Genomic DNA, 288,358 nt, shown 5'->3' on the forward strand with positions numbered 1-288,358 from the left:
CCAGGAGCACAAGGGTGGTTCAACTTATGAAAATTGATCAATGTAAACACCACATCAACAAAACAAAAATAATTTGCTCCATCGATAAATGATGAAAAGCATACAATAAGATACAACATTGTTTTATGTTTAAAATAGTCAATAAAATAAGAATAGAAGGAAAGTAACTCAACAAAATCAAGGCCATATATAATAAACCATCAGCTAATTTTATACTAAATGGTAAAAAATGAAAGCATTTTCTTTAAAATCAGGAAAAAAGACAAGACTACTCACTATCTGCACTCATATTCAATATAGTTCTGGAAATTTTCAGCAGAGCAATCAGGCAAAAGAAATAAAAAGAACTTCTATCAGGAAAGAAGAAATTAAGGAATCACTTTTTTCAGATGACATGATCCTGTATAAAGAAAACCCCAAAGATACCACCAAAAACTCTTAGAAATGATAAATCAAAGAGTCGCAAGATGCAAAATAAATATACAAAAGTCCATTGCTTTTCTATATGCCAATGATGAAACATCAAAAATTAAACTCCAAGCCACCTGTGTTCCTTGCTGTAGGAATGCTTAATTAATTAATTAGTTAATTAATTAATTTAGTGAGAGGATGGGGTGGTAGAGACAGACTCCCACATGTGCCCTGCTCAGAATTCACCAGCAAGCCCACTAAGGGGGTGATGCTCTGCCCATCTGGGGCTTTTGCTCCATTGTAACCAGAGCCATTTTTTAGCGACTGAGGAGGAGGCCATGGAGCCATCCTCAGCACCCTGGGCCCACCCACCCTAATTGAGTCATGGCTTCAGAATTGGGAAGAGAAGAGAGAGAGAAGTGATATGCAGATGGGTGCTTCTCCTGTGTGCACTTCCCAGGAATCAAACCCAGGATATCCACATACCATGTTGACTCTCACTGAGCTAACAAGCCAGGACTAGGAATGCTTCTTCTGGGTACTATCTACCCTCCTGTTGTATGTGAGTACTGAATGCAGTTGATCCTTTTGTGGGTGCAGTTATCCTTGCAGGTTGGCTGGCTCTAAGGATCAATGTTTATCATGGATATTAGACACTGTGCAGAGCCTGTCTTGTTGTGTGTATTTATTCTCTATGGTGTCTGGTTCCTGGTGGGCTTCTCTTTTGGGCATACTACTTGTGTAGCTAGCTAAGTCTAGTGTTGATGCTGTCTGCCACCCACTACTGATTTTATTGGTTCTAGGTCTTCTTGGATTGGCATCAGCCATTGTTTATAACCTGCCATGGGCTACCTGTCTGGAGCTACTGCTTTATTCACTGTTTGTGCCTGCATTTTCTGTGCCTGGGTAGTGTGGGAGGGGCCAACCTGTGTATAAGGATCAACTTTCTCCTGCTTAGAGATGACAGCAGCTCTGTAAAAGCCCAAGCTCTGTAAGATTTGCCTCCACTTTTCAGCTGCTCTACTTCCTCTCCTCTTATTGTTGTATGGTCATCCCACAGTCTTCTGTAGAAAGACCATAGTATGGTCTCAGACAGGCCTCACTTCACCAACCCCACCACAGGTTGCAAGCTTGGTGGTTAGGGCAGTAGAGGTTAGGAATACAACTTTAGTGGAACCCCCTACTTCAAAGGTTTCTTGGTCAGCGGCTCAGTACAAAGAAAGTGGCCCATATTCCAGAGCCTAATCTCTCTGAAACTGCTGGATACTCCAACTCTATGTCTCTCCAGTGAGGTGAGCAGCAGGTTCAAATTGGGTGAGGCTTACAATTCCCTGTGCAGAAGTTCTCTCAGCTGGGTAGCCCCTGGTCTCAGCAAGGAAGACTGATAGAGTCTTCCCCTGAGGCTGACTTTGCCCTCCCAGAAAGGGCTAAGCCCCTTGACCTGACCCAACAAGAGGCTTGAAGGGATTCACTACTTGAATGTCCATGCAGCAAACCTCTCTCCCTTTTCCCTGTGTAACCTAGCACAGTGGGGCAGGATATCCAGGACACAGGCCAGCCAACTGTGAAAGTCCACTTTGTCCAATACATGTGAGATGCTGTGCAGGTGCTGATCACTTAAAGTGGAACTTGCCTTAGCTGGGCCTGATGTTTGATGAGCCCTATCTTAGGACTTGCCACCATCAAGGGTCATTACATTCTGAACTGATGCTCTCTGCAGCTGGCCACTAGCTATGCTGGCCAGGGCCTCCCTGGAGGAAACCCAGTGCATACCAGTAGGAGAAACTTTCATAACTGGCCCTCAGCAACCTTCTTGGAGCTACAAGCAATCCAGGGGTTGTGGCTGCCTTTGCTGGGCCCAGGTGCAAATGGAAATATCAAATGGCATACCTCAGCTGGTTTTACCCACACTGCCTTGGGAAAAGGTCCACAAAAGGCCAAGGTTTTCTGAGTTCCACCTCCTGCAGCCTTTGTCTGCTGGCTGCTTGTTGGGCTTGGCCACTGAAATAAAGCCTCTAGTAGAGCTAGCACCTGGGGAAAGTCAAGGATTAGGAAGGGTGGTGGCTGTGGATCCTGTCCCTTGGCCCCAGTGTCAGTCAGCCCAGATTTTTTTCAGAGACCTCAGTAAGGTGTGGCCAACAGGAGTTCAGTGGGTGTGGTCTTTGAGACCCAGAGATGTGATCTGCCCACAGTTTGAACAGTTTCTACTGAGTTTCCCATGAGGCAGAAGCTCCTGTCACAGTCTCAGGAGAGGGGGAAAGCTTTGGTCTCAACACCAGAAAAACTGAGACACTGATTCACCCCTTGGTTCCTGGCTTATTTCTCAGAAAGACCCAGTCTCTAGGGTAAGCAGGAGAATTTCCTGAAGGTGGGGCATTCACTTTCCTCAGGCTGATGTGACATGGAGGGGACTGTTCTACCCAAGAAAGATGGCAACTGCAGTCTTTGAATAACCCAGCACAGGGATTCTAGTGGCCATTCCTCAAAGTGTCTCTCTCTGGGCCACCAACTTTATACTTTCTTTACACAACTCTAGTCCTCTCAACCCTCCACTTCCGGAGGTAAGTGGCCATGAACAAGATTTTCTATATTGGCTCTTTAAGACAGAGCCTGTGTCTCCAAGAGTTTAGCCTCTTTCTTGCAGACAAAAACCTCGGCTCTTTTCACCACCAAATGCTGTGTAGGCACCTCTTCTAGGCTCTAGTTCTCTAGGCTGGTGCACCCAGCCTGGGCTTAGGACACATACCTCTCAGGGCAAAGAGTCCTGCTTCACCCTCAGCCACTGCTTACTCCTGGGAGCAGGGCAGCCTTTCTTGCATCTCCGCCTTTTGTACCAGTCTCAATGTTGCTTCTCCTGCAATCCCTGGTTATGGACTCCTCTTCATTTAATCCACAGTTGGTTTTTCAAGATGATTGTTCTTAAATTTAGTTGTGATTCAATTTGGTCCTGGGCGGTGGCAGTTGGAACATCTGCCTACTCTGTCACCATCTTGAAATCCTCTCCTCTTTTTCTTATACTTGCTTTATAAAACATGGTCTTCTTTATAGCTGACATTTCAGTTGAGATGGTAGAAAGCTTATTACTATCTGTATGCAGATGTTAGTAGATTTTTATTTTTCCCTATCCCACTTATATGAATCCTTTTATTGTCAGCCTCATTTCCACACTACTCTGCATAGTCACTACCTCAACCTCAGCCCTAAATTTTATGATACTTAAAATTCAGATGGAAAGACCTAAATAAAGAAAAAGTTCTTTTTAAAAGAGACTAGTGTTACTTAATAAGGAGCTCAAATGGCAAAGAGAAAAGAAAATAAAGAAATGCCATAGATTATGAGTGGAGAGATTTCGGCTAAAAACAAACAAACAAAAAAGCGTGTTCAGAGAATATTTGGTGTAAGAAATTGAGGGAAAAAAGAAAAAGAGACACAAGAAGCATTCCAGTATCTTTTTTTTTAATGTTCTTCAAAAGACATGAGAAATATAACTACTTGAGCAAGATCAATTAATTACCTGTTTGATTGTTTGGCTGATTGATTACTTTAACTGTATTTTTCTAAGTACAGAATTTTCTACAGAACTGATATACATAGATTTCCAGTATATGAAATGATTACATTATTTTTAATCTGTTCTCTTCCTTTTAAAATTTGGTGTTCTAAAATTCTTTCCTACGTGTTATCAATGTCGCTAAAACTACCTCTTTTATATCCATAATTTCTCACCATTAAGTAGCTCTACCAATTGAAGTTAAGGTATTTTTTAAAACTTAGATCTGATTACTTGTAAATGTAAAGTAATTTTACTAGCTACCATGTGTGTGTGTGTGTGTGTGTGTGTGTGTGTGTTGAATAAAAAAATTCAAGCTTAAATAAAAACAAAAGGAAACAGAAAAATGAAGTTTATGGTGTGTTGACATTTATGTTAGCTTGTAAATATACTCTTACTGAATACACAAGGTTAGGAAGGTATTCTGGCATGGAGAAAACAGAAGCAGCTAACTCATGCTTGTAAATTTTATATGTATTTTTTTCCAAGAACTGTGCCACATTTATTAATCATATTTTGCTTGGCATTTTATATACTCACAATTGCAATTATATATAGATAATAAAAATAATACAACTTTCCACTTATTTGCCATTTTCTATTTTTAACCATTTTAATAAATATTACTTATATATTACTTTATAACTATCATATGCAATAAGAATTATTATTATTATCATTACTATTGCTTTATAAGTAAGGAAACTGGTTTATAGGAGTTAAGTCAGTGTTTTTCAACCTCTGATCCATGAACCAGGGCTGGTTCGCCACAAATTTCATACCAGTCTGAGAAAGAGTTAACCACCCTGATATTGTATAAAGATTATAGACCCAATGATTATAGACCCTATAACCATCATTTAGAGTGAGCCAGCATGAAAATTCTGGCAGACTGGTACCATTGAAAACCACTGAGTTAAGTGATTTATCTAAGTGTTGTCAGTGTTCTTTTACAGAGTTGCAGAAAAAGCATTTTACAGGACTCAAGTCTGAAGGAAATAAAGCTTCCAGCAGTAGGATTTATTTAGGTTTGAAATAGAAGATTGCACACATTGTCTTATCTCCATCTGTTCCACCAAGAAAAAAAGGCCAGCCTGGTTTTTATTAAGCCCAGTATAAAAACCAAAGTCCAGATATTTTGTGCCATGGTTCAATCCAATTAGTTTTTATTCAGCTACCATATTCTGTGTTTCTGCCTGTGCCCTGTTTGACATTTTTCCAGGCTTGCAGTCTAACCAGCTGCTGGCAGCTAGCTCACTCATGCCACTTTTTAGAACATGTGGCTTCTTGAAAAGACTCACAAATAAACAGGGTGAGTGTTTCCAAGCAGGAAGAGAGAAGGCAGAGTGAGAGCTTTGTTTGTTAAATCTGTGCTTGTATTTTGAGACTAGTAAAAACTAGCTTTTGTTTATCTGTTTGTTTTAATTTAATTTAGTTTTGTTTTTAAGCCAACCTATAGGTTTCTTAATCTTTTGCAGACTTGCATTGGTTCCTCCCACTAATGAATTAGATTCGTCTTCTAAGCTAAATTGACAGGCCTCTGTGGTTGCCATTCTGGCTTCTACTACTTATGCCTCAAAGAAGAAGAACAGAATTACTTCCCCCATAGTCTGTGGGTGGACTGAATGTACCCTGGGGGTCTGATAAAACTGGTTGTTCTTAATAAACTGGGGGATTAATTTTCAAGCAAACAATGACCTCCTGCAGTGTGTGAATGAGCCTGTAAATGCTACAGCTTTCTCCTGAAGCAGGCTTTCCAATTTTATTAAATTTAATGTCTGATTCCCACTTGCACCATTTCCTTATTAATGTTTAACTACTTACCTACATTAAAATAAGGACATATATTCAGTAATAGGCTGAACTATGATTTTGTAACAGACTGCTCAGTCCCTCTGACTCTATCTTAACTCTAGCCTGTATTGTTCTTATGGCCTTTATGTTAATAGCTCCTGCTATAGACAAGCTTATTTATTATTAGAGGAATTCTTCTGCTGATTGTGGTTTTAGAGAACAGCTCCTTACCAGAGGGTGCCTATCCTGAGGTGGAGAATAGTGTATAAAATAATGACAAATTAAAGATTTGTAGAAGCCTCAAAAACCATACTCAGATGAGCAGGGGTCAGCAGACCCAGAAGAAAGAGATTTAGACATTTTCTGCTCTTTGTCTAATCTTTGGGAGTGTCCAGATGTCTGTGATCACCAATCAATTCTTGTCTCACCCATTTTTTTTTTCCTGTGACACAAAAGAAATCTGAACTTTATGCTTGTGGAAGATGGACTTGAGGACCTGTAAATGTCCCCATCTTCTCAAGCTGGTGCTATCTCAATCAATAAACCTTTTCTTGCTCTTAAACTCACACATTTTGTATTTGGCACCTTTTGAAGAATCAAGCATATGGATTTTGGGTGGATAACAATTTGAATCCCAGTCTGTTTTACTTCAAAACCCTATTCCTAACTGTTAGAGCAAAAACTGTCCTTCTTCAGTCAGTACATGGTGAACTGTACTTAATCTTTAAGTTAACAAACAAAAGCCTGTTACAACAGGAGTCCATTATCAATGGAGGCAGAAATAGAAAAAGAAAAATACAATAAGCCCAGGCCAGAAGCCTGGTAGCCAGCATCAACAGAAACTGCCAGAAGGTGGAAAGCAGAATATAAAACTAGCCCTCTCAGCCCTGCTCAGGGCTGACTTCCTTATCGGACTCAGCCCACCTGCATCCAGGTGTTTGCAATAAATTATCTTTTCTGCACTTTGGGCTCTCTGTGGTTGATGCCACTCCTGCCAGGTCCTAGACCTTTCACTAACCACCATTCTAAATTTTCTAGTATTGTGACTATTTTCTTGAGAAAAATGAGAAGTAGAAAAAAACTTTCTGTTTAGCAACTACACAGAATAGATAATCCCTAAAGGTCTTGTCAGTATTTTTGAAATACTTCACTTATTTCTTTTTTTTTCACTAGTATAAACAATTCTGAACTTTGTAATCTTTTATTTTTTAGAAACAACTTCTTTATTTTATTTTATTTAGTATCATTATTTATTTAGTTTCTTTGCTACAAATGAAAGAAGTTTATTCAAGTTTTGGCACCCTGAGAAGATGGGGGACTAATGTCCTCAAAAACCCACCCTAACAGCTCACACTGCTTGACCAGATTATATAGGGAAATTGTGGGAATTAAGGAGAGGTGGAAAAAACCATGAATTTTCTCTTGAGAAAAGAAAATTCTTTTTTGATTGTATTCAGAAAACTAAATTTAATGGGTTGACATTGATCAAAAAGATTACATAGGTTTCAGGTAAACATCTCTGTAGGATTTGAACTGTCAATTTTATTATTTATTTATTTATTTATTTTTAAGTGAGAGGAAGGTAGATAGTAAGGCAGACTTCCAAGTGTGCTCTGATTGGGATCTACCTGGCAACCACCATCTGGAGCTATTTTTAGCACCTGAGGCTTACATGCTCAGACCAAATGAGCTAACCTAAGCACCTGGGGCCACACTTGAAACAATTGAGCCACAGGCTGCAGGAGGAAAAAAGTGGGAGGGGGAGAGAAGTAGATGGTCAGTTCTTTGGTGTACCCTAATCAGGAATCGACCCAGGATGTCCATACACTAGGCCAACATTCTATCCACTGAGGAACCATTCGGGGCCAAACTGTTGATAATTTTGTGTACCCATTACTCAAAGTCAAATCACTTTTCATCACCACATACTTGTTTCTCTTTACACCCCCTCTCAACACAATACCCCCAAAACCCCTCACCTAAGTAATCACTTCACTTTTATCTACATCCATGAGTCTCAGTCTGTATATCCTATGTATGATATCATGTAGTTTTTAGTTTTTTCTGATTCACTTATTTCACTCAATATAATGTTCTCAAGGTCCATCTATGTTGTAGCAAATGGCAATATGTCATTATTTCTTATGGTGTAGTAGTATTTCATTGTATATATATATACCATATCTTCTTTATCCAATCCTCTTACAAAGGAAACTGGTTGTTTTCACGTCTAGGCCACTGTGAATAATGCTGCAACAAAATTGAGAATGTATGTGTCAGTATGTAACAATGTTAGTGTGGTATGCCAATGTCCTAGTATCAATCCCAGTTTATGCACACATAAGAAGTGACCATCTTGCTTCTATAACCCCTTTGTCCCCCTTCTTTCTCTCTTCCCCTTCACAGCCAGTGGCTCAATTGGTTTGAACTTTGGCTCTAGGATCTAAGGATAGCTCAGTTAATTTGAGCATTTGTCCCACATGGGGGTTGCCTGGTGAGTCCCAGTCAGAGTACATGCAGGAGTTGTTTATATCCCCTCTTCTCACTTAAAAAAAAATAATTATTATTATAATGACAAGTAAAAAAACCCCACAAAAAACAGAGCAAAAACAAAATGAAAATATCAAAAACAAACAGAACTCTCACATAAAACAAGAATAAAAATATAAATATTAAATAAAATAAAATTCAAAAGAAGAAAATAAATATTTCAGTTTTGAGATTTTTTAAGGGTTTTTCTGTTTGTTTGTTTGTTTTTTCGCACTGTGTTACAACTTTTAGCTTTGTGAAATTCCTGGTCTGACCTCTGTTGAGATATTGCTGCTGCAATGATGTAGGCAGGGCTGCAGTTTCATTAGTGGATGGGGCATGTTGCGATGACTTTATGGCTTTAGTAATGGTGATCTCAGGCCTCTGGGTACTCCTCCCTAAGTCTTAACAGACCAGGAGACCAGGCACAAAGCACCTCTGTTCTTCAGGGCGGCAAGTGGCTCTGGAGTTATCTGTGGGGTCTGTCTCTGCCACTCTCTGTACCCTGCAATGTGTTAGGCGGGATATAGAAGGCTGGGGAGCCACATTTTGGTTTTCTCTGTCTTTGCATTGAGTGTGGGCTTCAGGCAGATTATGGAAACATTGACCATGACCCCTCATTCTGTCATCACTTTGGTTTAGTACCTCCTCCTCTCCCCCTCAATCTTACCACTTCTCCCAACAGAAAGGGACCCAATCGTTCTGGGCTTCTTCCCTCCCCGTAGCCTTGGCAGAGAAAAACCCAGATAGTCCAGGCTTCTCCCCTCTCTGAAGTTTCTGCAGACAAAACACAAACGTCTGAGCTTCCTTCCTCTCTGGTGCCCCAGCAGAAAAAATATAACAAAACAAAACAAAAACCAAAGGAACACAGTGACTTCTGGATTCCTTCCTCTCCAGAGCCCTAGCAGATGAAAACCATGACAGTTTGGGCTTCTCTCTTCTCCAGAGCCAACCTCAAGTGTGTCTTATCTTCCTTCTCTTTTCTTGACCCCTACCACCTTTCACCCATTCAGTGGTCAGATCTCTCAAGCAAGCCTGCAAGCCAGCTGGGGTTGCTTTGTTCCGTTTAATTTGTTGAAATTTCAAGGGGAGAGTACAAAGGTATCTCTTACACTTCCATTACTTTGACTTCATTAAGTACTTATCTCTGTGAAAAAATATTCCATGTCAGCCATTTACAATCTGATTTTTAATATTAATGAATCAAAATAAAATATATGACTTGAAGTAATTAAAATATGTTTGCATTATTCACATCAGTATAACAATAACAATTCTTTTTCTGCATTAAATTTAAATTAAAAATCTTTTTAATCAACCATCTAAATTGCATCATATAATAATTCTCTGGAATAGGTAGATACTTAATGAAATTTCAGCAAATTTTCAATGCTAACTTGATTATTAAATGGTGGAAGTAAGCCTTCAAATAAAATGCTTCTGTTTCAAAAACAGTATACATTTTATTATTTCAAGCTTTCTTTATATTTTAATTACATAGTTAACTATTAAAAAATGTATCATGGGTTTTGGCTTTTCTTATTCAATGTAGTAATTCCAAAAACATACACCAAAACAATAATAAAATAAAAATGGTTGAGTGAGAGAAGATAATAGTATGGAATAGAGTTCTATTTTTATTATAGAATTGCAAAATTAAGTAATATATGATTGTTCAAATAGAATTAAGGTACAGATAATTTCAGAGGACTTGAAACAATAAGTTTATGTAGATACAATAAACTGCAAAAAAAACACTTTTAAAAAAACTTTTTTGAATAATACTGTCTAACACGCTAATCACTTAAGAGGCAAAATTTTGAGATTTTTAAAGTGAGAATTAATTCTGGAGAGATAAAAAATAACTTTAACAATAAAATAATAATGAGCTAACATTTTTCCTGTTGGTAAATGAGTTGAGAAAGTTGCTTTCCAAAAAATAATCTACAGTAAACATATGAATTTTAGTGGTTCAAGCAGAGAAGACTTTATAATTTTTTATATAAAGCATCTCTTGGAATTTCTGAGCCCAGGAAAAGAAGATCTGATAACTGAGCAGAGGCTCAAGCAAGCTGGGCAATAAAGATAAAACTAGTGTGTTAAGAACATATCTGTCCAGGGCTGATAACCATGACCGAGTACAACAGCCCTCCAAATAGCATCCACTCTTGTAAAGCTAGATTAAGAATTCTCTTTAATGAAGCTGTTTATGATGAACTCAAGCTTTCTCTGCTGCTTCTCAGCACTCATTTATGTACAGTGCAACAACATGCAGTTTTAAAGATCTGTACATGAATCTAAACTCCCACAGTATCTGTCATGCATTCTTTACCTGAGCTTCTCTAATCAAGGTGTCTATGTAATCAGAGCCAGTAGGCATTCTTGAACAGCAATAAAAGTGGCAAGAGGTCAGAGATCCAAATGCTGAGCCACCAGGGTTTAAGATTTTCTCATCATGCTCTTCTATTAATCCAAAGATGCATCCTGGTACTCATACTAATAACGGTAAACAGTGCTCAGAGACTGAAATAACAAAAAAAACTTTGTCATTTTAAAAGTACTAAAAAAAAAAAGGGTGGGATTAAGTTCAAAGTTAGCAGCTGAGAAAGTAACACTCAGTGCTGCCAGAGAGACTTACCATGAATCTTTTCTAGATGCAATGACTGAAACTGCAGAAAACATTTCTTCATCAGTGTGAAACCTCTTTCCTGACTGTCTCTTGCGCATATTCACATTGCTACTGGCTTTAAAGACTATTGTTCTTATCAACTTTTATTTTATTTCATAATGGACATTCCTGCTGACTGTGCTCTGTTATTTCTTTATAATAGTGTGACCAAAAATGCAGGTTTGGCTGCCTGCTGCAATGAAAACCAAACTCATGATACCAGTGCTGGTTCAAAAGTAAAGAGATTTATTCAGGTGCCATGATCTGGGAGAATGGCGGACTTTCATCTCAAAGACCATCACCCTTCTTGCTCAATGTGTGGCTCTTACAGGGATAGGAAGGGAAGTTTTTTGTTTTGTTTTTATCCAATAATATTGCTAGCTTTTGGCCAGCTTGGTGTAAGAACCTCTTCCTGTGCCATCTATGGTAGCAATAGGTTATCACATGTTTGGCATTCTTGGTCAGAAGATCCTGAAGTAAGACAACCAGAAATATTAATGGACTAAGAGAAAATTGACAAAAATAGATGAGGAGCACAGTGCCATGATGTTCATACTCACATGTTTTGACTCTTTTTAAAATATGTACATACCAAATAACCATGGGATGAGTTTACCTCTCAGAGATTATCTCTGTTTTTTCATGTAAAAATGGGGATTATAATACTTGTTTTGCAAACTCTTCTAAAGATTAAAAATTAATGTAAATTAATTGTGTGAATATGTAAATTAAGATATGATAAATTCTAATTGAAGCTGGTTCTTCTTATCTCTTGAATAAAGATTTTAAATGTTACCTTCCCACCCAACTACAGTCAGAGTTCCTCAGTGCATGTGATATAATGCTCCTTAAGATTTGTGTTCCTGCCTTTAATACTCAAATTGATTTGAACTTAATAAAACTATACAGAAAAGTAGTGTTAGACTTTCAGGAGAAGAATTTAAAGCTGGTGAAGTTAAACCTCAGCTCTTGAGTTCAGCTGAGAAAGGATTAAGAGCCAAGAACTCTAACTATAAGAAAAAGTTGCCTGACCTGTGGTGGCACAGTGGACAGAGCATCAACCTTGATCACTGAAGTCGCTGGTTTGAAGCCCTGGGCTTGCCTGGTCAAGGCACAGACAAAAAGCAATCAATTAACAACTAAAGTAAAACAACTACGATCTCACTCTCTTTCTTTCTTTCTGTTTTTCTTCCTTTCTTTTTCTAAAATCAATAATAAAATCCTTTTTTAAAAATAAAAAATTATTTAGAAAGTCACAGAGGTAGAAGAAGTGAGACAGCTGGGCTGTGTGGACTCAGGAAACAAGCTACAGAGGTAAAAGAAGGGTCTTTGGAGCTTAGGAGAAAGAAAGCAGAGATGTGCATTGAGAGAAATGTAGAACCTTGATTCAAATGAGTAGATTATAAAAGCTAGATTGTTCACATTGGATTTACACTGGAATAACGTTTGGCATGGATAGTGCCACTGAGTTACAGTGCAATCTGAAACCATTCCACTATTTTTTGTTTGTTTCACTTTTGTAAAGATGCCTAAAGGAACTATACCTTTGTAAAATAATTTCTGCTTCCTTCCTTTGCCATTAAAAATAATACATATTTTTTATCCAATACCCTATTGAGGGACAGTTTGGTTGTTTCTATGTCTTGACCACCATGAATAATGCTGCAATGAACATGGGTGGTGCATATGTCTTTTTGTTGTATACTAGTCAGTCATATAAAAATGATGAAATATTTCCATTTATGACAACTTGAGAATATTATACTAAGTGAGATAAATAAATATGAAAAAGCTAAGACCTATATGATTTCACACAAAGGTGGGGTATAAAACTAAGACTCATGGATGTAGACAAAAGTGAAATGGTTACCAGAGAGAGAGGGTTAGGAGAATGGAGTAAAGGGGGCCAAATATATAGTAATGTAAAGTGTTTTGACATTGAGTGATGGGCACACGGCACAATGAATAGTTCACATGCTGTGGGGATGTATACTTGAAACTTATGTGTTCCTATAAACCAATGTCACCACATTAAATTTAATTTCTGAATAAAAAATAATAATACATTAAAGCAAATCTCACATTTTAGATCTTAGTCCTATTTTCAAATGCTTTCTGATTTCATTCGTTTTTCAAATGACAGATCCTAATTTTTGCTTCATGAAATGCAGATAAACATACACATCTTACTTTTTTTGTTTCTTCCATTTAAATTATTAAAGATAGAGCTAAATTAGATTTTTGAAATAACCCAATCTGTGAGGTCAGTAATAAAATTTTCTTTCTATTTAGGCAAAGGCTTTATAGAAAGAACAGAAATATCTTGTTCACTTAGAGGCTGTTAAAAATCTGCAGTGAGGCTTGGATGAAATTGTTGAGTTATATTTTTCTAGGGACAGCTTGGAAGAAGAATTTATGTATGTCCTGAGTTCTTGTAATTCTGCAGAGTCTAAAGAATGAGCAACAAAAAATTATTTCCTATTTTATGGTTCTCAGATTTAAAATCTGAAACTAATCAAAGAAACAAAACACATTTATCTTACTTACACCATTAACTGTATTTTTTCTTTCTAAATTTCTATGTAAAAACCTTGCTTTCATTTTTTATGAAGTCCTACTGTGAAATTTTGAGTTATAGTCCCTGAAAACTGCTGAGTCACATGGCATCTGTGAAAGTTTGTAGCTGCCTCAGCTGAATCTGTCTTCTGAAGATAATGTAGGTTGTAGCTGGCGGGATTCTGAGCCCAACTAAGTTGTTTTTTTTTTTTTTCTCTGCCATATATGTACCATCTCTCTAATCATTATCTGAATTAGACTAGACAATTCCATGTGAATTGTCTTTCTCTTTCTCCCTCTTTGACTCTCTCTGTTCTGGAAATATTTTGTCTTTCCAGGTTCTAGACCTTTAGGAAAACCAGAACACTTTCCAAAGAAAATGGTGAGTAAAGAATTCTTTTTTTTTATTAATTTTTAAATTTTATTTAGAGAATTAACTTTAACAGGGTGACATTGATCACTAAGATTACAAAGGTTTCAGGTAAACGTTTCTATAGATTTTGAACTGTTGATTACTTTGTATGCCCATCACCCAGAGTCAAATCATTTTCCATCACTTTGTATTTGTCTCTTTACACCTTACCCCCACTGCCTCCCCCCCATCCTTTTCCCCCTGGTAACCACTTCACTGCAGAATCCTTTACAGTGCAATTTGTCTTTATATCTCCTTGAATTTTCTGTACTATCTTTAACAGGAGGATTAAGAATTATTCTTGGCTCTTACAAAGTAAAGAAATTAAATTATAATTTTTGTGTGTGAATGTCTTATTTTAAACAATGACATTGAGCTAGTGGTTATACAGCACTTAAATCTAGCATGACCTGTTTACATGGGTTTTCAGAAAGAACAACTAACTTGAAATAAAATAATACAGAATACTCTGAGTTTTCATAGAATGATATAATTCTGTAGCCTGACTAGTGAAGATGTACAGAGTAGTAATTATATTTAGAAAGGAAGACTGAAATTTGACTTACATTGAATGTTCTGACTGAAATAAACCAGGGGAAATTGTGCTTTTATCCAGATGAGCAAAGGTAAACTTTGTGGAGATTCTGCAGGATATTGTCACAAATACGTTAGATCTCACTACAGAAAAAGATTTTTATGTTGTTTGAGAGTACAATGTTTTATATTTCAAAAGCCAATTACTAACATACTAATAATTTGACATTTGTGGTAATTGGGTAGTAAGTAGAGGGCTGAACTTCTGACTTGTAGTGCTTGTGAATTTAGCAAATAAGGAGTAAAGAATACTACATTTCTCCATGTGTAAGACACACTTTAATTTTGGGGCCCAAAATTTGAAAAAAATATTTATTGAACTCAAGTTTTATTCATCATAAAATTCATACAACTTCTCATCACTGTCAAAACTCCCATCCATTAGCTTGTCCTCATTTTTGTCTGATGAAACATCACTGTCCTCATATATTGCCTCGTCCTCAGTTTCATCTATGGCATTTGAAATGCCACACTTCTACAACCACTGTATAAGACACACCCAGTTTTTAGACCCCAAATTTTTCGAAAAATGGTGAGTCTTATACACAGGGAAATATGGTTTATTTACCCATGTGTATGAGCTACATTTTTAAGTAAAAGGAAAACATTTTTAAACTTTTGTGTGTATTATTAATGAAGTTAATTGCATGCCATTTTAATTATTAATTAAATTGTGTTCAGAATAATCAATACTTGTCAACCTTATTAGCCTTTGAAAAAGATAAAATTGTATTTTTTATTCATCTGAAAATGTGGTTTGGCTAATTTAAATATAACTTGCATTATTAGTACAAATTAATTCTATCTATAGAACTTAGTAAGTATGGGCATAAGTTTATGTGAAAACTCAGAAAAGTATATCTTAAAATTATATAAATGTTTTAAAGCCCTTGTAACAACAGACTTTTTTTTTCCTTGATTTTGTAGCTTTTTTATTTATTTTGTACTTAATATTTTATTTGCCCTATTCTTTTATAAGTCCATTTTAGACTGCTTATTTTTATTTTTATTTTTTTCAGTTGTTTATTGATTGCTTTTTCTTTTTTTTTTTTTTTAATAAATTTTTATTAATGGTAATGGGATGACATTAATAAATCAGGGTACATATATTCAAAGAAAACATGTCTAGGTTATTTTGTCATCAAATTATGTTGCAAACCCCTCGCCCAAAGTCAGATTGTCTTCCGTCACCCTCTATCTAGTTCTCTGTGCCCCTCCCCCTCCCCCTAACTCTCTCCCTCCCTCCCTCCCATGTCCTCCCTCCCCCCCCCCACCCTTGGTAACCACCACACTCTTGTCCATGTCTCTTAGTCTCATTTTTATGTTCCACCAATGTATGGAATCATGTAGTTCTTGTTTTTTTTCTGATTTACTTATTTCACTCCTTATAATGTTATCAAGATCCCACCATTTTGCTGTAAATGATCTGATGTCATCATTTCTTATGGCTGAGTAGTATTCCATAGTGTATATGTGCCACATCTTCTTTATCCAGTCTTCTATTGAAGGGCTTTTTGGTTGTTTCCATGTCTTGGGCACTGTGAACAGTGCTGCAATGAACATGGGGCTACATGTGTCTTCACGTATCAATGTTTCTGAGGTTTTGGGGTATATACCCAGTAGAGGGATTGCTGGGTCATAAGGTAGTTCTATTTGCAGTTTTTTGAGGAACCACCATACTTTCCTCCATAATGGTTGTACTACTTTACAGTCCCACCAACAGTGAATGAGGGTTCCTTTTTCTCCACAGCCTCTCCAACATTTGCTATTACCCGTCTTGTTGATAATAGCTAATCTAACAGGAGTGAGGTGGTATCTCATTGTAGTTTTGATTTGCATTTCTCTAATAACTAATGAAGCTGAGCATCTTTTCATATATCTGTTGGCCATTTGTATCTCTTCCTGGGAGAAGTGTCTGTTCATATCCTCTTCCCATTTTTTTATTGGATTGTTTGTTTGTTTGTTTGTTGTTGAGTTTTATGAGTTCTTTGTAAATTTTGGATATTAGGCCCTTATCTGAGCTGTCGTTTGAAAATATCAGTTCCCATATAGTTGGCTGTCTGTTTATTTTGATATCAGTTTCTCTTGCTGAGCAAAAACTTTTAATTCTGATGTAGTCCCATTCATTTATCTTTGCCTTCACTTCTCTTGCCATTGGAGTCAAGTTCATAAAATGTTCTTTAAAACCCAGGTCCATGATTTTAGTACCTATGTCTTCTTCTATGTACTTTATTGTTTCAGGTCTTATATTTAGGTCTTTGATCCATTTTGAATTAATTTTAGTACACGGGGACAGGCTGTAGTCGAGTTTCATTCTTTTGCATGTGGCTTTCCAGTTTTCCCAACACCATTTGTTGAAGAGGCTTTCTTTTCTCCATTGTGTGTTGTTGGCCCCTTTATCAAAGATTATTTGACCATATATATGTGGTTTTATTTCTGGGCTTTCTATTCTGTTCCATTGGTCTGAGTGTCTATTTTTTTGCCAATACCATGCTGTTTTGATTATCGTGGCCCTATAATATAGTTTAAAGTCAGGTATTGTAATGCCCCCAGCTTCATCCTTTTTCCTTAGGATTGTTTTGGCTATTCGGGGTTTTTTATAGTTCCATATAAATCTGATGATTTTTTGTTCCATTTCTTTAAAAAATCTCATAGGGATTTTGATGGGAATTGCATTAAATTTGTATATTGCTTTGGGTAATATGGCCATTTTGATTATATTTATTCTTCCTATCCAAGAACAAGGAATATTTTTCCATCTCATTGTATCTTTTTTCGATTTCCCTTAACAATGCTTTGTAATTTTCATTATATAGGTCCTTTACGTTCTTTGTTATGTTTATTCCTAGGTATTTTATTTTTTTTGTTGCAATCGTGAAGGGGATTATTTTTTTGAGTTCGTTTTCTAATATTTCATTGTTGGCATATAGAAAGGCTATGGACTTTTGTATGTTAATTTTGTATCCTGCAACCTTACTGTATTGGTTTATTGTTTCTAATAATCTTTTTGTGGAGTCCTTCGGGTTTTCGATGTATAGGATCATATCATCAGCAAAAAGTGATAGCTTTACTTCTTCTTTTCCGATATGGATGCCTTTTATTTCTTTGTCTTGTCTGATTGCTCTGGCCAGAACTTCTAGCACCACGTTGAATAAGAGTGGAGAGAGTGGACAACCCTGTCTTGTTCCTGATTTAAGGTAGAAAGTCCTCAGTTTTATGCCGTTTAATAGGATGTTGGCTGATGGTTTATCATATATGGCCTTTATCATGTTGAGATATTTTCCTTCTATACCCATTTTGTTGAGAGTCTTAAACATAAAATTGTGTTGTATTTTATCAAAAGCCTTTTCTGCATCTATTGATAAGATCATGTGGTTTTTGTTCTTTGTTTTGTTGATATGGTGTATTACGTTAACCGTTTTGCGTATGTTGAACCATCCTTGAGATTCTGGGATGAATCCCACTTGATCATGATGTATTATTTTTTTAATATGTTGTTGTATTCGGTTTGCCAGTATTTTGTTTAGTATTTTAGCATCTGTATTCATTAGAGATATTGGTCTGTAGTTTTCTTTCTTTGTGCCATCCTTGCCAGGTTTTGGTATGAGGGTTATGTTGGCCTCATAGACTGTGTTTGGAAGTATTGCTTCTTCTTCAATTTTTTGGAAGACTTTGAGTAGAATAGGAACCAAGTCTTCTTTGAATGTTTGATAGAATTCATTAGTATAACCGTCTGGGCCTGGACTTTTCTTTTTGGGGAGGTTTTTAATAGTTTTTTCTATTTCCTCCCTGCTGATTGGTCTGTTTAGGCTTTCTGCTTCTTCATGACTCAGTCTAGGAAGGTTGTATTGTTCTAGGAATTTATCCATTTCTTCTAGATTATTGTATTGGGTGGCATATAATTTTTCATAGTATTCTACAATAATTCTTTGTATATCTATGATGTCTGTGGTGATCTCTCCTCTTTCATTTTGGATTTTATTTATTTGAGTCCTGTGCCTTTTTTCCTTGGTGAGTCTTGCCAAGGGTTTGTCAATTTTGTTGATCTTTTCAAAGAACCAGCTCCTTGTTTTATTGATTTTTTCTATAGTTTTTCTCTTCTCTATTTCATTTATTTCTGCTCTGATTTTTATTATCTCCTTTCTTCGGCTGGTTTTGGGTTGTCTTTGTTCTTCTTTTTCTAGTTCCTTAAGGTGTGAAGTTAAGTGGTTTACTTCGGCTCTCTCTTGTTTGTTCATATAGGCCTGAAGTGATATGAGCTTTCCTCTTATTACTGCTTTTGCTGCATCCCAGAGATTCTGATATGTCGTATTTTCATTTTCATTTGTCTGTATATATTTTTTGATCATAGCACTTATTTCTTCTTTGACCCATTCATTTTTTAGAAGTATGTTGTTTAGTTTCCACATTTTTGTGGGTTTTCCCCCCTCTTTTTTGCAGTTGAATTCTAGTTTCAAGGTTTTATGATCAGAAAATATGCTTGGTACAATTTCAATTTTTCTAAATTTGCTGATATTGTCTTTGTGGCCCAACATATGGTCAATTCTTGAGAATGTTCCATGTACACTAGAGAAAAATGTATACTCTGTCGCTTTGGGATGAAGTGTCCTGTAGATGTCTATCATATCCAGGTGTTCTAGTATTTTGTTTAAGGCCACTATGTCTTTGTTGATTCTCTGTTTGGATGACTGATCTAGAACCGTCAGCGGTGTATTGAGGTCTCCAAGTATGATTGTATTTTTGTTAGTTTTTGTTTTAAGGTCAATAAGTAGCTGTCTTATATATTTTGGTGCTCCTTGGTTTGGTGCATATATATTAAGGATTGTTATGTCTTCTTGATTCAACTTCCCCTTAATCATTATGAAATGACCATTTTTGTCTCTGAGTACTTTTTCTGTCTTGTAGTCAGCATTATTAGATATGAGTATTGCTACGCCTGCTTTTTTTTGGGTGTTGTTTGCTTGGAGTATTGTTTTCCAGCCTTTCACTTTGAATTTGTTTTTATCCTTGTTGCTTAGATGTGTTTCTTGTAGGCAGCATATAGTTGGATTTTCTTTTTTAATCCATTCTGCTACTCTGTGTCTTTTTATTGGTAAGTTAAATCCATTTACATTTAGTGTAATGATTGACACTTGTGGGTTCCCTACTGCCATTTTCTAAATTGCTTTCTGTTAGTTTTGTATCTAGTTTGATTCTTCTCTTTTGTTTTTCTATCATTTGTTTTTGTTTGTTTGTGTTCCATACTTCTTTCCTCTGTTGCTACCTTTTTTAAGTCAAGTGTTTTTGTGGTGGTTTTTTTAAGGGTGGTTACCATTAAGTAATGAAAAGGGTACCTACCATATTCATTGTAGTACCCTATCTTATAAGTATTTCTGCACTTCATCATCCTTTGCTACTGTTAATCTCCATCCTCTCCCCCTTTTTTTTCCTTTGTTGTCACAGTTTAAGTTTGGTTTTATTGTGTTCTTGGTGGAGCTGTTACTTGTGGTGTTGTTTTCTTTTGTTCTTTGAATCTGGTTGGAAAACCCCCTTTAGTATTTCCTGGAGTGGGGGCTCTCTGTTGATAAATTCTCTCATCTTTTCTGTATTTGTGAATGTTTTTATATCTCCTTCATACTTGAAGGATAGCTTTGATGGGTATAGTATTCTTGGCTGAAAGTTCCTCTCTTTCAGGGCTTTAAATATTGGGGTCCACTCTCTTCTAGCTTGTACAGTTTCTGCTGAGAAATCTGATGATAATCTAATAGGCCTTCCTTTATATGTTGTACTCTTCTTTTCCCTGGCTGCCTTGAGAATTTTTTCTTTGTCATTGGTTTGTGTCATCTTTATTATGATGTGCCTTGGAGTGGGTTTGTTGGGGTTAAGAAAACTTGGTGTTCTGTTTGCTTCTTGAATTTGAGGCTTTAGTTTCTTCCACAGGCTTGGGAAGTTCTCGTCTATTATTTGTTTGAGTATATTCTCCATTCCATTTTCTTTCTCTTCTCCCTCTGATATACCTATTATTCTTATGTTATTCTTTCTGATGGAGTCAGACAATTCCTGTAGGGCTTTCTCGTTTTTTATTATTTTTGAGTCTCTTTCTTCTTCTCTCTGTTGTGCCTCAGGTTGTTTGTCTTCTATTTCACTAATCCTATCTTCAATCTGGGCTGTTCTGTTAGCTAAGCTTGTTACCTCGTTTTTCAGCTCGTGAATTGAGTTTTTCATTTCTGTTTGATTTGGTTTTATAGTTTCAATTTCTTTGGTAATATATTCTTTGTGTTCATTGAGTTGTTTTCTGATCTCCCTATATTGCCTTTCTGTGTTTTCTTGTATATCTCTGAGTATTTTTAAGATTTCTATTTTAAATTCTCTGTCATTTAGCTCCAAGGCTTCCAATATGTTAAGTCTTTTCTCCATAGATTTTTCCACATCCATTTGTGTTACCTCTCTTTCTTTTGTATCCATAATATTCGATTTCCTCTTTCTTTTCAGCATCTGAGGGTGGTCTTATTGATAGCACTAATTAGAATTAATAAAGAGTAAAAAGTAAAAAAAAAAAAAAAAAAAAAGGTAAAACACCCCACAAAAAAAAACAGTAATAATTTATTATTTCCCCCTTTTTTTCTCTCTTCTCTTTCCCTCCTCTCCCCTCCTCAGGGAAATATCGTGCCTATAATGGAGGGCCTGATTTGGGGTGAAGAGTTCAAGGGGCAAAAAAAAGGGAGTAGGGACCTACTAAATGCAAAAAAAAAAAAAAAGGAAGAAAATCTTAGACAAGCATAAGATGATTTGCTTGTAAGTGATGGTCAACTAAGTGATATAATGAGAGGGATAAGAGGGAACCAGAAAAAAGGACCAAAAAAAATAATAAAGAAGAAAAAATAAAAATAATAAGTAAAAATCTGTTGTATTAAGTGGAGCGAAGACTAAATACAATGGAGACCTTGGGTTGGGAGGACCCAAAATGCCACAAAAATAAACAAACAAGAAAAAAAATAAAAACAAAAGCAAAAAAGAGAAATAAAGCCAAAAAAAAGCCTTGAGTCCCAAATTAACTAATTTGTTCGTGATTGAGGATTATATGGGAGGAAAGTAAAATGAGAAAAGAAAAAACGAATAGAGAGGAAAAAATAAGAAAAAGAGAAAAACGAAGGAAGAAATAAAATAGGAAGAGAAAAAAACAAAATAAAGCAAGACAAAAAAAAAAAAACAAAAGAGGAGAGAGTGAGAGTTAATTATTTTGGAGTATAACCTTAAAGGAGGGTGAGGATAAAGAAGAAAAATAAAATGCAACACTCATGGGTAGTGTAGTTCAAGAAAGGGGAAGCATAAGATGGGCAGAGAATAGAAGGACCGAGGTGGAGGAAATAAAAGCAAAAAGATAGAAGAAACAAACAACAACAACAACCAAAAAAAATTAGTGGATCAAATTGTAAAGTCTGTGGGTTTTTCTTGATTTTGAGAGGTTAACTTCTTCCTTTTTCTTTTCTCTCCCTCTTCCTGGTCGGTGACTCTGTACCCCAGGCTCTGCACCTGTGTCACTCTTAGGTAGGGATTGCAGTTGATGGGATTCTATGGCAATGTCATATAATTGGCTTTAGTCTTGCTGGAAGTAAAGGCTTGTTGGCGTTTTCAGGGTCCAACGATGAGAGAGTTTGCTTTCCTGGATTCTCTCTCCTAGTCCCCCCTTTCTGAATTAGCAGCCTGGTGATCCAGCTATAAGGATGCAACTGCTTCTGCCTGGGGAGTAAGAGGCTCAAAGAGCTGGGAAATCCCCACTCTATCCCCACTCAGTGCAAGGCTTTGGGAAAGGCTCTGAGAGTCAGGGCCTCCAGTGTAATCAGGCGGGGGTGGGAGTCAATTGTTGTCAAGGTGACTGTTCAGCGCCTATCATTTAGTTGGACCTCTCAACCCAGGCTTTCCACACTTTGTAGCCTGTTTTTGCAGGGAAGAAGAGGCACTAGTCTCTGCTTACGACTAGTGTAGTATAGACCTTATTATCTGCCAAGTCCTTCTTGTTAGCGTTTATCCCTGAATATGGAGGCTCTATCAATCAGAAGTTGCCCCCGCCCCTTTAGCGAGAGGCACTAAAAAATATCACGCCTCTTGTCTTGGATCGTTGAACTGAGAGAGATCTTATCAATTAGAACCGAGGGTGCGCAGATTTTATGGGTTAAGCTAATTTCAGTGATTGGGACGCAGCTGTGCTTCCGAAGGTATTTTAGGCTGCCTGCGCGCGCCCCTCCCCCAATGCTTGATTGTTAGCTTGAATGGCTGGGTGAGGTGCCCCGCCCACGGAGAGAATCTCCCAAGCCTCTCCCGCTCGCCCCGCCACTGGCGGCTGGACCGCACCAGGCGCAGGATAATGGAGTCCCCTGGGTGTGCGGGCCAGCAGGGCGCCCTGGGCGCGTGGAATGCCCAAGGCACGCACGCGAATGGGGCGCTCCGGGCACCGGTGGCTGGCGACCCCCACTCGCAGTGTGCGGGGCCGCTGGAAACGTCAGCGGTGCTCAACCGGACCGGGCGTGCTCTGGCTGCTCGCAGCGGCTCTCGGTGGCGGCTCGTGGCAGCCACTCGCGGTGGCGGTTCGTGGCGGCCGCTCGCGGCAGCTCGCGGGGGCTCGCTGCGGCTCGCGGTGGTGGCTTGCGTCGGCCGCTCGCGGCGGCTCGCGGTTCCCAAGTATATGGGCTGACTCACCACAGGCGCACTACCTTGCGGTTTGAAAGAACGTCCCTGTGGTAGATTCCTCCACACCCTCGTTTCTCAGATTCAAGTGATAACAGTCCTTTCGCTATCAGTTTGTGTGGAACTCCGGAATGCTCCGAGGATAAATTTTTCTGTTTCTAGTTGATAAATTTGTTGTGATTTAGGGGAGAGCTGTCGGACGCGCTGCTCACGGCGCCATTTCCGTGACGTCACCCAACAGACTTTTTTAGGCTTAAAGATACCTAGACATAAGTCCAAAATATGTAAGTGCCTTGGGGCATATTAAAGGGGACAGTATACTAGAAATCTGAGAACCAGCAATGGATAGAACTTTTTTTTTAACTTGCAGGCTATGGAAAGCAGTGGGCCAAAGGTATTAGAAACAGCAGAAGAGATCCAAGAGAGGCGTCAGGAGGTGTTGACTCGGTATCAGAGGTTCAAGGAACTGGTTGCTGAGAGGGGCCAGAAGCTTGAAGAGTCCTACCACTACCAGGTTTTCAGACGGGATGCAGATGACCTAGAGAAATGGATCTTAGAGAAACTCAAGATCGCCGGAGATAAGAGCTATGAAGACCCAACTAACATACAGGTCACTCAGTTCCACTAACAGTTTCTAAATAGACCATAAGATTTTAAAAAAGAAAAATATTCTTATAACTGGTTAACTGTAGGAGGAGGATGCAATAGAAAGATTAGACTATCTGTAAGAGACATTTTGCCTCTCAGTAGCCTATACCTTCAACTTTTTAACCCTCAGCACCTTATTTACAAAGGAAAGTCCTTATAGATCAGCAATTTTGAAGCTTTTCTCTTCTCATAACATGTATAAACTAGCCACTAAGGGAAAATAAAGGCACTAACCACTTCGCCCTTAGTAACTAATTTATTTTTGCCATGAGATGAAAACGGTTGTGTTTAATCAAGAGCATTGACCTCTTCTCCCTTAGTTTATGTGTATCATAGGGAGGAAAAAAGGTTGAAAGTTGCTGTTCTAGATAATATCTTATGAATGTAATATTCATCTGATGTAAAACTCTGGGCAAAACAGTGACAGTGACCAAGAGTTTAAAAAATTTATTTAAGTGATTTTAATATTCTGTGACATTAAGAATGGAATTGAGGTGAAAAGACATCAATGCTTCGGAAACAACTGATTTCCACTCCCCTCAGAAAGACCTGAGTTAACCAAGGTTTTCTCTGGGTTTTCTAGAAATGACTGATCATATCAAATGAGAGGTCATGAGAGAAGGTTAGGGAAGTTCACACCTTTACCTGTAATATGGCATGTGACATCGTCATGATCAGAAGAGTTACATGCCTAAAAGGGGCAATCATTATTACAAATTAACTTTATTAATTTATATATGACAATAATAACATAATCTGGCATGTGAAAACTTAATCTAAGAAAAAAACAGTATTGTAATGATCATCTTTCTTATTGTTCTCTACTCTTCTTCTTAAAGGAATTTCTTTCTTTTTAAAAAAAGAAAAAGAAAAAACTCTGTGTTACATTCTTTCATTTACCTAGAAGACAATTGAGGCTTTAAAATAATAGGTATTTACTAGAAATTTCTCAAAACCAGTAGGAAAAGAAAAAAAACCTTTCTCTGTGGTCACTGAATTTGAGCCTGGAATCCTTTGAAAATCTGTGTGCAGTGATTCTGCTTAGAGCGGCCATTTCTTTTAGGATGTGACTTCCCCATCTATAGTCATTGATTATTACTTAATCTGGGTTGGGCAACAAGTAGTTCTGACTGAGAGTAAGATGAGAAACAAAAGGAACTTTTTATGGTTCAGAGATATTAGACTTCATTAGCTATAAACTGATTTCTAAACTTTAGGCAAAGTATCAGAAGCATGAATCCTTCGAAGCAGAGGTGCAGGCAAAATCAAGAGTCATTCCTGAGCTGGAAGAAATCAGGAAAGTCCGATTTGCTGAGGGGCATTTTGCCCATGAAGACACCAAGGTAAATATATGGCAGAGCTCTCAAAGATAAGTTTGTAATTGTTGATTACTTTATCAGGACTTTAACGGATTATACTAAATATAAACTTTGATGTAACTGGCTTGGAATTAGGGCTCCTGCCTCTTACCTTTTATAAAGGATGGGGCAAGAAAGATTATGGGTTGTCCATATGTTCCTTGGGGTGGGTAGAAAAATTATGATACAAAAGCTCTCACTGATGGCATCACATTTCTTCCTGTGGCACTGCAGAGTAAATTGACTCAAGAAAAAACCCACTTCCAGGGGAGGGGAAGGGAGGAGATGGAGAGGGCTGGGAGGAGGGGAGAAGCATAAAGAAAACCAAATAAAAGGTGATAAAGGACGATTTGACTTTGAGCAATGGGTATACAACATAATCAAACGTCAAAGTGATCTGGAGATGTTTTCTCTAAATCTACGTACTCTAGTTCAGTGTTTTTCAACCAGTGTGCCACGGCACACTAGTGTACCGTGAGACATGGTCAGGTGTGAGTATAAATACATTTAGAAACTATATTATTAACTATATGTATAATATGTACTGTGTTAGAGTGTCGTTTTGTGTCGTTTTTTTGGTAGGTGGTGTGCCCCAGGATTTTGTAAATGTAAAAAATGTGCCACGGCTCAAAAAAGGTTGAAAATCATTGCTCTAGTTGACCAATGTGACCCCGTTAAAATTAAAAAGAAAAAGAAAAAGAAAAAAAACACTTCAATCTTTTTCCAAATTTCCCAGTTGAATTGGCTTTCCCAAATGTCCTAATTATTTCTTCATTCTTCATAGTCCTTAACCCTTAAACGTTTTGGAAAAGGGATGTTCTCCATTTGAATCTTAACTGAAATATTTGTACCTTTGTCTCCAATATCTCTTTCTCTTCCCAGTCCACACGGTGTGATCACTATTGTAGATCTCCAAACCCTCCTGATCACTTTGAAAAATTCCTACAATACCTTTTCTTCAGAAAATTCTCCTAAACACTGAAGACCACCACATTTAATCTATGTACTCTCCCAACATATTTTCATTTAAATAGAAAATTTAGGATCTTTTTTGTATAAATACATTTTTTACTGTTTATATATGTTTTAAATTGTTAAAACATCGGTATCACGTACTTAAAAATTGGTCTTCCCTTATTTAACAAATCCACCCATTTTATTGTCAACAAAATACAGTCAGGGAACACGGACTTTAACCAGAATAGAACCTTATTCAAAAGAAAAACATGGAATAAGAAAATCTCAAAAGATATTCATTGATATAAAATAGAAATTATTTTGTATTATTCAGTTTTGGGTGCCACCAAGTTCCTAGATTAATTAGAATATTTGAAATGTGTTTAAAATATCTTCACATCTATCAGAATTATTAGGACTATGTCAAATTGTGTGATGCAGGATTTAGAGAGAAATGTGGTCTATATATATACTACCTTGAACAACAGAGTAATTGTAAGATGCAAGATTCTTGAAGACATGACATAGATGATAAGTTTACTTTTACAAGATATGCACTACATAATCCTCAAGCTAACCTGGCACTGAAGCCCTCAACTATATGATCTCAAAGTTCTCCTATTGCTTTGGGACCACTGATTTAATTTAATTTAATTAATTAATTTATTTATTTTATTTTGTTCTGATCTTTTCTGGCATACAGTTCATAATAAGTATTTTTTTCTGTGATTTTGCCACTGCTTAGAATACTCTTGCCCTATTTTCTACTTGCCAAAATTCTATTTTTCAAGATGCACTTCAAGTGAGCACTCGTCCATGAATCATTACCCCATCATATCTCAGTGTTTTTAATCACTTTTTTTTAAAACCCCAAAGCATTTCTAAAAATTGTTTTGTTTTATGGAAGATAATATCTGGCTCGAACATATCTTATGTTCTCTTTTTTAAGCTGGAAACGGGGAGAGACAGTCAGACAGACTCCCGCATGCGCCCGACCGGGAAGCAAATGGGCGCCTCTCCTATGTGCCCTGGCCAGGAATCAAACCCGGGTCCCCCACACGCCAGGCCGACGCTCTACCGCTGAGCCAACCGGCCAGGGCCTCTTATGTTCTCTTTTAAATACTAGTTGAACAGTTAACGCACAAGTGAATGGAAAGGAACATTTTTATCTAAGTCCCTCTCTGCACAAGTCTCTGAGACTGCACCTACTCCATAGCCTCTGTGTTTTAGTAGTTTTTCCTCTTTTCCCCAAAGGTCCATCTGGAGCAATTGCGCCACCTGTGGGACCTGCTGATAGAGCTGATGCAAGAGAAGGGCTCCTTCCTTCTGCAGACCCTGAAGCTCCAGCAGTACTTACAGGAGTGTGCTGACATCTTGGAGTGGATTGGAGACAAGGTATAAAACTAAACAGTATGTATTTAGGACTTCTCAGCCCTTTATGCCAGGCTTCCAAAGAAATTTAATATAAGCTATTAATAAAAAATGTAGGCATCTGTTCCTGTACTTTATTCCTTAGAAGAAGAAGAAACTTTGGCTAAGATTTACGGGACATTCTAGAGATTGTTAACATTGTAAAGGAGAAGGTAAGTTTAAATTATGATTCTGAATATGAAGAAGACAAGATTTACATGAAAATTGTGCACTGGAAGATAATCTAGGCTTGTCCCTCTCATACTTTCCATGATATTACACTCCATCTTCCATTTTTACTCCTACACTAGGTCCAGGCTGACAGTATTGCCAGCTCTTTCCTTAGCTCCTGTTTTTCAGTGCCTATAACTATAACGTTTCTTTTTTTTCTAAATACTTTAAGATTAATATTAGGGTTAGGACTGAAGACTTGTACAAGCAAGTGCTTACTTAGCACAATGATTTTGTAGATATTTAGTATATTGATTTGAGTAGAACCCAGATAAATTTATTTTTTTGTTCTAAAACTTAAGGGGTGCTTCCATGGGCTCTGCCCAACAATATCCCTGATTGCTGTGAAGGATTACCCCAAAGAGCACTGTCCCCTGGGCCAAGGTGACATATACTTTTACATTTGGTGTTTTTTTAGAAATGGTTCTCCCAGGTTCTACCTGTATCTCCTTCTGAGTTATCCTAGGAAAGCAGGCATGGATTTAAGACATTTTATCTGAAGGAATTAATAAATCTTTGCTGATGATTCAATAGAATTTTCTGTGTCTACAGGAGGCCATAGTGACATCAGTAGAACTGGGTGAGGACTGGGAACGCACAGAGGTTCTGCATAAGAAATTTGAAGAGTTCCAAGTGGATCTGACAGCGAGAAAAGGGAAAGTGGATGGAGTGAACCAATATGCTAACCAGTGTGCTGAGGTGAGGTGGAGAGCAAAAAAGTCGATCCAATTATAGGGTTCTGATCTTAAAGAAAAACTTCTGGCTAATCCAGGGTGGGGCGTGAGGTATATTGGACATTGTGAGAAAACAGAGGGATGTATGTCTCTGGAATAACATGCCCAAATCAGTTTCTTCTCTCTGGATCCATACTTTGCCACTACATGAAAATGGAGGTATGAGTAAGTGCGTGTGTATAGAGAAATTACATATACAATGAAGTAACTCCTGCACTGTGCAGTACACTGATTACTCATGTTTATGCAGCACTCTTTCTTCTTGAAGAATCAGAATAAATTAGCAAAAGATATAAATTAATGGTGGACTATTATAATATATATGATATCATTATATATGATTTTTGTGTGGGCACAGAGGGAAAGGAAGCGGATTTAACCTTAGGTTCTTAAGAAAATACATTAATGTTGCTCAATATCAATATCTTAGCAGACAAATACTCAGTATGTGAATGAATAAACCTATTATATGCAAGAAAACTGAGAAGCCAGTCTGATTTCATATGTATATGATATACAAAAAAACTAGAAAAGTTCTGCTTTTTCCATTATGGTTTTATTATCACTACAGTTTTATAATGGGAAATACTTTTATAAGTTGGTACCCAGGTTTTAGAATGAATGAATACTAAAGTAGGAAAAAATAACCTATTTCTCAAATTTTTTTCTGGGTTACATTTCCAATGGTTCCTAAATTTTTTCTGTTCACCATCTTTTTCTTATAGCAATTTTTATTTATTGTTGTCACAAACTGCCACAAAACTTAGAACAACAAATCTCTTATTTTTCCCATGACTCAATGACTCAGATTCACTGAATCATGATTCAATGAATTAGCTGTTGATCTGGGCAGTTCTCCTGAACTCACCTGGTATTAAGTTGTGATAGTTATGTGGTGATTCAGTTAAGGTGGAGGATCTAAAATGGACTCACTCTCATCTCTGGGGCCTTAACAAGGATAATCAAGGCTTTTTTCATATAGTCTTATATTTCAGTAGCTCATGCTTTCTTTGTGTCAGTGTTCCTACAGGGTAAGAACAGAAGCTAAAATGCTTCTTGAGGCCTAAGTGCTGGCGCTAATAGAATATCATTTCTGCCACATTCTATTAGTAAACAAATCAAAGTCCAAACCAGATACAATGCATGAGGTAATAGAATCTACCTCTTAAAAGGAGGATCTCATGGCAAAATAATGCGTCTATTCTTTCTAATCTAATGTAATAAGGATTAATCTAACATGGAGTTTGTTTCTTGCTCTTTTGAAGTAGGGCTCACACAGCTACAAAGGGCAACACACTCAGAAAGGAGAATGTAGAAAATTCCATCTGGAGAGGCTTCAGGATGGAAAAGGAAATGGAAAGAAACAGGGACAGGAAGACCAGGGAGATGGCCCTGTGGGAACTATTCAAAATTTCCAAGTATCAAAATAGGCTGATGCTGCTAAATTAATGTAGTATTTATAAATCTCATTGCTTTAGGTGGTTTCCAAAAATGTATAAATATAATTTTTTTGCAAAATTAAATGTATATGCATTTGTGTATAATTCTGGGTAGAGGAAAATTGTTCTCATCTCATTTTCAAAGGTGTTATGACCCCAAAAGATTTAAGAAATACAGAGCTAGTTTGGAAGATTAAGTCATATTTCACAAAAAAGATTTTTTTCTTTTCTTTTTTTTTTTTACTTGTTTTTTTTTTGTTTTCAGGATTTTCAGGAGATTTAGAAAACATCAGTAAGGTAGAACTCTGAAAATAACATCATGGTTGGGCACCCTGTTTAGTAGGCTAGACCAATGCTGTGAGCAAAATATATGATATCGGGCAGTTTGGTTTTCTAGATTATTGAAAATGTAGATCAGATTAGATCTAAGGAGCATGGCTAAAGTTAATTTCAATATCTAGCCATATAGTCATTCTTCACTTCTGAAAAGCATGAACCAGTTTGAAATGAGAAGAGTTTAAATGATGGAATAATCTCACATTTGGATAACTCCAGCATTTTTTCCTCTCAAAGGAGAACCACCCTCAGCTGCCTTTGATTAAGTTAAAGCAGGAAGAGGTAAATGTTGCCTGGGAGCGTCTCCATGGTCTGGCTCTCCAGCGACAGAAAACACTGTCCAATGCTGCAGACCTCCAGAGATTCAAAAGGTATGAGTCTGGACACTGCCTTACAGGAAACTCTGCAATAGCACCATATTCTGTTTACTGTTAGCATTAGTGGTCAACGCCTCAAAGAAAATCACAGGCTTACCTTTAAGAGAATGATAGAAAGGGTAGTTTTTTTTTAAAAAACTGTAACCCACTCTAGAGCCAAGTTTGTGGTGGCTGGAGCCCAAAGCAATGAATATAGCACTAGTGAATTAGTGATGGAAGCTCTGGAAAGGCAAGGAAAGCAAATTAAGAATTGAATGGGGATGGAAGGTGGAGCTGGGAAGAAGAATGATATTCATGAAGTGTTGACCCAAATATGGGAAATATATCGGGAGGCTCAATTATGCCCAGGTCTCTATATCTCTATGAAAACTTTTAAAAGTAAGAACTCTTTTACATTGTTTTTTGTTAATGTGTAGGAAGGTAATTTCTAAGTGGGTAAACAACTAGGTTGGACCTTGCTGTGTGATTCTTTCTTCCTTCCTTCCTTCCTTTTTCTTTCTTTCTTTCTTTCTTTCTTTCTTTCTTTCTTTCTTTCTTTCTTTCTTTCTTTCTTTCTTTCTTTTCTTTTTTTTGAGACAGGGAGAAGGAGAAAGAGTGAAAGACAGATAGGTGCAGACAGACAGGAAAGGAGAGAGATGAGAAGCATCAACTTTTTGTTGCAGCACCTTAGATGTTCATTGATTGCTTTCTCATATGTGCCTTGACCAGGGGGACTCCAGCCAAGCCAGTGACCCCTGGCTCAAGGCAGTGACCTTGGGCTCAAGCTAGTGACTTTGGGTTTCAAGCCAGTGACCTTTGAGGTCAAGCCAGCAATCATGGGGTCATGTCTATAATCTCATGCTCGAACTGATGAGTCCACACTCAAGCTGGATGAGCCCATGCTCAGGCTGGTGACCTCGGGGTTTCAAACCTGGGTCTTCAAACTCCCAAGACAATGCTCTATTCACTGTGCCATCACCTGGTCAGGCATTGCTGTGTACACTTTTCATTAGTTTTTGCTAGTGTTAAGGAAGATAGGGTAATTTCTAATGGATAAATTAAGTTGGAACCTTGTCTGGAATACCTGCTATGTTTTTTGTTGGAGCTCATGTGAATGTCTGGCAGGGATGTGACTGAAGCTATCCAGTGGATCAAGGAGAAGGAACCTCAACTTACTTCTGAGGACTATGGTAAAGACCTTGTTAGCTCTGAGGCATTGTTTCACAGTCACAAGGGACTTGAGCGGAACCTTGCAGTCATGGATGACAAGGTAAGCCACCGTTGGAAGAATGGCAGGCCTTTTTAACTAGAAGAGGTATTTAGTGGTCATCTTGCCTCCAGAGGACAAAGTAAATTTACTATTCAGTGAAATAGAAATTTTGTGATCCTTGAACATACCTCCTCATTCTAGCTCTAACTTGTATTTGAACATTAAATATCATTTATTTAAAAAATTATTTTATTTAAATCTATGTATAAATATTATATATATATGTTATGTGCCATTGATTTGGATTCAATTCCTGGAGACCCTATAAATAAATGATGTTCACAATGGCCTGTCTTTAACAGCCTTGCTCAGCTCCTATAAACTCAGGTATATATTTTGTTTTGTTTTTTTATGGAGTCAATCCATCCAGTGGTGGGATTCAAGTTATTTAACGAGTTCTCTGCCCTAATGACTGTTTTATTATTTGTTGTTATTACTATTATTATTATTATTTATTAGAAGCAGAAAGACAGACTCCTGCATGCACCCTGACTGAGATCCACCTGGCATGCCCACTCGGGGGCGATGTTCTTTCCATTGGGGCTGTTGCTCTATTGTTTGGCAACTGGGCTATTTTAGAACCTGAGGAGAGGCCATGGTGCCATCATCAGTGCCCCAGGGCCAACTTGCTTAATTGAGTCATGGCTATGGAGGGCAGTGTGGAGAGAGAGAGAGTTAGAGAGAGAAGGAAGAGGGCTGGAGAAGCAGATGGTTGCTTGTCTTATGTGCCCTGACCAGGAATCAAACACAGGAATTCCACATGCCAGGCCGATGCCCTACCACTGAGCCAAATGGCCAGGAACACCTAATGACCATTTTAAATATTAAAACAATGACATACTGAAAGGTAGTTTATTATTTCATGTGTTTAATCTTTAAATAACAACAATAAAAGAGGTACATAAAACTAGATAATGTTATAAGAAAGGGTTTTAAAATATTAATAAAAATATTCAATAATACCTGATAATAAACAATAAAACTGTTATTAAAGGTATTTCCATATTGTTTTATTTTTAAAAAATTTTAAATTTCATTTACAAAATTAACTTTAACATGGTGACAATTATCAATAAGAGTACACAGGTTTCAGGTAAATATTTCTATAGCATTTGAATTGTTCATTATGTTGTATACCCATCACCCAAAGTCAAATAATTTTCTGTCACCTTATATTTGTTTCCCTTTACACCCTTCACCTCCACTCCTTCTCACATTCCCCTCCCACGTCCCTTTCCCCCTGTTAACCATTTCACTTTTATCTATGTTCATGAGTCTCAGTTTTATATACCATGTATGTGTGAAATCATACAGTTCTTAGCATTTTCTGATTTACATATTTCCTTCAGTATAATGTTCTCAAGTTTCATCCATGTTGTCATAAATGTCACTATGTCATTCATTTCTTATGGTTGGTAGTATTCTATTATATATATGTACTACATCTTCTTTATCCAATCCTCTATTGAGGGACACATTGGTTGTTTCCATGTCTTGGCCATTGTGAAAAATGCTGTGATGAACATGGGGGTGCATGTGTCTTTACGTACCAAAGTTTTTGAGTTTGGGGGTAGATACAAAGTAGAGGAGTTGCTGGATCATATGGTAATTCTGTTCTTAATTTTTTGAAAAACCATCATACTTTCTTCCATAATGGTTGTACTAGTTTACATTCTTACCAGCAGTGAATAAGAGTTTGAATTTCTCTACAGCCTCTCCAACACTTGTTAATAACTGTCTTGTTGATAATAGCCAATCTAACAGGTGTGAGGTGATATCTCATTGTAGTTTTGATTTACATTTTTCAAATAGCTATTGAAGATGAGCATCTTTTCATATATCTGTTGGACATTTGTATGTCCTCTTGGGAGAAGTGTCTGTTCAGGTACTCCCCCCATTTTTTAATTGGATTGTTGCTTGTTTGTTGCTAAGTTTTGTGAGTTCTTTATATATTTTGGATATTATTAACCCCTTATCGGAGCTGTTGTTTGCAAATATTATCTCCCATTTGGTTAGCTACCTTTTTTTTCCATTATCAGTTTCTTTTGCTGTGCAGAAGCTTTTTAGTTTGATATAGTCACATTCATGTTCTTTTTTCCTCCCCTTGCCTTTGAAATCGAATTCATCAAATGTTCTCTATGGCCAAGGTCCATGAGCTTAGTACTTATGTTTTCTTTTATGAAATTATTATTTCAGATGTTAGGTCTTTAATCCGTTTTGAATTAATTTATGTGCAGGGAGACAAACTGTAGTCAAGTTTCATTCTTTTGCGTGAGGCTTTCCAACTTTCCCAGCATTATTTATTGAAGAAGCTTCGTTTTCTTCATTGTGTGTTTTTGGCTCCTTTCTCAAAGATGATTTGTCCATATATATGTGGCTTTATTTCTGAGCTCTCAATTCTGTTCCATTGGTCTATATGTCTGTTTTTCTGCCAATGCCATGCTGTTTTGGATATTGTGGGTCTATAATATATTATAATTTGAAGTCAGGTAGTGTGATAATTCTGACTTTATTCTTTTCCCTTAGTATTGCTTTGGCTATTTGGGGTTTTTTATTGTTCCATACAAACCTGGTAATTTCTTGTTCTATTTCTTTTAAAAAATGACATTGGGATTTTTATGGGGATGCATTATTTTGTATGTTTATTTGAGTAATATGGCCATTTTAACTATGTTGATTCTTCCAATCCATAAACATAGAATATTTTTCCATTTTATTGTGTCTTTTTCAACTTCTTTCAATAGTGTTTTATAGTTTTCAGTGTATAAGTCCTTCATATCTTTTGTTAAGTTTATTCCTAGGTATTTTATTTTTTGTTGCAATTGTAAAAGAAATTGTGTGTGTGTGTGTGTTCATTTTCTGATGTTTCATTGTTGGCATATAAGAAAGCAGTGGACTTTTGTATATATTGATTTCATATCCAGTGACTTTACTGTATTGGTGTATTGTTTCTAATAGTTTTTGGTGGAGTCTTTGGAGTTTTCTGTATACAGGATCATGTCATCTGCAAAAAGTATTACCTTAATTACTTCTTTTCCAATATGGATGCTTTTTATTTTTTTCTCTTGTCTGTTCACTCTGGCTAAAACTTCCAGAAGTATGTTAAATAAGAGTGAAGAGAGTGGGCAGCTTTGTCTTATTTCTGATTTTAAAGGAAAAACCTTCATTTTTTTAACCATTTAGTATATTAACTAATGGTTTGTGATATATGGCCTTTATTATGTTGAGGTACTTTTTTTCTGTTCCAATTTTATTGAATGTCTTAAACATAAAAGGATGTTGTATCTTATCAAATTCTTTTCTGCATGATATGATTTTTGTTTTTTGTTTTGTTGATGTATAATGTTGTTATGTTGTTATGTTGATTGATTTCAGTATGTTGAATCATCCTTGTGCTCCTGGAATGAATCCCACTTGATCGTGATGTATTATTTTCTTAATGTGTTGTTGTATTTAGTTTGCTAGTATTATGTTTAAGATTTTTGCATCTGTATTCATTAGAGATATTGGTCTTTAGTTCTCTTTTTTTGTGTTGTCTTTGCCAGGTTTTGGTATGAGTGTTATGTTGGCCTCATAAAATGTGTGGAGAAGTAATACTTCTACTTTTTGGAAGACTTTGAGAAAGATAGGTACCAAATTGTCTTTGAATGTTTGGTAGAATTCACCAGCCATCTGGTCCTGGACTTTTGTTTTTGGGGAAGTTTTTGATAGTTGTTCCTATTTCTTCCCTGCTTATAAAAGTCTGTTTAGGTTTTCCATTTCTTTGTGACTCTGTCTAAGATTTTATAGTTCTAGGAATTTATTCATTTCCTCTAGGTTGTTGAATATTTTACTAGTAGATTATCCATAATGCTTCTTGATTGGCATCCTCACTTGCAATTTTTTTCACCTAAGGATGGAATGAACATTACTATGCATGCTTAGAATACGTTCTTGCACAGATAATTGTTAAAAAAGAATAAAGAATGTAAATTTGTGATTTCCACATTGGGCGGCTCCCAGTTGTTCACCTTAGAGAGAACGCTGATTACAAGTGCCATTTTAAACTAAAAAAAAAAATTAAATATCGGTTCTGCCAAACCTGTGCAAATCGCTGAATCTCACTACTGCTTCCATGTCATATTTGGTCTTTCTCTTTTCCTGATACCATTTTCCAAGCATTACTGTATTTTGTAAAAAAAATCTTACATTTTAATGATGTGTCAGAATTAAGGTAACTTCAGTTTTGTTGTTTTTGTCAAGCAATGTTTCAGGCTTAATTTGCCTACCTATTCATATTTATCACAGCCCAGGGTATATGTAGAGCTATCTTCCAATACCATATTTTAAGTGAATCAAATGGTTCTTGTCAAATGTCCATCTTTCACATCTGTACATAGTAATTGAGAATATGGGGGCATGTACATTGTCTTAGCATTGGTTTCTGATGACACATCTTTGCTCTTGGTAATCTTACCTAATTTTTTTTCTAGCTCCCCTTCTAACTCTCAGCCTTTTTAAAATTTCTTGGTTTCAGTATCCATTTGAATTGATGACTGAAGCAAGGTGAGCAAAGGCTTTAACAATTTCAGTGTTTTCATTGTCTACGTTAAAGTTGTGTGTTTCTTCTACAGTAATGATTTTTTTCTTCTTCATTCACATGCAGTCTCACTTAGATACTTTCTTCTTTCACTTACATTGGAAGTTGTTTCAAATCATTGCTACTTTCTGTCAATTAGATGATATCATCTGCATATCTTCACTTATTGATATTTCACTAATTTTCACTATTACTCTGCATCTAGCCCAGTTTTCTATATAATATCTTCTTAGATACCAACATATATGTTTATAGTTTAAACAAATAGGGGGGAAAATGCTCTTTTGTCTGATATCTTTGCATCATAAGAAACAATTCTGTCCTTCATATTCTGTCTTGACAGGGCCTTTCTGTCCACAATACAGGTTACACATCAGGACACTCAAGTGCTGAGATGTATCCATTTTTCAGAACAACCCATAGCTTTTCATGATCCACACAGCCAAATAAAATAAAATAAAATATTTTTTTAAATTATATTGTATTATTAAAAAACAAAAAACAAGATACATCTGAGAATGGTTTTTTAATTTCACTTAGTAATCTGTAATCAGAGTCTTTCCTTCATCTAATCACACTTTATTTTGTTGCAGCTGAATCCTGATTCTTTTGTTGTATCAGATCAGCGAGAAATAAACGCATTGCCACACACACAATCAATTAACCAAATTAAGAAATTAAGGAGTCTAATTAACCAGCTGCACAACTGCATGGAGACCTAAGTCGCTCAATTCAATGTGGCGGGGAACAGTTTGGGGCTAGCTTTTAAAGGGAAAATACATACTGACTGAGGAATGGGGAGGAGAAGAAGCATAGCAGTAAAACAAAGCAGTGAAATAAGCTTTCTTACAATGTTTATCTATAGAGCTAATTCAGGGAGAAATATTCTGAGAACACCTGCAACTTTGCAAAGCTAGCCCAAGGCCATAGTCTGGGAAACCAGCATCAAGGCCAGGAATAGAGAGTCTTTTCAGAAAAAGTAAGTTCTGCTGAAAGTCTCTTTGTTTTAGAGAAAGTAAGTTTTGCCAAAAATTATTCATGTTAAGAGCTTTTGTTTTCCACACTTCATTTTTGTCTATTACTCAGTGAATAAGGAAAGAAATTTCTTTTCCCCCTTTTATGATAAATTCAGAGACATTTGAAGCACATTACTAAACACACCTTTGGGTTTTCTTCTGAAAGGTGAAAAAGCCTCAGCTCCAACACCTACAGAAGTAGACATAGGCATGCTAGAATTTGGAGCAAGCCTGTATTCTGAATGATTCCCATCCTTACTTCTTTCTCCTGTGACTTTCACCATAACTTAAACCCTTACTCCCAAGTGTCCACAGCTGAGTCAGCCCACAGGAATATACTCACTCAGTGTGTTTTAGTTATAGCTCTATCCCTGGATCCATTTTCTAAAGACCATTCTATCATTCTATTTCTTTTATTCTTGCTCATTTTTGTTTTTGGTCTTTTTTTCTAATAATAAAATCCCATGTTTGATGAATAATAGTAATGAAACCTTAACCCTCAACCAGAGATTTTCAACCTTTTTCATCTCAGGTCACACATAACTAATTAATAAACTTCTGTGGTACACCAAAAATATATTTTTTGCTGATATGATAAAAATAGGCATAATTTTGATTGAATTGCAAGAAGTAATAATATATAGTATTTACTTAACTTTTTGTTACAAGGAGCTTCTTAAAAAATTAGGTGCCGCCTGATCTGTGGTGGCACAGTGGATAAAGCATCGACCTGGAAATGCTGAGGTCGCTGGTTTGAAACCCTGGGCTTGCCTGGTCAAGGTACATATGGGAGTTGATGCTTCCAGCTCTTCCCCAGCTTTTCTCTCTGTCTCTCTCTCTCTCCCTCTCTGTCTCTCTCTCTCTTTCTCTCTCCTCTCTAAAATGAATAAATAAATAAAAATTAAAAAAATTAGATGCTTATACTTGTATATAGGACTTCTGGTACCAAGAATTAATCAATCAGACACAACTTTATTGTGTGATATGACCAGTAAGATGCAATTCTATTATATAGCCTACAGATTTATGTTCAAGACAGGGTATGCATACTGAACAGCTATTGTTTTGTTGGATGTTGTCATTTTTATTTTTTAATTTAACAATCTGAAGAAAAAGAGGTCACTGCCCCTGACTAAATAGTCAAGTATTGTATGTTTTAAAAATTCTTATATCAATGTCACCCTGTAAAATTTAATTTTCTAAATAAAATTTAAAAGAAAAGAAAGCAATCAATGAACAATTAAAAAAAATTCTTGTGCCATATCAGTTGAAAATCATGTCCAACACAATACCTGATTTTAGTTAGGTTTAATTGAAGGACCAATGATAACATGTAGAAGTCACTTATATCCATAGTTTTGCCCTGGTAACTCTGCTCCTCAGGAATTGTGTTCAAAATGAGCTAGCATTACTGGCATATTTTTGTCCTAAGTAGAAATATCTTTCTGATTCTTACAATAATATTTATGGAAACCATATAGAAGTTGGTAAAGGGAAGACTTAAATCTAAACCTTGTTTCTGACACTTATTAGCTGAGTGATATTGAGCAAATAAAATATTTACCTCTCAGTTTTTACATGAAAGGGGACTAGGAATACATTGCACTTTATACTATTACTAAAGGAAGACTAGAAATCCAAAAAAATGTATGTGAATTGCTTAGCAGAGAGACAAAAAGTGCTCAGTAAATTATTATTAATATAGTATATTAATACATTAATCTAAGGATACCAATAAGTATGTATTAATAAATTATTATTATTTATATGGCTGTTTTATTGCATCACTCCAATAAAACTTTACCAGGAGAAATCAGAGTGCTTAAATTTCTCACTAGGTTTCTTTTCTTTTTCATCCTACAGGTCAAGGAGTTATGTGCCAAAGCAGACAAGTTGAAGCTTTCCCATCCTTCAGATGCATCTCAGATCCAGCAGATGAAAGAGGACCTGATCTCCAACTGGGAGCACATTCGTGCCTTGGCAACCAGCAGATATGCAAAGCTGAAGGCTTCTTTTTGGTGCAGAATCTCTCCTCTCTATTATTCTACTTATCTCTACAAGATCTAGGCATAATACTGAAAGTATAAATAAAGGATGAAATAGTAGAACGGTGAGGGACCCAGACCTCCTGCCTGCTCAGTAGAGGCAAAAGAAGTTTTGTAGTTTTCCAAGAGAAGTCTTTTGCAGGATGAAATAATACTTAGCACGACAACTCTGTTCACCTGCACACCTTTTGTTTTCCTCTGTTTGTTTAGTTGTAAGATGCTATGAGGTGGCCCATGGAGCTAAAAAAAGCAGTTAAAAAAAGTCAAAATCTTGGTCCTAACTAAGGAACTGAAAGAATTTTCCAAACTGAAGAGAATAAAAATAAATATAGAATTATTTCCTGAATGTGGGTTAGCTTGTCAAAAAACTGGGTATCATTTCAGTAGTTAATTGTATGGCCAGTCATTAAACCACTAGAAAATGCTATATATTTGAATGTTATAATTTTAAATTAAATGGTAAGCATTTAAATTTTTTTGTATTTTCCTTTTTTTGTGTGAAAGAGATAGAGAATCAAAGAAAGGGACAGATAGGGACAAACAGACAGGAAGAGAGAGAGATGAGGAGCATCAATTCTTTGTTGTGGCTCCTTAGTTGTTCATTGATTGCTTTCTCATATGTGCCTTGACCAGGTGGCTACAGCAGAGTGAGTGACCCCTTACTCAAGCCAAAGACTTTGGGCTCAAGCTGGTGAGCCTTGCTCAAACCAGATGAGCCCACACTCAAGCTGACAACCTTGGGGTTTCAAACCTGAGTCCTCTGCATCCCAGTCCTATGCTCTATCCACTGTGCCACTGCCTGGTCAGGCTGTATTTTTCTTAAGTAAGAAGCAGAAAGGCAGAAAGACAGAGTCCTGCATACGCCCAACCTGGATCCACCTGGTAGATGTTCTACCCATCTGGGACAGTTGCTCTGTTGCAACAGGAGCCATTTTAGTGCCTAAGGCGAGGCGAGGCCATGGTGCCATCCTCAACGTCCAAGCCAACTTGCTCCAGTGGAGCCCTGGCTGCAGGAGAAGAAGAGAGAGATAAGAAGGGAGAGGGGGAAGAGTAGAGAAGCAGATGGTCACTTCTGTGTGCCCTGGTTGGGAATCAAACCTGGGACATCCACATGCCAGGCTGACCCCCTAACCCTGAGCCAACCGGCCAGGGTCAGCATTTAATTTTTTTGAATTGTGTTTGTGGATTTATTTTTATTAATAGGGTTAAGAGTTAACTCCTCACCCTAATACTAGTTCCTCCTTCTCACAAGATGCTTCTAGTCATTAATATATTATGTGTTTATTTATTGGTCTCATTGGAAGTACTTTACTTCAAGTGCCTCTGTGGTATGTGTGACCCTGTAATGTTTGAGATGTAATACCTATGTGCCTTATCACAGAGTGACACATCTATCCGAGAACTACACAACCCAGAGCAAAGGATTTACAACCTGTGCCATTAAAGGGACAGGAAGTAGTACATCAGAGGAAGGGGGGCAGAATTAGGGCAAGGAGCATATTGCACCTTTAGCTCAACCCAACCTTAACTTTTTGTCCAAAGTCAGTTTACATCTGGTTTCTCCTTCTTGACCTTTACCTTACCTTTCCCACAGGTACCAACGTTTCTTATCTGACTATGATGAACTCTCAGGCTGGATGAAGGAGAAGACGGCTCTGATCAATGCTGATGAACTGCCTACAGATGTGGCTGGAGGGGAAGCCCTACTGGATAGGCATCAGCAACATAAGGTAAAGGGAAAAGTTCTCTCCAATATGAGAAAAAAAGAAGTTCCAAGAATATCAGAATGTTTCTTGCTGCATTTTAAGACATTTTATCTTCTGGCCACAGCATGAGATTGACTCTTATGATGACCGATTTCAATCTGCTTATGAAACTGGGCAAGCCTTGTTGGATGTCAGTCACGATGCTTCTGATGAAATTTCGGGAAAGGTAATTGGTTTAACAGAATTTGTGAAATTTTGATGCATATTTAGCCCTCAGTTACTCTCATAATAATATGATAATCTCTAAATGGAAAGAGGACATGTGTCATATAAAGATACTAGTTATATGAACCCAACTTTCACCCTGCTTCTTTCAGATATTGCTTTAGCTAAATTGAGTAATTTTAAATTCTCAGGATAAGATTGATGTTCCTTACCTCTGAATCTTTATTTCATCAACCTATCTAATTTAATCAATATATGTTCTACCTAATTTGAAACATCCATACCATTTTTCTTTGTCACACACATTCTGTTTTATTACTTCCTCATGCTCATTTCTAGATTGTCAATTTTGTGAGGACTGCATCTCATTTATCTCTAGGTTCTTTAAGATGCGTGGCACATGTGCCTTTTCTTTTCTCCTCAGTACAATCTCAAATAAAACCAATCTTCCTGTTTCTGTGTTTTTCAAACTCACATTACGTAACAGGAAAGCTTTGAACATTCAGAATTCTACTAAATAAAAAATAGGGTTTGCCATCAGTCTAACCTCTTAGAGGCTCATCTCAACCCTCTGATCCCTGAGAGAAATTTTGCTCCAGTCACAAACTCAGAAGAACTGTTTAAGATGATCATTAAAACATTATTTGCAAGCTACCTTGCATTTCATTACATTCTAAGTACATCCTCCAGTGGTGTGTGATGAATAAGGTTGAGAACAATAATTTGAATCATCCCATTACTTTATGGAAATATTAATATGGGTTTTATTATTAACAATATTCTGCCAAAGGGATAATAAAACCCTAAGTTCTTAAAAGCTTACCTATTATCCTAGGGTTCTGAAAATATGTGCTGTCTTTTTGATGGAGTTAACACAACAGCTGAAGTAATACACTGGAATTTCTTGGGTAGATGCTTGGACAAAAAACAGGCTTTTTATGGGTTTGATAATGTCACTGTTCACTTTCCTTAATGGTTCTTATTTGCTTTCAAAATGGAATGCAAAATTCTCAATCTGATAACTTAAGTGCTCTATGAATTTACAGTTTATCAAATGTCCACTTTTTTAAGGCACTTCACTTTTCTCTGAGGCAGTTTTTCTATAATCTAACAATTACTTAGAGTAATTACTTGTTCATGGCATTATGTCCTACAATCCTGATCAAGATACCACTCACCACCCTTTAAATATTTGTTTGGTATATATCCTTGCCATATTTGTACTTCTTGGCTCTTTCAATTAGAATTAATATTTTTCTTGTTTATTTAGGCATATTAAATGTGCTGTACATATTTTATGGTATTTATCCCATTTTTCCTATACTACAGTTATTCACTCAGATATTGGAGCCTAAAGAGAAAAGCCCATTTCCTGATCATTTTTTTATCCTTCAAAAGGTCCTGCATTTAGGCCCTGGCCAATGGGCTCAGTGGTAGAGTGTTAGCCCAGTGTGTGTATGTCCCGGGTTCAATTCCCAGTCAGAGCACACAGGAGAAGCAACCATCTCTACCCTCCCCCCTTTCCCTTCTCTTTATCTCTCTCTTCCCCTCCCACAGCCAAGGCTCCACTGGAACAAGTTGGCCCTGGTGCTGAGGATGGCACCATGGCCTTGCCTCAGGTGCTAAAATGGCTCTAGTTGCAAGGGAGCAATGCCCCCACATAAGCAGAGCATCGTCCCCTAGTGGGCTTCCCAGGTGGATCCCAGTTGGGTGCATGTGTGAGTCTGTCTCTTTGCCTCCCTGCTTCTCCCTTAAGAAAAATAAATTTAAAAGTTCTGCATTTATTAAATGTTCAGTAATGTAGAATAAGATAAATTAATTAAATGCCTTCCTGGCACATTAACTCTTCTTTTCCAAAGATGGCAATACTTCACAACAACTGGGCTGCCCTGATGGAACTGTGGGACAAGCGTCAGCAACAGTTTGAGCAGTGCTTGGACTTGCATCTATTCTACCGTGACAGTGAGCAAGTGGACAGTTGGATGAGTAGACAAGAGGTAATAGAAAGGGTTCAGCAAGTGTCCAAAACCATTTCTCCACCCCTCACTTACCACCATAACTACTATCCTTACCCTTAAAACCACTTCTGCTTTTTTTAGTTTGCCTTGGGAACTGAAGAGTGAACCACAAAGAAAAGAAAACATTGACCCTCTCTATAAGACTCTTACTATTCCCTCATGGACAAATGCATGAAAAAATACCTAAATACAAAGCAGAGAGGCTTTAAGCTCAACTGAGCATAAGAAAAAATTAATATTAAATTGCAAAGGAGTTAGGAAGAGAAAACTGTAACGAGTCAGGCAGAGTTAACCAGAGATTACTTGGAAGATGTGAATGGTCTTCTTGAGACAGCTTTGAGAATTTACAATGGTGCCTGCATTGATTGGGAGAATTCTATATAAACAAACCTATCGACAAAGGTGATAAAGTTGTATTCGAGGATTAGGAAGAAAGTCTGAAGTTCCTGCTGTTTGAGATTAGTCTGTAGCTACTATACTTTTTTGTGTTAATTTCCACTTTGCTCTCCAACTCTCTCACATCCTTCCTTAGTTCTTCTCTCAGAGATATTGAAAGGGGATGTTATTCACCAGTGAAGTACAGCTGAGTTGTTTCTGTCTTCTACAGGCCTTTCTGGAACATGAGGACCTGGGAAACTCCCTGGGTAGTGTAGAAATCCTTCTTCAGAAGCATGATGACTTTGAAGAAGCCTTCACTGCCCAGGAAGAAAAGATCACAGTAAGAAATGGGCCCTGGTTTGGGCATTGGCTTCACATTTGTATGTATCATATCATCCAACACTTATCCTTAAAGAGAATTACTTTTATAATTATTAGACATAACATCAGAATTATTCTTAAGAAAAAGCATCCAAAAAAATAATCATACTGATTTCTATCAACACACTTTTTTGTTCCACAGAGTATTAAGATGTCTTTCAATTTTATTTATTGATTTTTAGAGTGGGTAGGGGGAGAAGCAGGAAACATCAACTCATAGTAGTTGCTTCCTGTATATGCCTTGACCGGGCAAGCCCAGGGTTTCGAACTGGCCACTTCAACATTCTAGGTAGATGCTTTATCCGCTGCACCATCATAGGCAAGACTGTTTTAAGATTTCATGATTTTTTTTTGATAAATGATTGTCTTTTTTCTTCAGTATAAATAGAAACTATTTGATCTATATTTGATATAGAACTGTTAGTTAAAATTTTGAAATGTATTATTTAATTTTTTTTACTTTAGTAGTATCTCTTTTGTTTTCTCTAACAATAACTAAATAATATCTATTCTTTCCCTTTATAAGTATATCTTCATCTTTGTGTTTCTCATCAAATGCTGCTAAAGCTTTCCTGTGAACCTTAATTTACAATGTCTGGAAAAAGTGGTCAATATATAAGCAAGACCCAGAAACATATAAGCAAAAGTCCAGTATACTGTATCTTTTACTGTCTCATAGAATGGTACTGGTTTAAATTCACACACAGGCTCACATACCACCATTATTGCAACAACAAAAATAATAATTAAATTCTGTCTCCCTTGTTAATCTTTAGCCATAAATTTTTATTTATTCTCATTTTTAAAAGCTAATGGTATAAAATAATTTTACTGTTTATAAAATGCTATCATTTATTTCAGATCATTTTCCTATTCTTAGTCAATCAATTTTTAGCTTTAGCAATCGAGAGGTCCATAAATGAATATGAGTAAAAATTTACTTCTACAGACATACAGTCAACTGGCTGCTGGCAGCAGGTCACATTATGCCTTAGACCTTTTGCTGACCTGCCTCAACCTGACACTAGTGGCAGCTGCCTTCAGTTTGCAGTGTGTCCACTTCCACATACATCTAGGCTCACCACAGTCAGCCTCCAACTGCAGATCACTTTTTAGTTCCTAACAGGTAGCCCCGAGACAGTCATAGGCAGCATCTAACATTGTTCTGCACTGGAGTTCTGTTTAAGAAGTCTCAGAGCTATAACATTCAGTGGCCAACTTAAGACCACACCAGACAGAGTACAGCAAAGTTAGTTAAGTTCACAAGTGGCACATCAAAAGGAGGTCTTTATGGGCACTAAATTCTACTGGGGCAAATCCCTCTCTACAGGGGAAGTGTCTGCACAGAAGCTACTATACTGTGATCATGGCTGTTCCTGACAGCCAACCAATCTGAGGGTCATTCCAACCCACTGATGTGCCATTAGCAATTAAGGCTCAACTACAACAGAAGGGCACACACAACTCACACAAGGGACATGCCTGAAGCACTTGGATCATATGATCACTGAGACTGTATCACTAAGCCACAAAGGATACCAAGTACATAAGGCCACCTGGCCAACAATGAGAGATATAATATATCAATGTAATACATAGAAATAAACACAGAATAGCAGTTAAAATTGGAATACATAAGAACAAGTCCTAAATGAAAGAACAGAAAAGAATCTCTAGAAATGAACTAAATGAAATGGAAACAATCTACCATATACAGAGCTCAAAACACTGGTTATAAGGATGCTCAATGAACTTAGAGGAAAAATAGATGACTTAAGTGCAAAACTTCAACAGAGATAGTAAACATAAAAAGAGGATAGAAACCTTATAAAAGAACCAGTCAGAAACAAATAATTAAGTAACTAAAATGGAGAATACATTAGAAGAAATCAACAGCAGTTAAAATGAAGCAGAGCATTGATCAATGATTTGAAAGTCAAGGTAATAGAAAACACCAAATCATAAGAGCAAAAGAAATGAAAAAAAAAAACTAATGAAAATTATCTAAAAAATATGTATGATTGGGGTTCCAGAAGAAAAAGAGAGAGCAAGGGATTGAGATACTGTTTTAAAAAAATAATAGCTGAAAACTTTCCTAACTTTGTGAAAGAAAAAGATAACACAAGTCTTGGAAGCAAAAAGCATTTTAAACAAGATGAACCTAAAGTGGCCCACACTAAGACATATCATAATTAAAATGGCAGAGTTTAAAAATGAAGAGAGACTTTTTAAAACAACAAGAAAAAAAATTAACTACAAAAAAGCTTCCATAAATCTGTCAGCTAATTTTCAACATAAAACTTTCAGGACACAAAGAATTGGCACAAAATAAACCGAGTGATGTAAAACAAGAACCTACAGCCAAGACCACTCTACCCAGTAAGACTATTATTTAAAATTTTTTAAATAAAAATAAAAAGCTTTCTAGGCAAGAAAAAGTTAAGGGAGTTTATCACCACTGATCCAGTATTACAATAAATGTTAAAGGCACTTCTAGAAGAAGAAAAAAAAGGAGAAGGAAGAGAAAGAAAAAATATTAATAATAAAATGACAGTAACTACATACCTATCAATAATCACTCCAAATGTAAATGGGTTCAATGCTTGAATCAAAACACATAGTGTTACTGAGTGAATAAGAAAACAATACCCATATTTATGCTTCTAGAAGAGAACAACTTCAGGGAGTGACATCAGAGGAAGGAAGGCCTAAGAAATCCCCTTGAAGTTTTAACAACTTGAAGAGCTATAATTTAACAAAGGATTCCTGCTCAACACACTAACACATCTGAGAAATTAGTGCATTGAAACATCCAAAAGTGGGAATGTGGAAGCAAACCAAGTAAGTGGGAAGGGAGAAGAACTGACGTGGTGCCAGGGTCACAGCCCATGCCGGTCTCAGCTCAGAGAGGGGAAGAATCAGGTCAAGATGGCATTTCTTTCAGCTGGGAAAAGCAGAAAGATACAATTAACATTCCTGTGAGAGTGGTCAGTATGTTGCCTGGCAAAAGCCAGAGACTTGGGCAGGAATGAAGGTCAGAGCTGAGGCCACAGTTGTCTGACAGTCACTATCACAAGACAGAGATACAAAGCCACAGAGCTTAGCTGCATCCGTTCACCCTCCTAGAGCTAGCCCTGGGACCCAGAAGAATCTACAACAGTGAATGTCAGATTGCAGAGCACATTATTTGCTAACTTGAGAAATGAAACTACAGAAATACCTTTCTCGGAGTGACAGTTGCACTTTGGGACTACTCTCAGGGAAAGATGGAGATACAAAGGGAGGTCACTGAGGCTGCCAATCACCATTATGGGAGAACAAAGATTCAAAGGCACTAGCTAAATTCTTGCAGCTCAGCCCATTCCCACTCATAGCTATTGCACTGCCAACAGCAAATGGCTGCAGGGGACAGCATATTCCCCTGCAGAGTTGGTGCCCTGATAACAAGGCCACCAGCTCAGAGAGAAGATGTGCACCCTGCTAGAACATAGGACATCTTCCGCAATCCCTTAGAGATCTGAAAAGCCAGAGATGTGCAAGAGAAACAAACAAACAAACAAAAATGCTTCAGCACCACCTATAAAAAACAATAAAAAGACTTCTTATGAATCTGCTAGAAAATTGCCATTCTCACATCGATGTCCAGACAGAGAAGGAATTCATCAAATAACAAAACTAACCAAAGTAATGAAGCAGCTCAGACAGAAAATTTATAAAATCTCTAGTAAATTAACTTCAAGACATGGATATACATGATTTAAATGAAAGAGAATTCAAGATTGTAGTTCTGGAAAAACTCAATAAGATACAGAAAACACAAATAAACAGTTTAATAAACAGGTTGCAGAGGACCCAGGTTCAAAACCTTGAGGTCACTGGCTTGAGTATGGCCCATCTAGCTTAAGCGCAGGCTCTCCAGCTTAAGCATGGAGTCACTCTTGAGCATGGGATCATAGACATGACCCCGTGGTTGCTGGCTTAGGTCACTCACTTGAAGACTAAGGTTGCTGGTTTGATTCCAAAGTTGCTGGCTTGCATAAGGGGTCACTGGCTCAGCTGGAGACCCCTGGTCAAGGCACATACAGAAAGCAATCAATGAACAACTAAAATGTAACAATGAAGAATTGATGCTTCTCATCTCTCTCTCATCCTTTCTGTCTGTCCCTATCTGTCCCTTTCTCTGTCTCTTTCTCCATCTCTGTTTCTTTAGCTAAAAAAATAAAAATAAAAATGGTTATAGGAAATCCTCATACATCAACAATTACCCTAAATATAAATGGACTAAACTCACCAATAAAAAGGCACTTAGCAAATTAGATGAAAAAACAAAACCCAATCATATGATGCTTTTAGGAGACATATCTAAGTTGTGAAAACAAATATAGTCTTGAAGTAAAAGGATGAAAAATGATTCTCTAAGCAAATGACATCCACAGAAAAGCAGGTGTAGCCAGAATAGGTGCTGAAGTAAAAGAGGAGACAAAGATAGACATTTTATAAATATTAAAAAATACAACACTACATCAAGAAATAACATTCTCAGTATATCTGTTCCAAGCAAAGAGCACTATATAACACAATTACCAACAGAACTAAAGGGAAAAACTGACAAAAACAAAGTCATGGTAGGGGAGCTAAATCCTCACTAAAAGCTATGATAAATTATCTAACCAAAAAACCAATAAATAATGATTTTAAATGGATACATTAAACCAACTGAACATAATTAACATTTACAAGACCTTTTATTTAAGAACAGCATATTATACATCCTTCTCCTGTGCACATGGAGCATTCTCAAGGATAAACCATATATTGGGACACAAAACTAGCTTTAATAAATTTAAGAAGATTGAAATCAAGCCAAAGATATTCTCTAGTCATAATAATTTGAAATTAGAAATTAACTGCAAAAAGGAAGCAGAAGAAAATGCAAATATGTAGAGATTAAACAACATGTTACTAAAAAATGACAGGGTCAAAAGAAAAAGAAAAGGTGAGATTAAAAGACATATAGAGCCCTGGCTGGTTGGCTCAGTGGTAGAGCGTCGGCCTGGTGTGCGGGGGACCCAGGTTCGATTCCCAGCCAGGGCACATAGGAGAAGCGCCCATTTGCTTCTCCACCTCCACCCCCTCCTTCCTCTCTGTCTCTCTCTTCCCCTCCCGCAGCCAAGGCTCCATTGGAGCAAAGATGGCCCGGGCGCTGGGGATGGCTCCTTGGCCTCTGCCCCAGGCACTAGCGTGGCTGTGGTCGTGGCAGAGCGACGCCCTGGAGGGGCAGAGCATCACCCCCTGGTGGGCAGAGCGTCGCCTCTGGTGGGCGTGCCGGGTGGATCCTGGTCAGGCGCATGCGGGAGTCTGTCTGACTGTCTCTCCCCGTTTCCAGCTTCAGAAAAATACAAAAAAAAAAAAATACATATAGACACAGAAGAGAATAACAATAAAACATATGAAATATTTTCAATGCAGCAAAAGCAGTAATAAGAAAGTTTATATTTTTTCAGGCTTATTTCAAGAAACAAGAAACATCCCAAGTAAAAAAACTTAACAGTACATCTTAAAGAAACAGAGGGCAGGGAAAATTCATCCCAAATGCAGAAGATAAAAAGAAGTAATAAGTAGAGAGGAATTAAATAAAGTAAAGAACAAAAAAAACTATACAAAAATTTAACACAACAAAGAACTGTTCTTTAAAAAGATTAATAAAATTGAAAAACTGTCTAAACTCACTGAGGAAAAAAGAGACAAGATAAAGAAACAGAATCAGGAATGAAGAAAGAAGTTACTACAGACACCACAGAAATACAGAGGACCATACAAGAATAGTATCAATGACTATATGTCACTAAATTCAATAAACTAAAAGCAATGTATAAGTTATCAGAAATATATAACTTTCCTAGACTGAATTACAAAGAACTAAAAATCCTAACTAAACCAATCATCAAAGAGAAAATTGAACAACCATCAAAAACATCCCCATATGTAGAAGCTCAAGACCAGATGGCCTCCCTAGTAAATTCTATCAAACATTCAAAAAAGATTTGATACCTATTATTCTTAACCTCTTCCAAAAAACTGAATAAGAGGCAATACTTTCTAAAATATCTTATGATGCCTCTTACCAAAACTTAGCAAGGATAACACACACACAAAAGTAAAAACCAATATCTCTGATTTTTGTATTCACAGATGCAAATGTCCTAAACAAAATACTAGCAAATCAAATACAGAAATATATTAAAAAGAAAATATATTACAACCAAGTAGGTTTTTTTACAGGGGCACAGGATTGTTCACCATACACAAAGCTATCAATGTAATACACGACATTAACAAAATAAAAGTTAGAATTATATGATTACATTAATAAATGCAGAAAAAGCATTTGACAAAATACATCTATTTATGATTAAAATACTCAATAAAATGGGTATAGAAGGAATGTACCCCAAAGTAATAGACTGTTAATGACAAACTCTCAGCTAATATTATGAAAAGCTTTCTTTTAATCTCATGAAAAAGAAAAGGATGCTCACTCTCACCACTCTTAATCAACATAGTACTGAAAGCCTTAGCCAGAGCAATCAGGCAAGAAAAAGAAATAAAAGACATTTAAATTGAGAATTAAGAAGTAAAATTGTGCCTGACCAGGCGGTGGCACAGTGAATAGAGTGTCGGACTGGGATGCAGAGGACCCAGTTTCTAGACCCCAAGGTCGCCAGCTTGACCTCGGGCTCATCTGGTTTGAGCAAAGCTCACCAGCTTGGACCCAAGGTTGCTGGCTCGAGCAAGGGGCTATTCAGTCTGCTGAAGGCCCGTGGTCAAGGCACATATGAGAAAACAATCAATGAACAACTAAGGTGTCGCAACGAAAAACTGATGCTTGATGCTTCTCATCTCTCTCTGTCTCTGTCCATCTCTCTCTCTGTAAAAAGAAATAAAGAAAGAAAATTGTCACTTTTGCAGGTGACATAATTCTTTATATAAATACAACCCTATATATTCCAGTAAAAAACTATTAAAACAATAAACACCTACAGTAAAGTTGCAAGAACATAATCAATGTACAAAATGCTGTTACATTATTTTATACTAACAATGAAGTTTTAGGAAAAGAAATGGAAAAACAGTTCCACTTGCAATTGCAATGAAAAGAATAAAATACTTAGGAATAAATTTATCAAATGATGTGAAAAATTTAAACACTTAAAACTACAAAGCATTATTAAAAGATATTGAAAAAGACACACAAAAATGGAAGATATTTCATGTTTATGAATTGAAAAAATCAACATACCAATATTTCCCTATGTATAATAAGATGCACCTTAATATTGGGGCCCAAAATTTGAAAAAAAATTACATAAAGTTATTGAACTCAAGTTTTATTCATCATAGAATTCATACAACTCCTCATTACTGTCAAAACTCCCATCCATTAGCTTTTCCTCATCTGTGTCTAATGATGAATCACTGTCTTTGAGTGCAAAAACAAGCATGAAAAAGCAGGAAATGCAAGTAAAAAAAAAACTACAATGACTGTATAAAATGCACACAGTTTTTAGACCCCAAAGTTTTTTTAAAAAGGTGTATCATATATATTGGGAAATATGATAGTTAAAATGACCATACTACCCAAAACAATATACAAATTTAATGCAATTCCATCAAAATCCCAATAGTAATTTTTAAAGAAATTGAACCGTAAATCATCAGAATTTTGTGGAACCACAAAAGACCCCAAATAGCCAAAGCAATTCTGATTCAAGATTAAAGCCAGAGGCAGTACATGCCATTACATCAAATTATACTACTAAGCAACACTAATCAAAACAGCATGGTACCTGCAGAAAAATAAATACATAGATAAATGGAACATAAATGAGAACCTGGAAATAAACCCATGTGTAAATGGGTAAATATATATATATAAAAAATATATATATATATATATATATATTTTTTTTTTTAGTGAGGGAGACAAAAGGAGAGAGACAAGAAGGATGAGAGATAAGAAACATCAACTCAAGCTTCAACATTTCAGTTGTTCATTTATTACTTCTCATATGTGCCTTAACCAGGGGGCTCTAGCCAAGCCAGTGACCCTTTGCTCAAGCCAGTGATCAAGGCAGCAACCTTGGGCTTCAGGCCAGTGACCTTTGGGCTCAAGCTAATGACCATGGCATCATGTCAACAATCCCATGTTTAAACTGGCAGCCCTGAACTTAAGCTGGTGAGCCTATGCTCAAGTGAGCAACCTGGAGTTTTGAACTTGGCATTTCTGCATCCCAGGTTGACATTCTATCCACTGTGCCACCATCAGTCAGGCAGTGGACAAATAATTTTTACAAAGGAACCAAGAACATACAATGAAACAAAGAAAGCTTCTTTAATAAATGGTGCTGGGAATATAAGAAAGCCACATGGAGAAGAATGAAATTAGACTACCGTTTATCCCCATATTTGAAAATTATCTTAAAATGTATCAAAACCCTAAATACAAGATCTGAAATAATAAATTTCATAGAAGAAAGTAGTCATACTAAACTTATGAACTTTAGTCTTTGAGAAAATTTTATGTATTTGACCCAAAGGCAAGAGAAGTAAAGGCAAAACTAACTGAATAAGACTATATCAAACTACATACTTCCACACAGTAAATAAAACCAACAAAATAAAGAGACTACCAACCAAACTGGAGAAGATTTTTGCAGACAACAACACTGACAAAAGGTTACTATAAAAAATATAAAAAGAACTCATACCCAAAACAAACTCAACCCCAAACAAACAATCCAATTAAAAATGGCAGAGGACCTGAGCAGATATTTCTTCCAAAAAGATATGCAAATGGCCAACAGATATATGAAAAGATGCTCAATTTCACTGACTGTTAGGGGAATGCTAATCAAAACTACAATGAGATGCCTCCTTATACAGTACTTGTTAGAATAGCTATTACCAACAAGAAAAGTAATAGTAAGTATTGAAGGAGTTGTGGAGAGCAAAGAACCCTCATTTTTGCTGGTAGGAATCTACTCTGGGACAACTACTATACAAATAATTAAGAATAGAATTACCATATAACCCAGCAAACACACCTCTAGATATCTACTCGACAGTTTTGACAAGATTTATTCTCAAAGGTATATATATTCCCACTTATGTTCATTGCAGCATTATTCATGGTGGCCAAGACATGGAAACAATTGAAGTATCTTTTGGTAAATGATTGGATAAAAATGTGATCCATATGTACAATGGAATACTATTCAGTATAAGAAAAGATAAAATTGCCATTTGTGACAATATAAATGGATTTTAAGAACATCATGCTAAATGAAATAAGTTAGAAAAAGTAAAAACCATATGATTTCATTCATATATGGGATATGAAACTGAAAGCCACAAATGAATAAACAAGAAAAATAAATGAACAAAGACTCATAGACACAGACAACAGTATATCAGAGAGAATGTAGCAGTTATCAGAGAGAATGGGGTGTAGTAAAGGGTGAAGAGAGTAAAATATATGATAACAGAATAAAATATATGATGACTTTGGATAGTGGTCCCACAATGCAGTATTCAGATGATGTATCAGAATTGTACACTTGAAACCTATATAATTTTATTCATTTTATTTATATAATTTTATACTTAAAACATAAATTTTATTTCACACATAGAATAAAAATAAAGAGATGAAAAAAATATTTTATGTAAATGGAAAGCTTAGAAAAGCTGAGTTAGCAATACTTAGGTCAGACAAATTGGACTTTCAAACAAAGGATATAATAAGAACAAAGAATTACATAACCATAAAGAGATCAATTGAACAAGAGGATATAACCCTTGTAAACATTTATACAGCTGCCTGACCAGGTGGTGGCGCAGTGGATAGAGCATCGGACTGGGATGCAGAGGATCCAAGTTCAAAACTCCGAGGTCACTGGCTTGAGTGTGGATTCACTAGCTTGAGTGTGAGGTCACTGGCTTAAGCATGGGATCACAGATATGACCCCATGGTCACTGGCTTGAGCCCAAAGGTTGCTGGCTTGAGCAAGGGGTCCCTCACTCTACCGTACCCCCGATCAAGGCACATATGAGAAAGCAATTAATGAATAAGTAAGGAGACTAAGGAGCCACAACAAAGAATTGATGCCTCTTATCTCTCTTCCCTCCTGTCTGTCCTTATCTGTCCCTCTCTCTGTATCTCTCTCTGTCTCTGTCACACACACACACACACATACACACACACACAAAGAAAATAAAAAACATTTATACAACTGACATAAATACACCTAAATATATAAAGCAAATATTGATGAACATAATGGAAAGAGTTGAAAGTAATACAGTCACAGTAGGGGGTTTTAAAAACCTGTTGACATCAGTGGATAGATCTTTCAATTAGAAAAGCAACAAGTAAACAACAACCTTAAATAACACAATAGACTACATGGATTTAATTGATATTTTAAAGCATTTCACCCCAAAGCAGAATAATATTCTTTCTTTTTATGTGCACATGAAACATTTTGCAAGATAAATCATATATTAGGCCACTAAACAAGTCCTAATGATTTTAAGAAGTTTGAAATTACATCAAGCATCTTCTATGACCATAATGGTATAAAATTAGAAATAAACAATAAGAAATAATTGAAAAATTCATGGATGCTAAGCATCATGTTACTAAACAATGAATGTATTAACAATGGTTTCAAGGAAGAAATCAAAAGATACTTAGAGACAAATGAAAAGGAAAACAGAGCACCCAAAATCTTGGGAAACAGAAGAAATAGTCCTAAGAGGGCAATTCATAGCAATACAGATCTACCTCAAGAAACTAGACAAATCTGTAATAAACAATTAAACTTTAAAGGAACCAGAAAACAACAAAAATAATGCCCTAAGAGACTACAAAAAGGAACTTTTAAAGATAAGAGCAGAAATAAAAAAGAATCTAAAATAAAAACAGAACAAAAATTGATGAAACCAAGAGCTGGTTCTTTCAAAGGTAAACAGAATTAAGAAAAAGACTTATCAAGAAAAAAATAAAAACTCAAAATAAAAAATGAAAGAGAAGAAGTGACAAATTATATCACAGCAATACAAAGGTTTATAAGAAAATACCATGAACAATTGTATGCCAATGAATTATACAATCTGAAAGAAATAGATAATTTTCCAGAAACATACAATCTTTGAAGAGGGAATCAAAAAGAAACAGAAAATCTGAACAAATCAATTACAATCAACAAAATCAAAGCAGTAATTAAAACCTCCCAACAATAAAATAAATGTCCTGGACTGGATGGCTACAGCATTGAATTTTACAAAACACTTAAAGAAATACACCTGTCCTTCTCAAAATACTTTACAAATTCTAGAATAGATTAGACTCCTAAGCTTATTTTATGAGACCAGATATATACAAATTCCAAAAGAAGACAAAGCAAAAAAAAAAAAGGAGAAAAAATTATAGGCAAATATTCTTAATGAACATAGATGCAAAAATCCTTTTTTTCTTTTTTTTGTATTTTTCAAAGTTAGAAACAGGGAGGCAATCAGACAGACTCCCCCACATGTGCCTGACTGGTATCCACTCGGCATGCCCACCAGGGGGAAATGCTCTGCCCATCTGGGGCATTGCTCCGTTGCAGCCAGAGCCATTCTAGCATCTGAGGTGGAGGCCATGGAGCCATCCTCAGTGCCCAAGCCAACCTCACTCCAATGGAGCCCTGGCTGTGGGAGGGGAAGAGAGAGATAGAGAAGAAGGAGAGGGGGAAGGGTGGAGAAGCAGATGGGTGCTTCACCTGTGTGCCCTGACTGGGAATTGAACCCTAGGACTTCCACATGCCAGACTGATGCTCTATTGCTGAGCCAACTGACCAGGGCCAGATGCAAAAATCTTAAACAATATATTATCAAACTGAATTCAACAATAAATTCAAGAGCTCATAAACCATAATAAAGTAGGATTCATTCCTGAATACAAGATTGGTGCAACATCTATAAATCAATTAATATGATATATCACATGAACAAAATGAAGGATAAAAATTATATCATATTAGTAGTTTCAGATCTAGAAATTTATAAAATCTAATACTAACCTGCCCAAACAGTGACACAGTGGATAAAATGTTGGTCTCAGATGCTGAAGACCGAGGTTCTAAACCCCGAGGTCACTGGCTTGAGCAAGAGATCACTGGCTTAGCTGGCTCTCTCAGGTAAAGGCACATATAAGAAAACAATCAATGAACAACTAAGCTGCCATAACTAACTGTGAGTTGATGCTTCTCATCTCTCTCCCTTCCTCTCTGTCCCAGTGTGTCTATCTTTCTCTCTCTCACTAAAAATAAATAAATAAATAAATGTATTTCAACACCACTCATGATGAAAATTCTAAGCAAATGGGAATAGAGGAAACATATCTCAACATGATAAAAGCCATATATGACATACCCACAGCTAACATTGTACTCAAAACTAAAAGTGTTTCAAGATGTCCCCTTTTACCACTCTTATTGAACATATTGGAATTCCTAGCCACAACAATCAGACAAGAATAAGAAATAAAAAGCATTCAAATTGGAAAGGAAGAAGTAAAATGGTCATTATTGACAGATGATATAACTGTATATAGAAAACCCTGAAGAGTTCATCCTAAAACTACTAGAAATAATAAATAAAATCAGAAAAGTAGCAGTATAAAAAATAAATATTTAAAAATTGTTAGAATTTTTACACCAGTAGTGAACTATCAGAAAGAGAAAGTAAGAAAGCAATCTTCTTTACAAATTGCCATTTAACCAAGGAGGCAAAAGATTGTACTTTAAAATTTATGAGAAAAAATAAATTGAAAAAAAAGTAAATAAATGGAAGAATATACTATGCTTGAGGAGAGGAAGAATTAACATTAAAATGTCCATACTACCTAAAGCAATTTATAGATTTAATGTAATTTCTATCAAAATACCAATGAAGTTTTTCACAGAAAAAAATAATGCAAAATTTATATAAAACCATAAAAGATCTTGAATAACCACAGCAATCTTGAGAAAAAAAACAAAGTTGGAAGTATTCTGCTTTCTGATATCAAACTGTACATGTCTATAGTAATCAAAACAGCATGGTACTGGCATACAAACAGACACACATCTAGAGAGCACAGAAATGAACTGGATTATTTGTATGGTCCATTAATATTTGACAACAGAGGTAAGAACATACAATTGGGTAAAGCCTGTCTGTTCAATAAATTGTGTTGGGAAAATTGGGCAGATACATGTAAAGATCACTCTCTTAAACCATGCACAAGAATAAACTCAAAATAAATTAAAGGCTTAAATATAAGACTAAAAACAATAAAACTGTTAGAATAAAACACAGGCAGTAAAATCTATGACTTTTCTCCAAGCAATATTTTTTTCTGATATATCTCCTCAAGCAAGAAGAAAAAATATGTAAATGAGATTACATCAAACTAAAAATTTTCTCACCACAGAGGAAACCAACAACAACAAAAGAGAAACTATTGGCCATGACTGAGAAGCCCATTTGGTTAGAGCATCACCCCCAATATGCCAAGGTTGTGGGTTCAATCCCCAGTCAGGGCACATACAAGAATCAACCAATGAATGCATAAATAAGTTGAACAACAAATTCATGTCTCTCTCTTTTTCTGTCCCTTCTTCTCTATCTAAAATCAATAAATAAGTTTTTTAAAAGGCCATCTATTGAATGTAAGAAGAGATCTTCCAATGACACATTTGATTGTCGTTAATATCCACAAATTATAAAGAAATCATACAACTTGGCCCTGGCCAGTTGGCTCAGTGGTAGAGCATTGGCCTGGCATGTGGAAGTCCAGGTTCTATTCCAGGCCAGGGCACACAGGAGAAGTGCCCATCTGCTTCTCCCCTCATCCCCCTCTCCTTTCTCTCTATCTCTCTCTTCCTCTCCTGCAGCCAAGGCTCCATTGGAGCAAAAGTTGGCCTGGGTGCTGAGGATGGCTCCGTGGCCTCTGCCTCAGGCACTGGAATGGCTCTATTTGCAACGGAGCAACACCTAGATGGGAAGAACATTGCCCCCTAGTGGGCTTGCTGGACGGATCTCAGGTGCATGCATGTGGAAATCTGTCTCTCTGCCTCCCCACTTCTCACTTCAGAAAAATACAAAAAAAAAGAAAAAAATCATACAACTTAACACCAAAAAAACAACAAACAAACAAAAAACACACAATCCAATTAAAAAATAGCAAAGGAACTGAATAGACACTTCTTCAAAGAGGACATACAGCTGGCCAATAAGCATATGAAAAGATGTTCAACATCACTAATCATTAGAGAAATGCAAATTAAAAACTACAATGAGATATTACCTCATACCGGTCAGAGTGGCTATCATCAATATATCAACAAATAGAAGTGTTGACAAGAATGTGGAGAAAAGGGAACCTTCATGCACTGATGGTGGGAATGCAGACTGGTGCAACCACTCTGGAAAGCAGCATGGAGGTTCTTTAAAAAATTTAAAATAGAACTATTGTATGATCCAGTAATTTCACTTCTGGGTATATATCTAAAGAAACCCAAAACACTAATTTGAAAGAATATATGCACCCCTATTTTAATTGCATCATATGATCAACAGCCAAGAAGATATGGAAGCAACCTAAATGCCCATCAATAGACAAGTAGATAAATGAGTGGTGGTACATACATACAATAAAATATTACTCAGTCATAAAAAAAAGTAAAATCTTACCATTTGTGATGGCATGGATGGAACTAGAGTTTACTATGTTAAGTGAAAAAATAAGTCAGCCAGAGAAAGGCAAATACCATATGATTTCACTTCCATGTGGAATCTAAAGAACAAAATATCAGACGAAATTGATGTAGACTCAGATACAGAGAACAGTTTGATGGTTGCTAGATAAGTGGGGGATAGGGAACTAAGTAAAAAAGTTAAAGAGAGTAGGCAATATAAATTGGCAGTTACATAATAGTGATAGGATGTAAAGTACAGCATAGTGTATATAGTCAACAATATTGTAATAAGTTTGTATGTTGCCAGGTGGGTACTATAATTATCAAGGGATAGCACTAAAATCATCTTTGTAAATTATATAGTTGTCTAATAACTCTTGTACACCTAAACTAATATAAAATAATATTGAATGTCAATATTTGGAAATTTAAAAAAATTTACCTGTAGATTTTTGACTCCTCTCTTCATGTAGATAGAAATGTAGATGTAATTCTTATGCTTGATATAAATGCATAGATATAAGATTGATTGATTGATAGATTGGCCATTGTACACAGCAATATCAATAGTGCTTGTTCTTAAAAATCTAAGAATAGATAAAATATTCGCCTTGTGACATCAGAATTTATTTACTACAACCTAGATTTTTAAAAATATAGATTGTGGCATAGAGAAGGTAACTGACTTGCTTAAGGTCTACATTCTGAAATATAATTCATAACAGAAATTAGAGAGAAAACCTCTTCCCACATTATCATGATTCCTTCTTTAAATAGCTACCCATACTGTGGCCATATACTCAGTGGTCAATGAGGTAAAATAAGCCTACTTTGTTTTGTTCTGTTTTTCAGACATTAGACAAGACTGCAACCAAACTGATTGACAATGATCATTATGATTCAGAAAACATCGCTGCTCTCAGGGATGGGGTATGTTTAAGGGTTTATATGTGCCTGTCTGTGAACTAGGGTCAGGGGAAATGTCTGGGGCATGATGACCAATGTAAGCAGTGAATCTCATGTGTCCACATTTGGTTTAGCTGACAATGAGTTTGCTCATGGTTTTGCAGCTGTTGGCTCGGAGGGATGCCCTACGGGAAAGGGCTGCAACTCGGCGCAGATTGCTGAAGGATTCGTTGCTTCTGCAGCAGCTATACCAAGATTCAGATGATCTGAAGAATTGGATTAACAAAAAGAAAAAGTTAGCAGATGATGAAGATTATAAAGTAAGCAAGGTTTTCCAGCCTTGGACATATTCATCAGAATTTAGTTTCATGGAATTACAGTCTTAAAGCTGTAAAGACCATAGAATTCAGTGAGTAAGCCTCATTTTATAGATGAGGAGACAAAGTCTCAGAGAAAGGCAATAATTCCCATAATCTAGTTGAGAGCTAAAGATCTAGTTTCCATTGTTCCTATACCTTGCTGCCCATCACCCTTTTTTTCCAGCACAATTTCTAATGGTCCTTAATAGAAGAGGTAAGGGAGGGATTACTCCTTATTTAGCTCTTTGTTGTCCCTTTATCACCTCTTCTGCTCCCCTCTACATATTTATAGTAGAAAATATTGTGTTTGATCCTAATGCACATTCAGATTTACTGGGAGCTACTTTAAACTCAAAAGTAACCTAAGGGTTTGGTATAATGTAGACTTACAGAGTCTTGTAGTTGGTAGGAAACAACACTAATTTTGTAGATGAGGAAATCAGGGATTTAATTATGGAGTCAGTTGCCCAAAGTTATTCAGTTATTTAGAAGGCAGTTTAATGAAAGTGGGTTAGAGAAATGAATTTTGAAAGTGAATCTGGACTTGAATTTTCTCCCTCTTGTTTCAGTTTGTGTTACTTTGGGAAATTCCTGAATTATCATTTATTCTTAAATGTATACTTCAGATCCTTTTGTTCATATATATTTATATAACTATAAGAACTACTGCCTTAACTATACCTTTTATTCTATAGAACTCATCACCATTTGCTTATGTTCTCTAGAGGAGTAATGTTTTCCAGTGAATTTAGGGTAGACAGATCTTCTCTGTATGGGGCAATATGATGAAGCATAGATATACTAGGACAGAAAGAAAAATAATTTTTACTCTTCATGACAGTTCTGATTGATTGTTATTTCTTGTGTGGGATGTCAAATTCAAAATGATCATCAGGCCATATCCAGATTCAGTACAAATAAATGCAGGGCTTGTTAGCTATGTGTGCCATGTTTATAGAAAGAAAATTTGGTCACATAGGTTTCCTAAGTATTCTTTAACTCTGTACTTGGACAAGAATAGTTCGGCCTTCTAACTTCTTAGTACATAGTGAGAAGTAACCACTGTGCTCAAAACATTTCTCTTCCTTTTATTTTATTTTATTTTTCACCTTGTCTTAGGATGCACAGAACTTGAAGAGCCGGGTTCAAAAACAGCAAGTCTTTGAAGAAGAATTGGCAGCTAATGAGATCCTACTCAACAACCTAAAGAAAACTGGCCAGGAGATGATTGAGGGTAGTCACTATGCCTCTGACAGTGTGGCCGCTCGTCTGACTGAAGTTGACAGCCTCTGGAAGGAATTACTGGAGGCTACAGCACAGAAAGGTTAGAAGCAGAGGTTTTGTTAAAAGATTAATTCTTAAATTCTTAAAACTACCATTTTCATCTTTACCACCTGGCTTTTGCCTGTGACCTCTATAAGAAAGGATGCTAATCATTTGCTGCTTCTTTGTCTCTTCCTCCATTGGACAAGTAGTTTTCAAAATCCAACCTAAATTAATCACATTATAAATTTACAAAATTTTGTCTTCTCCATGCATGTAGTTTTTAACTAAAACTACTTTTGTTTTATTCACTTTTCAAAAATTTCTTCTTGAATAAATATTTAGCAACCATGAATTCTGTATTATCTATGTACCTAAAACCAGTGTAAATTGTTCTATGTATGTATTTGGTTCCATAGACAAGACAAGATATTATGACCCAGGTAAATTAAACATTAAAATATTGTCAGTTCCACATGTGATGTTCCCATAATATTTCATTTTTATAAATAGGGCTTGATGACTTGTTGCTTTTTCTTTTTAACCTATCTTGAAGTGTTCAAGTTCTGCTATAAGCTCTTAAATTTTTTTCCACATTCTTACTTGAATGCTTCTACTCACATTTAACCTCACCTCTTGTTGAGGGCAATCAATTATCATAATTAACACAAATAGTGAGGTTCTCTTGTTAATATTCTCTTTGTTCTAAACATCCTCTGTAGACATAACTCTGCCCTGATATAGAAGAGATATAGCATACTGATTTTGTTTGATATCATTCTAATTTTTGGTTTAGGGGAAAAAATATGACTTGGATATAAAAATAAGAAATTCTTATTACTTCCCACCATCAGTAAATGCAGTAATTGCTACATAGAAATAATGTAAAATTTTACTATAAGATCATAGAATAAAAAGTTTATCTGGGAACTGTACATAATCAATACTTTTTTGGAAAAAAAATTGTGGGGCATGGTTTTTGATGAAAAACAGGCACTAAGAGGGGTCCAACAAAGTTCTGAGAAAGACATTTATAAAAATATACTTCAAAATTTTAAACTGAGCTAAGCCCATGTTTTATAATTCTCTTGGAAAGTGCAGTGTTTGGGTTTGAATCCCTTTAAAAAGGAGGTATCAATAAAGAGCTAGAAATAACATATGAAAATACTCAAACTATTTAAAAGCTAACACTACAGTAGTGTATGTCACTGGGAATGAACTTATTGTTTTTTTGTTGTTGTTTTTTAAGAACACTACTTGGCCCTGAAAGGTTGGCTCAGTGGTAGAACATTGGGCTGGCATGTGGATGTACCAGGTTCGGTTTCCAGTCAGAACACACAAGAGAAGCAACCATCTCTGTTGCTCCACTCTGTTCCCTTTCTCTCTCCCTGCTCTGTCTTTTACCCTCCTGCAACCATGTTTCAGTTTGAGTACATCGCCCAAGCACTGAGGATGGCTCCATGGAGCATCCACCTCAGGTGCTAAAAATAGCTCAGTTGAAAGCATGGCCCCAGATGGGCAGACCATTGGCCCCAGACAGAAGTTGCCCGATAGGTCCTGGTTGGAGCACATGTGAGAGTCTGTCTCTCTATTTCTCTTTCTCTCATTTGTAAAGAGAGAAAGAAATACTTTATTCAAAAACAAATACCATCTTTGCATCTCCAGAATATATTAAAAAATATAAAAATAAAATAAAAGGGTTAAAAAATATCAAGTTCTACAAATGTAAGGTGATTTCTTTTTTTTTCAAGATTTTATTTATTCATTATAGAGAGGGGAGAGAGAGAGAAAGAGAGAGAGAGAGAGAGAAGGGTGGAGGAGCGGGAAGCATCAACTCCCATATGTGCCTTGACCAGGCAAGCCCAGGGTTTTGAACCGGCAACCTCAGCATTTCCAGGTTGACGCTTTATCCACTGAGCCACCACAGGTCAGGCCTGTAAGGTGATTTCTTATAAAATCATACATAATAGTTAAAATTTTTCTATTGTATTAGCAAAATATTGTATTCGTCTTTAAGTTGCTTGAGATATATTATTTTGTAATTATGGTACCTGTCTTATACTTAATGTTTTTTCCCAGGAACCCAGTTGTATGAAGCTAACCAGCAGCTGCAGTTTGAAAATAATGCAGAAGACCTGAAGCGCTGGCTGGAGGAGATGGAGTGGCAGGCTACCTCTGAGGATTATGGGAAAGGCCTGGCTGATGTACAGAATCTACTCAGGAAACACAACATCGTGGAGTCTGGCCTGGCAGCTCGTCAGGTTTGTTGCTAGTTCTTTGACCAGTTGTAAGCCAAAGCATCTATATATGCTTCTGAACAAACTCATAATAAGAAATTATTAAAAGAAAGAAATCAAGAAATTAAAGGTAAAAATTTAAAAATTTTTAATTGGTAAACAGCCTGTTCCCAATAATTGTTCTTATCCAATCAGTGTCATGTTTGCCTGGTGTCTCTAATCAGAATCCCAAGGCTGATAATAAAACTTTATTGACTTTTCTTAATACAATACTGCACACTCAATACAGAAACACGGTTTGTTTGTTTGTTTGTTTGTTTTAAGTTATTGGGAAACAATGGCTTGCAAAACCATACAGATTTCAAGTGCCCAACTCAACAAACCATCATCTGCCCACTGCATCATGCGCCCCACCCACCCCAGCAGTTTTTCCCTCCACCTGATTTTCTCCACCTCTGGCCATCTCCACTTACCCTCCCTCCACCTTTCCTTCTGGCCATCACCACAGTGTTGACCATGTCCATGTGTATTATATATACAACTGCTCACAAAAATTAGGGGAACAGGAAATGTGCAGATACTCCAGTACTTTCATCCTTCTGTACAGTGCATTTTCACCAATGAAATAAAAGTTGGCTTTGCATCTCACTTGCATAATCAAACAACTTTCTTTGACTTGTCATTTGCTTTTCTGATGTTCTTGTTTAATAAAGTAAAATCAAATGCTCCTTTTTTTATTGCTTCATATTCATTTTGAAATATCCCCTAATTTTTGTGAGCAGTATATGATTTTGTACTAATCCCTTGACCTTCTTTCATTATTATGCTGACTGATATAAGCTAGTCAGAGAAAGACATATACCATATGATCTCACTTATATGTGGAAACTAATGAATAAGATAAACTGATAAACAAAATAGAAGCAGAAGCGTGGACACATGGAACAGACAGATAGCTGTCAGAGGGGAGCGGGTTGGGTGGACTTGATGACAGAAACATGCATTTTATATTATATCCTGTCAATTACTAGTTAGGTGATCTTTGGTGACTTTTTTACCTTTTCACACCTCTATATCTTCACCTATAAAATAAGAGTTTGGATAAAATTGCTTTTTCTTGTGTGAGCATTCTGAAATTCAAAGCTTGTACAGAGACAGAGAGCCAGAGAAAGGGATAGATAGGGACAGACAGACAGGAACAGAGAGAGATGAGAAGCATCAATCATCAGTTTTTCGTTGCGACACCTTAGTTGTTCATTGATTGCTTTCTCATATATGCCTTGACCATGGGGCTACAGCAGACCAAGTAACCCCTTGCTCAAGCCAGCGACCTTGGGTCCAAGCTGGTGAGCTTTGCTCAAACCAGATGAGCCCGCACTCAAGCTGGAGACCTCAGGGTCTCGAACCTGGGTCCTCCGCATCCCAGTCCAACATTCTATCCACTGCGCCACTGCCTGGTCAGGCTTGAACATATTTTTGATTCTACCAGTAGTTTTTTGTTTTTTTTGGTTTTTTTTTTTTGCTTGTTTGCTTCTGTTTTACAGGTTTTTGTTTAGAAAATTGAAAACTGTACAGGTGAAGCAACTCCACAGAGAAAATAGATGTCAGAGCCAGGATTATGATACAGATGCCTAGGCTCTTAGTTTCAGGTTACCACCTCTTGACATCCCACCAGACCATTATTTAAAATAAATTTATTCAGTAAGTTTCTAGAGTATAGATACTGTATATGAATTTCTGAAGACCTCAGTGGAAATCCACTTCCAGTTGACTCAATTTCTCAGCCCTAGGAATTTCAGCTTGTGTTTAAAAATGGTTCTGCTGTTTTCCAAAAAGTCTCACTAATCTGTCTTGTTAAAATATACTTTTATTATATCTGCTTTTCGGTTATTTTGGGTTAAATAGTAAAGTCACAATAATCTACAGAAGACAAAGCAAACAAAACAAACTCAATCAGCTCTAAGAATGGCTTGATGAAGCTTGGAATAAAGTAAAAGGCTAGGGGTGGAAAAACAAAAACTGTATAAAAATGACTTTGAAATCTAACATGGAAAAAGAGTCTGGAACAAATTTTCAAAGGAAGGCAAAAACAAGATTTGATAAAAGGTAAATAAAAACATACAAAGAAGAGGAACAGCATGTGTCAATATATAATAAATATGTGACCCTTTGGGGAAAGTTAAGGCATCAAATCACCAGGAATTGGTTTGGAGTATAGACTAAAATATAATGCTTGCAAAAGAAATTTTAAAATATGGAATATTAAAGTTATATTATGCGAAGTGAAAGAAACCAGTCAAAGAAAAACAAGCACCATATGATTTCAGTTATATGGCAACCAAGAATAGAAACCAAGTCATCTATCTTCTCAGTCTTGGGCATCTTGCACTTACATTAGAGGTTTTCAAATAATGCAGTGGATTCATAATGATGAGGAGAATTATGATGTTTCAAAATCACTCTATTACACTATGATGTTCTCCAAAGTTAAAGCGTCCTTAGAGATGAGAACAGTTGGGTAGTAATAGATATTAATTTTATTCTTTATGGAGCCTTTAATTTTTTTATGGAGAAATGAGTATATGCTTTAAGAAGCTATTGATGTTTAGTGATTTGTTCCAATTGAGAAGAGATACATCAAAACCTTTATAGGTTGAGAATTAGATATCATATAATAGAGTAAGTGAACCAATGTCTACTGCTCTGATTTACCACTTATCTTTACCCCAACTAAAAGATAAAACAAACAAAAAACAATCTATATACCCACTTCTGCTAGGCCGTTTATAGTTGACCTAATTAATAAGATGGAGTGCATTTTTGTATTTATATTTGCATATAGAAATACAGCTAAAGTTATTTCCGAGGAGAAATTTTAAAACCCTGTTTCAGTATTTCTTCTTCTTCAGATAATGGCCCAAATAGTGACTCTGATTTATCCCATTCACACTGGGTACTGACCAAGGCAGAGCCTTTGCATTTCTCTTTCTGAGGTTCTGACATTTGTTACTGACATCGCATTTCATTTCATAGGCATTGCTCCTGCTATGAAACACACTTAAGCCTCAGAAGTGTTTGTTATTTACAATTATAGCTCATTTTAAAGGAAGAAAAAGAGAATGAAAGAGGACTTGAGATAAAAAAAAATTCTCCACACCATTTTCCTTAGGACCACATTTATCAACGGACCCAAACCATTAAGGTTTTATAGTTCTAGTATTTCTCATTCTCTTGACACACACTATAGATATTTGTCTTCTCTAAAATATGACTTGAAAACTACTTTCCCATAAATAACACTCTTAGATTGATGAAATGGTCCTCAATGTAGCAACCCCTTCCACTCAATTACACTGATTTGATTTAAAGTACTAACACAGCATATGTGGAAGCTGATTCTCTCCATAGCCACCCGACACAAAACTCTCATTCCTTTCTACTAAATGGCAGAATTTTCTGATATCCTTTCAATTTCTTCTTTAGGGACAGGTAGATACCATCACAGACCTGGCAATATATTTTGAAGAAACAGGCCATCCTGATGCTGGGGACATACGGGCAAGACAGGAGTCTCTGGTGTCCCGGTTTGAAGCCCTGAAAGAGCCCCTGGCTACCCGGAAGAAGAAGCTCATTGATCTCGTTCGCCTGCAACAGATTTTCAGAGACACAGAGGATGAGGAAGCCTGGATCCAAGAGACTGAACCTTCAGCAGCTTCTACCTTACTCGGTTAGTACAGCCTGAGCAAGTTGAGCCATAGGGAGAGGCCTAAGGCCTACAGATTGTTTGAATGATCTGGGATACAGTAGCAGAGGTGTGCAAAGTTTTCTTTCAGTTCTTTCCAATCTTTCATAAGAAATTTTTTTAAATGTACTTAAAAGTTTACCTCCTAAACCAGACATGAACAGTGCCCTAAACTTAAGGCTTTTGGGAAGAGCTAGAGTGTTCCACTCTTGGCTACTTGCTCTAACTTATATTATTGTCAAGCTCCTTACCTGAGCCGTGGTTACTGTTTGAGGCACCAAAAGTTTTTGTCTATATTGTCCAAGGATCCCTTTTATAACATGAGCTATTACAACTACAAAGGGGGTGAAGTAGCAGATAAAGTACATGTTTTCCTTTTCTTTGGAAGCTATCAGTTTACTATATCAGTATCAGGACACATTGAAATAGAGCAGGGGTCCCCAAACTACGGCCCACGGGCCACATGCAGCCCCCTGAAGCCATTTATCTGGCCCCCGCCGTACTTCTGGAAGGGGCACCTCTTTCATTGGTGGTCAATGAGAGGAGCACATTAGCCAAAAGCAGGCCCATAGTTCCCATTGAGATACTGGTCAGTTTGTTGATTTATATTTACTTGTTCTTTATTTTAAGTATTGTATTTGTTCCCATTTTGTTTTTTTACTTTAAAATAAGATATGTGCAGTGTGCATAGGGATTTGTTCATAGTTTGTTTTTTTTATAGTCCGGCCTTCCAATGGTCTGAGGGACAGTGAACTGGCCCCCTGTGTAAAAAGTTGGGGGACCCCTGAAATAGAGAAATAAAGTGTTTATAAATATAATGGAAATTTAATATGCATGTATTTGGAATAGCTATGAGGGTCTGGACAATGGTGACAATAAAGAGCTAGTCTGGGAAAACATCCTAAAGAGAAAAGATCTTTTGAAGGTTGGACGGGCATAAAAAATTTCTAAAGAGGCATTTAGTGTGAAGTTTTAGGGAAGAAAATTTTGTGGGGAAAAGAGGTGAATCATGAAAGAAAGACAGGCAAGCTCTACTGGGGATCTAAGAAGATGGAAGAAATTAATAATATATAGTATTTATTATATGCTTGTTAAGGTTAAGCAACAAGTGAGGCACTTTTTATAAGTTATTTCTAATCCTTACAAACAAAAATTTAAAACAGGTAACATTGTGCCACTTTATGATAAAAAAAATAAAACAGATTCAAACAAAATACTAAACTAAATTTAGAGGACTTAATAGGTCCTGACATGCAAAGAAATTAGAAGTGGAAGATCCTGATTTTTCTACCACAATATTCTAAAAGAGAATTGGTTGCATAATATTGGGAGTTTGAACTGGAAAGTTATTTGCTTTTTTGCCTATCTTCCAAAAAGAATAGTGATTTATTTATCATCTTTTGAAAGATAGTGAACTGAATTTCCTTAGTACAAAGAGGCAAGGACAATAACAAAACTGAATAGAGTTAATTCAGACAAATGGTATACATTTCAGAGCCCACTCAATGATTAGAACCTCGAAAGTAAAAATTTGTAGGTCCAAGAGTTAAAAGGGGGTAAAATAGCCTCTTATTATTTCATACACTAGAACTATACCACTCCTTAAAATGATTTTTTTTTCCTTGTAGGCAAGGACCTGATTGCCTCAAAGAATCTTCTGAATAGACACCAAATCATCCAGGCTGACATTGCCAACCATGAGCCACGTATCCAAATGATAACAGAGAGGGGAAACAAAATGATAGAGGAAGGTGTGTGTGATTCACATTGAGTTGAACAATCATCCTTATGCCAAACTTATGGAAAAGTTTGCTCAATTTTAGGGCTTTAAGGGAATATAAAGGTATCTGACTTATCTAATGCAGAAATTTTGGGGGAATAAACAAAATGTTTGTGTATTCGAATAATAGGAAACTCCCTACTTCATGAGCCAGTCGTTTCTATTTTTCTGTGAATCTAAAATTATTAAAATAAAACATATTACCCTAATAATCAATATGATTTTCTGTAGAAGTTATAAAATTCAGAATTTGTAAAACAAATCAAGCCCTTTTTCCACATGGAAACTTCCAAATTTGTGAAGACATGTCTGAGGTTCCCGATGTCTCACAGTCTTTATGATAAATAGCACCATTTCTTTACTTTTTTATTTTTTGCTGTAGTAATCTCAATGTTTTTCTTCCTCCTGGTCTCCCATCTTCAGAAACCTTTATTAATTAAATACATTTTAGAACTAAATATCATATACCAGGTGTGCTGTAACCAGTGTGTATTGCATTGGGATTTTTCTCTCTATTGATTCAAAAATAAATTACTGCCAGAGAGTATCCAGGTATCAAAAGTATAGTTTATGTCTCTTGGTCTTGTTTAAGAGACATAGACAAGAGTGTGGTGGTTATGGCGGGGGGGAAGGGGAGGGGCACAAAAAAAACCAGATAGAAGGTAACAGAGGACAATTTGACTTTGGGTGACGAGTATGCAACATAACTGAATAACAAGATAACCTGGAGATGTTTTCTTTGAACAAATGTACCCTGATTTATTATTGTCACCCCATTAAAATTAATAAAACTTTTTAAAAAGCAACCTTAAAAGAGTATAGTTTAAAATTCAGATTGCAAAAGAAAATTTTAGATCTCAGTTGAGTGATTCAAACCTAAAAATGTTTATTTGGGATTTCTATTATACAGTAGTGACTTACCTTTTTTTTTTCCCTTGAACTCTCCAGCTGTAATTGTGGATTTTATCTATTTCTCTTTTTAGTTCTTTTAGTTTAGTGTCATGTTATTGAATGTTATGTCTTCTTCATGAATTTAAATTTTTAGCATTGTGATATAGCACTCATTGTCGATATCTGGAGATTCCCTAAAAGCTACTTGACTCATGTTTGCATATGCATTTCTCCATCCTTTCGCTTGCACTCTGTTTCTTTATATTTAAAGCAATTTTCTTGTTGTGCTTGCTTCAACATCACATATACTAAAATTGAAACAATACAGGGAAGATTATTATGTCTAATATACAAGGATGACACATAAATTAAGCAACGCTAAGGATAGGTATCATATATTTAGCCATTGCTTTAACTTTATGCCATCTGGTAATTTTCCCCTATTATTTGAAGCATTTGGACCACTTGCATTTTTTATTACTTTTTTATTGTATACTGTATTGTATGCTCACTCCCCCAAGTCAGGTCCTGTCCATCATCATTTATGCCCCTATACTCTCCTCCACCTCCCTCTGCTCCCAGTAATCCCACATTGTTGTCTGTATTGATGAGATTTTTTGTTCTTTTTTGCTTTATTCCTCCAACTCCCTCTCACCTAGCCCTCCCACACCCCCATAGCTGTCAACCTTTCCTCTATATATGAGTCTGTCTCTATTTTGCTTGTTAATTCATTTTTTTAAATTAGATTTCACATATGAGTAAAATCATATTTGACCACTTATATTTAAAGTGGGTGAGTTTAAATTTAACATTTTGCTGTTTTTTTCTTTTCTCCATCAGTTTCTGCTTTCTTTGGATTAACCATGTATTTTCTTTATAGTTTTATTTACTGTCTATAATTGTTTATTAGCTATAGTTCGGTGGTGTGTATGTGTATGTATGCATGTGTGCATTTATTCTAGGGTAGTGATTCTCTCATTCTTGTTTTGTGGTTTTCATAATGATGCTAATACATTTGTCTTTTTTAGCATCATTATTTTATAAGTGTTCAGTGAGGTTTTCTGGGGCCTATATGATGTGTGATACGGCCATAACTCTAATGGTTAATGAAATATTGTATATGCTAGTGTATGCATTAATATTTTTTTTTGATTTCTAATATAGTATCTATCCATAGATATCATCATATAGGAAAAAGCTTAAATGCTTTAAATATTAAATTATAAAGGAATCCTGGGAGTAAAATTTTAAGATTAATCAGTTTAATATGGTAGGGGACCTCTCTGCATATTTTGAAGCTCCATCTCTGTGTAGTAGCTTGTTCTTTAGTACTTGGGTCCATAAGTTCTACCTGTTTTGTCTTCCCCCAACTCTGATTTCTGTCTCCTCAACTCAGTGTGACTTCTATTTCTGTTTGGGTTAACCCTCCAAGCACTAGAGCCTAGAAACTCTTCCAGACATAAACTGACAATCATAAGGCATACCTAATTTCTTTCCTTTCTCTCAGGAGTCAGAATTCTTTGCATATTGTTTGAAAATCATTGCATTTTATCATTTTCTGTCCTGCTTTCTAATTGTTAGGTGGAGAAGGATTCCTGTAATAATAAGTCCTTAAGGGCCAGAAATAAATATCTGATGAATTTTCTGTTTAGCAAATATATGATTTTGGAACTTTGAGCATTACCCACACATAGATATTTTGCTTTCAGGTCTGTATAACAGAATATACCACCTAATTAACCTCCACACAGACCCACTTACATCACCACACATACCCATCTGTCTTTTATTAATGTACAGTATTTAAGTAAAATGTCACATTGAGTACATCTAGCATCATCTTTACACTTCTCTTTTTCTCCTCAAGGTCACCAAAATGATTAAATTGTAATAAGTGTTAATGAGGGCAACATTACCTTTTCTATAACTACTCCATAGGACACTTTGCTGCAGAAGATGTTGCCTCTTGCATTAAAAGTTTGAATGAGAATATGGAGTCTCTTCAGTCTCGAGCTGCTAGACGGCAAAATGATCTTGAAGCCAATGTCCAGTTCCAGCAGTATTTGGCTGACCTGAATGAAGCAGAAGCATGGATTAGAGAGAAGGAACCTATTGTAGACAATACTAACTATGGGGTTGATGAAGAAGCAGCTGGGGTAAGTCAGATATGAGGATGAACATTGTCTAGTGTTGACTAAATAGTATCAAATTAATTTATGAGACATTTACAAGTTTTGTTAGATTATTTGGGGTTTTCAAAGTGATATGGTAGCTTTTGGACTTCATCTGATGGAATACCCTCAGAGTTGGCAGACATCACAAAAAATATATTACATTTTCTTAATTCCACAGAAATCCATAGATTTCCTAGAGATTGTTAAAAGTCAAAAAGCGTGACTAGAGACCCATGCCTGTGTTGGTCCTATCTTAATCTTTCCAGAGTAACCTTGAGATTTCACAAACCAACAATAATTTTAAAATATAATCACTTTAAATACTTTTTGAAATAAAATTGGACAGACATGTTGAGACAAGAAGAAAATCAAAAGTCATATTATCCCTCATATTCATTTCTTTGTTTTGCTTATTGTCCTGTGGAAAGACAATACAGTATTTAATAAATTTCCAGCAAGAGAAATAATTAAAATAATATCCCAAGTCATGTGAATGTTTAAGTCTACAAAGTAACATTATCATCAGCACCCTCTTTTAGCTATGATGTGGGTTAATAAACTGTTAGTGCACTTTTGACTTCATGTTGATTGAAGCAAATATGTTGAAATTGTTATTTATTTTTTAACTCTTATTTTCTTGATACTTGCAAATTTAGGGTTAAAATATTTATATTAAATAGAATATTAGGACAATCAGAATAACACAAAGTAATACTTGAAACATCCCCTAGAGATGCTTACTGATCTTTTTGGATTGCTTCTGATGATTTTCCCATCAAAAAATCCAGGTTCTTCTAAAGAAGCATGAAGCCTTCCTAGTGGATCTTAATGCATTTGGAAACAGTATACAAGCTCTACGTGATCAGGCAGAAACCTGCCAGGTAAGAAAAATTTAAGGATGACTAGAATCACAATCCCCATAACAAAGGAAAGGAATTATCTTTATTACTGGTGTTTACTTTCTAAAATCCAGGACACAATTGCAATGAAAATGGTAAGTTCTTTGATCTTAATGTGCAGAAATTGTTGCATCTTCATAGCATCTACAGAGATTTACTCTATAAGAATTTCTGGATAAGTGTAATTTTTTGCTTTCCTCTCTTCTTTCTTTTATATTTCCACTATTCTTTCTTAATTATTTCTTTTGTTTGCATCTCTTCCTTGTACATTCCTTCTTGATTTCTTTGCTTCCTGTCTTAATTTTCTTATGCCAACACTTATTAAATGTCTATCATAAGCAACCATGAATAAAAAATAATCTTGATTTGCAGGAAAATTACAGTCTATTAGAGTGTCAGAAAGTTAAACAAATAAGAGCACATAATAGATATGTGAACAGGAAAAGGGATAAAAAAAAAAAGTATTTTATTTTCCAGGAAAGAGCACTGAAGTTTTTTAAAAATTTAATAACTCACTTTACCTGAGTTATTTTTTCAAAGGTGATTTAGTGTGCAGACAAGGAGAAACACTTTTTTAGTTAAAAATATAAGAGAGCAAATGAACCAAAGCACAAAATAATTGTGTATTTAAGAGATAAGAAATGCAAATGGTTGAAAATATGAGAATGTCTAGGATATAAGGTAAAAAAGAGTGTCCTGAAGAGTAAGAAAATTGGAATCAACTAAATGATATTGTCTCCTGTTGTAGAGGGAAAAGAGAAACATTCTTACATTCAAAGGATTCTTTCTACTGAGAAGCTGGAAACTAATGAAACTAATACATTGCGAGTAGACAAAAGACATAGACTCACCATGTCAAGTCAATATATATTGACAGAGCTTCTAAGCTGTGTATTTGCCAAGCTGTGCACAAAGGGTGTCTAAATAAGAAGAGATACATTTATGCATAATTTATTAAGAAGAAACATGGAGCCCTGGCCGGTTGGCTCAGTGGTAGAGCGTCGGCCTGGCGTGCAGAAGTCCCGAGGTTCGATTCCCAGCCAGGGCACACAGGAGAAGCGTCCATCTGCTTCTCCACCCCTCCCCCTCTCCTTCCTCTCTGTCTCTCTCTCTTCCCCTCCCACAGCCAAGATGGCCCGGGTGCTGGGGATGGCTCCTTGGCCTCTGCCCCAGGAGCTAGAGTGGCTGTGGTCGCGACAGAGCATCGCCCCCTGGTGGGCAGAGCGTCGCCCCCGGGCGCATGCGGGAGTCTGTCTGACTGTCTCTCCCTGTTTCCAGCTTCAGAAAAATGCAAAAAAAAAAAAAAAGGAAGAAACATGGTACTTGAATGATATAAATTCAGAGGACTTTGTAAGGGAGGTAAATCTTTAGCTCCAGTCTGAAAGTGTGGGTCATTACTTAGGCAGGTATATTTTGATCATTCTCTCAAAGATATGGTATTTACAGAATGTAAAATTCAGAGACTAGCTTGAAGAACAGGTTGCTTGCTAAAGGGAGATGCAATATATTTTATCTGAGTTCACATTCTCAGTTTTTGAAATGCTGTAACCTTCCCTGTGAAGCCCACATTTCCTTGATATAATTTAAAGGTCAAGGTGTTATAAGGATTGTTAGTGGAGGCCCAGGGAATGGTAAAGGTAATGAGAGATTGATAATAGATTTTTAACTTTCAAAAACAACATTTTGGTCCTAGCCAGTTGGCTGAGTGGATAGAATGTCAGCCCAGCAACTGGACCTCCTGGGTTCGATTCCCAGTCAAGGTACACAAGAGAAACAACCATCTGCTTCTAACCCCCTCCTTGTTCCCCTTCTTTTCCTCTTCCCCTCCTGCAGCTAGTCACTCCTTTGGTTTGATCATGACCCTGGGCACTGAGGATAGCTCAGTTGGTCTGAGCTTGTCAGCCTCAGGTGTTAAAAATAGCTCAGTTGATTAGAGTATTGGCCCCAGATGGCAGTTGCCAGCTGAATCCCCATGGAGGCACATGTGAGAGTCTGTCTCACTATCTCTCCTCCTCTCACTTAAAAAAAAGAAACATTGATGCCTCCTTTAACATTTAATATATTGAATATTTCTAACAAAGTACATACTTGCTCACTCTGTATTCATATTGCCCATCTTCCTTGTTCCCTGAGAAGTGTTAGGATGGGGTAATATCTCTGAAAACAACATGTTATGATCTTTCTGTTACTGTCAGCTATGTAAGAGGTTCCAGCCAAAGGATCTTTTGTCCTGTCAGGCCCAGGGACAGTCTCACACTATTAGGTTCTATAGAGAGATGTTCCTGATTGGCAGCTTACTTACAAGGTCTTCTTTCTGTTTTTGTTTAGCAACAACAGGCTGCACCGGTGGAGGGGGCAGCTCAAGAAGAGAGGGTTGTGGCTTTATATGACTTTCAGGCCCGCAGCAACCGAGAAGTCACCATGAAAAAAGATGATGTTTTAATTCTTCTCAGTTCCATCAACAAGGTGAATATCCCTTCTAACCTTCTTCCTGTTATCAAAAAGATAGTTTTTTCCACAGTCATCTCTTCCAATCCTGCCATATATCCATATTTTGGTCAGTCAACAATTCTCTGTTGCTGTCACTCTTGAATAACCATAATATTTTAAAAGTATCTTTCCTCCAGATACTGTGTGGGATGCTGTACATATCGTTTGGCATTATAATATAAATTACAGTTAACAAAATAAAGACTGAAAAGTTATAAGTAATTAGTGTTAAAACATATAAGTGATTAGTGGTAGTTCTGTAATATATTTAAAGGATTAAAATGTCCCTTTCTTCCATTTTTTGACTAATTTCTCTCTTGTGCCAAATGTTCCTAGTGATGGAACAACAGTGGCTGGGGTTAGGATGAGCCTGAGTAAGGTAAGTCTTTGTCAGCTTGATTTTCTTTATTTTTTCATAATGAAACTCAGATGTATTTGAAGTTTGATAATAATAAAATAAAAGAACTTGGTTACAGCTGAAGTTAGTAAGGAAATTTTAAGCTTTAAATATTTCAACAAGAAAAGAATTTAAAAAGTTACCTAATTAATTCTTTAAGCCATCACCATAACTATCTTTTAAATTATTTTTAAATTGTATTATTCAATTATAATTGACATCCAGTATTATCAGGTATATAGTATAGTGGTTAGATTATCATATAGTTTACTAAGTGATTCCTGCAATATTTAAAATACTCACCTAGCACCACACTTAGTTATGAGAATATTGACTATATTTCCTATGCTGTAATTTACATCTCTATGTCTATTTTATAAGTACCAATTAGTACTTCTCAATTTTTTAGCTTTTCACCTAGTCCCCCAAAACCCCTCCCCTCTGGCAACCATCAGTTTGTTTTCTGTATCAATGTTCCTATTTCTGTTTTCTTGTTTGTTTAGTTTGCTCTTTACATAGGTTAAATAATATAGTATTTGTCTTTCTCTGTAAGGCTTATTTTATTCAGTCTGATTACCTCTAGATCTATCAATACTGTCTCAAATAGTAAGATTTTATTCTTTTTTATGGTCAAGTAATATTCCATTATAAACAAAATTAAGCAAAATTAGGTTTACAGTTTCTAGTATGTAAAACATTGAGTTTATTTTTGTATTATTACTTATTAATTATTGTATTTTCATATTAAAAACTGTAAACCTACATTTGCCAACCCTGTATATGCACCATAACTATTTTATCTACTTGTCTTATCTACTTGTCTACTTTAAATATATATATGTATATATATATATAAATTAATTGCTCCTATACTCTCTCTCTTACCTCCCCTCATCCTCCCTTCCCCTGGCAATCACCACACTGTGTTCTTGCCTATGATTTTTTTCTTTCTTTTCTTTTTTATTTTTTTACTTAATCCCTCTAATACCTCTACCCACTTCCACCCCCACAGCTGTCAGCCTGCTTTCTATCTATGCATCTCTCTCTATTTTGCTTGTTAGTTTTTCATTGTTGTTCATTCTAATGAACAATAGAAATCTATTCCACATACGAGTGAAATCATATAATGTTTGCTGTTTGTGGACTCGCTTATTTCATGTAGCTCCAGGTTCATCCATGCTGCCACAAAGAGTGGAATTTTTTTTTTCAAGAAAAATCTCCAGATAAAGAAGTTAATGAAGTGAAAGCAACCAAACTATCAGATACAGAGTATAAGATAGTGGTTATAAGGCCGTTCCAAAATCTTAAACTAAGAATATTCTCAGTGAGAATTTAAACAAAGAGATAGTAACCATTAAAAAGGACATAGAAGGCCCTGGCCGGTTGGCTCAGCGGTAAAGGGTCGGCCTGGTGTGCGAGGGACCCTGGTTTGATTCCCGGCCAGGGCACATAGGAGAAGCGCCCATTTGCTTCTCCACCCCCCCCCCTTCCTCTCTGTCTCTCTCCTCCCCTCCCGCAGCCAAGGCTCCATTGGAGCAAAGATGGCCTGGGCGCTGGGGATGGCTCCTTGGCCTCTGCCCCAGGCGCTAGAGTGGCTCTGGTCGTGGCAGAGCGACGCCCCGGAGGGGCAGAGCATCGCCCCTGGTGGGCGTGCTGGGTGGATCCCGGTCAGGTGCATGCGGGAGTCTATCTGACTGTCTCTCCCCGTTTCCAGCTTCAGAAAAATACAAAAAAAAAAAAACAAACAAACAAAAAACAAAAACAAAAAAGGACATAGAATCCATAAGAAAAAAAAGAACAGGTTTGAAATGACTAATACAATATCTGAAATGTGATTGCTCCAGAAGAAATCAAGAGTAGATTAGATGAAGCAGAGGATCAAATTAGCAATTCAGAGGACAAGATAACAGTAAGCATGCAAGGAGAGCAGTGAAGAAAAAAGAGAATTAAGAATGCTAAAGCCCTAGCAAGAATGCTAAAGCCCTAGCAGGATAACTGATTGGTTAGAGCATCATTTGAACACAGAGGTTGCTGGTTCAATCCCCAGTTAGGGCACATACAGGAAGAGATCAATGTTCTTATCTTTCTCTCTCTCTCTCTCTCACTCACTCTCTCTCTTTCTTTTCTCCCACTTCTCCTCTCCTTCCCTTTTATCTTGCTAAATCAATAAATTTTAAAATATATATTTTATAATATATATATATATAATGCTAAAGAAAGTCTGAGACCTGAGACCTCTGGGTCAAAATCAAGTAAAAAAACATCCACATCATAGGACTACCTGAATAAAAAGAAAGGAAGCAAGGGATAGAGAACCTGTTTGAAGAAGTTATAGTTGAAAACTTCCCTAACCTGGTGAAGGTAAAAGTCAAAGTTTAGGAAATACAAAGAGTCCCACAACAAGACACATAACAATTACAATGTCAATGATTACAGACAAAAAATAATCTTAAAAGCTGCAAGGGAAAAGTGATTAATTACATACAAAGGAGCCCCTATAAGGCTGTCATCTGATTTCTCAACAGAAACACTTCAGGACAGAAGGGATTGGCAGAAATTTATAAAATGATAAAAAAAACAAAAAACAAGAACCTACAACCAAGACCACTCTATTCAGCTAAGCTATCATTTAAAACTAAAAGAGAAATAAAGATCTTCCCATACCAAAAAAAAGCTAAAGGAATTTATTACCACCAAACCTGTATTGCAAGAAATGGTAGAAAGTCTGCTATAAGAAGGGAAAATTCAAAAAAAAAGAAATTGAGAAGAAAAGGAGTATGGGTTTAAAAAATCAATTTGCAGGCTGGTCTGTGTGGTGTAGTGGATACAGCATCAACCTGGAAAGCTGAGATTGCTGCTGCAAAACCCTGGACTTGACTGGTCAAAGCACGTAGGACTAGCAATCAATGAACAACTAAAGTGAAGCAACTATGAGTTAATATTTCTCACCCCCCTCTGTAAAATTTATAAAGAAAAAAATTTTAACAAAGAATAAAATTTCAATAAATAAGTACATATCAATTAGAACATTAAATGTAAATGTATTAAATTTCCTAATCAAAAGACATAGAGTAGCTGAAGGGAAGGAAACATGACCAATATATAAGCTATCTAAGAAAGACCCACTTCAGAACAAAACCTACGCACAGACTGAAGTGAAGGGATGGAAAAAAGTATTCCATGCAAATGGAAATTAAAAAAAAAATGAAGTAGCAAAACTTATATATGACAAAATAGACTTTAAAACAAGACTATAGCAGGAGACCAATAAGGTCACTACATTATAATAAAAGGAGCAATTCAATAAGAGGATATAACCATTATAAACTTTTATACACTCAATATAAGATCACCTAAATATATAAAATAGATTTGGATAAATATAAATGGAGAGATTGACAGCAATGCAGTTATAGTAGGGGATTTTAACATTCCAATAACATCAATGGATACATCTTCCAGACAGAAGATTAACAAGGAAATAGGGCCTTAAACACACACTAATTCAGCTGGATTTCAATTGATATTTTTAGAGCATTTCACTCCAAAGCAACAGAATATACATTATTTTCAAATGCACATGGAATGTTTTTTAGGATAGACCACGTGTTAGCACACAAACAAGTCTTAATAAATTTAAGAAGATTGAAATCATATCAAGCATCTTCTCTGACCACAATGATATAAAACTAAAAATTAACTACAATAAAAAAACTGTAAAGCATTGAAACACATGAAGGCTAAATAGCATGTTAATAAACAATGAATGTGCTAACAATTAGATCTAGGAAGAAATAAAAATTTCTTTGAAACAAACAAAAAGGAACATACAACTACCAAAAATCTATAAGACACAACAAAAGCAGTCCTGAGGGGAAGTATGTTGAATTACAGGCCTACCTCAAGAAACAATTAAACTTTACAACAACAGGGATGGACCTTGAGAACATTGTACTAAGTGAAATAAGTAAATAAAAAAAAAAAGCTTAGAACGATATAATTTCACACATAGGTAGGATATCAAAATGAGACTTATGGACATAGATAAAAGTGGTTACCAGGGGGAAGGGATTGGGGAGAGGGAGTAAAGAAGGACAAATATATGGTGACAGACAATGATTTGACTTTGGGTGATGGACCCTGTAATGCTGATGGCCAAGCCTAGGCAGGTTCACATTAGATTCAAGCAGATGGTAGAGGAACTGCAGAGACAGAAAGTGGTGGGCCATTCCTGTTTATTAGAATCTCGCAAAGTGAGACAAGCAAGCAGACAGAGGGAAACTGCTTCTCATGGCAGCAGGTGAATGAACACCAAAATGGCCCCTTGCAGTGCTGGGCAGGCAATCCACCAAACAGCCCCTCGCAGTGGCAGGCAGGCAATCTGCAATCTGTCCTGAGTCAAAGCACCCATGGCCTTACAAAGACTCTGCCCACATGGTTCTTCCATGCGCTCACGCACTTATGCAAAGTGCAAGTGATCAAGCCTAAAGCCCTTTTAGGGTTGCTCACCTCACATCTACATGACAAGTATCTTCTGCGATGGCCCCTTGTGTGAGGAGTGAGGTACATTACATAAAAAAAAACCAATACAGACTACAGCAACCAAATCACAAAGGCACAGGCTATTCAAAAATGACAATAATTACAAAGGTGCCCTTCACAATGTCACCCTGAGCACTCTGCCCATTTGTTTCTCTAACAAATGTCATGCCAGAGTTTGGCATCTAGGGCAAACTGCAGCTCTTGGGCCTGTATTTTCTTCTCATGTGACTGTTCCAATGCCAGGTGCTATTGGCATTCAGCCTGCCTTTCACACTGAAGCTCTCGAACTCAGTCAGTCTCCTTCTCCAGCAACTGCTGCAGTTCAAGTCACTGTTGGAGCTCAGTCTGCAGCTCATCCTGAAGCTGTATTACAAGTTTTATTCTTTGAAATTCCTGGGCTGTCCTCCACTACGATGTTGCTGTAGCAATGATGTAGATGTAGGTGAGGCAGCAGTCACGCTGGTGAGTTTGCCGTGTTGTAAGGGCTTTATGGTTTTAGCTTTCTGGCTTAATGCCTCTAGCAATAAGATATCAGGCTTTGGGCTCCCCTCCCCACATCTCAAAAGACCCAGGGACCAGACAAGAAGCACCTCTGTTCTTCATGGAGAGAGTGGCTCTGGAGAGCTAGCTGTGTGGCATTTATCTCTACCCCTCTCCTTACCATGAAGTGAGGGAGGCGGGATCTGGAAGGCTAAGAGGCTTCACTTTAGTTTTTTCTGTCTTTGCGATGTGCAGGCTGCAGGCAGACTGCAGGAACACTGACCATGACCCTGAGCTCTGACCCTTCGGTTTAGTTTTCCCCCCTCTGCCCCTCTATCTCATCACTCCTCCTGACAGAAGGAGACCCAGTCACTCCAGTTTCCCTCTCCATGCCCCTCAGACAAAATCCAGACAGCCTGAGTTTTCCTCCTCCCTATAGTTCAGCAGAGAAAAAAAAAAAGTCATTCCAGGTTTGTTTCCTCTTCAGAGCCCACTGAAAATGTGTTTTATCTTCTATCCCCTTTTTCAACTGCTCCCACTTTTAGTCCATTCAGTGCGTGGATCTTTCAGGTGCACCCATGAGCCCCACTGGGTTCCTTCACTATGTTATAGTTTTCAATTTGTTAAAATTTCAAGGGGAGAGCCTGATCTGTGGTGGCGCAGTGGATAAAGCGTCGACCTGGAAATGCTGAGGTCGCCAATTCAAAACCCTGGGCTTGCTTGGTCAAGGCACATATGGGAGTTGATGCTTCCAGCTCCTCCCCCCTTCTCTCTCTCTCTCTCTCTCTCTCTCTCTCTCTCTCTCTCTCTCTCCCTCTCTGTCTCTCCCTCTCCTCTCTAAAATGAATAAATAAAAAATTTTAAAAAAATTATAAAATTTCGGCCCTGGCCGGTTGGCTCAGCGGTAGAGCGTCGGCCTAGCGTGCGGAGGACCCGGATTCGATTCCCGGCCAGGGCACACAGGAGAAGCGCCCATTTGCTTCTCCACTCCTCCGCCGCGCTTTCCTCTCTGTCTCTCTCTTCCCCTCCCGCAGCCAAGGCTCCATTGGAGCAGAGATGGCCCGGGCGCTGGGCATGGCTCTGTGGCCTCTGCCTCAGGCGCTAGAGTGGCTCTGGTCGCAATATGGCGACGCCCAGGATGGGCAGAGCATCACCCCCTGGGGGGCAGAGCACCACCCCTGGTGGGCGTGCCGGGTGGATCCCGGTCGGGCGCATGCGGGAGTCTGTCTGACTGTCTCTCCCTGTTTCCAGCTTCAGAAAAATGAAAAAAATAAAAATAAAAAAAAATAAAAAAAAAATTATAAAATTTCAAGGGGAGAGATCAGGAGTATCTCTCACCCTCCACTACTCTGACATTATTCAAATAGTGACTTTTTCAGGACATATTTCTTTTTCTCCTCTTTTTTGATTTCTCTGTTTTTTTTCTACATATTAGGTAGATCTGCCATGTCTCCCAGTCTTGATAAGGTAGCCTTATTTTGGTGGTCTTTGGATCTCAAAAGCATGGTCTCCTTGGTCACCTGAGCTAGGTGCTACAGGAGTGTCCCTTGTGTAGGTTATATTTTCCTTTCTGATGTAGTTGAGCCTTGCTTGCTATGGAATGCCTGTGGGTTGTTGAGCCTCAGGCCAGCTGTGTGTAAGTATTGGCCACAACCAGTGTACAAACTGCTGTGCACAGGCTGACCCCACAAAGTGAAATACACCTCAGCAAGATCTGGAACCTGCTGATACTTCCCTTTGATTTTTCTGTGTTTTGAGCTAAGCAGGTTATTCTCTGAAGGAAACCACCAAGCATTGATTCTGGAATACTTTGGAAGGGATTTCAGTGCAGGTCAATGTTAGACACTGCTTGTGACTGGCCCTTGGTTACCGGTTAGAAGCTTGAAAGTGATCTATGGTTGGTAGTTGCTTGACCTAGGAGCACATGGAAGGGTCCAAGCTGCATACTGAGGCCTAGTGACACCAGTACCAGAATTGAAGCAGATCAGCAAAAGGTATAAGGCACTTTGAGACTTACCATGGCTAGTTGGCTACTCTTTAAGCTCAGCCACTGAAAAAACCTTAGGGTTATGTGACTTATGTCATGCAGGTACTCAGGGAGTCACCAGGTAAGAGCAAATAATGTTCACTAGGTTAATAAAGATTCCAGCTCAGCAAAAGTCTCTGGATACATTGAGGCCAGCCATTACATTTTTGGGGCCTGTAGACCTCTGTGGTGGAACAGGGTCTCAGGTGTTATCAGGGTGGAACTGCTAGTTTGTCAATCTAAAGAAGAGAAAGATTTGGCTGTGTGGAGAGAGAGCTCAGTATAGGAACATTAGCTCCTATTAGACACATGAGAAGATGGTACTCACTTCAAAGCCACACAAATCAGTCTCTCCCTGTGTGTCTCAGGCACCTCTTGGGACTGGCCAGAATTCCCCAAGAGTTTGCCAAGAAAGACTACAATGAAAGCTCAGGCTAACCATTGCTCACAGAGTTTACAGCCATGCACAATTTTGGTGGCCAGGGCATTAGGGAGTCATCAGATTGGAGCCAGTAAAGCTCCCAAGGCCAGTGCTCAACTCAAGAAAATGGTGTTCATGGGCAGTGTGAGAGAGGGACTCAACACAGGGACGTTGACAATTGTCCTTTGAGCAGTCACCTTAAAGCCATTCAACTCATTATCTCCCTGTGTGACTCTGAATTGCTATCCCTCCACTGGAGCCCAGGGTGAGTACCTGCAAGCATGATTTTTTTGTGTATTGGCCCTGTTAGAGGGTGCCTGGGTTTCTGGCAACCTTCTGTCTGCCCCAGGTGGATGAAATTCCTACTGATTTTTACAGCCAGATGCAATGTGGGCTCTTTTTTCCAGCACTGGTACTTTGGTCTGGGGAACCCAGCATGAGGTTGAGACCCCTCACTCCTCAGAGGGGACCTGGATTCTCAATTACTACACCTGAATGTGGGGGCCACCTTATTTTGTATCTCTGTTCTTCCTACCAGTCTTAATGTGGCTTCTTTTGCATATCCTTTGTTATGACTTCTGTTCAGCTAGTCTTCAGGTCATTATCCAGGTTGGTTTTTCTATAATTTACTTGTAATTTTGATGTGGTCATGGGAGATGGTGAATGCAGGTTCCACTTACTCTGTGTTCTTGGACCTAGGATCTCAGCTTGGTTTTTATTTAGATCTTTTTTCTGTAAGAATAGTGATAAAATATTGGCTATAATTTTAAATATATATTTATAAGAACTCAAGTAATTGTTTTATATTCTGAAATTTCATTAACCTCCAAAAATTATTGGGAAGAGAAGAGAGTTTAGAATATTGTTACTGTGAGGGAAAGTGATCTTTTTAGAGAAGCAACATGTTTTATTATTAAATAAGTTGTGTGTCACTCCACCTTTCTCTTTGCTTAGTCTTCTCCGTTTTACCACATTATTCTCTAAAGAGATTAACTTGAGAGTGCTTAGTATAGCACAATATCCAAAATACTCTGTGGTGATCAGGGTGATACTTTAGCATAAAGCACTCACTAAGTTAATTTCAAGGCAACACGGTTTTTAGGATGTGTCAGATAGGGAAAGTAAGGTGTAAGAGAAGTTTTTTTAACAATATTGCCATACACAGATATTCTATTACTAAGAAGCTTAGTTTGATTCTGGCTTTGTTTGTGTATTGTTTGTTTGTTTTGTTTTGTTTTTAATTTCTGGTGGAAAATATGCACCATCATTAAAAGAACTATCTTTGGTTTTTGAAAACCTCATTAAAGGTCTAACATCAAATATCATATTTCTTGATTTCAGAAGCTTATTTCTGCAACTACTGCAACTCATTATTTACATTCTTTTTAATATGTGCAAATTACAATATTCCTCCTATAAGTGATGGTCTGCTTCTTCTGGCCATCAGCTTGTACCCATGCTTAGAGACTTAGCTGAACTTTCTCATATTTGTGGCTTTCCCAAGAAATAAAGAAAGAGTGGAAATTTTCTCTTCCAGGACTGGTGGAAGGTGGAAGCTGATGAGCACCAGGGTTTTGTTCCAGCTGTCTATGTCAGGAAACTAGCCCATGATGAGTTTCCTATGCTCCCACAGCGGTGGAAAGAAGAACCAAGCAACATCACTCAGCGTCAGGAACAGATTGAGAACCAGTAAGTTGTGGAGACTGAAGAACTGAAGAAGTTTTTAGCCAAACATTTCCTATTGGCCAAAGGCACTTCTCATGACTGCATCTGTTAGATTAGAGATTCCTTGCAAATAAGAGTTAAAAGTAAACTTAAAGTCCTTTAAATACTTCTATGAGGACAGGAAATTCCAGTACCATAAAGTCAGTTGTCTCAGGTTGGACATTTAATAGAGTCATGTATTTTTATTCCCTGCCCAGCATGCTTTCAAGATTATAAAAAGACCTTCTAACATCCACATAAATTTTATTTACTTTACCAGACTGTTTTATATCCAGTTGTCAGCAAGTATATCAAAATTTCACTTCTATAGGATGCTGCCAGTCACACTATTGAAACAGTGACATGTTTATTATTTTTAAATTTCTATTTAGACAATTAATTTTAACGAGATGACATTAATCAATTAGAGTACATAGATTCAGAGAATACATCTCCAGATCATTTTGTCATTTGATTATGTGGTATACTCACCAACCAAAGTCAATTTGTCTTCTGTCACCTTTTATTTGGTTTTCTTTATGCCCTTCTCCTCCCCTACTCCCTCATTCTTCTCTCTACCCCTCCCCCTGGTAACCAATATATTCTTATCTATGTCCATGAGTCTCAATTTTATGTTCCACCTATGTATGGAATCATACAGTTCTTAGCTTTTTCTGATTTACTTATTTTACTCAATATAATGTTATCAAGGTCTATCTATGTCATAAATAATCTTATGTCATCATTTCTTTTTCTTTTTTTTTTAATATTAATATTTTTTTATTAAATTTAATGCAGTGACATTGATAAATCAGGGTACATATGTTGAGAGAAAATATCTCTAGATTATTTTGACATTTGATTGTGCTGTATACCCCTCCCGCAAAGTTAAATTGTCTTCTGTCACCTTCTATCTGGTTTTCTTTGTGCCCCTCCCCTCCCCTAACCCCTCTCTCCTTCTTCACCCCCCCTCCCCCAACCCCCCCGCCCCTGTTGCCATCACATTCTTGTTCATGTCTCTGAGTCTCATTTTTATGTCCCTTCTATGTATGGATTCATCTCAGTTTTTTTTCTGATTTACTTATTTCACTCAGTATAATGTTATCAAGGTCCATCCATGTTATTGTAAATGATCCAATGTCATCATTTCTTATGGCTGAGTAGTATTCCATAGTATATATGTACCAAAGTTTTTTAATCCACTCGTCCTCTGACGGACACTTGGGCTGTTTCCAGATCTTCGCTATTGTGAACAATGCTGCCACAAACATACGGGTGCATTTCTCCTTTTCGAGCCGTTCTATGGTGTCCTTGGGGTATATTCCTAAAAGTGGGATAGCTGGGTCAAAAGGCGGTTCGATTTTCAGTTTTTTGAGGAATCTCCATACTGTTTTCCACAGTGGCTGCACCAGTCTGCATTCCCACCAGCAGTGCAGGAGGGTCCCCTTTTCTCCACATCCTCGCCAGCACTTATTCTGTGTTGTTTTGTTGATAAGCGCCATTCTGACTGGTGTAAGGTGATATCTCATTGTGGTTTTAATTTGCATTTCTCTAATGATTAGTGATGTTGAGCATTTTTTCATATGCCTATTGGCCATCTGTATGTCCTCTTTGGAGAAGTGTCTATTCATCTCTTTTTCCCATTTTTGGATTGGGTTGTTTGTCTTCCTGGTGTTGAGTTTTACAAGTTCTTTATAAATTTTGGTTATTAACCCCTTATCAGACGTATTGTCAAATATGTTCTCCCATTGTGTAGTTTGTCTTTTTATTCTGTTCTTGTTGTCTTTAGCTGTGCAAAAGCTTTTTAGTTTGATATAGTCCCATTTGTTTATCCTGTCTTTTATTTCACTTCCCCGTGGAGATAAATCAGCAAATATATTGCTCCGAGAGATGTCGGAGAGCTTACTGCCTATGTTTTCTTCTAAGATGCTTATGGTTTCACGGCCTACATTCAAGTCTTTTATCCATTTTGAGTTTATTTTTGTGAGTGGTGTAAGCTGGTGATCTAGTTTCATTTTTTTGCAGGTAGCTGTCCAATTTTCCCAACACCATTTGTTAAAGAGGCTGTCTTTACTCCATTGTATTTCCTTACCTCCTTTGTCAAATATCAGTTGTCCATAGAACTGTGGGTTTATTTCTGGGTTCTCTGTTCTATTCCATTGATCTATATGCCTGTTCTTATGCCAGTACCAGGCTGTTTTGAGTACAATGGCCTTGTAGTATAACTTGATATCAGGAAGTGTGATACCTCCCACTTTATTCTTCTTTTTTAAGATTGCTGAGGCTATTCGTGTCCTTTTTTGGTTCCATATAAATTTTTGGAATATGTATTCTATATCTTTGAAGTATGTCATTGGTATTTTAATTGGTATTGCATTGAATTTATAAATTGCTTTGGGTAATATAGACATTTTAATGATGTTTATTCTTCCTAACCATGAGCACGGTATATGCTTCCACTTGTTAGTATCTTCCTTGATTTCTTTTATCAATGTTTTGTAATTTTCCGAGTACAAGTCTTTAGTCTCCTTGGTTAAGTTTACTCCTAGGTACTTTATTTTTTTGGTTGTAATTGTGAAGGGGATTGTTTCCTTAATTTCTCTTTCTGACTGTTCATTGTTGGTGTATAAAAATGCTTCTGATTTCTGAGTATTGATTTTATATCCTGCCACTTTGCTGAATTTATTTATCAGGTCCAGTAGTTTTTTGACTGAGACTTTAGGGTTTTCTATATACAATATCATATCATCTGCAAATAATGATAGTTTTACTTCTTCTTTTCCAACATGAATGCCTTTTATTTCTTCTTCTTGTCTGATTGCTGTGGCTAGGACTTCCAGGACTATGTTAAATAAGAGTAGTGAAAGGGGGCATCCCTGCCTTGTTCCTGATCTTAAGGGTATTGCTTTTAATTTTTGCCCATTGAGTATGATGTTGGCTGTGGGTTTCTCATAGATGGCTTTTATCATGTTGAGGTATGTTCCCTGTATTCCCACTTTGCTGAGAGTTTTGATCATGAATGGGTGCTGGATTTTATCAAATGCTTTTTCTGCATCTATTGAAATTATCATATGGTTTTTCTCCTTCTTTTTGTTTATGTGATGAATCACATTGATTGATTTACGAATATTGTACCAGCCTTGCCTCCCCAGAATAAATCCCACTTGATCATGGTGTATGATTTTTTCCATATATTGTTGGATCCGGTTTGCTAATATTTTGTTGAGGATTTTAGCATCTATATTCATCAGAGATATTGGCCTATAATTTTCTTTCTTTGTGTTGTCTTTGCCTGGTTTTGGAATCAGAATTATGCTCGCCTCATAAAAGGAGTTTGGAAGTCTTCCTTCCTCTTGAATTTTTTGAAATAGTTTGAGAAGGATAGGAGTTAGTTCTTCTTTGAATATTTGGTAGAATTCCGTTGTGAAGCCATCGGGCCCCGGACTTTTCTTTGTTGGGAGTTTTTTGATAACTGTTTTGATCTCCTTTGGTGTAATTGGTCTGTTTAAGTTTTCTGATTCTTCCAGATTGATTTTTTGAAGATTGTACGTTTCAAGGAATTTGTCCATTTCATCTAGGTTGTCTAGTTTTTTGGCATACAGTTCTTCATAGTATTTTCTTACAATATTTTGTATTTCTGTTGTGTCAGTTGTTATTTCTCCTCTCTCATTTCTAATTTTATTTATTTGAGTCCTCTCTCTCTTTTTCTTGGTGAGTCTACTTAAAGGTGCATCAATCTTGTTTACCTTTTCAAAGAACCAGCTCCTAGTTTCATTGATCCTCTGTATTGTTTCTTTAGCCTCTATGTCATTTATTTCTGCTCTGATCTTTATTATTTCCTTCCTTCTACTACATTTGGGCTTTACTTGCTGTTCTTTTTCTAATTCTTTTAGATGCAGGGTTAAGTTGTTTATTTGAGCTTTTTCTAGCTTCTGAAAGTGTGCCTGTAGTGCTATGAACTTCCCTCTCAGCACTGCTTTCGCTGTGTCCCATAAATTTTGAGTTGTTGTATGCTCATTGTCATTCGTTTCTAGGAATTTTTTTATTTCTTCTTTGATCTCATTCTTAATCCATTCATTATTTAACACCCTGCTATTTACTTTCCATGTGTTTGAGAATTTTTGAGCTTTTCTGCTGTGATTCATTTCTAGTTTCATGCCGTTGTGATCGGAGAAAGTGCTTGATATGATTTCAGTCTTCTTAAATTTGTTGAGAGCACTTTTGTGCCCTAACATGTGGTCTATCCTAGAGAATGTACCATGAGCACTTGAAAAGAATGTATATTCTGCTGCTTTAGGGTGAAAGGTTCTGAAGATATCTATTAAATCGAGTTGATCTAGTGTTTCCAATAAGTCTGCTGTTTCTTTGTTAATTTTCTTTCTTGAGGATCTATCTAGTGATGTTAGTGGGGTATTGAAATCCCCTACTATTATAGTATTGCTGTTGATCTCGCCCTTTAAATCCATCAAAGTCTGTTTTATATATTTGGGTGCTCCTATATTAGGTGCATAGATATTTATAATAGTTATATCTTCCTGTTGGATTACTCCCTTTATCATTATGTAGTGGCCTTCTTTATCTCTTACTATATCCTTTGTTTTAAAGTCTAATTTATCTGATATAAGTATTGCTACCCCAGCTTTTTTTTCATTTCCGTTTGCATGAAACATTTTTTTCCATCCTTTTACCTTCAATCTGTGTGTGTCTTTTGTTCTAAGGTGTGTCTCTTGTAGACAACATATGTATGGGTCCTGTTTTCTTATCCACGCAGCTACCCTATGTCTTTTGATTGGATCATTTAATCCATTTACATTTAAGGTTATTATTGATATGTAGTTGTTTATTGCCATTTTCTTCTTTAAAGGTGTATTCCTTTTTCTTTTTTTTTTTCTGTATTCTTTTCCCACTTTATCTGTTTACACCAGGCCCCTTAATATTTCCTGCAGCATTGGTTTGGTTGTAATGAATTCCTTGAGTTGTTTTTTGTCTGGGAAGCTTTTTATTTCTCCTTCAATTTTAAACGATAGCCTTGCTGGATAAAGTAGTCTTGGTTGTAGGTTCTTGTTCTGCATTACTTTGAATATTTCTTGCCATTCCCTTCTGGCCTCAAGTGTTTCTGTTGAGAAGTCAGATGTCATCCTTATGGGGGCTCCTTTGTAGGTGATAACTTTTTTTTCTCTTGCAGCTTTTAATATTTTCTCTTTATCGCTTAGCTTTGGTATTTTAATTATGATGTGTCTTGGTGTAGGTTTCTTTGGGTTTCTCTTTAATGAAGTCCTCTGTGCTTCTTGGATTTGTGAGAGTTTCTCTTGCATTAATTTAGGGAAGTTTTCAGCTATGATATGATTGAACAAAGTCTCTATCCCTTGTTCTTTTTCTTCTTCTTCAGGAACCCCTATGATGCGGATGTTATTTCTCTTCATGTTGTCACAGAGCTCTCTAAGTGTTTCCTCTGACTTTTTGAGTCTTTTTTCTCTTTTCTTCTCTGCTTTCATTCCTTCATTCCAGTTGTCTTCTAACTCGCTGATTCGATCCTCTGCTCTATCTATCCTGTTTTTAATTCCTTCCATTGTGGTCTTTATTTCTGATATTGTATTTGTCGTCTCCAACTGATTCTTTTTTATACTTGCTATTTCTTTATTTAGGTTTTCAAACTCCCCCTCCATTGTTGTTCTAAGATCCCTAAGCATCCTTACAATCATTATTTTGAACTCCGCATCTGGAAGTTTGATTATTTCCATATCACTCAGTTCATCTCTCGAAAGTGTCTCTTGTGGTTTCATTTGGATTGCACTCCTTTGTTTTCTCATCTTCTTTTTTTTTTTTTATTTGTAGAGTTGATTGAGTCTAGGCTTGGTGTTGTCTGCCTCCAGTTTTCAGTTGTGTTATTTTTAGGTCTTCGTGGGTTGGTATCAGCTATTATTTGTAATCCACTTTCGGATTTGGGCAGCTTTGAAGTCTTGATTTGTTTGTTTTCTTAACAGGTGATAGTCTTGTTAACTGATCTCAGCAGGGGGCTTCCTTGAAACTGTATCCAGGAATGCTGTGGGTGTAACCTGAGACGCTGAAGGTCTCTTCCTCCAACTAATCTCACTGGGGGCAGGGTTTTTTCTCTCAGCTTCAGTAGGGGGAGGTGTATCTCAGATCTCCATGGAGACCTGAGTTACTGCCCCTCCTCCCCACTTCTTGTTTTCAGCTGTGTCTTGTTGTGCTGATTGGAGCTGGATAGATGTCCGGAGATCTCTGATCCTGAAGCACTTCAGCTCTGTTTTGTGAAAGGTTCAGTCCCTCCCCCAGCTATGGCCGCCTCCAGCACGAATGAGTCAGCTTTTTTATTTCGTTTCTTGCATACCTTAGCCCCTCACAGTCTGTCCCTCTCCCTGTCTTTTCCACTTGGGAGATAAGCTGGTCTTTTCAACCCACCTTGCTCCCTGGCCGCCAGGTAAGTGGCTGTGAGCAGTAGTTTCTGCTCTTTTTCCTCTGTGAAATCCTCTCTGGGCTCTCAGCCTCACCCCCCTCCTTCCCTTCCTGTAAGCAGAGGAGATTCAGGCACTCCTTGCCAGGATTATTGTGGCTTCCTCTTTGCTCCTTGGTTTTTGAGAGCTGTTCTTGCAGTTCAGTGTTGGTTTTTCATGCTGATTTTTTCTAAATTGATTTGTATTCCAGTTTGGTGTTGAGAGCTGGGTGTCTGTGCATCCGCCTACTCCGCTGCCATCTTCTCTCTCTCTGTCATCATTTCTTATGCCTGAGTAGTATTCCATAGTATATACATACCATGTCTCCTTTATCCAATCATCTATTGAATGGCTTTTTGGTTGTTTCCATGTCTTGGCTGCTGTGAACAATGCTGTGATGAATATGGGGCTGCATGTGTCTTTACATACCAATGTTTTTGCGTTTGAGGGGTATATACCCAGTAGAGAGATGTTTATTATTTTTAAATGCAACATTGTGTTTATTTCTCTGCACTCAACATTATTTATCTTCTATTTGTATTTTCTTCTCTCACTTTCTTTTGCTTTTTTCTCTCTTTTTTTCCCCTTTCCTTCTTTTCTGTTCTCACCCTGCCTCTACTGTTCTTTTTCCTTTTCTTTTATTTCTCCTTTCCCATTATCTTCATTTATACAACCAGGTACCACTCCCTCCTTCATCGGGCAGAAGAACGCAGACGTCGTTTATTGCAACGTTACAATGAGTTTTTGCTGGCCTATGAGGCAGGAGATATGCTGGACTGGATCCGAGAGAAAAAGGCAGAAAACTCTGGCATAGAACTAGATGATGTTTGGGAGTTGCAAAAAAAGTTTGATGAATTCCAAACGGTGAGAAAATGGAACCATCTCCTCCAGACAGTTTTTGAGAATTATCATTGTTTTCTTTTACCCATGTTTCCTCCTAAGTGACTCCTTAATTTCACAGTTGATAAATGTCTTTCCCAAAGCTACTGAGAGCTTCACATTTCAAATTTTTCTCTGCGTATTGTAAATGCAAGGAAAATAAAGAGGAAAGTAGTCACCCCAACTTGGCATCCTGCAGTTCCTGCTATTCCCAAGTCCTACAGGGAGTGGTGTTCTTGAATTCTTTAAAACTTGATCTATACTGTGTTTCTGATGCCCATATTGAGATGAGGTGTTGTGGAACTCTGTGTAAAGTCTAATTATGGGGCAGAAACTGGATGAGGAAGTGGAAAAAAATAACCCAACTTTAAATCTAGACAATTTATAATTTTTTTATGTACTTAAAACCTTCTTGTTCCCCTTTTTCTTACGAACCTATTTTATTATTTTAACTAGCAGTGATTATAAACCTCTTTCTTCCTTTCTTTTTTATGATGGATACTAATGGAATTAAAGTGATAGATGATAGGTAAATAGATATAGGGATGTTATAGATATAGAATATGTAAAAAGAAAAATAAATGAAAATAAGAGTAAAATTATAAAATAACATGAAGAATGAGACTTCCATAGGAAAACTCATTGAAAGGCTAATGCATAATGTAATGAACAATATTGTCAACATAAACATTATGATGAGCTCTCTAGAGTTATTTTACAAGATTCCTTAATATAAGCACATTCAGTCAATAAAATTCTATAGATGGTAGAGGACTTATGTTGACAGAAAAGAATATTACATGGCCAGATATAGATCTCCTGATGGTGTTACTTACTCCAGGGAGAGATTTTTAAGAACCCTGGAAAAAGAAATTTACATACTTTCTCTTAATATTTACATGTTTTAATTTACACTTATATCCTGATCATTTGGAATCTATTATTGAATATGGTAAGGAGGAAAACTCAATTTTATCTTTTTCAAAAATGCCTAACCAATTTTTGCAGCATCATTTACTAAGAAATCCATTTTTGCTTTAGTGATTTGAGTTGTTACCTTAATCGTATAGCAGAGGTCCATATGCTCTTAAAATTATTTTTGCTATTTATGTTTTTTCTATGATAGACTGGATAAGTTATGATAGCCTATATCTATGCATGTATTAACACCACACTGTTCTTATTTTATTTTATTTTATTTTATTCACTTAACATGTGAATTTACATTCTAAAATTTTTTAGTGTTAACTATAGGCACAAAATTGTACAATAGATCTCTAGAACTTACTCCTCTTGCTTAACTAAAATGTTTTGCCTGTTAATAGTAAGTCCCTATTTTTCTGCCACTAATCCCTGGTCACCATTATTCCACTCTATGATTCTGAGTTTGACTATTTTAGATTATTTAAGTAGAAGCATCTAGTATTTGTCCTTCTGTGACTGGTTTATTTCACTTAACATAATATCATCCAGCTAAATCCAAGCTGTGGCATAATGCAGAATTTCCTCTTGTAAGGCTGAATAATATTCATTGTATATGTACACCTCATTTTCTTTTTCTTCTAATTTTTAAATTTTATTTAGAAAACAAGGTGACATGATCAACAACAGTACATAGGTTTCAGGCAAATATTTCTATAGCATTTGAACTCTTGTTTATGTTGTATATCCATCACCCAAAGTCAAATCATTTTCCATCACCTTATATTTCTCCCTCTTTACACCCTCCCCTCCACCCTCTCTCATTCCTTTCTCCCACTTTCCCTTACCCCTGGTAACCACTTCAGTTTTATCTATGTCCATGAGTCTCAGTTTTATATCCCACCTATGTGTGAAATCATGCAGTTCTTAGCTTTTTCTGATTTATTTCACTCAGTATAATATTCTCAAGATCCATCCATGTTGTCATAAATGTCACTATATAGTCATTTATTATGGCTGAGTAATATTCCATTGTAATTTATCCAATTTTATCCACATCTTCTTTATCCAATTTTATCGAGAGATACTTTGGTTGTTTCCATGTCTGGCCACTGTGAATAATGCTGAGATGAACATGGGGGTGCATGTGTCTTTATGTAAAAATGTTTTTGAGTTTTTGGAATAGATAACCAGTACAAAGATTGCTGATTCATATGGTAATTCTATTCATAATTTATTTTTATTAAGTGAGAAGAGGGGAGGCAGAGACAGATTTCTGCATGCACCCCAACTGGGATCCACCCAGCAAGCCCCCTAACAGGGGGTGCATTGCCCATCTGGGCCTCTGCTTGGTTGCTCAGCAACTGAGCTATTTTAGAGCCTGAGGTGAGGCCATGGAGCCATGCTCAGCACCCAGGGCCAACTTTGCTCAAACCATTTGAGCCATGGCTTCAGGAGGGGAAGAGAAAGAGAGAAGGAAGAAGAGAGGAGGAGAAGCAGATGGTCATATCTTTCATGTGCCTTGACCTGAAATCAAACCCAGGCCTTCCACATTAACACTCTAAGCTTGAAAAAACTAGCCAAGTCCTCTATTCTTAATTTTTTGAAGAAACATAAATTTTCTTCCATAATGGTTGCACTAATTTGCATTCCCACCAGCTGTGAATGAGGGTTCCTTTTTCTCCACAGCCTGTCCAACTGTCTTATTAATAATAGCCAAACAAGTATGAGGTGGTATCACATTGTAGTTTTGATTAGCATTTCTTGAATAGCTAGTGAAGATGGGCATCTTTTCATATATCTGTTGGCCATTTGTATGTCCTCTTGGGAGAAGTGTCTTTTCAGGTCCTCTCCACATTTTTTAATTGGATTTTTGCTTGTTTGTTGCTGAGCTTTGTGAGTTCTTTATATACTTTGGATAATAATCCCTTATCAGAGCTGTAGTTTGCAAATGCCACCTTCCCTATAGTTGGCTGCTATTTGTTTTGTTGTCAGTTTCTTTTGCTGTGAAGAAGCTTTTTAGCTTGGTATAGTCCCAATCATTTATTATTCTCTTTCTTTCCCTTGCCTTTGGGGTCAAATGCCAATAAATTGTTCTCTATGGCCAAGGTCCATAAGCTTAATACCTATATTTTCTTCTATGTGATTTATATTTTCAGGTCTTTTATTTAGGTTTTTGATTCATTTTGAATTAATTTTTGTTCAGGAGGACAAACTGTAGTCAAGTTTCATTCTTTTGCATGTGGCTTAACAATTTCTCCAGCATTAATTATTGGAAGGCCATTTTTCTCCATTGTGTTTTCTTGGCTCCTTTATCAAAGATGATTTGATCATATATATGTAATTTTATTTCTCTCAATTCTGTTCCATTGGTCTGTATATCTGTTTTTCTGCCAATACCATGCTGTTTTGATTATCATGGCTCTATACTATAATTTGAAATCAGGTAGTGTGATACCTCCAGCTTCATTTTTTCCCCTCAGGATTGCTTTGGCTACTCGGGGTTTTTTATGGTTCCATACAAACCTGGTAATTTTTCTTCTATTTTTTTTAAAGAATTGCATTAAATTTTTATATTGCCTAGGGTAATATGGCCATTTTAACTGCTGATTCTTTCAATGCATGAACATGAAATAATTCTTCATTTCATTGTGTCTTTTTAAATTTCTTTCAATAATGTTTGTAGATTTCAGTATATAGGTCCCTCACATCCTTTTTTAAGTTTATTCCTATTTATTTATTTATCTATCTATCTATCTATCTATCTATTTATTTTTTATTTTGCAATTGGAAAAAAATTCTCTTTTTTAGTTTATTTTCCAAAGTTTCATTGTTGGCATATAGAAAAGCAGTGAAGTTTTCTATATTGATTTTGTATCCTGCGACTTTACTGTATTGCTTTATTATTTCTAAGAGCTTTTTGGTGGAGTGTCTGAGGTTTTCTATATTCAGGATCACGTCATCTGCAAAGTAGTGATACCTTAACTACTTCATTCCCGATATGGATGCCTTTTATTTCTTTCTCTTGCCTATTGCTCTTGCTAAGACTACCAGAATTATGTTGAATAAGAGTGGAGAGAGTAGGCAGCCTTGTCTCATTTCTGATTTTAGACGAAAAGCCTTCATTTTTTCACCATTTAGTAGGATATTAGATTATGGTTTGTCATATATGGCCTTTATTACATTGAAGTTCTTTCTTCTATTCTGATTTTATTGAGTGTTTTAAAAATAAAGGGATATTGTATCTTATTCTTGTAAAGCTCTCTCAGTTTTTTTTTTTAATTTGTGAGTCTCTCTTTTATTGTCTCTGAAGCATCTCTAGTTTCTTGTCTTCAATGTCACTGATTCTTTCCTCTCTCTGGCTTGTTCTATTAGCTAGAGTTGCTACCTGAATTTTCAATTCATGTATTGAATTCTTCATTTCTGTTTTTAAAATTTCAATCTCCTTGATGAGGTATTTGTTTTGTTCATTAATTTGTTTGAGCTCATTATGTTGCCTATTGGTTTCTTCTCAGATCTCATTGAGTATTTTCAAAACTTCAATTTTGAATTCTTTATCATCTAACTCCAATGTTCCCATGTCATTTAGTTTTTTTCTGGTGGATTTTTATTTTCTTTCTGTACTACATCTCTTTATTTTGTAGCCATGGAATTTAATTTCTTCTACTTTGATGGCATTTGATAGCAGTGTTAAAAAACCTAACAACAACACAAAAAAACCTTTAAAAATGGTAAAATTTAAGAAAAGCCATGAGTAATTAAAAAATTATGATGAGCCTGACCAGGTGGTGGCACAGTGGATAGAGAGTCATACTTGGATGCAGAGGACCCAGGTTTGAAACCTTGAAGTCACCAGCTTGAGTGCAGACTCATCTGGTTTGAGCAAGGCTCACCAGCTTGAGCACAAGGTTGCTGGCTTGAGCAAGGGGTCACTCGGTCTGCTGTAACCCCCCAGTCAAGGCATATATGAGAAAGTAATCCATGAACAACTAAAGTGCACAATGATGAATTGATGCTTCTCATCTCACTCCCTTTATGTCTGTCTGTCCTTATCTGTTTCTCTCTCTGTCTCTGTCACCAAAAATAAAATTATGATGAAAAATCACATTTAAAAAGTTCCAAAGCAAGCAGAAATATCAAAAACAAAACATTCACAAGACAAAAATAAAATATAAAAATTAAAGAAAATTAAATTCAAAAGAGAAAAGAAGGATAAAAAAGAATAAGAAGAAAAATGGGAAAAAGAAAAAAAGAGGGGAAAGAATAAATAAATTTTAATTTTGAGATGTTTCTTTCAGTAATTGTTGCTGTAGTACAACTTTTAGCTCTGTGAAGTTGCTGGGCTGTTCTCCACTGAGATGTTGCTATTGCAATGATGTGGGTGGGGCCGCAATTGCATTAGTGAATGGGAAGTGTTGTGTGAGTTTTATGACTTTGGCTTTATGGCTTCAGTTTTCCAGCTTTCTGGTTCTAGCAGTGGTGATCTCAGTCTTCTGGGCTCTCCTTCCCACATCTCAACAGACTTGTGGACCAGACTTGGAGCACTTCTGTTTCTCAGTGTAGAGAGTGGTTCTGGAGAGCTAGCTGTGGGATTTGTCTTTGCCACTCATGGTACTGCAAGATGAGGGAGGCAGGATCTGGGAAGCTGGGGGACCACACTTTAGCTTTTTCTGTCTCTGCTAAATGCAGACTACAGGCAGAACACAGGAGCATGGGCTGTTACCCTACACTCTGGCCTCTTTGGTTTGTCTTCCCCTCTGCCCCTCTGTCTCACTGTTCTTCCTGGCAGAAGAAGAACCAGCCACTGTGAGTTTCTCTCTCTATGTCCCTCAGACAAAATCCAGAGAGCCTGAGCTTCCATCATTCCCTCCTCCCCATAGTCCAGCAGAGAGAAACCAAAACAGAAAGTCACTCAGGGTTTGCTCCTTTCCCTTCCAAAGCCCACCATGAAAGTGTTTTATTTTCCATCCCCCTTTTCACCCTGTCCCACCTTTAATCCATTCCGTGCATGGATCTTTCAGGTGCACCTGAAATCTCAGATAGGGTTCCTTCCCTCTATTATAATTGTTCAATTTGTTGAAATTTCAAGGGGAGAGATCAGGAGTATCACTCACACCACCATTAGTCTGATGTTATTTACTGTATTCTTTTCCACACTGTTTTAATTACAGAATTTTTATATCATCTGTTTACTGTCTTGTTGGAAAAGGCTTTCTAACTATGACTCAAAATTTGTGTTCATTGAGGACACTAAAAAAAAGATAAATTTCATTAAAACCACAATAAGAACAACATAAAAAATCCTGTAGTTTTGCATGGCAAATATCACCATAAACAAAATGATAATACAGTCAACACATTTGGGAGAAAATATTTTTAAGATAAAAGATTGATATGCCAGTATATAAGTACCTTAAAAATTGAAGGGGAAAATGAAATTAAAAAGAAATCTAGGAAAATGAATGTGCTCCATACTTCAGATAAATAACAGATCTCTTACCAAGTTTTTGAGAGTCACTGGATGTCAGGGAGGTTAAAGGCCCTCTTCTAGGTGACAATTTGAGTGAGGCAGCTTGTTGTGCATTGAAAGTAAGGTTAGCAATATGTTTTAAGATTTATCTATGTCATGGCAGAGGTGAGCAGGCAAATGTGAAAGATTTGTAAGAAGAGGATTTACATTGCTTTGTATAAATTCCCCATCCAGGATTTGAAGACCAATGAGCCTCGACTGAAAGATATCAACAAGGTGGCTGATGATCTTCTATTTGAAGAGCTTCTAACACCAGAAGGAGCTCAAATACAGCAGGTAACTAAGGCTCCTTTCATCTCTCCTCACTACCAGGTCGAGCTTTGAGAGTTATCATTTAATGTAAATATACTCAACTTCATATTCCACAGATCAGGTGGGACTTTCAGAAAGTAATGGCAGTGTGGAGCTGAACACAGAAAAGGTCCAAGACAGTAGTCCAAATAGTTTAGCCATTTCAACTGATCTGAAGTCATCAGACTGCAACATATACTCACCTCTACCCTATCACTACAGATATAGAAATCCATGAAAACAAAGAAACAAATATATGAAAACAAAGAAAGTGAAGATAAAGAAACTATGGTGGTAGAAGGGGTAAATGAAGAAAACTTACTGGAAGAAATAGACCTTGATAAAATCTGGTGAAAGATGAAAAAGATTATAAATCAGTAGAGATGGGGAAAGGAGCATTCTATAACTGATTCAAGTTTGTACCTATGGTTCCATAAAATATCTAATGAACATTAATGTAATATCTAGTCTAGGTCTCTGGGTTGTAATAAACTACTGAGGATGAGTTCTCTCCTGCTTTTTGTGCTGGATGATATTGATATGGAGTAAAAAGAAAAAAGGAATGTTCATAGGAACAATTTACTTACCCTCTACAGAAAGTAGGATGGTTTCACCCTGAAATATCAGTTTAGAAAGAAAAGTAATCTCTTTTTTAACTTCAATCACAAGAGTCCCTAACTCAAGCTATCCAAGAAAGAAGTGAACCTATGTAATTTCTGAAGGAGATAACATAAAACAACCAATATTTAAATCCTATCTAGTTTTAGACACCCCTGAGCTATCTGAGTCAGCTCCCAAGTTTAAGTCTGATATGTCTACCTCTTTTAGGAGTTGAACACCCGCTGGGGCTCTTTGCAGAGGCTTGCAGAAGAACAGCGCCAACTGCTGGGTAGTGCCCATGCTGTCCAAATGTTTCACAGGTGAGAATCTTAACTCTAAACAGTGGTGCTGTTCTAGAACCCACTCAAAAACTCCCATAATAGCCTGACCAGGTGGTGGCACAGTGGATAGAGCATTGGACTGGGATGTGGAGGACCCAGGTTCAAGACCCCAAGGTTGCCAGCCTTAGTGTGGGCTCATCTGGTTTGAGCAAGGCTCACCAGATTGAGCACAAAGTCATTGGCTTGAGCAAGGGGTTACTCGGTCTGCTGTATCCCCATGGTCAAGGCACATATGAGAAAACAGTCAATGAACAACTAAGGAGCCGCAACAAAGAATTGATGTTTCTCATCTCTCTCCCATCCTGTCTGTCTGTCCCTATCTGTCCCTCTCTCTGACTCTCTCTGTCTCTGTCACAAAAAAACAAACAAACAAAAAAATCCTCCCATAATAGTAGAACCATAACTATTAGTATAACCCTTTTTTCTGAAATAGAAATAATAGGAAATGATGTGTTTTTGTAGTATATTCTTCACTTGGCCCATAAGATATTCCCAGACAACCAATTTTAATTTTCTTTTTTTATTTTATTTTTATTTAGACAATTAAATTTAATAGGGTAACATTGGTCAATCAGAGCACATAGATTTAGAGAAACCATCTCCACATCGTTTGGACAGTCGATTATGTTGTATACCCATCACCCAAAGTCAAACCATCTTCTGTCACCCTATATTTTGTTTCTCTTTAAGCCCCTCCCCTTCCCTCATCCCCCTCCCTCTCCACCCCGCCCTTCCCCCTGGTAACCACTGCACCCTTGTCTATGTCCATGAGTCTCAACTTTGTGCCCCACCTATGTATGGAATCATACAGTTCTTAGCTTTCTCTGATTTACTTATTTCACTCAGTATAATGTTATCAACATTCATCCATGTTGTAAATGATACTATGTCATCATTTCTTATGGCTGAGTAGTATTCCATAGTATATATGTACCACATCTTCTTTATTCAATCTTCTATTGAAGGGCATTTTGGCTGTTTCCATGTCTTGGCCATTATGACCAATGCTGCGATGAACATGGGATGTATGTATCTTTACGTAACCGCATTTTCAAGTTTTGTGGGTATATACTCAGTAGGGTATATACTCTATTCTTAATTTTTGGAGAAACCACCATACTTTCAATTTTTTAGTGCCTATGCTTGGACCTTGGTACATAATAGCAGTCTATATATATTGTCATGACAGTGAATAAAACTTAAAGTAGAAACAGGTTTAAATAACTATACTTCTGAGCTAGACAGAGATAGTTAAAAACAGCAGATATCACAGTGACTAGCTGTTGTTTCGACAACTTATTTAGGATTTCCAATTTTTTTTCTACACTAAGAAATGCACATGCATAACAGCAAACAATATGAACAACCAAATAGAAACCAAACATCTTCACCATGTATAAATGTATTTTTGAATATCCAGAGAAGGGAAAAGCAAAGTGCAATGATTATGATTGTTTAGAATGGTTTAAGAGGGAATCTTGTGAAATATAATAGTTAAGCATATAGCTCTGCAGTAAGGCAATCTTGTTCAAACTTAAACTTGATTGTTTAGCAGTAGTATAAGTTTGAAAAATATACTTAGCATTTTTAAAATTCAGTTTTCTCATAAATAAAATAGGAATGGTAATAGTAATTATACCTCAAATACTATAGTTATAAATATAAATGAACATAAGTTCTAGCACATTTAAAAGGATAATGTTGGTGATGATGATGATAATGATTATGATGATGATGTGGTGGTGGTAGTGATGACTTCCTTGTGAGTCCAGCTAATCTGATTCTGATACACATTCTTACTTCTAAATACTCATGTACCAGAGAAGCAAATGACACGAAGGAACAGATTGAGAAGAAGAGCCAGGTCCTCGGTGCTGCTGATCCTGGCTCAGACCTGTTCAGTGTTCAGGCCCTTCAGCGACAGCATGAGGGTTTTGAGAGAGACCTCATACCCCTGGGAGAAAAGGTGAGACATTATTTTCCAAGATTTTCTAATACTTTCTTCTTCATGTTTATATGTATCAATGCCCTGTTCTGTGGTTTTACTTCCCAGTACTTATTCTTATATTTCTTTTTATTACTCCATAAGTGTTCTTGTATCCTGTCCCTAATTCAAGACCATTGAAGGGAAATGCCACAGTACTAGTAGCACCAAGGGAAAACATATTCGTTTAATAATCTCCAGGATCATAATGATAAGTGAAATAAGCCATTCAGACAGAGATAAGTACCATGTGATTTCATTTATATTTGGAATCTAATAAAAAAAATGAACTAACAAGTGAAATAGAAACAGACTCACACATACAGAGCAAGCTAACAGCTGTGGGAGGGGGTTGGACGAGGGATGTGGAGGGATAGAGCACAGAAGAACAAAAAAAACCTCATGGACATGGACAACAATGTGGAAATTGCTGGGCTGGGATAGGTGGAGGAGAATATAGGGGTGATAAATGGAGATGGTTGTTAACCATTGTCACCCCAATAAAATTCAATCTACTAGAAGAAAAGGAAATGTATTGGAAATGAACCTCCTCTCCAAGTGTCTATTTAATGGGTTTCAAGTGAGCAGAACTTACAGAAGCTAGTTGGAGACCAACAGCCTAAGACAAGTAGAAAATGTTCAGACTCAAAATAGTCAAGGCCAATGATTGAATATAGTGCAGAATTTTCTTCACACGCTATTAAATTAGCTTAATCCTATACCAACCTAAAAGTGAATTCTGGAGCTTGCCAGATGCACTATGGGACAAATCAGTCATCGTACAACATGTCATTATCATGCAAAGCAAAAGGAAGCACAGAAATATCTAGTATATTGGTAAGAGCAGTGGTCCCTAACCCCCGGGCCGCAGACCAGTACCTGTCCGTGGGCCATTTGGTACCGATCTGCAAAGAAAGAATAAATAACTTACATTGTTTCCGTTTTGTTTATATTTAAGTCTGAACAATGTTTTATTTTTATTTTATTTATTTATTTATTTATTTATTGTATTTTTCTGAAGCCAGAAACAGGGAGGCAGGCAGACAGATTCCCACATGTGCCCAACTGGGATCCACCCGGCACGACCACCAGGGGGCGATGCTCTGCCCATCCGGGGCGTCGCTTTGTTGTGACCAGAGCCACTCTAGCGCCTGAGGCAGAGGCCACAGAGCCATCCTCAGTGCCCGGGCAAACTTGGCTCCAATGGAGCCTTGGCTGCAGGAGGGGAAGAGAGAGACAGAGAGGAAGGAGAGGGGGAGGGGTGGAGAAGCAGATGGGCACTTCTCCTGTGTGCCCTGGCCAGGAATCGAACCCGGGATTCCTGCACACCAGGCCAATGCTCTACCACTGAGCTAACCGGCCAGGGCCTGAACAATGTTTTATTTTTAAAAAATGACTAGATTCCCTCTGTTACATTCATCTAAGACTCACTCTTGACGCTTGTCTTGGTCACGTGATACATTTATCCGTCCCACCCTAAAGGCCAGTCCATGAAAATATTTTCTGACATTAAACTGGTCTGTGGCCCAAAAAAGGTTAGGGACCACTGGGTAAGAGCTTCACAATAAAAATTAGAGTCCTTGGGTTCCTAAATAATGCTGCCAATAACCAGCATTTACTTAAGCACCGTCTCTGAAAGCCTTCTTATCTTAAAAAGTGTGGTCATGTAAATGTTGACTACTTCAGGGAGTTAACATATTTACCAATAGAAGGGTAATTTTATTTTTTTTATTTTTTTATTTTTTTTTCCTGAAGCTGGAAACGGGGAGAGATAGTCAGACAGACTCCCGCATGCGCCCGACCGGGATCCACCTGGCACGCCCACCAGGGGCGATGCTCTGCCCACCAGGGGGGATGCTCTGCCCCTCTGGGGCATCGCTCTGCCGTGACCAGAGCCACTCTAGCGCCTGGGGCAGAGGCCAAGGAGCCATCCCCAGCGCCGGGGCCATCTTTGCTCCAATGGAGCCTTGGCTGCGGGAGGGGAAGAGAGAGACAGAGAGGAAGGAGGGGGGTTGGAGAAGCAAATGGGCACTTCTCCTATGTGCCCTGGCCGGGAATCGAACCCAAGTCCCCCGCACGCCAGGCCGACGCTCTACCACTGAGCCAACCAGCCAGGGCCTAGAAGGGTAATTTTAGTTAAGAAAGTAACAAAATGTTCTTGTATTTCACTGATGTCTGTTTGAGGACGCAAGATTTTTCTTTTGCTAGGATTCAGGTGTGATTCTAGGATGATTATCAGTGTTCTTGTATCTCCCCAGGTGACCATATTGGGAGAGACAGCAGAGCGGCTAAGTGAATCCCACCCAGATGCCACTGCTGACCTGCAGAAGCAGCAAATGGAACTGAATAAGGCCTGGGACGACCTACTTGGGCATACAAAGGATCGTAAGCAGAACCTTAATGAGGCCCAGAAATTCTACCTGTTCCTCAGCAAAGCCAGGTAAAGCTCAAAAGGCCAGACAGGGTGGGGAATTTTATGTCTAGTCCCTGAAGGGAGCTTCTAGGAGCAGTCTGGGTTTGTGTGCTCTTCACTGCTGAGTTTGGAGGATAACTCAATGTCCAGATAGTACCTCTGGTAAGGCACAAAAATCTTAAGTTTAATACTTTAAGCCATAAAATGTTGAAGTTTGAAGGAATGTGAGGTCATCTAAGAAATTAGATAAACTTCAATAGAGTGTATACTATACCTATATAGGATGCTCTGTCAGGAGTTGTATAATGTGGATATTTTTATTTTACTGGAAAGGCAGAGTATAATACAGCTAACCATGATAGAATGTAATACAACCCCAAAACACTCATCTTAACAGATAGATGAAGCTATATACGAACAGGGGCACAAAGATAAGAAAGGTGCAACATGTTCATGAAACAAGCAGAGATAGCTAGAGCATAGGTTTTTGTTGCTGTTCATTAGTTTTGTTTTGTTTTAGCTCAGAGAGATAAAGAAAAGTGACAAGAAATAAACTTAGAAATGTTGAGATCAAATTCTAAATAATTATCATTGCCTTGCTAAAAAAATTCTAGACATTATTACAATTTAGCAAATATACACTTTGTGGAACAATTCCCACATTTTCCCCTGTCATATCAGTCTGATAGGAGGAGCACTTAAATAAGAATCCAGAAAGGATGTATTAGCTCTCAATGTAATATTTCTGAGGGAAAAAAGGAAGAAACTTTGGGCAAATGATCACAGTTACTCTTGAGAGTGCCCACCTCTGGAAAGCTATAGTTTTTCATACAATAAAAATAAATAGCATCCATAGCAATTTATCCAAATAATTTTTTGCTCATATGTGATGATAGATAGATACTACCTGAATATAAGATTCGAAGCCCAGTGTAATCCCTTTTCTTTTATGTTGTGGAAATAGTATTCTCAGTCTCAGAACAAGTAACTTATTTTACCTCTATATGACACTTTTAGCCCTGGCCAAGTAGTTTGGTTGGTTAAAGCATTGTCTTGAAGCTCAGAGGTTGCCAGTTCAATCTCAAATCAGGGCATGTACAGGAACAGATAAATTCTCTCTCTCTCTCTCTTTCCCCCTTCCTCTATCTAAAAAAAATAAATCAATAAAATAAACATTTTTTTAAAAAAGAGACACTTTTGCTTTTCAAGTTGTTTATCTTTTTTTAATAGGTGAGCTCTTAGAATACACAAATATGACTTTTTCACAATATTTGGTACTTAGTAAGAACCCAATAAAATTTAATTATTTGAATAAGTGAATAAATGTGTTTACAAAAGAAGAGACTGTTTTGTCCTAGATATGCCTTCCTTGAGATTCCATAATAAGATAAATTTTTAAACCTAAGAATTTATTTTAAGGAATAAGAATAATTAAGAGTAAAGCAATATGAATTTGTCCAGGGCTCCAGTGTCTGGATTCCAGGCCAGATGTCTGCTTTTAGTTATATCACATAGGCAAATCACTTATTTTCTAAGTTGATTTTCTCATCTCCAAAATAAAAACAAAAGAATTATCAGAAGTCTATATAGGATTATTGCAAGAATTGAAAGAGATAATATATGTGAAAAGATTTTTAAATGCAAGGGGCTGCTATTATTAAATCATACGGTGAAAACAACGAACCTAAGAGCTGTGAAGCATATAAAGACAGATAGAAGGTATTAATCTAGAAACATTTTCTAGAGAAGAAAAAACCCAAAGAAAGACAACCTTGTATCAAATTGTAAGGTTTTCTTGTCAATACCAATATGTCTGTTTCTCTAGGGACCTACAGAATTGGATCAGTGGCATTGATGACAGGGTATCATCACAGGAGCTGGCTGAGGACTTAATCGGTACTGAGATCTTGATGGAGCGACACAAGGTATGGCTGCAAAAGCCATAACTACTGGTCACATGACCTTGGTGAGATATTATTGGACTCATCAGTTTCTTCCACATTTTCCCCACAGGAACATCATGCTGACATGGAGGCTGAGGCTCCTACCTTCCAGGCCTTAGAAGACTTTGGTGTAGAACTTATAGATAGTGGACACCACAACAGTCCTAAAATTGAAGAAAAGCTTCAATCTGTCAGACAAGAGAGAGATGATTTGGAGGAAGCTTGGAAGCAACGCAAGAAGATGCTAGATCAGTGTCTGGAGTTTCAGGTACAACAAATCTATACTCATTGAACAGAATTAGCCTCTGTCTGTTCTTTCTATGCAATTTTACATGGTTAGTATGGTTAGCCCATGTTGTAAGCACAAGGGCATCTCTTGATTATCTGACATTGTAGTTTTTAATTTTTAGATTCATCATTGTTGTATTCTTTGCCCTTATCCATATTAAAAAAGTCCAAACAAAATGGGAGTTAGTATAATTTATTTATTAATTGATGTTTTCATTGATTGATTTTTATTGAGAACTGACTGTGCAGAACCCTAGAAGAACAAAGATTAGTGAGATAGTGTATCTTTACTTTTTTCTTTTTTTAATTTTTAATTTTTATTTAGAAAATTAACTGTAACAAGCTGACATTGCTCTATAAGCATACATAGGTTTCAGGTAAACATTTCTATAGCATTTGAATTGTTGATTATGTTGTATATCCATCACACAAAGAAAATCATTTCTGTCACCATATATTTGTCCCTCTTTATACCCTTCCCCCATTCCACCCACATTCCCCTCCCCCACAGCTCCTTCCCTCTAGTTACCACTACAATTTTATCTATGTCCATGAGTCTCAGTTTTATATAACACCTAGTGTGAAATCCTACAGTTTTTAGCTTTTTCTGATTTACTTATTTTACTCAGTAGAATGTTCTCAAAGTCCATACTCCATACATGTTGTAAATGGCAATATGTTGTCATTTCTTATGGCTGAATAGTATTCCATTGTACATATGTACCACAACTTCTCTATCCAAGCTTCTGCTGAGAGACACTTTGGTTATTTCCATGTCTTGGCCACTGTGAAAAATGCTGTGAAGTGCATGTGTCTTTACATACCAATGTTTTCTAGTTTTTAAGGTAGATACCTAGCAGAGAGATTGCTGGGTCATATGGTAATTTTGTTCTTTATTTCTTGAGGAACCACCATACTTTCTTGCATAATGGTTGTACTAATTTGCATTCCCACCAGCAGTGAGTGAAATTTCCTTTTTTTCAACAGCCTTTCCAACACTTGCTATTACTTGTATTGTTGATAATAGCCAGTCTAACAGGTGTGAGGTGGTATCTCATTGTAGTTTTGATTTGCATTTCTTGAATAGCTAGTGAAGATGATCATCTTTTCATATATCTGTTGGACATTTGTATGTCCTCCTGGAAAAAGTGTCTGTTCAGGTCCTTTCTCCAGTTTTAATTGGATTGTTTGCTTGTTAGTTCCTGAGCTTTGTGAGTTCTTCCTATATTTTGGATATTAACCACTTATCAGAGCTGTTGTTTGCGAATATCTGTTCCCACTTAATTGGCTGCCTGTTTGTTTTGTTGTCAATTTCTTTTGCTGTGCAGAAACTTTGAACTTGATGTAGTCCCGTTCATTTATTTTTGCTTTTACTTCTCTTGCCTTTGGGGTCAAATTCTTAAATTGTTCTCTATAACCAAGGTCTCTGAGTTTTGTACCTACATTCTCTTCTATGTAATTTATTGTTTCTGTTCTTATGTTTAAGTCTTTGACCATTTTGATTTAATTTCTGTGCAGGGAAAAAAACTAGTCAAGTTTTATTCTTTTGCATGTGGCTTTCCAATTTTTCCAACATCATTTATTAAAGAGGCTTTCTTTTCTCCAGTTTGTGTTTTTGGCTCCTTTGTCAAAGATGGTTTGTATATGCATACATATATATATAAATATATAAGGTTTACTGGAAAGTTCTGTCCATTTTTGGAATAAAACAAAATACAAATTTTTCTTACCATCAATAAACTTTATTAAATAATATAATTGCCATTATTATTAATGATTTCTTGCCAGCGTGAGGGCAATTTGTATATCCCATTTTTGAAAAATATTATATCTTTTGATGCAAAAAAAATTGAACCAGTGCTTGTTTGATATCTTCTTCATTTTTGAATTTTTTGCCCTTCAAAAAATTTTGGCCTTGGCCGGTTGGCTCAGTGGTAGAGCGTCGGCCTGGCGTGTAGAAGTCCCGGATTCGATTCCCGGCCAAGGCACACAGGAGAAGCGCCCATCTGCTCCTCCACCCCTCCCCCTCTCCTTCTTCTCTGTCTCTCTCTTCCACTCCCGCAGCCAAGGCTCCATTGGAGCAAAGATGGCCCGGGCGCTGGGGATGGCTCCTTGACCTCTGCCCCAGGCGCTAGAGTGGCTCTGGTCACAACAGAGCGACGCCCCGGAGGGGCAGAGCATCGCCCCCTGATTGGCAGAGCGTCACCCCCTGGTGGGCGTGCCGGATGGATCCCGGTCAGGCGCATGTGGGAGTCTGTCTGACTGTCTCTCCCTGTTTCCAGCTTCAGAAAAATACAAAAAAAAAAAATTTGTAAGGACAAAAACAAATGATAGTCGGAGGGTGCGAAGTCCAGGGAATATGGTGGATACGACAGACATGCTTCTGTAGCATTTCTTCCTTCTTGAAATTTGTAAAGATTACAGTGGCATAAATGAACTTTATCAGTAGCCATGGGTACACTATCCCTTCACACATAAGACTAACGTGAATCAACTTTGTTTTAGTTAATTTGCTACATCAGTATGTATACATTAAGTGATAAAAATAGAGAGGCACACATGCACCAAAGAAACATGTGCTTACGTGTCGAAACTTGTTGTGATAGAAACGAACAGAACTTTCCAGTAGACCTTATATATGATTTTATTTCTGGCCTTTCAATTCTGTTCCATTGATCTGTATGTCTGTTTTACTGCCAATACTGTAATGTTTTGATTATTGTGGCTCAGTAGTGTAATTTTTTTTTTTTTTTTTTTTACAGAGACAGAGAGAGAGTCAGAGAGAGGGACAGATAGGGACAGACAGGAAAGGAGAGAGATGAGAAGCATCAATCATCAGTTTTTTTTGTTGTGATGCCTTAGTTGTTCATTGATTGCTTTCTCATATGTGCCTTGACCGTGGGGCTACAGCAGACTGAGTAACCCCTTGCTCGAGCCAGCGACTTTGAATTCAAGCTGATGAGCTTTTGTTCAAACCAGATGAGCTTGTGCTCAAGCTGGCAACCTCCGGGTCTCAAACCTGGGTCCTCCACATCCCAGTCCGACACTCTATCTGCTGTGCCACCGCCTGGTCAGGCAGTAGTATAATTTAAAGTCACGTAGTATGATACCTCTGGCTTTATTCTGTTTCCTCAGGATTGCTTTGCCTATTTGGGGTTTTATATGGTTCCATACAAACCTGATAATTTTTTGTTCTATTTCTTTAAAAAATGACATTGGGATTTGGATGGGGATTGCATTAAATTTATATATTGCTTTGGGTAAATGGCCATATTAACTACATTGATTCTTTCTATCCATGAACATGGGGTATTTTTCCATTTCATTGTGTCTTTTTCAATTTCTTTCAATAATATATATATATATATTTTGTAGTTTTTACCATATTGGTCCTTCACATTCTTTGTTAAGTTTATTTCTAGGTATTTTTTTGTTGTTGCAAATGTAAAAATATTATTTTTTTAGTTCATTTTCCAATGTTTTATCATTGGCCTGTAGGAAAATAGTGGACTTTTGTATGTTGATTTTGTATCCTGTGACTTGACTGTATTGGCTATTGTTTCTAATAGTTTTTTGGTGAAGTCTTTGAGGTTTAGAATCATGTTGTCTGCAAAAAGTGACACCTTAACTTCTTCTTTTCTTTTTTTTTTAATAAATTTTTATTAATGGTAATGGGATGACATTAATAAATCAGGGTACATATATTCAAAGAAAACATGTCTAGGTTATTTTGTCATTGAATTATGTTGCATACCCCTCGCCCAAAGTCAGGTTGTCCTCCGCCACCCTCTATCAACTTCTTCTTTTCAATATGGATGCCTTTTATTTCTTTCTCTTGCCTCATCACTCTGGTGAAAACTTCCAGAACTATGTTAAATAAGAGTGTAGTGGTCAGCCTTGTCTTCTTCCTACTTTTAGAGGAAAAGCCTTCATTTTTTCACCATTTAGTATGATGTTAGTTGATCATTTGTCATATATGGCCTTTATTATGTTGAGGTATTTTTCTTCTATTCTGTTTCTATTGAATGTTATAAAGGGATGATATATATTATTGAATGTCTTTTCTGCCTCTATTGAGAGGATCATATGATTTTTTTTTAATAAATTTTTATTAATGGTAATGGGATGACATTAATAAATCAGGGTACATATATTCAAAGAAAACATGTCTAGGTTATTTTGTCATCAAATTATGTTGCAAACCCCTCGCCCAAAGTCAGATTGTCCTCCATCACCCCCTATCTAGTTCTGTGCCCCTCCCCCTCCCCTAACTCCCTCCCTCCCTCCCTCCCATGTCCTCCCTCCCCCCCCACCCTTGGCAACCACCACACTCTTGTCCATGTCTCTTAGTCTCATTTTTATGTTCCACCAATGTATGGAATCATGTAGTTCTTGTTTTTTTCTGATTTACTTATTTCACTCCTTATAATGTTATCAAGATCCCACCATTTTGCTGTAAATGATCTGATGTCATCATTTCTTATGGCTGAGTAGTATTCCATAGTGTATATGTGCCACATCTTCTTTATCCAGTCTTCTATTGAAGGGCTTTTTCGTTGTTTCCATGTCTTGGCCACTGTGAACAGTGCTGCAATGAACATGGGGCTACATGTGTCTTCACGTATCAATGTTTCTGAGGTTTTGGGGTATATACCCAGTAGAGGGATTGCTGGGTCATAAGGTAGTTCTATTTGCAGTTTTTTGAGGAACCACCATACTTTCCTCCATAATGGTTGTACTACTTTACAGTCACACCAACAGTGAATGAGGGTTCCTTTTTCTCCACAGCCTCTCCAACATTTGCTATTACCCGTATTGTTGATAATAGCTAATCTAACAGGAGTGAGGTGGTATCTCATTGTAGTTTTGATTTGCATTTCTCTAATAACTAATGAAGCTGAGCATCTTTTCATATATCTGTTGGCCATTTGTATCTCTTCCTGGGAGAAGTGTCTGTTCATGTCCTCTTCCCATTTTTTTATTGGATTGTTTGTTTGTTTGTTGTTGAGTTTTATGAGTTCTTTGTAAATTTTGGATATTAGGCCCTTATCTGAGCTGTTGTTTGAAAATATCAGTTCCCATATAGTTGGCTGTCTGTTTATTTTGATATCAGTTTCTCTTGCTGAGCAAAAACTTTTAATTCTGATGTAGTCCCATTCATTTATCTTTGCCTTCACTTCTCTTGCCATTGGAGTCAAGTTCATAAAATGTTCTTTAAAACCCAGGTCCATGAGTTTAGTACCTATGTCTTCTTCTATGTACTTTATTGTTTCAGGTCTTATATTTAGGTCTTTGATCCATTTTGAATTAATTTTAGTACACGGGGACAGGCTGTAGTCGAGTTTCATTCTTTTGCATGTGGCTTTCCAGTTTTCCCAACACCATTTGTTGAAGAGGCTTTCTTTTCTCCATTGTGTGTTGTTGGCCCCTTTATCAAAGATTATTTGACCATATATATGTGGTTTTATTTCTGGGCTTTCTATTCTGTTCCATTGGTCTGAGTGTCTATTTTTTTGCCAATACCATGCTGTTTTGATTATCGTGAGCCTATAATATAGTTTAAAGTCAGGTATTGTAATGCCCCCAGCTTCATTCTTTTTCCTTAGGATTGTTTTGGCTATTCGGGGTTTTTTATAGTTCCATATAAATCTGATGATTTTTTGTTCCATTTCTTTAAAAAATCTCATAGGGATTTTGATGGGAATTGCATTAAATTTGTATATTGCTTTGGGTAATATGGCCATTTTGATTATATTTATTCTTCCTATCCAAGAACAAGGAATATTTTTCCATCTCATTGTATCTTTTTCGATTTCCCTTAACAATGCTTTGTAATTTTCATTATATAGGTCCTTTACGTTCTTTGTTATGTTTATTCCTAGGTATTTTATTTTTTTTGTTGCAATCGTGAAGGGGATTATTTTTTTGAGTTCGTTTTCTAATATTTCATTGTTGGCATATAGAAAGGCTATGGACTTTTGTATGTTAATTTTGTATCCTGCGACCTTACTGTATTGGTTTATTGTTTCTGATAATCTTTTTGTGGAGTCCTTCGGGTTTTGGATGTATAGGATCATATCATCAGCAAAAAGTGATAGCTTTACTTCTTCTTTTCCGATATGGATGCCTTTTATTTCTTTGTCTTGTCTGATTGCTCTGGCCAGAACTTCTAGCACCACGTTGAATAAGAGTGGAGAGAGTGGACAACCCTGTCTTGTTCCTGATTTAAGGTAGAAAGTCCTCAGTTTTATGCCGTTTAATAGGATGTTGGCTGATGGTTTATCATATATGGCTTTTATCATGTTGAGATATTTTCCTTCTATACCCATTTTGTTGAGAGCCTTAAACATAAAATTGTGTTGTATTTTATCAAAAGCCTTTTCTGCATCTATTGATAAGATCATGTGGTTTTTGTTCTTTGTTTTGTTGATATGGTGTATTACGTTAACCGTTTTGCGTATGTTGAACCATCCTTGAGATTCTGGGATGAATCCCACTTGATCATGATGTATTATTTTTTTAATATGTTGTTGTATTCGGTTTGCCAGTATTTTGTTTAGTATTTTATCATCTGTATTCATTAGAGATATTGGTCTGTAGTTTTCTTTCTTTGTGCCATCCTTGCCAGGTTTTGGTATGAGGGTTATGTTGGCCTCATAAAATGTGTTTGGAAGTATTGCTTCTTCTTCAATTTTTTGGAAGACTTTGAGTAGAATAGGAACCAAGTCTTCTTTGAATGTTTGATAGAATTCACTAGTATAACCGTCTGGGCCTGGACTTTTCTTTTTGGGGAGATTTTTAATAGTTTTTTCTATTTCCTCCCTGCTGATTGGTCTGTTTAGGCTTTCTGCTTCTTCATGACTCAGTCTAGGAAGGTTGTATTGTTCTAGGAATTTATCCATTTCTTCTAGATTGTTGTATTTGGTGGCATATAATTTTTCATAGTATTCTACAATAATTCTTTGTATTTCTATGATGTCTGTGGTGATCTCTCCTCTTTCATTTTGGATTTTATTTATTTGAGTCCTGTGTCTTTTTTCCTTGGTGAGTCTTGCCAAGGGTTTGTCAATTTTGTTGATCTTTTCAAAGAACCAGCTCCTTGTTTTATTGATTTTTTCTATAGTTTTTCTGTTCTCTATTTCATTTATTTCTGCTCTGATTTTTATTATCTCCTTTCTTCGGCTGGTTTTGGGTTGTCTTTGTTCTTCTTTTTCTAGTTCCTTAAGGTGTGAAGTTAAGTGGTTTACTTCGGCTCTCTCTTGTTTGTTCATATAGGCCTGAAGTGATATGAACTTTCCTCTTATTACTGCTTTTGCTGCATCCCAGAGATTCTGATATGTCGTATTTTCATTTTCATTTGTCTGTATATATCTTTTGATCTCTGCGCTTATTTCTTCTTTGACCCATTCATTTTTTAGAAGTATGTTGTTTAGTTTCCACATTTTTGTGGGTTTTTCCCCCTCTTTTTTGCAGTTGAATTCTAGTTTCAAGGCTTTATGATCAGAAAATATGCTTGGTACAATTTCAATTTTTCTAAATTTGCTGATATTGTCTTTGTGGCCCAACATATGGTCAATTCTTGAGAATGTTCCATGTACACTAGAGAAAAATGTATACTCTGTCACTTTGGGAAGAAGTGTCCTGTAGATGTCTATCATATCCAGGTGTTCTAGTATTTCGTTTAAGGCCACTATATCTTTATTGATTCTCTGTTTGGATGACCGATCTAGAGCCGTCAGCGGTGTATTGAGGTCTCCAAGTATGATTGTATTTTTGTTAGTTTTTGTTTTAAGGTCAATAAGTAGCTGTCTTATATATTTTGGTGCTCCTTGGTTTGGTGCGTATATATTAAGGATTGTTATGTCTTCTTGATTCAACTTCCCCTTAATCATTATGAAATGACCATTTTTGTCTCTGAGTACTTTTTCTGTCTTGTAGTCAGCATTATTAGATATGAGTATTGCTACGCCTGCTTTTTTTTGGGTGTTGTTTGCTTGGAGTATTGTTTTCCAGCCTTTCACTTTGAATTTGTTTTTATCCTTGTTGCTTAGATGTGTTTCTTGTAGGCAGCATATAGTTGGATTTTCTTTTTTAATCCATTCTGCTACTCTGTGTCTTTTTATTGGTAAGTTTAATCCATTTACATTTAGTGTAATTATTGACACTTGTGGGTTCCCTACTGCCATTTTATAAATTGCTTTCTGTTAGTTTTGTATCTAGTTTGATTCTTCTCTTTTGTTTTTCTATCATTTGTTTTTGTTTGTTTGTGTTCCATACTTCTTTCCTCTGTTGCTACCTTTTTTAAGTCAAGTGTTTTTGTGGTGGTTTTTTTAAGGGTGGTTACCATTAAGTAATGAAAAGGGTACCTACCATATTCATTGTAGTACCCTATCTTATAAGTATTTCTGCACTTCATCATCCTTTGCTACTGTTAATCTCCATCCTCTCCCCCCTTTTTTCCTTTGTTGTCACAGTTTAAGTTTGGTTTTATTGTGTTCTTGGTGGAGCTGTTACTTGTGGTGTTGTTTTCTTTTGTTCTTTGAATCTGGTTGGAAAACCCCCCTTAGTATTTCCTGGAGTGGGGGCTTTCTGTTGATAAATTCTCTCATCTTTTCTGTATTTCTGAATGTTTTTATATCTCCTTCATACTTGAAGGATAGCTTTGATGGGTATAGTATTCTTGGCTGAAAGTTCCTCTCTTTCAGGGCTTTAAATATTGGGGTCCACTCTCTTCTAGCTTGTACAGTTTCTGCTGAGAAATCTGATGATAATCTAATAGGCCTTCCTTTATATGTTGTACTCTTCTTTTCCCTGGCTGCCTTGAGAATTTTTTCTTTGTCATTGGTTTGTGTCATCTTTATTATGATGTGCCTTGGAGTGGGTTTGTTGGGGTTAAGAAAACTCGGTGTTCTGTTTGCTTCTTGAATTTGAGGCTTTAGTTCCTTCCACAGGCTTGGGAAGTTCTCGTCTATTATTTGTTTGAGTATATTCTCCATTCCATTTTCTTTCTCTTCTCCCTCTGATATACCTATTATTCTTATGTTATTCTTTCTGGTGGAGTCAGACAATTCCTGTAGGGCTTTCTCATTTTTTATTATTTTTGAGTCTCTTTCTTCTTCTCTCTGTTGTGCCTCAAGTTGTTTGTCTTCTATTTCACTAATCCTATCTTCAATCTGGGCTGTTCTGTTAGCTAAGCTTGTTACCTCGTTTTTCAGCTCGTGAATTGAGTTTTTCATTTCTGTTTGATTTGTTTTTATAGTTTCAATTTCCTTGGTAATATATTCTTTGTGTTCATTGAGTTGTTTTCTGATCTCCCTATATTGCCTTTCTGTGTTTTCTTGTATATCTCTGAGTATTTTTAAGATTTCTATTTTAAATTCTCTGTCATTTAGCTCCAAGGCTTCCAATATGTTAAGTCTTTTCTCCATAGATTTTTCCACATCTATTTGTGTTACCTCTCTTTCTATTGTATCCATAATATTCGATTTCCTCTTTCTTATCGGCATCTGAGGGTGGTCTTATTGATAGCACTAATTAGAATTAATAAAGAGTAAAAAGAAAAAAAAAAAAAAAAGGGTAAAACACCCCACAAAAAAAAACAGTAATAATTTATTATTTCCCCCTTTTTTTCTCTCTTCTCTTTCCCTCCTCTCCCCTCCTCAGGGAAATATCGTGCCTATAATGGAGGGCCTGATTTGGGGTGAAGAGTTCAAGGGGCAAAAAAAAGGGAGTAGGGACCTACTAAATGCAAAAAAAAAAAAAAAAAAAGGAAGAAAATCTTAGACAAGCATAAGATGATTTGCTTGTAAGTGATGGTCAACTAAGAGATATAATGAGAGGGATAAGAGGGAATCAGAAAAAAGGACCAAAAAAGAATAATAAAGAAGAAAAAATAAAAATAATAAGTAAAAATCTGTTGTATTAAGTGGAGCGAAGACTAAATACAATGGAGACCTTGGGTTGGGAGGACCCAATATGCCACAAAAATAAACAAACAAGAGAAAAAAAAATAAAAACAAAAGCAAAAAAGAGAAATAAAGCCAAAAAGAAGCCTTGAGTCCCAAATTAACTAATTTGTTCGTGATTGAGGATTATATGGGAGGAAAGTAAAATGAGAAAAGAAAAAACGAATAGAAAGGAAAAAATAAGAAAAAGAGAAAAACGAAGGAAGAAATAAAATAGGAGGAGAAAAAAACAAAATAAAGCAAGACAAAACAAAACAAAACAAAAAAAAAACAAAAGAGGAGAGAGTGAGAGTTAAGTGTTTTGGAGTATAACCTTAAAGGAGGGTGAGGATGAAGAAGAAAAATAAAATGCAACACTCATGGATAGTGTAGTTCAAGAAAGGGGAAGCATAAGATGGGCAGAGAATAGAAGGACCGAGGTGGAGGAAATAAAGGCAAAAAGATAGAAGAAACAAACAACAACAACAACAAAAAATTAGTGGATCAAGTTGTAAAGTCTGTGGGTTTTTCTTGATTTTGAGAGGTTAACTTCTTCCTTTTTCTTTTCTCTCCCTCTTCCTAGTCAGTGACTCTGTACCCCAGGCTCTGCCCCTGTGTCACTCTTAGGTAGGGATTTGCAGTTGATGGGATTCTATGGCAATGTCATATAATTGGCTTTAGTCTTGCTGGAAGTAAAGGCTTGTTGGCGTTTGCAGGGTCCAACGATGAGAGAGTTTGCTTTCCTGGATTCTCTCTCCTAGTCCCCCCTTTCTGAATTAGCAGCCTGGTGATCCAGCTATAAGGCTGCAACTGCTTCTGCCTGGGGAGTAAGAGGCTCAAAGAGCTGGGAAATCCCCACTCTATCCCCACTCAGTGCAAGGCTTTGGGAAAGGCTCTGAGAGTCAGGGCCTCCAGTGTAATCAGGCGGGGGTGGGAGTCAATTGTTGTCAAGGTGACTGTTCAGCGCCTATCATTTAGTTGGACCTCTCAACCCAGGCTTTCCACACTTTGTAGCCTGTTTTTGCAGGGAAGAAGAGGCACTAGTCTCTGCTTGCGACTAGTGTAGTATAGACCTTATTATCTGCCAAGTCCTTCTTGTTAGCGTTTATCCCTGAATATGGAGGTTCTATCAATCAGAAGTTGCCCCCGCCCCTTTAGCGAGAGGCACTAAAAAATATCACGCCTCTTGTCTTGGATCGCTGAACTGAGAGAGATCTTATCAATTAGATCCGAGGGTGCGCAGATTTTATGGGTTAAGCTAATTTCAGTGATTGGGTCGCATCTGTGCTTCCGAAGGTATTTTAGGCTGCCTGCGCGCGCCCCTCCCCCAACGCTTGATTGTTAGCTCGAATGGCTGGGTGAGGTGCCCCGCCCACGGAGAGAATCTCCCAAGCCTCTCCTGCTCGCCCCGCCACTGGCGGCTGGACCGCACCAGGCGCAGGATAATGGAGCCCCCTGGGTGTGCAGGCCAGCAGGGCACCCTGGGCGCGCGAATGGGGCGCTCCGGGCACCGGTGGCCGGCGACCCCCACTCGCAGTGTGCGGGCTGCTGGGAACGTCAGCGGTGCTCACCCAGACCGGGTGCGCGCTCGGCTGCTCGCGGCGGCTCGCTGCGGCGGCTCGTGGCGGCCGCTGGCGGTGGCGGTTCGTGGCGTGGCGGCTCGCGGGGGCTCACGGCTCGCGGTGGCGGCTCGCGGTTCCCAAGTATATGGGCTGACTCACCACAGGCGCACTCCCTCGCGGCTTGAAGGAGCGTCGCTGCGGTAGCTTCCTCCACACCCTCGTCTCTCAGATTCAAGTGATAACAGTCCTTTTGCTTTCAGTTTGTGTGGAACTCCGGAATGCTCCGAGGATAAATTTTTCTGTTTCTAGTTGATAAATTTGTTGTGATTTAGGGGAGAGCTGTCGGACGCGCTTCTCACGGCGCCATTTCCGTGACGTCACTCTAGGATCATATGATTTTTGTTTTATGTTTTGTTGATGTAGTGTATTTACATTGATTGATTTCTGTATGTTGAACCATCCTTGTGTTCCTGGAATAATCCCACTTCATTGTGATAATTTTTTAAATGTATTGTTGTCTTTGATTTCCTAGTATTTTGCTTAGGATACTTGCAGCTGTATTCATTAGCGATATTGGTCTGTAATTTGTGTGTGTGTTGTCCTTGCCAGGTTTTGGTATCAGGGTAATGTTGGCCTCATAAAATGTATTGAGGAGCATTGCTGCTGCTTCTATTTTTTTTTTTTTTCTGAAACTGGAAACAGGGAGAGACAGTCAGACAGACTCCCGCATGCGCCCGACCGGGATCCACCCGGCACGCCCACCAGGGGGCGATGCTCTGCCCCTCTGAGGCATTGCTCTGTTGCGACCAGAGCCACGCTAGCGCCTGGGGCAGAGGCCAAGGAGCCATCCCCAGCGCCCGGGCCATCTTTGCTCCAATGGAGCCTCACTGCTGGAGGGGAAGAGAGAGACAGAGAGGAAGAAGAGGGGGAGGGGTGGAGAAGCAAATGGGCGCTTCTCCTGTGTGCCCTGGCCGGGAATCGAACCCGGGACTTCTGTACACCAGGCCGATACTCTACCACTGAGCCAACCGGCCAGGGTGCTTCTATTTTTTTGAACACTTTGAGAAGGGTCGGTAGGTACCAAATCTTTAAATGTTTGGTAGAGTTCACTAGTGCAGCCATCTGGTCCTGAACTTTTGTTTTCAGAGAGGTTTTGATCATTGTTTCTATTTCCTCCCTGATTATAGGTCTATTTAGGTTTTTCACTTTTTTGTGACTCAATGTGGGAAGATTGTATAGTTGTAGGAATTGATCCATTTTCTCTAGGTTACTGATTTTGGTTGCATATAATCTTTCACAATATTCTACTATGATTCTTTGTATATGTGTGATGTCTGTGATAATCTTTCCTTTTTTATTTCGGGTTTTGTTTATATGAGTCCTTTTTCTTTTTTCCTTAGTGAGTCTAGCAGTTGGTTTGTCAATTTTATTGAACTTTTCAAAGAACAACTTTTTTGTTATATTAATTTTTTCTATAATTTTTTTGTTCTCTATTTTATTTATTCCTGCTCTAAGTTTTACTATTTCTTTTCTTTTGCTGACTTTGGGTTGCCTTTGTTCTTCTTTTTTTAGTTCTTTAATATGTGATGTAAGGTTGTTTTTTTTCAGATGTCTCATTTCTTTATGTAAGCTTGTAATGATATAAACTTTCCTCTTATAACTGTTTTTGCTGCATACCAGAAATTTTGTTATGTCCTGCTGTCATTTTCATTTGTCTGTATATATTTTTTGATCTCCTCTTTTATTTCTTCTTTGACCTAGTCATTTTCTCGAAGTATGTTGTTTAATTTTTACATTTCTGTGGGTTACTTTACTTCCTTTCTAGAGTTGAATTATAATTTCAAAGTTTTATGGTCAGAAAATATGCTTGGTATAATTTTAATCTTCCTGAATTTGTTGATGTTAGTTTTGTAGCCCAGCATATGGTCTATCCTTGAGAATGTTCCATGCATGCTGGAAAAGAATGTATAATCTGAAAAGTCCTATAAATGTCTATTATGTCCATTTGGTCTAGTGTATTGTTTAAAGCTGATATTTCTTTATTTTCTGTTTGAAATATCTATCTAAAGCTATCAGTGGTGTGTTGAAATCTCCAAACATGATTGTATTTTTGTCTGTTTCTATTTTTATATCAGTTAGTAGCTATCTTACATATTGTGGTGTTCCCTGATTCAGCACATATATATTAAGAACTGTTATATCTTCTTGATATAATTTCCCTTTTATCATTATGAAATGTGCTCCTTTGTCTGTGGTGAGCTTTTTTGTCTTGAAGTCAGCATTGTTGGATATAAGTATGGTTACACCTGATCTTCTTTGGATATTATTTGCTTGGAGAATCATTTTCCAACCTTTTACTTTGAGTCAACTTTTGTCCTTGCAGTGTAGATGTGTCTCTTGAACCCAGCATATGCTCTTTGATCCCACCTGCTACTCTATGCCTCTTTATTGATGAGTTCAGTCCATTTACATTTAGTGTAATTATTGACACTTGAGAATTTTTTTTTTAATTTTTAAAATAATTTTATTTTTTAATGGGGCAACATCAATAAATCAGGATACATACATTCAAAGTTAACATGTTCAGGTTATCTTGTTGTTCAATTATGTTGCATACCCATCACCCAAAGTCAGATTGTCCTCTGTCACCTTCTATCTAGTTTTCTTTCTTTTTTTCTTTCTTTTTTTTTTTTTTTTTGTATTTTTCTGAAGCTGGAAACAGGGAGAGACAGTCAGACTCCCGCATGCGCCCGACCAGGATCCACCTGGCACGCCCACCAGGGGGCGGTGCTCTGCCCACCAGGGGGCAATGCTCTGCCCCTCCAGGGTGTCACTCTGTTGCGACCAGAGCCAATCTAGCGCCTGGGGCAGAGGTCAAGGAGCCATCCCCAGCACCCAGGCCATCTTTGCTCCAATGGAGCCTTGGCTGCAGGAGGGGAAGAGAAAGATAGAGAGGAAGGAGAGGGGGAGGGGTGAAGAGGCAGATGGGCGCTTCTCCTGTGTGCCCTGGCCGGGAATCGAACCCAGGACTGCTGCACACCAGGCCGACGCTCTACCACTGAGCCAACCAGCCAGGGCCATATCTAGTTTTCTTTGTGCTCCTCCCCCTTTCCCTCTCCCTCTCCCCCCTCCCCCGTAACCACCACACTCTTATCAATGTCTCTTAGTCTCACTTTTATGTCCCACCTACGTATGGAATAATGCAGTTCCTGTTTTTTTCTGATTTACTTATTTCACTCCGTATAATGTTATCAAGATCCCACCATTTTGCTGTAAATGATCCGATGTCATCATTTCTTATGGCTGAGTAGTATTCCATAGTGTATATGTGCCACATCTTCTTTATCCAGTCATCTATTGATGGGCTTTTTGGTTGTTTCCATGTCCTGGCCACTGTGAACAATGCTGCAATGAACATGGGACTGCATGTGTCTTTACATATCAATGTTTCTGAGTTTGGGGGGTATATCCCCAGTAGAGGGATTTCTGGGTCATAAGGTAGTTCTATTTTCAGTTTTTTTGAGGAACCACCATACTTTCTTCCATAATGGTTGTACTACTTTACATTCCCACCAACAGTGGATGAGGTTTCCTTTTTCTCCACAGCCTCTCCAACATTTGCTATTACCTGTCTTGTTAATAATAGCTAATCTAACAGGTGTGAGGTGGTATCTCATTGCAGTTTTGATTTGCATTTCTCTAATAACTAATGAAGATGAGCATCTTTTCATATATCTGTTGGCCATTTGTATTTCTTCCTGGGAGAAGTGTCTATTCATGTCCTCTTCCCATTTTTTTTTTGTATTTTTCTGAAGCTGGAAACGAGGAGAGACAATCAGACAGACTCCCGCATGCGCCTGACCGGGATCCACCCAGCACGCCCACCAGGGGGTGATGCTCTGCCCCTCCGGGGCGTCGCACTGCCGTGACCAGAGCCACTCTAGCGCCTGGGGCACAGGCCAAGGAGACATCCCCAGTGCCCGGGCCATCTTTGCTCCAATGGAGCCTTGGCTGCGGGAGGGGAAGAGAGAGACAGAGAGGAAGGAGAGGGGGTGGAGAAGCAAATGGGCGCTTCTCCTATGTGCCCTGGCTGGGAATCGAACCCAGGTCCCCCGCACGCCAGGCCGACGCTCTACCGCTGAGCCAACTGGCCAGGGCCTCTTCCCATTTTTTTATTGGATTATTTGTTTGTTTGTTGTTGAGTTTTATGAGTTCTTTGTATATTTTGGATACTAGGCCCTTATCTGAGCTGTTGTTTGAAAATATCATTTCCCATTTAGTTGGCTGTCTGTTTATTTTGTTATCAGTTTCACTTGAGGATTTCTTATGGTTGCTTTATGTTTTATTTTCTGGTAGCTCTGTATCTTGTTTGATTTTTCTCTTTTGTGTTCCTGTCAGTTGTTTTTGCTTGATGGTATTTTATACTTCTTTCCCCTGTTTCTTTATTTTTTAAACTGTGTGTTTCAGTAGTGGCTTCTTTGTAGGTGGTTACCTTTAAGTTATTAAGAGAAAAATGTTCCTATGTACAGGAGTCTTTTGTCTTATGAGTGCTTCTGCAGTCTATCCTCCTTTGCTACTGCAGATCTTTATCCTCTCCCCTTTTATGTTATTGTTTTCACAGATTATCTTTGTTTTTATTGTAACATTGTTGGAGCTTAACTTTAGTTTTGATTTGTTTTGTTCTTTGTGTCTGGTCAAATAACACACCCTTGACTATTTCCTGAAGTGGGTATTTTCTGGTGATAAAATCCAGCAGCTTCTTATGTCTGTAAAAATTTTTATTTCTTCTTTATATCTGAACGATAACCTTGACAGATATAATATTCTTGGTTGGTAATTTCTCTCTTTCAGTACTTTGAATGTTTGAGTCCACTCTTTTCTGGCATGTAGAGTTTCTGCCAAGAAGTCTAATGATAACTTAATGGACTTTCCTTTGTATGTTATGTTCTTCCTTGAGGATTCTTTGTCATTGATTTTTGACAATTTTATTATGATGTCATTGGAGTAGGTCTGTTTGGATGGCGGTAATTCAGCATTCTGTTTGCTTCTTCAATTCAAGGTTATAACTCCATAGGTTTGAAAAATTCTCATCAATTATTTGTTTGAATAGGCTTTCCATTCCTTTCTCCCTCTCTTCTTCATCTGATATGCTCATTATTCTTATATTGCTCTCTCTGATGGAGTCAGACAATTCTCATAGAGCTCTCTGTTTTTTTAACTTGTGAGTCTTTCTTATCTTCTCTCTGTAGCATCACTATTTGCCTGTCTTCCATGTCACTGATTTTTTACTCTGATTGTTCTATTAGCTAAACATGCTAGCTCAATCTTCAATTAATAGATTGAATTCTTTATCTCTGTTTTTAAAATTTCAATCTCCTTGGTGAGAATTTTGTTGTTGTTGTTCATTAATTTGTTTTCTGAGCTAATTAATTGTCTATTAGTGTCTTCTAGTATCTTGTTGAGTATTTTTGAACTTTAATTTTGAATTCTCTATAATTTAACTCTGAGGCTTTCATACGATAGAGATTTATTTTTGTATATTTTTTTATTTTCTTTCTGAACTATATCTCTGTCTTGTATAGCCATGTTATTTGATTTATTCCCCCTTGATGGCATTTGAGTGAAATATAGTTAATGACCCTAACTGAAAACAACCAAAAAAATAAGAAATTATAATAAAAGTTACTATAAAAAACTTAAGAAATGAGGATAAGTAAAGAAGAAAACCCACAAGAAAAAAGATTAAAATCAAACAATAAAATCAAAAACAAAACACCCACAAAAAATTATAATAATGAAGAAAATGAAATTCAAAAGAAAAATAAGGAAAAAAGAATAAGAAGAAAAAATAAGAATAATGGAAAACAGAGGAAAAATGGCAAAATTAATTTTGGTTTTAAGAGGTTTCTTCCTGTAGGTGTTACTGTATTACAACTTTTAGCTCTGTGAAGTTTCTGGGCTCTCCTCTGCTGAGATGTTGCTGTCACAATGATGTAGGCGAGGCCACAGTCACGTTGGTGGGTGGGGTGTGTTGTGAGCACTTTACAGCTTTGCTTTATGGCTTTGGCTCAATGGCTTCAGGTTTCTGGCTTAACAGCTCTAGCAATGGTGATTTCAGGCTTCTGGAGCTCCTTCCCATGTTTTGACAGATCTTGGGGACTGCATGTGGAGCAACTCTGTTCTTCAGGGGAGAGAGTGGCTTTGGAGAGCTAGCTATGGGATTTGTCTCTGCCACTCTCAGTAATATGAGATGAGGGAGGCAGGATCTAGGAGGATGGGGGACTACAATTTACCTTTCTCTATCTCTGTTGAGCATAGGCTGTGGGCAGACCACAGGAATGCTGTCTGTGACCCCATGCTTTGGCTGCTTTAGTTTATTTCCCCCTCTGCCCCTCTATATCACCACTCTTCCCAGCAGAAGGATACCCAGTCACTCTGAGTTTCCCTCTTCATACCCCTCAGGCAAAATTCAAAGATCCTGAGCCTCCCAACTCTTCATAGTCCAGCAGAGAAAAAAAAAAACAGTCACTCCAGGTTTGTCTCTTCTCCCCTCCAAAGCCCACCACGAATGCACTTTATGTTCCACCCCTCCTTTCACCCTGTCCCACCTATAGTCCATTCGGTCTGTGGATCTTTTAGGTATGCTTGCAATTGCAAGTGGGTTTTTTTTTACTGTGTAATAGTTATTCAATTTGTTGAAATTTCAAGGGGAGAGATCACAAGTATTTCTCATGCCACCATTACTCTGACGTCATCTCCAGAAATTTTAATGTGCTTCCTTTTTTTTAAAGTAGTATATTTAGACAAGTTGACAGATTATCCTAGTACAGTAAGATGATTATTAATAAAACAAAATATATGAATGTTTTGATGCTTAAGAATAAGAAGTAATTAATGCTTTGAAGGATAAGAGTGAGAGTGTTATTGGTTACCCTGAAGGGAGAATGTTTACCAGTCTTAAATAAATAGTAACCAGTTTTAACTAGGGTTAGGGTTTCAGAAATAGCACCCTAAGAATGGACTATAGCTTATATAAAAACATAAAATGTGTTTACAAAAAATGTAAAAAGATCCAGTACAGAAGTCCCCCATTTGTTTGTGAGAAATATGTTCCAAGACCCCTAGTGAATGCCTAAAACCATAGTTAGTACCAAACCTTACATATACTTGTATATCTATATGAATGTCTAAATCGTAAATTAGGCACGGTAAAATGATTAACAATAATAACTAATTATAGAAAGGACAATTATAATAATAGACTGTAATAAAAGTTATTTGAAAGTTAAATAAAATAAGAGCTACTTGAACACAAAGCACCATTGATACAATGACAGTCTAATAACCAAGACAGTTAAGTGACTAACAGTTGGGAATTATATAATAGCATGGATGCACTGGGCAAAGGGCTGATTCACTTCCTAGGCATAACAGAGCATGATGTCTGAAGATTTCATCACTCTACGCAGAATGACACATGATTTAAAACTCATGAATTGTTTATTTCTGGAATTGCCATGTAATATTTTCTGACCATGATTGACTTTGGGTAACTGAAACTATAGAAAATGAAAGTGTGGATAAGGAAGGAGTAATGTTCCATATATCTCTAACTTGATTCCGCATAGCTGTTCCAAGGAAACTGTGATCAGGCTGAGAGCTGGATGGTGGCACGTGAGAATTTCCTGAGGTCAGATGATAAGGGTTCCTTACAGAGTCTGGAAGCCTTGATGAAGAAACGTGATGATTTGGATAAAGCAATCACTGTCCAGGTAATAACAATTAATATAAGGATTCTAAAAATAACTATTAGTAATAATAACAGAAAATTTACATATGCATGTGGTTTTATGATATAAAAGTATTCCCATTTACTTCTTACAGGAAATTCTTGGGTTAGTAAATAGGGCAGCTTGACACTTTCCCTTAGTCTAATCCAAGTCACATGTGACACTGGGTTCTCTTACTTTAAGTCCAACCTTTAAAAACCTGCATTTTAGAACTGGAAGGGACTTTGTACACTGTCTATTCAAGCTTCATGTCCATTGCAGGAATTACCCTCTACAATGGCCATGGGAAGTGTCAAAGAAAGAAACTCAGTACCATACAAGTAGTCCATCTCAGTGTCATTATAAATATTTTTCCTCTTGTTGACTTAAAATCCACCTCCTTGTAAGGCATTTATTTATCTCTTGGTCCTGGTTTTGTTTCCCTTCATAAAGTCCCAAGGATATTTCTGTTCTTTTCTAGAAGAGAGTCTGACATTGTACCAGGGTATAATCTCCAAATATCTGATTCTCTCTCTCTCTCTCTCTCTCAAAAAAAAAAATAGGAAGAGAAGATCACTGAGCTGGAACATTTTGCTGAGCGGCTCATAGCTGATGATCACTATGCCAAGGAAGAGATTGCTACTCGGCTCCAACGGGTGTTAGACAGGTCAGACTTGAGTAATTATTTTTTGAGCTACAGGAAGATGACCTCTTTGCAAGCATTGAGCATGGGGGTAAAACTGAGTTCTTTTTATTTGTAGATGCCTTAAACTATCTTGACACTTTGGAAAACTTTGTGATCTAAACTCACAGAATGAATAACATGGAAGTTACTTTAAAAATTACCTGACTTAACCACTGTATTTTGTATCTAAAAATAATGAGACTATGTTTGATATAACACATGTTATGTTTATTATATATATAATAATGTAACATATGAAATATAATATATAATAATATATAACTGTTATACACAACTCATAAATATATAAATGAGAGAACAAACAGATTGGCAAATGGGAAGATTCATGGATATGCCATTGGAGCTTGAGGGAAGGACAGAGGGCAGAGAGTAATCTAGCCATCTCTCCAGATGGAAGGCTCTCAAAGCACAGCTGATTGCTGAGAGAACAAAACTGGGATCCTATGCTGACCTGAAACAATTCAACCGTGACCTCGAAGACCTGGAAGAATGGATCAGTGAAATGCTACCCATAGCCTGTGATGAATCCTACAAAGACCCTACCAACATTCAGGCAAGCTCAAAATAGGAATATTAAAAAATTTTAGCACACCCAGTTTGTTAGATGAATAGTCATCTCCCTATACTGAACACTATCGTACTGTTGTGATTACTTACAGCTGTCCTCAGAGACTTCGGAGTCTAATGTGGAGTGTGTTCTTTAGAAACCGTCATCACTTTGGTTATGATAGAAATATTAGCTTTTTCTTTTAAACAAAAGTTACCTTTTTTTTGTTTCCCTAAATGAGAGGGTAACTTTGTTTCTTCTTTTTCTTCAGAGGAAATACCTGAAGCACCAGACCTTTGAAAATGAGGTCAATGGCCGAGTTGAGCAAGTAGAAGGAGTCATCAACTTGGGGAACTCCCTGATTGAACAGAGGACATGTGATGGCAATGAAGAGACCATGAAAGTAGGGGTTCTGCTCAGCATGGGTTTTGCTCTACAAAGTCACATGAAGAGAACTTTTTTACTCTTTTCTTGTTTCCATGTGTAAGGATATGGAATATGTTCTCTGGTTAATAGCCTTTCCTCTGATTGTTACACAAGGAAAGAGGAAAACAGTGAGGCTCAGATCTTATTGCTCCTACCACACTGGGTACCTAGAACTCCAAGAAAGTTTTATACTTAATTCTTAAGCATTATCATACTTGTTTTACATTTTATATTCCTACTGCCAAGACTTTTTGACACCTAGGCATCAGTCCCTGTAAGCAGTCCAGTACCCTTTCTTCAAACTTTTTTCTAATATCTCCTGTTGTTTTCTCAGATTAAGCATATTGATTTAAAACATATGATAGTCAAGTACTGGAAAATTTTAGTTAATCTCTACTTTCACAGACTTCTTGTATTATCCTTTCAAGTTGTTATAGGATCCAGGATTCTAAAGATCATAATGATCTCTCAATTTGGGGGGTTTAGGGTCAACTTGAAAAGCTGAAGAAACAGTGGGACTACCTGCTTGAAAGGACAACTGACAAAGGGCAGAAGCTCAATGAGGCTAGTCGACAACAGAGGTTCAACACAGGCATCCGGGACTTTGAGTTCTGGCTTTCAGAGGTAATTGCACCTGGCAGTGGTGAAGGCATGGGAACTTAATAAATGCTTATCAGATAATCAGATTTATTCCTGAATGCTTTCCTTAACTCTTCTTAGGAGAAGTGTGGGGGCACAGTTGCTAACCTTGTTTTTAAATATAGTCTTAATCTGGCACTTTTATTGCTTACTCTTCTATTCTTAGGCAGAAACACTGCTGGCCATGAAAGATCAGGCCAGGGACTTGGCTTCCGCTGGAAATCTGCTCAAGAAACATCAGCTATTAGAAACAGAGATGTTGGCTCGAGAGGTAAGTAGTGTTGGAATTCTACTTCTCTGGGAATTCTATTCCAAGAATGGAAATGTTTCCTCTTAGGAAATCATTTGAGAATACAGTTTTGTAAAACATACCTTAGTGTTCTCAGCCAGCAATCATTATAACCAGATAGTATCCATGGGCTGTACAGAGAGATTGCAACAGTCACTTTTAATCAATGGCCATTGAGCAATAAATAATTTCTAAGACTCCATGAAGTAGATCCTAAAAATTATCTTGCTTATTTTTTTAATTGATGCATGCAAATAAACATTAACATTTCAAGTTGAATATTTGATCTGGTCTTTGAAAGAAATGGAAAGTTTATTTTACAGAATTAGAGAGAAAAAAATAAAATAAAATGAGGACATATGTAATGAAGTTAAAATATACACTCTGTAAATTCAATAAAGAATCCCAGCAGCGGAGATTGCCTTGGCAGCAGTGATAAACATGCTGGCAGGGGTTAATTTTATATAGGAGAATTTTACATTACCAGTCTTATTTGGTAATACAAATACCTACAGAAGAGACAAGAGGTCAAATGTGTTCTTTTATTTTATTGAACTTATTATAGTGGCATTATTAGTTAATGAAATTATATAGTTTCAAATGTATGATTCTACAATATATCATATGTATATTGTTTTGTGTGTCCACCTTCTCAAGTCTCCTTCTATCACCATTTATCCCCCCCTTTAGTCTCTTCTACCTTCCCTAACACTCCTTTCCTTCTGGTAATTACCATGCTGTTGTCTGTTTGTATAAGTTTTATTTATTTATTTTTTTGCTTAATCTCTTCACCTTTTTCATCTAGCCCCCTATCTCCTTCGCCCCTTACTGCTATCAGTCTGTTCTCTATATCTATGAGTCTGTTTCTATTGTGCCTGTTAGGTTATGTTATTCATTAGATTCCACATATAAATAAAATCATATGGTACTGTCTTTCTCTGATTGGCTTATTTCACTTAGCATAATATTCCCCAGATCTGTCCATGCTGTCACAAGAGATAAAATTTTATTTTTCTGCCTAACCAGGCAGTGGCACAGGGGATAGAGTATCGGCCTGGGATGCTGAGGACTCAGGTTCAAAACCCTGAGGTCACTAGTTTGAGTGTGAGCTCATCTGGCTTGAGCACAGGCTCACCAGCTTGAGCACGGGGTCAGCAGCTTAAGCATGGGACCATAGACATGGACCTATGGTCACTGGCTTGAGCCCAAAGGTTGCTGACTTGAAGTCCAAGGTTGCTGGTGTCTCTTGCTCTGCTGGAGCTGCCTGGTCAAGGCATGTATGAGAAAAACAATCAATGAATAACTAAGGTGCTGTAACAAAGAATTGATGCTTCTCATTTCTCTCCCTTTCTGTCTGTCCCTGTCTGTCTATCTATCTCTCTCTCTCTCTCTCACACACACACACACACAAAGAAAAGATTTTTCTTTTCCTTTTTTTTATTACCATGTAGAATTTCTTTGTGTAAATGTACCATAGTTTTTTTATTCACTCATCTATTAATGGGCACTTGGGCTTCTTCTAAATTTAGCTGTTATAAATAACCCTGCAGTGAATGTAGAGGTATATATATTCTTTTGAATTAGTGTTTTTGGTTTCTTTGTATATATTCCCAGAAGTGGAATTGCTGAATCATAAGGCAGTTTCATTTTTAATTTTTGAGAAAACTTCCACACTGTTTTCCACAGTGGCTGCACCAATCTGCACTCCCACCAATAGTGCACAAGGATTCCCTTTTCTCCACATCCTTGCCAACACTAGTGTTTGCTGACTTATTGATGATAGCCATTCTGACAGGTGTGATGTGATATCTCATTTTGGTTTTAATTTGCAATTCTCTGATGATTAATGATTTTAAGCATCTTTTCATATCTACTGTTAATCTGTATGTCTCCTTTGGAAAAGTCTCTATTCAGGTCCTTTGCCCATTTTTTAATTGAACTGTTTGTTTGTTTTTTGTTTAGTTGTACAAGTTCTTTATAAATTTTGAATATTAACATCTTATCAAATATCATATGACAAACCTACAGCCAACATCATACTCAATGAGAAAAACTAAAAGTGTTTCCCTTAAGATTGAAAATAAGACAGGGATGTCCACTTTCACCACTCTTATTTAATATGGTACTGGAAGTCCTAGCCACAACAGTTAGACAAGAAGAACTAAAAAGCATACAAATTGGAAAGGAAGATGTAAAACTGTCATTCTTTTCAGATGACATGATACTGTACATGGAACCCTAAAGAATCCACCAAAATAACTACTAGAAATAATAAATGAATTCAGTAAATGAGTAAGATACAAAATAAATATCTAATCCCTGGCCCATTTGCTCAGTGGATAGAGCATCAGCCTGGTGTATGGATGTCCCCAGTCAGAACACACAAGAGAAAGGGCCATATGCTTTTATCCCTCTTATTCTCCCTCTTCTCTCCATTTTCTTCTTCCACAACCAGTGGCTCAATTGGTTCCAGCATTGGCCCTGGGGGCTGAGGATAGCTGGTTTGGTCCAAGCGCATCAGCCTCAGTTGCTGAGGATAGCTTGGTTGATTCAGGCATTAGCCCCAGGCAGGTTTGCCAGGGTGGATCTCAGGTCGGGGCACATGTGGAAGTCTGTCTCACTATCTCCCCTTTCCTAACTTAGATAGATAGATGATTGATTGATTGATTGATAGGTAGATAGATAAAATAACACCCCATTAAATTTAATTTTCTAAATAAAAAATAAATATCTAGAAATAAGTTACATTTTTATACATACTAATGAACTATCAGAAAGGAAAACCAAGAAAATAATTCCATTTACAACTGCATCAAAAAAATGTCAAAACTTTTTAAGTGGTAATATTCCCTGTGACATCACAAGGAAGCAGGGTTTGACTGAATAGACATAGAAGAGGCTGGATGTGTTCTGTGGCCAACCTAAGAGTAGTTATTATTAAATATTTTAATAAATCAATGTATCAAATTCAATACTGTATAAACAGCAGTCACATTTGGGGGCAGAGTGCTTGCTCACCAAGGTCTTACTTTTTAGTTGGGAAGAGGAAGCAAATAAAGGGGAAAATATCAGATGGAAGAACAAGACATATAAGGCCAAATGTACAATTTGAGTAATGTAGTCATGTTATCCACATTGCCCCCTGCTCTTGCCCTTATTCAACCTGGGTTAAAAGAACATAATATAAAATTTATTATCTTCAAAATTAATCTCTGTGACCCAGTCTTTGAACCTGAACCAGCAGTGAGAGTTGGGAGTCTACTTAATGCCTCTACTGTACTATTCACTAAGCACACTTTGACTTCCTAGGATGCACTCAGAGACTTGAATGAATTGGCTACTGATCTGCTCTCCAGTGGGCCTTTCAATGCTGACCAGATTGTGGAGAAAAGGGATAATATAAACAAGCGTTTCCAGAATGTCCAGAATTTAGCAACTGCACACCATGAGAAACTGAAAGAGACCTATGCCTTGTTCCAATTCTTCCAGGACCTAGATGATGAGGAATCCTGGATAGAGTATGTATTACCATCTCACATTGCATTGATAATCCACTAAACATATTTCTATTTGATGCTGAAATAGGTAATCTTTCTTGAAGTTAGTTTTACTTCTGAATCATGTTTGCCTTAACCTAAAGTTAATATTGATTTTGTTTTTTTCCAAATTTCTTCACAATATGCAAACAGAGGGGGATAAAAATAGAGGGAGTGGGGAGCAGTTTGCATACAGTCTGGGAACAAAATTAAGAATTCCTTCATTTAGTCCAAGAATTCCTTGGATTGTTGGACAATACTCTGGAACTCAATTTAGAAAGTATGACTTGAAGTCACAGCTTGTTGCTTGGGCAAATCACTAATTTTCAGATGCTTATTCTGTAAAATGTATGTATATAAAATATATGCATATAGTATAAATAAAATACCTAGTATAAAAAAAGGAACCATACATATTTGTTCTAGTTCATAGAATGTGTAATGATCATTCTAAATGAGACAATTGTATATTTACAATTTACTCAACTGATACGATCATGGTCATTCTTTTTTCTGTGTCCTCTGTATCTTATATGATACTGAATGAAACACTGGACAAGGAATGTTACACATTACCTGCCATGGTTTTATTACCAACTAATTTTACCTTTGTTGTAAAAAATAAAATTGTCAAGGGCCATATGATTTAATTCCTATGCAAGATATAAAACTGAAAGCAACAAACAAGTAAAACAAACAAGAATTCATAGATACAGACAACGGTATGGTGATTACCAGAGAGAAAGGGGGTGAGTGTAGAAAGGTAAAGGGAGTCAAGTATATGGTGACAGAAGAAGATTGATTTTGGGTGATGATCATATAATGCAATATACATATCATGTATTATATAATTGTACACTTGAAACATATAATTTTATTAACCAATGTCACCCCAATAAATTTAATTAGATTTGAAAAATAAAATATTTTGAATTATTTGGAAAAATATGATTGGGAATATATTAACAAATCAAATTATTTGTTATATTTCTTATTTAACGTGCTTCATTATGTTTCTTACCAACAAACCTGCTGATTCTCAATAGTAATTAGTGAATTATTAAAAAAAGCATTGTACACAGGGCAACAGGTAGGACATTTTAGAAACAGGAAGATAATATAATTTTGTCTATATAGTCTTTTACTGTGCTTCATAGTGATATTCATATATTTTGCACTCAGAACTAATCCAACTGTCATTCTATAATATTAGGTCTTTATAACTCATTCTACATAAATTTATTAGTAGACAAAATAATAAAAATCATGAAGGTCATACATGTGTATATGCTTATGGTTATTGTAAGGTCAGTGGATAATAGGGTATGGTCGTGTGGGTAACTCAGACCCGCCCACTTTGGCTAGGACCGCCCACAATCAAGCCCGCCAAAGGAAGCTTCCCAGGAACCATTTGGAAAGAAGCGATCGTCTGCCAGCCAGTGGGATTTTACCACGTCATAGTAGCTCCACTTCCCTAGAGAGACCTTTTAAATATCTCCCATGCGGTTTAATCCGTGCAACTTCCCTATCCTCCATCTCCTCCATCTTTCTTTCCTCAGGGCCAGGGAACCTTGCTGGGCGGGATATGCACTCTGTACTGAATAAAGCCACCTGCTATTCCACACTTTGTGGCTTTAGCCTCTTCCTTCCTTCTTGGTGGGGAAAAATACCTTACATTTTGGTGCCGAAAACCCGGAAAGAGTTAGAATTTCACCAGAACCGCTCCTTTCCTCTCCCCTCCAAGAAAGAACCAGGATCTCTGACTTACACCCACTTCAGTGCACGGTGCGGTAATTCCCCTGCCTCCAGCTTTCCTCTCAGTTCTTTCCTCCGAGACTCCCTGTCTGAAACCGTAGCTATGTCAGGGAAGTCTTTTCCATCCGTCTGAGTGCATGTGCTTGTCCCCAAGCACATCCACTTTCGTCCATGGCTGAACTTTGAGTTTTAGGACGCTAATGCTCAGGTCTGACCATTCCGAGAACTGAGTGCGGCTGTTGGGGCACAGGAATCTCCCTCCCTAAGGAAGAAGAAACTGTTCTTCTTCTCTGCTGTGGCCAGTCCACAGAACCCACTCAATTAGCCTCCTGAAGGGACTTTCGGTGTTAACACCCTCACCAATTTAACTATCACCAAAAAAGCTGGGAACTGATTGGAGATCTCTTACATACAGGGCTTCTCATTATTTGCACACGTGTCCTTAATCTCTGTGCTGCCTGTTCCACCACGCAGGCATTTTTCTGGCCAGAGAAACCTCACCTAAAACCTCCATTCCTAATCTTTCCTTCTCCGCAGACTCCAAACTCTCTCTCCCCTCCCTTCGCAAAAACCTGTTTCTTATTTGCCATCTACTACCATCTCTCTTTCTTCTCCCCTGCTGGCCAGGGGCCCCTCCCTTCACTGTGTTCTCTAGTCTCTCCTCCGTCAGGCCTTTCTCAGCCTGGCATTGGCTCTTAACACCGGTTTTCAGGACATCTAACCCCAATTTTCTTGCAGGAAGTTCCTGCCCTGTCCAGCGTTTCCTGCCAGATCTGGGTGCCGGGCTTTGCATGAGCCCCCTCCTCTTATTCCCAAACCCCCAAACCCCTATCCGGAACCTGTGAACATGGCATTTAAAGTTTTTAATGGTCCCAATTAGTAGAAACAGGCCAAGGCTGTTTCGCCAGGCCCCCATACAGCAGAAAGTAACGCTCCAAACCCCAACTCTTGTGGCAACGCTGTGACCAGCAGAGCCACCAGCAGTTTGCTTTAAGTGTGGCAAGCAGGACCACTGGTCCCGGCAGGGCCCCTGCCCTGACTACAAGCAGCCTGGTCACTGGCGGAGTGATTGCCCCTTTGGGCAACAGGTTTTTCCTCAGTGCCTCTACATGGAGGACAAGCCACCTGAATGGGAAGGCCAATCCAGCCAGGTGGGTGCGTCACTCGAACTCCTAGGACACGGCCTGGACTCGGAGAACCCAGGGTTTTACAACAAGTGGGACCACATCTGCGAAGTTTCTCAACTCACGGCCACACAGATGTTCCTCCTGACACCCCTCAAAGCCACCACCTTCCGATCTCCCCCTCTCCACAATGCCCCTAATCAGCAGGAAGTAGCCAGATGAATAAACGGTGCCCCTTTTTCTATTTAACACAAAAGGTCAGAATGTAAGGTCGGTGGAAAATGGGGGATGGTCATGTGGGTAACTCAGACCCGCCCACTTTGGCTAGGACTGCCCACAATCAAGCCCGCCAAAGGAAGCTTCCCAGGAACCATTTGGAAAGAAGCGATCGTCTGCCAGCCAGTGGGATTTTACCACGTCATAGTAGCTCCACTTCCCTAGAGGGACCCTTTAAATATCTCCCATGCGGTTTAATCCGTGCAACTTCCCTGACCTCCATCTCTCTTCCATCTTTCTTTCCTCGGGGCCAGGGAAACTTGCTGGGCGGAATGTGCGCTCTGTACTCAATAAAGCCGTTTACTTATTCCACACTTTGCAGCTCCGAGACCCGTTCCTTTCTTCTCGGCGGGGAAAAATACCTTACAGTTATGTGTATACATATTTTTTAATTTTTATTTTTAATTTATTATGTTAACATAGTTTCAAGTGTTCCATTCAATATAACACCCTCAACCCTGCATCATGTCTCCCAGGCCCATGCAAACACTCTTTCCAACAAAAAATTTAAAACGGAACTGCTTTATAGCCCAGCTATTCCACTGTTAGGAATATATCCTAAGAATCTCAGAACACTAATTCAAAAGAAGATATGCACCCCATGTTTATTGCAACATTGTTTACAATAGCCAAGATCTGAAAACAGCCCAAGTGTCCATCAGTGGATGAGTGGATAAAAAGTTATGGTGCATTTATGCAATGGAATACTACACTGCTGTGAAAAAAAGGAAATCTTACCTTTTGAGAAAGCATGGATGGACCTGAAGATTATAATGCTAAGTGAAATAATTCAGGCAGAAAAAGCCAAATATCATATGATCACACTTATATGTAAAATCTAATGAACACAACAGAAACAGAGTAGAGTCAGGGTCACAGGGAACAGATGGACAGCTGTCAGAGGGGATGGGATCAAAAAAGGTGAAGGGATTAACCAAATTATATATACATAACACATAGATACAGATAACAGTGTGATTTTAACTTTCATTGAAAGGGATACATTAGTCTACAATCTTGAACAGAGAAGAGAAGATTGTAACTAGACAGGCAAAGGAACTAAAGAGAAGGTTGTTACACCTGTACATATGGTGAAGATCAGTATATTAATTAGCATAAGTCAGAAATTTTGCTGAAAGACTTTGGTATCAATTTTCTTTGTGATTACTGATTCCAGAGTGTTACCACCATCTCACTCCTAGCCACACACACACTCTTAGGAAACCATTCTTTTAGAATGACCTCAGATGTCCAAACTGTTTTCTTCCTTGTTTGCAGAGAGAAGTTGGTACGAGTGAACTCTCAGGACTATGGGAGAGATCTACAGGGGGTTCAGAACTTACTAAAGAAGCATAGACGTCTAGAGGGGGAGCTGACGGCACATGAACCTGCCATCCAGGTAGGAATACTAGAATATAAAACCTGGAAAAGTAGAAATAATCTAATAATTGACCTTTGTGTTATGGAAAAATAGAATGATTCTACAAAATGTGAAGGCAGCATGCCAAGGTCACATAGACTAGTCATAGAGTCCATAAGTGTTCTTTTCTCCTCCATATTTTTTATCCTATGAATAGAAGAATTCCACACAGAAACCCAAGCTATTCCCTGGAAGGAGAACTTTTAACACTCCAAGGCACACTTGTTGACAATTAGGATGCAGGGTGAGACATTTGGAAAAGCTGTACTGGACCCGAGCCATATGGAAAAAAACTCTGGTTCTGGTTTGGCAGCAGGGTCATCCTATAACCATGAGTAACCCATAAAGTAGATCATGGAGTACAAATGCCAGTGTATTTGTACAATTACTTGAGTAAGTTTAGCATGGTAGATTTTACTATAGCTTTCTTCATTCTCCTTGGATTTTTTAAACCACCCTAAATACCATAGAGTTAAGAAATAATCTGGCTAGATACTGTACGAGGAAACTATGTCTAAATTGGGAGAGGTTATGGGACAATGCAACATGGAGAGGGTGTGTTCTTCAGAATGTGCTGGATATGGCAGAGGGACTGGGAGACAAGGCTGCTGTGGGGCAAGAGGAGATCCAGAAACGGCTGGCTCAATTTGTTCAACACTGGGAGAAGCTCAAGGAGTTGACCAAGGCTCGGTAAGTCGGGTATCAAAGGCCCAAATCACTTCCTGTATTGAGCTAGTGTTGGGGAGGATACTTAAGTGCTTGCTCAGCATTTCTCCCCAGCTAACCATTTCTGTCTGTCCTCTAATTTCCTCCTCAAGTTCGGTCTTCCATGAAGACTTCTTCTATTTACCCCACGCAAAAGTGATTATTGCCTCTTTGTTCTAAATATACCTTTATTCCTGCACTTACTTGCAACTGTCTTTTATCATTGTTGCCCTACATATGTTACCCTCCATATGATGTTATTTGTCACATTTCTGTGTGTATATTGCCCCAGTTTTAGCATTGTATGCAATACTTAATAATGAAAAAACACTTTTCCTTCCTTATGGCCATTTAGAATTATACAGCCATAGCCAAATATAATAATGGATGTCTATAATTCCATGTGTGTTGGCAATGAGAAGACATTTCTTCCCAAGCAATAAAAGCACTTGATAGTGCTTATGTAGTATAAGGACAGCAATGCTCAAAACAGAAGACTCTGCTTCACCAGTATTATTTTCCAACACCAAAGTCTTGTCACTTTTGTTTGGACAAGCTTTCCTTTCCCCCACAAAGATTTTTAGAGAGTTAATGATGCCACAAAACTGAACTTTGGGTCAAAGATCTCCACCTTTTCAGAGGAGATCACCACAGCTGACTAGTAGACACATACTCAATTGTTCTGTGGCTCAGTTGTAACTGTGGCTTCCTAATGGGATTGTGCCCTTTGGCTCCACTTCCACTCTTGCCAGTTTTCTCTTATCCTTATTGGGGCTTACCACCCTGTTATAGGGGACTTCAGTTGGAGCAGTCCCTAGAATACTTGCAATTTATGGAGAATGCTGAGGAAGAGGAAGCTTGGATCAATGAAAAGTTAGCAATGGTTGCCCAAAGGGATTCTGGAGACACATTGGCTGCTACTCAGGTGAGGAATAGGTTGAATGGATCAATTTTTTTCTCTTCAATATGAATCTCTTTTAAGTAATCAGTGTTTTTACCTTTAAAATTAAAATCTTTCTCCTGATGAGTAAAATAAAGACTTTAAGGTCAGCTCTTAATATAAGATTGTTTTGATAAGTAATGTTTTTCTGGTAGATACAGTGTTTCATAAAATTGCATTTGCCTTTGGGTGATGAACACACAATGCAATGAATAGTTCTCATGCTTTGGAGAAGTATACTTGAAACTTACATGTTCTTATGGACCAATGTCACCCCATTCATTTTAACTTCCAATTTAAAAAAAAAAGAAACTTCAATATGGAGAAATTTTTTTATTATTTATTTTTTAATTTTTAATTTTTATTTAGAAAATTAACTTGAACAGGCTGACATTGATCAATAAGAGTACATAGGTTTCAGGTAAACATTTCTATAGCATGTGAACTGTTGATTATATCGTCTACACATCACTCAATGTCAAATCACTTTCTGTCACCATATATTTGTCCCACTTTATTCCTTTTTCCCAACCCGCTCCCTCACAACCCCCTCCCCTTGGTAACCACTTCAATTGTATCTATGTCCATGAGTCTCAGTTTTATATCCCACCTATGTGTGAAATCATACAGTTCTTAGTTTTACTTATTTACTTATTTCACTCAGTATAATGTTCTCAAGGTCTATCCAAGTTATCATAAATGTCACTATGTCATCATTTCTTATGGCTGAGTATATTCCATTGTATAGATATACACCACAATCTTTTTTCTCCAATTTTCTAATGAGGGACACTTTAGTTGTTTAATATGAAGAAATCTTTACGTAGCACCTTGATCAACACTCTTATTCCAAAATCCAGAAAACTGCAAGGTCACATGATAAGGTAGAAACAATGTCACTCATGATTCCTTTGACTGTTTTTCTGGTAAATTTGTTCTTTTTTTGGCAAGTAAAGAATTTTGGGAGAAAAATGTGTGAGGGGGGTAGATTTTCCAGATGTTTTGATTCCCACTGATTCATTTATGTAGAGCTTGCTAAAGAAGCATGAAGCTTTGGATAATGACTTTGCTGTCCATGATGCCCGAGTGCAAAACATATGTGCTCAAGGAGAAGACATCCTTGATAAGGTGAGAGAGTCTAAGAATTCCAGGTCAAACTTTCATTTTCAAAATAGACTGGCCCAAATATAGATTTATGAACAGTGCTAAAATCATACATAGAATTTTAATCTTGTTTAACCTGCCTTTTTGTTGTTATTGTTGTTGTTCTTGTCAAATAGTTATCTATTTAATTGCTGTTTTCTGGAAATTCTTTATTCAAGGTCTTACAAGTATAACTTTCATATTTCTATAAATTAGTTGTTGACATGGTTACTCTTAATGAGACAATTATGAAGATTTTATAAATGACTTGCTTTGGTCATAGAATATTGTAAATATGTGAAAAAAGTTCTTTGTAAGCCTCTAAGGAGGAGAACCACTTAAAAACCTATTAGTAATTTAAGTATCATTCTTTAGTTTAAATGCTTGTTTTACAAAGCTTCACTGATATAAGTGCTATATGAAGAACCCTAAACAGGTATGACTTCATACCTTCTGGATGTTTACACCAACTATGATCACACTTACATAGATAAGCATGAGAAAATTATCCAAATGCTGGGGTAGAAGTAACCATCTTGGACATAAAGGAATAATAGAATAAATTCACTAGACCTAGAAGAGAGTAGTTATTTATTTTCAAAGAGAGAGGTGAGAGCCTTTTAATAGTACTAAAGAATTCACATTTTTAGCTTTGGTTTCTTTCTCCTTTTAACCTTGGTGTTGCAGGCAAAAAGTCAGCACAAGGAAAAGATTTCTGCCAAAATACAGTCTCTGAATGAAAAGACACCTTCTCTGGCCCAGGCAATAGCTTCTTGGAAGTTGCAATTGGAAGATGATTATGCCTTTCAGCAGTTCAACTGGGAGGCTGATATGGTAGAGGCCTGGATAGGTATGATGTGTGAAGACCAAGGTTCTTGGGTTTGAGAAATGCTGATAAATAATTTTTATGTGATGTTTCCTGGAGCTTTTTCACTAAGCATGTAAAGAGAAATACTCCCTTCATCTCCATGCCTACTTTTCTATAACACTATAACAATTACATTCACATGTATGCAAACACACACATACACATATACACACATGCTGGGGAGGGGGGTGACTAAATACCCGAGAACATCTTTTTTGAAATTGCTGATTTCACATATGATGTTTAGAAAATAGGCCCCTGGCAAAACATTCTAGAAAATAAACTGTGCTTAATTTAATTATAATTTGTTTAATATGCACATTTTTTGTTCTATAAAACACTCAGATGTCCTCTTAGTCCTAGCTCTGTTTTAATCAGTTTATTCTGTATAAGTATATATATAAAAACAATTCATTGATCCCCACTGCTGTTGTAGTCTAATGAAATCACCAATTTTGAAAGTGATGAGACTTCATTATGGGCTATAGGATAAATTCTCTTTCTCCTTACCAATTCTGATACAAGACCAACTATCTCATTGTATTATCTTTGCATCTTTGCTCTTTAGCTGAGAAGGAAACAATCCTGAAGACCAATGGCAATGGTGCGGACCTCACTGCCTTCCTCACTCTCCTGGCAAAGCAGGTAAGAGCAGGGTTGCCTTGTTAATAGATGCTTGAGGACCAAGACATTTATCAAACAGAAGCTGAACACAAAGGATTATTTAATTCCTAAATTTCATGGTTTTAATGCCTGTAAGACCTGTTATATTGTTCCTATTTTCCTTCCTGATATTGATAATTTGCTATTTCTCTCTCTCTCTCTCTCTCTCTGCCTCTCTTTCCCTATTCTCTGTAATTAATCTTGCAATAGGTATTTATTATTTTTACCAGAGAACTAATGTTTGGCTTTTTTTCCCTCTGCTATATCCATTAATAACTTTTTATTTACAGCCTTATTTTTTAAATTTTCTGTTGAAAAGTTAGATGTCATCCTTATGGGGGCTCCTTTGTAGGTGATAGACTGTTTTTCTCTTGCAGCTTTTAGTATTCTTTCTTTATCTCTTAGCTTTGGTATTTTAATTATGATGTGTCTTGGTGTAGGTCTCTTTGGGTTCTTTTTAAATGGGTTCTCTCTTCTTCTTGTACGTGTCTAACTTTTTCCTGCATTAATCTAAGAAAATTTTCAGCTATAATTTCTTCAATCAGGTTCTCTATCTCTTTTTTTTTTTTCTCTTCTCCTTCAGGAACCCCTATTATGCAGATATTGTTTCTCTTCATGTTGTCACAGAGCTCTCTTAGAGTTTCCTCAGACTTTTTGATTCTGTTTTCTTTTTGCTGTTCTACTTCCATTCTTTAGCTTATCTAGTCCTCTAAGTCACTGATTCGATCCTCTGCTTCATCCAGCCTGCTGTTAATTCCTTCTAATTTAGTCTTCATTTCTGACATTGTGTTTGTCATTTCTGTCTGGTTCATTTTTATTATTTCCGTGTCCTTTCTGATGCTTACAATTTCTTTATTTGGTGCTCATTAAGTCCATCCATTTTAGCTTTGAGATCCTTAAGCATCCTAACAATCATTATTTTAAACTCTGCATTTAGACCATACAGTTTTGATTATCATGGCTCGATAGTATAATTTAAAGTCAGGTAGCATGATACCTCCAGCTTCATTTTTTTCCCTCAGGATTGCTTTGGCTATTTGGAGATTTTTATGATTCCATAAAACCTTGTAATTTTTTGTTTTATTTCTTTAAAAAAATGACATTGGAATTTTGATGGGGATTGCTTTAAATTTGTGTATTGTCTTGGGTCTTATACATGTGGAAATACAGTAAGTTTCTTCCCAGGTATTTTTTTGTTGTGGTTGTTGTTGCAATTGTAAAATGAATTGAGGTTGGGTTTTTTTAGTTCATTTTCCAAGGTTTCATCATTGGCGTATGGAAAAGCAATAACTTTTGTATATTGGTTTTGTATCCTGTGACTTTACTTATTGGTTTATTGTTTCTAATAGTTTTTTGGTGGAATCTTTGGAGTTTGCTATATACAGGATCATGTCATCTACAAAGGGTGATACCTTTGTTTCTTCTTTCCATATATACATGCATTTTATTTCTTACTCTTACCTGATTGCTCTGGCTAAAACTTCTAGAATTATTATATTTTAAAAAGGGGTGAGAAGATTGGGAAACCTTGCCTTGTTTCTGATTTTAGAGAAAAGCCTTTATTTTTTCACCATTTAGTATGACAGCTGATATTTTGTCATATATGGCCTTTAGTATGTTGAGGTACTTTCCTTCTATTCCATTTTATTGAGTGCTTAAACATAAAGAGATGTTGTATCTTATTAAATGCCTTTTCTGCATCTGTTAATAGGATCATAGGATTTTTGTTCTATGTTTTGTTGATGTGGTGTATTATGTTGATCCATTTCCATAAGTTGAACCATGCTTGTGCTCCTATAAGGAATCCCACATTGTCATGACATATTATTTTTGAATGTGTTGTTCTATTTAATGTGCTAGTATTTTGTTTAGGATTTTTGCATCTGTTCATTGAGATATTGGTCTGTAGTTGTTTTTTGTTATCTGTGTGTGTTGTCCTTGCCAGGTTTTGGTATGAGGGCTATGTTGGCCTCATAAAATGTGTTAGGAAGTATTGCTGCTGCTTCTATTTTTTGAAAGGCTTTGAGAAGGACTGGTACAAATCTTTGAATGTTTAGTAAAATTTACTAATGTAATCATCTGGTCCTGGACTTTTGTTTTGGGGGAGTTTTTTGATCATTGTTTCTATTTCTTTTCTGCTTATAGGTCTATTTGGGTTTTTCACTTTTTGTGACTCAATCTAGGAAGACTATATAGTTCTAGAAATTTATTGATTTTCTCTAGGTTGTTGAATTTGGTGGCATATAATCTTTCATAATACTCTACTATCATCCTTTTTATATCTATAATGTCTGCATTAATTTCTCTTCTTTCATTTTGGATTTTGTTTATATGAGTCTTTCTTTTTCTCTTAGTGAGTCTAGCAATGGTTTGTTGATTTTATTGATCTTTAAAAAAACCCCAGCTCTTTGTTATATTTTTTCTATTGGCTAAACTTGCTATGTTAGTTTTCAATTCATGTATTGAGTTCTTGATTTCTGTTTTTGATGTCTGTTTTTTTTTTTGATGAAGTACTCATTTTGTTCTATTTGTTGTTATTGTTTATTGAGCTCATTAAATTGCTTTTCAGTGTTTCTTGCAGCTCATTGAGTATTTTTTAACTTCAATTTTGAATTCCCTACTGTTTAACTGCAAGTTTTCCATGTGATTGAGATTATTTCTATATATTTTTCATTTTCTTTCTGAACTGTCTCTGTCTTGTGGGCCCATGATATTTTTTTTCCTTCCTTGATGGCATTTGAATGTGGTATTTTTAAGAACTCTAACAAAAAATACAATTAAAAATTAAAAATGCAATGAAAAAATAAATATTTTTTAATGCTAAGAAAGAAAAAATCTACAAAACATGAGGAGCAAATTTTAAAAATCACCTACAAAAAATAAGAAATATAAAAATTAAAAAATAAAATTCAAAAGAGAAAAAGAGAAGAAAAGAAAAAAGATTTCAGTTTTGAAAGGTGGTTTTGTTTTCTTCCAGTAGATGATTCTCTACTATAATTTTTATCTCTGTGACAATCCTAAGCTGACCTCCACTGAGATGTTGCTGCCACAATGATATAGGCAGGTCTGTAGTTGCATTGTTGGGTGAGGGGTGCTGTGAGTGCTTTACAGTTTTAGTAATGGTGATCTCAGGTCTCCAGGTGCTTGTCCCCATATCTCAACTTACCAAGATAACAGACACTTAGCACCTCTGTTCTTCAGAGTAGATAGTGGCTCTGAAGGGTTAGCTGTGGGTTCTGTCTCTGCCACTCTTTGTACTAACGAGGGGTCTGGGAGGCCGGGGGACTGTACTTTAGTTTTCTCTGTCTCTGTGCCAAATTTAGGCTTCTGGCAGACCATGGAAACACTGGCTGTGACTCCTCATTCTGCCACCACTTTGGTTTAGTACCTACCCCTCTGACTCTCAATCTCACTGCTCTACCTGGAACAAGGTGACCCAGTCAGTCCAGTCTTGTCCCCTCTCCATAGCCCTGGCAGACCAAAACCCAGACAGTCAGAACTTTCCTCCTCTACTTGGCCCTGGCAGAAAAAACAAAATCAGTTTAGACTTCCCTGCTCACCAGAGCTCATGCAAGCAAAAATCCAGACATTCGGGCCTCTCTTGTTTCTGGAGCTGACTGCAAGTGCAAGTGCATTTCATCTTCGTTCTTCCCATCTTCTTTGTTCTTTCCACCTTTAGTCCATTTGGTGCACAGATCCTTCAGGCAAGCTTAGGAGTACAGCTGGAGTTGCTTCACTGCATTATAGTTCTTCAATTTGTTAAAATCTCGAGTGGAGAGATCATGAGTATCTCTCATGCTGCCATTACCCTCAAACTTCTTAAAATTACTGGGATGTATTTTGTGTTTTAACAGGTTGTCTATATGTCTAAAATGTTCCATATGCACTTGAAAAGAGTGTATATTATATTTTGCTGCTATGAGGTGAATGTTTTGAAGATATCAATTAAATTCAGGTGGTCTAGTATGTCATTTAAGGCTACAGTTTTCTTATTGATTTTCTGTCTGGAAGATTTATCCACTGATGTCAATATAATGTTAAAATCTTCTACTAGGACTATATTACTGCCAGTCTCTCTCATTATATCCACCAAGATTTGCTTTACATGTTAGATGCTCCTACATTGGATTTGTAAACATATACAGGGGTTATATCCTGTTGTTGAATTGTTCCCTTTATTATTCAGTAGTGTTGTCCTTCTTTGTCTATAATTATTACCTTTGTTTTAAAGTCTATTTCATCATATATGAGTATTGCTACCCCATATTTTATTTACCACTTTCATTTGCATAAAATATCTTTTTCCATCACTTTTAGTCTGTGTGTTTCTCTTATTCTGAGGTGGATCTCTTGTAGAAACATATATGTGTGTCTTCCTTTCTATCCTATGTCTTGACTGGGGCATTTAAGATATTGACACTTAAAATAAGTATGTATTTATTGCCATTTTATCCTTTTAACTGTTCCTTTTTTCTTTATTTCCTCCTCCTCCTTCTTTCTCCTTCTCACTCTCCCTCTCTTTCTCCTACTCCCCCCACCACTTCACATCTTCTTTTCCCTCCTTCTCTTCTTTTTTCATCCTCCTCCTCCTCCCCTTTCTTCCTCTTCCTCCTCTACTTTCCTCCTGCTCCTTCCTTTTCTTCTTCCTCCTCCTTCTCTTCTTCTTCTTCTTCTTCTTCTTCTTCTTCTTCTTCTTTTTCTTCTTTTTCTTTCAGATCTTTTAACATTTATTTTAATGGTTTGGTAGTAACAAACTCCTTTAGTTTATTCTTTTCTGGGATGCTCTTTATCTTTCATTTTTAAATGATCAATTTGCTTGTTAAAGTAGTGTTGCTTGTAGGTCCTTGGTTTTTTGTTTTGTTTTGTTTTTATTACTTTGACTCTTTCATGCCAATCCCTTCTTGCTTGAAACTTTTCTGTTTTGATATCAGCTGACCATCTTATGGGAGCTAACTTCTAGGTAACTAACTGCATTTCTCTTGCTGCTTTTAAGATTTTATCTTTGTTTTCAAAGTTTGCCGTTTTAATGATGATGTGTCTTGGTGTTGGTCTCTTTGGAACCATCTTGTTTGAAGTTTTCTGTGCTTCCTGGACTTGTATGTCATTTTCCTTCACCAGGTTAAGAAATTTTTTAGTCATTATTTTTTCAAATAGGTTCTCAATCCTTTTTTCTCTCTCTTCTCCTTCTACTATCCCTATAATATGGATGTTGTTATGATTCATGTTGTCCCAAAGTTTCCTTAAACTATTCTTATTCTTTTTAATTGTTCATTTTTTTTGCTATTCTGATTGAAGTTATTTTTTTTCTATTTTATCTTACAAATAGCTGATTTGTTCCTTAGCTTCATCCAACCTACTGTTTATTTCTTCCAGTATATTCTTAACATCAGATATTGCATTCTTTATTTCTGACTGTTATTTTTTGTATTTTATATGTCTTTCTCATGCTATTGAGTATTCTTATAACAATTACTTTTAATTCTATATCTAATAAATTCTTATCTTTATTTCATTTAGCTCTTTTATTATATTGACTTCTCCTTTTCTGTCATTTGGATCTGTTTATTTTTCTCCCCATTTTGGCTGCCTCTTTTTGTTTGTTTCTTTGTATTAGTCATATCTTCTATGACTTTCAGTCTTCCTGGAGTGACCTTATATAGTAGGTGTTCTTTAGAACCCAGTGGTGTTGGCCCCTTAATCACTTGAGCTTGGTACTCCAGGAATGTCCCTTGTGTGGATAACAGGGACCCTCTAGTTGTAATTGAGTCTTGATTGCTATTGTCTGATTTATGCATGGGATCAACCCTCAGGCAGGCTGATTGTGAGCTTCAGTCTACACCACAGCTTGTGAGCTGTTGTGCAGGTGCTGACCTCATTAAGTACAGTTCACCTCAACAGGGTTTGGTCCCTTTAGATTTGAAGCATCTTGAATCCTGCTCTGATGTTGTCTGAATCTGTCCACTTGGTGTATTAATTTTAGGTCTCTTGCGAGAAACTCTGTTGCAGGTCAATATCAGATGCTGTCTGTGCCTGGGCCTTGACAATCTGTTTGTAACTGCAAGTGATTCATAGTTTGTGACTTCCTATACTGATCTTGGGTTCATGAGGATAGGACCAAGCTGCACACCAACTCTGGCTTTTATCAGCATTGGGCTCAGGTGCAGGTCAGCAAAAGTCTCAAATGACCCCTAGATCTACCTATGGCTGCCTCCACCTGCCAGCTGCCTGTTAGTCTCAGTCACTGAAAGAGCCTTTGGGGGAGTTTGGAGGTTATGACTAGTGGCTTTCCCATAAAAAGGAAGTGCTAGTCAGGCTTCAGTAAAGGTTTGTGGTGTGGCCCCTAACCTAGAACCACACAACTAGTCTGAATCAGATGTTTTCTAACTTCAGCAAGATAAAGCCACTAGAAGTCAGACAGGTAGAATCTCTGAAGCCAGGAGGGTCATCTCCCAGAAGCCAGGCTGGTGGTTCTGTCAGATATTTTATGAGAGATAATCACCAACTTCAGAAGTAAGTGGTAGAGTGGCCTTTGTCCTAAAGCCAAACAGCTTGGTTACTGACAGCTCCTACATCTGCCCAGACCTCTACTCCCTAGGCAAGGCTGTTGACTTCTTAACAGAACCTAAGCTCTACAGTGTAGGGTGAGAGGAAGTTCTGAGGGTACAGCAGATGCTACAAGTAATTGAATACTCCACTTAAGAAATATGGCAACCGTGGTATTAGAGAATAACTCAGCACAGTGATCCTGGTGATTGTACTCTGTGTCTCTCCCCAAGAACCACAAACCCCTGACACTCTTCACGTGACTCTAGATAATTCCACCTCCCTTCTTCTAAAGCCCAAGATGAGTGGCTGAAAACAAAATTTTATGCATTAGCCCTTTAAGAGGGCACCTGCGTCTCTAGTCATCTCTCCCTAGCACAGAAACCTCCCTGCCTTTCATAGCTGAATAATATGTGGGCAACTTTTACAGGCTCTGGTGTTCTGGGCTGAGTAGCCCAGCTTAGAGTTTAGGTCCCACACTTTTCCAATGGAATCCCCCCCCCACACACACACACACAGTTGAGTTATTTTTTGTGAGCCTCAGACACTTCCCAGAGGACTGGGCCCAGCCCTTCTCACATCTCTGCCCTTCCTACCAGTCTTGATGTGGCTACTTTTGTGAGTTCTGTGTTATAAGATTCCTTTTCAGCTAGTCTTCAGTTGGTTATTCAGGGTGATTGATCTTAATTTAGTTATAATTCCAGTTTGGTCCTGGAAGGAGGTGAGTGTAGCTTTCACCTATTTCACCCCACCTTGATCCTATCTATAGTATGTTTCAATAATCTAGGAAGTTTCTAATTATATTTTTTGACATTTATATTTATTTTGCTTTTTCTTTATTTTAAAAACATACTCTGTTATTTTCAGATCTTGATATATAACCAAATATGATCTGTAGTTTCTGTATAATTAAAAGAATATATATCTTTCAGTGGTTTATATTTTGTATCAGATTTTGTTAATTACGTTATTTAAATAATGATGATGTTTATATATTTTAAGGCTAAGTTAAAAGTTTTGTTGACATTTATAATGATGTAATTATCTTGATAAATTGTTACTTTTAATTATGAAATGTTCATCTTTCCAATAACATGTATTGATCTCAACTTTTTTCACATACTAAAATACTACACCAATAGTCTTTTCCTACAGTATATGTTTTCATCTGCTCTTATTTTTTAAACATTTCTGTGTCTTTATATCTTATTTATTTTTATTTTTGTATTAATTTAATACATTTATAAATTATAAAATGGTTACCACCATAAAATTACATAACACCTTTATTCTATCATATAATTACTTTTTCTTTTAGAAAGAATATTTAAGGCTTTGTTTCTTAACTTTTAAATATAAGCCCTGGCTGGATAGCTTGGTTGGTTACAAAATTTTCCTGAAGTGTAAAGGTTGCCAGTTCAATCTCCAGTCTAGGGACATACAGGAACAGATTGAGATTTTTCTCTCTCTCTCTCTCCCAATCTCTCTCTAAAATCAGTCAATAAATAAAAAAAGTTAACTGACCTGTGGTGGCGCAGTGGATAAGGCGTCAACCTGGAAACACGGAGGTTGCCGGTTCAAAACCCTGCCTTGCCTGGTCAAGGCACATATGGGAGTTGATGCCTCCTGCTCCTCCCCCTTCTCTCTCTCTCTCTCTCTTTCTCTCTCTCTCCCCCCCCTCTAAAATAAATAAATAAAATAAAAATTAAAAAAAAAGTTTAAAACTCTCAAATATATAAGAAAGTATTATCATCTATAATTACCATGTTGTATATTAGATCCCAGAACTTGTTAAAGGAAGTTTGTACCATTTGTACCCCTCTTTGACCCCCAGTTCTTGGTAATTACTACCTTAGGTTCAACATATAAGTATTTGTCTTTCTTTATCTAACTTATTTCACTTAGCACAATGCCCTCAAATTTCATCCACATTGTTACAAATGACAAGATTTCTTTTTCTCTCATGAATGAGTAATATTCCATTGTATGTATATATATATGCATGTGTATATGTATCTATCTATCTATGTAGCATTTTCTTTATCTGTTCATCTGTTGATGGACACTTCATTTGTTTCCATATCTTAGATATTGTGAATAGTGCTTCAATGAACATAGAAACGCAGTTTCTTTATATTTTAGATGTGTCTTCTATAAATAGCATATAATGAGTATTGCTTTGTCTATATAATTTGATCATTTTATTGAAATAGTGAATTCATTTACATTTAAAGTCATTTGTTCATAAGTTTTTACTTTAAACTATAACACTGTCTGTCCCTCATCTTATCTCTACATTTTAGCCAGCAATTGGACTGCTCCAAAGCAAATTTTTTGGGTTTTTGTTGTTGTTGTTTTATTTTATTTTTTGAGGACTAGTCTTTTTTCAGTTTGCTTTTATACCTGAGGCCTTTCAGGGTATTCAACTAAATCTCTCTCACTAGGGTCAGCTCATGTTTAATGTGTCCTGAACACAGCACTGTGTGACTACAGAAAGCTCTACATAGCATTTTAGATTCATAGCTATTGTTTTCTTCTTGGCCTCAAGGACTTGTGTCCTACATAGTTTAGGATTCCCTAAATTCTTTGAGAAGAAAATACAGGCAGAATATCAAACCTACTTTTCTGAAGTTTCCTTTTCTTGGCTCCTCAAATCCTGGCTACCCCGGTTCCTCGGAATTCCAAATTTTTGTCTTTTTAACTCCATGAGATCACTTAAAGCTCTGATCTGATACTTTCTCCTCTTACCCTCTACAATCTATACTTACAATACAAAAGTAACAAAGACTATTACTTTTACTCTACTACTATCTTCTCCTCTATAGAATTTTAATCCCTTGAGTTATAGCTGCCTGACTTGTATTCTGATCCTTTTCAAACAGCTAATTTTTTGTACTTTGACCAGCAGTTTAAATTTGTTCTCAAAAGAGAGAATTGGTCAAATACAAGCAACCTTACTAAAGCTAGAACTAAAACATCTTTAATTTTGTAATTCTGATATCAACATCTCCACAAAAGTATAATTTGTGTAGTATAGTCCTTTGTTAATTTTCACTTCCAAGATTTCTAGTAGTGCACTGTTAGTAATTAGAACACAAAAATCTAATAAGTGATTTAAAAAAAAAAAAAGTCTTAGAAAGGACATAATCTAGAGGGAGGGTTTAGTTTTGACTTAGAAAATTTGAAATATCATATTATATCTCAAATGTTTACTTAATTCTTTAAATCATATGTCCTTTTCCTTGGTCATCATTCTAAATCTTTCTTAATCCTTATCTTGCTCATGATAAAAATATGGTGGAACCAAGGTATAAATGACCCTTTGGAATCTGCATCATTTATTTATTCACTGATTCTCTATGGGTCTTTTTTTAGGACACACTAGATGTCAGCATGCAGAGCTTTCAGCAAGATAGACTGTCTAAGATAACTGATCTAAAGGACCAACTGGTGGCTGCTCAGCACAGCCAGACCAAAGCCATTGAGGAACGTCATGCTGCCCTGATCAGGCTCTGGGAAAAGCTTCTGGAAGCTGCTGCAGCCCACAGAGAGAAATTGCTACAGAAACAGCTACCTCTACAAAAGGTAAATATAAAAATAAATGATGAAGCATGATAAGGCCTTGATTATACATTAGCTGTGGAATATACAAATAGTGAAAACACTTCTTGGATAGTCTATAGCAGGAGTCTCAAACTCGCGGCCCGCGGGCCGCATGAGGCGGGCCGAACAATTTTGTGCGGCCCGCAGACTAATCCACGAAGTTCAAAATATTTTGGATAAAATTAAGTAAGCCTAGCATCCTAGCTAGATATTAGCTTAGTTAACAGCAGTTGTGATGCGAACTACAGTTTCTGGTCGTTTTGTGACACTGAGTAAACTGCATGTACGATTGTGCTTGTTATACTGATTTTTTTTTTGTTTTCAACTGCAGTGAGAAAAGTGTTGCGTAACAGTTGCCTTTTGTAGACCTAGTGCGGCCCGCCGAACAGCTGTGATCTTGCTCTGCGGCCTACATGCTGAGTTGAGTTTGAGACCCCTGATCTATAGACATTTATCTGTGTACTTTGGAAAGGATCAGAAAGACATTCTTATTGAACAAAAAGATTTTAGATAAGAACATTTTTTATAGACTGATTTACCAGTTACCCTGCTGACTTGAGATGAAAGCCAGGCTCAAGTAATGAAAGAGAAATATGAGACAAAAGAGTGAAATATCTTACTTTATGGAAGACCTAAAACTAACAGGCAGGAGAAAATGTTGCTCTTATGCTTTCTCTATTTCAAGAGAATGAGAAGAAAATTAAGAACTTGTGTCCTTGTCTTTCGTAGCTGGGAGACTTCATATGTCACCTAACATATCTGAAGTTAGATTCCTTCATTTATGAAATAAGATAGTATTACCATCATCTCTTGCTGTTCTCTGTTATTACTATTTATTTTATTTAGAAAAGTAGATTAAACAGGCTGACATTGATCAATAAGAATACATACATATTGGGTAAACATCTTCACATCATTCAGACAATAGATTATGTTGTATACTCATCACACAAAGTCAAGTCATCCTCCCTCACCTTATATCTGTTCCTCTTTATACCCTTCCCCCAGCACCCTCCACCTTCCCCACAGTATCCTCCCCCTGGTAACCACTGCACTCTGGGTCTCAATTTTGTATCCCATCTGTGTGTGGAATCATAGTTATTAGCTTTTTCTGATTTACATATTTCACTTAATATAATGTTATCAAGGTCCACCCATATTGTTATAAATGATACTATGTCATCATTTCTTATCACTGAGTAGTATTCCATTGTATATATGTACCACATTTTCTTTCTTTCTTTTTGTATTTTTCTGAAGCCGGAAACAGGGAGGCAGTCAGACAGACTCCCACATGCGCCTGACTGGGATCCACCCGGCATGCCCACCAGGGGGCGATGCTCTGCCCACCTGGGGCATCACTCTGTCGCAAGCAGAGCCATTCTAGCACCTGAGGCAGAGGCCATGGAGCCATCCTCAGTGCCCAGGCCAACTTTGCTCCACTGGAGCCTTGGCTGTGGGAGGGGAAGAGAGAGAGAGAGAGAGGAAGAAGAGGGGGAGGGGTGGAGAAGCAGATGGGTGCTTCTCCTGTGTGCCCTGGCCGGGAATTGAACCTGGGACTCCTGCACGCCAGGCTGATGCTCTACCACTGAGCCAACCAGCCAGGGCCTGTACCACATTTTCTTTATCCAATCCTCTATCAAAGAGCAGTTTGGTTGTTTCCATGTCTTGGCCACTATAAATAATGCTGCAGTGAACATGGGGGTTCATGTGTCTTTACATACCAGTGTTTTCAAGTTTTGGGGGTAGATACCCAGTAGAAGGATTGCTGGGTCATATCGTAATTCTATTCTTAATTTTTTTGAGAAATTATTGTTGTTAATATTCAGGGTTTCATGAAGAGGAGCCACAAAGGCAACAGCAATACTGCAAGTGGAGGACCCCAATCTCTCCAGGATTGAGATGCCTTGGAGTGATCAGTTATCCAATTTATTAAACAGAAATATGTCATCTAGCATTAAAAACTAACAAGCAGAATACAGTGTACAATTTTATTATTTAGTTTTGCAAAAGTGATTAGATTTCTCTTGCCCTTTCTGAGACATAACACCACACCATCTGCTGTCTGATTCCTGACCTGCAGAAGGCTCAAGTTGTGCCAAGCACCCATGTTCTTGGGCCTTCCCTGGACGCGACTGCTTTCAGTCACATATGCTTGATCTCAACCTTCACTTCCTCAGGATGGGAACAGAAAGTCACTCGGTGCTTTGGTTTTCCAACAAACCATCATACTTTCTTCCATAATGGTTCTACTAATTTACATTCCCACCAGCAGTGAATGAGGACTCCCTTTTCTCTATAGCCTCTCCAACACTTGTTATTCCCTGTCTTGTTAATAATAGGCAATCTAACAGTTGTGAGGTGGTATCACATTGTATTTTTGATTTGCATTTCTCGAATTGCTAGTGAAGATGAGCATTTTTTCATATATCTGTTGGCCATTTTTATTCTTTCTTGGGAAAAGTATCTATTCAGGTCCTCTCCTCATTTCTTAATTGGATTGTTTGCTTATTTGTTGCTGAGTTTTGTGAGTTCTTCATATATTTTAGATATTAACCCCTTACCAGAGCTGTTGTTTGCAAATATCATCTCCCATTTTGTTGGCTGTTTTTGTTTTGTTGTCAGTGTCTTTTGCTGTACAGAGCTTCTTAGTTTGATATAGTCCCATTCATTTGTTTTTGCCTATACTTCCTTTGCCTTGGGGGTCAAATTCATAGAGTGCTCTTTATAACCAAAGTCCATGAGTTTAGTACCTATATTTTCTTCTATGTAATTTATTGTTTCAGATTTTATATTTAGGTCTTTGATTCATTTTAAATAAAATTTTGTGCAAGGGGACAAACTCTAGTCAAGTTTCATTCTTTTGCATGTGGCTTTCCAATTTTCCCAGTACCATATATTAAAGAGGCTTTTTTTTCTCCATTGTGTGTTTTCAGTTCCTTTGTCAAAGATGATTTCTCCATATATATGTGTTTTTTTTATTTCTGGGCTCTCAGTTATGTTCCATTGTTCTCTATGTCTATTTTTCTGCCAATAACCATACTGTTTTGATTATCATAATTCTTTAGTATAATTTGAAGTCAAGTACTGTAATGCCTCTGACTTCATTCTTTTTTCTCAAGATTGCTTTGGTTAGTTGAGGTTTTTTGTGATTCCATACAAACCTGGTGATTTTTTTTGTTCCGTTTCTTTAAATAATGACATTGGAATTTTGATAAGAATTGCATTAAAATTGTATATTGCTTTAGGTAATATGGCCATTTTAACTACATTTATGTAGTTAAATACTTACCTAGAACATAAGGTTTTTTTCCCATTTCATTGAGTCTTTTTTGATTTCCTTAATAATGCTTTGTAGTTCAGTATATTGATCCTTTACATTCTTTGTTATATTTATTTTAGGTATTTTATTTTTTTAGTTGCAACTATAAAGTGAATTATTTTTTTATTCATTTTCCGAAGTATTATTGTTGGCGTATATGAAAGCAATAGACTTCTGCATATTAATTTTGTATCCTGCAAACTTACTGTGTTGGTTTATTGTTTCTAATAGTCTTTCTGTGGAGTCTATGGGGTTTTCCATATACAGGATCATGTCAGCTGCAAAAAGTAAAACCTTTACTTCCTCTTTTCTGATATGATTGTTTTTTATTTCTTTCTCTTGTCTGATTGCTCTGGCTAAAATGTCCAAAACTATGTTATATAAGACTCGAAATAGTGGGCAGTTTGTCTTGTTCCTGATTTTAGAGGAAAAGCCTTCATTTTTTTGCCATTTAGTATGAGATTGGCTGATGGTTTGTCATATATGGCCTTTATTATGTTCAAGTATTTTTCTTCTATACCCATTTTATTGAGTACTTTAAACATAAAGAATGTTGTATCTTATGAAATGCTTTCGCTGCATTTGTTGATAGAATCATATAATTTTTGTTTATTTTATTAATATAGTGTATTATGTTAATGATTTATGTATGTTGAGCCATCCTTGAGCTCCTGGGATGAATCCAGCTTAATGGTGATGTATAATATTTTTAATGTGTTGTTCTTTTGATTTGCTGATATTTTGCTTGGAATTTTTGCATCTGTATTTATTAGAGATAATTTGTCTGTACCTTTCTTTTTTTGTATTGTCCTTGCCAGCTGTTGGTATGAGGGTTATATTGGCCTCATAAAATGTGTTAGAAAGTATTACTTCTTCTTCAATTTTTTGGAAGACTTTGAGAAAAATAGGAACCAAATCTTCTATGAATGTTTGGTTGGAATAACTAGTGTAGCCATCTGGTCATGGACTCTTGTTTTTCTTTGGGGGGGAGGGGGAGAGGGTTCAATAGTTGTTTCTGTTTCTTCCCACTTCATGACTCAGTTTGGGAAAATTGTTTAGTTCTAGGAATTATCCATTTCTTCTAGATTGTTGAATTTGGTGGCATATAGTTTTTAATAATATCCTTTGGATAATATCCTTTGGATAACTATAATATCTGTGGTAATTTCTTCTCTTTTATTTTAGATTTTGTTTATATGAGTCCTTCTTTTTCTTAGTAAGTCTTGGCAAAAGTTTGTCAATTTTATTGATCTTTTCACAGAACCAGCTCTTTATTGTATTAATTTTTCTGCAATTTTTCTGTTCTCTATTTTATTTATTTCTGCTCTAATTTTTATTATTTCCTTTATTCTGCTCATTTTGGGTTGCTTTTGTTCTTTTTTTCCTAGTTCCTTAAGATGTAATGTTAAGTTATTCACTTGAGCTTTCTCTCATTTCTTGATATAAGCTTTTAATAATATAAACTTCCCTCTTATTACTGCTTTACCGCATTTCAGAAAATTTGATATGTCATGTTGTCATTTGTCTCTATATATCTTTTTTTTATTTTATTTTTTTTAATGGGGCAACATCAATAAATCAGGATACATATATTCAAAGATAACAAGTCCAGGTTATCTTGTCGTTCGATTATGTTGCATACCCATCACCCAAAGTCAGATTGTCCTCTGTCACCTTCTATCTAGTTTTCTTTGTGCCCCTCCCCCTCCCCTTTCCCTCTCCCTCTCCTCCCTCCCCCTGTAACCACCACACTCTTATCAATGTCTCTTAGTTTCACTCTTATGTCCCACCTACGTATGGAATAATGCAGTGATACATAAAGACACATGCAGCCCCATGTTCATTGCAGCATTGTTCTATATATCTTTTGATCTTTGCTTTTATTTCTTCTTTGACCAACTCATTTTTTAGAAGTATGTTGTTTAATTTCTTGATTTTTTTAGATTACTTTTTTTTCAGTTGAATTTTAATTTCAAAGCCTTATGGTCAGAGAATATGCTTGGTATGATTTCAATCTTCCTGGTTTTGTTGATATTAGTTTTGTATCCCAACATATGGTCTATTCTTTCTTTCTTTCTTTCTTTCTTTATTTATTTATTTATTTATTTATTTTTTACAGAGAAAGAGAGAGTCAGAGAAAGGGATAGATAGGAACAGACAGACAGGAATGGAGAGAGATGAGAAGCATCAATCATCAGTTTTTCATTGTAACACCTTAGTTGTTCATTGATTGCTTTCTCATATGTGCCTTGACCATGGGGATACAGCAGACCAAGTAACCCCTTGCTCAAGCCAGTGACTTTGGGTCCAAGCTGGTGAGCTTTGCTCAAACCAGATGAGCCCGCGCTCAAGTTGGTGACCTCAGGGTCTTGAACCTGGGTCCTCTGCATCCCAGTCCAACACTCTATCCACTGCGCCACTGCCTGGTCAGGCATATGGTATATTCTGAATAATGTTCTCCATACAATGGAGAAAAATGTATAATCTGAAATTCTGGTATAAAATGTCTTGTAGATATCTATTATATTCATTTGTTCTAGTGTTTCATTTAAGGCTGATATTTATTGATTTTCTATTTTGATGAATGATCCAGAACCATCAATGGTGTGTTGAGATTTCCAAGTATGATTGTGTTTTTTCTGTTTCTATATTTATATCAGTTAGTAGATGTCTTATATTTTTTGGTGCTCCCTGGTTTTGTGCATATATATTAAGAAGTGTTATGTCTTCTTGATACAATGTCTCCTTTATCATTATGAAATGACCATCTTTGTTTCTGGTTACTTTTGTTGTGTTGAAGTCAGCATTATAAGATATGAGTATGTCTACACCTGCTTTTCATTATATTATTGGCTTGGAGAATCATTTTTCAACCTTCCACTTTGAATCTACTTTTGTCCTTGCAGCTTAGATATGTCTCTTGAAGATGACACATGGTTTGGTTTTGCCTTTTGATTTAATGTGCTCCTTTGAGTCTCTTTATTGGTGAGTTCAGTCCATTTCCATTTAGAGAAATTATTGACACCTGAGATTTCCTATAGCCATTCTCTATATTGCTTTCTGATAGCTCTGTGTCTCTTTTGGTTCTTCTCTTTTGTATTTCTGTCAGCTGTTTTTGTTTTGTGGAATTCCATACTTCTTTTCTCTGTTTCTTCTTTTTCTAAGCTATGTGTTTTAGTAGTAACATTTTCATGGGTCTTTACTATTAGGTTATTAAAAGACAATTGTCTTATTTACAAGAGTGCATTATCTCATGAGTGTTTCTGCACTCCATCGTCATTTTATGTTATTGTTGTCACAGATTATCTTTATTTTTACTGTGACCTTGTTGGAGCTTTTACTTATAGTTTTGTTCTTTTTTGTTGTTTATATCTGGTCAGATAACCCCCTTTAGTATTTTCTGTCATGGAGGTTTTCTGGTGATAAATTCTCTCAATTTCTCTATGTCTTTAAACATTTTTATTTCTCCTTCATATTTAAAGGATAGCTTTGGTAAACATAGTATTCTCAGCTGGTAATTTCTCTCTTTCAGTACTTTAAATGTTTGGGTCCATTCTCTTCTGGTTTGTAAAGTTTCTTCTCAAAAATTTGATGATAACCTATGGGTCTTCCTTTATATGTTATATTTATTTTTTTCCCTAGCTGCCTTGAGGACTTTTTTTTTGTCATTGATTTCTGACAATTTCATTATGATGTGCCTTGGAATAGGTCTGTTTGGGTTGAGGTAACTTGATGTGTTGTTTGCTTCTTGCATTTGAGACTCTCACCTTTTCCACAGGCTTGGAAAGTTTTCATCTATCATTTGATTGAGTACACTCTCTATTCTCTTTTCCCTCTCTTCTTCTTCTGATATACTCATTATTCTTATATTTCTCTTTCTGATAGTCAGACAGTTCTTGTAGGGATCTCATTTTTTTTTAAATTCATGAGTCTTTCTCTTCTTCTTGCTGTAGTATCTCTATTAGCCTCTCTTCAATGTTACCGATTCTCTCCTCTATCTGGCCTGTTCTATTAGCTAAGCTTACTACCTCATTTTTCAGTTCATGTATTGAGTTCTTTGTTTTTGTTTAGTTCTTTTTATAGTTTCAATATCCTTAGTGAAGTACTCTTTTTGTTCACTAATTTGTTTTTTTTTGTTTTGTTTTTTTTCTTTTTTCTGAAGCTGGAAACAGGGAGAAACAGTCAGACAGACTCCCACATGTGCCTGACTGGGATCCACCCGGCACGCCCACCAGGGGCGGTGCTCTGCCCCCCAGGGGGCGATGCTCTGCCCATCCTGGGCGTCGCCATATTGTGACCAGAGCCACTCTAGCGCCTGAGGCAGAGGCCACAGAGCCATGCCCAGCACCCGGGCCATCTTTGCTCCAATGGAGCCTTGGCTGCGGGAGGGGAAGAGAGAGACAGAGAGGAAAGCACGGCGGAGGGGTGGAGAAGCAAATGGGTGCTTCTCCCATGTGCCCTGGCTGGGAATCAAACCCGGGTCCTCCGCACGCTAGGCCGACGCTCTACCACTGAGCCAACCGGCCAGGGCTCACTAATTTGTTTTTTGAGCTCACTGAATTGCCTGTCAGTGTTTTCTTGTATCTCACTATTTTTAGAACTTCAATTTTGAATTCTCTGTCATTTAACTTTGAGGTTTCCATATAATTGAGATCTTTTTTTCCTGGAGATTTTTCATCATCTATTTGAATTACATTTCTGTCTTGTGTATCCATGATATTTGTTTTCTTCTTTTTTTATTTTTCCAGTAGGTTTAACTATACTACAGATTTTGACTCTGTGAGATTCTTGGGTGAAGCTCCACTGAGGTATTGCTGTTGTAATGTTGTAGGCAGGGCTGCAGTCACATTGGTTGGTGGGACTTGTTTTTAGGGCTTCACAGTTTCAGCTTTATGACTTTGTGGCTTTATGGCTTTGAAGTATTATGGCTCTAGAAATGGCAGTCTCAGGCCTCCAGGTTCTCCTTCCTACATCCCAAAAGACACAGGTTATCTAATGCAGAACACTTCTGCCTCTCAAGGGAGAGAGTGGCTCCAGAAAGTCAGCTGTGGAGGATCAGCCATGGCCATTCTTTATAACGCCAGTGGAAGGAGGCAGGATCTGGGAGGCTGCACTTTAATCCTCTCTGATACTGCACAAAGTGCAGAGCATGAGTAGAGCAGAAACTGTGGGCTGTGAACCAATGGTGCTTGAGCGCTATGCATGTCAAACTCCATAGGCTAAGTGCACACAGATCAAGGGAATACTATGGGCTGTTCAGGTGCCCAGCACCAGCAATCACAAGTGGAGCCCAGCAATGTGGCCAAACCATAGGAACCTAGGCCATGTCTCTGCTCTTGGTTTTACCCATCTTAGTTCAGCTACTTTCCCTCTGCCTCTCAGTCTCTCCACTTCTCCCAGCTCTAAAACAAAACCCAAGTTAAACATGCCTCCCTTTTTCAGATCAGCAAGGAAAGAGAAAAATTTAATCCTCTGGCCTCTCTCCTTTCCAGACTGCACTGAAAAAATCTTTTATTTTTCTGCCCCACCTTCAGTCCCTTCAGTGCATGGATCGTTCAGGTATGGGTGCAAACTCAGCTGGGTTACTTCTCTGCATTATAGTTGTTCAATTTGTTGAAATGTAAAGAGCAGAGATCAGGAGTATCACTAAAGCTGCCATTTCTCTGACTTCACTCTGTTATTACTATTAAAAGGGATAATAGATCTGAAAACCAGTATAAACCACTAATTTCTATATGGATATAAGTAATTAAAATGTTCTAACAGTGGCCAATTAAATATTAATTGCTGATAATAAAAAGATCTATAAAAGGTAATTGGATGGTTAGTGAAATTGCTGAACACTTCTAGACCATAACAAGTATTATACCATAATAAACTAAGGTAGGGAGTTAGTGGAATTAGAAAGCAAACACACAAATAAAAACCAGTCAGTCTGGACCATTAGTTATATTTTACTCTGTTGAAGGACATGAGATCTAATTTTGGGTGAAAAAAAAATTAATCAATTGATAGACATATATATATGGAGAGAGTATCACAATCTGATTCTACTATTTTCTCTGATTATAAAATATTTGTAAAATATTCAGTTGATTCTGTATTATAAAAATAATATGAAGTATTTCATAGGTTTTTATATTATTACATTAGTTTTCTCTTTGTTGGTCTATTTTAGCATAGAGATTGTGGAAATGAGTACAGGGAAGATATAATAATGCACAACTTTGTAATCTCTCTTTTACTTGAGCTAATCTATTCTCTTTAATACCTATGTTTGGGGATGAAACTAATTTGCTTAACATACATCTCCTTGAAAATACAGTCTGCTGAACCCAAATCTATTATCTGTTTTAAATTTAAAACATTTTTATTATATATTGTTTAGAACAATCAGTAATTTTTGTCATTCAGAACATACAGATAACCCCAGATAGTATTGCAGAAATAAAGATACAAGTTATAGGGTAGAAAATGGGTTTTAAAATGACTTTCAGGCATGATAAGAACCCAGAACAAGTTTTAGAAGAAAGTAAGAAAATAACTCAGTATGGACAGAGACATTTGGAGAGATTTAGTCTCCAGAAGATCAGAGGAGAAAAATAGAAAGTAAATAATAGAATAGATTTGTCTATCTCATGAATGATTGTTCATTTAATCATTAATTTACATCTATTTTGCATGCTTATTGTATGCCAAGTAGAATTCAAACACAGACTTCAAATAAGAAATGATGAAATCTTATCATTGAAAATGACCTTTGCCAGTTTTGGCATCTTAAAATGACTAAAAACCTTTCAACCTTCTCATTTGTAGATGATGGAAAACTTGACCAGCTTCACACAATGAGAGGCCAACATCAGGGCTTATACCTCTTACTCACATGTCCTTCCATCAGATTGTATGGTTCTCATTGGTTTTAGTTCTACCTATTTAGAGTAGTGCCCCTGAAAATATTTGAAGAGAGAGATTTATTTTTATCCTTTTATCCTTAGTCTTTTTTTCTCTTCTCTCATTTCCCTTCCCATCCCTTCTCTTCTTTTCTCTCCAGACTTCTCTTTTTTATTCTCTTTCTATTGGGAAAGATGAAGGTGTCCTTTTTTTAAATCTGTAGGCTGAGGAGCTATTTATGGAATTTGCACAGAAGGCTTCAGCTTTCAACCACTGGTGTGAAAATGCTGAAGAGGACTTGTCAGAACCTGTGCACTGTGTCTCCCTAAATGAGATTCGCCAGCTGCAGAAGGACCATGAAACCTTCTTGGCCTCTTTGGCCAGGGTTCAAGAAGACTTCAACTATTTGCTAGAGCTAGACAATGAGATTAAGACCTTAAATGTGCCTTCCAGCCCTTATACCTGGTTAACAATAGAGGTACTACAAAGGATGTGGAAGAACCTACCTGACATCATCAAGGTAATTTGAGGCACAGCAAAGACTTCCTTTTGCTGTAGTGATTATGACCATTTAGTATATTATCCAAGTTGGGAGACTTTTAAAAAATAAAAGAACATAATTAATTGGGAAAGCAGTAAAATACTGGACAGTCTAAGAATAACTTGGAAATATACTCACAATAAGTATAGTTTGGAAAGTTTTAAGCTTCTAGGTGTTGAGCAGTGACTTAGGGAAATAAACACAAGTTCCTGGAGGTAACTCTAAAGAATGGTTATAAAAATTTCTTGAATCTTGTATCCATATTTGCAGTCTATATATTCTTTTATTCAAGCATTCTCTATTTTACACACACCTACAAAAGTGTTTTTTAAATGTATCTGTATTTATTTCTGTTTGTCTACACTGATGTTCATTATAAAAGCTATGAAAAATATTTAAAAGTTTAACAAAGGAGAATTTTACCATATAATTACCAATTTTATGTATCAATATCTACCTTTCCTTTAAAACCATTTTATGTTCATTTAAATGAAATTTTACTTGGAATAAAAATGAGAATTAAGATTTGCCTTTATTATCCAATTTTTTAAAACTGGTCTTGATCTTTGAAACATCTTTAAGTACTTATAAGAAATTTTATAAGCTTTTCTCACATTTTGGATGTGAGAAGAGGTGGGCTAGAAGAAATATAAGCACATAGACATATGCTTCTGGAATATAGATTAGATTTGGGAGAGTTTAAATGTACAGCTGAGCCTAGGAACCAGTTATTTTACTGCAAAGAAAGGTTTTCAATGTGCAATCTACTATTTGTAATTTGGGTTTCTAGGAACGGGAGAAGGAGCTGCAAAAGGAAGAGTTAAGGCAGGTCAAGAACTTTGAGATGTGCCAGGAGTTTGAACAGAATGCCAGTGCCTTTCTTCAGTGGATCTTGGAGACCAGGTGTGCTGTGCTACCTAAAAACTTATGAATCTTATGCCAAATACTCTATTTCTTATAAGGATGAAGTACATAAAACAAGGGAGAATAGGAGAATCTTACAGCATTTATCTATCCTAAATTTATTATATCCTACTTATGCTTTATATCTGTAATTGATACCTTTTGAATCAATCTTTGTAAAATCAAGAAATGAGAATTTCAACAAAGTATTTCTATGTCCATTACCTCACTTAATTTTTAGATCACCCTTGAAACTTATACAGAGAAGATATTACCTCTGTGTCCAATTGTGGAAAGAACTCTAGTAGATAAATGGACTTGCTCAATGACACATATATATTTATTGACACATTTAGAAGGAGAGCATATTGTGAATACCCAATATGAAGCACTTATGTTGCCTGATTACCAAAGCTGTGATGAGAATTAAGTGAAATAATATATGCCAACTGTTCTTAATGAATGAAAAATGTTCTATGTGTGAAAATAATATTTGCCACATCTTCTGGGACAAGTAATCTGCAAAATAGAATATTTAGAAGGTGTAATACATTAGAATAAATGGTCTAAGTTGGTAACCTGTATCCAATAGGTGAGTCAGAATGGTTTATACAACCCATGATATATACTGTTTCTACATACAACTGACAAGGATAAATCATACAATTAACCAAAAGAAAATCTTTATCATGGATAAAAATAACATCTGAAAGAAAGCAGAGGAAATATACCTCATCCTTCTCTTCTTTTGGTTTTGGTCTCTCATTTTCTGGCATCATGTGCCCAATACTAATTATATCACTTGTGCTCTTTACACTACAGCAAGTAGCTGCATGGAAGGTTTTAGTTATTCAGTGTGAAAAAGACTTCAGTAACAGAAGGTGGAACATGTTCATATATTCTTGGCTATGAAGTATTTAGAATGTTTTATAAACCTGAATGAAAAGGATCATAAAAGTAATCCTTATTAACATATGATTTCCCTTTCTCTCCTCTGATTCCTGTTTCGGACCTCCATGTCCAGGGCTTATTTTCTGGATGGGTCAGTATTTTATATTATCATGTTGTTTTGTTATAACATTCTGGAATAATTAACTAGGGAGGCCTTAGTATGGTGTATCTTTAGCTCATCAAAATCTAATGATGCCTAAAGAAAAATGTAAAATGAAAAAAAGAAGTATAGCATACATCATTCTGGTTTCAGGCCCTATTAAATGGAGTCTTGCTTATATTAAATTAAGGGTATATTTGAGAATAAGAACTAGGAGAGAAGTCTGGAAGCCTTCTCATAGAGAAGAACTAGAACAGGGGTTGGGAACCTATGGCTCACAAGCCAGACATGGTTCTTTTGATGGCTGCATCTGGCTCACAGACAAATCTTTAATAAAAAAAATTAATAACATTAAAAATATAAAAAATTCTCATGTATTACAATCCATTCATTTCCTACCGCTCATGTTCATGGTTGCAGGTGGCTGGAGCCAATCACAGTTGTCCTCTGGGACAACACCAAATTTTTATTGGATAATGTGTAACATACACGGGTTGTTGTATGCTCTCACATAATTACATTTTAAAATATGTGGCATTCATGGCTCTCTCAGCCAAAAAGATTCCTGACCTTTGAACTAGAACAAGCTTAACTTCTCATATGTATGACAAGGTTGCCAATAGACCATTGATTTCAAAAAAAATTTAGCATTGTATAAATTTATTTCAGTGAGGCCTAATGACAGTGGGAAATGTAGGAACATTGAGTTTGTCTATGTGAAATACTGACTTCTGATACTATAATTAATTTTTTTCCTCTGGTTCTTAATTAGATCTTTGTTCACTGAAACAGGAACTCTGGAATCCCAGTTGGAAGCAAATAAAGTAAGTAATGTTTATTCATTAGCTCAGAACATAGCCAGAATTACAAAAAGTATAAGAAAAACTACTTAAACAAAACTCTTAAATAAAGACTTTTACACAAATTCCACAGCTTAAAAGTTAAGATCCTAAGTTCTGGTGCCAACTCTGCCAAAATTTCATTCTAGTCATTGGCCACCACTTTTATGTACATCAGTTTGCTTAAATCTTTATATTGCAATTTCAGTATCTATACAATAAAGTTTATAATACTTATAATACGTATAGAGTTATTGTTATTGATCAATTATAGGAACAGTGCAAAGCCTACAATCTTAAACATTGACAAATTTATTATTTGATGACAATTATTTGATAATACAATCACATTGAGATGATCCCTTAACACTGAGTAAAGCAATGATATACAGCAGTAGTTCTTAACCTTATTTTCATTACTGACCCCTCCAGAAAAAAATTTTAACTAATTAAATTTTATTTCTTCCTAATGAGAGAATTTACATACTAAAGAATAAGACACTGTCAGGTAGGGAGTTTAAATCAAGAGAGAAAGTAGGTAAGTGCTGTGTTGGCCTCTTCCCATGACCACATCAAAATTACAACTAAATTATAAAATAATAAACCTGAAACATTATCTGAATACCTGCTGAACAGAAGTTCTATAACCAAGAATACAAAAAAGAAGCTACATAGACACTGGTAGGAAGGCAGGAGACTCAAAGCAGCCTGGACCCACACCTGTGTGTTGTGGTTGGGAATTCGAAGAGATATCTCAGCTGCAAAAGTCACCCCTGAGGAGCAAAGGAGGCCCTAGCCCCCATACTGGACTCATCAGCCCATATCACCAATGCCAGAAAGAGGAGCCCCCACAACATCTTATTGTAAAATTCATTTGGGGATTTTCCATCTGTGTGAAATAGAAGACTGCTAGAAACCCAAGGGTTCCCTTAAAGGTCTCATACCCAGATTCATTTACTCACTGGAACTCTCCCAAAGCTCTGAAAGAGAAAGAGAGGGACGGTGGCTTGGGGACAGCTGGAAACATTTAGGGAGGAATTGAGTTATGTGGCTTTAGAATGGGAGTTGGAAGAACAGTCACCACTCTCCCTGAGTTGATTCATTCTCTGACAAAGCCAGTGGGTGGTTGCCATCTTTTATTTGTTGAATCCTCCTACCACATGGCCAAATCTGAATCTGCATTAACCTGGTGAAAACATTCACTCCACCATGGTGACTCCTTGAGAACCTGACTCACCAATTCACATACTTCCTGGGCTTTTTAAATATCTGAGTATTGTTTCCCACAGGCAGCAATAGATCTCAGGGTGCCTTGTGCCATTTTTTAAGTGACCCCAAGCCTGGCCCTGGTGGCAACCACCTTGGTTTACAGCATAATCTCTTTCACACACCTCCAGGCTACTTCCACAGGCAGCTACCAAATGTGGATTACACTGTATCTCTTACCAGGTAACACTGGACAATCACAGACAGTAGCTGACCTGGGGCTGCACCAAACATTTCTGCAGTGGCTCCTAAACCAACAAATCTGGTGGCTGGATTCAGAGCCCAGCAGAACACCCCAGTATTAGCCAAACAAGTCGCACACCCAAAGGGGATGATCTCAACAGGGCAAATCCCATTTCATAAGGTCAGCACTTTTACAGCAGGCTATACATAATGATTGTTGCCAATTCTCACATACTGTCATCCTGAGTGTTAATGCTACCTACTGAAATACCAATAACTATCAAGGCTCAAATATAACAAGCAGGCACACACATCACAAACAAGAGACACTCCTGGAGCACCTTGCTCAGGTGATCCAGCAGAATCCACCAGTGGACCATACAGGACACTTCCTATATAAGGCCACCCTGCCAAGACTAGAATATATAGCAGATTTACCTAATAAATAGAAACAAACCCAGAGAGTCATCAAAAATGAGACAAAGGAACATCTCACAAAAGAAAGAACAGTGATATCTCCAGAAAAAGAAATAAACAAAATGGAGGCAAGCAATCTGCCTGGTGCAGAGTTCAAAACACTACTTATAAAGATGGTTGCGAAACTTAGTGAGGAATTTAAAAAAAGAGCCAGTAAACATTAAAAAATAATGGAACATTAAAATAATTTAAAGAAAAAACAACAGGTCAGAAATGAAGATTACAATAACTGAAATAAAGAATACAGAAGATTATTTTTGTATTTTATTTAGAAAATTACATTTAAAGGGGTGACATCAATCAGAGTACATAAGTTTTAGTTAAACATTTCTATAACATTTGAATATTGATTATGTTGTGTACCCATCACCAAAAGTCAAATCACTTTTCATCAAGAATACAGCAGATTAGATGAAACGGGAATGAATCAGTGATTGGAGTCAAGGTCATGAAAAATGCCCAATTGAAACATCAAAAAGAAAGAAAAAATTTTAAAAATAAGGAATATTTAAGGGATAATATTAAGCATAACAAAATTCACATCATAGATGTAATGAAAAAAAGAGAGAAAGCAAGAGATTGGGAAACTTTTTGAATAAATAATGACTGAAAACTTTCATAATATGGCAAAGAAAATACACCTATAAGTCAAGGAAGTGCAGATTCCCAAATTAGACACCCAAAGAGATCCACAGCAAGACACAGCATAAGTAAAATGGCAAAAGTTAAAGACAAAGAAAGAATTTTTAAAAAGCAGCAATAAAAAGAGTTTGTTACCTACAAGAAAGTTCCCATAAGACTATCACTTGTTTCTCACCAAAAAAATTTCAGGTCAGGGGGAATTAACACCTAATATTTAAAGTGATGAAAAGCAAGAACCTATAGCCAAGACCACTCTATACAGCAAAACTACCATTTAAAATCAAAAGAAAGATAAAGAACATCAAAGTAAAAAAAAAAGCTAAAGGGGTTAATTACCACCAAACTAGTATTACAAGAAATTTTAAAAGGACTTCTTTAAAAAGGAAAAAATAAGAAGTATAATAAAATAGCAATAACTACATACCCATCAATAATAATTTTAAATGTAAATGGATTAAATGCTCTAATCAAAAGACATAGGGTATCTGAATGGATAAGAAATCAATACCAGGCCCTGGCCGGTTGGCTCAGCGGTAGAGCCTCGGCCTGGCGTGCGGGGGACCCGGGTTGATTACCGGCCAGGGCACATAGGAGAAGCGCCCATTTGCTTCTCCACCCCCACCCCCCTCCTTCCTCTCTGTCTCTCTCTTCCCCTCCTGCAGCCAAAGCTCCATTGGAGCAGAGATGGCCCGGGCACTGGGGATGGCTCCTTGGCCTCTGCCCCAGGCGCTAGAGTGGCTCTGGTCGCAACAGAGCGACGCCCGGGAGGGGCAGAGCATCACCCCCTGGTGGACAGAGCGTCGCCCCTGGTGGGCGTGCCGGGTGGATCCCGGCCGGGCGCATGCGGGAGTCTGTCTGACTGTCTCTCCCCATTTTCAGCTTCAGAAAAAATAAAAAAAAAAAAAAAAAAAAGAAATCAATACCATACATACAGTGTCTGAAAGAGACCCACTCTGATCAAAAGCCACAATCAGACTAAAAGTAATGAGGTGAAAAAAAAGATACATAAGTGGAAAAAGAAAAAAAATGAGGTAACAGCAATATTTATGAGACAAAATAGTCTTTAAAACAAAGGCTATACTGAGACAAAGAAGGACATTTCATAATGGTAAGAGATCAATCCAGTGTTTAACTTGTAAACATTTATGCACTGAGCAAAGGAATATCTAAATATTATATATACAGCAAATAATGATGGAAAGAAAGGAGAAATTGGCAGTTACAAAGCCATAGTAGGGTACTGTAACACCCTATTGTAACAATAGATCTTTCACACAGAATTCAACAAAGAAAGAATGATCTAAACTGACACAGTGGACCAAATGGATTTAATTTATATTTTTAGAGTGTTTACCCTAAAACAACATACTATACACTTTTTCAAGTGCACATGAAACAATTCCCAGGATGGCACACAAGTAAAGGCACAAAACAAGTCTGAATAAATTTAAGATTAAATTCAAAAAACCCACAATGGAAAGAAGAAAGCCTCTTCAATAAATGGTGCTGGAAAAATTAGAAAGCCACATGCAAAATAATGAAATTTAATTACACCTTGTCTCCACACACAAAAATTAAAGCAAAATGAATCAAAGACCTAAATATAAAATCTAAAACAATATACCACATAGAATAAAACATAGGTACTAAACTTATAGACCTTGGCCATAGAGAACATTTTAGTTGATCCCAAAGGCAAGGGAAGTAAAGGCAAAAATAAATGAATGGGACTATATTAAACTAAAAAGCTTCTGCACAGCAAAAGCAACTGACAACCAAACAAACAGGCAGCCAATCAAATGGGAGTTGAAATTCATGAACAACAGCTCTGGTAAGGGGTTAATATCCAAAATATATAAAGGACTCACAAAACTCAGCAATAAACAAGCAAACAATCCAATTTAAAAATGGAGAAAAGACCTAAACAGACACTTCTCCCAAGAAGACATACGAATAGACAATATATACATGAAAAGATGCTCATCTTCACCAGCTATTAGAGAAATGCAAATTAAAACTACAATGAGATACCACTTTATACCTGTTACATTGGCTGATAACAAGACAGGTCATAATAAGTACTGAAGAGGTTGTGGAGTAAAAGAAACTCTCATTCACTGCTGGTGGGAATGTGAATTGGTACAGCCATATGAAAGAGAGTATGGTGATTCCTCAAAAAATTAAGACTAGAACTACTATATAACTCAGCAATGCCTTTAATGGGTATCTACCAAAAAAAAAAAAAACTCAAAAATATTGGTTTGCAAAGTCACATGCACTCCCATGCTTATTGCAGCATTATTGACGGTGGCCAGAACATATAAACAACCAACGTGTCCCTCACTAGAGGATTAGATAATAAAGGTGTGGTACATATATACAGTGGAATACTACTCACTCATAAGAAATGATATATTGTCATTGATGACAACATGGATGGACCTTGAGAACATTATACTGAGTGAAATAAGTAAATCAGAAAAAGCTAAGAACCATATGGTTTCACACATACATGGGACATAAAACTGAGACTCATGGATATAGATAAAAGTGAGATGGCTACCAGGGGGAGGGGGATAGGGGCAAGGAAATAAAGAGAAACAAATATACAGTGACAGAAAATGATTTGACTTTGGGTGATGGGTATATGACATAATCAACTGTTCAAATGCTATAGAAATGTTCACCTGAAACCTATGTACTCTTAACTGATCAATGTCACCCTGTTAAATTTAATTTTCTAAATAAAATTTTTTTAAATGAACAGAGGACATGAATTGATACGTCTCCAAAGAAGATCTACAGATGCTTAATAGACCTATTAAGAAAAGATGTTCAATGTTACTAATCATCAGAGAAATTCAAATTGAAATCACAATGAGATTTTGCCCCACACCTTTCAGAATGACTATCATCATTAAATCAACAAACAAGTGTTAGTGAGGATGTGGAGAAGGGAACCCTCATACATTGTTGGTGAAACTTCAAATTGGTGCATCCATATGGAAAACAGAATGAAGGTTTCTCTAAGCTATTATATGACCAAGCAATTCCATTCTGTGTATTTATCTGAAGAAATCCAAAATACTAATTAGAAAGAATATATGCACCCCTGTGTTCATAGCGAAACTATGGAAGCATCCCAAGTGCCCATCAATAGATGACTGAATAGAGAAGAAGTAGCATGTATGTATCATGGTGTATTACTTGAACATATTAAACAATGAACTCTTACCATTTGTGGAAACATGGTTGGACAAGACACAGAAAAACCAACACCTTATGATTTTATTTATATGTGAAATCTAAAGGACAAACTAAACAAGCAAGACAGAAACAGACTCATAGATACAGAGAACAAAGTGATGGTTGCAAGATGGTGGTGGTGGTGGTAGGGTTGTTGAAACCCTGGATGAAAAGGTTAAGGGATTAAGAAGTATAAATTGGTAGTTACACAGTAGCCATGGGAATATAAAATACAGCATAGGGAATATAGTCAATAATATTATAATCAATATATATGATGCTAGGTAGATTCTAGACTTATTAAGAGGCACAACTTTTAAATTATATAAATGTCTAACCACTATGTTGTATACCTGAAACTAATATAAAATAATATTGAATATCAACTGCAACTAAAAAAAATAATAATAAAGAAAAATGGAAAAAAACATGATGTCAGAAAGAATTGATCTTTGTAGGGCCACAAGCCTTTGTAATATCTAAAGTTTTTATATCAAACTCCACTATCACAACCAATCAACTCTCCCCTCTTTAGGAGAAATTATTTCCCTTTTGAGAAAGCATGACCTTGATACAAAAAGTTGGCATATAATGTGACTGAATGACAGGGACATTTTTTGAAATCTTCCCAAGCTAAGGAAAGAGGTCCAAGAGTGCACATTGCAGACCTTAAGTAGGCCTTAGAGTTCAACCTCCATCAACAGTGCAGATAATTCATGATGCAAATCATTAGAAACTGATGATGCATGTATCTTGGAAATTTATTTCTTTTCTATCTGCAGTATATAACTACTAACACTTTGATTTACATATTACAGAATACCAGAATGACAGAGGGTGTATCACTTAGACTTTCTACCATATTATGAGTGATGAATACAGAAGTGAAATTGTTTTTCTGAGTAGTTTATTTTTCATGGAGGACAGAAGTGTCTCTGAAAATAATTAAAAAGGAGCAATTAAAGGAAACTCCAACTTATCTGTTTATTAATTCTACTCCCATCTTTAGGTTTGGAGTTAATGCCATAGGTGACTGTCTCTCTTCTCTTTTTTCCAGAGAAAACAGAAGGAGATTCAGGTGATGAAGCGTCAGCTGACCAAGATTGAGGATCTTGGAGAAAACCTAGAAGAAGCTCTGGTTCTGGACATCAAATACAGCACCATTGGGTTGGCACAACAGTGGGACCAGCTCTACCAGCTTGGAATGCGAATGCAACACAACCTGGAGCAACAGATCCAAGCCAAGTACTGAGAACCTATGGCCAGGGCTGGGGAAGAGTATAGATAGTGTTAGGTTTTAAGAATTTAACTCTAAGGACTAAAGTTTGTGGTAATTATTGAAAGTACTGTTTTAAAGATAGTATACTCACCAGATTCAGAACCAATATTCTCTCTCTTTACTGTCCCACGCAATGACTATTTCTTTTTATTCTATTATGCCATAGCAAACACTGCTCTCGTTGCCCTGAATCTCATCCAGTTCTTATAGTTCCTTCACTATCTTATGTAATCTCTTCAGAAAACATTCCCTTTTGTAAAATTTCTTCTAAAATCTCTAAAATGAAAGAAATAATCGAGATTAGAACAGAAGAGCAGAATTTATTTTTTCTAAATAAATTAATAGTGTGAAAGAAGTTTTAGGTCTTCATAGCTTTTTAGCAGGGTTATTATCTAAATCAGAGATTAGCAAGCTTTTTCTATAGAGTTTGATATTAAGCAATTTAAACTTTTTGAGCCATATTATCTTCTGTTGTAATTACTCAATTCTACTGTTATGGAGAGAAACCAGCTACTGATAGTTCATAAATGAATGAGCGTGGGACTCTTTTAATAAAATTTAATTTATGGACATTTAAATTTGAATTTTATGTAATTTTTATGTTTAATGAAGTATTCATTTTATTATTTTCAACCATGTAAAAATGTAAAAACCATGAATAATGGTGCAATAAACACAGTTTTACACAATGTAATATACATAAAATGTATTTGATATAATCTTATTAATCAATGCCAACCCAATGAATTTAACTAAAAATATAACACTCATTCTTAGTTCATTGATGGTACAAAAGCAAATGACAGACTGTATTTGGCTCATGGACCACAGCTTGCCAACCCTTGAAGTAGATAGCCCAAATAGCATAATATTCACTAAAATTTCTATTTTATGTGGCATAGTTTCTGCTTTTCTGTTTTATTTCATGAGTTAATGTTTTTCCTTTCAGAGACACCATAGGTGTGAGTGAGGAGACATTGAAAGAGTTTAACACAACCTATAAGTGAGTATTACTTTATAATTCATTGATGCTTTGTTCTTCAAACCAGAATAAATCTCCAAATGACTATTTTCCTTCAGTGTGCCTTGGTAGAATTTTATGTGAATATTTATATATGTAATTTAGCTTCAAGTTTTGGTTTGTAATGTATTTACTCATAAATTTCTGGCCTTTAAAAAATACATTCAACATTTTATGCTTTTATCATTCATCCACTGGTTGTTTTTTTTTAAATGTAAAAACACAGGAAATCTCTCCATTCAATTCTCTGATAAGATTATGGCATGTTAATAAAGCTCTAGCAGATGCTACAAAAAATGTTCTGTCCTGTTGTAATCTGGTTCTGTATTGAACTTGATAAAATGTTTTTATTCTTTAGACACTTTGATGAGAATTTGACAGGGCGCTTGAGTCACAAAGATTTCCGGTCCTGCTTAAGAGGACTCAATTACTATTTGCCCATGGTGGAAGAGGGTGAACCTGAACCCATGTTTGAGAAATTCCTGGATGCCGTCGACCCAGGGAGGTAGGAAGAAGACCAAGGGCCATACCACAGCAGGGAATGGGACTTGGGGGACAAGCATAGAAAGTAAAATGATCCATATGACATGAAATTAACTCACCTTGAGAACAAGAAGATGCATCCTATACTAGATGAACTGAGCTGCTTTTTTCCAGACTTATGCCTAAAAGACATTTCAGTTGGTTCTGAAAATGAAACTTGAGAGAAGAGTTTCTTCATGTGTATAAGGTTTTAAGGAGAAGATGAATAACTTTTTGGAGTGGAGTGTTGTATGCTTGTGATAGTGGAGTAGAATCTCAGAGGGGTCACATTATTTGGGGGACTAAATATGTCTAATGCTAAAACCAAAGAAGACCAGGATTAGAGGTCTTCAACTCAACTTGAAGAGCTTTAAGTACTTAGATACTGGTGCTGATGGGAAATTCCCAAATTCTATATAGTGTGTCAGATGAAAAGACCCAGAAGGAAACAGAGTCTGAAACTTGCAAAACTGATTATTTGGCTGTAGGGCATGAGAGAAAGGGTCAAATAGACTATAGTTTTAGAAAGCTGAATTGGAAAAGGCACTTGGAAAATCCAGCTTTCCTCTGTCTCTGAGATACTGAGTAGAATGAGACAGGGATCTGTTTTATTCCTTGTGTTGAGAGGACACAGATCATGATCCATTTCTTCATTTATCCTACAGGAAGGGCTTTGTCTCACTGGAGGACTATACCTCATTTCTGATTGACAAAGAATCAGAGAACATCAAATCCAGCAATGAAATAGAGGATGGCTTCCAAGCATTAGCAGAGGGCAAGGCCTATATTACCAAGGAGGACATGAAGCAGGTCAGATTCCAATTGCATCTATTCTAATTATGTTCTTAGCATAATCTAGATTTTCCTCATCTCAAGCCTAGTTGCCTGCTACAGGCAAATACTCTGTCCTTCACCTCTCCTTTTTTTTTCATATATCATTTTTACTTAGATATTATTTGCTTTGATCACTATTTCATGTTGTAACCAAAACCTACAGTTAATCTCCAATGACTATCAGGGTCAATCCCAAACCTGAAAGTCAAAGACATTTTCTATCCCATTTATTTAATAAGTCAAATTTAGGGACTAGCATAAATAGTATAGTCAAAGTAATATGAAACTCATCACTGAGTTGAAGAAGATGTTTGTCTTATGCTTTAGAAATAACAAATTTATGTGATATGAATAATGTTGGCTTTTTCTTTAAAGTTTCTCCACTCCCTGAGTTTAAGGAATATTGAAAGCCCCAAGGAAAGAGCTATTTTGAATTTATATTACTGTATCTTTTTTCTTTTTATGTTTCAGGCCCTAACCCCAGAACAAGTATCATTCTGTGCCTCACATATGCAGCAATACGTGGATCCACGGGGCCGAAGCCACCCTGCGGGCTATGACTATGTTGGCTTCACCAGTTCCTACTTTGGCAATTGATATGCAGCTCTGACTGGATCATATAAAATCTTAGTGTGATAGAAAGTATTGGGGAATGAAAGAAACAGGCAAATATGGAGGGTAAAAAGGTAGTAGTGTATGTATTACATTTATTGCAAGACCTGGAAAAAAAGCAAACTTGAGAGATATAGGGTATTAATAGAGTTGGAGAAGGTAAGACCAGGGACTTATTTGGTATGAAACTAGTACCTATTGAAGAGTGCCAAGTTCTCTATATTTTCTTTTTAATTAAATTTATCAGGGTGATATTGGTTAAGAAAATTACATAAATTTCAAGTGTACAATTCTAAGATACATCATCATTATATTGCATTGTATGCACACTTTCCAAAGTAAAATCTTCTTCCATCACCATTTATTGATCCCCTTTACCTTTTACAAACTGACAACCCCCCCTCCCTCTGATAAACACCATAGTGTTGTCTCTAATTATGAGTTTTTGTTTGTTTTTCATGTTTATTCATTTGTTGATTTCAGTTTTATATCCCCATATGAGTGAAACCACAGGATTCTTGACTTTTTCTGTCTAATATATTGTACTTACAAAGGTATTCTCAAAATATATCCATGTTGTCACAAATAACAGTATTTCATTTTTTTTAATATAAAATGTGGTACATATATAAAATGGAATACTGTACTACTCGACCAAGTTCTCTATATTTCCCTTGCTGGGGGTTTTTTGAAAAAATTATTTAACATGTTAGGTAAAAGTGGATAATAAAACTATGAATGTTTCAAATGTACAATCCTATATCATTTGTGTATTATTTTATGTGTTCACGAATCAAGGTCAGCTATCCTCCTGTCACCATTTAGTATCTCCCTTTACCCTTTGTGACCTGCTTACACTCCCCTTGCCTCTAGTGTCACCATATTGTGTCTGAGTTTTCCTTCTTTACTTTTCTTTTTTTTAATTTTGCATAATCACTTTACCTTTTTCAACCAGCCCCCAAAACTCCTCCCCTCTGACAGCTGTTGGTCTGTTCTCTGCATTTATGAGTCTTTTCCTATTTTTTTGTTTGTCTTGTTCAATAGATTGCACATATAAATAAAATTATGTGGTATTTGTCATTGTCTGATTGGCTTGTTTCACTTAGTATAATACTCACCAGCTCAATTCATGCTGTCACAAAAGATAAGATTTTCTTCTTTTTATGGCTGACTAGTATTCCATTGTGTAATTAAGCAACAGATTTTTAATCCACTCATATACTGATGGAGCCCTTAGCTGCTTCTGAATGCTGGCTATTGTGAATAATGCTGCAATGACCATGAGGGTGCATATATTGTTTTTCTTTTTTTAAAATTAAATTTAATGAGGTGACATTGATCAATAAGATTACTAGGTTCCAGGTGACCATCTCTGTAGCATTTAAACTGTTGAGTGTGTTGTGTGACCATCACGCAAAGTCAAATCATTTTCTGTCACCATATATCTGTCCTTCTTTACTCCCTTGCTACCTCACCCTACATTGGGTAGCCACTTCACATTTATCTATATCCATGAGTTTAAGGTTAATATCCCACCTATGTGGGATATATATTTGACCCTCTTTACTCCCCTCCCCACTACCCCAATCTCCCTGGTAACCACTTTACTTTTATCACTGTCCATGTGTCTCAGTTTTATATCCCACCTATGTGTGATATCATATAGTTCTTATCTTTTTCTGATTTACTTATTTCACTCAGTAGAATGTTCTCAATATCCATCCATGTTGTTGTGAAAAGCAATATGTCATCATTTCTTATGGCTGAGTAGTATTCCATTGTATATATGTACCACATCTTCTTTATCCAATCCTTTATCAAAGGACACTCATTATTTCCTTTAACTTGTCTTGGCCATTGTGAATAATGCTTCAGTAAACATGGCAGTGCATGTGTCTTTACATACCAATGTTTTCAAGTTTTTTGGGTAGATACCAAATAGAGGAATGGCATTGTCATATGGGGGTTCTATCATTAACTTTTTAGGAACCACCATACTCTCTTCCATAATGGCTGTACCAGTTTACATTTCCACCAGCAGTGAATGAGGGATATTTTTTCTCTACAGCCTTTCCAACACTTTTTATTATCATGTTGATAACAGCCAATCTAACAGGAGTGAGGTGATATCATATTGTAGTTTTGATTAGCATTTCTCTAATAGCTAATGAAGATGTGCATCTTTTCATGTACTTGTTGGCCACTTGTGTGTCTGCTTGGGAGAAGTCTGTTCAGGTCCTCTCCCCATTTTTTAATTGGATTGATTGCTTGTTTTTTGATGACCTTTGTGAGTTGTTTATATATTTTGGATAGTAGTCCCTTATCAGAGTTGTTGTTTGCAAATATCATCTCCCATTTGGTTGGCTGCATTTTTGTTTTGTTGTTGGTTCATTTTTTTTCAAGTGAGAGGATGAGACATAGTGAGGCAGACTCTCACATGCACTCTGACCAGGATCCATCCAGAAACACCTGTATGGGGCCAATGCTTGAAACAATTTAGCTATTTTTAGTGCCTGAAGATAATACACTCAGACAACATTGTTATCTGCAGCACTTGGGGTAATGTTTGAACTGATCAAGCCACTGCCTGTAGGAAGAAAAAGAGACAGAAGGAAAAGAAAATGGTCACTATTCTTTTGTGCCCTGACCAAGAATCCAAGCCAGGAAATCCATACACGAGGCTAACACTCTCTCCACTGAGCAAATCAGCCAGAGCCTGTTGTTGGGATTTTTTAATTTTTTTGTAATTTTTGCTCTGTAGAATGATCCCATTCATTTATTGTTGCATTTGCTTCCCTTCTCATTGAAATCAAATTTATAAAATGTTTTCTACAGCCAAGGATAAGTTTAGTATCTATGTTTATTTCTATGTAATTTCTTCTATCATATCTTATATATAAATCTTTGCTCTATTTTAGTTGATTATTGTGCATGGGGACAAACTGTAGTCAAGTGTCATTTTTTTGCATATGGCTTTCCAATTTTCCCAGCACTATTTATTGAAGAGGCTTTCTTTTCTCCAGTGTGTGTTTTTGGGTCCTTTGTTAAAGATTATTTTTTCATACATATGTGGTTTTATTTCTGGGCTCTTGATTCTGCTCCATTGGTCTGTATGTCTGTTTTTCTGCCAATACCATGCTGTTTGGGATATTGTGGCTCTGTAGTATAATTTAAAACCAGGTAGTGTAATACCTCTGACTTTATTCTTTATCCTCAAGATTTCTTTGGCTATTCAGGGGTTTTCATGGTTCCATACCAACCTGGTAATTTTTATTTTATTTCTTTAAAAATGCCATCAAGGAAATAAAATCAAATTTAGATATACAATACAGAGATGTAGCTCAGATAGATGATAAAAAAAATCTCCAGGAAAAAAAATTACAATTACATGGAAACCTTGGGGCTTAATGACAGAAAATCAAAACTGAAGCTCAAAAATACTCAAAAGATACCAAAAAAACCCACTAAAAGACAATTTAGTGAGCTCAAAAAACAACTTAATGAACAAAAAGAGTACTTCACCAAGGAAATTGAAACTATAAAAAAGAACCAAACAGAGATTAAAAACTCAATACATAAACTGAAAAATAAAGTAACAAGCTTAGCCAATAGAACAAGCCAGATAGAGAAGAAAATCAGTGACATTGAAGACAGGCAACTAGAGATACTACAGAGAGAAGGAGAGAAACTCATGAATTTAAAAAAAAATGAAAAAGACCTACAAGAATTGTCTGACTCCATCAGGAAGAGCAATATAAGAATAATGAGTATATTAGAAGAGAAAGAGAGGGAAAAGGAAATGGAGAAAATATTGAAACAAATAGATGAGAACTTCCCAAGCCTGTGGAAAGAGTTAGAGCCTCAAATCCAAAAAGCAAATGGAAAGCCGAGTTACTTCAACCCAAACAGACCTACTCCAAGACATATCATAATGAAATTATTACAAATCAATGACAAAGAAAGAATCCTCAAGTCAGCTAGAGAGAAGAAGAATATAACATATAAAAGAAGGCCCATTAGGCTATCATCAGATTTCTCAGCAGAAACTCTACAAGGCAAAAAGGAGTGGACCCCAACATTTAAAATACTAAAAGAGCCTGACCTGTGGTGGCGCAGTGGATAAAGCATCGACCTGGAAATGCTGAGGTTGCCGGTTCGAAACCCTGCTTGCCTGGTCAAGGCACATATGGTCAAGCACATTGATGCTTCCAGCTCCTCCCCCCTTCTCTCTGTCTCTCCTCTCTCTCTCTCTGTCTCTCCCTCCCCTCTGTAAAATGAATAAATAAAAAAAAAATTAAAATACTAAAAGAGAGGAACTACCAACCAAGAATACTGTATCCATCAAAACTATCCTTCAAATATGAAGGGGAAATGAAAACATTTACAGACATACAGAAGCTAAGGGAATTTATCACCAGAAAACCCTCACTACCAGAAATACTAAAGATAGTTATCCAACCAAGTACAAAGAACAAAACAAGACAAAATTGCAAATAAACATTTTTAACAAAACCACAATAAAAACAAGAATAATCTGTGACAACAATGACATAAAAAGAGAGAGGATAAGGATCAGCAATAACAATGGAGGATAGAGTGCAGAATCACTCACAAGATAATGGACTCTAATAAATATGATAACTTTTCTTTTAATAACCTAAAAGTAACCACCCCTGAAAAGGCCACTACTGAAACACATAGCTTAAAAAAAGAAGAAACAGAAAACAGAAGTATGGAATACCACCAAACAAAAACAAATGACAGAAAAACAAAAAAGAAGAACCAAACAACACACATAGTTATCAGAAAGCAGTATATAAAATGGCAAAAGAAAAGCCTCAGTTGTCAATAATTACACCAAATGTAAATGGATTGAACTCGCCAATAAAGAGGCACAGAGTAGCAGATTGGATCAAGAAGCAAAGCCCAAGAGTATGCAGCCTTTAAGAGACACGTTGAGGCTACAGGAATAAAAATAGATTCAAAATGAAAGGTTGGAAAATGATTCTTCAAGCAAATAATATCCAAAGAAAAGCAGGAGTAGCCATACTAATATCTGACAATACTGACCAAAAGACAAGAAAGGTAATCAGAGACAAGAATGGACATTTTATAATGATAAAGGAGACCTTGTATCAAGAAGACATAACACTCCTTAATATATATGCACCAAACCAAGGAGCACCAAAATATGTAAGACAACTACTAACTGATCTAAAACCACAAACTGAAAAAAATATAATCATACTTGGAGACCTCAATACAACATTGATGGCTTTAGATCATTCATCCAAACAGAAAATCATAAAGAAATATTGGCCTTAAATGAAACACTAGAATAAATGGACATAATAGACATCTACAGGACATTTCATCCCAAAACATCACAGTATACATTTTTCTCCAGTGTACATGAAACATCCTCAAAAATAGACCATATGCTGAGCCACAAAACTAACATTAACAAATTCAGAAAGATTGAAATTAAACCAAGCATATTTTCTGACCATAAAGCTATAAAACTAGAATTCAACTGCAAAAAAGAAGTAAACATACACACACAAAATGTGAAAATTAAACAATATACTTCTAAAAAATGAATGGGTCAAAGAAGAAATAAAAGAAGGGATCAAAAGATATATACAGACAAATGAAAATGACAACACAACATATCAGAATCTCTGGGATGTAGCAAAAGCAGTAATAAGAGGGAAGTTTATATCATTACATGATTATATGAAAAAGCAAGACAGAGCCTAAGTAAACAACCTAACATCACATCTTAAGGACCTAGAAAAAGAAGAACAAAGGAAAACCAAAACCAGCAGAAGAAAGGAAATAATAAAAATTAGAGCAGAAATAAATGAAATAGAGAACAGAAAAACTATAGAATAAATTAATACAACAAAGAGCTGGCTTTTCTGAAAAGATCTATAAAACTGACAAACTCCTGGCAAGACTCACTAAAAAAAAAGAGAGAAAAGACTCATATAAACAAAATCCAAAATGAAAGAGAAGAAATTATCACAGATATCATAGATATACAAAGGATTATCACAGAATACTATGAAAAATTATATGCCACCAAATTCAACAATCTAGAAGAAATGGATAAACTCCTAGAACAATACAATCTTCCTAGACTGAATCACGAAGAAGTAGAAAGCCTAAATAGACTGATAAGCAGGAAGGAAATAAAAACAACTATCAAAAACCTCTCGAAAAATAAAAGTCCAGGACCAGATGGATATACTAGTGAATTCTACCAAACATTCAAAGAAAAATCCTTCTCAAAGTCTTCCAAAAAATTGAAGAAGAAGCAATACTTCCAAACATATTTTATGAGGCCAGTGTATCCCTCATACCAAAACCTGGTAAGGACAACACAAAGAAAGAAAACTATAGGTCAATATCGCTAATAAATACAGATGCAAAAATCCTAAACAAAATACTAGCAAATCGAATACAACACACCAAAAAAGTAATTCATCATAATCAAATGGGATTAATTTCAGAAATACAAGAATGGTTCAACATACGTAAAATGATTAACATAATACATCATATAAACAAAACAAAGAACAAAAACCATATGATCCCATCAATAGATGCAGAAAAAGCATTCGATAAAATACAACATTCTTTTATGTTTAAAATACTCTTCGAAGTGAGTATAAAAGAAAAATACCTCAACATAATAAAGGCCATTTACCACAAACCATCAGCTAACATCATACTAAATGGTAAAAAACTGAAAGCTTTTTCTCTAAAATCAGGAACAAGACAAGGCTACCCATTCTCTCCACTCCTATTCAACATAGTGCTGGAAGTTCTAGCCAGAGCAATTAGACAAGAGAAAGAAATAAAAGGCTTTCATATTGGGAAAGAAGAAGTAAAGGTTTCACTTTTTGCAGATGACATGACCCTGTATAGAGAAAACCCCAAAGACTCCACAGAAAAGCTATTAGAAACAATAATCCAATACAGTAAGGTCACAGGATACAAAATTAATATACAGAAGTCTTTTGCTTTCTTATATGTCAACAATGAAATCTCAGAAAAAAGAACTAAAAAAATAATCTCTTTTACAATAGCAACAAATAAATAAATTAAATACTTAGGAATAAACATAACATAGAATGTAAAAGACCTATATACTGAAAACTACAAAACATTAATAAAGGAAATTTAAAAAGACACAATGAAATGTAAAAATATTTATTGTTCGTGGATAGAAAGAATAAAATAGTTAAAATGGTCATATTACCCAAAGCAATATACAAATTTAATGCAATTCCCATCAAAATTCCAAAGTCATTTTTTAAAGAAATGGAACAAAAAATCATCAGATTTATATGGAACCATAAAAACCTCGAATAATCAAAGTAATGCTAAGGGGAAAAAATGAAGCTGGAGGCATTACAATACCTGACTTCAAACTACACTACAGAGCCATAATAATCAAACCAGCATGATATTGGCAGAAAAATAGACAGACCAATGGAACAGAATAGAGATTCCAGAAATAAAAACATATAGATGGCCAAATCATCTTTGATGAAAAGCCAAAAACACACAATGGAGAAAAGAAAGTTTCTTCAGTAAATGGTGCTGGGAAAATTAGAAAACCAATGCAAAAGAATGAAATGACTCCAGTTTATATCCTTGCACAGAAATTAATTCATAATGGTTCAAAGACCTAAATATAAGATTGAGGCAATAAATTACATAAAAGAAAACATAGGTACTAAACTCATGGACCTTGGCCATAACAACATTTTATGAATTTGACTCCAAAGGCAATGGAAGTAAAAGCAAAGATAAATGAATGGAATTACATCAGACTAAGAAGCTTCTGTACAAAAAAAAACAAAAAAAAAAACTGTCAACAAAACAAATAGCCAATTAAATGGGAGATGATATTTTCAAACAACAGCTTAGATAAAAGGCTAATATCCAAAATATATAAAGAACTCACAAAACTCAGCAACAAATAAACAAATAATCCAATAAAAAAAGCGGGAAGAGGACATGAACAAACACTTCTCCCAAGAAGAAATACAAATGGCCAACAGATATATGAAAAGATGTTCATCATCACTAGCTATTTAAAAAATGCAAATCAAGCCTACAATGAGATACCATCTCACACCTGTTAGATTAGCTATTATGAACAAGACAGATAATAACAAGTGCTGGAGAGGCTGTGGAGAAAAAGGAACCCTTATTCACTGTTGGTAGGAATATAAATTAGTACAACTATTATGGAAGAAAGCATGGTGGTTCCTCAAAGAATTAAGAATAGAACTACCATATGACCCAGCAATCCCTCTACTGGGTATATACCCCAAAATTTGTATACATGGATACAAAAAGACACAGTTACCCCCATGTTCATCACAGCATTGTTCATGGTGGCCAAGACATGGAAAAAGCTGAAATATTCTTCAATAGAGGATTGAATAAAGAAGATGTGGTGTATATATACAATGGATTACTACTCAGCTGTAAGAAATTATGACATAGTGATATTTATGACAACATGAATGAACCTTGATAACATTATACTGAGTGAAATAAGTAAATCAAAAAAGGTGAAGAATTGTATGATTCCATACATTTAAAAAAAAACAGAAAATTGAGACTTATGAACATATACAAAAGTACAGTGGTTACCAGGGGGAAGGGAAGGGTGAAAAGGGAGAGGGTTAGGGGAAAAGGGAGGGGCTTAAAGAGAAACAAATATAAGGTGACAGAAGATGGTTTGACTTTGGGTGATGGGTATACAACATAATAGACTGTCCAAACAATGTGGAGATGTTTTCTCTAAATCTATGTACTTTGGTTGACCAATATCACCCTGTTAAATTTGTCTAAATAAAAAAAATAATAATAAATCTATGGCAAAAAAAAGTTGTTGGTAAAAACACAACAAAACAAAACAAAAAAAGAAAATTAACACAGAAACAATGGCCTTAAATGACACACTAAATCAATAAAATTTAGTTGATATCTTCAGAACCTTTTGCCCCAAAGCAGTAGAATATAATTCTTTTCAACTGCTCATGGTACATCCTCTAAGATAGAGAACATCTTAGAACACAAAACAATTCTCAACAAATTTAAGAAGATTGAAATTGTATCAAGCATATTTTCTTATCACAATGGTATGAAACCAGAAATCAGCTACAATAAAAAAGTTGAAAAACATTCAAACACTTGGAGCCTAAATAGTATGTTATTAAATTACACATAGATTAACATTGAGATCAAGAAAAAAATCAAAAGTTTTCTTGAAACAAATGAAAACGAACATACAACAACTCAAAATTTATGAAACACAGCAAAAGCAGTGCTAAAAGGGACATTCATGGTATTATAGGCATACCTTAAAAAGCAAGAAAAAGCTCAAATAAACAATTTAACCTGCATCTAAAAGAACTAGAAAAAGAACAACAAATAAAACTCAGAGGAAGGAAAAGGAAGAAAATAAAGATCTAAGCAGAAGTAAAAGACATAGAGCCTAAAAAGAAATATACATAAGATCAATGAAACCGAGAGCTGGTTCTTTGAAAAGGTAAACTGGATTGATGAACTTTTAACCAGACTCATCAAGAAAAAAGAGAGAAGACTCAAATAAATAAAATTAGAAATGAAAGTGGAGAAGTAACACAAAACACCACAGAAATACAAAGAATTGTGAGAAAATATTATGAAGATCTATATGCCAAAAAATTGGACAACCTAAATAAAATGAATAAATTACTAGAAACACACAATCTTCCAAAACTCAATCTGGAAAAATGAAAAAGCCTAAATAAACCAATTACAAGAAATGAAACTGAAACAGTTATTTAAAAACTCCCAGCAAACAAATATTTTAAACTGGATGACTTCAAAGGCAAATTTTACCAAACATTCAAAGAAGAACTAACACCTATCTTTCTCAAGCTATTTCAAAACATTCAAGAGGAAAAAAGACTTCCAAGCTCCTTTTATGAGGCAAGCACTATCCTCATTCCAAAACCAGGTAAAGACACTACAAAGAAAGAAAACTATAGGCCAATATTCCTGATGAGCATAGGTGGTAAAATTCTCAATAAAATATTAGCAAACTGTGTCCAGCAGTACATCAAAAAGATCATACATTATAATCAAGTGGAATTTATTCTGGGGAGGCAAGGCTCATATACTTTTCACAAATCAATAAAGGTGATTCATCACATAAACAAAAGGACTGATAAAAATTACATAATTATAGGCCCTAGCCGGTTGGCTTAGCGGTAGAGCGTCGGCCTGGCGTGCAGGGGACCTGGGTTCGATTCCCGACCAGGGCATATAGGAAAAGCGCCCATTTGCTTCTCCACCCCCCCTCCTTCCTCTCTGTCTCTCTCTTCTCCTCCCGCAGCCAAGGCTCCATTGGAGCAAAGATGGCCCAGGTGCTGGGGATGGCTCCTTGGCCTTTGCCCCAGGCGCTAGAGTGGCTCTGGTCGCGGCAGAGCGACGCCCCAGAGGGGCAGAGCATCGTCCCCTGGTGGACAGAGCGTCGCCCCTGGTGGGCGTGCTGGGTGGATCCCGGTCGGGCGCATGCGGAGTCTGTCTGACTGTCTCTCCCCATTTCCAGCTTCAGAAAAATACAAAAGAAAAAAAAAAAGAAAAAATAATTACATAATTATATCAATAAATGCAGAAAAAGCATTTGACAAAATCCAGCACCCATTTATGATCAAAACTCTCAGAAAAATAGGAATTCAGGGAACATACCTCTACATGATAAAGGCCTCTATGACAAACCCACATCCAACATCATACTCAATGGACAAAAATTAAAAGCAATCCCCTTAAGATTAGGAACAAGGCAGGGGTGCCCCATTTTACCACTCTTATTCAACATACTATAGTTCTGGAAGTCCTAGCCATAGTAAGGAAAAGAAGAAGAAATAAAAGGCATTCAAATTGGAAAAAAAAATAAGTAGAAGTATAATTATTTGCTGATGATGTGACACTGTACATAAAAAAACCTAAAATCTCAGTCAAAAAACTACTAGACTTGATAAATGAATTCAGCAAGATGGCAGGATATAAAATTAATATTTAGAAATCAGTGGCATTTTTATACACCAACAATATGCTGTCTGAAAAAGAAATTAAAGAAACAATCCCCTTCGCAATTGCAACAACAAAAATAAAATACTTAGGAGAAAATTTAACCATGGAAGTAAAAGACTTGTACTTGGATAATTACAAGACATTGAAAAAGAAATCAAAGTAAGATGCAAACAAGTGGAAACATATAATGTTTTCATGAAAAAGAAGAAGAAACATCATTAAAATGTCTATATTACACAAAGCAATCTATAAATTCAATGCAATTCCTATTAAAATACCAATAGCATACTTCAAAGATATAGAAGAAATATCCCAAACATTTATATGAAACAAACAAACAAAAAATACCCAAATAGCCTTAGCAATCTTGAAAATGAACAATAAAGTAGGAGGTATCACACTTCCTGATATCAAATTATACTACAAGCCCATTGCAATTAAAATAGCTTGGTACTGGCATAAGTACAGGCATACAGATCAATGGAACAGAACAGAGAACCCAGAAATAAACCTACACCTTTATGGCCAATGGATATTTGATTAAGAAGGTAAGAGCATACAATGAAGTAAAGATAGTCTTTTTAATAAATGATGTTAGGAAAATTGGACAGGTACATACAAGAAAATGAAACTAGACCACAAACTTACAGCATTCATAAAAATAAACTCAAAATGAATAAAAGACTTACATGTAAGTTGCAAAACCAAAAATATCTTGGAAGTAAACAGGCAGTAAATTCTCTGATATCTCTCTTATAACAATATTTTCGTCAATTTATCTCCACGGGCAAGTAAAATAAAGGACAAAATAAACAAATGGAACTATATCAAACTAAACATTTTTGCCCAGCAAAAGATACCATTAACAAAATAAAAAGACAACCCACACAATGGGAGAACATATTCTCCCATACATCTGATAAGGGGTTGATAACCAAAATTTATAAAGAACTTCTAAAACTCAACACCAGGGAGATAAGCAATCCAATTAAAAAATAGGCAAAGGAACTGAATAGATAATTCTCCAAAGAGAACATACAGATGGCCAATAGGCATATGAAAACTTACTCAAAGTCACTAATCATCAGAGAAATGCAAATTAAAATCACAATGAGATACTACCTCACACCTGTCAGAATGGCACTCATTAACAAATCAACACACTATAAGTGCTAGCAAGGATGTGGGGAAAAGGGAACCCACCTGCACTGCTAGTGGGAAGGCAGACTGATGCAGCCACTGTGGAAAACAGTATGGCATTTCCTCAAAAACTTAAAAATGGAGCTGCCTTTTGACCCAGCTATCCCACTTTTAGGAAAATATCCTGGGAATACTAAATCATTGATTCAAAAGAAGATATGCTCTCCATGTTTATTGCAGCATTGTTTTCAATAACCAAAATCTGGAAATACCCCATGTCCATCAGTGGATGAGTGGATTAGAAAGCAGTGGTATATATACACAATGGAATACTACTCAGCCATGAAAAATAAGAAAATCTTACCTTTTACAATGGCATGAATGGACCTGGAGATTATTATGCTAAGTGAAATAAGCCAGGCAGGGAAAGAAAAAAATCATATGATCTCACTTATATGTGGAATCTAATGAAGAAAGTGAACTAAGGAACAAAATAGAAGCAGAGGCAGGGTCACAGGGACTAGAAGGAAAGCTGTCAGATGAAAAAGGGATGAGGAGGTGAGACCAGAGAAGGTGAAGGATTAGTGAAATTATATATATAATATATATACACAGATAACAGAACAGCAAATCCCAGAGGGAAGGGGGAGGGAATGGAGGGGGAGGTGGCAAAGGGCTTTAATTTGGGAAACAGGGGTGAGGGTGTTATTTTGAGTAGGACACTTGAATCCATGTTAGCACAATAAATTAAAATTAATAAAAAGTTTTAATTTTTTTTTAAGATGAACTCAAAACTTGAATAATACTTTCTTTATTTACAAGTTAGAATCAACAGACAACACAATCCAGGGACCCAGTGGGGAGATGACTGAAATCCCCAGGGACCCCAAGGGAGGAGGAAAAGGGCAAACAGAGTAGAAAAATGTCAACGTAAAAAATGAGCTCCCCCTTCTTCCCTCCCCGTGGAGGTCAGGGGACCACGACCACACCCCAAGACATGGACAAGAGTGTGGTGGTTACCAGGGGTGGGGGGAGGGAGGACACAGGAGGGAGGGAGGGAGAGAGTTAGGGGGAGGGGGAGGGGCACAGAGAAAACTAGATAGAGGGTGACGGAGGACAATCTGATTCTGGGCGAGGGGTATGCAACATAATTTAATGACAAGATAACCTAGACATGTTTTCATGTTTTCTTTGAATATATGTACCCTGAATTATTAATGTCATCCCATTAACATTAATAAAAATTTATAAAAAAAAAAGTTTTAAAATTTTTCTATTGATAACCTAATGGTAATGACCCATGAAAAAGCCACTACTGAAACACACAGCTTAAAAAAGAAGAAACATGGGGGGAAAGTATTGAATACAACCAAATATAAATGACTGACTAAAACACAAAAGAGAAGAACCAAAGGAGATATACAGCTAGCAGAAAAAAAATATATGGCTAGAAGAAATTTTCAAGCATCAATAATTATCATAAATGTAAATAGGTTCAACTCAAAAATCAAAAGGCATAGAATAGCAGATCATGTTAAAAAACAAAACTCAATCCTATGCTGCCTTCACAAAACACATATAAGCTGCAGGGGCAAAAGTACTCAAAGTGAAAGGTTGGAAAATGAGTCTACAAGCAGATAATACCCTAAGTAAAGCATGTGTAACCATACATATGTCTTACAATACTGACATAATGACAACAAAGGTAACAACAGGCAAAAATAAACATTTTATAATGATAAAAGGGACACTAAATCAAGAAGACATAGCACTCTTTAATGTAAATATGCACCAATATATAAGGCATCTTCTAACAGATCTATAAATAGAAATAAACAAAAATGTAGTCATAGTTGGAGAACTCAACACTCCCTTGATGGCTTTAGATAAATTATATAAACATAAAATTAATAAAGAAATGTTAGACTTAAATGACACACTATACCAAATGGACATACTAGACATTTATAGAATATTTCATCCCAGCACATATGATTATACATTCATTTTCAGTATGCATACGTTAGGCCATAAAACTAACCTCAACAAATTTTAAAAGATTGAGAATATACTAAGCAAATTATCTAATTATTGCCTTTAAAAATAGAAATAAATTGCAAAAAGGAAGTAAAGATTATCATAGAAAAGTAGAAATTAAACAGCATACTTCTAAAATATGAGTGGATCAAAAAAGAAATAAAAGCAGAGATCAAAAGATATTTACAGACAAACAAGAATGACAATATGAGAAGTCAAAAAATTTTGGATGCTGCAAAAGCAGTAATTAGAGGGAACTTGATCTCATTACAGCCTTATAGAAAAAGAACAAAAGCAACTCAAAGTCAACAGAGGAAAGAATATAGTAAAAATTAAAGAACTAACTAAATGAAATAGAGAACATAGACCCAATAAAAAGATCAATACAACAAACATAAGGTTTTTTAAAAAAAGATTAATAAAATTGACAAACCCCTGGCTAGACTCACTAAGAAAAATAAAGAAATGACTCATATTAACAAAATCCGAAATAAAAGAAAATAAATTAGCACAAACATCATGGAAATACAAAAGGTCATAACCAGAATACTATGAAAGATTATATGCCAATATGCCACCAAATTTAACAATCTAGAAAAATTGGTTATGTTCCTAGAACTATACAATCTTCCTAGCCTGAGTCACAAAGAAGTGGAAAACCTAAATAGACCAATAAGCAGGGAGGAAATAGAAGCAACTATCAAAACCTCCCCAAAAATAAAAGTCCAAGACCAGATGACTACTCTGATAAATTCCATCAAACATTCAAAAAACACTTGGTACTTATTCATCTCAATGTCTTCCAGAAAAATAGAAAAAAAGTCAGTCCTCCTTAACATATTTTTTATGAGGCCAATGTAACCCAGATATCAAAACCTGGCAAGGACAACACATAAAAAAAAGAAAGTACAGACCAATATCTCTAATGCATACAGAAAAAAAAAAAAACAACTAGGAAATTAAATACAACAATACATTTAAAAAATAATACATCATGATAAAGTGGGATTTATCCCAGTCATTTTTTTAAAAATACAACAAAATATCACCAGGTTAGTATGAAGGCATAAATAATCCTGAAAAGCCAGAGCAATCTTGAGAAAAAAGAATGAAGCCAGAGGTATCTCACTTTTTGACTTCAAATTATACTACAGAGACACGATAATCAAACACCATAATATTGGCAGAAAAACTGACATACAGATAAATGAAACAGAATAAAGATCCAGAAATAAATCCACATCTATATGTACAAATAATTTCTGACAAAGGTGCCAAAAACTCACAATGGAGAAAAGAAAGCCTCTTCAATAAATAGTGCTGAGAAAATTGGAAAGCCATATACAAAAGAATAAAACTTGACTACAGATTTTTATCCATGCAAAAATATTAATTCAAAATGGACCAAAAATATATTGTACATAAGTCTGAAATGATAAATTACATAGAAGAACACAGGTACTAAACTTATGAAACTTGGCCATAAAGAACATTTTATAAATTTAAATCCAACGGCAAGGGAAGTAAAGGCAGCAATAAATGAATGGGACTATATAAAACTCAAAAGTATCTGAACAACAAAAAAAACCCGACAACAAAACAAAGAAGCAACCAACTAAATGGGAGATGATATTTACAAACAATAGCTCCAAATATGGATTAATATCCAAAATATATATATAAAGAACTCACATAGACCAGCAAATAGTCATCAGATATATGAAAAGATAGTCATCCTCACTAGCTATTAGAGGAATACAAATTAAAACTACAATGAGATACCACCTCACACTTGTTAGATTGGTTAAGACAGGTAATAACAAAGTGTTGCAGGGGCTGTGGAGAATAAGGAACTCATATTACTACTTGTGAGAATGTAAACTGGTATAGCCATTATAGAAGACAGTATGGTGGTTTCTCAAAAAAATAAGAATAGAATTACCCTATGATTTATCAATCCTTCTACTGAGTATCTACCCCAAAATCTCAAAAACGTCGGTATGTAAAGATGCATGCACTCCCATATTTATTAACAGTGTCCAAGACCTAGAAACAAGCAAAGTGTTTTTTATGGAGGATTGAAGACAGGAGATGTGGTACATATATACAATGAAATACTACTCAGCCATAAGAAATGACAACATAGAGTCATTTACAACAACATGGATGGACCTTGAGAAATTACACTGAGTGAAATAAGTAAGTCAGAAAAAGCTAAGAACTATATGAATTCACACATATTGAAATATAAAAATAAGACTCACATAGATAAAAGTGAAATGTTTATCAGGAAGAGTGAATTTTGGGAGAGTGAGAAGGAGCAAGGGGAGTAAGGAGATATATGTATACGGTGTCAGAAAATGATTTGACTTTGGGCGATGTGCATACAACACAACACACATTTCAAATGCTGTAGAAATATTTACCTGTTACCTATGTACTTCTATTGATAAGTATAACCCCATTAAGTTTAATTTTCCGAATAAAATTTAAAATGGAATAAAAATTAAAAAAAAAACAATTCGGGGCCCTGGCCGGTTGGCTCAGTGGTAGAGCATCGGCCTGGCGTGCAGGAGTCCCGGGTTCGATTCCCAGCCACGGCACACAAGAGAAGCACCCATCTGCTTCTCCACCCCACCCCCTCTCCTTCCTCTCTGTCTCTCTCTTCCCCTCCCGCAACCAAGGCTCCATGGGAGCAAAGCTGGCCCCGGGTGCTGAGGATGGTTCTGTGGCCTCTGCCTCAGGCGCTAGAATGGCTCTGGTTGCAACAGAGCAATGCCCCAGATAGGCGGAGCATCGCCCCCTGGTGGGCATGCCAGGTGGATCCCGGTGGGGCACATGCAGGAGTCTGTCTGATTGCCTCCCTGTTTCCAACTTTAGAAAAATACAAAAAAGAAAAAAAACCAATTCGGTAAGTGTAGCTTCCAACCCAGGGGTCCAGGTGTCAGTCTATGTAAATTTTTTTCACAGGCCTCTGTAGGGTGTGGTCACCAGGAGTCTGTTGGGTTTGGCCTCTGAAACACAAAGAGTTGGTCTGCCATTGGTTGGACTTTTTCTACATGAGACAGAATTCTTAGAAATATTGTTAGAGAAGTGGGGGAAATGCTCTAGCCTCAAATCCAAAAAACTGAGTCACTGTCACACTCCCTACTTCCTGACCAAGGCTGCTTACTTCCCATCAGTGCCCAATCTCCATAGGGTTGGGCAAGAGAGATTCTTGAGGGTGGGGCAGTTGATGTCACAAGGAGGGGACTGCTCCACCCAAGAAAGATGTTGACTGTAGTATTGGAGAATGATTTAACCCTGAGGTTCAGGTGGCTATCTTCCACTGTGGCTCTCCTGATGTTGCAGAAATAAAGGAAGTGACTCACAGAGGAGAAAGATGCTCAGACAACATTCTGGAGAAAGAGGTTTTATTAGCTGGTAGAGCAGCATGACCTTCTAGGCATCACAACACGAGCTCCCCAAAGTTAGCTTTTCTGAGTCTTACATACCTTTACAGCTTTAATTTGCACATGAAAATTGCCTTTGACTTCTTTGTCTGCAGGCCTATACGACTTTTGTGTCTCTAGGAGGGGAGGAGGTATGAGAGAAGATTCAAACCAATTGTCCTTGACTGTTCACATATCCTGTTTTCTTTGCCTGTGTTGTAAGTTATTTCAGGGAGCTGATAAAGGAGCTGCACAACTTTGGTTTGTTACTTTTTCAAACTAACTCAGTCAACCCTTCCAGCCCTTCCTCTCTCACTGAGGGCCTCTAATTTCACTTTCTCATGTGACTCTAGTCCTATCAGCCCTCCCTCCACCAGAGCCTATGGTTAGTAGCTATGAATGAGATTTTCTGAATTGGCCTTTTAATAGTGTGCCTGCATTTCTGAGATCTCCTGTCTCTTTCTTGCAGGAAGAAACCTTACCTCTTTTCACCACTAAATGCTATATGGGCACCTCTTCTAGTCTCCAGTGCTTTAGCTGGGATGCCTGGTCTGGGGCTTAAAACCCACATCTCACAGGGAAAACTTCCCCACAGCTGAGAGTCCCATAGGATTCTCAGCCACCACTGGCTCCTAGGAGCGGGGAAATGCTTTTTGAGTCTCCACCTTTCCTACCAGTCTCAGTGTGACTTCTGTGGCTCCTTGGTTATAGATTTCTCTTCATTTAGTCCTAAATTGGTTTTTCAGAATCACTATCCTTTTTTTTCCTAGGGTTAAACCTGGAGGTTTATTCTTTTGATTTTTTTTAATTTTATTTAGAAAATTAAATTTAATAAGGTGACATTGATCAATAAGAGTAAATAGATTTTAAGTAACCTTTCTATAGCATTTAAACTGTTGATTGTCATATACACATCACCCAAAGTCAAGTCATTTTCCATGACCCTATATTTGTCCTTCTTTACTTCCTTTCCCACACCCCCTTCCCCACATCTTGCTCCCCCTGGTAACCACTTCACTTTTATCTATATCCATGAGTCTCAGTTTTATAAAGGATGATTGTTCTTTTTTTTTTTTTTTTTTTTTTTTTTTTGTATTTTTCCAAAGCTGGAAACGGGGAGGCAGTCAGACAGACTCCCGTATGCGCCCGACTGGGATCTACCCAGCATGCCCACCAGGGGGGCGATGCTCTGCCCATCTTGGGGCATCGCTCTGTCACAACCAGAGCCATTCTAGTGCCTGAGGCAGAGGCAAAAGAGCCATCCTCAGCGCCCGGGCAAACTTCGCTCCAGTGGAGCCTCGGCTGCGGGAGGGGAAGAGAGAGACAGAGAGGAAGGAGAGAGGGAGGGTTGGAGAAGCAGATGGGCGCTTCTCCTGTGTGCCCTGGCCGGGAATCGAACCCGGGACTCCTGCACGCCAGGCCGACACTCCACCACTGAGCCAGACGGCCAGGGCCAGATGATTGTTCTTAAATTTACTTATAACTTCAGTTTGGTCCTGGGAGGTGGCAATTGGAATGTCTGCGTCCTCTGTCACCAACTTAGAATGTTTTTTTTATTTATTCTTGTATGTGGTCTAAGAAGGTAGCCATTTCATTTTTGCACATATCTTCCAGTTTTCCAATATCATTTTGAATAGACTGTTTTTCCTCTATTTTTTGTCATTGACTACTTTGTCAAATGTTAATTTACCATAAATAAGTTAATAAGTTTTTCTCTGGGTTCTTTATGCTGTTCCATTGATCTATATGTTTGTTTATATGCAACTACCATGTTGTTTTAATTACTATGGACTTATAGTATGATTTGATATCTGACAGTGTGATTTCTACAACATTGTTCTTTTTTCTCAAGATTCATGTGAGTGTTTGGGGTCTTTTATGGTTCCAAATAAATTTTTAGAATATTTGTTCTAGTTCTGTGAAAGATGCCATTGGTACCTTTATAAAAACTTGTGTTGAATCATAGCCTGCTTTAGGTAGTATGGACATTTAAATGATGTTAAATCCTCTTATCTATGAACATGATACATGCTTCCACTTATCAGTATCTTCTTTAATTTATTTCTTTCAGTGTCTTATAATTTTTCAATTACAGATCTTTTACATTCTTGGTTAAATTTATAACTAAGTTTAAAAAAATTATGCAATAGTAAATGGTATTGTTTTCTTAGTTTATAATGATGTATAAAAGGGGAACTAATTTCTGAATATTCTGTATCCTGCTACTTTTTCTGAATTTATTTATTAGTTCTAGTAGGTTTTTGGTTGAGTCTTTTGGGTTTTAATCACATAATCTCAAACAATGACAGTTTTACTTCCTCCTGTTCAATTTAGATGCCTTTTATTTCTCTTCTTGTCTGATTGCTATGGCTAGGACTTTCAGTACTAGCTAAATGAGTGTTAAAAGCAGATATCCTTGTTTGTTCCTGATATTAAGGGAGACATTTTCAGGTTTTGCCTGTTGAGTATGATTTTGGCTGTGGGTTTATAATATATGGCCTTTATTAGGATGAGGTATAGTCCTTCTATTCCACTTTGCTGACAGTTTTTATTATTAATGAGTGGCAGGTTTTGTCGATGCTTATTTTGCATCTCTCAATATGATCATGTGATTTTTATCCTTGATTTTGTTTATGTGAGGTATCATGTATATTGATTTGTGAATAATGTATTAAGCTTTCATCCCCAGATTAAATCTCATTTAATCCCGGTGTATGATCTTTTTAATTTACTTCTGGATCTTGTCACTAATAGTTGAGAATTATAGCAAAATGTTCATCAGATATATTGGTCCATAATTTTTTTCTTTGTAGTGTCTTTATCTGGTTTTGGAATTAAGAGAATGCTGGACTCATAGAAAGAGTTTGGAAGTCTCTGTCCTCTAGAATTATGGAATAGTTTGAGAATACAGGTTAATTTTTCTTTGAATGCTTGGTAAAAAATCTCCTGTGAATGTTACTGGTTCAGGATTTTGTTTGTTGGGTTTTTTTTGTTTGTTTTACAGTTTTAATTTATTAGTTGGAATTGATTGATCTATTCAGGATTTCTGATTTGTCCTGATTTAGTTTGGGGATATTGCATTTTTTCTATTAATTTTTTTAAATTAATTTTAATGTGGTGACATTGATAAATCAGGGTACATATGTTGAGAGAAAACATCTCCAGATTATTTTGACATTTGATTATGCTGTATACCCCTCACCCAAAGTCAAATTGTCTTCCGTCACCTTCTATCTGGTTTTCTTTGTGTCCCTCCCCTCCCCCACCCCCTCTCTCCTTCCTCGCCCCATCCTCCCCTCGCCCCCCCACCCCCATTACCATCACATTCTTGTTCATGTCTCTGAGTCTCATTTTTATGTCCCATCTATGTATGGATTCATATAGTTCTTAGTTTTTTCTGATTTACTTATTTCACTCCGTATAATGTTATCAAGGTCCATCCATGTTATTATAAATGATCCGATGTCAACATTTTTTATGGCTGAGTAGTATTCCATAGTATTTATGTACCAAAGCTTTTTAATCCACTTGTCCTCTGATGAACACTTGGACTGTTTCCAGATCTTCGCTATTGTGAACAATGCTACCACAAACATGGGGGTGCATTTCTCCTTTTGGAGCAGTTCTATGGTGTTCTTGGGGTATATTCCTAAAAGTGGGATAGCTGGGTCAAAAGGCATGGTGCTCATCAACAAAACAACACAGAATAAGTGCTGGCGAGAATGTGGAGAAAAGGGAAACCTCCTACACTGCTGATGGGAATGCAGACTGGTGCAGCTACTGTGGAAAACAGTATGGAGATTCCTCAAAAAAATGAAAAAAAAAATTGATATTGCATTTTTGTAGGAATTAATACATTTTATCAAGATTGTTCAATTTTCTGGTATAAAGTTGTTCATAATTTTTTTTACAATCCTTTAGGTACTGATATCATTTATTACTTTTTTTTTTTTTTTTTTTTACAGAGACAGAGAGAGAGTCAGAGAGAGGGATAGAAGATAGGAACAGACAGACAGGAACCAAGAGAGATGAGAAGCATCAATCATCAGTTTTTTGTTGTGACACCTTAGTTGTTCATTGATTGCTTTCTTATATGTGCCTTGACCGTCGGTCTTCAGCAGACCAAGTAATCCCTTGCTCAAGCCAGCAACCTTGGGTCCAAGCTAGTGAGCTTTTGCTCAAATTAGATGAGCCCATGCTCAAGCTGGTGACCTCGGGGTCTCGAACCTGGGTTCTCTACATCCCAGTCAGATGCTCTACCCACTGCGCCACTGCCTGGTCAGGCTTATTTGTTCCTTCTCTTTCATTTCTAATTTTATTTATGTAGGTTTTCTCTCTCTCTCTCTCTCTCTTACTACTCTCTCATGAATCAGGATAACATTTATTAATCTTGTTTATATTCTCAATAAACTAGCCCTTAGGTTTATTGATGCTTTATACTATTTTTTAGACTTTATTTTGTTTATTTCTACTTCAATCCTTTTTATTTAATTTCTGCTAGTCACTTTGGGCTTTGTTTGTGGTTTTATTTTTTAACTCCTTTAAATGTAAAATTAAATTGTTTATTTGAGATTTTTCTTGTTTTTTTTTTTTTTTTTGAGGTAGGCCTGTAATGCTCTTAGCACTGCTTTTGTTGTGTCACAAAGTTTGTATTGTTGTATTCTCATTTATTTCAAAGTACATTTTGATTTCTTCCTTGATCTCATTTTTAATTCATTGTTTAGTACCATGTTATTTAACGTCCATGTGTTTGTGTGTTTTTCAGTTTTTTTCTTCAGATTGATTTTAAAATTCCTACCGTGATTATCAGAGAAGATGTTTGATATAATTTCAATTTTCTTAAAATTTTATTAATATTAATTTATTGTGTTTACATGGATTCAAGTGTCCCTCTGAATATAACTCCCTCACCCCCTACCCCCATCTCTCCCATTACACCTCTTTTACCCTCCTTGCCCTAACTCCCTCCCCCGTTCTCTCTAGGATTTATTATCCTGTTACCTATATCTCTGTGTTATGTATATATAATTTCACTAATTCCTTTACCTTCTCTGATATCATCCCCTCATTCCTCTTCTCTCTAATTGTTGTCCCTCTGGTCCCTGTGATCCCACCTCTCCCTCTATTCCATTCCTCAGTTCACTTTGTTCATATGATCTCACTTATATGTGGAATCAATTTTCTTAAATTTATTGAGACTTGTTTTGTGTCCTGATATGTGGTCTAACTCATAAAATATTCTATGTGCACTTGAAAAGAATGTATATTCTGCTGCTTTGGGTAAAATGCTCTGAAGATATCAACTAAATCCATCTGATTTAATATGTCATTTAAAGTCACTGTTTCACTGTTAATTTTCTGCCTGCAAAATCTATTCATTTATGGCAGTGGGGTGTTAAAATCCCCTGCTATGGTAGTGCTACTTCTAATCTCTCCTTTTATGTCTATCAAGATTAGTTTTATATATTTAGGTGATGCTATGTTGGGTGTATAAATGTTTATAAGGAGTATATCTATTTCTTTGATTGATCCAGTTATTGTTACATGGTTTCTTTCTTTTTCTGTTACTATGGCTTTTACTTTAAAGTCTATTTTGTATAATGTAAGTATTACTATTCAGCTTTTTTAAAATTTCCATTTGCATAAAATGTATTATTTCATCCTTTTGCTTTTTGTGTGTATATTTTGTTCTAAGGTGGGTCTTTTACAGAGAACACATATATGGTTCTTTTTTATTCGTTTAGCTACCCTATTGTTTTAAATTGGAGCATTTAAGCAATTTTTATTTGAAGTAATTATTGATAGGTGCATAACTATTTCTATTTTGTTATAAATATGTTTCTCTGTTCTTCTTTTCCTTTTTCTTTTTCTTCTTCTTTTTAAAAATGATCCTTTAATATTTTTTGTAATACTGTTTTGGTGGTAACAAACTCATTTAGTTTCTTTTGTCTAGGAAGCTCTTTATTTCTCCTTCAGATTTAAATGACAGCCTTGCTGAGTAGAGTAGTCTTGGTTGTAGAACCTTGCTTTTCATGACTTTAAATATTTTATGCCAATCCCTTTTGGCTGGAAATGTTTCTGTTGAAAATCAATTGACAGTTTTATGGGACCTCCCTTTAAGTAACTGTCATCCTCTTGCTGCTTTTAACATTATCTTTTTGTCTTTAACCTTTGCCATTTTTATCATCATGTATCTTGGTGTGGGCCTGTTTGAATTCATCTTGTTTGAAATTCTCTATGCTCCCAGGACTTGTATGTCTTTTTTCTTCACCAGGTTAGGAAAATCTTCTATCATTACACCTTTAAAGAGGTTGTTGATTCCTCTTATTCTCTGGTTGGCCTATGATATGTATGTTGTTACACTTTATATTGTCCCAAAGGTTCCTTCAGAGTATTCTCATTTTTTTTATTATTTATTTATTTATTCATTTATTTCTCTGATTGAGTGTTTTCTTCCATCTTCTCTTTCAAGTCTCTGATTAGATCCTCTGTTTCATACAACTTATTGTTTATTTCTTCTAGTGTATTCTTCATTTCAGCTACTGTATTCTTCATTGTTGAACTGGTTCTTTTTTACTATTTTATGTCCTTTTTTATGCTGGAGAATGCTGTAGAAGTTCTCACTGTGTTCTTGGAACACCATCATAACCATTTTTTGAAATATATTTGGTACATTGCTCCTATTTCATTTAACTCTGTTTCTGGAGATTTTTCTTATTCTTTCATTTGGAGCATGTTTATTTGTCTTTCCATTTGGCTATCTCTTTGTGTTTGTTTCTATGAAGTACATAGATCTTCTGTTTCTCCCAGTCTTGGTAGGGTGGCCTTGTGTAGCTATCTAGTGGGAGCCTGTAGCACATTTTCCTTGCTATCTTGAACTGGGTGCTCCAAGAATGTTTTTTATTTGGTTTATGTGAGACTTTCTGTTGTAAGTCTTAATTTCTACTGGCCTGAGTATACATGTAGTTAACCCTCAGGCTGGCTTTTTGTGAGAATTAACCTTGACCACTGTGTGCAAACTGCTGTGCAAGTGATGACCAAACAAAGTGTAATTTGCCTCAGCAGGGTCTGGTACATGCTGAGGTCTCTCTCTCTCTCTCTCTCTCTCTCTCTGGATATGCCACTTGTGAAGTTAATGGATCTTGCTCTGATATTGTCTGAAACTGTCAACTGAGTGTGTATTCTGAAGCCTCTTTGGAGGGACTCTAGTGTAAATCAATGTTAGATGCTCTCTGTAAATAACACTGAGCAACCTGATTAGAGCTACAAAGTGATCCACAGTTTGGGGCTACCTCTGCTGGGACTGGGTGTGAGTGGGAAGGACCAAGTACATGCCAAAGCTGGCTTCCACCAAGATTGAGCTTGGGGAAAAGTCATCAAAAGTCCAAAGGAACTTCAAGGTCTACCTCTATCTTCTGGCTGTTACTTTTAGCCACTGAAAAAGCTTCTGACTAAATAAGTTGTGTGAGATAGATTCTCACTGAGTCACCAAGTAGGAGTGAGTAGTGTTCACTAGATTGATACAGGTTTAAATTCAGTACCAGTGCTGGGTCTGAGAGCACTCAGAAAAAGTTTCGCGGTATGCTAATCCTGGCTGTCACCTGCCAGGGGCCTGCAGACCTTTGTGGGAGGGCAAGGTTTCAGCCTTTCATCAGGGTGAGGCCTGCATAGTTTATTAGGTCCAAACAGCCTAAAATTTTGCCATGTAAAGAGAGGGTGTAAATCAGTCAGATGTGTGAGGAAAAAATATCCCCTATCATAGAACCAGATAACTCTGTCATGGATTGTGCCAGGACCGCTGGGAGGCTTTAAAATCAGCAAGGCATGGGGCCAGGATTTGGAAGGGTGGGGTTAGTGGACCACCCATGAGGGGGATGCCTAGTTGTGCACAAGGGAATGTGGGGAAAATGACCACTGACCCAGAGCCACACATTCAGTCTGTCCCAGGGATTCTGCCCAGATGTCTTGGATAGCACAAACATGGTGGGGGAGTGGGGCTGCTGGGAGTCTGGAAAGTGGGGCTAGTTGATCTGTGAGGGAGTGGTACAGTTCAGGCTCATAAGAAGGTAGGAGAATGACCTTCATCCCAGAGCCACACAACTCAGTCAATTACACTCCCTGACTGTGCCCAGACCTGTACACCCTCCACCCAAGCAGCTGACTCTGAAGAGCATAATATCCACAGGAGAGGGAACAGAAAGTGCAGAAGGTGAAGTTATTGTATTTTTCCCAGATGATGTCATAAAGAAGGGTTGCTCCACCCAAGAAAGATAGTGTCTGTGGTATGGGAGATAGACTCAGTATAGAAATACTGGTGGGTAGACAAGACAAAGAAATAAAAGGCATCCATATTGGAAAAAAAGAAGTAAAGATATCACTTTTTGCAGATGATATGATCCTATAAATCGAAAACCCCAAAGAATCTACAAAAAGACTACTAGAAAAAATAAGCCAATACAGTAAGGTCACAAGACACAAAATTAACATACAAAAGTCCATAGCCTTTCTATATGCCAACAATGAAAAATTTAAGAACAAACTCAAAAAAATAATCCCCTTCACAATTGCAACAACAACAAAAAAAATAAAATACTTAGAATAAACATAACAAAGAATGTAAAGGACCTATATAATGAAAACTACAAAGCATTGTTAAGGGAAATCAAAGAAGATACAATGAGATGGAAGAATATTCCTTGTTCTTGGATAGGAAGAGTAAATATAATCAAAATGGCCATATTGCCCAAAGCAATATACATATTTAATGCAATTCCCATCAAAATTCCAATGACATTTTTTTAAAGAAATGGAACAAAAAATCATCAGATTTATATGGAACTTTAAAAAACCCCGAATAGCCAAAGCAATCCTAAAGAAAAAGAACAAAGCTGGGGGCACTACAATACCTGACTTCAAACTATATTATAGAGCCACGACAATCAAAATAGCATGGTATTGGCAGAAAAATAGACACTCAGACCAACAGAACAGAATAGAAAGTCCAGAAATAAAACCACATATATATGGTCAATTATTTATTGATAAAGGGGCCAACAACACACAATGGAGAAAAGAAAGCCTCTTCAACAAATGTGGTGGGAAAACTGGAAAGCTACATGCAAAAGAATGAAACTCAACTACAGTTTGTCCTCTTGTACTAAAATTAATTCAAAATGGATCAAAGACCTAAATATAAGACCTGAAACAATAAAGTATTATACATAGATGAAGACATAGGTTCTAAACTCATGGACCTTGGTTTTAAAGAGCATTTTATGAATTTGACTCCAAAGGCAAAGGAAGTGAAGGCAAAAATAAATGAATGGGACTACATCAGACTAAGAAGTTTTTGCTCAGCAAGAGAAACTGACAACAAAATAAATAGACAGCCAATTAAATGGGAAATGATATTTTCAAACACAGTTCAGATAAGGGCCTAATATCCAAAATATATAAAAAACTCATAAAACTCAAAAATAAACAAACAATCCAATAAAAAAATGGGAAAAGGACATGAACAGACACTTCTCCCAGGAAGAAATACAAATGGCCAACAGATATATGAAAAGATGCTCATCTTCTTTAGTTATTAGAGAAATGCAAATCAAAACTGCAATGAGATACCACCTCACACCTGTTAGATTAACTATTATTAACAAGACAGGTAATAACAAATGTTCGAGAGGCTGTGGAGAAAAAGGAACCCTCATTCACTGTTGGTGGGAATGTAAAATAGTACACCCATTATGGAAGAAAGTATGGTGATTCCTCAAAAAACTGCAAATAGAACTACCTTATGACCCAGCAATCCCTCTACTGGGTATATACCCCAAAAACTCAGAGACACTGATACGTAAAGACACATACAGCCCCATGTTCATTGCAGCATTGTTCACAGTGGCCAAGACATGGAAACCACCAAAAATCCCTTCAATAGATGACTGTATAAAGAAGATGTGGCACATATACACTATGGAATACTACTCAGCCATAAGAAATGATGACATCGGATCATTTACAACAAAATGGTGGAATCTTGATAACATTATATGGAGTGAAATAAGTAAATCAGAAAAACCAAGTACTGCATTATTCCATACGTAGGTGGGACATAAAAATGGGACTAAGAGACATGGACAAGAGTGTGGTGGTTACAGGGAAGGGGGAGAAGGATGGAGAGGGGAAGAGCAAGGGGGAGGGGCACAAAGAAAACTAGATCGAAGGTGACGGAGGACAATCTGACTTTGGGTCATGAGTATGCAACATAATTGATTGACAAGATAACCTGGACATGTTTTCTTTGAACATATGTACCCTGATTTATTGATATCACCCCAGTAAAATTAATAATAAAAGTAAAAAAAATAAAAAAAAGAAATACTGGTGGGTGTCTTTTCAGCTCTCTCCCTAGAGCAACAACTTCCAGTCTTTCCTCATGCAACTCTAGTTCAGTCTTTCCTCCATCCTCCAGAGCCCAGGGTGAGTAGCTAGGAACGAGATTTTGTGTGCTGGGCTTTTAAGAGAGCACCTGTGACTCTACCAGACTCCTATATGTCCTCGCAGACAAAATTCCTGATTTTCACAGATAGATGTTATATGGGCACCTCTTACTAGCTCTGTTGCTCTAGGTTAGGGATACTGATATGGGCTTAAGACCTCACACTCCTCATGAATCTCAGCCACTGCTGGCGAGAGCAGGGCCAGCCATTTTCCCAACTCAACCATTTTTATCCGCCTTAATGAGGCTTTTTCTGTAAATCTTTGGTTATGAGACTTCTGCTCAGCCAGTTTTCAGTTGATCACTAATATTTATTTTTAATTTAGTTATAATTTCAGTTTTGTCCTGGGAGGAAGGGATTGTAACTTCCACCTATTCTGCCACCACCTTGGATCCCCACCTATATACATATATCCTTATTATTTTGTTTTGTTTTAGTTATATAATAAAATATTTCCATTAAAAGATTTTTAATAAGGCAGTATGAAGGTAAATATTACTGATTCATCTGAGTTTCTGAAAACTGTACTATCTAAATATACTATAAATAAAAACATGGTAAAGTAAATAAATAAAATCCATGATGATTTACAATTTCTCTTAGAATGTTTTTAAATTTTTACAATAATGATATTTAACCAAAGTGTCCTTTGATAAAGAATTAGATAAAGAAGATGTAATATATATACATATGTATAATGTATATATATACATATATAATATATGTGTATATATAAAGTATATATGTATATATATATATGTCATATATATATACATATATAATAAAATACTTCTCAGCCATAATAAATGATGACATATTACCATTTATGACAACATGGATGGATATTGAGAACATTATCCTAAGTAAAATAAGTAAATCAGAAAAAGCTAAGGACTATATTTCACAAATAGGTGGGATATAAAATTGAGACTCAAGGACATAGATAAAAGTGAAGTGGTTACTCAAGGTGGGCTGTGCAAGAGGAGTAAATAGGGACAAGTATATGCTGGCAGAAAATAATTTGACTTTGAGTGATGGGCACCCAATGCAATCAACAGTTCAAATGCTATAGAAATGTTTACTCGAAATCTATATACTGTTATCGATCAATGTCACCTTGTTAAAATCTTCTATATCAAATCTAAAAAAAATATTTGCTAAACTGAGGAATCCCAATATTTTATTCTATAAAATGGAACTGCACAGGGAAGACCAGCATAAAACCTATTTTTTTCTTAATTTGTCCCTTTTTATTTCATACTCCATTAGAATGAATGTTATTATCCTTGGAATGGCAAAATTCCAGCATAAAACGTTTTTTTCTCTATGTCTCCAAATTTTCTCTTTAATTTCACTGTGATGAAAAGACTATTTGTTTTGATTCATTTCCATCTCTTATCAGTACAAGAGTCAGTAGAATTGTTTATAAAATTAAAAACAAAAGAAGAGAGACAGAAGTGGTAATATTTCCAAGAATTTTCAGCCACTTTTAGCCTAAATGCTGATATTCTTTACTGACTTGTAAAAGTTGATAGTGTTATTTGCTACGAGAATTCTTAGGTCATTTCTGTCTTTCATGAAACTTCTAGTATCTTGTATGCACAGTCTTCAGTTCTCTGGCCATGTATTTTGCCACTTTATTATCATCTTAAATCTCAATCTCATCCTCTATATAAAAGTTAGCACTTCCATAGAGATAAATCCTCTCATGGGAGTTATTTAAATGAATTTTGGTTACAACTAAAGAGCTATCTTTGTGGCTAATAATATACAAATGTTTTTACTGATTAAAAAAAAACATTTTGTTTCTTTCTTAGGGTGACAAGTTTAACAAAATTATATAGGTTTTAATTGTACCTATATAGCATTGTGTGACCACCACCCAAAGTCAAATCTTCTGTGTCACTATATTTGACTTTTCCACCCTTAACTAACCCCACCACACTGTTAGCCTGTATCTATGAGTTTGTGTTTGTTTTTCTCATTTGTTCATTTGCTTCTTTTAGTTTTATATCCCACATATAAGTGAAATCATGCGGTTCTTGAGCTTTTCTGTCTGACTTATTATTCTCAAGTTCCATCCATTTGTTACAAAAGGCAATACTTCATCTTTTTCTTATGGATGAGTTGTAGTCTAGTATGTATAACCAGAGAAGGACACTGTGGTTGTTTTCATATATAGCCATCATGAATAATGCTGCAGTGAACATAAGGGTACATATATCTTTGTGAATCATGTTCCAGATGTCACTGTACCCTTTGCTCACAGTTTTACTGCATCCTATCACCCACTACCAAGAGGACCAAGTCTGAAGCAAGAAATTCAAACTGCTGTCCTCAAAGTAGTCTTAACCTCACTAACTACTCAGCATCATCTGTGAGACATTTTTAGTACTTCTGAACACTCTTAAACAAGCTTATATTGTATTTCCACTGACCCTTTAGTTACTCTGTTCTCTCTTAGAATACACTTTCTTCCCACTCACTGCATTCAAAACTTACCCATCCTGGCCCTGGCCGGTTGGCTCAGCGGTAGAGCGTCGGCCTAGCGTGTGGAGGACCCGGGTTCGATTTCCGGCCAGGGCACACAGGAGAAGCGCCCATTTGCTTCTCCACCCCTCCACCGCGCTTTCCTCTCTGTCTCTCTCTTCCCCTCCCGCAGCCAAGGCTCCATTGGAGCAAAGATGGCCCGGGCGCTGGGGATGGCTCTGTGGCCTCTGCCTCAGGCGCTAGAGTGGATCTGGTCGCAACATGGCGACACCCAGGATGGGCAGAGCATCGCCCCCTGGTGGGCAGAGCGTCGCCCCTGGTGGGCGTGCCGGGTGGATCCCGGTCGGGCGCATGCGGGAGTCTGTCTGATTGTCTCTCCCTGTTTCCAGCTTCAGAAAAATGAAAAAAAAAAAAAAAAAAACTTACCCATCCTTTAGGAATACATTTAAGCACTATCTTAGACATAAAGTCTTCTCTGATCCTCCACTGAGAATAAGCTCTTCTTAAACTAAAAGTGGGTATCACTTTGCTTAGCACATCATCAATAGTAGTAGCTATTTATTTGGAAAGTATTATCTTGTTATTGTGCTAAAATATTTATATAATTTTTTAAAGATGTATTTATTTATTTATTTTAGAGAAGAGAGAGAGAGAAGGGGGGAAGAGCAGGAAGCATCAACTCCCATATGTGCCTTGACCAGGCAAGCCCAGGGTTTTGAACCAGCAAACTCATCGTTTCAGGTAAATATTTTATCCACTACGCCACCACAGGCCAGGCACATTTTTATATAATTGATCCTGTTTAGTCAGCAAAGTAAAACTGAAGGTGCAGCTATTTTACAATGAGGAGACTGAAGCTAATAAAGCTTATGTAATTTACCTGGGCTCACACAGTAAGTTACAGAAACTGTATTCAAACTCTTACCTGATAGCAGTGCAAATTAATTACACTTTTACTTATCCCTAAGAGTGGCTGGCATTATGCATGATATGTTATAGATGGAAGGTGAATAGACAAAATATAGGGTTTTCAGATAGATTCTAAATACTGATACATGCTTGGGAGTAACCATATGAGGAGGTCTTTAACACCCCAAATTATGAGGTCATTAGAGAGCAACAGCAATTATCAATAAAAATAGAAAATAAGTATATTTTCTGAATTAGGATTTACTCAACTAGGAAAGCCAATTGAAAGGAAGAAGACCAAGTAATAATGAGCCAGAGGTAGACATCACTATATACAAAGATGAGAGACATCACAGGCAGAAAGATAAAATAACCTATTTTTATTTGTCAAATCATTCAAACTGATCTTTCAAACTAATATTCACTGAGTTTCATATATAATGATTTTAAAATTTCTACAGGATTCCTGATAGGGCTCCAGCCAGTTCTGCTTTGAACTTGAGCAATCCAAACTTTCCCCATCTTGTTCAGAGCAGTTATAAAATATTTTTGTATGGTTTTACTTTTTGATTTCTATCTTTTTAAAAAATATATTTACAGTTTACATTGAATATGATTAGTTTCAGGTGTGCAGCATTGAATTGCAATAACTAAGGGTGGTATCTCAGAGGCTGAAAGTAAAAATTCAGATTTCTGAGCTCATTCTCCAGCAGCCCTTGGAAAAGTTCAGAAAGTAGGTGGAGCTCTTCAAGAGTCCTGTGGGTTGAGCAGCTTTGACATGAGGCCCCGCATACCCAGCCCACTGGCCTGGGTTCCTGGTGTATGTCCAGGCTATGAAGATGAGATGTTCCATTGGTGTAGTCTTCATCCTTTGCCCAGAAATCTGCCTTGAAAAGCATTTTTTAAAGCTGTCTGCACAGCCTGATTTCTCAAACTATAAACAATGGGGTTGAGTAGAGGAATAACCACAGTATAGGTGACAGAAATAAGCTGATCCCGCTCAAGAGAGTAACTGGCTTTGGGCCTCAGGTACATGAAGGATGCACAACCATAGTGAACAAGAACCACTGTGAGGTGTGAGGCACAAGTGGAGAAGGCCTTCTTCCGCCCTCTAATGGAGGGTATCCTTAGTATTGCTGCTAAGATGTAAGCATAAGAGATGGTGATGAAGAAGAAAGATACCAGGAGGACCATCAAGCTCAGGATGAGGATCCCCAGCTCACTCAGTCCTGTATCTCCACAAGTCAGGCTTAGCATTGGTGGTGTGTCACAAAAGAAGTGCTGGATCTCATGGGAGTTGCAGAATGGGAGGTGGAAAATGACGAGTGTCATTCCCAGCCCAAAAAGGTAACCATTCAGGAAAGAAATGCCAATGAGCTGGGCACAGAAGGTTGGATTTATGCGGCTATTATAGTGCAGTGGGGCACAAATGGCCACATATCTGTCAAAGCCCATGACAGCCAGAAGGAAGCAATTAGAAGAAGCCCACGAAGCAGAGAAGAACATCTGGGCAGCACAGCCCACATAGGAGATGTTCTGGTCCCCCATGACTAAACCACAGAGCATTCTGGGGATGATGCCTAAGGTGTAGCAGGTCTCAGAGAAAGATAGGAAAGAAAGGAATAGGTACATGGGGGTGTGAAGGTGTTTGTCCAGCCTGATGACTATGATAATAAAGAAATTGCTAGTCAGGGTGAAAAGATACAAGAAGAAGAACAACACAAAGAGCAAGAGTTGCAACTCCCCAAAGCTAGAGAATCCCAGGAAGACAAAGCCCCTCCAGGAGGTTGCATTGGGCTGCCTCATTCTGAGTGACGTCTTTGATAGGTGTGTTGATTCTTCCACCTTGTCAGTAGATTCTTATTTTATTTTGAAAGAAAGATGATATAAATTGATAAATTGTCATCATTTTGCACTCGTAACTTGAAAATGACGTTCTGATTTAGAGAACAACCAAACTTCACAAAGGTATTTGTTACTTTACATACACAGATTTATGGATTGTGCCACATATGCACATATGTGCATAAAGACACACTAAGATGCACAATATGCACACATATACATGCAAACATACATGACTACACATATGCAAGCAAATATTACAAAGTACTCATAAGTATGCACCGTCACACATTCAAAACTATGCATTGTACATTCACTATTAATGACCATATTCACAAATATAACAGATATGCAAATACATTATAAATGCATATATATTCAGATAACACATACATATGTAGAATTGTGCACCGCAGATTTATTTGTACCAATAGCAGGTATACACTGCCATATAAGAATACAAATATAGACATTTACACATTGCCTGTTAAAACTTGAGGAAGTGGCTTGATAAATATCATTTTATAGATCAGACAACAAAGCCAGGAGTGTGAAGTCACTTTCTCAACTTCACACAGAGGCAATACTGGGAAAAAAGTGTTTTGAGTTCTAATCTAACATTATTTCCTCAAAACTTGATGACTCTTTTCAGATACTGTGGGACACTCACTAACATGAATATAGAATAAGAAACATCTTGCTCAACCATCATCCCATATTTCTATACCATCCCTCCTCCAAACTCTTTCACCTGAAAGAAGCAGAGCTCAGGGAGAAGTGTGTATTCTCAGCCCAAAGATCAGCCACCAGGTACTGTCTCTGGAAAAATCCTCTGTGAATGAAGACATGGGAGAGATTAGACAAGAAAGGATTCTCTGCTCACCTGAAGGGGTTCACTGTGAGGGCAAGTCCTGCATTTCAACTGCCATGTACTAACTGTTCCCCATCAGACTTGCCTGCAGGATAGAGAACCTGAAATTCACCTCAGAAACTCCAATTCTGAGCAAAAAGTGATGTTTCCAAATGATGCCAGAAAATCTCCTTTTAACACCCCTAGCCCCAGGTGGTGAGTCATATCTGTTTCTATCAAAACATCTCTCTCTGGGGGTTTCCCAGTCCCAATGGGTATGCTTCAAGAAACATCTAATTGTGCTTGTCATTAGCTGGGAACATTCTTTTGGGAAAAAACAGAAAATGAAATGAACAAAAAAGATGCTAGGCTCATGATTCAAATCATTATACACACACACACAGACACACACACACATACACATATATAATGATTTGAATCATAATCCTAACATATATATAATATATTATATATATAATGCTAAATATTATATTAATTATTTTCACATGTTAAATATCTTTTAAAACTTACAATTATCTAGTAAGAAAGTGTTAGGTGCACTTTATAGAAAGAAATACTGAACCTGATAAAGTTTAAGTGACCAATCCAAAATCATAGAGAACTCAAGATTTATACTTCTAAATTCAGACTATAAGATACCTTATGGACCAATGTCATCTCATTAAATTTAATTTCTAGATAAAAAAAATGGATGCTTATAATTTACTTTTCCCATACTGCTGTTTCAAGAGTTTGAGGTGATTTGTTTCCAGTGTCAAAGTCACATACACATTCATATTCACATATTAAAGAATATGCTGATTTTGCTTAGATTCAGTTTCTTATTGTATTCTCATCATATACTCTACTTCTCTCAAACATATCTTTAAAATAAAACTCTGCCTTATTTTTGTCCTTATCAAAATTCTTTCCTCAATACTATAATGTCTGCAACCAGATTTCCCATCTATTTTTGATCATTAGGTTGTCCTGAAACCTGAAATGTCCAGAAAGTCCATCAAGGTTAATCATTTTTTCTAACTCTTTACTCTCAACATAAATTTTTCTCTAATACACAAATGGTGTGAATATCTGCACCTCCAATATACATTTTCACTCATTTGCTGATTCAATGGAAACAATGATAATTATTAACATATATTCAATGCTAGACATTTTGGTAACATTATTATATGAATTTAACATTACAATATTTAAGAACTTTAGAACCAAATGAAAATGGAAACACTTATGTCAGGAATAAAATAAAAGCTATTCAATGCAGGTACATTGAAATGAAACTTAGCTTAATCTAACAGGAATTTATAGCTCTTCTCAGAAATCAACAGAAGACACCAGCCAATCTGTTTATACCATCTCTAAACTTCTTTGCTCCTCTAAGTCAATTACCCTGATCCAAATAAGAAAGAGACCATTAGGCAGCCAATAAGATAAAAATAAAAAAGAATACTTCTGTGTTTGTCCCTAAAAACCCCTTAGTATTGCTCCTGGAGCCTTGAGTTTCCCAGTTTTCAGGCCAAAACCGTTATAATAAACTCACCTTTCTGCTTTTATTCAGTATACAGAATTTGGTTTTTGACAGGATTATTAGTATTGCCCTCATTTTTTTAGATAGGAAAACTGAGGCATGGAAAAATTAGACATACTCAAGATATAGCCAATTGGTGACATAGTAGCAAATGGATTCAAGTACCCATTCTCTTAAATACCATGCTATTTCTGGTATTCTGCATCAATTAGAAGAAACAAAACTATGAGGAAGATGTGGAAACTAGTATAACTATTGAGTTTATAGCTATTTTTCTTACAGTATTGTTGTTAGGGTTTTTTGTCATTATTGTTTGTCTATAGAGTACAACATGTATTTTAACATCATATACTTAATATTGAATGACTTTCAGTAAAACATAGAAAATTTACAATGGCATAGTTCTATTTCCTAAAATCCAGCAATTATTATAAGTTTTAGATAGGCATACACCTTTTTTTAAAGAAATTAAAAGAAAAATTATATGTGTATATGTAATCTTTTATACTTAAACACACATTTACAATTTTCTGTGCTCTCACTCTTTCCTGCATGTACAAGTTACCATGGGTGAGGACCCTAATAGTAAAAATCAGAATGTGAGCTCCGGTTCTCATAAGAAACTGCAAGCAGCACCAGTTCTTCCATCTCTCTGGGATGCATGCCCTAGGACCAGCTCTCACACATATTTGGGCTGGCTGACTTAGCCTTGGTTCCCAGGTGTATTTAGGTCAGCAGCCCGAAAGATGATGCTTTTGAGTATAGGTTAGCTAGTTCAGCAAGTGGAAATCAACACACTGATGTAATGGTTAGTGTGATCTTGGCCCCATGCCGCTATTTTCTCTAAGCCCTGTATCTACCCATGCTGGTGCTGCCAGGGAGGAGACATCAGGATTCAAAAGACAGAGGAGACTTCAGAACTGAGAACTGAGGAGACTTGAGACTTGTGACTGAGGAGCATCAGTGGGGGGGGGGGGAATCAGAAGCAGAAGTAACAGCAACAGGAGCATCAGAAGCAACAGAGATGAAGCAGCAATTACCAGTAAGTATTGAAGTATCACCTTGCCTTTGGCTCCTCATGCTTTTCATCACTTTGGGGATCTCACCACATAAATCATCCCTTGTGGAGCAGATGTGCTTGAACAACTCATGGGTTTAATTTTTTATCAGCCTGAAAAACTTCCTGTAGTATTTCTAATAATAAAATTTTACTCACAACAAATTTTCTTCATTTTTGTTTTTCTGAAAATGTCTTTGTTTGTAGAATATATTTTTATGGGTATAAAATTCTTGGTTGATAGAATATATTTTCATTTTTAATGACTGTTTTTGGTGTCTCTGTTCTTTTTTTTTAAAATAATTTTATTTTTAATGGGGCAACATCAATAAATCAGGATACATATATTCAAAGATAACAACTCCAGGTTATCTTGTCGTTCACTTATGTTGCATACCCATCACCCAAAGTCAGATTGTCCTCTGTCACCTTCTCTCTAGTTTTCTTTATGCCCCTCCCACTCCCCCTTTCTCTCTCCCTCTCCAACCTCCCCCCGTAAACACCACACTCTTATCAATGTCTCTTAGTTTCACTTTTATGTCCCATCTACATATGGAATAATGCAGTTCCTGTTTTTTTCTGATTTACTTATTTCACTTCATATAATGTTATCAAGATCCCACCATTTTGCTGTAAATGATCTGATGTCATCATTTCTTATGGCTGAGTAGTATTCCATAGTGTATATGTGCCACATCTTCTTTATCCAGTCATCTATTGACGGGCTTTTTGGTTGTTTCCATGTCCTGGCCACCGTGAACAATGCTGCGATGAACATGGGGCTGCATGTGTCTTTATGTATCAATGTTTCTAAGTTTTGGGGGTATATACCCAGTAGAGAGATTGCTGGGTCATAAGGTAGTTCTATTTTCAGTTTTTTGAGGAACCACCATACTTTCTTCCATAATGGTTGTACTACTTTACATTCACACCAACAGTGTATGAGGGTTCCTTTTTCTCCACAGCCTCTTGAACATTTGCTATTACCTGTCTTGTTAATAATAGCTAATCTAACAGGTGTGAGGTGGCATCTCATTGCAATTTTGATTTGCATTTCTCTAATAACTAAAGAAGATGACCATCTTTTCATATATCTGTTGGCCATTTGTATTTCTTCCTGGGAGAAGTGTCTGTTCATATCCTCTTCCCATTTTTTTATTGGATTGTTTGTTTGTTGTTGAGTTTTATGAGTTCTTTTTATATTTTGGATATTAGGCCCTTATCTGAGCTGTTGTTTGAAAATATCATTTCCCATTTAGTTGGCTGTATGTTTATTTTGTTATCAGTTTCTCTTGCTGAGCAAAAACTTCTTAGTCTGATGTAGTCCCATTCATTAGTTTTTGCCTTCACTTCTCTTGCCAAGAATATTTATTCTTCCTAACCAAGAACAAGGTATATTCTTCCATCTCATTATATCTTTTTCAATTTCCCTTAACAATGGTTTATAGTTTTCATTATATAAGTCCTTTACATTCTTTGTTATGTTTATTCCTAAGTATTATATTTTTTTGTTGCAATCGTGAAGGGGATTATTCTTTTGAGTTCGTTCTCAAACGTTTCATTGTTGGCATATAGAAAGGCTATTGACTTCTTTCTGTATGTTTAATTTTGTATCCTGCGACCTTACTGTATTGGCTTATTGTTTCTAGTAGTCTTTTTGTGGGTTCTTTGGGGTTTTCAATGTATAGGATCATATCATCTGCAAAAAGTGATACCTTTACTTCTTCTTTTCCGATATGGATGCCTTTTATTTCTTTGTCTTGTCTGATTGCTCTGGCTAGAACCTCTAGTTACCACATTAAATAAGAGTGGAGAGAGTGGACAACCCTGTCTTGTTCCTGATTTAAGGGGGAAAGCCTTCAGTTTTGTGCCATTTAATATGATGTTAGCTGATGGCTTATCATATATAGCCTTTATCATGTTGAGATATTTTCCTTCTATACCCATTTTGTTGAGAGTCTTAAACATAAAATTGTGTTGTATTTTATCGAAAGCCTTTTCTGCATCTATTGATAAGATCATGTGGTTTTTGTTCTTTGTTTGGTTGATATGGTGTATTACATTAACCGTTTTATCTATGTTGAACCATTCTTGAGATTCTGGGATGAATCTCACTTGATCATGATGTATTATCTTTTTAATATGTTGTTGTATTCGATTTGCTAGTATTTTGTTTAGTATTTTAGCATCTGGTCTGCGTGCGCAGATAGTGAACGAGAGATTCCTCCGAGTGCCTTGGCAGTGCCCACCCGTGTTATCCCACAGAGGGGCAGAGTCAGGGGCCTTTGTGTGGGCCAAAAGCAGAATCTCGGGCTGCCCCAGCGCCTTGAAAAAGCCTCACTCGGAGATGGAGCGAGAGCCAATTCCAACACTGGAACTTTTCCGTGCAGGCGGGGGTTTCACTCAGACGGTGAGGCGGCCGGCAGGATATCCTGGTCTGCGTGCGCAAATAGTGAGCGAGTTTCCTCCAAGCGCCCCAGGAGTGAGTGCCCACCCATGTTACCAGACAGAGTGGCAGAGCCAGAGGTCTTTGAGTGGGTGGAAGCCCCACCTGATTATGCTAGTAGCTCTGACTGACTGAGCCTCACCCAGAGCCCTGTGCTGATTGAGAATAGAGTGGGGAGTTGCCAGCTCTTTGAGCCTCTTACTATTCAGGCAGAGGCAGCAGCAACCCCATAGCTGGATTATCAGGCTACTAATTGAGGAAGGAAAGACTAGGAGAAAGGCTCCAGGAACACGGTCTCTCTCACTGGCGGAGCCTATAAATGCTAATGAGCCTCGACTGCCAACGAGACTGAAGCACAATACACGACATCGCCATAGAGACTTATCAACTGCAAACCTCTACCTGAGCATGCCAAAGGGGAAGAACCCGGGGTACAGAGTCACCGACCAGGAAGAGGGAGAGAAAAGAAAAAGCAAGAAGATAACCTCTCAAAATCAACAATAATCTGCAGACTTTATAACCTATACCATTTTATTATATTTGTTCATTTGTTTCTCTTATCTTCATTCTTGATTTTTTTTTTACCTCCTCCAATTTGGTCATTTAACTCTCTGCCAGTCTTACTCTCTCCTCTCCTTGAACTACACTACCCATAAGTGTTACATCTCCCATTATCTTTTCTTTCCTCTTCCTTTCTCTCTATGAAGGTTGCACTCCAAAACCCTTAACTCTCTCTCTCTCCTTTCTTTTTTCTTCTTTTAGTGGTTCCCTCTTTTTTTCTCTCTCTCTCTCTCTTTCTTTTCTCCCTCTATATTAGTTTCTTCCTTTCTCCTTTACATCTCCTCTCATTCAAACCTCAATAACAAATAATATCCTATCTGGGACTCAAACATATTTGTGGCATTTTGGAGGGTTTTTACTTCACCTTTTTAACACACTATCAATGCTCCCATCCCTGGCTCTCCATTTTATCTAGTTCTTGTTCCACTAAATACAATAGTAATTTTTTAATTTGTCCCCCCATTTTCCTGTTTCCCTCTTATTCCTCTCATCATAACTCTTAGTCAACCAACACCTAAAAGCAAATCATTTTATTCTTGACCCAAATTTTTTTCTTATTTGCTTTTTGTGGGTCCATACACCCTTTTATTTTTCTTTTTTTTTTTTGCCCCTTTATTACTTCTCCCTAATTCTGTTCTTGATAGTTCCTAATGAGAATGCTTCACTGATCTACTGCATATAATGTGTCAAATTTCGTTTACTGTTTTAATTTTTTTATCTTCAGCTATCAGCAATTTGATTACAATGCACTTAGGTGTGTTTTTCTTTTCTTACTTGTGGTTTTTTTAACACCTCACATTTTTAAGTTATTGTCTTTTGCCAAGTTTGAAAAGTTCTAGTTATCATTTTTTTAAAAAAAGTTCCTTTGTCTTTACCTTTTAATTTCCTTTGGATATTTTAATTACACATTAGTTGGACCACTTTATATTGTCTCAAATTATCAAAGAAACTATTTGAAGAAATAATAATTCTTTACCTGAAACCTATATACATTTATTGATCAATGTCACCTCATTAAATTTAATTTTCTAAATAAAATTTTCAAAAATAATTTGTTAATTTCATCTCTAGATTATTTTTATTTTTTATCTTCAATCATCTCCAACATACTCTTGACTCATTTCATAAATTTTTATTTTAGCTACTATAAATTTAAATCTCAGATTTTTAGTTGTTTCCTTTTATAACTTCTATTTCTATTTCTTTGCTAGTATTTCCTATCTGTTCACTTAATATGACATTTTTAAATTTTCTAAGCCTAATTATAATAGCAACATAAAGACTGCAAAATCCAAATTATACATTCACTTGGAATGAATTTCTATTAGCTTTTTTCTGTATATAAATTAACTTTACTTTCTTGTTAAAATAAGCACATTCTGCTCTGGCCAGTAGGCTCAGTAGATAGAGCATTGGCCCTGAGTACATACATCCTAGATTCAATCCCCAGTCAGGGAACACATGAATAGCAACCATCTGCTTCTCTTCCCCTCCCTTTCCTCCTCTTCTTTCTCTCTGCTCCTCTCTTGCAGTCAGTGGCTCAATTGGTTCAAGCATTGGCCCCAGGCACTGAACATAGGTCAGTTGGTATAAGCATCAGCCTCAGATGGGAGTTGCTGGGTTGATCTCAGTGGAGGCACATATGGGAGACTATCTCTCTATTGCCCTTCTTCTCACTTAAAAAAGAAAAGCACATTCTGTTAAAAAAAAAAACATATTTAGATGAAACATTGTAAAGACTAAATATTTTGTATTTGTTTTTGTTTTTCAGAAGGTTGTACTTTTTTCTAGTAGGCAGTTAACTTCCCTGAAGTAAAAACACAAAATATTTCTCACCTATTTTTCAAAGCAGTTAATATCTCTGCTTAGATTGTGTTTGACTTCCAGATACTGTCTGTTTAAAAATATGGGTTCTATTTCTTTAATTTTTAATTTTTATTTTGAAATTAAATTTACAGTCATCCCTCGCCATATTGCAGTTCACTTTTCACAGTCTCACTGGATCATGGATTTTTAAATTACATATATCTAATTTTGTTTCATGGATTTTTTGCTATATTGCAGGATTTTTCAGTATATAGGTATTTTTACATATTTATTGTTTTAAGTATTTTTGCAGAATAAGCATTTTCTAGCCTAAAAATTGAAAATAATATAAAAATATTAGTTAAAATATATTAAAAGAATATTAAATAGAAATAAAATACGTAACATATAGGAGGTGAGTAGACAAAGACTCACACGTATAGAAAATGTAGATATGGCTGCTTCCGCTTACGCTAGTTTGCCCACATGGGATTGTACATGGCACACTATTGGCTGATGGATGGGAGGTGAGCAACCAGAGCACTATTTTCTGTATATATAAATAATAAAATAAATATAAGGTCACTACTTTGCAGATTTTTGCCTATTATGGAGGATTCTAGAACCTAATCCCTGTGATAGATGAGGGACCACTGTAATGGGGTGACATTGATTAACAAGAGTACATAGGTTTCAGGTGAATATCTCCATACCACTTGAACTGTTGATTACATTGAACACCCATCAACCAAAGTAAAATCATTTCCTATCCCTGTATATTTGTCCCTCCTCATGATCCTCCCTTCCCTTTCCCAGGTAACCATTAATCTTTTTTCTATATCTATGAGTCTTAGTTTTATATTCCACCTATGTGTGAAATCATATACTTCTTAGCTTTTTCTGATTTACTTGTATCACTTAGTATAATGTTTTCAAGGCCCATTGATGTTGTTGTAAATGGCATTATGTCATCAGTTCTTAAGGTATGTAAAATAAATTTTTATTATGTATATGTACCACATTTTCTTTATTCAATCCTCTATTGAAGGACACATTGGTTGTTCCCATGTCTTAACCACCATGGATAATGCTGTGAGGAATGTGGCAGTGCATTTGTCTTTCTGTAGCAATGTTTTTGATTTGGGGGGGATAGATACCCAATAAAGGGATTAATGGGTTATGTGGTAGTTCTATTCTTAATATTTGAGGTACCACTATAATGTCATTCATGATGGCTATACCAGTTTATATTACCAACATTAGTGAATGAGGATTCCTTTTTCTCCACAGCCTCTCCAACAATTGTTATTATCTGTATTATTGATAATAGCCAATTTAACAGGTGTGAGGGAGTATCTCATTGTAGTTTTGTATTTCTTTAATACCTAGTGAAGGTGAGCATCTTTGCATATATCTCTTGGTTGGCTATTTGTATGTCATCTTGGAAGAAGTGTCTGTTCAGGTACCCTATTTTTTAATTAGATCATTTGCTTGCTTGTTGCTGGGCTATGTGAGTTCATTTTATATTTTGGATATTAACCTTTTATTGAAGTATTGTTTGTGAATACAATTCCCATTTGAATGGCTGCCTTTTTGCTTCATTGTCAGTTTCTTTTGCTATGCAGAATCATTTTAGTTTAATATAGTCCCAATCATTTTTTTTTGTCTTTATTTCCCTTGGTTTGGGGGTCAAATTTATAAAATGTTCTCTACAGCCAAGGTTCATATGTTTACTACCTGTTTTCTTCTATGTAATATACTGTTTCAGATCTTATATATAAGTCTTTGATTCACTTTGAATTAATTTTTGAGCATGGGGACAAACTGTAGTGTAGTTACACTCTTTTACATGTGGTTTTCCAATTTCCCCAGCACCGTTTATTGAAGAGGCACTCTTTTTTCCTTTTTTTTCTTTCCATTTTTTTAATTAAATTTAATGCAGTGACATTGATATATCAGGGAACATATGTTGAGAGAAAACATCTCCAGATTATTTTGATATTTGATTATGCTGTATACCCCTCACCCAAAGTCAAATTGTCTTCTGTCACCTCCTATCTGGGTTTCTTTGGGCCCCTCCCCTTCCCCACCCCCTCTCTCCTTCCTCGCCCCATCACCCCTTCCCCCCACCTCCCCAAACCCATTGCCATCAAATTCTTATTCATGTCTCCGAGTCTCATTTTTATGTCCCATCTATGTATGGATTCATATACTTCTTAGTTTTTTCTGATTTACATACTTTACTCCGTATAATGTTATCAAGTTCCATCTATGTTATTGTAAATGATCCGATGTCACCATTTCTTATGGCTGAATACTATTTCATAGTATATATGTACAAAGCTTTTTAACCCACTCGTCCTCTGACGGACACTTGGGCTGTTTCCAGATCTTCGCTATTGTGAACAATGCTACCACAAACATGGGGGTGCATTTATCCTTTTGGAGCCATTCTATGGTGTTCTTGGGATATATTCCTAAAAGTGGGATAGCTGGGTCAAAAGGCAGTTCAATTTTCAATTTTTTGAGGAATCTCCATACTGGTTTCCATAGTGGCTGCAGCAGTCTGTATTCCCACCAGCAGTGCAGAAGGGTTCCCTTTTCTCCACATCCTCGCCAGCACTTATTCTGTGTTGTTTTGTTGATGAATGTCATTCGGGCTGGTGTGAGGTGATATCTCATTATGGCATTAATTTGCATTTCTCTAATGATTAGTGATGTTGAGCATTTTTTCATATGCCTATTGGCCATCTGTATGTCCTCTTTGGAGAAGTGTCTATTCATCTCTTTTGCCCATTTTGGATTGGATTGTTTGTCTTCCTGGTGTTGAGATTTACAAGTTCTTTATAAATTTTGGTTATTAACCCCTTATCAGATGTATTGTCAAATATGTTCTTTCAATGTGTAGTTTGTCTTTTTATTCTGTTCTTGTTGTCTTTAGCTGTGCAAAAGCTTTTTAGTTTGATATAGTCCCATTTGTTTATCCTGTCTTTTATTTCACTTCCCTGTGGAGATAAATCAGCAAATATATTGCTCTGAGAGATGTTGGAAAGCTTACTGCGTATATTTTCTTCTAAGATGCTTATGGTTTCACGGTCTACATTTAAGTCTTTTGTCCATTTTGAGTTTCTTTTTGTGAGTGGTGTAAGCTGGTGATCTAGTTTCATTTTTTTGCAGGTAGTGTCCAATTTTCCCAACATCTTTTGATAAAGAGGCTGTCTTTACTCCATTGTATTTTCTTACATCCTTTGTCAAATATCAGTTGTCCATAGAACTGTGGATTTATTTCTGGGTTCTCTGTTCTGTTCGATTGATCTACATGACTGTTCTTATGCCAGTACCAGGCTGTTTTGAGTACAACAGCCTTGTAGTATAACTTGATATCAGAAAGTGTGAAACCTCCCACTTTATTCTTCCTTTTCAAGATTGCTGAGGCTATTAGTCTTCTTTTTTCGTTCCATATACATTGTTGGAACATGTGATCTATATCTTTGAAGTATGTCATTGGTATTTTAATTGGTATTGCATTGAATTTATAGATTGCTTTGGGTAATATAGACATTTTAATGATGTTTATTCTTCCTAACCATGAGCACGATATATGCTTCCACTTGTTTGTATCTTCCATGATTTCTTTTATAAATGCTTTGTAATTTTCTGAGTACAAGTCTTTAGTCTCCTTGGTTAAGTTTATTCCTAGGTACTTTATTTTTTTGGTTGTAATAGTGAAGGGGATTGTTTCCTTAATTTCTCTTTCTGACTGTTCATTGTTGGCATATAAAAATGCCTCTGATTTCTGAATATTAATTTTATATCCTGCCACATTGCTGAATTCATTTATCAGGTCCAGTAGTTTTTTGACTGAGAATTTAGGGTTTTCTATATACAATATCATATCATCTGCAAATAATGTTAGTTTTACTTCTTCTTTTCCAACTTGAATGCCTTTTATTTCTTCTTCTTGTCTGATTGCTGTGGCTAGGACTTCAAGGACCATGTTAAATAAGAGTGGTGAAAGGGGGCACCCCTGTCTTGTTCCTGATCTTAAGGGGATTGCTTTTAATTTTTGCCCATTGAGTATGATGTTGGCTGTAGGTTTCTCATACATGGCTTTTTACCATGTTGAGGTATGTTCCCTGTATTCCCACTTTGCTGAGAGTTTTTATCATAAATGGGTGCTGGATTTTATTAAATGCTTTTTCTGCATGTATTGAAATTATCATGTGTTTTTTTCCCTTCTTTTTGTTTATGTGATGAATCACATTGATTGATTTACAAATATTGTACCAGCCTTGCCTCCCCAGAATAAATCCCACTTGATCATGGTGTATGATTTTTCCATATATTGTTGGATCCGGTTTGCTAATATTTTGTTGAGAATTTTAGCATCTATATTCATCAGAGATATTGGCCTATAATTTTCTTTCTTTGTGTTGTCTTTGCCTGGTTTTGGAATCAGAATTATGCTCGCCTCATAAAAGGAGCTTGGAAGTCTTCCTTCCTCTTGAATTTTTTGAAATAGTTTGAGAAGGATAGGAGTTAGTTCTTCTTTGAATATTTAGTAGAATTCAGTTGTGAAGCCATCAGGCCCTGGACTTTTCTTTGTTGGGAGTTTTTTGATAACAGTTTTTATCTCATTTCGTGTAATCAGTCCGTTTAGGTTTTCTGATTCTTCCAGATTGATTTTTGGAAGATTGTATGTTTCAAGAAATTTGTCCATTTCATCTAGGTTGTCTAATTTTTTGGCATACAGTTCTTCATAGTATTTTCTTACAATATTTTGTATTTCTGTTGTGTCAGTTGTTATTTCTCCTCTCTCATTTCTAATTTTATTTATTTGAGTCCTCTCTCTCTTTTTCTTGGTGAGTCTAGTTAAAGGTTCATCGATCTTGTTTACCTTTTCAAAGAACCAGCTCCTAGTTTCATTGATCCTCTGTACTGTTTCTTTAGCCTCTATGTCATTTATTTCTGCTCTGATCTTTATTATTTCCTTCCTTCTACTACATTTGGGCTTTACTTGCTGTTCTTTTTCTAATTATTTTAGATGTAGGGTTAAGTTGTTTATTTGAGCTTTTTCTAGCTTCTTAGAGTATGCCTGTAGTGCTATGAACTTCCCTCTCAGTACTGCTTTTGCTGTGTCCCATAAATTTTGTATTGTTATATGCTCATTGTCATTTGTTTCTAGGATTTTTTTAATTTCTTCTTTGATCTCATTCTTAATCCATTCGTTATTTAACAACCTGCTATTTAGTTTCCATGTGTTTGAAAATTTTTGAGCTTTTCTGTTGCAGTTCATTTCTAGTTTCATGCCGTTGTGATCAGAGAAAGTGCTTGATATGATTTCAATCTTCTTAAATTTGTTGAGACCACTTTTGTGCCCTAACATGTGGCCTATCCTAGAGAATGTACCATGAGCACTTGAAAAGAATGTATATTCTGCTGCTTTAGGGTGAAAGGTTCTGAAGATATCTTTTAAATTGAGTTGATCTAGTGTGTTTTTTAAGTCTGCTGTTTCTTTGTTAATTTTCTTTCTTGAGGATATGTCTAGTGATTTTAGTGGGATATTGAAATCCCCTACTATTATAGTATTGCTGTTGATCTCACCCTTAAATCCATCAAAGTCTGCTTTATATATTTAGGTGCTCCTATATTAGGTGCATAGATATTTATAACAGTTGTATCTTCCTGTTGGATTACTCCCTTTATCATTATGTAGTGACCTTCTTTATCTCTTACTATATCCTTTGTTTTAAAGTCCAATTTGTCTGATATAAGTACTGCTACCCCAGATTTGTTTTTCATTTCCATTTGCATGTAATGTTTTTTTCCATCCTTTACCTTCAATCTATGTGTATTTTTGTTCTAAGGTGTGTCTCTTGTAGACAGCATATGTATGGGTCCTGTGTTCTTATTCATGCAGCTACCCTATGTCTTTTGATTGGATCATTTAATCCATTTACATTTAAGGTTATTATTGATATGTAGTTGTTTATTTCAATTTTTTTCTTTAAAGCTGTATTCTTTTTTTTGCTATATTCTTTTCCCACTTTGATCTGTTTACCCCAGGCCCCTTAACATTTCCTGCAGCATTGGTTTGGTTGTAATGAATTCCTTGAGTTGTTTTATCTCTGAGAAGCTCTTTATTTCTCCTTCAATTTTAAATGATAGCCTTGCTGGATAAAGTAGTCTTGGTTGTAGGTTCTTGTTCTGCATTACTCTGAATATTTCTTGCCATTCCCTTCTGGCCTCAAGTGTTTCTGTTGAGAAGTCAGATGTCTTCCTTATGGGGGCTCCTTTGTAGGTGATAGCTCTTTTTTCTCTTGCAGCTTTTAATATTTTCTCTTTATCACTTATGTTTAGTATTTTAATTATGATGTGTCTTGGTGTAGGTTTCTTTGGGTTTCTCTTTAATGGAGGCCTTTGTGCTTCTTGAACTTGAGAGAGTTTCTTCTGCATTAATTTAGGGAAGTTTTTAACTATGATATGCTTGAACATAGCTCATGTTGTCCCAGAGCTCTCTAAGAGTTTCCTCAGACTTTTTGAGTCTCTTTTTTTTTTCTTCTCTGCTTTCATGCCTTAATTCAAGTTGTCCTCCAACTCACTGATTCGATCCTCAGCTCTATCCATCCTGTTTTTAATTCCTTCTATTGTGGTCTTTATTTCTGATATTGTATTTGTCATCTCTGACTTATTCCTTTTTAATATTTTAATATCCTTTTTTATACTTGCTATTTCTTTATTTAGGTGTTCATAATGACCATCCATTGTTGTTCTAAGATCCCTAAGCATCCTTACTATCATTATTTTGAACTCTGCATCTGGAAGTTTGATTATTTCCATATCACTCAGTTCATCTCTTGAAGGTTTCTCTGTGGTTTCATTTGGATTGCACTTTTTTGTCTTCTCATTATCTGTGTTTGGGTGTTTTGTTTGTAGAGTTGGTTCAGTCTGGGCTTGGTTTTGTCTGCCTCCAGTTTTCAATTGTGTTATTTCTAGGTCTTCTTGTGTTGGTATCAGCTATTACTTGTAATCCACTTTTGAATTTGGGCAGCTTTGAAGTCTTGATTTGTTTATTTTCTTAACAGGTGATAGTCTTGTTTACTTATCTCAGCAGGGGGCTTCCTTGAAACTGTATCCAGGAATGTGATGGGTGTAACCTGAGACTCTGAAGGCCTCTTCCACAACTAATCTCTCTGGGGGCAGGGTGTTTTCTCAGCTTCAGTAGGGGGAGATGTATCTCAGATCTCCATGGAGACCTGAGTTACTGCCCCTCCTCCCTACTTCTTGTTTTCAGCTGAGTCTTGTTGCGCTGATTGGAGCTGGAGAGATGTCTGGAGATCTCTGATCTGGAAGCAATTCAGTACTGTTTTGTGGAAGGATCAGTCCCTCCCCCAACTATGGCCGCCTCCAGCACAAATGAGTCAGCTTTTTTAGGTCGTCTCCTGCATTCTTTAGCCCCTCACAGTCTGTCCCTCTCTCCTTTCTACTTGGGAGATAAGCTGGTATTTTCAACACACCTCGCTCCCTGGTTGCCAGGCAAGTGGCTGTGAGCAGTATTTTCTGCTCTTTTCCCTGGAGTGAGATTTCCTCTGGGCTCTCAGCCTCACCCCCGCCCTCCATTCCTGTAAGCAGGGGAGATTCAGGCGCTCCCTACCAGGTTTGTTGTGGCTTCTTCTTTGCTCCTTGGTTTTTGAGAGCTGTTCTTGTAGTCCAGAGTTGGTTTTTCACACTGATTTTTCCTAAATTGATTTGTATTCCAGTTTGGTGGTGAGAGCTGGGCATCTGTGCATCCACCTACTCCGCTGCCATCTTTTCCGAGGCACTCTTTTTTACCATTGTGTGTTTTTGGATCCTTTTTAAAGATTATTTGTCCATATATATGCGGTTTTATTTCTGGAGTTTTCTTTTTGTTCCATTATTCTGTATGTCTGTTTTTCTGCCAATACAATGCTATTTTAATTATCATGGCTCTGTAGTAAAATCTGAAGTCAGGTAGTGTGATACCAGCAGCTTTATTCTTTTTTCTAAGGATTTCTTTGGCTATTTGATGTTTTTATGTTTGTTTACAAACCTGGTAATTTTTGTTGTACTTGTTTACAAAATAACATTGGAATTTTAAGGAGAATTGCAATAAATTTGTATATTACTTTGGATAATATAGCCATTTTAACTATGGTAATTTTTACAGTTTATGAATATGGCATCTATTTTCATTTCATTGTACCTTTTTCAGTTTCTTTTAATAATTCTTTGTAGTTTTCAATACAGTGGTATCTTGAGATACAAGTTTAATTTGTTCTGTAACCGAGCTCATAAGTCAGTCAACTTGTATATCAAACAAATTTCTTCCATTTAAAATAACTGAAATAGATTTAATCCATTCTAGCCCTGTGAAACATCCCCAAACCATACTAAATTATAAAAAAGACATGTTTTTAATTAAGAAACACACATGTAAACTTTATCAATGCATAACAAAACATATTAAATAAAAAGAAAAATGTTATTTAGTAATGTATTCTTACCTTAGAGACAGACAAGTGCCACTAACAGGGGTGAATGACGGAGGACAAGGGAGGGAGGAAAGGATGCAGGCACTGTAGACACCTAAACTAACTGCACTTTCTTAACACTAAATTTAAACTAAAACTGTATTTTCTTTACTTTAAACAAAACTAAAACTGCGCTTTCTTTACCTAAAATAAAACAACAAAAACTTAATTGTAAAAAAATGCACCTTCTTAACTTTAAACTTAACCTAAGTTTAACATTACATATTTTTCATTTAATCATCACCTGTTTTTTCCTTTTTGGCTGTACTTTTGGCACTTTCACTTGCAGGACTTTTGAATAAAAATCTATCCAAAGAGGTTTGCTTTTGCCTGCTTTTTAAAATGTTATGGAAATGTGACAAACAAGTGTCATTAAAAAGTGCTGAATCACAACCAGTTGAAACTTTTTCTGAGTGTTTCTTTTCAATGAAACTTGAAAGCTTCTGTCACATTGCCAGCATGTCTTTAATTTCACTTGTAGAAATCACTTCTTCCAACTCTACCTCCTCCTCACTACTAATCTCTTGCAGAAGCTCCATATGTTGTATCATCTGTAGCTCCTTCAACTCCTCAGTTGAGAGTTCCTACTCATGTTCCTCAACGAGATCATTTATGTCACCTTCATCTACCTCCAGACCCATCAACTTTCCGAGGGACACAATCTCCTCCAATGCTTCTACCTCTGTCTTGGTTTCTGGTTTGAATCCTTTGAAGTCCCTGTCTGCAACAACATTAGGCCATAATATTTTCCATGCCGAATAAGAGGTTCTTCTCATAACCTCTTGCCATGCCAAGTCAATAATGTGTAAACATATCACAATGTTGTAGTGATCTTTCCAAACTCTCGAAGGGTTAGAATTGTATTCTGTTACCTCAAAGCAGCAGTGGAAGAAGTGCTTTGTGTAAAGTTTTTTAGAGTTTGGAAATGATCTGCTGATCCATAGGTTGCAAGATTGAAGTCATGTTGAGTGGGAGGTAGAGGACTTTCACTAATTTGAACTCATCAAGATGTCATCTTCAAGACCAGGTGGGTGGGCTGGAGCATTATCAAGGATTAGTAATGCTTTCATCGGGAATTTATTTTTCTTGAAGATATTTCTTCACTGCAGGACCAAAGACGAGATTTACCAATTCAATAAAAAACTGCCGCATAACCCATGCCCTAGCATTGGCGCACCACATAACCTGCAGTTATTCTTTAAGAATTTTTTTTTCTTGGTATTTTTCTGAAGCCAGAAATGGGGAGAGACAGTCAGACAGACTCCCGCATGCGCCCCACCGGGATCCACCTGGCACACCCACCAGGAGCAGATGCTCTGCCCACCAGGGAGTGATGCTCTGCCCCTCCAGGGGGGTCAATCTGTTGCGACCAGAGCTACTCTAGTGCCTGGGGCAGAGGCCAAGGAGCCATCCCCAGCGCCCAGGCCATCTTTGCTCCAGTGGAGCCTCAGCTGCGGGAGGGGAAGAGAGAGACAGAGAGGAAGGAAAGGGGGAGGGGTGAGAAGCAGATGGGCGCTTCTCCTGTGTGCCCTGGCCAGGAATCAAACCCGGGACTTCTGCATGCCAGGCCGATGCTCTACCACTGAGCCAACCGGCCATGGCCTCTTTAAGAATCTTGTGAGTCTTAAAGGATTTTCAGAATAATACACTAGCAGTGGCTTTACTTTACAGTCACAACTAGCATTTGCACACAATGCAAGGATCAGACAGCCCTTCATGGGTTTATGGCTTGGCACCTTCTTCTCCTCTGTGGTGATGAAAGTTCTCCAGGGCATTTTTTTCCGAAACAATCCTGTTTCATCACAGTTGAACACTTGTTGGGGGATGTAGCCTTCCTTTGTGATAAGCACAGAAAAATATGCAATGTACTCCTCAGCTGCCTTAATGTCAGCATTCACAGCTTCACCATGCCGCACCACTGAGTGGATGTCAGATCTCTTCTTGAAAATTTCAAATCAGCCTGACTTGCCTTAAATGTATCTTCTGCTGCCTCTTTTGAGGTTGATGGTTCTTTCTTCTTCAAGTCACTGTAAATAATATAGTACATGCCTTTTTGCATATTACAGTCTCCATCACTGTATCTTCTGCCAGCTCTCTCTCTTTCATCAACACCAGCAGAATCTTCTCCATTTCTTCATGAATATTTGTCCTTAATTGGGACAGAATTGTAGTTCCTTTCACTGGATTTGAGCTTTTGATGGCATCCTTTTGTTTAAGGATGGTACAAATTGTAGATGTATTAAGTTCGTACAGCCTTGCCAGTTTAATCACTCATACATCACGCTCATGTTTTTGTATTATTTCTTGCTTTACTTCTATCAACATCATTCTCTTCTTCTTCTCACCCTTGTCCTTTACACTCACTTTCTTTGTCCCCATGATAGCACACAAAAAAAGTTAGTAAAAAATGCAAAAATGATACAAGGATGAGTACAGCACATGAGATTTGACTTGATTCTGCAGGTAACACATGAGAAAGAATGAGATGTTGGTGTTGTGCTGCTGATACTGGACCCACGTGCCAACTAGTGGCAACTTCTCAAATCATGGCTCATATCTTGGAATTTCACTCGATCTTAAAAATACAGACTGAGTTGCAGATCACATCTTAAAAAAAATTTGTATGTTAGTCTGCTTGTATCTCAAGGTATATAGGTCCTACTTATCCTTTGTTAAGTTCATTCTTGGGTATTATTTTATTGTATTTGCTTTGTGAGTATTTTGGGTTATTTTAATTTAATTTAGAAAATCAAAATTAATAGGGTGACACTGATCAATAAAAGTGCATAGGTTTCAGGTAAATATTTCTATAGCACTTGAACTGTTGATTATATTGTATACTCATCACCAAAGTCAAATCATTTTTTATCACATATACCTGTTCCTCTTTACACCTTTCCCCCTACCCTCTCCAACAAGTTCCCCTCCCCCATGTCCCACTCCCTCAATAACCACTTTACTTTTATCTATGTCTGTTTTATATCCCACCTATATGTGAAATCATGTAGTTCTTAGCTTTTTATGATTTACTTATTTTCCTTGGTAGAATATTCTCAAGTTCCATCCATGCTGTTGTAAATGGCAAAAGGTCATCATTTATCTACTTATTTTTTTCCTTCTTTTCTTTTTTGAATTATATTTTCTTTAATTTTTATATTTTTTATCTTTGGTTTTTTGTGGGTGCCTTGTCTGTTTTTTGTTGTTGTTTGCTTTTAATCTTTTTTTTCTGGTGTTTTCTTTTGACTTATCAGAATTTTTAATATATTTACATTTTTATTGTGTTTCAAAAAAGAAATAAAAGCAGAAAATTAAATGATATAGACAAATGAAATTGACAATACAACATATCAAAATTTATGAAATGCAGTGAAAGCAGTAATAAGAGGGAAGTTTATATCATTACAGGCTTATATCAAGAAACAAGAGAGATATAGGTAAAAAACCTAACATTACATATTAAATAACTTGAAAAAAGAAGAAAAAAGACAACCCAAAGTCAGTAAAATAAATAGTAAAAATTAGAGCAGAACTAACTAAAATAGAGAGGGAAAACTATATAAAAAATTAATTAAACAAAGAGCTGATTCTTTAGAAAAATTAATAAAATATACAAACCACTGGCTAGACACACTAGGGGAAAAAAGAGAAAGGACTCATATAAACGAAATTCAAAATAAAAGAGAAGAAATAACCACAGACATCATAGATATACAAAGGTCATATTAGAGTACTATGAAAGATTATATGCCACCAAATTCAACAACCCAGAGAAAATAGATAAATTTCTAGAACTATACAATCTTCCTAAACTGAGTCATGAAGAAGTGAAAAACCTAAATAGATACATAAGCAGGGAGAAAATAAAAACAACTATCAAAAACCTCCCTAAAAACAAAAGTCCAGGATTAGACAGTTATACTATGAATTCTACCAAACATTCAAAGAAGATTTGGTACCTTTCCTTCTCAAAATCTTCCAAGAAATAAAAAATTAAAAAATACCTCCCAGTATATTTTATGAGGCCAACATAATCATCACACTAAAACTTGGCAAGGACAAACAAGGAAACTAAAGACCAATATCTCTAATGAACAAATGCAAAAATCCTAAACAAAATTCTAGCAAATCAAATACAACAACATGTTAAAAAAATAATAATACATCACATTCAGCTAGGATTTATTCCAAGAGCACAAGTATGGTTAAATATATGAAAATTGACCAACATAATATATACATACTACATCAACAAAACGAAGAAAAATTATATGATCCTATCAATAGATGCAAAAAAAGGCATTTGATAATATACAACATCTCTTTATGTTTAAAACACTCAATAAACTCAGAAAGGAAGAAAGTACCTAAACATAAGACAGGCCATATATGACAAATCATCAGCTAATATCATTTTTAATGGTGATAAAATTAAGGCTTTTCCTCTAAAATCAGGAACAAGACAAGGCTGCCCACACTTTTTACTCTTAATCAACATAGATTTGGAACATAGATTTTAGCCAGAGCAATAGTACAAGAGAAAGAAATAAAACATATTCATACCGGGAAAGAAGAAGTAAAGGTATCACTTTTTGCTGATGACATGATCCTGTATATACAAAACCCCAAAGACTTGACCAAAAAACTAATAGAAACAATAAACCAGTACAGTAAAGTTGCAGGATATAAAATCAATATACAAAAGTCTAATGCATTTCTATATGCCAACAATGAAACTTCAGAAAGTGAATTTAAAAAAACAATTCCTTTTACAATTGCAACAAAAATAAAATAAAATAAAATACCTGGAAATCAACTTAACAAAGCATGTGAAAGATTGATACACTGAGGTGAAAACTACAAAATATGATGAAAGAAATTGAAAAAGACAGAATTAAATAGAAAAATATTCCATGTTCATGAATTGGAAAGAACAATACAGTCCAAATGGCCATATTACCCAAAGAAATATACAAATTTAATACAATCCTCATCAAAATCACAATGTCATTTTTAAAGAAATAAAATAAAAAATTACTAGGTTTTTATAAAACCAAAAACCCTGAATAGCCAAAGCAATCCTGAGGAAAGGGAATGAAGCTAAAGCTGAAGGTATCACACTACCTGACTTCAAATTATACTATAGAGCCACAATAGTCAAAACAGCATGATATTAGCGGGAAAAGAGACATACAGACCAATGAAACAGAATTGAGAGCCCAGAAGTATAAGCACACATATATGGACAAATCATCTTTGACAAAGCTGCCAAAGATACACACAGAGAAAAAAAACCTCTTTAATAAATGGTGCTGGAAAAATTTAAAAGTCACATGCAAAAAAATAAAATAACTACAAATTGTCCCCCTGCACAAAAATTAATTCAAAATGGATCAAAAAAATCATAGGTACTATGTTCATGGACCTTGGCCATAGAGAACAATGTATGAATTTGACCCCAAAGGCAAGTTATAGGCAAAAATAAATTAATGAAACTATATCAAACTAAAAAGCTTCTGCACAGCACAAGCAACTGACAACAAAATAAATAGGCAGAGAGTAATGGTGCTGTAGGGAGCAATACTGATAAATCTCCCCCAAAACTCAACAAGATCTTCAACCAGAAACAGAAAAATCTATCCTTGGAGCCTCCAGATGTTCTGCAATACACCCAAAGGTATGGTCGAGTGAAAAATTGGCTAAATATATAATCAAACCCCGAAGGAAATAGGGAGTAAGAAACATTCCGCCTTCCTCACTAACCTAAATAGGGCTGCTTTCACTGGGAACTGAGAGTATAGGCACTAAGGCGGGCAAAGGGCGTGAATAGATCCAGGCCACAGCACAAATGGCCAAACCAGGCTGTGAAAATTTCTATACATCTCTTAAACAACTTATTTGTTTGAAACTTTTAGACTCTTTGAATATATAACTCTTTTGAAATTATTTTATAGTCTTCTAATAATTTGTGACCCTGTGTATAAGGTATTGTGACACTTCATTTTTTAATTTACTCTATTCTTGGCTTCATTTTAACTTACTCAATATATATTCCCTTGGATTCTATTCCTTTATTACTGTTAATGTATTTTTAATATTATGTGCATGTTTTTGTGAGAAATTTTTAGTTATTCTTAGAGCTAACAAGTTATTGTGACTGTAAGCATGAATTTGTAAGCTGCTTGATGATTTGAAAGCCTTAACGTTTCTGATTTTTTAGTAAAACATAGATGTGAAAACCTTGTTTTAATATCTACTGCCACCAAGTGGTGAAAAACAGAAATTTATTCCAATCTGAAGTTTTTTTAAAAAACAATTTTATTGAATTTATTGGGATAACATTGGTTAATAAATTTTTACAGGTTTCAGGTGCACCATTCTAGAATGCATCATCTATATATTGCAATCTATGTTCACCACCCCAAATGAAGTCTTCCTCTATAACTATCTTCCTTCTACTCAGAAACTGAATAGACACTTTCCCAAAGACATACAGATGGACAAAAGACATAGAAAAAGATGTTCAACATCACTAATCATCAGAGAAATGCAAATTAAAACCATGATGAAATATCATTTCACACCAGTAGGGATGGCTATCATTAAGTCAACAAACAAGTGTTGGCAAGGATGTGAAGAAAAGGGAACCTTTGTGCACTGTTGATTGGAATGAAGATTGGTACAGCCATTGTAGAAAGCAATATAGAGTCACCTCAAAAAACAATTTGTAGCCTTTGATGATTACAAAATAAATAAATTTATTTATCTTTTTTTAAAAAACCTGACATTTTTAACTAAAAAGTTTCAATGTTGCTAATTTTTTTAAAAAATTTATATGCTTATTTCTGCCAAACTGAGGACATATGCCAAAAAGCAAGATTTCAAATGCTTTCTGCAGATGTTTGATTTTGTGCTTACAAATATAAGTATTTTATACAATATTATATATGTACATGTTTCTTCCCTGAGAAGGTATAACCCCCAATTCCATCGCAATTATGTGGAGCATCAATAAAAATTCTCCAATTTTGTGTGTTTTGTTCTGCCTTTGGACTCTTTGAGTTATCTTCACCATTTGTGGCTTCTGGATATCATTTGGTCTGAGCAAACTTCCTCTGTAAACTATGTGATTAATTGATTGAGTCCCATTTTCTTCTCTTCCCTACATTCTAATGTGTTAAAAGTGTTATTTTTCTGCTTGTGTGTGTTCTTATAAAATGTGGTATTGTTAATGTCTACCACTTTAATTTTAACATTTTATTTATTAACATAATTTATTGTGCATTCTTTTAGAGATCTTTCATATTACTCTGTGTCTAGTTTGTCTTTCTACCTGCTGCATAGAATCCAATAGCGTACAACTATCACATTTTCCTTACATGTTCCCATAGGGATGAACATCCAGCATGTTTCCAATACCACACTAGCATTCAAATGCTGTGATAAGTACATTTATAAAGGTTCCCTCATGGATCTGGGTACATATTCCCTATAATGCATATTTAGAAGTAAGATCGCAAGGTCAACATATACATCATTATAGCTCTTAAATTGTTACAAATATTTGAATGTGTCCATATTACCCAGATATGTTCTCTGTATTAATCAAATAATACTTTAAACTGTTTTATACATATACTTGAGTTATATAATTAGGAATATCCTGGAATATTAAGAATAACAATTTAATATCTTAATACTGGTACTACACAAATTAATAGAAATATAATAGATAATGTAAATAAATAGAATGTAATATATATTAAAATTTAAAGTTGATATTAAAAATAATATTGATATTAATGTCTTAATAGTATTATATAATATTAAGAATGTGTCACTGAAACAAACTTAGTTATGCTAGAAGAAAACTTTGTCTTTCCAAGGAGATGATTTTGACAGTGACTCTCCCGAGGGCTAGAGACTATTGATGAAACCGAGAATGAAGAGGCCGAGTGAGCTGTCCACCTGGGGCTCTCCATCTGATTGGTGGTGGGGGACAGGTGGGCATAGAGTCACATCACCCAAGACATCAGTAATAAACAGGGGTGTAAGAGGTCTGAGGTGGAAATGCATCAACAGAAATCTTTCATTCTGCCTTCACAGTCTGGGAAGATCCTTTACCTCGTCTTACGTGGGAATTGATCACAGACTGTCCAGTTACGCCCACTTTCCACTCAGCGAGGTCCTGTAGCACACCCTGGCAGGCTATGTTAACACGAGGGTTAGCAGGAGCTTGTGTGAATGGTACAGAGAAGCATAGCCCAGTCTTCTCACAGTACAGAAATGCAGTGAAATCGCTTTGCATCAGTTATGGAATTGTGGACCAGGAAGTGGTTAGTTGAAGCGTTTTGTTCCCTCCCCTCCTCCTCAATTTTTAAATGTTGTATCTCCTCAACCAGCCCTTATTCTTTCAGTCCTTTCAGTGAACATCTCTTGAGGATAGACCCACCCTCTTTTTCTCCCTCCCTCCCTCCCTCCCTCCCTCCTTCCCTTCCTCCTTCCTCCTCTCCCTCCTTCCCTCCCTGTGATTGAACAAGTTATTAAATTGAGCTGTGCTTTATGACTAAGGCTCCATTGAAGTCTGATCCAGTTGATTGAAATTTTGATGGTCAATTTAAAGAGTCAGTCAGAACATCACAAATTTTGTTAGTGATTATGAAACTAATTCAATGAAATGTAGTTTGTTGCAGACTGACTTCTGAAGCAGTATTTAGAGTATCTGGGAGGTTCCCCCAGGGTAGCTATTACTTCTGCACTCACCATATTCACTATTTCCTAAGCCAGCAGTTCTTAACCTGTGGGTCGCGATTCCAGTGGGGGTCGAACGACCAAAACACAGAGGTCGACTAAAGCCATCGGAAATACATATTTTATTTAAAAATGTATTGTATAATAAATATGGGTTCTTGACCCACAGGTTGAGAACCGCTGTCCTAAGCGAAATTTTGTTTACAAAAGATTCTAACTAATGAAAATGTTGTGATCAACTGGATTTTTGAAAATACCTTTTATACTTAGTGCTTTCTAAATGTACATTATAAAAATATTTAATAAATATAATTGCATATATCTTTAAAAAAACATACATCATTAGACTAAATATTGCCACAGACTCTCCAAAATTTACCACTCTTAATGCATGGGGATTTCCATCTCTCCCACAACCCTAATACTGAGCTTTTGCAGCTATCTGATATTGCTAATTTGATGGCGTAAAATAAGATCTTATATTAATTTGCATTGCTCTAATTACCAATGAGTTTGAGTACAATTTTAATTAAAACAATGGGAAAAAAACAATGAGTATTACATGCATGATTCATTTAGTAATTTTTTTAATTTATTTAGAAAATTTAACATGGTGACATTGATCAACAAATATACATAAATCTCAAGTAAACATTACTACATCATTTGAATAGTCAATCATCCCATAGTATATCCATTTCCCCAAAGTCAAATAATTTTCTGTCACCTTATATTTGTCCCTCTTTACACCCTTCCTCCAACCACCCCTCCTCCTCCCTCATTTCTCCCTCTCCCTGGTAACCACTGCACTCTTATCTGTGTCCATGAGTCTCAGTTTTGTATCCCACCTATGTGTGAAATCATACAGTTTTTAGTTTTTTCTCATTTATTTTTTTCACTCAGTATGTTCTCAAGGTCCATCAATGTTGTTATAAATGACACTATGTTGTCACTTCTTATGGCTGAGTAGTATTCCATTACACACACACACACACACACACACACACACACACAACATCTCCCAACATCTTTTTTATCTAATCCTCTATCTAGGGTCACTTTGGTTGTTTCCATGTCTTGGCCACTGAATAATGCTGCAATAAACTGTGGATGTGCCTTTACGAACCAATGTTTTTGAGTTTTTGGAGGAGATACCCAGTAGAGGGATTGCTGGGTCATATGGTAGTTCTATTCTTAATTTTCTGAGGAACCACAATACTTTCTTTCATAATGGTTGTACTAACTTACACTCCCACCAGCAGTAAATGAGGGTTTCTTTTTTTTTCACAGCCTCACCAATATTTGTTATTACCAGTCTTGTTGATAATAGCCAATGTAACAGGTGTGAGGTGATAACTTATTGTAGTTTTGATTTGCATTTCTCAAATAGCTAGTGAAGATGAGCATATTTTCATATATTTGTTGGCCATTTGTTTCTCTTCTTGGGAGAAGTGTCTGTTCAGGTCCTCTCCCCATTTTTTAATTAGATTGTTTGCTTGTTTGTTGCTGAGCTTTGTGAGTTCTTTATATATTTTGGATATTAACCCACTTTATCAGAACTATTGTTTGCAAATATCATCTCCCATCTCCCATCTTGTTGGCTGTTTGTTTTGTTTTCAGTTGCTTTTGCTGTGCAGAAGCTTTTTAGTTTGATATAATCTCATTCATTTATTTTGGCTTTTATTTTCCTTGACTTTAAGGTCAAATTCATAAATTATGTTTTATGGCCAAGGTTGAGTTTAGTACCTATGTTTTCTTCTAAGTAATGTATTGTATCAGATTTTATATTTAGGTCTTTGACTCATTTTAAATTAATTTTTGTGTGGGGGTACAAGGTGTAGTCAAGTTTTGTTGTTTGTTTTTTTCTTATTTTGCATATGGCTTTCTAATTTTCCCAGCACTGTTTATTGAAGAGCCTTTCTTTTTTCTATTGTGTTTTTGGTTCCTTTGTCAAAGATGATTTGTCCATATATATATATGGTTTTTTTCTAGGCTCTTGGATTTGTTCCACTGTTCTATGTGTCTATTTTTCTACCAATACCATGCTGTTTTGATTAGCATATATAATTTGAAATAAGGTATTGTAATACCTTCAGCTTTTTTTTTTCCTCAGGAGTACTTCACCTATTTGGGAATTTTCTTTAATTTATTTATTAAATTTAATGCAGTGCCATTGATAAATCAGGGTACATATGTTGAGAGAAAACATCTCTAGATTATTTTTGACATTTGATTGTGCTGTATACCTCTCCCCCAAAGTTAAATAGTCTTCTGTCACCTTCTATCTGGTTTTGTTTGTGCCCCTCCCCTCCCCCAACCCCTGATTCCTTCTTCACCCCCGCCCCCCTCCCTCCACCCCCCACTCCTGTTGCCATCACATTCTTGTTCATGTCTCTGAGTCTCATTTTTATGTCCCTTCTATGTATGGATTAATATAGTTCTTAGTTTTTTTTTCTGATTTACTTATTTCACTCCATATAATGTTATCAAGGTCCATCCATGTTATTGTAAATGATCCGATGTCATCATTTCTTATGGCTGAGTAGTATTCCATAGTATATATGTACCAAAGCTTTTTAATCCACTCGTCCTCTCACGGACACTTGGGCTGTTTCCAGATCTTCGCTATTGTGAATAATGTTGCCACAAACATGGGGGTGCATTTCTCCTTTTGGAACAGTTCTATGGTGTCCTTGGGGTATATTCCTAAAAGTGGGATAGCTGGGTCAAAAGGCAGTTTGATTTTCAGTTTTTTGAGGAATCTCCATACTGTTTTCCACAGTGGTTGCACCAGTCTGCATTCCCACCAGCAGTGCAGAAGGGTTCCCTTTTCTCCACATCCTCGCCAGCACTTATTCTGTGTTGTTTTGTAGATAAGCGTCATTCTGACTGATGTGAGGTGATATCTCATTGTGGTTTTAATTTGCATTTCTCTAATGATTAGTGATGTTGAGCATTTTTTCATTTGCCTATTGGCCATTTGTATGTCCTCTTTGAAGAAGTGTCTATTCATCTCTTTCGCCCATTTTTGGATTGGGTTCTTTGTCTTCCTGGTGTTGAGTTTTACAAGTTCTTTATAAATTTTGGTTATTAACCCCTTATCAGACGTATTGTCAAATATGTTCTCCCATTGTGTAGTTAGTCTTTTTATTCTGTTCTTGTTGTCTTTAGCTGTGAAAAAGCTTTTTAGTTTGATATAGTCCCATTTGTTTATCCTGTCTTCTATTTCACTTCCCTGTGGAGATAAATCAGCAAATATATTGCTCCGAGAGATGTCCGAGAGCTTACTGCCTATGTTTTCTTCTAAGATGCTTATGGTTTCACAGCCTACATTTAAGTCTTTTATCCATTTTGAGTTTATTTTTGTGAGTGGTGTAAGCTGGTGATCTAGTTTCATTTTTTTGTAGGTAGCTGTCCAATTTTCCCAACACCATTTGTTAAAGAGGCTGTCTTTACTCCATTGTATTTCCTTACCTCCTTTGTCAAATATCAGTTGTCCATAGAACTGTGGGTTTATTTCTGGGTTCTCTGTTCTGTTCCATTGATCTATATGCCTGTTCTTATGCCAGTACCAGGCTGTTTTGAGTACAATGGCTTTGTAGTATAACTTGATATTAGGAAGTGTGATACTTCCCACTTTATTCTTCTTTTTTAAGATTGCTGAGGCTATTCGTGTTCTCTTTTGGTTCCATATAAATTTTTGGAATATGTGGTCTATATCTTTGAAGTATGTCATTGGTATTTTAATTGGTATTGCATTGAATTTATAGATTGCTTTGGGTAATATAGACATTTTAATGATGTTTATTCTTCCTAACCATGAGCACAGTATATGCTTTCACTTGTTTGTATCTTCCTTGATTTCTTTTATCAATGCTTTGTAATTTTTTGAGTACAAGTCTTTAGTCTCCTTGGTTAAGTTTATTCCTAGGTACTTTATTTTTTTGGTTGTAATTGTGAAGGGGATTGTTTCTTTAATTTCTCTTTCTGACTGTTCATTGTTCATGTGTAAAAATGCCTCTGATTTCTGAGTATTGATTTTATATCCTGCCACTTTGCTGAATTTATTTATCAGGTCCAGTAGTTTTTTGACTGAGACTTTAGGGTTTTCTATATACAATATCATATCATCTGCAAATAATGATAGTTTTACTTCTTCTTTTCCAACTTGAATGCCTTTTATTTCTTCTTCTTGTCTGATTGCTGTGGCTAGGACTTCCAGGACCATGTTAAATAAGAGTGGTGAAAGGGGGCACCCCTGTCTTGTTCCTGATCTTAAGGGGATTGCTTTTAATTTTTGCCCATTGAGTATGATGTTGGCTGTGGGTTTCTCATAGATGGCTTTTACCATGTTGAGGTATGTTCCCTGTATTCGCACTCTGCTGAGAGTTTTGATCATGAATGGGTGCTTGATTTTATCAAATGGTTTTTCTGCATCTATTGAAATTATCATATGGGTTTTTTTCCTTCTTTTTGTTTATGTGATGAATCACATTGATTGATTTACGAATATTGTACCAGCCTTGCCTCCCCAGAATAAATCCCACTTGATCATGGTGTATGATTTTTTCCATATATTGTTGGATCCGGTTTGCTAATATTTTGTTGAGAATTTTAGCATCTATATTCATCAGAGATATTGGCCTATAGTTTTCTTTCTTTGTGTTGTCTTTGCCTGGTTTTGGAATCAGAATTATGCTCGCCTCATAAAAGGAGCTTGGAAGTCTTCTTTCCTCTTGAATTTTTTGAAATAGTTTGAGAAGGATAGGAGTTAGTTCTTCTTTGAATATTTGGTAGAATTCCGCTGTGAAGCCATCGAGCCCCAGACTTTTCTTTGTTGGGAGTTTTTTTGATAACTGTTTCTATCTCATTTGTTATAATTGGTCTGTTTAGGTTTTCTGATTCTTCCAGATTGATTTTTGGAAGATTGTATGCTTCAAGGAATTTGTCCATTTCATCTAGGTTGTCTAGTTTTTTGGCATACAGTTCTTCACAGTATTTTCTTACAATATTTTGTATTTCTGTGTGTCAGTTGTTATTTCTTCTCTCTCATTTCTAATTTTATTTATTTGAGTCCTCTCTCTCTTTTTTTCTTGGTGAGTCTACTTAAAGGTTCATCAACCTTGTTTACCTATTCAAAGAACCAGCTCCTAGTTTCATTGATCCTCTGTACTGTTTCTTTAGCCTCTATGTCATTTATTTCTGCTCTGATCTTTATTATTTCCTTCCTTCTACTACATTTGGGCTTTACTTGCTGTTCTTTTTCTAATTATTTTAGATGTAGGGTTAAGTTGTTTATTTGAGCTTTTTCTAGCTTCTGAAAGTGTGCGTGTAGTGCTATGAACTTCCCTCTCAGCACTGCTTTCACTGTGTCTCATAAGTTTTGAGTTGTTGTATGCTCATTGTCATTCATGTCTAGGAGTTTTTTTATTTCTTCTTTGATCTTATTCTTTTTTTTTTTTTTCTGAAGCTGGAAACGGGGAGAGACAGTCAGACAGACTCCCGCATGTGCCCGACCGGGATCCACCTGGCACGCCCACCAGGGGGTGACGCTCTACCCACCAGGGGGCGATGCTCTGCCCCTCTGGAGCATTGCTCTGTTGCGACCAGAGCCACTCTAGCACCTGGGGCAGAGGCCAAGGAGCCATCCCCAGCGCCCGGGCCATCTTTGCTCCAATGGAGCCTTGGCTGCGGGAGGGGAAGAGAGAGACAGAGAGGAAAGCGTGGCGGAGGGGTGGAGAAGCAAATGGGCGCTTCTCCTGTGTGCCCTGGCTGGGAATCGAACCCGGGTCCTCTGCACGCTAGGCCGACGCTCTACCGCTGAGCCAACCGGCCAGGGCCGATCTTATTCTTAATCCATTCATTATTTAACACCATGCTATTTAGTTTCCATGTGTTTGAGAATTTTTGAGCTTTTCTGCTGTGATTCATTTCTAGTTTTATGCCATTGTGATCGGAGAAAGTGCTTGATATGATTGCAGTCTTCTTAAATTTGTTGAGAGCACTTTTTTGCCCTAACATGTGGTCTGTCCTAGAAAATGTACCATGAGCACTTGAAAAGAATGTATATTCTGCTGCTTTAGGGTGAAAGGTTCTGAAGATGTCTATTAAATTGAGTTGCTCTAGTGTTTCCAATAAGTCTGCTGTGTCTTTGTTAATTTTCTTTCTTGAGGATCTATCTAGTGATGTTAGTGGGGTATTGAAATCCCCTACTATTATAGTATTGCTGTTGATCTCGCCTTTTAAATCCATCCAAGTCTGCTTTATATATTTGGGTGCTCCTATATTAGGTGCATAGATATTTATAATAGTTATAACTTCCTGTTGGATTACTCCCTTTATCATTATGTAGTGGCCTTCTTTATCTCTTACTATATCCTTTGTTTTAAAGTCCATTTTGTCTGATATAAGTATTGCTACCCCTGCTTTTTTTTTCATTTCTGTTTGCATGAAATGTTTTTTTCCATCCTTTTACCTTCAATCTATGTGTGTCTTTTGTTCTAAGGTGTGTCTCTTGTAGACAGCATATGTATGGGTCCTGTTTTCTTATCCACGCAGCTACCCTATGTCTTTTGATTAGATCATTTAATCCATTTACATTTAAGGTTATTATTGATATGTAGTTGTTTATTGCCATTTTCTTCTTTAAAGGTGTATTCCGGCCCTGGCGTGTTGGCTCAGCGGTAAAGCATCGGCCTGGCGTGTGGGGGACCCGGGTTCGATTTCCGGCCAGGCCACATAGGAGAGGCGCCCATTTGCTTCTTCACCCTCACCCCCTCCTTCCTCTCTCTCTCTCTCTTCCCCTTCCGCAGCTGAGGCTCCATTGAAGCAAAGATAGCCCGGGCACTGGGGATGGCTCCTTGGCCTCTGCCCCAGTCGCTAGAGTGGCTCTGGTCACAGCAGAGCGATGCCCTGGAGGGGCAGAACATCGCCCCCTGGTAGGCAGAGCCGGGTGAATCCCGGTCGGGCGCATGCAGGAGTCTGTCTGACTGTCTCTCCCCATTTCCAGCTTCAGAAAAGTACAAAAAAAGGTGTATTCCTTTTTTGCTGTATTCTTTTCCCACTTCCATCTGTTTACAACAGGCCCCTTAACATTTCCTGCAGCATTGGTTTGGTTGTAATGAATTCCTTGAGTTGTTTTTTGTCTGGGAAGCTTTTTGTTTCTCCTTCAATTTTAAATGATAGCCTTGCTGGATAAAGTAGTCTTGGTTATAGGTTCTTGTTCTGCATTACTTTGAATATTTCTTGCCATTCCCTTCTGGCCTCAAGTGTTTCTGTTGAGAAGTCAGATGTCATCCTTATGGGGGCTCCTTTGTAGGTGATAACTTTTTTTCTCTTGCAGCTTTTAATATTTTCTCTTTATTGCTTAGCTTTGGTATTTTAATTATGATGTGTCTTGGTGTAGGTTTCTTTGGGTTTCTCTTTAATGGAGTCCTCTGTGCTTCTTGGACTTGTGAGAGTTTCTCTTGCATTAATTTAGGAAAGTTTTCAACTATGATATGATTGAACAACATCTCTATTCCTTTTTCTTTTTCTTCTTCTTCAGGAACCCCTATGATGCAGATGTTATTTCTCTTCATGTTGTCACAGAGCTCTCTAAGGGTTTCCTCTGACTTTTTGAGTCTCTTTTCTCTTTTCTTCTGTTTTCATGCCTTCATTCCAGTTGTCCTCTATTTCGCTAATTTGATCCTCTGCTCTATCTATCCTGTTTTTAATTCCTTCCATTGTGGTCTTTATTTCTGATATTGTATTTGTCATCTCTGACTGATTCTTTTTTATACTTGCTATTTCTTTATTTAGGTGTTCATAGTGACCATTCATTGTTGTTCTAAGATCCCTAAGCATCCTTACAATCATTATTTTGAATTCCGCATCTGGAAGTTTGATTATTTCCTTATCACTCAGTTCATCTCCTGAAGGTGTCACTTGTGGTTTCATTTGGATTGCACTTTTTTGTCTTCGCATGGTGTTTTATTTGTAGAGTTGGTTGAGTCTAGGCTTGGTGTTGTCTGCCTCCAGTTTTCAGTTGTGTTATTTCTAGGTCTTCTTGGGTTGGTATCAGCTGTTATCTGTAATCCACTTTGTTTTCTTAACAGGTGATAGTCTTGTTTACTAATCTCAGCAGGGGGCTTCCTTGAAACTGTATCCAGGAATGCAGTGGGTGTAACCTGAGACTCTGAAGGCCTCTTTAGCCAGCTAATCTCACTGGGAGCAGGGTGTTTTCTCAGCTTCAGTGGGGGGAGGTGTATCTCAGATCTCCATGGAGACCTGAGTTACTGCCCCTCCTCCCCACTTCTTGTTTTTAGCTGTGTCTTGTTGCGCTGATTGGAGCTGGATAGATGTCCGGAGATCTCTGATCTGGAAGCAATTCAGCTCTGTTTTGTAAAATGTTCAGTCCCTCTCCCAGCTATGGCCGCCTCCATCATGGATGAGTCAGCTTTTTTAGTTCGTTTCCTGCATTCCTTAGCCCCTCACAGTCTGTCCCTCTCCCTGTCCTTTCCACTTGGGAGATAAGCTGGTCTTTTCAACACACCTCGCTCCCTGGTCACCAGGTAGGTGGCTGTGAGCAGTAGTTTCTGCTCTTTTCCCTATGTGAGATCCTCTCTGGGCTCTCAGCCTCACCCCCTCCCCTCCGTTCGTGTAAGCAGAGGAGATTCAGGCGCTCTTTACCAGGATTGTAGCTTCTTCTTTGCTCCTTGGTTTTTGAGAGCTGTTCTTGCAGTTCAGAGTTGGTTTTTCATGCTGATTTTTCCTAAATTGATTTGTATTCCAGTTTGGTGGTGAGAGCTGGGCGTCTGTGTGTCCGCCTACTCCGCTGCCATCTTCCTTTCCTCCTATTTGGGAATTTTTGAGGTTCTATACAAACCTAGTGATTTTTTTTCCATTTCTTTAAAAAATGTCATTGAAATTTTAATGGGAATTGCATTAAATTTATATATTGCTTTGGGTAATATGGCCATTTTAACTATATTAATTCTTCCTATCCAGAAACATGGGATATTTTTCCATTTCATTGTGTCTTTTTCCATTTTTTAAAAAAATGCTTTGTAGTTTTCAGTATATAGATCCTTTACATTATTTGCTAAGTTTGTTCCTTTGTCTTTTCTTATTTTGGTGCAAATGTAAATGGGATTCTTTTTAGTTTATTTTCTGAAGTTTTATTGTTGGCATATATGAAAGCAATAGACTTCTGTACATTGATTTTGTATCTTGCAACCTTACTGTATTGTTTTATTGTTTCTAATAGTCTTTTTTGTGGAGTCTTTGGAGTTTTCTATAAACAAGATTATGCCATCTACAAAATGTGAAACCTTTACTTCTTTTCCAATCTGAATGCCTTTTATTTCATTCTCTTGTCTGATTACTCTGGCTAAAACTTCAAGCACTATGTTGAATAGGAACGAAGAAAGTGGGCAACCTTGTCTTGTTCCTGATTTTAGAGGAATAGCTTTCAGTTTTTCACCATTTAGTATATTAGCTGATGATTTGTCATATATGGCCTGTATTATGTTGAAGTATAGATATTTTTCTTCTATACCCACTTTATTGTTTTAAACATAAAGGGATATTGTATCTTGTCAACTGCCTTCTCTGTATCTATTGATATGATCATATGATGTTTGTTCTTTGTTTTGTTGATATGGTGTATTACATAGATCAATTTCTGTATGTTAAACCATTTTTGTGCTCCTGAAATGGATCTTACTTGATCATGATGCATAATTTCATTAATGTGCTGTTATATTTGATATGCCAGTATTTTGTTTAGAATTTTTGTATCTGTATTCATTAAAGATATTTGTCTGTAGTATTTTGTTTTTTGAGTTTTTGTTTATTTGTTTGTTTGTTTTTTGTAATGTCCATGCAAGGTTTTGGCATGAGGGTTATGCTAGCCTCATAAAATTTTTTGGAGAGTATTGCTGCTTCTTCTACTTTTTTGAAGATTTTGAGAAGCATAGGAACCAACTCTTATATGTATATTTGGTAGAATTCACTAGTGTAGCCATCTGGTCTTGGACTTTTATTTTGGGGACATTTTCTGATAGTTGTTTTTATTTTCTCCCTGTTAATGGGTCTATTTAGGCTCTTCACTTCTTCATGATTCAGACAAGGAAGATTGTTTAGTTCTAGAAATTTATCATTTCTTCTAGACTGTTAAATTTGGTCACATATAATTTTTCATAGTACTCTACAATAATCCTTTGTAGATTATATCTGTGGATATTTCTCCTCTTTCATTTTGGATTTTGTTTATATGAGTCCTTTCTCTATTTTCCTTAGTGAGTCTAGCCAGTGGTTTATCAATTTTATTAATCTTTTCTAAGAACCAGCTCTTTGTTGTATTAATTTTTTTCTATATTTATTTTATTGTATTTATTTATGCTTTAATGTTTACTATTTTCTTTCTTCTGTTGATTTTGAGTTGTCTTTGTTCTTTTTTTTCTAGTTTCTTAAGATGTGATGTTAAGTTGTATACTTGGGATATTTCTTGTTTCTTGATATAAACCTGTAATGATATAAACTCTTGTTATTGCTTTTGCTGCATTCCAGGAATTTTATGTATTATACTGTCATTTTTGTTAGTCTGTATATATCTTTTGATCTCTGCTTTTCTTTTTTCTTTGACCCAGTCATTTTTTAGAAGGACATTGTTTAATTTTCACACTTTTATAGTTTCCTTTGCTTCTTTTTTTTGCAATTGAATTCTAATGTTAAAGCCTTATGGTCAGAGAATATGCTTGGTATAATCTCAGTCTTTTTAAATTTGTTAATGTTAGTTTTGTGGCCCAACATCAGGTCTATTCTTGAGAATGTTCCATGTAAACTGAAAAAAAATATGTAGTCTGAAGTCCTGAAATGTCCCATAAATGTTTATTATATCCATTTGGTTGTGTGTGTAATTTAAGGCCAATATTTTTAATTGATTTTTTTGTTTGGATGATCAATCTAGAGCCATCCATGGTATATTGAGATCTTCAAGTTTAAATATGTTTTTGTCTTTTTATATTTTTAGATCAATTAGCAAATGTCTTATATATTTTGACACTCCCTGATTCAGTGTGTATATATTAAGAAGTGTTATGTCTTCTTAGTACAATGTTCCCTTTATCATTATAAAGTGACCATCTTTGTCTCGAGTTACCTTTATTGTCTTGAAGTTGGCATTGTCAGGTATGAGAATGGCTACATCTCATGCTTTTCTGTCGGTTTTATTTGGTTAGAGAATCATTTTCCAACCTTTCATTTTGAGTCTACTTTTGTCCTGTAGCTTACATGTGTCTCTTGAAGGTAGCATATAGTTGGGTTTTGCTTTTTGATCCAATCTGCTATTTTGTGTCTCTTTATTGGTGAGTTTCACCAATTTACATTTATGGTAATGTGACACTTGAGAATTTCTTATAATCATTTTATGTATGGTTTTCTGATAGCTCTGTGTCTCATTTGGTTCTTCTTTTTTATTTTTCTGACAGTTGTTTTTGTCTGGTGGTATTCCATATTTTTTTATCTGTTTCTTCCTTTTTTAAGCTACATGTTTCAGTAGGAGCATTTTTGTGGGTAGTTACCTTAGGTTACTAAAAGAAAAATTGTCATATTTATAAGAGTCCATTATTATATGAGTGCTTCTGCACTCCATCTTTTTTGCTACTGCTGGTCTTTATCCTCCCCCATTTTATGTTATTGTTGTCACTGATTATCATTGTTTTTATTGTGATCTTGTTAGAGCTTTTACTTGTGGTTTTGTTTTGTTTTGTTCAGTTCTTTGTACCTGGTCAAATAACCCCCTTCAGTATTTCTTGCAGTAGGGGTTTTCTGGTGATAAATTTCCTCAGCTTCTTTATATCTAAAAGTTTTTATTTCCATTTTATATTTGAAGGATAGCTTTTATATGTATAGAATTCTTGGCTGGTAATTCCTTTCTTTTAGTACTTTAAATGTTTGGGTCCACTCTCTTCTGGATGTAGAATTTCTTCTGAGAAATCTGATGATAATCTAATGGGCTTTATATATTATATTCTTCTTTTTCATAACTGTCTTGAGGATTTTTCTTTGTTATTGTTTTGTGACAATTTTATTATGATGTGCCTTGAAGTAGGTCTGTTTGAATTGAGATAACTTGATGTTCTGTATTATTCTTGCAATCAAGGCTCTAACTTTTTCCATGGGCTTGGGAAATTTTTATTAATTATTTGTTTTTGTATTGAATTCTTCATTTCTGTTTGGTTCTTTTTTAAAGTTTCAACCTTATTGGTGAACTAGCTTTTGTGTCCACAGATTTGTTTTTTGAGCTTATTAAATTTTCTATCAGTATTTTCTCACAACTCACTGAGTATTTTTAGAACTTCAATTTTGAATTCTCTGTCATTTAACTCTAAGGTTTCTATGTAATTGAGATATTTTTCAGAAGATTTTTTATTATCTATCTGAACTATATCTCTGTCTTGTGCATTCATCATGTTTGATTTCTTCTTCTTTAATGACATTTGAGAGTGGTTTTTTTTTTAAGAACTCTAACAAGAAACAATTTCTTTCCAGTAGGTGTTGCTGTACTTCAAGTTTTGGCTCTGTAAAATTCTTGAGCAGAACTCCACTGAAATGTTGCTGTCATAGTGATGTAGGCAGGGCCTCAGTCATGTTGTTGGTTGGGGTATGTTGTGCAGGCTTACAGGGTCAGCTTTATGGCTTTGTGGTTTTACAGCTTTAGCCATGGCAGTTTCAGGTCTCTGAGCATTCTACCTCACATCTCAGCAGACCAGAGTATCAGATACTCCACACTTCCACCTCTCAGGGGAGAGAGTGGCCCCAGAGATTTAGCTGTGGGGGGCTTGCCACCACCACTCTTTGTACCGTGTCAAGAGGGAGGTGAAATCTGGGAAGCTGGGAGGCATACTTTGGTGTTCCCTGACACTGCACAGAACATGAGCCATTGCTAGAGCACTGACTGCAGGCCAAGTGTGCTTGAGCACTGTGGGCCAAGTGCATGCACCGCTGCATGGTCCAAACTTTTCAGGCTAAACATACATCAGTGGAGTGTACACAGGGCCAAAAAAGCCAAGCACCTTGGGCCCAGTGCACACCAATCGAGTGAGTGCTGCAGGCTGAGCCTTGGCCCCACACCACCTGATCTCAAGCCAAGTGATATGGGCAGTCCTTGGTAACCTGGGTCTTAACCCTGTGCTTAGTTGCACCTGCTTTAGTTTCTTCCCCTCTGCCCATTAGTCTCTCCACCTCTCCAGGCTGAGAATAAAACACAAGACTTCCTCCTTAAGTTCAGCAAGGAGAGAGAAATTCAGTCCACCTTCTTTCCTCTCTAGATTCCACTGCAAAAATGTTTTATCTTCCACCATTCTTTTCTACTTGTCCATTCATTATGTGAATCTTTTTTTTAATATATAAATTTTTATTAATTTTAATGTGGTGACATCAGTAAATCAGGGTACATATATTCAAGGAAAACATGTCCAGGTTATCTTGTCATTCAATTATGTTGCATACCCATCACCCAAAGTCACATTGTCTTCTGCCACCTTCTATCTAGTTTTCTTTGTGCCCCTCCCCCACCCCTCTCCCTTCTTCCCTCCCCCCCCCATAACCACTACACTCTTGTCCACGTCTCTTAGTCTTGTTTTTATGTCCCGCCAATGTATGGAATCATGCAGTTCTTGGCTTTTTCTCATTTACTTATTTCACTCCATATAATGTTATCAAGATCCCACCATTTTGTTGTAGATGATCCAATGTCATCATTTCTTATGGCTGAGTAGTATACCATAGTGTATATGTGCCACATCTTTTTTATCCAGTCCTCTATTTATATATATATATATATTTTTACAGTGATTAAAGCCTTTAAGCAAACTCTTTGCCAATACAACAAGAATCCATAAAAGAGTAGTGTCCTTAACATGTTCACCAAGTCCAAGTTGGCACCAACACCATTCCAAATCCCTGCGAATGCAACCCCACCCCAGTTCAGCCTGTTAGGAGCTATCACAAGGAACAGGAGTCCAGAAAAATTCCACATCCAGGAAAAGTTTACATGGCACTGGATTGTTGTCACAATTCTATACTTTGCAGCTCATGTCCAAGTCCCAATGACTGCTGCTTCTAGCTGGTAATGATTCAGGTAGACTGGAAAAGCTATCTGCAGCATGTGTGGAGATGAAGCCTCTGTTCTCTGCCTGGAGAGATGAGATCAGGGTGCTTTTCCCTGGAGCTCTGCAACTGTGGCGTGGTAAAGAGAACCTTGGGATACACTAAGCTGGTTGGCAAAGGTAAATTCACAATAGAAGTTGGAAAAAGGGGGAGAGAGAGCTCTAAATTAGGAGTAGGTCCCAGCCTGAAATATGAGTGGGGCATTTAGGTAGGAGGAATAAAGGAAACACTATATATTAAACAAAGCAGCAGAAAATAGGACTATCAACACCCACAACAGAGATCTTTGAGGGAAGAATAAAAAACCTGACTATTCAGGCAAACATAGTTAAGTGGCCCTTGTGCAAATGAGATCAGTTTACTTGCTTCTTGGAAGAAATACCCTAGGCTCGTTCAGTGTCATAGATGGGGCCGACGGCCCTGGGCACCTTCAGCCTTCAGTGGCAAACCCCAGCATTCTGGGCAAGGTTAGGTCATAGGTGGCTGGAGCAGGACTGGAAGAGACTGAACCTTCCCTTAGAGGAGCGAGGGGGAAGCCTACCTTCCAGTGTCCCTTTTTCCTCACAGCAAAGGCATGTAAGCCTGGCTCAATGACCTTCCTTTTCACTATTGAAGCAGAACCCAGATGGATTCCTATGAGACTTCTTTGGGGCGTTGGAGCCTTTAAGGGCATATCCCAAGAGCTGGTAGTTCACCTGATCTCTAGTGGGCTTTTTCTGCCTCTTGGTACCTTAAAAGCCATGCTCAGAAGATCTCACTGAGGGGTTTGAGGATCCCCATCCACCTATATAAACCTTTTCTGTATATCTGGAGCTATTTGGAAAAAGACAAAACAGTGTTATTAGCTGGGTCAAATAAAAGAAGGTAGAAATTTGCAGGAGAAGAAGATTTGGCGTCTCCTGTTCATCGGCATTCAAAAGAAATTTAAAATTTTTTAAGTAAAGCCTGACCAGGTGGTGGCGCAGTGGATAAAGCATTGGACTGGGATGCTGAGGACCCAGGTTCGAGACCCCGAGGTTGCCAGCTTGAGCATGGGCTCATCTGGCTTGAGCAAAATAAAAAAAAAATGCGCACCAGCTTAGACCCAAGGTTGCTGGCTCAAGCAAGGGGTTACTCAGTCTGCTGAAGGCCCACGGTCAAGGCACATATGAGAAAGCAATCAATGAACAACTAAGGTGTCGCAACAAAAAACTGATGATTGATGCTTCTCATCTCTCTCTGTTCCTGTCTGTCTGTCCCTGTCTATCCCTCTCTCTGACTCTGTCTCTCCTTGTAAAGGAAAAAAAAATTTTTTTAAGTAAAAATCATAATATGGTAGACCCATAGCAGTTCTAGCATTATGTGGATCTTTCAAGTGTGGCTGCTAGCTCAGCCAGGGTTCCTCTGCTGCATTACAGGTTTTCAATTAGTTAAAATTTTAAGGGGAGAGATCAGAAGTATCTCTCATGCTGCCATTTCTCATTTATTAATGTTTTTAACTCAGCACTCTTTAAAGACCATCTTATATTATTTTGTGTATAAATATAGAAAATAAATACATTTTATTTTTAGCATTCCAAATATTTCTTTAAATTTTTCACATATTAATTTTTTTCATAGAAGATAGTTTTAATTTTTTAAGTATTTTTATCTTTAATTTTATTATATTTTGCAAAAAAACTATCAATTTAATAGAGTTTGTAGTACAGAAATAATGATGTGAAAACAGTAGAATAGTTTGTGTTTTCCACCTCAATCTGGACATACTTTTTCCTGTCTGCCAAGGGGTGGGATTAACAAAACTTTTTCTGGCAAGACCTGACTTAGTGACAGGCTTCTGGGAGGGGCCAAACCCTTAATAATCAAGATCAGGAGTAAGGATCACCAACACTTTTAAAGGCTTGCTCATTAATTGGAATGAGATATATGTGCATGGAGGATGGGAAACAACCCATCATAGGCAATTTCTCTTTTTTGTTTGGTTTGTTTGGTTTTTTGGTTATGTGTATGTTTTTGACAAGAAGCCATTTATAAGTAAGACTCAAGAGCTTCTAATTTGGGGATTTATTTAAAAATAATTTCTCACTAATACTCATAAAGATATATGGCTATATTATATTCTACTAACTTTGTAATACTGTCACCTGCATTCAGGAATTTATTCTCTTGTGAATAAAATTTTTCTCTTCACTTTAAAAAGTGGTTTGTATATTTGTAATAACTTATTATATGATGTAATATAAAAAATAAGTTTACTAACTTTCTCCAAAAATCCAGCTAAATTTTTATTAGAAATTTATTAAAGTTATAGAATAAACTAAAAAGACATTTTTAGTTTTTTTGTTTTAATTTTTAAATTTTATTTAGAAAATTAACTTTAACAGGGTGACATTAATCAGTAAGAGTTTATAGGTTTCAGGTAAACATTTCTATAGCATTTGAACTGTTGATTATGTTGTATACCCATCACCCAAAGTGAAATCATTTCCATCACCTTCTATTTGCCCTCTTGACACCTTTCCTCCCACTCATCCCCCTGTCCCCCTTTCATGTCTCCTTCCCCCTGAAAAATACTTTATTTTTATCTTTGTCCATGAGTCTCAGTTTTATATCCTACCTATGTGTGAAATCATACCATTCTTTGCTGAAAAAGACATTTTTATAATAACTTCTTCCATACCACTGCAATTAATCAGAAATACTTTTGTAATTTTAATAGTTTTTAGAATTTCTATATAGAATTCCTGTATATTTTTTTTCTCAGCTACTTTTTAGCTATTTTATAGATTGTGTTGCTATTATAATGGTATCATTTTATTTGTTTGTTATTTTAATAGGGGCTGTTTATTTTTAAAATATTTATTTTGTGTTTAGATACCTCACCTAATTTTCATGTTAGTTGTAATGGTTTGCTTTTTATTCTGTTAAATTTTTAAGTAGAGTTCATACTGCCTGAAAAAAATGTGCAGTTTCTTTAAATCCTGATCAGTTTTATTTATATGTTAAACTTATACCTAGTTGCATTTCTGAGCTTTCTTATCATTCTCCATATTTTTATTTTTATTTTTATTTTGAATACAATTATATAATATAAAGATAATTATAATTTTTTTAATTTCTATATTTATTCTATCTTTATTTTTGCCTTACTGTATTAACTAGGACTTAGATTATTTTATTCAACAATAAAGATTATAGCAGGCAGACATCTTGTTTTTTATTGTCACTAAAATGTTTTTAATGCTTCAGAATTAAATATATTTAGGTTGTTTGTCACTACATTTGACCATACAGGGGAAGTTTCCTTCAATTCTGAGTTGATAATGATTTATCAGAATATATGTTTAAATATAATAAGTGTTTTTTCTGTATTTCTGGAGGTGATTATGTAGTTTTATTTTTTTAATCTGTTACAGTAAGTGATTTCATTAAGAGGTTTTTAATAGTAAAGTTTTCATTCTATAGATAAATTCTAGACTACTTGATGCTGGTTTCTGTTTGCAAATATTATAGTTGAGTCTATGCACTTATATAATGTCTGAGCAAATATACATAAATAAAATTAGCTAATAATTATTTTAATATTTATTTTATAATTTTCTGCCATTTTTTTTTGTATTTTTCTGAAGTTGGAAACAGGGAGGAAGTCAGACTCTTGCATGCACCCGACCAGGATCCACCCAGCATGCCCACCAGGGGGCGATGCTCTGCCCATCTGGGGCATTGCTCCGCTGCAACCAGAGCCATTCTAGCACCTGAGGTAGAGGTCATAGAGCCATCCCCAGTGCCCGGGCCAACTTTGCTCCAATGGAGCCGCAGTTGCGGGAGGGGAAGAGAGAGACAGAGAAGAAGGAGAGGGGGAGGGGTGGAGAAGCAAATGGGCACTTCTCCTGTGTGCCCTGGTCGGGAATCGAACCCAGGACTCCTGCACGCCAGGCCAATGCTCTACCACTGAGACAACCGGCCGGGCTCTGCCAAATTTTGAGGAGAAGTTTTTCTTTTCTTTTCTTTTTTGCTGGCTTTGGTGTCATTAAAATATTTCCTTGTAAAATTAGTTGAAATTGTTTTGCATTTTTTATCTACCTGGAAAATGTATATAATTATAATTATTTGCTGCTCCCTAGACTAAGACTTGTGTTACTAGTAAGAAATTTGCACAACTAAAGAGAAACCAGGGTTTTGAATACAGTGTAGTTTCCATCTTCCCACCTTTACACCAAAAATAAAGTATTAACAATCAAAAAATAAGAAACACTTGGATAAAGTGTTTTCTGTTTTAAAATTTTTATTAGATTTATTGGCAGACATTAGTTAATAAAATTATGTGAGTTTCAGGTATACAATTCTATGTTTTCCTCAATAATAACTTACATATTCAATTTTTTTTTCTTTTAGAATATTTTAAAATAAAAGTTTCTTAAAAATGTGTTAATAACCTGGCCAGGTGGTAGTGCAGTGGATAGAGCATTGGCCTGGAATACTAAGGACTTAGTTTTGAAACCCCATGGTCTCCAGCTTCAGTGTGGGTTCATCTGGCTTGAGCGTGGGCTCACCTGCTTGAACATGAGTTTGCTAGCTTGAGTGTGAAAACATAGACTAGCTTGAGCCCCAAAATTACTGGCTTGAAACCCAAGGTCACTGGTTTGAGCCCAAGGTTCCTGGCTTGAGCAAGGGGTCATTGACTTTGCTGAAGCCCCCCAGTCAAGGCACATATGACAAAGTAATCAATGAACAACTAAAGTGCCACAGCTATGAGTTATTTTCCATCTCTCTTTTTCCTGTTTGTGTATCCCTGTCTCTCTGTCTGTCTCTCTATCACTAAAAAAAAGTTGTGTTAATATAAATTAATATAACACTTTAAAAATTTTAATTTATATATTACTTTAATCTGCAATGTGTATTTTTAAAATATTATTACTCTTTTAATCAGTACTGTGAGATTTTTACATTTTTAATTTTCTCAAAAGGCCATCCCTTGGTGTTGTTTCACATTTATCAATTTTTAAAACAATTTTTTTCAGTTACATTTGATGTACACTGTTACATTAGTTTCAGGAGTACAACATTTGTGTAACTTACAAAGTGATTACCCCCACTAGACACCATACATATTCATTAAAATATCATTAACTATATTTCTATACCATACTTAATCTCTACATGACAATTTTTTAACTACTAACTTGTATTTCTTAGTTTCTTCCCCTTTCTTATCCATCCACACAGTGCCCCTTGCATCTGGCAACCATCATATTGTTCTCTATATCTATGATTTGTTTCTGTTTTGTTTATTTTGTTTTCTATATTTTACATATAAGTGAAATCATATAGTATTTGTCTTTCTCTGACTTATTTTATTTGGCACAATACCCTCCATGTCCGTCTATGTTGTTGCAGATGGCAATATTTTATTCATTTTTATGGCTGTGTCATTTTCAATTGTATATATGCACCACTTCTTCTTAATCCACTCATTTATTGATGCATGTTTAGGTTGCTTCCATATCTTGTTTATTATAAATATTGTTGCAATTAACATATGGATGCATATGTCTTTTCAAATTAGTGTGTTCGTTTCTTTGGATACTTAAAAGTAAAATTGCTGGGTTAGTCTTTATTGTTATAGATTTATTTTAAAGTCTATTTTGTTCATATAAGTATTGTTACTCCAGCTTTATTTTTTTCATTTCCATTTGCATAAAATATTTTTCCATCCCATTACTTTCAGTCTGTGTGAATCTTCTGATAGGAAGTAAATCTCTGGTGGTCAGCATGTGTTAGAGCTTGTTTTCTTATCCATTTAGTCACCCTGTGTCCTTTGATTATATTAGTTAATCTATTTAATAATTTTAAGTAATTACTTTTTTTTTCTAAGTGAGAGGAGGGGAGATAGAGAGACAGACTCCTGCATGTACCCCAACTGGGATGCATCCAGCAACCCCCATCTGTGGTCAATGCTTGAATCAAGAAAACTATCCTCAGCACCTCAGGCCAATACTCAGACCAGCCAAACTATCCTCATTGCCCAGGGTCAACACCTGAATCAATCAAGACACTGACTGTGAGAGGGGAAGAGAGAGAAAAAGAGAGAGAGAGAAAAAAAATGCAGATGTTCATTTTTCTTGTGTGCCCTGACCAGGGATCAAACTTGGGACATCCAATTTTAAGTTATTATTGATAGCTATGTAGTTGTTGACATTTTATTATTCATATATTTTAATCATTTTTTTCATCATCTTAAAAGTCCCTTTCACCAGAAATATAGATACATGAAACACACTGACAGCTGTCAGAGGGAAGGGAGTTGGGGAACTGGATGACAAAAAAGTGAAGGAACTAAGCAAACACACACACAAATGTAACACATAGAAACAGACAGCAGTGTGATAGTAAACAGAAGGAAAAGAGAATGGGGTAAGTGGAGATTGGCAAAGGATGTACAATGAGGATGGAAAAAGACTTTGCTTAGGATGGGTACATAGACATAATTATAGTTGGAAAACTTAATACTCTATTGACAGCTTCAGACAGATCATCCCAACAGAGAATTAATATAGATCGGCCTTAGCCCTGGCCAGATAGCTCAATTGGTTAAAACATCATCTCAAAGCAAAGAGATAGCCAGTTTAGCCATCAATCAGAACACATACATGAATAGCTGAATGTTCTTGCTTCTCTCTCCCTGCCTCTCTTACTGAAACAATGAGTAAAAATTAAATGTAAAAAGAAATGTTTTTTGACCAGTGGTAGCACAGTGGATAGAGTGTCAACCTGAGACACTAAGGTCCTAGGTTGAACCTCGAAGTTACCGGTTTGAGCATGGGCTCACCAGCTTGAATGTGAATCATCAAAATTATCCCACAGTTGCTCACTTGAAACCAAAAGTCACTGACTTGAAGCTCAAGATTGCTTGTTTGAGCAAGGGGTCACTGGCTCAGTTGTAGGTCTCTGGTCAAGGCACATATGAGAAGCAATCAATGAACAACTAAAATGCTGTAATTATGAGTTGCTGTTTCTCGTCTCCCCACCTTTCTCTCTCTCTCTCTCTCTCTCTATCTCTAAATAAATAAATAAATGCAAAAAAAACATTGGCCTTAAATAACACATTAAACCAAATGGACACAATTGACATTTACAGAACTTTTCATCCAAGAATATCAGAATATACATTCTTCTCCAGTGCACAAAATGTAGTCTCAATAATAGACCGTATATTGTGTCACAAAGCTAGCCACAACAAATTTAAAAAGACTGAAATTATAACAAACATATTCTCTGACCATAATGCTCTGAAAGTAGAATTCAAAGACACAGATGAAGTTGTTTATTTTTAAAGCATAAAAATGTGTATTTTAAACAACAAACTACTAAAAAGTTAAGAAATATAAACAGAAATTAGAAGATATATAAAGACAAATGTAGATTGACAACATGACATATCAAAACTTTTGGAATGCAGCAAAATTAGTAATAAGAGAGAAATTTATATCTTTACAGGTCTAGCTCAAGAAATAAGAAAGATCTTAAGTAAACAACCTAATATTACCTCTTTAAAAAGGAGAAAAAGAAGAACAAAGGCAATCTAAAGTCAGCAGAAGAAAAGAAATAATAAAAATTAGTATAGAACTAAATAAAATAGGAAACAATAATCTATTAAAAAATACAACAAAGAGCTAGTTCTCTGAAAAGATCAATAAAATTGACAAACTCATGGTTAAACTCATTAAAGAAAAAAGAGAAAAAAGAGAAATGACTCTTATAAACTAAATTTGATGTGAAAGAAAAGTTACCACAGACATCATAGGTATACAAAGGATTATACTAGATTGTTATAAAAGACTATGCATCACCAAATTGAACAACCTAAAAGAAATGGATAAATTCCTGTAACTATACAACCTTCCTCAACTCAGTCACCAAGAAGTAGGAAACCTAAATAAACTGACAAAAAGTGAGGAAATAACAACTATCAAAAACTTCTCTTGCCTGACCAGGCGTGGCGCAGTGGATAGAGTGTCGGACTGGGACACGGAGGACCCAAGTTCGAGACCCCAAGGTCGCTAGCTTGAGCGCGGGCTCAGCTGGTTTGAGCAAAAGCTCACCAGCTTGAGTCCAAGGTGGCTGGCTCAAGCAAGGGGTTACTCGGTCTGCTGAAGGCCCATGGTCAAGGCACATATGAGAGGGCAATCAATGAACAACTAAGGTGTTGCAACGGGCAACGAAAAACTAATGATTGATGCTTCTCATCTCTCCACTCCTGTCTGTCTGTCCCTGTCTATCCCTCTCTCTGACTCTCTCTTTCTGTCTCTGTAAAAATAAAAAAATTAAAAAAAAAAAAAAAAACTTCTCAAAAATATAAATCCAGCACCCAATGACTTCACAAGTGAATTCTACCAAACATTCAAAGACTTTGTAAATATTCTTCTTAAATAAAGCCCTCCAAAAAAGTGAAAAAGAGTTAATTCTCCCTATCATATTTTATGAAGCCAACATAACACTGAAACCAAAACCTAGCAAAAACAACACACGCACACAAACTGTAGAGTAGACCAATATCTCTAATGGAATACAGATGCAAAAATTCTAAGCAAAATACCAGGAATCAAATACAATATATTAAAAAATAATAATCACAATCAACTGAGGTTTATTCCTGTATTAAAAAGGTGATTCAGTTAATGTAATACACAACATTAACAATACAAATGACTATAATTATATGATCCTACCAATAGATGCAGAAAAGGCATTTGATAAGATATGATATCCATTCATGATTAAAACATGGGTATAAATGAAAAAGTACCTCAACATAATAAAGGCCATACATAACAAACCTTCAGTTGATATTATATTCAATGGTGGAAAACAAAGCTTTTTCCTAAAATCAGGAACAAGACAAGGATGCCCACTCGCACCATCTTATTCAACATAGTTCTGATAAGCCTAGCCAGAACAATCAGACAAGAGAAAAAAATAAAAGCATCAATATTGGTAAAGAAAAAAAAGGCATCACATTTTGCAGATGACATGATCATGTATATAGAAAACCCCAAAAACTCTACAAAAATAATACTATTAGGAACAATAAACAAATTGAATAAAATCTCAGGATACAAAATTAATATACAAAAGTCTACTATACACCAACAATAAAACCTCAGAAAATAAATTTTAAAATATTTTCTTTTACAATTGTAACAGAAATAAAATGCCTAAGAATAAACTCAAAAGATGTGAAAGACCTACATACTGAAAAATACAAAGTATTATTAAAAGAGATTGAAAAAGACACAATGAAATGGAAAGATATTGTCTGTTTATGGATCAGAAGAATCAATATAGTTAAAATGGCCATATGACCTTAAGCAGTATACAAATTTAGTACAATTCCCATTAATATCCTAATGTCATTTTTTAAAGAAGTAGAACAAAAATCATCAAATCTGCATGGAATCATAAAAGACCCTAAATAGCCAAAACAACCTTAAGAAAAAAGAACAAAGCTAGAATTATTACACTACCTGACTTCAAATTATGCTATAGAGCCATGATAATTATTGGTCAAATGGGTTTGTAAATCTGATATATATGTTTGCTCACTTGTGATTTGTATTGGGTGTGGAGGACGGGCTGTAGGCAGGCAGGGTCATTGTAGCCTAAGGTTTAGTTTTAAGACTAAGCTTTTCCCCACACCCTTGACTGATTGTATGATCTGGGTGGTGCACTCTCATGAGGAATCCAATTATGCCTCAGATAAGTGACTTTGTATCAGAGACTTCCTTGTTTGTATATTGGATTAAGGGTTTTTGGTTTTCTACACTATAAAGTGGGACAGACCAGGAGCTGGTACACACAGCTCCTGCTATCACGATTGCAGGGGCTTCCCTGATCCCTTACCCTTCAGGGGAAAAGCTGGTTTTCTGCTTTTCCCTTGTCTTCTTTTGTGATTTTCCTGTATTGGTGAGACATCAATAAATAGAATGGCCCACCATCCTCTGACTCCGCCATTTCTTTACCGTCTGCCTGAATCCAATGGGAACCTGCATGTGAATGGCCATGATGGCAGCTCCTGGCCTTACAATAATCAAAATAGAATAGAATTGCCAGAAAAACAAACATATAGACCAATGGAACAGAATCAAGAGCTCAGAAATAAAACCACATATATATTGACAAATAATCTTTGACAAAGGAGCCAAAAACATACAATGGAGAAAAGAAAGCCTCTTCAATAAATGGTGCTGGGAAAATTGGAAAGCCATATGCAAAAAAAATAAAACTTGACTACACCTTGTCCCCCTGCACAAAAATTAATTCAAAATGGATCAAAGACCTAAATAGAAGATTGGAGACAATAAATTACATAGAAGAATGCAGAGATACTAAATTTATGGAACTTGGCCATAGAGAACTAACCGATCAATTTTTTATTTTTTTTATTTTTTGCTGGTTTATGTCTAGGTTCTTCCCCTAACAAATCTATTTTTTAAATCTTCTGGAGTTCTGTGTCCCTTATCCAATCCAATTCTTTCTCCAGGGTAGTCTTTGCCTATGTGGTCTTCATCTTAATTTCTACTGGGCAAACTCAAAGTGGCAGCCCCTCTTACCCCACCACACCATCTTGACTTCTATTGCACATGTGCTTACTTTCCTCTGTGCTATCTTGACTTCTACTAGGTATGTGCCTAGCAGAGTAATTTCTCCTGCTGTTTTTATTTTTTATTTTTGTATTTTTTTTTTGTATTTTTCTGAAGCTGGAAAAGGGAAGAGACAGTCAGACAGACTCCCGCATGCGCCCGACCGGGATCCACCCGGCACGCCCACCAGGGGCGATGCTCTGCCCACCAGGGGGCGATGCTCTGCCCCTCCGGAGTGTCGCTCTGCTGCAACCAGAGCCACTCTAGCACCTGGGGCAGAGGCCAAGGAGCCATCCCCAGCGCCCGGGCCATCTTTGCTCCAATGGAGCCTTGGCTGTGGGAGGGGAAGAGAGAGACAGAGAGGAAGGAGGGGGGATGGAAAAGCAAATGGGCACTTCTCCTATGTGCCCTGGCCGGGAATCAAACCTGGGTCCCCCGCACGCCAGGCCGACGCTCTACCACTGAGCCAACCAGCCAGGGCCTCTCCTGCTGTTTTTATGTCCCTCTTGGTAATGACTGGTAATGATTCTCCCTGCCCCCTTTCTGCCCACTTCAAGGTTTAGGTTCTGATAATGGAGAAAGCAGAGATCCCCTGGGGAGCCTAAGAAGCTGTAGCTTTTGAATAAACCAGCTTTTTCATGTCTGATTTTCTTTACTCTACTTTTTTTTAATATTTAACTACCTATGCTAACATTATTATAAACTGATCCTTGCTGGACATGCTGATCTTCCTCTTTCATGCTGTTTATAATGGTTAAAAACTCTTTTTTTCCTGAAGAGAGGGAAGAAGAGAGACAAACTTTCGCATGCACCTGACTGGGATCCACCTGGCATGCCAATCAGGGGGCAATGCTCTGCCCATCTGGGGTGTTGCTCTGTTGCAACAGGAGCCACTCTAGTGCCAGAGGTGGAAGCCATGGTGCCATCTTCAGTGCCCGGGCCAACTTTGCTCCAATAGAGCCTTGGCTGTGAGAGAGCAAGAGAAAGATGGAGAGAAAGGAGAAGGAGAAGGGTGGAGAAACAGATGGGCGCTTCTCTTGTGTGCCCTGGCTGGGAATCAAACCTAGAACTTCTACACACTAGGTTAATACTCTACCACTGAGCCAATTGGCCCTGGTTAAAAACTCTTTAAAAAATTGTAACTTCTAGATAAATGTGCTTTGGCTAAAGTTTTAAACAGAAAGTAAGGCTAATTTAAGAAAGAAAATATTTTAGGAGGAAGTTAAGATTATATTAACCTAAAATTAAAAAGACAAAATAAGGCAAATAAGAGTTTATTTGGGATTAAATAATAGCTATTTGAAGCTCAAATTCAAACAGAAACCCAAATAGTTTCTTGATTATAGGGTGAGAGCAATGAGATTTGAGGGGAGTGGAGGGGAATAATTGCGTGAATACAAAAAAGACATTTTTATTGGTGCTAACAAGCTGACAAGCTAAATTACTCTTTAGCTATGATAGGGGTTCAGAACAGGCCTTCCCAAAATGTGCTGCTTTAGCATTTGAACTATTTTAAGCTGAAAGCAGTTAAAACCCTGCAAGCTTATGAGAAATTTTTACCTCTCCCCAGAATTTAAAGTAAGGATCTTGCTCATAATAGGCTAGCATCAGAAATAACATTTCTTAAATCAATCTAGATGTTAGGACAAACAGTTAAGTACTAACCATCCTTTATAATTATCCTGCATTGACCTTTTAAAGCCCTAAGTCATCTTACCTCCTCTTAACCCCAGAATTGAATTGCCTTATATGCCTCATTTTATCTGAGAACAAAAAAGGACTATGTAATAAATCTGAAAAGTTCAGTGACAGAAAGTAACCTCACAAGATGATCTGATCATAAATTTCTAACTGGGCAAGTTAAAATGGGTAGTCATGTTCCACGTCCATAAATGTTTTTTCATTGCCAAAGCAAGCTCTGTCCATTATTTCTGTGCATCTAGTTTAACACACCTTTGAAATGTCAGAAGTAATCTTGTTTTCCAGTTCCCTCTAACCAACTTCAAGGGAGTACATAATTTTTTTAACTATCCTGTTTCACTTTTATGTAATCTTCCTTAAGTTCCCTTCTTAATTCAAAATTTATAAAAGGGACTCTAAAACTGCCAATCTCTTGAACATTTATAATTTTTCTTCCCAGCATGTCATCATCAATTTGACTTAAATAAACTCTTATAAAAATCCTCTATATGTTTGAATGCTCTTACATCAAAATAATTTTAGTGAACCTCTCTCATATATAGGGGTTCTGTGAGTCTTTTATGTATATGGGGTACCCCTTTGTACTTATTACTAAATTTGATCATCTTCTCTTGTTAATCTAGCTAACATTGATTATTAGACCAACAGAAAGAACCTAAAATGGTAGAGGAAAGTTTCTACTCTTCCTACACTGTAATGGTAAATGATTTTATCTTCAGAAAGAGTTTTGGATGACAAAAAAAAAGTGTTCTGTGGAAAGTAACCTGACCAGGGTGATCTGATCATAAATAACTAACTGGGTAGGTCATTCTTGGTAATCACTCTCTAAGCATATGACTTCTTGGTAAAAAGTTTATCTTTGCCTTAAGTAAGTCCTATTGTTTCTGCACATCTAGGTTAATACACATTTGAAATAAGATATGATTACCCTCAAGAGAGCACACAATCTTGTTAAACTATCCTGTAATGCAATTCTCAGTAAGAGTGGGAGCTAAGACAAGGGTTTGTTGGAGTTTTTTAAAGGGTGGAGAGATGTTTAAGGTGAGATCTAGGGGCTCTGATAAGGAGCCCTTAGTCACCTGACTGAGGGTTTTGCTAGAAAGCCAAAGTTAGGAATCTAGATTTGAAAGTAACCTGCAAGTCCAAATTTTGAGAAAGATGGTGATGAAGTAGGTGAACGTTTCAACGGTCATCTCCCAGGACCAAATTAGAGTTACAACTAAATTTAAGAACAATCATCTTGAAAAACCAACTTTGAACTAAACGAAGAAGTTTTTCTTCTGTGACTCCCATAACTAAGGAGTTACAGAAGAAGCCACATCAAGACTGGTAGAAAGGGCAAAGATGGAAGAAGAGCCGTCTTCACTCTCAGGTGTGAACAGTGACTCAGGGACCAGAGGGACTCTCATCTATGGGGAGGTGGACCCTGAGAGGTATGGATCCCAAAATCCAGACTGTGTGCCCCAGCCTAGAGCACCAGAGCCTAGAATTAGTACCAATATAGCATTTGGTGGTGAAAAAAGCAAGGTTTCTCTCTGTGAGAAACAGAAGCTCTCAGAGATGCAGGCACTGTCTTAAGGGCCAACACTGAAAATCTTATTTACAGCCACTTACTCAGAACTCTAGCAGAGGAAGGGCTGAGAGGATTAGAGTTGCATGAGAAGAGTGTAAATTCAGTGGCCCAGGGAGAGGCATTGAGGGGGGTGGTCACTAGAAAACCTGTGCTGATTCATTCTCCAATACTGCAGTCACCATCTTTCTTGGGTAGAGCAGTCCTTTCTGTGTGTCACCAGTCTGGGGGAAAGCAACTGCCCCACCATTAGAAATATCTCTTACTGCAGCACATGGAGATAGGGTGATTCTAAGAAATAAGCCATGAAGCAGGAAATGAGTCAGTGATTTAGTTTTCTGGTGTTAAGGCCACAGCTTTTCCTCACACTCTCATGAGAATATGACTGCTACTCCAACTTCATGGGAGATTCAGTAGAAACTGTCTAGCCTGTGAGCAGAGCAAATATATGGATTTCAGAGGCCACACCACCAGATTTCTAGTGGCCACACCCTATTGAGGTCCCAGATATTCTGCCTCATTGGGATAGATTTTACATGGGGAAGAAAGAGAGGCTTAGAGCATGGACATTCAAAATGTGTGTTCCCTGGACCCTACTGTTGAGACTAGTTGAGGAGCTTAGCCACTTTTGGGGGGGAGCACAGTCAGTCCCAAAGGAGGACTCTCTCAGTCTTCACCCCTGAGATCAGGTGCTCCCAGCTAGAAGAACATCTGCAGAGGCAACTGCAGGCCCCACCCAATCTGAACCTGCTGCTCATCTCATTGAGAAAGAACAGAATCAAAGTATCCAGTGGTATCTGAGAGACTAGGCTCTGGAGTAGGGGCCACTTTGTTCATACTGAGCTTGTGACCAAAAGACCCCTAACATAGAGGGTGCCACTAATGTTGTCATCCTAACCCCAGCTTCCCTATCCCATAAATCTTGCAATTTGTAGAGAGGTTGGTGAGGTGAGGCCTTTCTAAAAAAGTTCGTGTGACAGGGACAAGAGTGTGGGGGTTATGGGGAGGGGGGGAGGAGAGGAAGGAGGTTGTAGGAGGGGAGGGGCACAAAGAAAACCAGTTAGAAGGTGACAGAAGACAATTGAACTTTGGGTGATGAGAATGCAACATAATCAAATGTCAAAATAGCCTAGAGATGTTTTCTCTGAATATATGTACCCTGATTTATCAATGTCACCCCATTAAAATTAATTAAAAAAAGAAAAGAACCTGAAGTCACCATGTAGAGTCTAAGACTAGAAAACTGATGACAGCTAAGCAGAGGTGTATCTAACAGGGTCCTCAGTGACATCATTTGAATGATTGGCTCAGGCCTTACCTGAAACGAGTGCTAACCCTGGATGTTTGGTTATAAGAGGTGGCTGTTTAAGCTGGTTGTGTGGGTTTTTTGTTACTTGCAACCCAAAGATTCCTGAATGATACAATAGTGACACTTCCAGTTGGTTTATAACTAGCTAATTGTGATAAACTCTAAGAAGATAATTGTGAAAAGGTGGAATATCTGAAAAAGAAGCCAATAAATTTCAATGTGTATAAAGCAAAAAAGAAAAAGAAGAAGTCTCTGTGAGGAGACCAGGCAATTTCAAGAAGGCAAATGAAAAATGGAAGCAAATCTTACAGAGCTTGGGCACTTTAACAGAGCAACTGTCAGCTATAAGCAAGAGGAATTTGACTCTTATACACAGGTTGGCACTTCCCACACTACTCAAGCAAAGAAAATGCAGACACAAACAGCAAACAGAACAGTAGCTCCAGACAAGTAGCCCATGGCAGGTTACAAACCATGGCTGATACCAACCCATACCCAAACCCAGCCCAAGAGAACCCAGAACTAACAAAACCAGTAGTGGGTGTCAGACCACACCAACACTAGATTCAGCTAGTTACACAGGTGGAATACCTAAAGGAGGAGTCCAGCAAGCACCAGACACTGTGGAGAATAAATACACCCAACAAGACAGACACTACACAGCACCTAACACATGTGATCAAGGTTGATCCTTTGAGCACCCAGCCTGAAGGGATAATTCCACCTACAAAAAAATCAACTGGATTCAATACTCACATACAACATGGGGGTAAACTACACCCTCAAGAAGCATTCCTAGAGAAAGAAACTCAGGCAGCTTGGGGGTTAGTATTGCTGAGCTTATCTTCTTCAAAAAGAGAACACAAAACTATGAAAGCCAGAGCAAAGCTACCTAATACACAGACAAAATGGGTAAGCAAAGAAATATAACCTAAATGAATCAACAAGAGAAATCCCCAGAAAAAGAACTAAATTGAAAGTAACCAAACTACCAGAATCAGAGTTTAAAATAATGGTTATTAGAATGATCAAGGATCTTAGAGTAAGAATGGATAATCACAATGAGAACTTAAACAAGGTGATAGTAAGCATTAAAAAGGACATTAAAATCAGAAAAAAAGAACCAGTCAGAAATAATAAATCCAATATCTGAAATATCTTCTAAGTCTTAGAAGAAGTAGAGGATCAAATCAGCAATTTAGAGGACAAGATAAATGTAAGCACAGAAGTAGAGCAGCAAAAACAAAAGAGGCTCAAAGAGACTGAGGAAATTCTAAGAGACCTCCGTAACAACATGAAGAGAACATCTGCATCATAGGGATTTGTGAAGGAGAAGAGAACAAACAAGGGATAAAGCTTGTTTGAAGAAATCATAGCCAAAAACTACCCTAAGTTGATGAAGAAAAAAGTCACACAAGTTCAAGAAGTACAGAAAGTTTTATTAAAGATGAACCCAAAGAGGCTCACACCAAGACACATCATAATTAAAATGCCAAATTAAGAGACAAAGAAAAAACACTAAAACCTGCAAAAGAAAAGCAACTAATTACATAAAAATGGGACCCCCATAAAGCTGACATCTGACTTCTCAACAGAAACACTTCAGGCCAGAAGGTATTGGCAAGAAATAGTCAGTGATATAAGCAAGAACCTACAACCAAGATTACTCTATCTGGTAAATTTATCATTTAAAATGGAAGGAGAAATGAAGAGCTTCACAGACAAAAAAGAAAAAAAGAAAAAGGCTCAAAGAGTTCATTACCACCAAACCAGTACTGCAAGAAATGTTAGAGGGCCTGCTATAAGAAAAAAAAGAAAAGAAATAATAAATCAAGAGAAAGAGGATTATAGGTTTAAAGATTAAAATGGCAATAAATAAGTACATATCAATAATATTATTAAATGTAAATGGGTTAAATATTCTAATCAAAAGATATATAGTAGAGTAGCTGCATGGATAAGAAAATAGAACCCAGCCTGACCAGGCAGTTGTGCAATGGATAGAGCATTGGCCAAGAACACTGAGGACCCAGGATCAAAATCAAAAGGTTGCTGGATGAAGCATGGGTTCACCAGCTTGAGTGCAGGGTTTGCTGGCTTAAGCATGGGATTATATACATGACTCCATAATCTCTGGCTTGAGACCAAAGATTGCTGGCTTGAAGCCCAAGGTTGCTGCCTTGGACAATGGGTCACAGGATTGGCTGGAACCTCCCAGTAAAAGTACATATGAGAAAGTAATCAGTGAACAACTAAGGTGCCACACTATGAGTTGATGCTTCTCATCTTTCTCCCTTTCTTTCTGTCTGTTCCTGTTTGTGTGTCTGTCTGTCTGTCTCTTTCTCTCTCTCTCACTAAAAAAAAAATAAGCTCAAATAAACAATCTAACCCTGCACCTCAAATAACTATACAAACAACAACAAATAGAATTAAGAGGAAGTAAAAGCCCAAGTGTCCATCAGTAAATGAGTGGGTAATTAACTTTGGTACACATACACAGTGGAATACTATGTGGCCATGAAAAGGAAGGAAATCTTACCTTTTACAATGGCATGGATGGATCTGGAGATTATTATGCTAAGTGAAATAAACCAGGCAGAGAAAGACAAATATTGTATAATCTCACTTATATGTGAAATGTAATGAACACAATAAACTGGGGAACAAAATAGAAACAGAGGCAGGGTCACAAGGAACAGCGGGCCAGCCATCAGAGGGATATGAGCAGACAGGATCAAAGAAGGTGAATAAATTAGCCAAATTATATATACATAACACATAGATACAGATATCAGGGTAGCAAATCCCAGAGAAAAGGGGGTGATGAAGGTTGGAGAAGGAGGAGTAAAGGGGGTAAAATAAGAAGGGAAAGAGACTTTGCATGGGGCATGCAGGGCATGGTGTGGAAGGCTGAAATGTTATTTTGAGTGGGACACTTGGAATTATGTTAATACAATAATTATTTTTAAATGGTAAAAAAAAAGGAAGTAAGTAGCCTGCAAGTTCGAGGAAAGATAGTTCTTGTTTTGAGGTTAGTATAGACAAGGAGGAAATGAGTTTTATTTGATCAGTCATTATAACTCAGTGTGAGGATTGATAGTGATTCCTAAGTAAGTAACTTGGGAGTTGAAATTTAGACCTTTTTAGGGGAATCTCTGTAACCTTTTTTTGCTAGGAAGTTGAGAAGGGTGATGGTATGTTGTAATAATTGATAAGAAGGGCTGCAGAGAAGATCATCTACATATTGGAGAAAAATACTAGGGTTTATATCTAAAGTGCATAGATCAGAAGTGAAGGTTTGGCTGAAGAAATGGGATAAGTCTTGGAACCCTGAGGGAGGACTTTTCAATTAAGTTGGTGAGACCATAGTGAACCAGAATTATTCCAGGTAAAAGCAAATAGGTTTGAAGAGTCTGGGTGTAAGGGAATGGTGAAGAAGACATCCTTAAAATCAAGGACTGTAATGTGGGTATTATAGGAAATGAGAAGTAAGATAGTGTAGGGATTAGAAACAACTGGAAGAATGAGGAGAACTGCTTGATTAATACTTCTTAGGTCCTGAACTAGGCAATAGGAACCTTCTGTTTTTGTGACTGACAAAATGGGAGTATTATATAGTGAATTGGTAGGCTTTAGGAGGTTTTATAAGAGAAAGAGATTATGGGCTGTAGGCCCTTACTGCTTTCTAGGGAAAGAGGGATGTTGTTGCTGACAGGGAAATAAAGTAGGGAATTTTAAGTAAATTTGTACTGGGGTATGGTAGTGAGAAACCAATAGGGTGGGTGTGTACCAAACTAGTGGATTAACTTGGGAAAGAGATAATGAGTACTTTTTAGGTTTGGGGGTAGTGAGGAAGAGGAATAAAGAGGAGTCTTAATTAAAGAGTTTAAATATTAGCATAAGGGAAGCTCTAAATTTGGATAAAATATTTCATCCTACATCACGGAAATGGTGCCATGAGCAGCGCGTCCGACAGATCTCCCCTAAATCACAACAAATTTATCAACTAGAAACAGAAAAATTTATCCTCGGAGCATTCCGGAGTTCCACACAAACTAAAAGCGAAAGGACAGTTATCACTTGAATCTGAGAGACGAGGGTGTGGAGGAAGCTACCGCAGCGACGTTCATTCAAGCCGCGAGAGAGTGCACCTGTGGTGAGTCAGCCCACACTCGGGAGCCGCGAGCAGCCGTGGGCGCGTGCTCGGTAGGGTTGCAGAGCGAGCACCGCCCACACTCCGGAGCACGAGCAGCCACCGGCGTGCCCGGTCCGGTTGCAGAGCGAGCACCGCCCACAATCGGGAGCCGCGAGCAGCCGCGGGGCGCGCCCGGTCCGGTTGCAGAGCGAGCACTGCCCACACTCGGGAGCAGTGAGCAGCCGCCGGCGCGCCCGGTCCGGTTGCAGAGGGAGCACCACTAACGTTCCCAGCAGCCCACGCACTGTGAGTGAGAGTCGCCAGCCACCGGTGCCCGGAGCACCCCATTTGCGCACGTGCCCTGGGCATTCCATGTGCCCAGAGCACCCTACTAGCCCGCACACCCAGGGTGCCCCATTATCCTGCACCTGGTGCGATCCAGCCACCAGCGGCAGGGCGAGCGGGAGAGGCACCAGGGTGGTCTTCTACTTGGGAGATTCTCTCCGTGGGCGGGTCACCTCACCCAGCCATTCAAGCTAACAATCAAGCGTTGGGGGAGGGGCGCGCGCAGGTAGCCTAAAATACCTTCAGGAGCACAGCTTTAACCCATGAAATCTGCGCACCCTCGGTTCTAATTGATAAGATCTCTCTCAGTTCAGCGACCCAAGACAAGAGGCGTGATATTTTTTAGTGCCTCTCGCTAAAGGGGCGGGGGCAACTTCTGATTGATAGAGCCTCCATATTCAGGGATAAATGCTAACAAGAGGGACTTGGCAGATAATAAGATCTATACTACACTAGTTGCAAGCAAAGACTAGTGCCTCTTCTTCCCAGCCAAAACAGGCTACAAAGTGTGGAAAGCCTGGGTTGAGAGGTCCAACTGAATGCTAGGCGCTGAACAGTCACCTTGACAACAATTGACTCCCACCCCCACCTGATTACACTGGAGGCCATGACTGCCAGAGCCTTTCCCAAAGCCTTGCACTGAGTGGGGTTAGAGTGGGGATTTCCCAGCTCTTTGAGCCTCTTACTCCCCAGGCAGAAGCAGTTGCAGCCTTATAGCTGGATCACCAGGCTACTAATTCAGGAAGGGGGGACTAGGAGAGAGAATCCAGGAAAGCAAACTCTCTCATCGTTGTACCCTGCAAACGCCAACAAGCCTTGACTACCAGCAAGACTAAAGCCAATTATATGACATTGCCATAGAATCCCATCAACTGCAAATCCCTACCTAAGTGTGACACAGGGGCAGAGCCTGGGGTACAGAGTCACCGACCAGGAAGAGGGAGAGAAAAGAAAAAGGAAGAAGTTAACCTCTCAAAATCAAGAAAAACCCACAGACTTTACAACTTGTTCCACTAATTTTTTTGTTGTTGTTGTTTGTTTCTTCTATCTTGTTCCCTTTATATCCTCCACCTCGGTCCTTCTATTCTATGCCCATCTTATGCTTCCCTTTTCTTGAACTACACTACCCATAACTGTTACATTTTATTTCTCTTATTCATCCTCACCCTCCTTTAAGGTTATACTCCAAAACACTTAACTCTCACTCTCTCCTCTTTTGTTTTTTTGTTTTTGATTTGCTCTATTTTGTTTTTTTCTCTTCCTTTTTTATTTCTTCCTTCGTTTTTCTCTTTTTCTTATTTTTTCCCTTCTATTCGTTTTTTCTTTTCTCGTTTTACTTTCCTCCCATTTAATGCTCAATCACAAACAAATTAGTTAATTTGGGACTCAAGATTTTTTTGGCTTTATTTTTCTTTTTTGCTTTTGTTTTTGTTTTTTTCTTGTTTGTTTATTTTTCTGGCATTTTGGGTCCTCCCAACCCAAGGTCTCCATTATATTTAGTCCACTTAATACAACAGATTTTTACTTATTATTTTTATTTTTTTCTTCTTTATTATTCTTTTTTTGGTCCTTTTTTCTGGTTCCCTCTTATCCCTCTCATTATATCTCTTAGTTGACCATCACTTACAAGCAAATTATCTTATGCTTGTCTAAAATTTTCTTCCTTTTTTTTTTTTTTTTTTGCATTTAGTAGGTCCCTACTCCCTTTTTTTGCCCCTTGAACTCTCCACCCCAAATCAGGCCCTCCATTATAGGCACGATATTTCCCTGAGGAGGGGAGAGGAGGGAAAGAGAAGAGAGAAAAAAAGGGGGAAATAATAAATTATTACTGTTTTTTTTTTGTGGGGTGTTTTACCTTTTTTTTTTTTTTTTTTTTACTTTTTACTCTTTATTAATTCTAATTAGTGCTATCAATAAGACCACCCTCAGATGCCGATAAGAAAGAGGAAATCGAATATTATGGATACAAAAGAAAGAGAGGTAACACAAATAGATGTGGAAAAATCTATGGAGAAAAGACTTAACATATTGGAAGCCTTGGAGCTAAATGACAGAGAATTTAAAATAGAAATCTTAAAAATACTCAGAGATATACAAGAAAACACAGAAAGGCAATATAGGGAGATCAGAAAACAACTCAATGAACACAAAGAATATATTACCAAGGAAATTGAAACTATAAAAACAAATCAAACAGAAATGAAAAACTCAATTCACGAGCTGAAAAACGAGGTAACAATCTTAGCTAACAGAACAGCCCAGATTGAAGATAGGATTAGTGAAATAGAAGACAAACAACTTGAGGCACAACAGAGAGAAGAAGAAAGAGACTCAAAAATAATAAAAAACGAGAAAGCCCTACAGGAATTGTCCGACTCCATCAGAAAGAATAACATAAGAATAATAGGTATATCAGAGGGAGAAGAGAAAGAAAATGGAATGGAGAATATACTCAAACAAATAATAGACGAGAACTTCCCAAGCCTGTGGAAGGAACTAAAGCCTCAAATTCAAGAAGCAAACAGAACACCAAGTGTTCTTAACCCCAACAAACCCACTCCAAGGCACATCATAATAAAGATGACACAAACCAATGACAAAGAAAAAATTCTCAAGGCAGCCAGGGAAAAGAAGAGTACAACATATAAAGGAAGGCCTATTAGATTATCATCAGATTTCTCAGCAGAAACTCTACAAGCTAGAAGAGAGTGGACCCCAATATTTAAAGCCCTGAAAGAGAGGAACTTTCAGCCAAGAATACTATACCCATCAAAGCTATCCTTCAAGTATGAAGGAGATATAAAAACATTCACAAATACAGAAAAGATGAGAGAATTTATCAACAGAAAGCCCCCACTCCAGGAAATACTAAAGGGGGTTTTCCAACCAGATTCAAAGAACAAAAGAAAACAACACCACAAGTAACAGCTCCACCAAGAACACAATAAAACCAAACTTAAACTGTGACAACAAAGGAAAAAAAGGGGGGAGAGGATGGAGATTAACAGTAGCAAAGGACGATGAAGTGCAGAAATACTCATAAGATAGGGTACTACAATGAATATGGTAGGTACCCTTTTCATTACTTAATGGTAACCACCCTTGAAAAAACCACCACAAAAACACTTGACTTAAAAAAGGTAGCAACAGAGGAAAGAAGTATGGAATACAAACAAACAAAAACAAATGATAGAAAAACAAAAGAGAAGAATCAAACTAGATACAAAACTAACAGAAAGCAATTTATAAAATGGCAGTAGGGAACCCATAAGTGTCAATAATTACACTAAATGTAAATGGATTAAACTTACCAATAAAAAGACACAGAATAGCAGAATGGATTAAAAAAGAAAATCCAACTATATGCTGCCTACAAGAAACACATCTAAGCAACAAGGATAAAAACAAATTCAAAGTGAAAGGCTGGAAAACAATACTCCAAGCAAACAACACCCAAAAAAAAGCAGGCGTAGCAATACTCATATCTAATAACGCTGACTACAAGACAGAAAAAGTACTCAGAGACAAAAATGGTCATTTCATAATGATTAAGGGGAAGTTGAATCAAGAAGACATAACAATCCTTAATATATATGCACCAAACCAAGGAGCACCAAAATATATAAGACAGCTACTTATTGACCTTAAAACAAAAACTAACAAAAATACAATCATACTTGGAGACCTCAATACACCGCTGACGGCTCTAGATCGGTCATCCAAACAGAGAATCAACAAAGACATAGTGGCCTTAAACAAAATACTAGAACACCTGGATATGATAGACATCTACAGGACACTTCATCCCAAAGCGACAGAGTATACATTTTTCTCTAGTGTACATGGAACATTCTCAAGAATTGACCATATGTTGGGCCACAAAGACAATATCAGCAAATTTAGAAAAATTGAAATTGTACCAAGCATATTTTCTGATCATAAAGCCTTGAAACTAGAATTCTACTGCAAAAAAGAGGGGGGAAAACCAACAAAAATGTGGAAACTAAACAACATACTTCTAAAAAATGAATGGGTCAAAGAAGAAATAAGCGCAGAGATCAAAAGATATATACAGACAAATGAAAATGAAAATACGACATATCAGAATCTCTGGGATGCAGCAAAAGCAGTAATAAGAGGAAAGTTCATATCACTTCAAGCCTATATGAACAAACAAGAGAGAGCCGAAGTAAACCACTTAACTTCACACCTTAGGGAACTAGAAAAAGAAGAACAAAGACAACCCAAAACCAGCCGAAGAAAGGAGATAATAAAAATCAGAGCAGAAATAAATGAAATAGAGAACAGAAAAACTATAGAAAAAATCAATAAAACAAGGAGCTGGTTCTTTGAAAAGATCAACAAAATTGACAAACCCTTGGCAAGACTCACCAAGGAAAAAAGACACAGGACTCAAAAAAATAAAATCCAAAATGAAAGAGGAGAGATCACCACAGACATCATAGATATACAAAGAATTATTGTAGAATACTATGAAAAATTATATGCCACCAAATACAACAATCTAGAAGAAATGGATAAATTCCTAGAACAATACAACCTTCCTAGACTGAGTCATGAAGAAGCAGAAAGCCTAAACAGACCAATCAGCAGGGAGGAAATAGAAAAAACTATTAAAAACCTCCCCAAAAATAAAAGTCCAGGCCCAGACGGTTATACTAGTGAATTCTATCAAACATTCAAAGAAGACTTGGTTCCTATTCTACTCAAAGTCTTCCAAAAAATTGAAGAAGAAGCAATACTTCCAAACACATTTTATGAGGCCAACATAACCCTCATACCAAAACCTGGCAAGGATGGCACAAAGAAAGAAAACTACAGACCAATATCTCTAATGAATACAGATGCTAAAATACTAAACAAAATACTGGCAAACCGAATCAGCAACATATTAAAAAAATAATACATCATGATCAAGTGGGATTCATCCCAGAATCTCAAGGATGGTTCAACATACGCAAAACGGTTAACGTAATACACCATATCAACAAAACAAAGAACAAAAACCACATGATCTTATCAATAGATGCAGAAAAGGCTTTTGATAAAATACAACACAATTTTATGTTTAAGACACTCAACAAAATGGGTATAGAAGGAAAATATCTCAACATGATAAAGGCCATATATGATAAACCATCAGCCAACATCCTATTAAACGGCATAAAACTGAGGACTTTCTACCTTAAATCAGGAACAAGACAGGGTTGTCCACTCTCTCCACTCTTATTCAACGTGGTGCTAGAAGTTCTGGCCAGAGCAATCAGACAAGACAAAGAAATAAAAGGCATCCATATCGGAAAAGAAGAAGTAAAGCTATCACTTTTTGCTGATGATATGATCCTATACATCGAAAACCCCAAAGAATCCACAAAAAGACTACTAGAAACAATAAACCAATACAGTAAGGTCGCAGGATACAAAATTAACATACAAAAGTCCATAGCCTTTCTATATGCCAACAATGAAATATTAGAAAACGAACTCAAAAAAATAATCCCCTTCACGATTGTAACAAAAAAAATAAAATACCTAGAAATAAACATAACAAAGAATGTAAAGGACCTATATAATGAAAACTACAAAGCATTGTTAAGGGAAATCGAAAAAGATACAATGAGATGGAAAAATATTCCTTGTTCTTGGATAGGAAGAATAAATATAATCAAAATGGCCATATTACCCAAAGCAATATACAAATTTAATGCAATTCCCATCAAAATCCCTATGAGATTTTTTAAAGAAATGGAACAAAAAATCATCAGATTTATATGGAACTATAAAAAACCCCGAATAGCCAAAACAATCCTAAGGAAAAAGAATGAAGCTGGGGGCATTACAATACCTGACTTTAAACTATATTATAGGGCCACGATAATCAAAACAGCATGGTATTGGCAGAAAAATAGACACTCAGACCAATGGAACAGAATAGAAAGCCCAGAAATAAAACCACATATATATGGTCAAATAATCTTTGATAAAGGGGCCAACAACATACAATGGAGAAAAGAAAGCCTCTTCAACAAATGGTGTTGGGAAAACTAGAAAGCCACATGCAAAAGAATGAAACTCGACTACAGCCTGTCCCCGTGTACTAAAATTAATTCAAAATGGATCAAAGACCTAAATATAAGACCTGAAACAATAAAGTACATAGAAGAAGACATAGGTACTAAAATCATGGACCTGGGTTTTAAAGAACATTTTATGAACTTGACTCCAATGGCAAGAGAAGTGAAGGCAAAGATAAATGAATGGGACTACATCAGAATAAAAAGTTTTTGCTCAGCAAGAGAAACTGATATCAAAATAAACAGACAGCCAACTAAATGGGAAATGATATTTTCAAACAACAGCTCAGATAAGGGCCTAATATCCAAAATTTACAAAGAACTCATAAAACTCAACAACAAACAAACAAACAATCCAATAAAAAAATGGGAAGAGGACATGAACAGACACTTCTCCCAGGAAGAAATACAAATGGCCAACAGATATATGAAAAGATTCTCAGCTTCATTAGTTATTAGAGAAATGCAAATCAAAACTACAATGAGATACCACCTCACCCCTGTTAGAATAGCTATTATCAACAAGACGGGTAATAGCAAATGTTGGAGAGGCTGTGGAGAAAAAGGAACCCTCATTCACTGTTGGTGGGACTGTAAAGTAGTACAACCATTATGGAGGAAAGTATGGTGGTTCCTCAAAAAACTGCAAATAGAACTACCTTATGACCCAGCAATCCCTCTACTGGGTATATACCCCAAAACCTCAGAAACATTGATACGTGAAGACACATGTAGCCCCATGTTCATTGCAGCACTGTTCACAGTGGCCAAGACATGGAAACAACCAAAAAGCCCATCAATAGATGACTGGATAAAGAAGATGTGGCACATATACACTATGGAATACTACTCAGCCATAAGAAATGATGACATCAGATCATTTACAGCAAAATGGTGGGATCTTGATAACATTATAAGGAGTGAAATAAGTAAATCAGAAAAAAACAAGAACTACATGATTCTATACATTGGTGGAACATAAAAACGAGACTAAGAGACATGGACAAGAGTGTGGTGGTTACCAGGGGTGGGGGGAGGGAGGACATGGGAGGGAGGGAGGGAGGGAGAGAGTTAGGGGGAGGGGAGGGGCACAGAGAACTAGATAGAGGGTGGCAGAGGACAATCTGACTTTGGGCGAGGGTTATGCAACATAATTTAATGACAAAATAACCTAGACATGTTTTCTTTGAATATATGTACCCTGATTTATTAATGCCATCCCATTACCATTAATAAAAATTTATTTAAAAAAAAATATTTCATCCTAGGATAGGGGTCAGACAGCTGGGAATGAGGAAAAGTGGGTAAAAGAGTGACTTCCAAGATGACAGAGGAGAGAGGAGGTGACCAGTGGGTTGGAAGAAATACTGTAGACCCCAATAATTGAGATGGAAGAAGGAGACAGCTGCCCCCCAAATTGGCAGATGTTGAATTAGTGGTCCCCATATTTAATATAAAAAACAAATGACCTTATGGCAACCTGTACAGTTACCCGAGGTTCTACCATTTGGATTGTGATTGTGGAGGCCTATAGCTAAGCCAGGCCCCTTTAATCTTCTTCCCCAAAGATGCCGGAGTGTTGCTGCATCTAGGCTGGTGCTGGGAAGAGGCAGGGCTGGGAATGAACAGCCCCTGCTCCTTGAGGGGCTCATGGGCAATCTGACTTCCAATGGCCCACACAATTAGAGAGAGTAAGGTCTGGCTGGTGGCCTGGGATTGGGACAGGAGCGGCTCCAGTGTGCCTTTTGTTCACAAATGGGACCCTACAGGAGGGCCAGAAAATCCCTGCTGAGATTTTTTGTGTCTCTGAGGCCTTCTTGTAGTTTTACAGCCTGGAAGACCACTTTGGAAAATATCTGTAAGGCCTAGGTTTAGGCTAGTCTCTGTTCCTCCTCCTGATTATTGAAGACCTTAAAGACCAGGTTTAGAATTTTCCTTCTAATGTCCCTTTTTCCTGCAATATGTGTGTCCTTTTTCACCATTGTTTACTTTCTCAGTTCCTTCTTCAGGCAAAACAAACATATATTTTTTTGTTAATAACTTCAAAAAATATTAATTAAATTTAAACCAGTAGTAATATTGTTATCAGTGAAGTAATAAAACCTCAATTCTTGTCTTACTTGAGAGAAAGAATTCAATCATAGACAAGGTATAGCAAGCAAAGAAAGCAAGGGTTATTGGCTGTGAAGAAATATACTCAGCAAGGCCTGAGCAGGCAATTCACTCACAAGAATGAGTGCCCAGATTAATTACAGAATTTAGGTATATATGGGCTTTACTTCCTGGACTTTCCTGTTCCCATTTTTTTTTCATTCCTGCTTCTTCCCATTTATCTGTCTTCATTGTATTGCTGTGTGGCTGATTCCATATCAGGGAACTGATGACCATCAGTCTGAGTGTAGTGAGGTAGATCCTGCATTGCTGGTATGCAGAAGGGCAATTCATCCCTCCCCAATCTTTGTCTGTCCCTGCTTATGCATAACTACCATATTTTCCCACGTATAAGATGTACCCTTTTTTGAAAAATTTGGGATCTGAAAACTGGCTGTGTCTTATACAGTGGTTATAGATTTTTTTACTTGCATTTCCTGCTTTTTTGTCCTTGTTTTTACACTCATAGTTGTAGATTTTTTTTATTTGCATTTTCCATTTTTTTGTGCTTGTTGCCTTTGTGCTCATTGTTTCACACTTGTTACCAGTATATTATGGTTGGTTACATTTTACCATGTTCTGCCCAGAAATGACTCAGAAAATATTTTTTTACAGTGCTGAATTCAAGTTAAAAGTGATCCAGTTTGCAAATATGAATGAAAATTGTGCTGCTGAATGTAAGTTTGGTTCTCCTCCAACTGAGAAATAAATCCAAGACTGGCTACATGAAGAAGAAACCATACTGAAATGCCATGGCAGAAGAAGGCCATGAGAGGCAAGACAGCAAAATGGCCTGATTTAGAAAGGCAATTGAAGATATTGATTGAAGAGCAAAGTGCAATTCGAATTCCTGTGTCCACAAAGATAGTTCAGCATGAGGCAAAAAGAATTGCTGACAAAAAAGAAGTTCCTGGCCTGACCTGTGGTGGCACAGTGGATAAAGTTTCAACTTGGAATGATGAGGTTGCTGGTTTGAAACCCTGGGCTTTTCACGTCAGGGCACATATGGGAGCTGATGCTTCCTGCACCTCTCCCCTTATCTCTCTTTCTCTCTCTCTCTCAAAATAAATAAATAAAATCTTTATAAAAAAAGGAAGTTTATGATTTCAAAAGAGGACACAATTGGTGCTTTAGGTTCATAAAACAGAATGGACTAAGCATGTGTACATGCACCAGACTTGCCCAAAAGATGCCTAAAAGCTATGAGAAGAAGGTTCTTGAATTTCATTATTTTGTCATTCAATGTCGGAAGACACATCAGTTTGAGTTGGGACAGATTGCAAATATGTACAAAGTTCTCCTTTAATTTGATGTCTCAAGTAACAGAACTGTTGATAAAAAGGGGATAAAAACTGTAACTTTGAAGATAATTGGAAATGGAAAGAGCCATTATACAGTTGTTCTAGCTTGCTGGGCTGACGAAACCAATCTGCTTCCTTTGCTGATTTTAAAATGCAAAACAAGGCCAAAAGAAGACATTCTTTGAGAAGTGATTGTCCACGTTCATGACAAGGGTTGGATGGATCAGGATGGGATAAAGATCTGGTTTGAGAAAGTTTGGGGGAGGAGGCCAGGTGGGCTCTTATGCAAACTTGCCTTATTTGTGCTTGATCAGTTCAGGGCACACATAACAAAAACCACAAAGAAGATTGCTGCAGAGAAAAAAACAAAACTTGCTGTCATACCTGGAGGTCTGACATCCCAGGTCCAACCACTTGATGTCAGCATTAACAAACCCTTCAAAGTTGCCATGAGAGACAAATGGAACCAATAGATGAAGTCTCCTGGGAACTATTCAATATTTGACATCAGCAAGAAGAGTGAAGACACCACTATAGGAGAAGTTTGTATCTGAGTGAAAAGAACCTGGGATAATATCAAGACTGAGATCATTATCAAGTTACTTAAGAAGTGTTGCATTTCAAATGCCAAAGATGGAATTGAGGATGAGGCAATATATGAAGACAGTGATTTGTCATCAAAGATGAGGAGAAGCTAATGGATGAGAGTTTTGACAGTGATGAGGAGTTCTATGAATTTTATGATGAATAAAACTTGAGTTCAATAACTTTATGTAGAAGCAGGCAACAAGATGGTGATGAAGTAGGCGGACGTACCAACTTCCACCTCCCAGAACCAAAGTGGATTACAACCAAATTTTAAGAACCATCATCTGGAAAAACCAATTTTGGACTAAACTAAGAGGACTCTTCAACAAGGAACACTAGGCCCTGGCCAGTTGGCTCAGTGGTAGAGCGTCAGCCTGGTGTGCAGGAGTCCCGGGCTTGATTCCTGGCCAGGGCACACAGGAGAAGTGCCCATCTGTTTCTCCACCCCTCCCCCTCTCCTTCCTCTCTGTCTCTCTCTTCCCCTCCCACAGCCAGGGTTTCATTGGAACAAAAGTTGGCCTGGGCACTGAGGATGGCACTGTGGCCTCTGCCTCAGGTGCTAGAATGGCTCTGGTTGCAACAGAGCAATGCCCCAGATGGGCAGAGCATTGCCCCCTGGTGGGTGTGCCAGGTGGATCCTGGTCAGGTGCATGTGGGAGTCTGTCTGACTGCCTCCCCATTTCCAACTTCAGAAAAATACAAAAAATAAAAAGAAAGAAAAAAAAGTGAACAAACCAAGGAACACTGAAGAAGCCACACTGAGACTGATAGGAAAAGCAGAAACACGGAGAGGGTTGTCCAGCTTCCTGCAGTGAACAGCAGCCCGGAGGGACTTGTGTGGCAGGAAGTGATTTTAGCAGAGAGGGGAGGGTCCTGAGCCCCAGGAACAAAGCCCAAGCCTGCAGCCCCAGAGCCTAGAAGAGGCGAATGGACAGTATTTAGCTGGAAACAAGTCAGGATACTGTTTGTGAGAAAGAAACTGATTTCTCAGACCTAGAATTCTTAAAGGAACTGCACACAAAACCTCTCTCACAACCACTCACCGGGGGGTCTGGGGGATGGGGAGAGAGGAGAGTACTGGAGCAGCGAGAAGAGAGTGTAATCTAGGAGACACAGAGAGAAACACTTTGAGAGATAGCCACCCTAACCCCTGGGCTGGGTCACTCCCCAAATCTGAAGTGAATATTTCCCCTGGAAACAGCAATGCCAGCAAAGGGAAGCAGGACACCAGCCAAACAAGCTCTCCCATGGTACTTAGAGCAGAGTCATTTCGAAGGAGGGAGCTTTTGGGACTACAGTAGTGAGTCTCAGGGTCTGAGCTGCAGTGCTCCTACCCACACAGCTGAGGGCTCACCAGACAGTGGGTAGTGGCAAGAGTGGAAGTGTGATTCTGTCAGCAAGGGCGGAAGCTGCTGGCCACAACTGAGGCCCATGTCTGAAATCAGTCTTGCCTGGCTGGGGAGAAGGGGGCATACGAAAGTGGTCAAGCCCAGCTGCGGGCCACCTGCAACCCAGCCTGCAGAGGAAGGGCAGAAGTCCCAAAAGGGGTGGAGACCAGCCTTTGAGCAAGGGCGCAGGAGCACAGGCTCATCCGGCCCATGGAACCAAAGCTTTCAGCCTTACACAGGAGCCGGCTCCTCCCACAGGGGTGGAGCAAAAGCACAGAACAGGCAGATTCCCATGACTGACCGTAGGCATGCAGCCCTGACTGGTCAGTGGAGCCAAAACTTGCAGCCGTCCTACGAGTGGGCTCCTCCTGCAGGGGCAGGGCGAAAGCCTGGAATCAGGCAGAGAGCCACAGCTGAGCAAAGGTGCTCACCGCTACCCTCAGGGCTGAGCATAACCCCACCAGTGGGGCAGGGCGAAGGTGAAGTTCACCGAGGCTTGTACACCCGAGCACTTGATCACAGCCCCTCCCATGAAGGAGAGGCATAAACCACAGCAACAGCCCTAGTGGGCTGGCAATGGCAAAGCCCATAACCAAATGCCCTAGGCAGCAGCAGCAAAGGGGTTGGCAGGCCTGAAGACAGACCACACCTAGAAACACAGAGGCCACAGTGGCCAAAATCTTCTTTAACACAGACAAAATGTGAAAGCAGAGAAATGCAACACAAATGAATCAAGAGAAATCCCCAGAAAAAGCCCTGAATGAGTCAGAAATAACCAAATTACCAGATGCATAGTTTAAAATAACAATTGTGCCATCGCCGGTTGGCTCAGTGGCAGAGCGTCGGCCTGGCGTGCAAAAGTCCTGGGTTCAATTCCCGGCCAGGGCACTTAGAAAAAGCACCCATCTGCTTCTCTACTCCTCTCACTCTCCTTCCTCTCTGTCTCTCTGTTCCCCTCCTGCAGCCAAGGCTCCATTGGAGCAAAGTTTGCCCAGGCACTGAGGATGGCTCTGTGGCCTCTGCCTCAGGCGCTAGAATGGCTCTGATTGCACAGAGCGATGCCCCAAGATGGACAGAGCATCACTCCCTGGTTGGCGTACCGGGTAGATCCCAGTCGGGCGCATGTGGGAGTCTGTCTGACTGCCTCCTCATTTCCAACTTCGAAAAAATAAAAAAATTTAAAAAAAAATAACAATTTTTAGGATGCTCATAGATCTCAGAACAACAAGAGATGGTCATTACAAACACCTAAATAAAGATACAGCAAATATAACAAAGGACATTGAAATAATAAAAAAGAATCAGTCAGAAAAAACAAATACAATATCAGAAATGAAGAACACAATGGAAGGTATTAAAAGCAGGATGGATAAAGCTGAGAATCGAATCAGTGAGTTAGAGGACAAGATAAATGAAGGCACAGAAGCAGAGCAGAAAAAAGAAAAGAGAATCAAAAAATCTGAGGAAACTCTAACAACATTAAGAGAAATAACATCTGCATCATAGGAGTTCCTAAAGAAGAAGAGAAAGAACAAGGGATAGAGACTTTGTTCAAACATATCATAGCTGAAAACTTCCCTCAATTAAGGCAGGAAAACATCTCACAAGTTCAAGAAGCACAGAGAACTCCATTAAAGAGAAACCCAAAGAAATCTACACCAAGACACATCATAATTAAAATACCAAAGCTAAGCGATAAAGAGAAAATATTAAAAGCTTCTAGAAAGGCTATCACCTACAAAGGAGCTCCTATAAGGATGACTTCTGACTTCTCAACAGAAACACATGAGGCCAGAAGGGAATGGCTAGAAATATTCAAAGTAATGCAGAACAAGAGCCTCCAACCAAGGCTACTTTATCCAGCAAGGCTATCATTTAAAATTGAAGGAGAAATAAAAAGCTTTCCAGACAAAAAAAACCCTCAAGGAATTCACTACAACCAAACCAATGCTGCAAGAAATGCTAAGGGGCCTGTTGTAAACAGATCAAAAGGGAAAAAGAATATAGCAAAAGAGGAATACAGTTTTAAAAAATAAAATGGCAATAAACTACATATCAATAATAACCTTAAATATAAATGGATTAAATGAGCCAAACAAAAGACATAAGGTACCTGCGTGGATAAGAAAACAGGATCCATACATATGCTGTCTACAAGAGACATACCTTAAAACAAAAGATGCACATAGACTAAAGGAAAAAGGATGGAAAAAATATTTCACGCAAATGAAAATGAAAGAAAAGCTGAAGTAGCAATATTTATATCAGACCAAATGGACTGTAAAACAAAGGCTATAGTAAGATATAAAGAAAGTCACTACATAATGATAAAGGGAGAAATCCAACAGGATGATATAACCGTTATAAATATCTACGCACCTAATATAGGAGCACCTAAACATATAAAGCAGACTTTGATAGATTTAAAGGGCGAGATAAACAGCAATACTATAATAGTAGGGGATTTCAATACCCCACTAATATCACTAGATAGATCCTCAAAAAAGAAAATTAACAAAGAAAAAGCAGACTTAAAGGACACACTAGATCAACTGGATTTAATAGATATCTTCAGAAACTTTCACCCTAAAGCAGCAGAATATACATTCTTTTCAAGTGCTCATGATAAATTCTCTAGGATAGACCACATGTTATGGCACAAAAGCGGCCTCAACAAATTTAAGAAGATTGAAATCATATCGAGCACTTTCTCTGATCACAATGGCATGAAACTAGAAATCAACCACAACAGAAAAACTGAAAAATACTCAAACACTTGGAAACTAAATAGCATGTTATTAAATAATGAATAGGTTAACAATGAGATCAAAGAAGAAATAAAAAAATTCCTAGAAACGAAAAATAATAAGCATACATCAACTCAAAATTTATGGGACGCAGCAAAAGCAGTCCTGAGAGGGAAGATCATAGCATTACAAGCATATCTTAAGAAGCTAAAAAAAGCTCAAGTAAACAACTTGACCCTGCATCTTAAAGAACTAGAAAAAGAATAACAAGTAAAGCCCAGAGGTAGTAGAAGAAAGGAAATAATAAAGATCAGAATGGAAATAAAAGACATAGGGGCTAAAAAAAAAATACAGAGGATCAATGAAACCAGGATCTGGTTCTCTGAAAAGGTAAACAAGATCAATGAACCTTTAACCAGACTCACCAAGAAAAAAAGGAGAGGACTCAAATAAATAGAATTAGAAATGGGAGTAAAGAAATAACAACTGACAAAACAGAAATACAAAATATTGTAAGAAAACACTAAGAAGAACTGTATGCCAAAATACTAGACAACTTAGATAAAATGGACAAATTTCTTGAAACATATAATCTTCCAAAAATTAATCTGGAAGAATCAGAAAACCTAAACAGACCAATTACAACAAATGAGATTGAAACAGTTATCAAAAAACTCCCAAAAAAGAAAAGTCCTGGGCCGGATGGCTTTACAAGTGAATTCTACCAAATATTCAAAGAAGAACTAACTCCTATCATTCTCAAGCTATTTCAAAAAATTCAAGAGGAAGAAAGACTTCCAAGCTCCTTTTATGAGGCAAGCATAATTCTGATTCCAAAACCAGGAAAAAATGCAAAGAAAGAAAATTATAGGCCAATATCTCTGATGAATTTAGACTCTAAAATTCTCAACAAAATATTAGCAAACTGGATCCAGCAATATATGAAAAAAATCATACACCATGATCAAGTTGTATTTATTCTTGGAAGGCAAGGCTGGTACAATATTCGCAAATCAATCAATGTGATTCATCACATAAACAAAAGGAAGAAGAAAAACCACATGATAATTTCAATAGATGCAGAAAAAGCATTTGATAAAATCCAGCACCCAGGGGGTTGGTGGCGGGCACCGGGAGTGAGAGCTGCTTCTGGAGAGGATTCTGGAAAGCTGGTGCCAATCTGACAGTGAGGGCATTTCTGTTGGTGGTATTCAAGAAGATAGAGAAGAATACAACTTGAAAGACTACTTTGAAAAGACAGCAGATTCAGGGTTCTAAGGAGCCTTAGAATACTCTGATTCCGGATTTTGAAGATGGCAGCGGAGTAGGCAGACGCACAGACGCCCAGCTCTCAACACCAAACTGGAATACAAATCAATTTAGGAAAAATCAGCATGAAAAACCAACACTGAACTGCAAGAACAGCTCTCAAAAACCAAGGAGCAAAGAGGAAGCCACAATAATCCTGGTAAGGAGTGCCTGAATCTCCTCTGCTTACAGGAACGGAAGGGAGGGTGAGGTTGAGAGCCCAGAGAGGATTTCACAGAGGAAAAAGAGCAGAAACTACTGCTCACAGCCACTTACCTGGCGACCAGGGAGCAAGGTGGGCTGAAAAGACCAGCTTATCTCCCACGTGGAAAGGACAAGGAGAGGGACAGACTGTGAGGGGCTAAGGTATGCAAGAAACAAAATAAAAAAGCTGACTCATTCGTGCAGGAGGCGGCCATAGCTGGGGGAGGGACTGAACCTTTCACAAAACAGAGCTGAAGTGCTTCCAGATCAGAGAACTTCGGACATCTATCCAGCTCCAATCAGTGCAAGAAGACAAAGCTGAAAACAAGAAGTGGGCAGGAGGGGCAGTAACTCAGGTCTCCATGGAGATCTGAGATACACCTCCCCCTACTGAAGCTGAGAAAAAACCCTGCCCCCAGTGAGATTAGTTGGTGGAAGAGACCTTCAGCATCTCAGGTTACACCCACAGCATTCCTGGTTACAGTTTCAAGGAAGCCCCCTGCTGAGATCAGTTAACAAGACTATCACCTGTTAAGAAAACAAACAAATCAAGACTTCAAAGTTGCCCAAATCCGAAAGTGGATTACAAATAATAGCTGATACCAACCCAAGAAGACCTAGAAATAACACAACTGAAAACTTGGGGCAGACAACATCAAGCCTAGACTCAACCAACTCTACAAATAAAACACCATTATGAGAAGACAAAGGAGTGCAACTCAAATGAAACCACAAGAGACACCTTTGAGAGATGAGCTGAGTGATATGGAAATAATCAAATTTCCAGATGCGGAGTTCAAAATAATGATTGTAAGGATGCTTAGGGATCTTAGAACAACAATGGAGGGGCAGTTTGAAAATCTAAATAAAGAAATAGCAAGTATAAAAAAGGATATTGAAATATTAAAAAAGAATCAGTCAGAGATGACAAATACAATATCAGAAAAGAAGACCACAATGGAAGGAATTAAAAACAGGATGGATACAGCTGAGGATCGAATCAGCGAGTTGGAGGACAACTGGAATGAAGGCATGAAAGCAGAGAAGAAAAGAGAAAAGAGACTCAAAAAGTCAGAGGAAACCCTTAGAGAGCTCTGTGACAACATGAAGAGAAATAACATCTGCATCATAGGGGTTCCTGAAGAAGAAGAAAAAGAACAAGGGATAGAGACTTTGTTCAATCATATCATAACTGAAAACTTCCCTAAATTAATGCAAGAGAAACTCTCACAAGTCCAAGAAGCACAGAGGATTCCATTAAAGAGAAACCCAAAGAAACCTACACCAAGACACATCATAATTAAAATACCAAAGCTAAGTGATAAAGAGAAAATATTAAAAGCTGCAAGAGAAAAAAAAGTTATCACCTACAAAGGAGCCCCCATAAGGATGACATCTGACTTCTCAACAGAAACACTTGAGGCCAGAAGGGAATGGCAAGAAATATTCAAAGTAATGCAGAACAAGAACCTACAACCAAGACTACTTTATCCAGCAAGGCTATCGTTTAAAATCGAAGGAGAAATAAAAAGCTTCCCAGACAAAAAACAACTGAAGGAATTCATTACAACCAAACCAACGCTGCAAGAAATGTTAAGGGGCCTGTTGTAAACAGATAAAGTTGGAAAAGAATATAGAAAAAAAAAGGAATACACCTTTAAAGAACAAAATGGCAATAAACAACTACATATCAATAATAACCTTAAATGTAAATGGATTAAATGATCAAATCAAAAGACATAGGGTAGCTGCATGGATAAGAAAACAGGACCCATACATATGTTGTCTACAAGAGACACACCTTAGAACAAAAGACACACATAGATTGAAGGTAAAAGGATGGAAAAAAACATTTCATGCAAACGGAAATGAAAAAAAAGCTGGGGTAGCAATACTTATATCAGACAAATTGGACTTTAAAACAAAGGATATAGTAAGAGATAAAGAAGGCCACTACATAATGATAAAGGGAGTAATCCAACAGGAAGATATAACTATTATAAATATTTATGCACCTAATATAGGAGCACCTAAATATATAAAGCAGACTTTGATGGATTTAAAGGGCGAGATCAACAGCAATACTATAATAGTAGGGGATTTCAATACCCCACTAACATCACTAGATAGATCCTCAAGAAAGAAAATTAACAAAGAAACAGCAGACTTATTGAAAACACTAGATCAACTCCATTTAATAGATATCTTCAGATCCTTTCACCCTAAAGCAGCAGAATATACATTCTTTTCAAGTGCTCATGGTACATTCTCTAGGATAGACCACAAGTTAGGGCACAAAAGTGCTCTCAACAAATTTAAGAAGACTGAAATCATATCAAGCACTTTCTCCAATCATAACGGCATGAAACTAGAAATGAATCACAGCAGAAAAGCTCAAAAATTCTCAAACACATGGAAACTAAATAGCAGGGTGTTAAATAATGAATGGATTAAGAATGAGATTAAAGAAGAAATAAAAAAATTCCTAGAAACGAATGACAATGAGCATACAACAACTCAAAATTTATGGGGCACAGCGAAAGCAGTGCTGAGAGGGAAGTTCATAGCACTACACGCACACTTTCAGAAGCTAGAAAAAGCTCAAATAAACAACTTAACCCTGCATCTAAAAGAATTAGAAAAAGAACAGCAAGTAAAGCCCAAATGTAGTCGAAGGAAGAAAATAATAAAGATCAGAGCAGAAATAAATGACATAGAGGCTAAAGAAACAATACAGAGGATCAATGAAACTAGGAGCTGGTTCTTTGAATAGGTAAACAAGATTGATGAACCTTTAAGTAGACTCACCAAGAAAAAGAGAGAGAGGACTGAAATAAATAAAATTAGAAATGTGAGAGGAGAAATAACAACTGACACAACAGTAATACAAAATATTGTAAGAAAATACTATGAAAAACTGTATGCCAAAATACTAGACAACATAGATGAAATGGACAAATTCCTTGAAACATACAATCTTCCAAAAATCAATCTGGAAGAATCAGAAAACCTAAACAGACCGATTACACCAAATGAGATAGAAACAGTTATCAAAAAACTCCCAACAAAGAAATGTCCAGGGCCCGATGGCTTCACAACGGAATTCTACCAAATATTCAAAGAAGAACTAACTCCTATCCTTCTCAAACTATTTCAAAAAATTCAAGAGGAAGGAAGACTTCCAAGCTCCTTTTATGAGGCAAGCATAATTCTGATTCCAAAACCAGGAAAAAACACAAAGAAAGAAAATTATAGGCCAATATCTCTGATGAATATAGATGCTAAAATCCTCAACAAAATATTAGCAAACCGGATCCAACAATATATGGAAAAAATCATACACTATGATCAAGTGGGATTTATTCTGGGGAGGCAAGGCTGGTACAATATTCGTAAATCAATCAATGTGATTCATCACATAAACAAAAAGAAGGAGAAAAACCATCTGATAATTTCAATAGATGCAGAAAAAGCATTTGATAAAATCCAGCACCCATTCATGATCAAAACTCTCAGCAAAGTGGGAATACAGGGAACATACCTCAACATGATAAAAGCCATCTATGAGAAACCCACAGCCAACATCATACTCAATGGGCAAAAATTAAAAGCAATCCCCTTAAGATCAGGAACAAGGCAGGGGTGCCCCCTTTCACCACTCTTATTTAACATAGTCCTGGAAGTCCTAGCCACAGCAATCAGACAAGAAGAAGAAATAAAAGGCATTCAAGTTGGAATAGAAGAAGTAAAACTATCATTATTTGCAGATGATATGATATTGTATATAGAAAACCCTAAAGTCTCAGTCAAAAAACTACTGGACCTGATAAATAAATTCAGCAAAGTGGCAGGATATAAAATCAATACTCAGAAATCAGAAGCATTTTTATACACCAACAATGAACAGTCAGAAAGAGAAATTAAAGAAACAATCCCCTTCACAATTACAACCAAAAAAATAAAGTACCTAGGAGTTAACTTAACCAAGAAGACTAAAGACTTGTACTCGGAAAATTACAAAGCATTGATAAAAGAAATCAAGGAAGATACAAACAAGTGGAAGCATATACCGTGCTCATGGTTAGGAAGAATAAACATCATTAAAATGTCTATATTACCCAAAGCAATCTATAAATTCAATGCAATACCAATTAAAATACCAATGACATACTTCAAAGATATAGATCACATATTCCAAAAATTTATATGGAACCAAAAAAGGACACGAATAGCCTCAGCAATCTTAAAAAAGAAGAATAAAGTGGGAGGTATCACACTTCCTGATATCAAGTTATACTACAAGGCCATTGTACTCAAAACAGCCTGGTACTGGCATAAGAACAGGCATATAGATCAATGGAACAGAACAGAGAACCCAGAAATAAACCCACAGTTCTATGGACAACTGATATTTGACAAAGGAGGTAAGGAAATACAATGGAGTAAAGACAGCCTCTTTAACAAATGGTGTTGGGAAAATTGGACAGCTACCTGCAAAAAAATGAAACTAGATCACCAGCTTACACCACTCACAAAAATAAACTCAAAATGGATAAAAGACTTAAATGTAGGCTATGAAACCATAAGCATCTTAGAAGAAAACATAGGCAGTAAGCTCTC

At 36.8% G+C, this 288,358-nt stretch overlaps 2 protein-coding genes and 1 non-coding gene across 3 annotated transcripts; 2 read left to right on the forward strand and 1 right to left on the reverse strand.

Annotated features, from left to right (window-relative positions):
- The first annotated feature begins 13,796 nt into the window (after positions 1 to 13,796).
- SPTA1 (spectrin alpha, erythrocytic 1) lies at positions 13,797 to 175,481 on the forward strand. The gene is made up of 53 exons (XM_066255179.1): positions 13,797 to 13,890; positions 23,549 to 23,788; positions 25,044 to 25,169; positions 27,396 to 27,536; positions 28,335 to 28,481; positions 30,529 to 30,662; positions 31,773 to 31,917; positions 39,376 to 39,530; positions 41,152 to 41,287; positions 41,388 to 41,489; positions 43,348 to 43,485; positions 44,114 to 44,224; positions 59,904 to 59,981; positions 60,122 to 60,277; positions 61,436 to 61,640; positions 63,659 to 63,840; positions 67,300 to 67,543; positions 69,187 to 69,309; positions 72,168 to 72,385; positions 73,192 to 73,284; positions 75,631 to 75,768; positions 85,196 to 85,347; positions 92,495 to 92,681; positions 99,322 to 99,423; positions 100,267 to 100,358; positions 102,201 to 102,345; positions 104,622 to 104,803; positions 106,602 to 106,701; positions 106,790 to 106,987; positions 126,142 to 126,285; positions 126,846 to 126,949; positions 127,379 to 127,541; positions 127,807 to 127,938; positions 128,448 to 128,585; positions 128,767 to 128,871; positions 132,199 to 132,407; positions 136,859 to 136,979; positions 137,569 to 137,690; positions 138,498 to 138,630; positions 139,675 to 139,773; positions 139,968 to 139,976; positions 140,476 to 140,638; positions 141,225 to 141,301; positions 151,238 to 151,447; positions 161,902 to 162,198; positions 163,010 to 163,122; positions 164,147 to 164,164; positions 164,946 to 164,997; positions 171,884 to 172,071; positions 173,055 to 173,108; positions 173,485 to 173,631; positions 174,314 to 174,458; positions 174,954 to 175,481. The coding sequence occupies exons 1-53, from the start codon at positions 13,888 to 13,890 to the stop codon at positions 175,077 to 175,079; spliced, it is 7,242 nt and encodes a 2,413-aa protein (XP_066111276.1). The 5' UTR covers positions 13,797 to 13,887; the 3' UTR covers positions 175,080 to 175,481.
- LOC136327379 (U6 spliceosomal RNA) lies at positions 70,514 to 70,621 on the forward strand. The gene has a single exon (XR_010729611.1). It is a non-coding gene; the product is annotated as a U6 spliceosomal RNA (small nuclear RNA).
- A 32,077-nt stretch (positions 175,482 to 207,558) lies between the features above and the next one.
- Positions 207,559 to 209,524, reverse strand: LOC136323349 (olfactory receptor 10Z1-like). Its single transcript, XM_066255180.1, has 2 exons — positions 209,438 to 209,524; positions 207,559 to 208,568 (listed from the first exon to the last, which is right to left on the reverse strand). Exon 2 carries the CDS (start codon positions 208,513 to 208,515, stop codon positions 207,574 to 207,576), a length of 942 nt encoding a protein of 313 aa, XP_066111277.1. The 5' UTR covers positions 208,516 to 208,568; positions 209,438 to 209,524; the 3' UTR covers positions 207,559 to 207,573.
- Positions 209,525 to 288,358: the final 78,834 nt, after the last annotated feature.

Source organism: Saccopteryx bilineata, chromosome 2, assembly GCF_036850765.1.
Source record: "Saccopteryx bilineata isolate mSacBil1 chromosome 2, mSacBil1_pri_phased_curated, whole genome shotgun sequence".
NCBI lineage: Eukaryota > Metazoa > Chordata > Mammalia > Chiroptera > Emballonuridae > Saccopteryx > Saccopteryx bilineata.

Bases quoted from the DNA above. Each gene is read 5' to 3' on its own strand.
- LOC136323349 (XM_066255180.1), bottom strand. From the start codon at position 208,515: ATGAGGCAGCCCAATGCAACCTCCTGGAGGGGCTTTGTCTTCCTGGGA.
- SPTA1 (XM_066255179.1), top strand. The intron at 85,348-92,494 runs GTAAGTTGTGGA...TTATACAACCAG, and splicing joins CAGGAACAGATTGAGAACCA to GTACCACTCCCTCCTTCATC. The intron at 172,072-173,054 runs GTACTGAGAACC...TTTTCCTTTCAG, and splicing joins GAGCAACAGATCCAAGCCAA to AGACACCATAGGTGTGAGTG.